The following is a 249,847-nucleotide window of genomic DNA, read 5'->3' as shown; positions in this document are numbered from 1 at the left end:
GAAGGAGAAAGGCTGGACACACCCAGATTCCTCCATCTTGACTCCTGAACCCCCATTCTAAAAACCCCAAAAAATCTATTTTTCACCCCGTGACAAACTAACTATTATTCTACTTAGGCTTTTGTGGCTTGCAGACCCTCATATAAGGTTGGTATTTTTTTCATGGGTCATAATCAAAGTCACAGGAGTCTCGGGCTCTGTGCCAGGGTCTCTGAGCACCCTGGCAGGGGTTTGGGCAATCCAGGACAGCCAGAGGGATGTCCTGAATTCCAACAGTCACTCCTTTGTGCAAGAGCTTGAAAGGAAGCCAAAAAAAGGAATTGCAAGGGCCTGATAATTTCTCTCCCAACACTGAATGTTGTATGACATTGATGTATCTGGATTGACTTCAATAATCAGCCATGTAACTTTATTCTGTCTGAGCATTTCCTCTCCTCTTCCTATTTCATGTCATTAGAAATTACACTGAGGCTGGATTTTCACTGGAAACTTTTGACCCTATGCTTCAGGGTCTGAATTCCTTCAGCATTTTAATACCAGCAGAAGTTCTGTCCGTATGTGGGACACATTTTTCATTCCCAAATGTCACATACACAGAATTCTGCTGGGATCTGATCTACCCCCTTTCCAAACCTGCTCCTTATAACTGGATTTTTTTCCAGCACCATGTAAAATACCAGTTAAGAAAGCTGTAGTATTGTACAATGGAGAGAAGAAGAGAGTTCAGAACGACCTGAAGGATGGCATTCTGCATGGGGAAACTGTTTCCTTCTTCTGCAAGAACAAGGAAAAATCCTGTGCCTACACTGTGGATGCGGCATGCGTGGATGGCAACTTCACCCTCCCTGCCTGCTTTAAAGGTATGAGCCAGGCTGCCCACAAACCAGCTCCTGGTGGGGGAATTACAATTGCTTCATGTGGGGGACAATGTCATAATTCATCCTCAAGCCCTACTTGAGTGGCTATTTGAATTCCTGGGTGTTTGAGTTATTGGGCATTCTGGAAGAAAATGGCCTGAGGAGAGAATGCTCAGCAAGGATTTTCCTTTGGTTGTGTCAGAGCCCTGCTTTAATTCCTGTCCTGTTCTAGAAAATGTTACTTAAAGATGTTACTAGCCCAAAGAAAAGGCCATATGTGAAGTATTCTGGGATTTCCCAAATCCTTGGATCAGCACCTTCTTTAGTGACAAATAGCCTCAACACTACTGCAGGTCTGAGAACCTGACATATTCCCTCTTATTCTGGTGGATTATTCCCACCTTGTGCTGATCAGGAAAACACTTTGGACCAGGAGTGTTGAAAAGCAGCTGAGAGCTGTGGGGAGGAGTTGATGCTGGAGGAAAAGCTTCACAGGCACCCAGGCTTTTAGAATAAATAAACAGACATTACCAACTTTGCTAGCCAGAGGAAATGTTTCACACTTGTTTTGTCAATATTCCTTGCATAGGATTTTCCTTGTAAGTTTTAGTTTCATTTCTAAGCAAAGGAAAAGCAAAGCCTGTCCATGATGAAAACACCTCTCCTCACATTTGGCTTCTGATGTACGTAGCTCAGCTTTATTAAGATAGAAAATAAAAGTGTATTTCTTCCAACAGTTTCATTTTGATGCAAAGACTGAGTGCTCACCTCGCTGTTGTTTTCAGCTGTCACATGTTGTAAGAAATTAACCCAAGTTCTTCACTTGTCTCCAACAGAACGTGGCTTTTTCTCAACTCTGGTGAAGAAAGACCCCTCAGAGATGAAAGCCTGTGAAGATGAAGCCTGAAGCAGAGAAATAACCCAGTACTAAATTTCTGCCTTACTGAGACAGAACATTCCATATACAAGAGGAAAACTTAGGTCCTGTGAGTGTAATTTGGGTCATGTAAATGTAACTCAGGTCCTGTAAGTGTAAATTTCCAGGTGAACTCTGGAATCTGTGAATGCTTTCTTCCCTCCCACCATCCCCTCCAGTCTCTTCCACAAGCTACAACACATCATTTCAGCCATTAACTTCCACTCTCCTGTCTCTGCCTTCTTCCAAATCCCTGCACTAGTGCTTCTCTCCATATTTCCAACATTTATGCAGCTGTAAATGACCTCCTCAATAACAGTTGCTTTACAATAAAGTGATTTTCAGCCACTAGTGTGTTCTTATTTAATATTACCTAATCATCAATCAGATCCTTTAGCTCTAGACTGATTTATAGCAAGAGCCCTTAATCATTAGTAATTACTGGGTTCTGATTCCATTACCACTCCCCTGTGACAGGGAGTGGACCTTTAATTATAGACAGACAGAGGCCATGAGCCTGGGATTTTCCAGAATTTACGTAAGTAGAAAGACTGAGATATCCAAATGAGTTTAGAAGCCAAGAATCCAACCATCATTTAAACATCAACAGCATCAGATAAAGTGTTTTTTAATATTGCTTAAAAAAAATTGCTTCAGTTAGTAAGACTATTTACATTTCAGAGAATCTAACTTCACCTGCAACTGTTTTAAACCACTGTTAATTTTTACCTCTGTTTCAATATTACACAACATAATTGCTTCAGTTTTGGGGTTTTTTGTTGTTGTTTTTTTTTTTTTTAAGAGAACTGTACACCATTGAGCAACAGTTCTGATCTCTGATCATTAAGTAGCTCTGAAGTAAACTGTATTTTTAATTTGATTTATGATACATGCAGCTTACTGGTATGATCCAGTCTGGCAAGTTTTGTGCTTATGTCTGTATTTTCATTCAGAAAAAGTAATTATAATTTCAACATACTAGAAAGTGATACAGAAATATTTGTGGTACACTTACAATAAATTGTCATGAGTCATACAGGGTTCCCTCTGCAGTTTAAAAGCCTTTTCTTTGACAAAAAGCATGAGCTCCACAGTAAGTAATAATCCACTGCAGAACATTTAAAAGGACCATTTAACATTAAGATCAAGCTACTTGTAAGATGGTAGAGCTACCATTAAAGAACTCTAAACATATTCTAATTATAATTTTTCTTTTTTTTTTTTTGGTAAGCCTGCATATGAATATTTTAATAGCATGACTGATGTAATTCATCCTTATGCTTCCTATTTTTAAGGAGAGATTGAAGCAGCTATTATTAAGTATTTAGTACTTTGTACTCAGCAATAATTTATTTTTTTATGCAGAGACAGACAAATTCATGCTGGCAACTGAATATTGGTGCAGTGTGTGCCATATTTTGGTTGAACACATTTAGGTGGGATCCTCGAATGAAGTTTGCAGGCCAAGGTACCCATAACTCCTTCTAACACATGCATAGCTCAGCTGGAAGGAGCCAATGAATTTGGAAATCCAGTGTAAATGTGGTGTGGATCCATCTCTGGGATCAGGATGTTCAGGACAGTTGCTGAGATACCAAACACAGTTTAATATTAACTCGTGTGTCACAGCAAACCCTGTGAAGTTGGCATGAGCAAACTCAGCGTTCACTGCCACCCAAATGCAGCTTGCCCCTGGAATGCCTTGTGTTTTGCACGAAAAACAGCTGCCCCAGGAAAACTGAGGTTTTTCTAAGGAAATTTTCCCAGTTCTACTTACCCATACAGCAGAATAATGACTGAACAAATCAGCTGGCCCTGCTTCCTCACTGGATGTGAAGCACTGGAATACTTGAAAGGATCACCCTTAGGAGCCAATGTTCACATGCTGAATTTATTATCTACTCTCCTGAAGCAAGAAGAGGGAGAAAAAAAAAAAATCTGTGACCTGTTAACTCTTTGAAGTAGTGAGGTGTTTGTGAATCACAACTTTCCAGACATGAAAGATTTGCTCAGAAGGGCTGAAAAATAATGTCTTGCAACTCGAAGTGTTCCAGAAGCTGGTATGAGGCAGTGAGACCTGCCTTCTTTTTTTTTTTCTGTATTTTTGAGATGTTTGAAAAAATGCCTTAAGCTGTGTTCATGTTACTTGTGGCAACCTGCTGAGACAGTTAAAGAGATAAGAGAACATGCTAAAATGTGAGGGGAAAAAAAAAAGTATTGAATATGTTTTGCTTAAATGACCGTATTTTTACAATTCAAATTGGGAATTTGTTCTGTATTCTGGTTGAGATATCTTTGTGTTCTGTATCAGTGTGTCTACAGTGATTTCCTCAGGAGGGTCAGGGCAAATCAGTGCTCCTCATGTCCAGGCTGCAGCTTTGGATGGAGATAAGACCTCAGTAATTTCCTCAGTCTTGTGGTTTTCTTTCTGTTTTTTTGGACAGAAGTTTTGCAATTGTCAAATCACTTCAGGTAGGCTCCAACCTCTGTGGCCACCCTGCTCTGCCTTGGGAAGCTGACCCAGAAACTGGATCTACTCCCTCAGGAAACTTCTCTTGGAGTAGTGGTTCCAGTCATTGATTTATGATCATGTTCCAGCAAATTCAGGTTTTCAAAGTACTTTGTGATCAGTTTGACAGAGATACACTCAAATCTGAAGGCAATGTGCAGAAACACAGCAGCCCTGCTCTGCTGCAAGGATCTACCATGGATTTAACACAGATGAGAAGCATCCCATGTTCCAATATACATCAAATGACAACTATTTTAAATATGAAATTTCAAGATAGTAAATCGTCCTTGTAATGTACTCTTGAGATTGTACCATGGTTGAAATACTCTTTGCACTGCTTCTGTGCAAATGTGGGTTTAAGGCACTCTGAGCAGGCCCCAGCGTAGCTGTCACATCTATCACCCAATGAGCCCTAACACGGAATCATTCCTGCTGAAGATTAGCTCAGAAATCAAAGAAAACAGCCAATTTCCTCCTGTACATGCAAGGGTTTCTTGTTTGATCTCTATGTGCATCTGAATCAAACTCAGAAGCGTTGAAGAGTTTGTTTGTTCGAGATAAAAGCGCTTTAGATGCTACAACAGAGCAAAGCCCATGACAGATTTTGGGGAAAGAGAAATGCACAAATCAAAGAGGTCAGAGGGTTTATTTGGGATTGTACATACACACAATCACTTCATTCTCTCAGGAAGAGACTGAACAGCTGAAAGATTTCTCTAATTCTTTTGGATTAATTGATGGTTTTCTAACTTTCTAACCAAACAAGTACAACTTATGTTTTTTGTGCAGAAGTGTCAGGCATGTGCTTTGAAATTCTTCTATTCCACAACACCCCCTCATGTTCTCCGTCCTTGGGACAGGACAACCCAGAAACCATCAGCAATATGGAGCATATTTAATGTTTTAAATTGAGTTCAAAATCGCTCTATTATCTACAAGAATATACTTGAACAGATTTTACTCAGAAACTGTGAATAAAATTGGCTCTGTAATTATTGAACCTTCTCCTGAAATTTCACTCTCATTTTATCCACTCATATTTCTGGCACCCACCCCCCACTGCTCAGAGGCTCAAAAGCTACTTCTGATTTATTGACCTTTAACTTCAGAGTGGCAAATATTTCTCACTAAGCTCTAAATAGAAACATTTTTTTTCCCCCAAATGTTGATCATAATGAAGATACAAGAATAGAAACAGCCAATATCCAGCTAGCAGGAATAAAATACCACACCACAAAGAACCTGGTCATTGAGCTGGGAGCGGCCAAACCCAGGTGCAGAACTGCACTCGGCATTTTTTTCATGGAAAGATGATAAAGTTCTGGAATGGCTGCCCAGGGAGGCGGTGGAGTCACCATCCCTGGATGTGTTTAAGAAAAGCTTGATGTGGCACTCGTTGCAGTGGTTTAGTTGAGGTGTTGGGGCTGGGTTAGACTCGATGGTCTTGAAGGTCTCTTCCAACCTTGTGTGATTCTGGGATTCTGCGATCTCCCGTTTCTGCCCCGCAGCTCCCCGAGGCTCTCCTGGGACTCCTGAGGCGTTTTCCGTGCGTGTCTCAGCGGATCCGTAACTATCCACGAAGGGAATCTGGGGGAAAGCACTGGGTGTAGCCGTGACCGCACTGCTGGGCTGTGGGGACATTCATCACTTGGGGCAGGAATCACAGAATGAAATAAACACAGAATATCCTGAGCGGGAAAGACCGAGTCCATCTCCTGTCCCTGCACAGGCACCGCAACAACCCCACCCTGGGCATCCCTGGCAGCGCTGTCCAAACGCTCCTGGAGCTCCGGCAGCCTCGGGGCCGTGCCCGTATCCATTCCCTGGGGAGCCTGGGCAGTGCCAGCACCCTCTGGGGGAAGAACCATTTAAAATCCAACCTAACCCTCCCTTGGCACAGCTCCAGCCGTGCCCTGGCGGCTGTGCCCGGTCACCAGAGGAGAGCCCAGCGCCCCTCAGAGCCGTGATTGCCTTTCCGCGGTGCCCCACCAGCACCTTCCTCGCACTCCTCAGTCCCGAGAGCTTTGCCCGTTCCTGGGGACGAACAACTCCCCAGCCCCCCGGGCTGTGCTCGCCGCCTCCATCCGAGGCCGCCCGGGCCGGGCCGGGCCAGCCCCGGTCACCGCGGAAACGGAAACGCGCGGGGCCGGGGCCGGGGCCGCCGGGAGCGGGGCCGGTTTGAACGTTCGGCCGCCGCCGCCGCCGCCTCCCCCCGCCGTGGCCGCGACCCGCAGCCCCCCGAGGTAACGGGGCAGGGCCCGCGGGGCCCGGCGGGGCAGGGAGGGCAGCCGGGGACACTGGAGAGCGCCCCGGGCCGGGGCACGGCCGGAGCACGGCCGGGGGCCGGGGCTGAGCGCCGGGAAGGGCCCCGGGGCGGGCCCGGTGCGCGGCTCCGCCGGCACGGAACGCGTTCGGTGCTGGATGCGCCAGGAAAGGCCCCGCTCCGCCGGGGAACGAGCGGCGCGGGAGCGGAGAGTTCCCGAAGAACTGCCCTGACAGCTTCTTGCTTCTGCTACTTGTAACTATCGCTCTACTTGATGTTTCCCCTCCTTCCTCCCCGCTCTTCTTTAAAAAAAACAAAAAAATCCAAACCTCTAATTCTAAGGAATACCAAGTTAGGAATGCGGTATCACACAAACGCCTTGAGGTGTTTTATACAAATTGGGTGTAATGAACATATTTATTGTGTGGTTGGCTATTCAGTTTCAAATCTAAACAAGCACATTCTTGTAGATTACACCGAGAACCTGTTATTTACAAAGAATCTGTCTTAGGTTTGTGTTTGTTTGAACATAACACATCTAGTTTCACTTTCTGTATTGTTCCAAGCGCATCTTTGTGTGGCCTAAGAGGAAGAGAGACTGATGTAAAACAGAATTTGATCTTTTCTACGTCAATGACATTAATTTTGCAGGTTAATTTGTGTGCATTCAACATGAGCAGTGAAGATGAAATAAAGGAAAGACTGGATGCGGAATTAGATCGCTGTATTGTGGCCATGAAACCCTATGTCCTTAACCTGCAGAATAGTTCAGGTACAGATGGCAAAATGTGCATTTAAACACTGATAACAAAGCCCTAGGGACTGACAATTATTATGTGTAATTAATTTACCCAGGTGCTTAATCTCTGACATTTCAAGGTACAGTTTTGATGAGGGTTTGCACAACTTTTAAAGTCGGATGTTTTGGGTACCTACTGCAATTGTTTGACCTTATCTGTCTTGTTTTCAGGATGTAAATGTGCTTTTGCATAAATACATTAACATCTGTCTTTAAAAACCTAGTTCAGTAGGAACTAAAAGCTTTTAAAGGGCATTGTTTCTGAGATAGCAAATATTTTAAATTATAAAGTTGTTAACATTTGTTCAGGAATGTGTACTAATAGGAACATCAATTAATAAATTATGTTGCATAAATCTAATTTTTACAACAAGCTGGTTATTATTAAAGGCACACACCCTACAAATTGAGAGCTTTATGTATAAACGTTTAACCAAATGAATCATTTCCTTATCTGAGAGCAAATCTTGTGTAAATAGAGATTTATTTTTTAAATGGATGAGGATTTATTGTGTATTTAAAGCATTAATGCTCATGCAAGCTGTAAGTTGTAGTTTATGGCAGTTCTTGCAGTGAGTGCAGAATTCCTGGGGTTTCCAATTCCATGTTGATTAAAAAATGATGTAAATTTCTGGTTAACATGAATTTATAGAAAATGTTTGTGCAATATGTAAATTTGAACCATTGTTAAAGACTTGTTTTTATTCTAAGTCTTTAACCATTTATTTTATTTAGTTTGGTCATTTGGGAGTTTGTTTTGTTTAAAACTTTGGTGTACAAGAGAGAAACATACAAAATTTGTGACAGTGATGACTTCTGCTTTCTGCATGTGTTTGATTTGCTCTGAAACTGTATAGTGACCCCACAAATCTATATTTTCAGAAAGAAAAAGATGCTCACTATGGATTAAAAAACTCTGCAAACCTTCAGCAGCAGGCATAGGAATAGTGGGAAGGGAGAATCGAAACTTGTATGCAAAGCTGCTGCTCCACATGCTGCAGAGGGGAGTTCTGAATGGTCCCTTCACCCAAAAACCAGAGGAAGGAATCCTGAAAACTTTGCCTGCCTACATGGTGAGTGTCACCACTTTATGACACAAACTTGTTAAAATGTATCCTGGAGTTGCTTTTCCAAATGTGACAAACGATTTCTGAATGGGTTGAGTGGAACTCTGTGATAAATAAAGGCATTTCTTGTAATTGATGCTGGGAAAACCTTTCAATGGGCAAAACTTCTTGTTTCTTCAAAATTCTGGTTAGATGGCTTATGAAAATACGTGTTTGAAGGAACAGAAAGGTAATTGCTTTCTAGTTCTTTGGAAAAATGTAATAAAAGGCCCTTGGGGCTTTCTTTTGTCCTAATCAGTAGATAGTTCTTGTGAAAGGAAAATTGTTCTTAAAGGTGGTGATTTTAGTAGCCTAAGAAGACTATAGAATTCAAATAGACATCATTAAAGTTGCAGTTTGCTTTCTGAAGAACTTAGCATGCTGTGTATTCTCTGGATGTGTACTCAATGGATGTGTACTCTTGGCATCAACTCCAGTGACATAACAATGCCAATTTTTGCTAGAATTACCCATCCTGTAAGAAGTCTTGGAAAATATTTACACTGTTACCATGAATTCCCATGGGGTGGGAAAGTGGCATTTGCACACCTGGCTGACCTCAGAGCAAAAGGAATGATTGTACAGCAGATACTCCTGCAAGAGATGACATTAAGGGTGTGAAGAATGCCTCTGTGTAAATATATTCTCCCGTTGATTTTGCATTTGTTCTCGTTCCAGTCCGTTTATTTTGATGAACCAAGTTCACCAAGAGCTCGGAGCAGGCAGGCTGGCTGCTTATCTGAGTGGGTGGTGGGAGACCTGGGCAACCAGGACAGTAATCTGTCCTCTGTGGAGGACTCATCTTCAACAACAGTTCCTGCATCTGGGTAAGGTTTCTGTCCTTGCTTCAGCAGTGTTTGATTGTATTTAATGGCTGTAAGCTGTTAAATGATGAGTTTGGATGAGTTTATGGCACTCCCTCGTGGACTCACCATCAGTGTTTGTGCTTTATAGACAGAAACTCTGGTAACAGCTTCAATGTAATAATTTCTAGACTGCTCTGTTCTTGCTTTTCTCCATTATGTTTTCTTCTGTGACTTTACATCTCCTTCCATGTCCCATCCCTCTATCCTCTTCTCTTCCTCTTCTTCTCCTCCTTTCAGTTCCAAACACTTAACATGGAAAATCAAAGCTTACATCTGTAGTCTAAGGCCATGATGCTGAAAGCAGCTGTTTTATCGAATAGTTTTAAATGTCTATTTTCCCTGTAGATTAGAAATATAAACAAGCACACAGATGGTAGATGTAGAGGTTGTTCTGTGACTGTTGCTCACAGGTTTTTTAGAGGAAATGGAATAGTGGCTCCTTTCAGATAAGCCAGTTTTGCTGAGTGAGATTCAGGTTTTTGATTTGCAGCAGCCACTGAGCTTAAACTGCATCTTCAGTCCCAGTCAGCTGAGAATAGAGCTGTTTACAGCAGGGAAAAAGGGTGAAATGTGTTGTTGTTATTAAGGCTTGTTTTCCTGTTGGCTTAGAAAGATGTCCCTGCAGTATTGAAGGAGTGACAAGCTGGTCATTTGGACACTTGGAAAACTTCAGCTCTATTCTGTCCTAATTTGTGGGAATCTTAGGTAAATTCCAGTTTAATCTACTGTTCTTAAGTATTTATTTTCTGGATTATTTTACACAGTACAACTTTGTGCTGATTATCAGGATCTGTGTTACTTTTTTTTTCTTTATGTATCTTCATTTCAGTCATGGATGGAATTTCCTCTTGTTTGCCCATTTTAAAGCCTCATTAATGTTTAACCTCTCTGAAATCCTTGGTGAAGGAAGCACTCTTAGACATGGAGTGAATATCAGTCAAAGCTCAGTGGGTGCTGTACAAGAGGAATTGAGTGTTTGCTCAGCTTCTGCTTTCATTTCATTGTGTTAGAAATACATTTTCAAGTTTAGTTTCAGAAGTCCAATGCTTTTTTCATGTCTTCATTTACATCTTTCATAAGTGGCCACCATTAGCTGTTCTCTTGTAGGCACACTGATGTTTATGCTGTTTATCATCATTTCTCAATCATGTTTTTATTTTTCCAGCAGTGATTTGGATAAGTGGCAGATGGAGACTTGCAAGTTAAATCACATTAATATTGAGTATCATGAAATTCTTCTGTATCCACTAACTGTGTGTAATTCTAACAATCATTTAAAAAGTTACTGTTATGTCTGAGGTCTCCGTACCTCCTTTTCTTGAGGATTGGGGGCTCTTCTGGTTGCTTGCATTCAGGCTCTGATAAGAACTTGTGGTTTTGATAACAAACTTGTGGTTTAAGAACCAGAGGCAGACAATGGAGACTTTCCAGTTGAGTTATGATGTTACTGGTTTGGGCTTGGTGATACAGAGAATTCACTGGGAAAGGAATGATTCTGGTTTCATTTAATTGTGTTAGAGACACATTTTCAAGTTTAATTTCAGACAGATACAGAAAATTGTTAGGAGGAGCTGGACAGATACCCTTAATTAAAAAAAGAAATAGGTTTGACATTATGAAAACAAGGAATGTATCATATTTTAGAAATGTTTTTTGAGACCTTGGAAGAGTTTTTGTTACTATTGTGCCATGTCAGGATCCCTGGCCTGGGTCTGACCAGGTTCTGTCAGTCCCTGGGAGCAGCATCAAGTCAAAGCATCACTCTGGGTGTGAGAAGCAATTAAACGATATCAGCACAACTCTCCCCTGTTAGGACAATTTTAGCACACTGAAATCTCTACAAGGCCCTATTTTTGGTGTAGAAATACACCTAATTAATCTGAATTCCTGACTTGTGCTGTCAGCTGTGTGGGGGATTGCATATTCCTACCTCTTCATCCTGAAGTGCAGTTCCACCTATTCCCTCCCTTCTTTGCCACAGTTTTTCTCTCTTTTCTACCTGCTTTGTAGTAGAATACTGGAATTTGATGTCTTTTCCCACTTTGTGTCTGAACCTAAGATTCAGCTTGGCCTGGCAAAGTTCCCAAAGTTATTTTAGGTGTAGTGAAACTTAATTTCACTTTCCCCTTCTATCCTGTGGGAATGAAGTAATGCCTACATTGGTGATCAGAGTGGTTCCCAAGGCTCTGCTGAGTTCTCTGGAGAGCTGCATTGCAAATTATTCCCTGGATTGCAAATTTTTCCATGCCAGGAGAAGCAAGTAAATGTAATTGAATAATGTTACTGTCTTAAAGGAATTAAAAATCAGGTGTATATGCACAGCTCTGCCAGTGGATGCTTGGACCAAGAGTTGGGCTGTGTCTAAGGAAATCTAAATTTGTATTGTAAAATTTTGATAGTTCTGTAGATTACATAAATTAATCTTCACTGCAATAAGAAACTTAATTTTCCTGCAAATTTTGCAGAAAAATACTGAAGGTAAATATTTCAGCGTTTTGAAAAAATACAAAATATTTACATATTTAATATTTTCTTAAAAGTGACCATGTTAAGATATTACCTATATCCAACATATAGGTTTTCTTTGTATTTACAATTTTGGATGATCAATCAGTGCAGGTAGAACTGTAATATATTAAATATTTCTGGATGTGCAGTTTGTAGGGAGGGCCAGCAGATGGTGACCGAGTTCCACTGTATTTGTCTCTCTCCTCTGAATGTGCACTGGGAAACTGCATCTCTGAGCATGGAATTTGTGTAGTTGGATGAAAATTTTGCATTCCAGCCATGACTCAGTTCCTACAACATTTTCTCAGGGCAAAATAGATAATGTCAGTGAGACATGTTTGAGTAACTGCTTGATGTTCTTTATCTCAAGATTCTCTCCTTTCAAAGACCCAAACAAACAGAAATTCTTTTCATAGTGATTTTTATCTTGCAATACAGATAATTCTGTGTTGGACAATTTTGACTTTTCCATATGAAGTTGTTTTTCAGCCTAAATAAAAGCCTTAGATATACAAACCTTACTTGCAAACTGAGGTGTTGATGAATAAATCCAACCTGCTGGGACTGGAAAGGTGCAGCTTTATTTTGAAATGTGAGAGGGTTGGTTTGAGAAATGTTTAGGTTGGTTTGAACAGAAACCTGGGCTTTCTGACCCTGTAGGAAAATTCTACTCTATGTTTATAGAGTGTGCCTTAAAACATTGTTAAAGGTTAGTGTGTAGTCATGCTGGACCAGGAAGAATCAGTGAATTTCCCTCACTTTGTTCCTAGAAGGAATATTTACTAATCTCATTTATTAGCAGCAAATTGCTGCCTCCTCCCATGCCAGCTCCCTGCTTGGGCTGCAGCAGGAGGTCACAGGTTGATGTCAAAACTCTGTTCATCCTTCACAACCTGCAGTGGGAGGAAAGAGAATTAATCTTGTGCTTTTTGGAGCCTGACTTGTATTAGCAGGAGGCTGGAAAAGGTAGTGGACAGGTGGTACATACTTGATAGGAGCAAAATTGTGTTCATCCTTAACATTCTTTTCAAATTCTGGTTGTACAATCAAGTAAAGGAGCTTCCTTTTCAGTTCCTCTTCAAAAGGGCAAATACAGAACTAAGAATGCATCTAGGCTGTTGTCTTCCCTTTGGTGAATTTACAAATATTACAGGTAGCTTGGGTTGGCTTGAATTTGTTATTCCTGAATGATGAGGGCATGAATTCTGTTTTCTCTCGTTTTAACAATTGGAACTTCATTGCATTGTTAGGTAACCTGAGTATTACTCAGAAAGGAAATCTGATGAAAGGGCAGATTTACTCACAGGCAAAGATTTATCTCCCTTTAATTAAAGGTAATTTTGTGTCAAATGAAATCTTGGTAAGAAATGCAAGAGGCAGTCATTGTGTTATCATATTCCTTTTGATCTTTTTTACCCCTAAGACTTTGCTTATCTAAACTATTTACTGCTTTGTAATTGTTATTGTGCATCCATACATGCTGTTTATATGGGATTTATTGGTGCTGGAAGGGAAGGTAGGCTCCCAGTTGTTGTATTTCTCTGTTCCCTGCTGTTCTGATGAAAGCTGGGGCCCTGTGCTTTGTGAAAACTTTGTGTTTGTCTCCCTACAAGTGACTGGTTTATATTGTACATCCAACAGTTGTTGTTCTGTTCATAAACACTTCATTCATCTCAGTGTCTTTTTGGCATAGCAGCCATCTCATTTGCTGCCAGATGGAAAGGAAAGGAGGTATTGAATGCTCTGATTTGACTTTAATATAATATGGCCAGTCCTAGGAAGGTGAAGGGACCAACAGCAGTTTTTGATTATCTTAATACCTGTGGATCTGACAGTGCTGAAGGGTGTTTCACTACTGTTTTGGATCTTTTGCTGTATCAATCAATCTAATAAATGCTTAGAACTTCTACTTTATTTTGTTCTTTTTCCTCCTGCTCTGTGGCTGAGAAATGTCAGTGACCAGGTGCATCAGGGACAATTCTCCTCACCTGTCTGCTGATCTGCATTTCCCTTTCTCAAGTGTTTTATTTACAACACAAGCTTTTCCAGAAAATCCCTCTGCTGGACAGAGCACTCGGTCATGCTGTGCTTGTGTCCTGTCTTGTGGGCATTTCTTTACCATCCCCCATAAATTCCACTTTAGTCCATGAAACAGAAATGAAATTAAGCCAGGACAATCTTTGGGACTTGTTCCTTTCCACCTTGGCCTTTCAAGCCACTGCCTTTGTACAGAGCTGTGTGTGTCATTCCTGCCCTGTGTGTGTTATAGGATCATTTACCTTGTTCTAACCTATTTTTTTGATCTTAAATATCTCCCCTATGGTACAACCAACTATCACCTTAAATTATCTTTCTTCTCTGAGTCACTGGACTCCATTTTATGTTGTTTCATATTCTTAGCAATATTGCTTCAAAAATGTTCTCTTAGATCAGCCCTCTCCTTAGCCTAGATTTATCCTAAAATCCTTTGGGAGATGTTGGGTCGTGTAGTAAAGGAAAAGAAAGAACACTTTTTAATGTACTGTCATGTACACAATATTTCTAGTGGGTTTTTTGGTGTGGGGTTTTATGGTGGTGTTTTTTTAATGGAGCACTCAAGGCTTTTGTTTGCCTTTAAGATGAAATTTTTCTCTTTTTTTCTCCTTTTTATTTTTCCGACCTTTCCATCTCGACAGTTGTTTTGTATATATTTTACCCAATTCTATTCTGTGATTAACATCCTCTGTGTGCCACAAATTGCTGAAAATGAATTCCTCTCTTTCTGCTTCCTCCCGTCATTCCTAACAGGGAAAGACTCAGTGAGAAGCCATCAGTAATATCCCGTTGTCTGAGCTCTCCTCACCGCACGGATGAAGATGACCTAGGCACGTCACTGTCTGTAAGATGCTTCTCCTTTTTGTCCTAAAGCCCTGCTTTCCCTGAGTTTTATATATCCCTGTAAAGCTGTTATTTCCAGCTGTGTGGGTCATGATCCCTGTGTAAAGGTGCAGACATTTGGGAGGGAGTGATAGGGAGTGTTGAGCTTTTTTCTGATTTTTGCCAGGGTCAGGATTAAATGTGCTGGAGGGTATTTCTTGTTGGGACTCAGATGTTTATTAATTCTTATCTATGTCACAGTCTTACAAACCCTGAGTTCTACAGCACTTCACTCTAACAAAGTAAAAATGGAGCCCTGTCTCTCTTTGTATAAGGATAGACTGTCCAATTAAGAAATGACACGAATTATTTTTACTTTTAATCCAATAACCAACCACCCATGCACTGTAATGTAGACTTTTTTATCCAATTACACAAAACCACACAAACTCATGGAGAAGAAGGTGAAGAAGGAGCAGCCTCTGCCCTAAAACCTCCATCTTGCTTTATGTATATATTACTGTATTTTAAAACCCTAAACTTTTCCACCCTGTGATATCACACACTTGTATTCAAACTGCACACCCACAATCCCAGTTCTGCCATTCCATTTTGGAAGCTTCTCCACAGCCTCAGGTCAATGCAGTGTTCTCTTGGGGGTCAGTGCCTGGCAGCACAGAAATTCTCAAATTCTCAGTAACCAGGGTTCTAACCCAAACCCATGGAGAAGAAGGTGGAGAAGAAGGAGCAGCCTCCACCCTAAAACCCCCATCTTTCTTTATATATATTACTGTATTCTAAACCCTTTGACTCTGAGTTTCCCACCCTGTGATATCACACACTTCTATCAAACTCCACACCCACAATCCCAGTTCTACCATTCCATTCTGGAAGCTTCTCCAGGGCCTCAGGTCAGTGCAGTGTTCTCCTGGGGGTCAGTGCCTGGCAGCACAGAAAATCTCAAATTCTCAGTAAGCAGGGTTCCAACAAGGGAGGACTAAAGCTCATCAAAATCTGTCCTCTGCAGTGCAGGGGAAAAGAATTTCTTGTAGGATGCTGAGTTCATCCTGATGCTTGACCTCTGTTTAGTGTTGTGTGTTCAGTGTCTGCTGCATTGTTTTCCCCAGGCTTGGCAACGTGCCTGCATTGACATCATCTTGTATTTTGCAATACCAGATTAAAGAAAGCTGCAGAGATGCCTCTGGCTCTGTTCAGTGATGGTTGACCTCTGAAAGAGTGAATTTTGGACAGTTTGTTTCATCAGACTTTCCACAAGGAGCATTTTGACTGATGAAAGGGCATTGAACAGCCTTTGTCTGAAACCCTTTTAGTCCAGCATATTCAATGATGTTGTTTATATAATTGCAAGCTTTGCACTGACAATTACTCCTGATAAATGTGTGATACCAAGAAATGTGCTGTTTACCTTCTAAAATGTGCTCTGTGGCCTTGCAGTGTCCTTCACCACACCTAGAGCAGCCCTCACCCCTCTGAACACTGAATTTCCTGTTTGTTCCTCCAGCTCTGCCCACGCTTCATTTTTGATTCTATCACAGGAACAGTTTAGAAAGATTGCAGCTGGGCACAGTTGAGGATTTATGAGGACATGAAGTGCAAATAGGATAAACTGGAAGCTCCTTTCTGAGGAAATTTGTGTTCTGCTGTGCATCTGGAAGAGAGGATTAGCAAGGGGATGGTTTATCAGGGCAGGTTACAGGTGCTCAGTGGGCAGAAATCAGTGTCTGTTCTCTAGGCTCTGATTGCTGGCAATGTATTTATGTGTGTGTTGATTGTATGTAAACAAATGGAATTTAAATACAGAAATGCCATCATTAAAAATAAAACCACATGCTGGCTTTACTACATGTCTCCTTATTGGTTTCCTGTTTATTTTACTTCATGAAATATTTCCTATGGAAGAGTTATTGTAAAAAAAATTATATTCCTCAGCTTAAACCTGGTTTTGGAGCTTTAAAGTTTTTTAGGGGAGTTTTGCTGCTTAGGTTTGTTTATTTTTAATATTTTTTTTGCCGTTATTGCTGGCTCTGCTACAGCTTCCAGGTCAGTGTTGGACAAATCCCTGCACTTCATTGATCTTCAGCTTCATATTCTGGATTCTCCTGTGATTGCAGCTCTAAAAGGGCCTTTAAGTGAACCAGTCCCCTCTTGCTTTGCCAGTTTGATAATGTTTGGCTGGCTGGAGCAAACAATACCTTGTCCCATTGTCAGGGATGTTCTGGGGTTTCACAGGTGTTGTGGCATGGTTCAGGCCCAGGTAGAGGAACAGGGAGACTTTCAAGAAACATTTAAGAAACATTAAGAGCTGCCTCAACCTAGTGTTGATTAACAGCAGCCCAAGCTCTGCTCACTGGCTGCTTGTGACAAATGATATTTAAAGAAAAGGTGCTGGCAGGCCCATACACAAATGAGACAAAGTAATTCAGGCTTCAGTGTTGTTTTTTAAATACCTGGGCCAAGGAAAATGCTCTGTACCAGCTTTCCCTGTTACATCCATTAAATGTTGGTAGTTGTTGTTAATCCAGAGGAAAAATTTTTCTTCTGAGGGGCAATTCCCTGGTAATTCCTGCAGCAGCAGTGACCCAGCCCTGGCTGGGTGCTGGAAATCAGAGAAGAGCCTTGAGCTGCTCTGTCCCCTGCTTTGACAACCATCCCTGCCTTGGTTTCCTTCCATTTTAAATCTGCTTTTTTATTTGGAGGCCGATCAGGTGATCCCTGAATTCTGCAGTAGCCCCAGAAGGCATTTTGGAGATGAATAGATGCCTGAAAATGGAGTATTTTGGGTCTTTTAGTAAATTCACCCTCTACAAAGGAGACTATTGCTTTGGAAACAAATAAAGAAGAACATTAAAGTGGAGAGCCAGGCTAATTTATCCTCTGAGCTTCTTGCTCAGCCCAGTATCCTCTGGAAACTGAGCTGTCAGAAGTACTGTGACACTATTAGGAAGTGCACTGTAGCTATGGCCAAGTCAATGAGAAGTTTAATTTTAAATTAAAAAAATTCATTGCCAACAACTCTGATATTTTCCTTGACTTCTTTTATGTTCCAGGATGATCAACACAAAAGAAAGTTTTCATTTGATGATGATGACCTGGAAGCACGGCTCAATAGTTGGAATCTTGGGGTAAAATAAACTGAGTACTTTACTTATTTATTAACTTACAATGGGAACTTGTCAGTAGTGTAGTTTGCTTTCTGAGCATAGCCAGCAAAACTTTGTGGGAGTCTTTTAGAAATGAGTTGCTAAGGCTGGGAAAGGCTATTTATGAATGTATGAGAAGAAAACATTGAAATTTTAAGTAATAATAATCTTTACACGTTTAATATGGTTACTCATAAATCAGGCCAAATAATGGCTGCTGGTCAAAACCAAGAGTCTTACTCTGGTAGAAATTCAGAATAATTCTTGATGACTCTGCAATATTACTTTGTATTTATACTTGTATAAATGAAAGAAGAGTTTGGCTTTCTGTGCTTATTTTTTTTTAACCAAAGCAGAATTTATAAGTCATTAGTACAATTCAGGTTTTTTTGGTCAGTGTGCCTCCTTTTTAAAGTATTCAGGAGGCTTTTCTGTGTATTCACCTCTTTCTTTCCCTTTTAATGATTCAAATTTATTACTCTTATAAGACTTTATTCCCTTGGTTGTATTTTCTGTGGTGTTAGTCCATGATAGTTCTAAGGAGACAATGAAGCACCTCTTCTCTATAGTTGTATTTTAATGTATTTTTTCTGTTGAGTTGTTTTGTCTTTTTTGTAACCCTTTCGCTTGTACCACCAAATCTTTAACCTATTTCATTGGAATTAATATCCTTACAGCAATTTAGTTTTATTAAGATCACTTTGATTTTAAGAGGGAGGTTTCTTCTTTCTCTTCTTCCTTATTTTGGCTTATTCTCATAGGTTGAAAGCTCACAGAGTTGCAGCCAAAGTTAGGAGTGATGAGAGAGAGTTTAATGAAATAGTTCAGCCTTGTTTTTTGAAAAATAATCACATATTTTCATGTTGTCATTTTAATCACTGCCAAATGATCCTTATTCTTCCTGCACTATTGTCAGTCTGGAGGGATATGACAGCATTTAAAAATCTTGCCTATTACACCCCAGGTTTTTCATGGATGGCCAAGTTCTCCTCAGTGCAATCAGAAATGATAACAGAGAATATTAATGGTTTTCTGTCCTTCTTGGTGTTTCTCTGGCTTTTTCCAAGCTGAGGGTGGAGATGGATGAAAGTGTCAGCATTGTGCAGGTGCCTGAAACAAAGATGCCATCACTTGCAGAGTTGGAATATTTGGGCTGTATTTATCCATTGAAAATAGGAGCAGAAAGCTGTAATACCTTGAGCTTTCAAAGCTGCTTTGAGGGGGAAAACTTGCTCATGGCCATTTACAAATTACACCAACTGATGCTGACAAAGGATCTCTTTATATCCTGCATTTTTCTATCAGTGTCAATCTGCCTGCCTGCTTATCTCTTATCTCTGTCGTTTTATTTGTATTTTATTTCTTCCCCTAATTGAAATTCCAGTTTGCAATCGTGTTGTGCTGATAATGGCTGGTTATTAAAGTGTGATGATCCTCTGCTGATACAGGAGCTCCCTTGGATAACAAATTGGCTACCGTGGCACATAAATCAGGTTTTCAAGTCTCCTCTCCAGGGATGGTAATTAAAGAAGTCGCTCATGAGAGACTTTGATTGCCTGATAAGACTTGTTGGGAGTTACCTGACAAAGGGGATTGGAGGTTGTAAAGGAGAGGTCTGTGAGGGCTTGTGCTGAGCAGCATTTCCCTGCTGTGGATCACGGCCTCCAGTGGCTTCTGAAAGGGTCAGGAAGTTTTAAGTGCAGTGTCACACTTAAAGAACATGTCAGTGCTAAAAATAAAAAGCCCCACTAAATGATCCCTTGGAATCTGTGAGGTTTGAGTGTCAGATGTGGCTGCTGTTATTTGCAAGCATTTAAATTGCCATGGGAGCATCTTGCTGTCCTTTAATTGCTACTCCCAGCTGCAAAACGTTTGGGAAACTTAATTTACAGTGATCCCACCTGAGATACAGGAGACCCTTGACCCAAAAAATACTTCAGTAGTGGGGGAAGATGGGAAGGGAGATACAGAATGGCTTTCACTTTGAGCTGCCCGGGCTAAAGAAGAGTTGTTTTGAAAAGCTTTTGAAACTTTCTTTGGGTTTTTTTGGTTATCCAAGGATTTTTGACAGTAAGAATCTGTGTCATTTTAGGAAACTTGTGAGTATTTCAGGCAGGTTTATATAGAGACCATGCTTTTATCCAAGAATCTGCAAATACCCAGCTAGGTGAGACAATCCTGGTGTCTTCTAGCCGTGAGGTATTGCTGAGCATTCACTGCTCCAGCCAGGGGTTGAAATGACCAGTTATAAATTGTTATAATTTATTTTTTACTGTTATCTTTCATCCTCCTTCTTCTTTAATGTATTTTAAATTTCCTCTTCTTCAAAGCTCTTGTATTTTTAACACATTCTGGATGTGTTTTCAGTTTTTATGATATACCCACATCAGTGATTGAGATTTTATTTTTTTTAATATTAAAAACACTGTGGAAAGTTTTGGGAAATGCTTTTATGACTTTTCTACTAAGCTGAGAGGTCAAATCTGGAGGCTTCAGATATTTGTTCTTAATTATAACATTTTCTACAGGAGAATTAAATCTGTCATGTTACTTTGCTGATATTGGTACTTTGGTACTTTTTGTGAGTAATAAAAGAATTTTCCCCTTTTCCTTGCAGCATTCCTGATTATCCCTGTCAAACATTTTATGATACAAGCTCTTTAGATTGTAATCAGGCATGAGTAAATGCTTGAAAAATATAAGTTGAGTTTTGATTGTGATAAGTTTGCCTTCCATACATGGAATACTAATTTACACTCATTTTACATATATTATAAAATGTGTTTTTCTTAGCCTGTATTGACTCTTACCTAAACTGGTGTGGGGACTGTTCTTTATCAGGTGTTCATGCCTTGAAGGTGCATTTGCAATGGGGAAAAGCAGAAATTCTTTTGTGTGGCTGTTTGAAGGGAAAAGTGTCAGGAGCAGGAGCTGAGACAAATAAATACCAATAATCTTTGGCCATGTTGTTACTTTGAATTTTTTGTCATTCTTCAGCCATCCTGAAATATAAAAAAGTAACCTGGGCTAAGGGAATGAGAAAAACTTTAAGGTCCTTTCCAGCCCAGACTTTTCTGTGATTCTGTGGTCTTGTTTTATCAACAGCTGTCATAATATTGCAGCTCTAGGGCACTTCATAACTGAAGGGAAGGTGACTATGTCCTGTTTATGTCTCAGAAATAATTAAATATCGTGAGAGATGTGTAGTGTCAGGGGAAAACCCTCGTTGGATAATGGAATTAAACTTTCTTTTTTCCTTTTCCTTTTTTTTCCCTCTTTAGCTGAGCTTTTTAGATTGTAGACAAACATAATTATTAGCTAAAAAAATTAACTTACATAAAGAAATAGCAATGAATTAAACCCTTGCAAATTCTTACCTCACCTTTCTCTCTCTTTAATGATGCCTATGGTACAGTTTCATTTGTCACCAAATTGTAGCCAGTTTTAGGGGTGACAAAGCATCTCTTTCAAACATCCCAGGAAATTCAGCACATCATTTTAGGTGGAAAGCACACAAAGAGATTGCACCCTGGGGAAACAGCAAAGGGCTTTTTAATCAGGGAGAACACAATTTTTCATCACTGGAATTCAGCCAGGACAGGAATTAATTCTGTGATGGTTTGCAGGGGTCTGAGGATGAGGGAAGAGATGAGGATCTGACTCCATGTTTCAGAAGGCTTGATTGAATATTTTATGATATATATTATATTAAAACTCTACTAAAAGAATAGAAGAAAGGATTTCATCAGAAGGCTGGCTAAGAATAGAAAAAGAAAGAATGATAACAAAGGTTTGTGGCTCAGCTCTCTGTCCGAGCCAGCTGTGATTGGCCATTAATTAGAAACAACCCCATGAGACCAATCACAGATGCACCTGTTGCATTCCACAGCAGCAGATAATTATTGTTTACATTTTGTTCCTGAGGCCTCTCAGCTTCTCAGGAGGAAAAATCCTAAGGAAGGGATTTTCCATAAAATATCATGGCTACATTAACTCTTTAGCTTTTCCCAGAAGTGATGTGGGGCTGGCTGGACACTCAGTCTTGCCCAGAAGAACTTGTCCTGGGAAATGCTATTGCTTAGGAAAGGTTTGAGAAGACAGACCAAAGAAATTGTGTGGTTGGTGGCTGTGTTCTGTTCTCCTTCCTTGGAGCAAAGTGTTGTAACGCTGGGTTAAGTGATGGAGTGCAGGGAATTCCTGGGAGGCTGCAGCAGCACTGGATGCTGTGCCTGCTCTGTGTGCTTGGCTCACATCTGCCTGGCTCTTTCCAGTCTAGTTAAGCTCAACCATTTCTGCACAAGGCATTTGATTATCTTTTGTTTGGTTTCTCAGTCTGGCTGTTTACTATAAACATACCTACTGTATATGTTGTGGCCTTGGAGGGCAGCAGTGCTGGGAAAACTTTCCCACAGTGAGCTCCAAGTGATGTTGAGACTTGAAAAAATAAATTCAACTTCCATGCTGACAAACAGCCTTCATGTGCTTTAATGTCCTTCCACTAAGACTGCAACAGCAGCATTAAAGTGAACTTCCCTACAAATTATGATGTTAGATAAGAATGTCCTTACTCAAATTTCCTGAAGCTACTCAGCAGTTATTTCTGTAGGGAACATGCTGGCTGGCTGGGTTTGGTAGATTAAAGTAAGAATTTAGGGCAAGGTTCAGTTTAGTTGTTTACCATTTCAAAGTCTTAAGTGTTCTTAACTCTTTCATGTGTGTTTTTGCCATCCTTGTTTTGAAAACAATCCCATTTTGTCTTTGATGAAGCTTAGGGGGGAATGTGCAATGAGCCTGCAGATGCAAGTGTGGGGATTTTATTCCCTGAATATTAAAATTTACAATATTCTGTGAGTGGCTGAAGTTGGACATTATTGGAGATAACCATGCCTGGAGAAACATCTTGCAAAGAGTGGAACAGGACTTTAAGGGGTAGTTTGGGACCATGACTTGAGTGTTGTCGTTGTTGTGAAATATTTACTGAGCAAAAGAGCAAAGCTTTGGTGGGAATTTCTGCACTGGACCATATTTTCAGCCTGAGGGATGGAATGTAATTGATGAGGATGAGACTTGTGGAAGTGCTTAAGGCTCAAAATCGTGCTTTTCCTGCACTGTCCTTGCTTTTGGGGGAAAGCATTCCAACTTTTGTCAATGCTTTGAGTGAAGGGTTTCAACTTCACTCATTACTTGCATTGATAGCTTTAAAATTGTATAACTCATAAATATTTAATTTTGACTACTTTAGGTGTTGTGAAAAAAATAGAAATTGAAAATACTGAACTTTAAAATTATGGCTAATTTTGCTGAAATGCAGTTTTGGAATTTTATTTTTATGTACGTTTCTGCAATACTTTTTTTCAATATTGAATTTAAATAAGAAAAAAATACATATTTTAATGAAGTAGATAATCTCTGTTAAGTGATGGGGATTTCTTCATGGGGATTTGATCACCCAACACCTTCACAGCTCTGGTTTAGGAGAAAGAGAAGGTGACCATTGCACTCCTCACAAATTGAAACATGATTTCTTGTCAGACTGCCTAATAGAGCAGGGGAATCCAGAATCTTTTCTACAAAGACATTCAAAATACCATTTCTGTTAAGAAGTGGTATTTACAAATTAGAGTTCAGTTCTAGTTCAAATAAAGATGTCTTTCATTATGACATTTATTTGGTTCATACTCTTAAAAAAGCATGTGATTTACTGCTCTTCTCATGGCAGTCCTTCAGTTTCATACATATGTATTTTGGCTTGTCTTTGACCTTTTGCTTATTATTTTTAAATTTGCATGTTTCTCATAAATACAGACTTTTTTTTTTCTTTTTTGGGGCATTCTTTATTGTGATATTCCCTCTTTAATGTGGTTTAATTTGGAGAACAAGAAGTTTTGCAGAAGACCAGCATGAAAAGAATGAATGTTGAGGCATTAAATGTTTACAGATCAGTTTAAGTGGATATAATCCACAACAAGTAACAAAGTGGGAACATTTAACTTCAAAGCACATATGGCTGCTGTTACAAAATCAAAAAATGCAAGACTTGGGCCCTACAAAGTATTAGAGACACATTTTCCTTCTTTCCCATAAACAAGTAGGATGTACCTTAGCTTTTCAGATGGTTTTGAAGTGAAGGCTGCAAACAGCTGAATGCCATGGGCAGATAAAGGATTTTAATTAATTGTAAATATTTACAATATTTTTTATATTACTTTGGCTTAAAAAAACCAAAGTAAAGGGTGATTCTGCATGAGAGGCAGAGCTTTGGGAAATCATGAGGGCTTTGAAATGTGGCTCTGCAGCCTTGTCCAGGTTCCACCAGATTTTGGTCAAGGCTTCTGCTGCTGCCACTGATCCCAAACTGGGGAGTGCCTTGAGCTTCTGGTGAGCACCTTCATCATTGGGCATGATCAGGAGTGTGAGCTGGATGGGGAAGTGGCCAAATTGAGGTGGGAGGAGGAACAGAATACCAGTGAAATGTAGGTAGAAAATCCTATTGCAGGTACAATTGTGTGGGACAAAGGAAATCGAGAATGCTTCCAGTTTGGAATTTCTGTACCTTTTATTTCCCTCTCTCTTGATTTGCTTTCCTTTCCCCTCCACTGGATCTCCTGTGGTTGGTGCTCCAGGCTGATCCCACTCCTGTATTCCTCTCCTCACAGTCTTTCCTGTGTCCAAAATTCCTCTTTTTTGTGGCAGTGGGTGCGTCCAGGATTCTTCATTCCCTGGTGGCTGCCCATGGATTTAACTGCCAGAACAGTTGTGTGAAGGAAAATTGAGTGTAACTGTTTTAGTAAACTCCCTGATAACACATAGATGATTATTAAATTATTGGTTTCCTGATACTTTCAGCTAATGTATTAAAATTAAAATTTTGGATAACACCACTCATTGAAATTGAATGTATGTGTTAAGTGTGAGTATCTGCAATGACTTCTGGGTGAGGTATGACAACTCAATGCCACACTGAAATCCTACATCACCTTTTGGGACAGGAAATGAATAATACTGTATCAAATTGAAATTTCAGAGGGATTAAGCCTCTTTTCCACTGATAAATTCAACACACAAATTTATTTCATGCTACTGCAGAAAGTGCAAGCATTTGATATGTTTTCCATGCCTCGTAGATCAACCTAATCCTACAACTTTTTTTTTTTTTTTTAAATGTGTATTGCAATCTCATTCATATTCCAGATCTCACTGCCACATTTTACAAGATTATACCCTTGAAAGCTTTTTTTGGGCATTCTGCTTTCTCTGTGATGTGATGTTTGAGCCTCCTTGTCTGAGAAAATGAGAAAGATAGAGTTGTCTGATAGAGGAAGTGGGTTGGGAACAATGCTTTGTCTCCAGTTCTTAAAAACAGTGATTAAGAGAGCTGTTTTAATTATATAGCCATGTTAATGAATTATTTCCTTATGTTTTGTCTCTATAACTTACATGTGTGGCTATAGTTTCAATGCACCCAACTGTAATTTTTCAAAAGCACTACATTTTAATCAGTACAATCTGTAAATGTATTATAGCTTTATACTGATCTCAATGAGAATTTAGCCAGCAAAGTTGGAAATCTTTTGCATAAGCCTATGTATGAAGCTGCCAAATATTTTTTATGATATGCATTGATGGAATTTTTGCAACCACAAGAGGTGGGAGGAAAAAAGTGCAATTTTTTGATCCAAAATTGCTGAGTAGATTTCCAACCAAATGATCTCTTAGGAAGATTTCCTATTCCTATAAGATTTAAGAAATCTCATCTGTAGCTCTTTGAGTGATGCAGTTCCTGTGCTAAATATAGTTTAGTTATGATGTCTTGAACTAAATCAGACATTGTTGACCTGCTGATTTTTCTCTGCCTTGTTTTTCAGTTAGAAAACCCCAGATACCTGCGAGAAAAACGGGTGCCAATGACTGTGGTAGGTATTTATATTCCCTTGGTATTTCAGAAGGGCAAACAAACCTTTTATGTTATTTTTAATCATTGGTCAGGATTGATTGTACTTGGATTTACTGGTTTTGACTTCATTGGTTGTTTTGAATTTTTTCTTCAATAGATGACACCAAAAATTGACTGTGGGCAGTGCAGCCCCTCTCGGTACCACCAGACACTGCTTCAAATGCAGGAGAAAGAGGTAGGATTCTTTTCCTTGGAAATTGGGCATTAACAAGGAAGTTATTGTGGCAGAAAATCTCATGGAAGAGAAATTTACTGAAGTGACAGGGCTTGTCATTAAATACTTCATGGATTTCCCAATTATTTCGGGAGTAAAAAAGACTTTCTGAACATATTTACTGGTCCTTTGAAAGAATTTTTAGTGGAGAGTTTGAATTCTAGGAATTTTCCAAATTACCTTTTAATAGAGGCAGTGAAATCTTTGATTTAGTGGGGACTTTTGTTTGCTTTATATATCCCTTTCAAGTTGAGGAGATTTTGACCTTATTTCTGATAGGATCTACATTATTTCTGTATTTGCTTCATTGAGCTCCAATCCTCTTTTGGTCATATGGGGTTTTATTTTACTTCTTTGTAACTTTGTGAATTCCTGAGATTGCTGCCCCAGCTTGGCTGTCTAATTCTCTCACCCCATGGTTTTTTGCTTTGAATATGTGTAAAAGTAAAATTTTGTGGTCATTTTTACCTTTTTCATGCTTTAAGGAAGTTGACTGCCTGAGATATTTTGTCACAAGCTGCTCATTTTATTTAAGACATTTCTTTTTTTGAAAGACAGTGAATTAATGGGCAGAAAAGGAAATTCAAGGTGCATTAGGAAAACAATTAATAGAATCCCAAACCCAACCAACCAATCATAAAAAAAAAAAAAAAACCACAATAAATAACCAAATCCAGCACTCTGCTCTGTTTGTCTTCAAAATTTCTGATTTCAGCCATATGCTCTTGGAAAATTGAGACAATGTACATAGTTCCTTACTATCCAGAAGGACCTAAACACACAAAGTACCCCAAATATATCTGAGTTGGGAGGAAAGGGCATCATCAGCAAAGCAGGAAAACATTCTTTCATTTCCTTGGTGTCTTGTAAGGAAACGTGGATTGGAACTGCCCTAAAGTTACTTCCATGACGATTCAGAAAACATCTTTAGCAGAGATACAGAGGAGGCTAAAATTGGTTGGCAGATGTTTCAGTTGTTAATAAAAGGATGTGTATGAAATGTTTTCTGGTGCTACCTGGCTGCTTCACTCAGTGCTCAAACAAGCAGCTGCACAATCCATGTGCCTTTCACTTTCTCTGCTCTGCTGTTGACTGTTCTCCTGGATTGACAATGTTCAAACCACCAGTGCCTTGGGATGAGGCAAGGTTTCATAAGATGTAAAAATAGCCCAAGAAATAAATAAATTGAAAGCACAGTGTTGTCATTTAAACAATATTTTCAAATTAAATAAACAGGAATCCATGCCAAGGAGCTACATAAAATACCCAGTTAATACTTTGCTAGTTCAGTGGAAAAATCCTCTAAGCCACACAGTAAAAAATCCAGGACTTTTTGCTAATGGTGCTCGACTGTGGGCTGGTTTGAACTGGAAAGGTTACAGACAGTGTTTCACAATCACCATGTGTGTGCTATTAACGAGAAAACTTAAATGTGTTTTCATCTTATTTTGTTTGTGAAGCTCAATTAGGAATAAAGTCCTTTTCATTTATAGAATGTGAATGTATTAACAGAGAAATGGTGCTGTACAAAAGGGTCCGGGGGAACCATTAACTGTTCCCAACCTCTTTGTAGTACAAGGGGAGAACATAAAATAGGATAACTGTGGGGTTTTTTTGCTTTTAACCTTTAGACCTTTGTTCATAAAGCATTCCTGCACCTGTTTAGAGTCTGTAATGCTGAACACATGGCCATGAGCAGTGATAACCACATCACAGCCCTGCGAGAACACCGATGTCATCGGGCAGCGGCTTTTAGTCAGCCCTTCCCCAAACTCTTCTGACATGGATTAAACCGTTTGGGAAATGGTCATTACTGAAAAATTGTGGGTTTAAGCAAGGGAGATGCAACCCAACAGGAATAAATCCCTGTTCAGCCGGACAGCAAAGCACGACAGATGGGGTGATTGGCCTGTCTTGATAGAAAGGGAAAATGTCCCTTTGAACTTCACCTCTGGCCATCCTGTGTCACCCAGAGCTCCACAGGGCAGGGGAGGGGGAAAGGAAAAGGCTGATTTGTGATTTTTTCAGAAAAACAGACTCAGTGCCATTGCTAAGATACAGGTTTGGAATTCTTCTGGAATGAGAAAATCAGTTATGTTAATAAACTGATTTCTTTTAACCTTTCTCAAACAGCTAGTTTATCTGATCTATCACTTTGAGACATTCTGGTGTTTCTTTAAAGAAGTTCTCTTTCTTAATTTTTCATTTTGTCAGTCGTATTTATTCTTAGCATTTTTTCTCAATTTCCTTCTGTTTCATTATTTTGTAAGCAAAGATATTTATTTATCTTATCTCAACAAAGGAAGTCTAAACAAATCAGAGGCATATTGGAAATAATTTTCACTTTTCAGTTGAAGGTTATACCTGGAATAGATTTGTACTGAGTTGTATACCAGCTCTTTATTTATTTTTCAGGCAAACTGGCAAGCTCAGTGCTTTATGCAATAAATTGTGAAGCTTCATCTGTCTGGGTTAACTGAGAACATTGAGTGTTTCCAATGTTTTTGTTGACTTTATCAGTCCTGTCGCTCCTCAGTTTTGATTTTTGGGAATGCAGTGATAAAGATTTTGGACACTGGAGCCACTTTTCCAGCCTCTTGTGAACTAAAGCAGCCCAGATGAAATGATCATGCAGCTGGGGGCAGGATTTTTGTGGGGAAGGCAGTGGCTGGGTTTTCAGGAGAAAATCCCGGGGACAGCTTCCAGCAGTTTGTCACATGGGATAGGTGCTGTAAGATAACAGAGAACATAGAGAATGGGGAAAAAGAAAGGTTTGGGGTTTTTTCCCCTGAAAATGCATCTTCAAGGATGCATTGGATGTTTGGAATTGTGGGGAAGGCAGTGGCTGGGTTTTCAGGATAACACCTGTGGGACAGCTTCCATCATTTTGTCATGTGGGCAATGAGGAAAAGGAGAGATGAGATAGGTGCTGTAAGACAACAGAGAACATAGAGAATAGGAAAAAGAAGTTTGTTTTTTTTTTCCCTGAAAATGCATCTTCATGGATCAAGGACCAGAAGTAAGATGAAAAACAAAGAGTGTTTTATGGGTTTATGATTCAAGAAGTCTTATCTTGAGGATGCAGCCTTTTTAAAAAGCTGTTTTAGGACCTTCATCTTTGTAATCTTTATTTCTGTTTTTCTCCTTTTATTTTGGGAATGAGCACTCCCTTTTACTGCGTGACACAAATTTTGTTTATAAAGATCATCAAGCCATTTTTATGGTTTTACTGCAGCAGAAGTGTTGGGATCTAGTGATATATTTACATGGAGATGATAAAATCTGCAGTGCTGATACAGTTAAATCGTGGTCTGGCTAAAAGGGCTCTGGATTGAAGGTGTTGAAAGCAGCAGATTTACTGTGCTTCTCACTTATCTGGCAGGAGATTATAACTTGAAACAGAGCAAATTGCACGAGGGCTGTGATATGGATTTCCCCCAAGAGGGACCATACAGAGAATGTAGGGAAAGGAATGCAGGGAGGAAAGAAAGTTGTAAAACTCGGGAGGGAGAGTGAATAACACTGGCTGGTGTTAGCATGGAAAAGAGAAGGGAAAGAGCATTTGAAGATAAGAGTCCCTGCAATTAAAGGATGGTGATGAGTGGGCATTGTCCTGCTAGGTTTGACTTCTTCCTTTTAATTGTCCTGTTCCATAGTGAAGTATTTAAATACATGAAATTCATGCCAAATACGAGCAATAAATAAACCCAATATGGAGACAATATCCTAAAAAAGAACTCTTGTAATTAAACCACTGTAAAATTAACATTATTGTGTCTTTAGCTACATCATGGATTTTATATTTTTTCCTCATTAAAAAGAAATATTTTTGTTCATATTTTCTGAGGATGGTAAAAAAAAATATATCAGTACTGTTCTTTTGTGTAATATATTGAATTAAAAGTGTGTGCTCATGTCTGTGTGTGTCTCTAGAGTTTAAATCTTGGTGGATGGATATAGAAACATCTGTGAATGGAATCAGGAGAGCTGGATGCAGCTCAAGGAACCTCCTTAGATGTGCTGGGGCTGTTTGTGCTTTTTAATAACAGGAGGAGAGAGGTTTTGATGAACTTTCTGAAAGCAGTTGAGTGGGCCCAAAAACTGAGTCTTACAATAACTGGAGCTTCGTGTGTTGGAATTTTTTTTTCTTTTTATCCCTCTGTTCTTCCTGTTCTCTTCCTTTGCTGTTCCCCTTCTTTTGTCATCCTGTTCACTGGGGACTGCCCAAGCCATACTCCTGCTCGCAAATGTCATGCTGATTTCCAAGGGTAAAGATTGTTAAGGTTTTTAATTCTGGTTTTTAATTGTTGTTAAGATGTAAGAACGTGTGTTCCTTACTGTTCACACAAGTGTGACCCATATGAGGGGGCAAGAAAAGGCAGATACGACATAATTATGCCTTTCATTGTGATTTTCACTTTTCTGTAACTTTTTTTTCTTGTGACAACTTGCTTCTGAGAACACTGTTTTATTTCCCCTTTAAAATATTCCAGGCAGTGACAGCAACTATTTTCTGGTTCATTTGAATTTTCTCCTTTTCTCCGCAACCCCCGTGTCTGTTTTGAATGCAGGGTGTGATTTATCTGGAGAATCCAGTTGTAAACTGATTCTCACCACTGAGCAATCGTCCTGAGCAGGAATCTGCTCGTTCACATTTAAAATCACAGCAATCCTGACTGCTGCTAACATAATTCCTGCCTGATTAATGTCCTGCTCCCAAAAACATGTGCAAGTTGTCCGTTGTGTTCCTGGTGAGGAAGTCACATCCTGCCTTGCTTTGATAACTCTTCAGAATGTAATGTAATAAACCCCAAACCTTATTTTATTGCTAGACTGGTGTGAGACACACAGTGGATGTCAAGATGAGACATGTTTTCATAAACTGGCTGCTGATTTATAATTCCTGATACCAGTCAGGCTGCTTGTGGAGATCTAGATGTACATGTACAGTTATTTATTTTTTTTTTTTTTTTGCAATAGTTTGTGAACTATGTCTTTAATTATTGCACATATGGGCTGGAGACATTGAGAAAGATCAAAGGGGTAGGTTAGCAATTCAAACTAGTGTTTTAACCAGTAGAATGTCCAGATGGTTGCCAAGCAGCTGGGAATTAATCTTTTGCTGCATGATTAATCTCTGCCTCAAAGTGTGTCTGTCTTTAAAAAAAAAAAAAAAAGGAAGAAAGTTTGATTTCTTTTTTTTATGTATAGATTCTGATTTTTGATGGAGAAAAGACATTGATTAGAAAAAGTAGGTGCTGTGCACCGTTATTTCTACTGGTGAAAAGAAGGTGGGAGTACAGTTTAGTGGCTGCTTTAGGAGATCTTGAAATGAGTATAAAAAGTTCAGTAGCTGCTAAAACGCAGCATAAAAAAGAGAGGAATAACACTGAGGAGAAGTAGTCAGTGTTGGTGACTCTGTATTCAGACTCACTCACTGGGCTGGGCCCTGTGCAGAATTCCATGAAATTCTCATGTGCTGCCTTTCATTATATTCATATTTCCCTAAATCCCTCTGAAACCTCTGTGATTTCTGCATGCTCACAGATTCAGCTGGGTTCAGTTCTCACTGCTGGCAACTGAAGATACAGCTTCTTGCATTTTTGTGCTGCCTTTTATAAAATTGCATTTAATACTGCTGTGGCTGAGCTGTCTTAATTTCCAAATATATACTGAACTGTTGTCTTAATTCCTAAACATATACTGAACTGTTTTTGGTCCTTGCTGATGTCAGTGTCTCCCACTGGTGGCAGACATTTGTTCCATGTGGAAGTGGGACCCTGCAAATAAAGCTGTTAAATAACAGGATATGTTGTAGTGCTAATATCCATGTTATGTTCATTGGCCAGAGAAAACATCCTTGAGAGCTCAAATACCATTTCCACTTATTACAGTTGTTGGGATACAGAGCTGGGTGCATTTCTCCTTCTCTCTTCTTCTTCCCACCACCCCCAGCATGGAAATCCATGAAAAATACATTGTTCTCTCTTGAAAGAGCCTAATGACATTTACATATGAATAAGAACAATTGGCCATTCAATTATTTCTCTGTATCAAGCAAGTGTTTATTAATTTCAGTGTCATTTAAAAAGTCAGATTTTCCTTGAATGGGGGAAGCTGGTAACATTTGATTTAGCGCAAAACCTTAAATTTTAGTAGCTATAAGAATGGGGCAGTGTCATATTAATTTTTTAATTAAGTGAATATCTAGTTTCCTATTGAAGAGTAATATGTAAAAATATTGCAACTGGAAATAGCAATTGTATTGTTTTTGAAGAGTAAAGATACAAAGAAGAGTGGATATGTGGTGGGAATTACAAATGTTTGTTAGGTCAAATAATGCAGGCCAGATCATAAACATGGACTTTGGTGGAGGGACCTTTGAATCTGGGCAAAATGCCATGTTTATAAAGGGCCTTTTACATTCTAATTTCTGGCTGTTCCACTTGTTTAATGCTGTTTTTATTTCAGTCCATCTCTGGTTTCCTGAGCTCTTTGCAGCAGAGACTTTCCAAGACATTTATTTCACCTCAGTCATTGCGTTGGACAAAAACATTGATGATGTTCAATGCTGTAACTGGCTAATGATGTATTGTTTCAAAATGTAGCTATAAGTTTGTTTATTTTCTGAAATGGGAAGTGAACAGTATTTTTTTCACATCTTGTAAACTGAATGCAGAGTTTTCAGCTATTCTATTTAAAAATGGAAGATTAGTTCCAATATGATTAAAGTTTACTATTGAAACTTCCCTTCAAATACGTTGTTATGAAATATAATTTTTTCCTGGTTTTCACACCAGTGATTTTCTTTTAAATACTCTGAGTCTTTTTTGTAAAATGTGGAAAGTATTAATATACCTAATCTTAAAAATTTTTGAGGGTACAGTGTGATACAGAAACGACACAATGAGATCAGACAGTTTGCTAATGATCAAGTGAAATGCACTGTTCCAAATTACCTTAGTCTGAAGTCAGTGTGTATTTATAATAAATCTTGACTGTTTTGCAAGTCCAGTCTCTTCTGTCTTGGCCTTCCTGTATGGTTTAAAACACTGTATAAATTATCAATATTTATTATTTTAACCCCGCATGAGAATATTGAGTAAGCACAATTTGGTAGAAAGTTTGACTTGTTTGTTGATATTTTTGAAGAAACCTTTTTCTTCTGTGGAAATATCAAAGCTTTGTGTGCTGTGCACTGATTCCTTTTAGCAGCTGCAGAACACCAAGACAAATAACTTTTGTCGTGTACTGTAAGATATACAAGTCATTGTTCTGCATTGTTAGTTCTTACTTTGAAGTTCTCATTTATTGTTTACATCCTTCTCCCCCTTCCTCACTTCCTCCCTCCCTCCCCCATTTATTCATAGGCTTGGAAAAAAAAAAAAAAAACTGGCAAGCAACAAGTTCTGTTTTGTCAAATAGCCAAAACCCCCAATCTGATGGATGTTAAAGCTCTGAGATGTCCCCCTGGCCTGAGGGTGAGCCCTGGAATGGAGACAAGTGGGCAGCAGTTCAGTGATTCATATTGTTAACCCACTCATTGATTTGCTTTTAAATCAGGTATTTCAATATTTCGACAAATTTCTGTAAATGGGAACAAGATAAATGTTTGTCCTCTGTCATGAAAAAAGGAGAGATCACTTTACCCCCATCCCCTGGAGATTTATGACAGATGAGATTGTGTCAGTTTAAGCCTGACAGTTATTAAATGTTCCTAACACCTGAGCTGTGCTGTGGGATCAGGACAGTGAAATCTCAAAACCCCATTTTCAGGTAACTATTTGCTGGTTTTGGTGGCGTTTTGTTTTTTTTAAATGAGGAAGAAAGTGTGACTAGGCACATAAAAGCAGCTCTGTTGCTACCACCCTTCATGGCTTTAAATAACAGGGACAGCACAGATGTTTGACATCAGTATTGTTTACATGGCCTTAGGGTTTAATTGCCTCATTCTCTTTGTGAGGAGGATAAACAATGACAGAAATCCAAAGGAATGATGTTCAGCCAACAGCAATGGCTGCGTTTCATACATAGTTGCAAACTTCCCAACTATAGCTAAATATCTACACTTTTTTTTTTTTCCTTGTCTGAATGGTAACATGCCATAAATTTCATATTCTCTGCTGCCTCCTAACTGGTGATAAAAGATATTAAAACCAACGAGCGCGAGCACCGTAAATTGCGTTTAACAAAGTGAACGACTTAGAAAAGTTGGTTTTATCTGATTCCTCCAAAACTTGTGAAGTTCTTTGGTGCTGCTGTAGGTTATTTTGTTTCTTAATGCGTGTTTAATAAATAAAGCCAAGCTGAAGTGCGTGGAAGAGCAGCACATGCAGTCAGTTACCTAGAGCTGTTCCACAGGAAATTAGGACAAGCTGAGATTTGACATTTGGGATCTGCGGACAGGCTCCACCTCGGTTTGGTGTGGCTTTAATTTGAAAGATATTCCTTGATTGAAATTAGTATTTAATGATGTGCTTCAGCTTTCAAGTGGAAGAGGAGGCATTTCACTCCCAGCTGGGGAGAGCTGAGCCCTTTTGCTTCCACCCCAGCCTTCATGAGATCACTGCACAAAACACGTTTACATGACTCGATTTTTATCGACGTATGCACTGAGACTGGGAGTCTGCCTCAGAGAAAGGGTGGGTCAAAAAGCAGATTTGGAAATGAAACCAGGCTTTGCTATAGGACACTGTGGTGTTGTCCTCATGTTTTCTGGCTTCTCCAGCGGTTTTCCACTCAAGAAATTGAGTGTTGGATTTTTAAACCAGTATATCACTGTTTTTACATCAAATGCTCAAATTAACACTTCCAGAAGTTGTGATGAAGATACACGTGGGGTTGGAACTATGGACCATTACAAAATTTAAATGCTGTTGGAGAGTTTTAATTTTTTTTTTTTTACCAGTTAGTCAGTACAAACACAGCTTTTCTCTTAACACTCGCTGAAAACTTCATGTGCACATCAACTGTTAAATTTCAGACACTTTAATATGGGACTTCTCACATATCTTTATATGTAGAGATAAAATTAGAAAATTTTATCTCAGATTGTGGAGCTGAAGATGTGTGAGCAAAGCAATGATTCCTAAAAATTAGGAAAGTTGTGGATGAAGCACATGGAGCAGAAAATGACCTGTGGTGCTGAAACTTCATTAAGGTTGTGCAAGTTGAGGAGCTTGAGTACTTTTCAAGGTGACCCCATTTTAGCCCTCACCTGATGAGGAGTTGGACTTTGTGATTTTTTCACCTATTTTTTTATTATTTTATTCCTAATATTCAGAGGAAAAGCAACTTACTTGTGTTATTACAGTGGTTGCATTCATTAAGGGCTGATTTCTGTATCTTGGACACATTTTTCCAGTTGTTTGGTTGCAATTAGCTCTCTCTTTTGGAAAGCAGTCCCAGAACTGTGACATTTTAAGAGATGGTTGTTCTGGTGGAAGGGGTGTAATGAATTAATGAGCTAAAATTGATGGAACTGGTGCAAGTGTGAGGGTGGTGCTAGGGGGAGGATTAATGAGAGGTGGGAACCAGCTTCAAGTACAGGGAGTTCTGTGTCATCCTGTGGCTGAGAACAATCGGGAGCACTTGAAAATATGTATGTCCATCTTTAATCTGAGTGAAATTCTCAATTTTGATTTATTTTTCGTATTATTTCAGTGTACAGAATAATAAAACCTAGACCAGCTCTTGGCTGATAGAACCACCAAGGATTCATCTCCATAGCCAAGACATTCTGATGTTATTAATGAGTTTTAAATGTAATTTGGGTGGATTTAGTAGCTGTGTGAGAGCAGTAGCTGTACCTCAGTCATTCATAAGCTTTTAATGTAATTCAAGTAGATTGGAGTCTCTTTCATATTTAGTTTCTGGTATTTGTGTTGTTATGAGACCTTCATATTTATTTATGGCATGTTCACAAGCTGTCTGTCTGGAAGTGGATTACTGTGCTCTTTTTATTAAATCAACACTTATTCATCACCTGGTACTAAGATTTTCTCCTGTAATGTCACTTTGTTGCAGTGATATATGCATATATTTCTTTTCATATATACATATGTGTAGATTTCATGGATAGAAGACACACTTTTATCATAATGCTTATTTTGGGAAGATGAAAGTATTGGCTGACAGCTGGGAATATGATTTATTTTCTTTGGATTAATTGTCAACCTAATTTTTTTTTCCTCCTCCATTAATTTGCATAAGTCTGTGTGCAAACAGTTGGGAGATGGATTTCTTTATCTGTGGTATAATAAGGGGTTGTTGGATACAACCCATCAGTTGGTGAGTTCAGAAAATTAAACAATTTTCTTCTCTTCCATTTTCTCTTCTTGGGCAGCCTTCTGTGTTTCCTGCAGAGGATTTTTGAGTTGAGTTGGGTTTTCGTAGCTCACGTTTTCAAGTCATGATAACCTTGTGATGTTTTCAAGTCCTAACAAACCTGTAAGACAAATGAGTCATACAAAAAATGAATAATTTGTACTGTGTTCAGTGTTGGTCTGTGTGAGATAAAGACTCATGCTTGGGTGGCAACTTTTGATTAGTCAAGGGCATGGAAAATAAAGGCAGAATGAATAATGCTGTTAATTCCTGTGGAGTTTGTGAGCTGGGATATTACAAGTCACGTTCCGAGTTGAGCTAAATAAAAATGTGAGAGCTGGAAGTGGCTGGATGGTGATGGGAGTGCAGTGTCGAGGTTGGGGGGGACTTCAGCACCTTTCACAACACCCACAAGTCAAACACAAAGTTTTCTGTTGGCCAAAGACCACTTGGAGTCATCTCCTGGAGGGCGTTTGATGTTCCCTTTCTAAAGTGAGGGGGATCAGGGTCTGTCCTTTGGAAAAGCTTTTCAGTCCACTTGGCTTTCTGAACAGTGACTGTTAATAAATGTAGGAGTGGAACACCCTGAGTCTGAACTCAAGGTGTCACTTTTGGTTTCCAGAAAAGCCCGAGAGATTGAAATTCCTCTCATAGCTGTCCTGAAGAGCGCCTTTAACATGCAAGAGGTTCAAAAATACTTGAAAGATGGAAACTTAGACTCTGAGTAAGAATTGGCAGTGTATTTTTGTGTTGGAGGGGTTCAAGTACAGCTTTGAACAAACACAGGCAGAACAGGAAATGTATTTCAGTGATCCAATCCTTAATCCCATCATAAGTCACCTTTAAAAGGAAATGTGTTTATAATGTGAACTCCGTGAATAATAGAAAACAAACAAAAATAAATGTGCATCTGGGCTTAAAGACATTCTTTGTGTAAATGTAACACCTGCCTGAAGAAATGAAAATGAGTTTACCAAACTTGGTATATTAACAGAAATATTAAAGTTTTATTCCTAAGTGTTTATTTAAATTAAGGATGATAACTTGTTCTGGGCAGTAGCAGTTGTGCTTGTTGCCAACTAAAACATCCTACAGATCCATTTTTCTGAAGAAATGTTGTAGGATGACATCTTTGGTAACAATTGTATCGAATAAATATGAGAATATTGAGAAACTGAGTATAGATTTTTTTCATAAGATTTCTTTGTTGGTGACTTCCCAGTGCCTTCTGAAAAACATAAATGAATTATTAAAAAGTTGTGAAAAGGTCATTGGTGTAATTTATTCTTTATTTAAATCATGTATCTATTCTGTTTTGCTTTTAAAGCTGGAAATGAAAATGAAAATAGCAGAAGGTAAATTTCATGAAGAAAAACTGAAATTACAACAGAAGCACGATGCTGATGTTCAAAAGGTAGGAAGTGTTTGTACTTTTTTCCAAAAGCAGTGTATTAAACAATAATAGAGACTATGATTATCATAAATATTTATCAGTTGTTTAGCTCCTTCACAATTGCAATTAATGTTCAGTGGAAGTCAAATTGTAGGTAACAGTTGGCATAAACTGAGAGGAATGCAGAATATTGTACTTAGGAAGGGGAAAGCACTTGCAGAAAGGAGATGAAAATACAAGGCAATTTGTTTGTTAGAACAAGACAACCTATTTTACGAGCATAACAACTTCTGTGGGAAATCATAAACTCGTGATTTTTCTGTTAGAGAGAAAAACATTTGTGTTAGAGAGGAATGTGAACAAAATTAATTTTTCATGGACAAAATGCAAAATATAACAGTAGGAAAACCCAGGGATGTATCACATGTATTCAGGCTCACCCAGCAGCAGTGCTTGCTGTCCTGTCTCTGTTTTGGGCAGGATTTTGCTGAGCTGGGGCAGAGGCAGGTCACCAATCCCCCCTTGATTTACGTTACTGCATTTTAAAGTTTGCGCGCTGAATTCTCGCAGCGCTGACACGGCACCAGCTCTCCGGGTTTGGCTTCACTGTGCCACACCACACCCCTTGTGGGAGGATCACACCCCCTCAGACCATGCTGTGACCTTCAATCCCACGTTTTAGGGCTGGGGTGAAGTCCTGGGAGATGCCAGGTGCCCCTGGCAGGGCGCTGATCCCAATCCTGATCCTGCTCTAAGCTCGGCATCGCTCGGTGCCTCTGCTTTGTTTCCTAAAACTGAGTCACAGCCTTGGAGGAAGTTGGTTGACACAACTCTGTGACACATCAAAGCCTCCTGAGAGGATGTTAATATTTGGTCAGGTGCATATTTGGCTCATCTGTTCTCAAGGCCTTGGAGCAGAAGGAGTGAGCAAAGCTGGGAGTCTAAAGGAAACAGCTTTGTGAGAATAAGAAATAGTTTAAATGCTTTCTCATCCCTTGAGTTGTCATCCCTTCCTAATTGATGTTAGAATTCCGTCCTTTGAAGTCGTTTAATAACGTTGGATATTTTAGAAAAGGTTAAATAGTGTCGTATTAATCTTTAAAGACACAAAACGTTTATTGCAGATGGAGTAATATTGTTTTAAGATGAAAGCTTCTGTTTGATAAGAGATTTGGGGCACTGTTATAAAATTTCTGCGACTTTAATCTTTATCTTAAACACAAAGTTTAAATTAAAATACTATCTCAAAGTGTGCAAATATTCAAGCTTTTTTATTTCCAAACTCATCCTGTACAGAAATGTGGGTGTAGTTACCCTCCTATACTTGCTCTGTTCCAGTCCATTGTTCCTTAGGATCCATGTGAGGAATTTCAGTTGGTGAAGCACAAAAGACTGTAATGAACTTCACCAACTTATTTAAATATTTCTTGAATCTAAAGAGAATTTTAGATGCTTTTAAATACTATTAGGCAACATAAGTATGGAAATCTTTTCTATTTGCAGCATTAGCAGCATGAAACTTCCAAACTCAACAAAAGCAGCACTGGGTTTGCCCAGGTTTAAAGGAAAACCAAAAAAACTCACCTTAAAACATGAAACTCCTTTTTTAATCTGCTTTTTCCTACATTTGTCTAAACCAGTTCTTTGTTTATGGCTTGGCAATTGTAGCTGGAAAAATGATTTAGGTTCAATCACTTAATCCTGCATGACTTGAGGACTTCTTGCAGACCAGGTATCTTATGCACTGGTTGTAGTTTGGAATGTTTTGAACTGACATTAAAATATTCTGAGTTTTCTCTGCAGATTTTGGATAGAAAGAATGATGAAATAGATGTGCTGAAGTCCAACTACCTAAAGAAACAAAAAGAGTCTGAGGATATGATAAGAAAGCTGGAGAAAAAAGGTGATTTTTATCCTCACGGTTGTCTTCTGTGTGGTGCTATTGTGCTACATTCTCTTGTGGCTGTGGGCTTGTGTGTTCCTTCTGCAGACATCCCTTTCTTCATCATTTGTAGCTCTTGATTTAATTTTTTCCTTTGGATTCTGAGATTCTTGTCCAGTTGTCTCTGCTGTTCCAACTCAAGTGTTCCAAGAGCCTGTGATCTATTGCACTGAACGCAGGTTTTATGAGCGTCACCAAAAAAAGTTTCTTTGATGCCACTGAAATATTTTGGCCACTTCTTTCCATTTTTTTTGGAATCTCTGGCTCAAAGTTCATTTTTTTTATACATTCAGTACATTTTAATCAAACCACAGCGGGTTATTTTTAAGACTATTGCGGCAGGAGATTTCAAACATTAATATTCTTGAGCGTGTCACGAGTACAAAACTCGCTCTCAGAGTGGCTTGTCAGCAGTTTTCAGTGTTAGTTTCTTTCAGAATTCCTTTGAGTCCATTTTCACTATGGACTAAACCACACTGGAAAATAATACAGGAGTTTGGTAGTCTATGGACAAAAAGGAAGAGTGTTCCATGTGTTTTGTTTCCTGCTCTTTGGGAAAGTTAATTTGTCCAGCAAGGGATCTGGGGCTTCTCTCTGTGGGCTGGTGGTTGCTCTTGACTGGAACAGGTTGAATTGGAGTTGCCCACAATGTTCCAGCTAATGAAAATCCTCAAAACAAAGTGGAACTGTGAATATGGACCTGCTTTTCCCACTAATGGTGATGCCATAGCTTGCAATTCAAGTTAGGTAATTTCATTTTCATGTATATCTTGGCCATTCGACTTTCACAAGAACCTTTTCTCTTTAAGATGCTCATAAAATCGGGTTAAAATAACTATTTTCTTGAGGTTATGCAGAGTTTTGCTGATGTATAATTACAACTTCAGGAAGGAAAACTCTCTCTGAAATATTCTGTAAACAAAGTAGAAAAGAGAGAACACCTTGTAATGACACAGAATTTAAGTGCTACAGCTTAAAGCAGCACATCCTTTAAGTATTTAAGAGCTAAAAACCAGTTGGAAAACTGACGTAAACTGGTTGTATCTACTGCCAACACTGAAAAATCCCAAATTTCTTGAATGGTTGTTCAATTTTCTCCCCATTTTTAACAGTTCAGACCCTTGTTCGTGAGTCCCAAGTCGTGAGAGAAGCCAAAGAGCAGCAGATTGCAGAGCTGAGGAAGATGTGTGAGCAGAGCAATGATTGCCTGAACAATGAGTGGGAGAAAAGGGTAATGAACAATGCTTCCCTCCTTTGACGGACTCCTGCAGTGTTTATCTGGGATAATACATTTTGTCACTCAAAAAATAAATATACAGAATATGTTTTAGGGGTGTTTTTTTCTGCTGATTTTATTTTTTCCTGAAGTAATCAAGACTCTTTTTGCTGATGCTTTTGCACCCAGCTGGTCACCCTGTTCCTGGGGTTCATCTGGCCTCCTGGCAAGTCTCTGGATCTCTTAGGGAAGTGTTTATTTCTGGTTGACCTGACATGGAATTTTAATCTGGGTAAACCTGCTGCTACCTGCTGTCACGGTGATTCCTTTGAACTCTTAGTCTTGCAATGGGTCATGAATTCTTCAATGTATTTTTATTTATTGTTCAACTCAAGACAGCAGCAAAGGGAAGAGCATGTTTATTGTGACACAGTGTCACTTTTGTCCAGATTATTGTCAGCATTTGTCTTGCTTCCCCCTCTCAGGAGAGAGAGGGTCACAGAAAGGACAAACCCACCTCCATTCATGAAGTTTGCTGTACAATTTAATTTTTTTGGTGCCCTGCATGTAGAAATGAAGTTGGATTTAATTCTTGCCTTCTTAAAGGCAAGTCATAATCATAAATGATAAATTGTCCTTTGTGATGGTGATCTTGAGGTTCCAGTGTTGGGTGGTTTTTTTGTTTGAGTTTTTTTTTCATAGACTGGTTTAGGTTGGAAGAGACTTCAAAGCTCATCTAGTGCCACCCCCTGCCATGGGCAGGGACACCTTCCAATATCCCAGGGTGTCCCAAGCCCTTCCAACCTGGCCTTGAACATTTCCAGGGATGGGCAATCACAATCTTTTTAATTTTAGAGAAACAATATTTTCAGAGAGGACAGAAGTGTGAATACCTGGGCTTTTCACTGATTCTACTCACATGCTATAATAATTTAACACTTCTCAATGTAGCTAGCTGTAGCTGCCATTTGTCACTTTGTGCCTTTTTTTGTGGTGCAGCTCCACGATGCTGTGGCTGAGATGGAGAAGGAGAAGTTCAACATCCGGAAGAAGCACACGGAGGACATGCAGGAGCTGCTGGAGGAGACCAACGCCCGGCTGGCCAAGATGGAGGAGGAGTATTTGCAGCAGACACAGTCAACTGTAGGTTGTGTTGTGAGCCTCTTACAGGTGTCTCTTAAAATGTTAAATTCCATTTTGTTTGTGTTCAGGTGGACTGGAAGGGCCCAAGGCCAGGTTGGGTTGTGTTGTATGTGCAGAGATCCCCGTGGCTGGGAGGAATGATGAATCTGACTCCATGTTCTCAGAAGGCTAATTTATTATTTTATAATACTGTATTATATTAAAGAATACTATGCTAACTAAAGAATACAGAAAAGATACTTACAGAAAAGATAATAATGGAAACTTGTGACTCTCTCCAGAGCCCTGACACAGCTTGGCCCTGATTGGCCAAAGAGTGAAAACAACTCACAGCAGAACCCAGTGGAACAATCACCTGTGGGTAAACAATTTCCAAACACATTCCACATGCGAGCACAACACAGGAGAAGCAAATGAGATAAAAATTGTTTTCCTTTTCCCTGAAGCTTCTCAGTTTCCCAGGAGAAAATCCTGGGTGAAGGGATTTTTCCAGAGAATGTGAATGCTACAGGATGGGGCTTGGAGCAACCTGGGATGGTGGAAGACGTCCCTGCCCATGGCAGGGCTGGGATCAGATGGTTTTTAAGGTCCCTCTCAGCCCAAACCATTCCATGATTCTGTTATTCGTGCATGTGCATCCTTCCTTTCAATACTGCAATTGTTCTCTCCTTGGAGGGGCACTGTCCTGGCAGCCAGTCCAACCAAGGATTTTATTCCCCAGATAAAATTAATCAAGGTACAGCCCTTCAATCAATGTTACACTGATATCTTAGAATCCGTCCCTAATTACAAATATTTGATTCAAGTTAGTAGAATTTCTGTATTTTCAGGTTTGTAGATCATTTATATATTACGTAATTTTCATAGAAACATGATTTTTTTACTCACCCACCTCCTCTTTGAGCAAATACTTCTGTTAGATGAAAGATGACATTAAAAGGATTTTAAAATAAGTATTGATTATTCTAATTTATTGCATTTCTTTTTTAGAGTAATTATAAGCATGTAATTAGGTATAATCTGGATTTTGTGCCTGTTATAGAAATGATGCAAAAAGCAAAAAATTAACAAGTAACCTCAAAAAAGCATCCTGTACTTTTCATCAGGATGAAGTACGAGGAAAATTGAATAAGTGAAAAGACAATGTCAAACAAAATTTATTCCTTTATTAATGAATGTTGAATTTAAAAATTAACATTCAGATCATGTCATAGGTAACAGTAAATACAGAGAAAAATGGACACAGTCTGTCAGCAAGATTGAATTTAAGAACCATCAAAACTAGACAGATCTTGCCGAGCAGCTTCTGATTTAATAATTAAACAAGGTAGAGTTCAAGGCAGGGCTTAAGATGAAAGACTAGACTGTCACTGGAAATTAGTTTTCTTTTTTTCTCTCTCCTCTTTCTCTCTCCTGATTTTTTTTTTTTCTGTTGGTATTTCAGAGTTTCCCTGTTCAGAGTTTCATGTTGTCAGGAATGCCAGTGCTGTTAGCAAGTGGAATTGGCTGAATAATTCCATTAATGCCATAGTGCTGATAAGAAGGGGTTTGTACCCTGAACAAGGATGAACTTCCTTGCGGGACATGGGGCCAGCCAGGAATTATGCTCAGTGGTATATTAAAAATTGCTCCTTTTTTAATTATTAAAAAAAAAAAAAGAAACATAAAACCCCAGAAAACCACAAAACTAACAAAAAAACCCAAGTCTCTAAAGCAAACAACCCAGAAAACCAAACCCATACTGAGCAGCTTGGCACAGATGGAGAATTTTGCTGTGCTGTGGCCGGAGCTCAGGGGACCATTCAGGTGATGTCCCTGTGGGAGGTTCTTGCACTGGCTCAGGTTCTGTCACCTCCAGTGACAGGGCAGGGGCTGCACAGGGCACATAGTTGGGGTTTTATTTTATTTTATGAGTGGGTGAAATTTCTGTTCCACTTCCCTCCTCTTCAGGCCTTTGTTAATATGTAAATAATTCTGATGCCTACTCTGGGTCTGATTTTCTGACCCCGGCCTCCTGAGGAATTCTTCCCTCATTTCCCTGCATATTACCATAAATTTAGGGAAGAATGGGAAGGCCTAGAGCAGTCTCATGCTACCTGCCTGTCCTTATTCTGTTCATTTTTACATTTGTTTATATCATGAGATGATGTTCCAGGAAAAAGATACAACTTCTGAGAGATGCTTGTAATTTACTGGAAGTTACTGCAATGAGATTTCTGGAAAGTCTAAAAATGCTTTGTATATATTATCATCCATTGTGGTTTTCCATTGAAATATTGTTTTCTCTCCCATTTGAAAGGATTTGTAATTTAGAAATCAGTTGCATATGCTGTTCTGTGTAAGGGAGATGTCACTTTGAGGGGGAATAAACACCCACATTTTGAAGATATATTTATTTTTATATAATGTATAAAATTTACTGTCATGATTGATGACAGCTTTGCCATTGTAACTCTTGTGTCTCTGCATCATCAGAGAACCTCGTTGCTCAAGGCTACTGAACAACAACTGGGGTATTCCCTCATTGATTCTGGGCTTTTCTCAATAATTCTCTATTTCAGAATGAGACAGTCCAAAAGCTGGGGGCCCGTGTGCAGCAGTTGACTGTTGAGGCTGAAAATAGCAATTTACAACGTCAGAAATTATCTCAGGAGAAGACTGAGACAGAACTGCGCTACCAGGAGGTCTGCTCCCAACTTCAGGAGCTGACAGAAAGGTAATTCAATCACAATTAGTAGTTAAACTTGTAAAAATATGGAATTTCCAGAAGCAAACATTATTAATTTTGTTCCAGGAACACACTGAATGGCATTTGACATTAGAAAACTCTCATGAAAGTATATTAATTGGTGTCAAACTCATTTAAAGTGACCCAAACGACCACCTTGAGGAGTGTCTTACCTTTCCATTATTTATGAGCAGCTCATTCTGTGACAAGAGCACGTGGCAGACGTGCAGACTCCGTGGAATTGATACTGAGCAGGTAAAATGCCAAAATCTGAAAGCAATTTCCATATTCTGTTTGCTTGCTCCGTGTAGGTACAAGTTGCTTCAGAAAGACAAGGACCAGATTATGCAGGAATACAAGGAGAACCTTCAGCAACTACAAAGTAAATTTGAGGTTGATAGAGATTTTCTGAAGCAGGAACAAGCTCAGGTATGCTGCCAGGTGTAACAGGCATGAAAATGGGGTTTATTTCTTAAGTCTTCTCCTCACTATCAATGTGATGCTTATGAATAAATCCAAGGAATTGCTCAGTTCCCCAAGTTAGTCCTGACTATATGTTTAAATAAAATTGGGATTTAATTTTTTATTCCCAAATTTGACTGAAAAATCATCTGAAGTTGGTTGGTCATTCTGGTGTGTGTGTATTTCTACAGCTGATTCAGATAAGGTACAATTAATATGCTGATTTTGTTTGTGCTCCTCTAAAAATTCTGGCTACACCCTTGGAGACTTAATGTTTTCATAAAGCCTCCTCCATGACAGAAAATATTTTTTCCAGAGAAACATAGACCTGCAGGTCTCATAGTATTGAACACTGTGTTAAATAATTATGTGTTTAAGGAAATAATTTTATATTTTGCAAGTGTAGGTTTCACCCAAAATGTAATAACTCTGGTTTGGTTATGGAAAAGCATCTGTCAGGTTGATGTCTACCAATATACATAGGTAGAGATGGTACATATTTAAAGTTATTTTAAAGTTAAATAATTGTAGAAAATACTTGTTTTAAATACCATTTATTACTCCATAGAGCCATAGGACAAGTGGGGTGTTTATTTCCTGAAATATTTGGTGTTTAATTCCTGAAATGCTCTGAGCTTTGATGATACTTTACTCCATTTCATTTACAAAGTATTTTTCTTTCTACCAATTTTTAGTTGATTTTAGTAGGGATTTTTTATTATTATTTTTGTGTTGTTGTTTCCATTTCTAAGCTCACCAGAGGGCCCAAATTGATACAGAGCCATAAACTCATACAGCTTTTTTGAAACTTTAGAGAAATAAATTGAAAAATGCAAAAGAGCTAATGAGGAGTCCAAGACAAAAACTGCTTTTTCTGTTAAATCCAAGCAGACATGTGATGTGATTGCAGAATTACGCCGTGAAACGGCTCTGCTGAAACAACAATTGCAAGATGCTGAACATCAAAGGAAGCAACAGCTGAGGGTGAGCCCTGACTTTCTTTCTCAGAAATGACCAACTCTTTTTACTTTATTTCATGATTTAAATGTTTAGATATCATCTTTAAATATGCTTCTGTATAATGTGCTTACTTGTTTCTGTTTTATGAATGGAAATACATGAAATTTCACATATGGTTAAAGGTTGATTTAAAAAGTGTGGCTAAAAGAGAGGTAAGAGCAGAATTTTCACAGAATTTTTCTGTACTTCAAATATTAAATAAGAGTTTAAATCTCTATTGGTGTATTACAAAGAAGCCTGATAAAGAATGATGAATATTTTTTTTTTCTCATAAACTATAAACATTTTTAAAGCTTCAAAATAGTTTTTAATTTGCACTGTTTAATAGTTCAGTTCAATATTCTGTATTCCTGTAGGCATTTAAATTAATCCTTCTATCTCAGAGTAATGAGTTCCACATCTGTATCATGTAGCAGTCCTGGTTGAGTTTTGGCCTCTACTTTTCTTCCAATGTCTTTCATTTCACAGTTGATATAGTACAGAATGGCATTTTAATAGCTCAGGAGAACAAGTTGCTGTTTCTCTTTAGCAAACATGAATCATGACTTTGGAGATAGTTGTGTTATTTGGTGTTGGTTAAATTCTCTTCTATGTCAGAGAATTTTTTCGTGGTGATACAAAGTGGGTTTTTATTTTGTTATGAACTGTTCTATATGATAGCTAGTGTCTGTGTTTGATGAATGCTCTGAAATGGAAGAAAAATGGGATTTTTTGATTTAGAATACACATCTTTTCCTCTGCAGGAACAAGAATACAAGGTTCAGCAGGACAAGCTTCGCATGCAGCGTGTGTATGAGAAACAGGTAATATTTCTAGGAAAATCTCCCATCTTATGCACAAATTTGTTCTGTGCAGGACTTAAAGGTTGAAATTTTGAAACCTCCAAATAGTAAATTTGGGAATCCAAGCACTTGACAAGGTTTGGAAACATAAATGCACAAAATCAAGTAAGATTTTAAGCACGACTGTTTAAGGACAAGGATATCACCTCTGATTTTAGGAACCTGTTGCCAGGGGATGGAGGCTAGGATGGCATTCCCAAAAAAAGCACCCCTGGAAGCCTGTCCTGTGTGTGTACACTGCTCATGGTGGCAGCTGCTGTTATTGAAAGGAAAATGAGCTGAATGAAGCCTGGCCTGACCTCTGCCAGTGCTCATGTGTTCTCCCACACTCCTTTTCCCCCAGGGTATCTCCATTCCATCCTTCCCCACGTGTTCTCTAGATATTGTCAACAGGCGTCGTTTTTACAGCAGAAACTTCAAGTAAAAAATGTAATTTTCATCAGAAACACTTCATCTTAAAGCACTTTGCAAATCCTGCCTGCTCTTTTAGACTCAGAACATCAATAGGCTTCAAATTAAACTTCAATTTTAGTGACATTATATGTGCAACTCATGTGCAGCCAGAGGGTGCCTTAGATGCCTGTTTAATTGAAAGGATGTGTTACTCAAACATGTCATTGCCAAATGTGGCAAATTTATAACATAAAATAATGGATTGTGATCCCAGCTACTTGTCACTTGGTAATAGCACTTGTGACATGAATTGTAGAGAGGTTTTGGTTTGAGTTAGTTCCTTCTGCTGACTTGAAGTCAAAACATTCTTTGTTCCAGGATCTGCCTTGGTTTAAAACCTAGCTTACATTTGTCTTTTTAGTCAAATCTTGGGTTTTATAAATGTTGAACTCAAGAGAAATCCAGGATTAGAGTGATTTGCAGGCCAAAATAAAAATATATTGGCACAATTTGACTGAGGTTTGAGGATCTTTTAGGAGAAAGCTCCCAAGCATGGGCTGAGAGCGTCAGCAGCGGCTCCAACCAGTGAGCCCAGGGAGGGAAATTGGAATTCTGCATCAGCAAACAAGGAAGCATTGCCTTTTTTTATAGATAACTTGACAGCAGTTGGTTCATAAATTCTGCTGTAACTGTTTTCAAACTCAAATCTTTGAGAAAGGATGAGAAGAAAAACACCAGTGAATAATCTATGGGTATAAATCCATAAACCAGGATGGATTGGCCCATAAAATACTAAAACAAGTAAAGGAATCATGAAGTCTCTGCTGCAATCTGTTCACTTAAAAACCTTCCCATTATCTAATAATCTTTATGAGTCTGCAGTGGCTGCTGCCTCTGAGGATACTTAAACATCAAACAAATCATATTAAATGTCACTGTTTGATTAAATGTGCTTATCTGCTGGATCAGGAACCAGTTAGGCTAAATGGCTTTACAAGCCAAGGAAACACCTGCTTTTTATAAATAATCCACTGCTTGTTTTGCAAACATTCAGCTCAGCATCGGCAGAGTGACAGATTATTCCTGACAGCCATTCCCAAGCCACCTGTTGAATATATAGAATTTTACCAGGTTTGCAGTGGCTTCTTCATTCTCTAATAGACAACTCATGGATTTGGAGGCTCTTGGAACCCAACTAAGTGTTCCTGGAGTGAACACCTCCACAAAACTTCTCACAGCAGAGAATCTTTGGATTTGTTTTTTCACTGGCCTACACACTTAGTAAAACATGTTTTTCTTTATTTTTAAAAAAGATTTTATTTTATTTTATTTTATTTTATTTTATTTTATTTTATTTTATTTTATTTTATTTTATTTTATTTTATTTTATTTTATTTTATTTTATTTTATTTTATTTTATTTTTCTTGTCTTTTCGTTCCTTTTTCCTTTTTCCTTTTTCCTTTTTCCTTTTCCTTTTCCTTTTCCTTTTCCCCTTTTCTCTTTTTTCTCTTTTTTCCTTTTTTCCTTTTTTCCTTTTTTCCTTTTTTCCTTTTTTCCTTTTCCTTTTCTTTTTCCTTTCCCTCTTTTCCTTTTCCTCTTTTCTTTTTCCTTTTTTCCCTTTTCCTCTTTTCCTTTTTTCCTTTTTCCCTTTCCCTTTCCCTTTCCTTTTTTTGGTATTTCTTTTCATTACAAATGACTGTAGGTGGATAAAGGATTTCCTGTATGTCCCATCCCCACATTGTTCCTTAAGCAATTCTAAATCAATACAACTCTTGGATTATGTACAAACTCTTGGACTTAACCTGTCCTTGGCAAAAAACCTTAGAAAAACTTGTGGTTTGGACCTCACCTGGGAAGTTGCCAAATTCAAGGGGTTTTGTAACTATTTTTAGGATTATTATTGCAAATTGTTCTATTATTATTATTCTTTAGTAGATTTATCTGTTTATGTTTGATATTTTTTGTTGTAAGAACTGATCAGAAGTGATTCACTTTGGGTGGTCACAAATTTGCACCTCAGAGAATACAGGTCACTAATTTAGGCCGTTTCCTATCTGCTTTTCTGTACTTACATAAAGAAAATCTAGTTCCTTTTTAATGGAATTACTGATATTTCTTTATTCTAGACAGTAATATTCACTTTGAGAAGGAAAATAGCTCATTGGCTGCGTTCCATATTTCATCTCTCTGTTAATCTCTGCTTTTGCATTTCACATGATTTTAGAAATCCCTGGATGTTTGTCTGGATCAGTGGAAAAGGAACATGCAAATAAATAGCTTTTAGAATTTAAAATAACATTGAATTATTTTAACTCAGACACTGTTTTGGCTAAAATATTTGGTGTTTTTTTCTTTAAATGGCAGATTAATGGCATTAAGAATGATCTGGATAAAGAAAAGGGGAATGCTCAAAAGAAAATTTGCCACTTGGAACAGGTTCTGAGGTAAGTGAATGTGCAATAATTCTTGAACCACCCCTGGTATTTTAAAATATTTATTTATTTATATTTGTTTATTAAATAAACTTATGCTTTATCTCATCTAACTGCCCTCCTATAGTTTTTTCCTGTTTTAAAGCTGCACCTTCAGAGTTCTAATCAACCAGAAAAGTGAAAAAGCCAAAGTAAGAACCAACTCACCCAAATTTGTTGACATTTAAGTGGTAGGAATAAAATATAATTAATGAGAATTATTAAAATAAATAGAGTTAATGATGTCAGCTGGTCTTGCCCTCTCAAATAAATGGGCCCAGGTTCAATTCAGTTAATTCATAGGAAGCAAATAATAAAAACTAAAGTCTTGTTGCTTTGGGCTCTTCTAGAAAATGGAATAAATTTGAAAGGTGTGTTAAAATATATTAAAAATATATTTAAAATATACTTAAAATATATTTTAATTTAGTAAATGATGCTCCTGATTTTATATTTTATGTTTAATATCCACAAATTGCAAGTCTAATGCAGAGTTTTCTCTCTTTGGTACAACTCTTCTTTGTGGGAGTGTTTGTTCTTCATGTGGATCTAAAGCTGGGAGAAATGCTCTGTAGCAAAACCAGTTTTCCTTAACTAACTTGGAACAGGTTTTTTTGCTGACTCTGTCCATGAACAATCAGGATGCACCAAGTTTGATGTTTTCTGAGCAAGGGAGTGGTTTATGTACAGCAGATGCACATAGGACAAGATCAACTCTTGCTTGCTCCTTCCATTTTTGATTGTGTAAATTATTCTTTCCATGTGTTAATCCAGTTAAAAGTCAAAGCTGTGGAAGTAATTTCTAGGGGAAACAGATTATTCTGAAACAAACCAGAAGTTATTTGTTGAAAGTATTCAGTTTAATATCACAATGTACCTTATCTAGGCTGGGAGAGGCAAGTAAAGATACTTTCATTCCATAAAAGTGACAGGGCTGAAGTCTGTATTTCTTTATTTCTATAATCTCTGAGGTATTTGGCATAAATAGAGACTATCTTAAATCACTGCAGACATTAATAAAAACTCCAGCTTTTAATCTTTGAATTCTTTACATTGGCTATTATTTATAATTTTGGGGAGGTTGAACTGTTATCAACTGCACTTAATCTTTTCGTATTTTACCATCTGATTTGTTGATAATGAAGCCGCATTAATTTTCTTCCACATCTTTCAAATAACGTGTCAGTTTGCACTTACTTATGTTAATAAAACCAGTCTGGCTTTGCAGGGTTGGTCCCCACGTGGGTGCAGAGGGAATTCTCTCCAGGCAGGACCTGGGAGCTGCTGGGGATTTGGAACTGAGGAGCTGAGGACATCCTCAGTTATTTCAGATATTCCTTGGCTGTGTTCAAGCTTAGGTGTAGCTTGGAGTTGGAGTCAGGATTTGAAAGATTCAATTTTAAAGTGCTGGTGATGCTCCAAGGGCCATGAATTAAAGCAGTGTTGGTAGGGCTCAGTGCCAGCCTTGTATTTCCTGTGGGTCAATCTTTGGCCAAAACTGGGCTTGGGTCAGCTCCTGGGATTGGAGAGCCCTGGGGGCTGTTCAAAGGCTAAAAATCATCTGTTTCCCCCACAGCAAGTGGGGCAATTAATTATAGATCAATACCTGTATGGTTCTGTATGTATATACCTATATGTGCCCATATGGTTTTCTAAGTCTCTCCTAGTACAAGCTGCTGCTGTTCCTGTGGGTCCCCTCTAAGTGAAAATATTCTTTGATATTGTATTTTTCCCAGGGTCACTTCAATATCTATGGCACTTGGTTTCTCTTGAGTTCTTTCTTTTCATTTAATTTCTTTTTTTTTTTTGATTCAGGTTGTTGAAAATAATGTAGAGATTTCTAATATATACCTCTCCCAATTGAAATGAGAAATGTTTAATTCTGGAGATGGTTTACTCTAATAAAACTGCTCTTTTGATTGTTTTATAGCAGGGGTTTGAGGCTAATTTTAAGATTAATAATGGAATTATTAATGCTAATTAGTAATTGAATAGAAATAAAAATTAGCTTTCTACTGTGGTTTTGGCTGGCTGGAGGCAGAAGTTGGCAGATCCATGGGGTTGGATTTAGGATCCTAAAATGATGATATTTGCAGAAATGCAGTGCCCAGCTCACATTCTGCTGGGTGGGATTCTGGCTCTGGCTCTGACTCTGCATTTCTGACCAGGGCTGGAGCAGACTCACGTGCCCAGGACAGAGGAGCTGCCAGTCCTGCTGGGCTTTCTGCAGTTCACACCATTCATTTAGCTCCACTGTGTCTTGGCAATATTGAGATTTTTCATATATGTGCTTTTATATGATATACAAGTAGGAAATAGATAAGGAGCAGTGGTATTTATTGTGGCAGAAATGGATGGCTTCCTTATGGCTTTTTTTTTTTTCCATTTTGAAGATTTTTGAATTCTTTTGCAAGAATTATTCTTTTTAGCAATCCTTTCCTATTAATAAGAGTCCATAAAATCCAATATCGTATGTAAAAATGCTTCAGTTTGCTGAATTTCTTTAAATACTTGCAGAATGAATTTAACTAACTCCAAGCTCAGGCAGAGCCAGTAAATCTTTAGAAAACAACCTTTTCTTGCATGAGGTGGGTGAAAATACAGTTCAGCATCTTCCACAGAAATGATGCCTCGTGGAATTGTAACTCAGAACCCAGTAGGTGCATCAGTGATTCCTCATAAACTACTTTGATCTGAGTGCACTTTGATTGTGAAATGGCCACAGGATTATATCTAGAGTAGCTGCTGAGCTGCAGGCACACAGAGAGGGAAGTGGCAGGCATTTTAGGGGATTTTTGTTATTATTATCATTATTTTCCCAGTGCTGTGACAGCAAACAGTGCTGCTGCTGTTTCAAACATTTCCACACTGATGCAGAATGAAAGTGATTTGAGGCATTGTTTGGAATAGTAAAATCCACATTTCTGAAAGTGTCTTTCACTTCAAAAATAAAAAAAAACCCCAGTATTGCCACAGTTTCAGTACAGAATAGGGGTTTATGTAGTTTACAGGAGGTTTTTTTCTTCTTCTGAAGTTCATGGTAGAAATATCTGTCAAAAGCAAACCTTTTGCAAAAGAATTGCTCCAACACTCCTGACTCGTGGTGGTGACTTGTAGATATAAAATTTATATTTACTTCTGCAGCGCATGTCACAGGCGTTGCTTAATAGCAAAAGTCCCTCTGAGAAGTGCTGCAAGGGCTTTTCTAGAATGTCCTTTAAATGGCATTTCTATGAGAACAAAGTTTTCTTGAAAAGCTTCTCTGTAATTACTTGGGGGGAAAGGTTGTTCCTCTAATCCCTGTGGTTTGGTTGCAGAAAATGTGTCATGAGAGTGGGTTGCAAATAGGCTGAATCTCTGCTGTTCTTATCTCACACAGTAAGAAGAGGAGTAGGAAATGGAGGTATACAATTTGTCACAGTAAAAACTGAGTAGAATGAAACAGAAAGTAAATGAGGGGGAAAAAAATCTGTGCCCAGTTGCTGCTGAAGAAATTGCATGGAAGAGAAAGAAAAGCTTTGCCTGACTTTATAGAATATTGTTAAACAGCTCTCAGCACCATCTCTTGTGTTTTCTTCTCTGGAATTTGGATGTTTATTCATTCAATATATTTATTTCCCTCTGCTTATATTTTGGTAGCAGATTGTTCAGTACTTTTAGTTTACTATGAGAAACATAGATTTACTGTAGGGAAATATTCCCCATTTTATTGAAGATTACAACCACAACACCAGCTCAGTTTTGAGGTGGTTTGGTTTTGACAGAGTCATGAAAGAATCCCAGAATAGTTTGAGTTGGAAGGGACCTTAAAACCCATGCCACCCCACCCCTGCCATGGCAGGGACACCTTCCAGTGTCCCAGTGCTCCAGCCTGGCCTTGGGCACTGCCAGGGACAGGGATCTCACCTTTGGGGCTGCACAGACACATAAAATTCGTCATTCTTGAAATTGAGAGATTTTGGACTAAATTATAAACATCCTGAACAGTTTGAGGCTGTGATCCTCCGTCACCCTCATGGGGAGTGCAGACCACGTTGATGTCTTCAGGATAAAGGTTGTGGCAGTTCTCATGTACTGGAGAGGTACTGGAGAGAATTTTGGCATCTGATTTAATGCTTTTTGCTTTGCTTGCCTCATGCACAAATAACATTTTCATATTCTCCTGAAGTACAGATTTCCTCTTCAAATATGTAGTGTGTGAAGGAAACAAATTTTAAGAAGCGACATTAGGAGAAATGAAATGAAATGAGATTCAATCCCCCTGTACAGGTGCAGATGCTGTAGTTACACACTGCAGCTTCAAGGAATGCCTGCACATCTCCACTCCAGTGCTCCACAACCTTCTCCCTCTCACTCTTTGCCTTTTTTATTTTTCAAGTCTGTCTGTGTCTGTCTGTGGAGCCAAATCTCAGCACTTTGAGAGTGGGGATGATACAGAGCAAATGCTGAGCAGCTGCTTCATTCTGACTCACTTAATAAAATTATTTGTTTACATAAGGAGCTCCCAACACCTCTTTTTTTTTTCCATGGCTTTCTACCCCTTGTCTGAACTTGTTTAAAATTCTGGGGAAGAAAGAGGGGCTAAACTGCTAAACTTTCTAGAAACCAGTAAAGCCACTCCTGTCCATTAGCAGATTTTCCCGATAGTTTTCAGAGCAGTTTTTAAAGCACACACAGACAGCTCTCACAGCATTTTGGGGTTTGTTTTAGGTGGCTAGACCAAAGCTTTCCAATCATCATGTGGTGTGGATTTTTTGCAGAAAAATTAAAATTATTCACTTTACTGAATACCTGCTGGTGCCTGCAGGTATTCAGTAAAATGCAGAAATGGAAATGATTTGCCTTTCTTTTCTCATATATACCTGTGTACATGCACATTCTTGTGTTCATGTGGTTTCTGACATGGCAGTCAAGGAGAAGAAGTTAATTTCTCACCTCATTGGAGATGGTGCCATGGAGTTTCCTCACTGCAGACTTAAAAAAGCTTTTCCCACTGCTTTTTGTTGTTCCAGTGTGAGAGCAATGCTCTGTGCTTCCCTATGCTGGGCTGCTATTTCTGGGGATTTTCTCAGGTGTTCAGTGGTACTCGCTCATATTTTAAATTTCAGGTTTTGTGTGTAGCACAGTTATTTCTGCTACAAGGTTTTGCCTCACAGAAAATTTCTGATACAAATGTGTTAGCATTCATATTTCCTAAATCAAGGTGGAAAAAAATGCTCTTTAGGGAAGGAAATACTTTTTTGTTGGTACCAGTTACTCTTCTTGAAACTTCAGTCATTTCTTTATTCAAAAAGAAATTACTTTATTCAGTCATTTCTTTATTCACTTGTCATCTCCTGGTGTGCTTTGCAGTCATTTGGTTATTCTGGGTCATTCCTTAGTGACACTGAGTCAGATCCACAGAGCTGGAGCTATTCTCAGGCTTCTCCTGTGGTTCTAAACTTGGTATTGACACCTGTAAAGCCTTCAGAGGGTGGCTTTGAGCTCAGCCTTGCTAAAAGCAGAAGTTGAAATGAAATTAGCACTGTCCTGGAGCCTCAGACTGTGACAGGGAATGCCTGGATGGCAGCAACACCGAGGGTCAGGAAATTCCCATTTCTCTCATTCTGATTTCCGCAAGGCCCCATCTGTTCTGAGCTCTGGTGCAGTGGGATGATCTTAGTTTATGACATTGTGTTTTCATCCTGAGCATTTTATTGAGGTTTTTTCATGCCCTGAGTATTTTATGAAGGTTTTGCTGTTCTGATCCTGCCTGTGTTGGTTCTGCCTGGGCTTTCCCAGTTCACCTGCACTGGTGAAATGGGAACAAGGCAAAAATGGGCAGAGGGTGAGGTTATCCTTTACAGAATCCTTTACAGAATCTTTTCCTACAGCTGTGGCTGAATAATGACTCATTTTTCATTGTGTGGTTCTCTTTGATGCACAAAGAGAAGACTTGGGCTTGTTTGATGTGAAAAGCTCTCCTTGCTTTATTCAGAAGTACCTAAAAATGCATCAAACTTTAGGAAGTTTTATGTAAGGGTCTTTTAGTCCTTAAGATTGCTTATATCTTGCAATATTCCCATGGTGTTTGTTAAATTTTTCTTCTCTCTGTAATACCACAAAAGGAACAGTGTAAAGGTGAGGGGACATGGATTTGAGAGAAATAAGTGGTGAACAATCTGCTGCTGACCCAATAAAGAGGGAAACAGAAGAAGGCAAGGAAAAATAAACATGTGAAGAGAGCTGGCAGAAGGATGTAGAATAAATAGCAATGGAAATAAATTCGTTTGTTTCCAATTTACATTTGCATAATTGTTAGAGCTCAGCATTTTGAAAAGAAGTAAAGTTTAGGCTTTTCAAAATATACAGAAGTTATAATTTGAAAAAAAAGCTGTGATTTACAGTGGATCTTGAGAATTTGATTCTACCAAGCCCTTTGAGAACTTTATATTTAAACAGCTGCTCCTTCAAATCCTCTTGTATTGGCTTCTTGGGGTGGTGTGTGTCAGAAATGCCACTGCACACAGCAAAGCACAACAGCCTGAGAATCATCAATGCAATGATAAATAAATAAATAAAGGGAGTGATAGCTTTAACCACAAGTTAATTTTTCATTTCTTTCTTCCTTCCTTGCTCCTCCAAGTTGAATCCAAATTCTGAGTAATTGCTTGTTGTTGTTGTTATTATTTTCAGGGTAATTGCTTAAGTGTAGCTGTTTTCCTGCAGTTAATTCCATTTTTCCTTGAAAATGAAGTATTTGTGTGTGGAGAGGATTCTTGTCAGAATGGAAAAGCCATTACTATTTAGAGCCGGAAATAATTAAAGGAATATGAGCAGGCATTGTCTTTAATTCCAAGTGTTGCAATAAAAGAGCATTGTTAAGGGTTTATACTCATGTTCTTTGTGTTCATCATTTTCTTTTATTAAAATGTTGAGGCCTGTCTCGTTGCAGCCATTGCAATATGATGGAAAAAGCCACGTCTGTGATTTAGAGACAGTGGGAATGTGATGGGGCTGAGGAGCTGGGATCTAGTTTTACTCTTTAAAACTGTGTGTGTTTTTTTGGTAGGCTGGGTTTTGGTTTGGGATTTTTTTTTTCCTTCCTTTTTTTTCTCCTTTAAGAATCAGTGGAAAACCAAGCAGCTGTTCTCCACTTGGTGCTGTGCTTGAGCATCTGAAACCTTTTAGAGCAAAGCCAGTCAAAGTTTCCAGCATATTGTAAACATTCCCTAACCCTCGCTCTAGGGGCCACAACGTGGAGCAAGAACAGAGGGCTCCAAAATATGGTAGCTTTGTTTAATAGTCTCACTTAAAAGCAAAAATAAAGTGTTCTATTAACTATTTACAGCCTTTCATTTTCTTTCCCCCCGTTTCTCTGGAGACCTACTGGCAATAATGAAATATGTATTGAAAGGAAGGCTCCAGTTGTACCAAAAAAAATGTAACAGTTGATTTTTAATCCTTGGCTCTGGGACTGTTATGTCCCTCAAGATGGTTATAGAGATATCACAAGACATCTTTTTAGTGATAACAACTGTGAAACTGGTTTGATATGGCACACAGCTTATGAAATTAAAAGTATTGCCTTGTCAGGTGAAGAGCATGGCTGTGTCATGCTGTAGCACTTCATTAATTGCTGTAAATTGCTATTCTAATAATTAATGTAGTTAAGGACTATCACAATCACATTGACTAAATGAAAATACAAATAATCAACACTAATGGCAGAATTGTTCCTTTGTTACTCCAAAGGCTTCCCTCTCACATCAGTGTATTTTTCAGATTTCTTATTTCTCTTCTCATTTCAAGATTATACAATGCCCGAAACATTGATGAAATGAGAAAAGCTTTCAGTTGGCTAAAGAAAGTTGTACAGATGATTGAATTCAATTAACTTGTTGTTAAAAAGCATGAAATGTTTCAGGCTGTCACCTCCTTTGAGTCACTTAGAAACCATCTACAAAACATCACAAGGAAAAAATTTGTTGCTTATTGTTGCTTGATGGTTGTGATCTCTCTACTTCAATTACATTTGATAATCTTAATTTTGCTTTTAGTTTTTATGTACTTTGTACAACTTTCCTTCAGCTTCATCTACAGTACAACCAACCTTCATGGAGGAGTTGAAGCTGATAATTCAAACAGTACTTTAAAGGAAAAGAAATTTTGATGATCCATGTCCTCTTGGAAAGAAGAAATCAATGAGCCAAGTAGACACTCATGGTTCCCCAGAATTAAATATCTTTATTATCTACTACAACATGAATATTATTACTCTGAATCCTGAACTAACCAATTATTTTAGCCATAAAATGAGTTACCTTAAGTCAGTAGAATGACAGGATGAATTCTGAGCCCTTGTACCTCCTTAACAATCTCAATCCTGGCAGTTCATCCTCAGCATCTTTGGTTTGCCAACCACTGTTGGCTGTGTCACTCTTCACCCAGCCTGGGCTGTGCTTTGTTGGTGTGAAGTGATTCTCCTTGCCTGGCTCTGTCCTGTGCCTGCTGATTTCTCACATAGTTTGTCCTTGGATGGTTTATTTTATCCATCCCCCAGCTCTCAGTGCCACAGCGCCGTTCTCTGATCTCCATCTTTGCCTTCCCTGCTCCTCTTCTTTGGGTACCTCATGAATCTCTTTGCTGTCTGTTCTGGCTTTCTGGGCCACCTTTTAATGACAGACTTGTCTCCCCTTTTCTAAGGCATTATCTACACCTGTCTCTCTGATTCTCCCCTCTGTGTTGTCCTTGTTGGGGTTTAGCTGTGCTCTCAGCATGGGAAAGCCGTGACTATTTAATCTCTGTTCTAATCCTCCTCCCCTGATAACTGAGCCTCTGTGCTCTCTCATATGTGTGGTGGATCTAAATCTTGGAGACACTTTCTGCAGTCTGGAGCAAAATTATCAAGTTTTCCTTTCCAGCCACATTTACAACGCTTGCCCAGCCTTTTAACCCACATCACATTCATCATTTGGCAATTGCTGCTTTATTCTGTTTGCACAGCACCTAGCACAACAGGGCCCTGTCATTATTGTAATGAGAAATAGTTATAATAATTATTAGTGTGTTTAACCAATGCCTGCCCAATTTGTGAGCCATTAATTTTTAGTGTAATGCATTATTCTTATTTCAGTGTGATGCTGCACACGTGGAGTATTATTTGCTCCAAATTCATTAATGGCTTTAAGGAGTGATTTAGTTTGTTAATGTTATCTCATGATTTATTTAAAACATAAGTATATAGTTTAAAACAATAATTGTATTGTAAATATATTCCATTGTTGGAGCTTACTTGAAGGAATGCAGACCAGCTTTTTGATGTTGACATCTCAAATTATGCAAACTGTAAACAATTTATAAGTGGATTTATGCTTTTTCTCATAAAGACAAGCTCATCTTATTCTTAAAATTGGGGAACACTTTATATTTATTTCTTGCCTTTATATTTTTGGCTTTATTTCTTTGAAAAGATAAAACAAGTTAGAATGCTTTCTAACAACTCCCAAATATTAACGTGCCCAGGGACAGGATAGGGGTGATGTTTTGAAGGCAATAAATATTTCAGCTTCACATTTCAGTCTTTCTTCTCGGCTCCTTTGATCTGGCTTTGGTTTAGTTATCATTCCACTTGGATGACTTCACACTGTCTCTCTTCCTCTCCACACCAAAAAGAAGAAGTGTTCTGCACAGATTCCATGTGTGTTTGGGGCTGCCATGGCAGGAGAGCCCTGGTTTTGTTGCTCCTTGGCTGTGGGAATCCCAGCCCTGCTCAGGGATGCTCCAGTCAGCCCAAAGCTGTTCCTGAGCTCTCACTGTGCGTTAAAACAAAGCAGGAAAAACAAAATTGATTTTTGTGTATTTCACAGATTTGGCATTGCTACTGAAGCATTTTTGTGTAGTTATTAACCCATTAACCCCTTCCTTTACAGATATGTGGCATTTTAGGCCTGAATACATTATTTATGTAGTGGCATGGCTGCATGCTATTAGCTCAGAGGGGCTGTGGCAGGGAGTGGTTTTTGCTGGTTGTGGCACTAAAAAATGGTAGCATGGGTCTTGCATTTGGCTATAAATTTAATTAATTAATTAAACTGCTGCAGTTTTGTGGAGTCGTGGCAGTACTGGAGCATCTCCATGTGAGGGACTCTCTGAGAACAGGAGCAGGATCGTGGGTCTGCTTAAATTTCCCTTTATGAAGTCAAATGTATGTGTCTGTACACTGGATGGGTCCTCAGATCTGTCAACACTGAAGATACTAAGGTGAAATTCCTGAATTTTGGTTTGCAGGGGAAATTTGGGTATGTTTTGATGCAGTTCGTGTTTTCAGCTACACAGTTTGCTGTGTATTATATAAGAAACTGTGCTTTCCTTTGGAAATGTGTTTATATAGGGGTTTTTTCGGTTTTTTTTTTTTAATCTAAATGAATTACATGAGTGGTGATAACTGATTTTTTTTTTTCCAGCATATATTAGTGAGACTCAATTTTCTGTTTCTTGTGACACTAAATAAAAAGGAAGGCTGTGTAGAAATAGCAGTGTCCTTCTTCAGCTGCGTTCCAGCAAGTGAACAGTTTGCAGTTTGGTGGGGAGCAAAGCAGTTTTCCCTCAAAAGCAGCAATATTTAGGATGGAGAGGGAGGAATGGGTGAAGACCTGTGTGAATACAGCAAATCTGAGTACACAGGATTAGAGTGTGTGTAATGTGGCCAGCACAGCCTGGCCTTGCCCAGCAGCAGCAGCAATGGGGCTGCAGGCTCAGCCATGACTCTGCTTTTCCCATACCTCAGCCTTCTCTCAGTCATTTGATTTGGTTTTAAGCAGCCCTGTGATGATTTGAGTTTTGGTGGTTTAGTTTTAAGTAGCCCTGTGAGAAGGAGGGAGTTGGACTCGAAACCAACTCAAAATATTCTGGGATTCCTGTTTGTCTGCAGGCATAAACCCAGAGTCATAACAACATCAGAGAGACTTAGACAAGGCATGGAGGCTCTCCCTCTTGTGGAGTCCATCAGAATTTAAATTTCAGAAGCTTATTCAGTGCCAAAATACATCCTTAGAGAAATTCCTTGCTCTGCTGCTGTTCTCCAGTACAGCTGGGATTCTATGGCTGTGCTGCCAGCAGGTTTTGAAAACCTGGAGAAGAATTTGCCTATTTGTGCATTAAAACCTGGTATAATTTTATAAGAAAACATGAGGAATTTCACAGCCTATTACTATTTTCCCCTGAAAATCTCTCTGCATGACACACAGGGAGCTTGGGTGGATTTGCTGCTGGGATGTGAAACTCTGTCCCTGTGCAGCCTTTGGGGTACATTGCTCAGTGTGTGCTGGCATTTCGTGTCTGAAGGGTTTTCATTTCTTGATCAGGCTGAGACCCAGCCAGGTGCATCTCCTGCTCCCTGTGCTGTTGTTCAGGGAATTTTGGGAGCCCTCCAGGAAGGTGTTGGTTCATCCAACATTTGTGGGACATCCCAAACTTAATTATCCTTTCCTGTTGACCCCTGAATTTCCCTGTGTTTCCTTAGTGCTGTAAAGTCTCACTGTGTTTAGTTGTTACATCTTGGAAGACATTTTACATAGCAAGACAAATATTTATGATTAAGCATGAAGAGGAAGCACATAAAATATTTGTATTTCTCATCAGCGCACGTCAGGGTCCTGATTTCTGAAATTGAAATTCTGGACTTCACAGTCAACTTTCCCTGAGATGATTTGTGCTGTGTAAGACTCCTCATTCCATTGCCATGTCCTTTATACACTGAAACAAAAGGAATTTGCTGCTTTTTAAATTGGGGGCAAAGAGTAAATTCACCCTGTTTTTATATTCAGGCCGGCTCAGCTTTAGGGGATTTAAGTGATGTAATTGTATTGTACTGGGCCCCACAACTAGTCCAACTGAAAAAAAAATAATCTTCAAAGTGAATATTTTAGTGCTTCATGCAAGGCACATTGCTCAGTGTCTTGGGAAAAAAAGTGAAGCTTTTCTTATATTTGTGAACCGAGGGCCATTGTTGTACAGGTTTTCTAAGCTTCTGTACAAATCTCAACTGCACAAAAAATAGAGACTGCTGGCTCCCACATCCTTAAAAATGAAGTTTTTTTCCTGCTTATAATGAGATGTTGCATTTATTCATGGGATTAAGTCCTTAAAAGAAAGGAAGGTGCATAAAAACCACATTCCTGGAAGTTTACATCATAATATCTCAAAATAAAAATGTCTTCCTGAGGAAGAAGATGCATAAATTTGGAGCCTCACTATGAGCACAAGGCCTGATGTCTTGCCCTTTTAAGTTTAGATTTGTTGTGTTTCCATCTGACTGGACCAAAGCTGCCGTCCCAGTGTCTTGTGACACTTGGCAGTGTGGATGGGTTTGAATAAGCTTTGAGTTTTGGGTTTGATTCCAGTGTGGAGTGGAATTATTAGATGTGTTTTGCAGGGAGAGGGATTTGTTATCCAGGGCTCATTTTTGAATTATTGGATCTTTGGGAGGAGAAGGGGACGTTTTCCCCTCCCCATGGTCTCTCCAAGGTAACAAATGTGGGCAGAGCTCTTTATATTTTTCTTTCTGAGGTAGATTTTGTTCTGGGAGAGGGGACTAATGTGCTTAATGTAGTTCAGTGTCAAACAGCTGTAAAATTAAAAATGTCTGTATTCAGCAGCTCCCTGGAACGTGGGATTTGGGGGATAACTGAGCCAAACAGCAGGAGCAGATGGAAAACTGATCCATCAGACAGCTCCCATCACTCTGAGCTCTGGAGGTGTCACTGGTGTGCCCATTCTGAGGAATGGCGAGGAGTTTTGTACGTGGGATTTGTGTCCTTTGGATCCTCTGTGGGAGGAATTTAAACCCTAAATGGTATTTTGCCATCTGAGTTTAGATGGGGAAAGAAATGTTTATTTTGGTAGTGATGATTTTTGCTGAATAATTGTTATTGTCTCATAAATGTATGGAGAATGTGATGGCTTAGATTGACACAGATGTGCTCCCCCCTAAAAGGAGTGTGGGAAATGGAATCAGTGAGGCTGTGGAAATAAAATATATCTGGAGGGGTGGTGGATGCTCTCTAGCAAATTTGAAGATAATTTGCCCAGGTATTCTAAGAACACAAAACCAAAACCCCAAAATAATCATCACCAAAACTGTGGTACAGAGTTTTGTTCCATTTTCTCCAGTTTCTGCTGGTGAAAAAAGGCATTTTCCTTTTTCTGTAAGGAGAGGAGCAGTCTCCCTATTCCCAATTATTCCATCAGCTGTGAGTGAGAAGCCAAAATAAAATCTTTTTTTTTTTTTTTTTTTTTTTTTTAATATACATCATGAAAAGAACCTCTAGAAGTAAACAGCAATGTACTGACTCAGGGCTTGTGGCATTTCTTTGATCTCTTTGCTAATGGAATTACCCTGCTCTCCTGCACTGCAAACAGCCTCTTTGTGAAGATGTAGGATTATGTTCTTTGTCCTATTGTCAAAGTCTGGCCTGCAAACCACAGAAGAGGATGTGAATACTGTAACTTTGGGCTTGGCAGCTTCCTGACCTCTCTGAAAGGCTCTCTCAGTGCTGCAGCAGCTCCTCCAGGGCTGGCAAGGTGACAGATGAGATGAATTAACTGGGCTTTTCCGTCTCTTACGTGTCAGATTCTTTGTTTTATATGGAAATAATTCCTGTCAAAATGGGAAATTTATCGGGAGGTACTTCCTCTGCCTGCAAAATGAAAATGTCAGCCCCAGGTCTGTGTGAATGTGTCTTCTGTTACAAGCCATGGGTGGAGCCAGCTTTGTCCCTGGATGCCACCATCGTGTTCTCCAGTGTCTGAGCACAAAGTCAGGCAGCTCTGCTGACCGGTGGGAGCTGGAACACGTCACAAAAAGTTAATAACAAAACCAGTAACAAGTTAATAAAAGTTGGTAATATTTGAGTACTCACATCTGAAATATTTATAACTTATCTGAATTTTTCTCTCTGTTGTGTCAATATAGTGAATGCCTCCATCTTTTCATGTGTATCTTTTAATATATGTGAATGTACATAAAATATTACAGAAACATTACTATTGATGTACCATCCAGTCTGAGGAAACCCAGCCTGGTTTCTCTAGATGTATCAGGTTTAATATGTCAAATAGTGTAGGCTGTTGATATGAAATATCTTTGCACAGAGATTTAACATCTGTCATTACTGTAGAGGCTGAATAACATCACAGCATTATGGCTTTCTAATAGATTAAGAAGGAGCCACCTGTCAGGCATTGCCCTGCTTTGCATTTTGATTTATGACAAGCAGGGAATAATCCTGCACCTTGTCTGAGCAAAGATGGCACTGGGATAATTTTCTTGGTTTTTTTTTTGGTTTTTTTTTTTTTTTTTAATCTGGAAAGGCAATCATGCTAAAAAGAGTTTTGTTTAAGCATTGGGGGGCGTTAAATCTAATTTAATGAAATCTAATTTGTTAGTATTTATTCATTGTTACTATTATTAAATTTATTAATTAGATGAGATTAATAAAAGGGGTTCTACAGTGGGTAGAGAGCCATTGAAGGGAAGGGAAGCTTTGAAGGTGGAGGTTTTGTTGTGAGCTGTGGACACCGTGTTTGGGCGTGTGAAATTCAATCGGAGAAAGCGAAAATAACTCCGGCCTCGCATCGCCTTCTTCAAAGCCCTGCAAAGGGAAGTTGGGCAGAAGCTGGGACAGGAAATTGAAATCTGAATACTATTTTAAACTGATCGGGTTAAAGGCCTCTCTTTTACACCAGCACACTTGTTCTTTTATTTGATACTTGAACTCTGAAAATTTTCTGTGACTTTCTAGGGAGAAGGAGGAGCAGCTGAGGCGGGTGACGGAGGTACAGAGGCTGCAGGCCCAGCAGGCAGGCGCTGCCCTGGAGGAGTTTAAGCGGCAGGTGGAGCTGAACTCAGAGAAAGACTCTGCAGAAATGAAACAGCGGGTGAGGAGGTCACAATGCCAGCCTTTCTGAAACTCTGGCGCAGTGGGATAGCGGATTCTGATCTTATAATGCCAGAAACATGCTCCACTTGAGAGTGCCACATCAAAATCTTTCACAATGTAGTGTCTTTGCGGCGAGTCAGAAAGGGATGGTGGCGGGTGTTTCATCTTTCTGACAAAGCCAGAATTGTCATTGTTATAAAGATATCTGCAGTTATGATACTGATTAGGGATTTTTCAGGAGTGAGAGTATAAAGGGTTAGTTTATACACCCTATGGAACAACGCTTGTCGTTTCCCACTTAAATGTGGCTCTTCCTACTCTTTTCCCAGCGACTCTGTCTTCCATTAATGAGCTCCTGTAATCAGTTTGAGCCCAAACAGGGGCAGAGCCATGGTGGCTGCTGGCAGTCATGTGCAGAGGATGGAAAAATCCACTTTTCTGTCCCTGAAAATCAGGGAGTTTAGTGGCTTAAATTTCTTATGGAGCAAACAGTAGTTAAACTGCTCTCTGGGGAGTTTATAAAAGCAGCCCAAGGAGTGAAAGAAAGGAGGAACAAGCAATAGGTGATCAAAAAGAAGGAGAGAAAAGTGATATTTCCTAACTCCTCATGTGGTTGAGATTACCAGACAGAACTCCAGCTTGTAATTCTGGATTACATGTTCCAACCTCACCTGCCTTGACCAAACCTCGCTGCTGACAGGAGGGTGCTGCAGGCTGGGACTGGAATGGGTGGCTGGAATGGACTGGAAGTGCTGCCTTAGGACTGAGGAAATTCCCTTTTTGTTGTTCGCAAAGTTTTTTGAAAATCTTCACTGCTGCTATTTTTAATACTCATGCAGACAGCGAATAATAGAATTTGGAAATTAAAAAAAAAAAAAAAGGCAAGAACAAACTTATAAAAGCAAGATGTATTCGGCAAACCAGACCCACGAGGGCAATACAACAAATCCCACAATTTTAATCTGACATTTTCTGTACTGTGTGGCCCTCCTGCAATTTCTTCATGATGACTTAAAATAATATCCTAGTTCTGATCTAAAAGGGATGTTGTCTAATTCTAGAAAGGCTAATAATAGATTCATTCACTTAAAAAAACTTTCAGCAAAGAAAACCAATCCAAAAGAATTCGGAAAACATAGTTAACTAATTTTAAAATGTCAGTAAATTTCCTTCAGAATATTGCTGCATTCTGGGAAATTTTGAAAGTCAATTTTGCTGTACTCCATGAATCAGCCAGAGATTTACTCTTTCCCAACTGGGGTGTTAAAATCTAGAAATACTAAATGATATTGTGCAGTTGAGTGGCTCTATTCTACAGGAACCAAGGAAATCCAAGGAAATACATCAAAGGGACACTGCTGAAGCTCTCTCTTCATGGCTTTGGCCTTTCTCATTCCTCTGCATCCACATACTCTGAGATAAATCCCCCAGTCCATTGGAACGTACTGGAAAATTCTGTGTTTTGTGCTGAGGTGGGATGTATTACTTACAAAACAACTGCAGTAGCCATAGCAACACTGTCCTTTTATCTGCATTAGGAATACTGGGCTCTAAACCCATTTTTGGTGTGAGATAAAGTTAATTATGGAGATGGGTAGGATGGGGTTCATTTTCAGTTGTCGCAATCAATATTTGATTCTTTAGTTTGGCTCTGTGATAATATCATTTATTTTGCCATCTGCTTCCTATTTTGTCGAGCTTGTGATTATTAAGAGTCACCTGATGTCCACTGGTGGGTGGGTGGCACGTGTTTAACTCAAGATCTGCATTTTTTCCAGTGCTAATTAAAATAATACATAGGCTATGTCATGGTACTGTAGATCTGGGGCTTCCTGGGTTTGGCAAACAATGATCAAGAGCCTTTGTTGGAAATAGATGAATGTGACCTAACGAATCAATCTGCAGAGGCCAGTAGATTTAAAGCATCTTTGCATGTGTTTTTACTATTTCATTTTTTAGAACATTTTCATTCTCTCTCAAAAAAAAAACAAAAACAAAACAACTCTCCTTTAGTGCAGTAACAAGATCTGTTATTTTTCTGTGTTTTATTAACCTGAGTAAAATATGGCCGTGGATATGCAATTTGAGTAAGTTTGGAGCTGGAAGAAAATGGTTCATAAAACATTGATTGCAGTCCCTTTTCCTAATGGCAGATGATTAGCAGTGAGGTTCAGGAGCTGCTTCCTCACTGCTCTCTTTTTCCACTTTCTATGTGCCCAACTGCTCCTGCTCCAGTCCCTTCCTTTCCTGCTGGAGTACTCTGCAATAAAATGCTGTTCCCACTCCAAGTGCTGCCTTTTCTCCTCCTTCCTGGCTGGGGAGGGATGTCCAGGCCAATTGGCACAGACATCTGTTGAACACTGAGCACTCCCTCAGGCCAAGCAGGATCTTGGCTTGTGGTTCAGAAATTCATGGGTTTCTTCTTTTCGTGGAGCAGATGGGCTTGTGGTCCTTCAAACCCCTCCACTTCTTTTTCCTTTTTGGGGACACGGTTTATTCACTGCTTATGTTGGGATCTAGATCTGAAAGTCATTGATGAGTGTGCACTGCAGCAGAGTTGCATATATATATTTATATATATATTCCCTTGGAAACATGCCTGATGTACAGCTAACAGTTGTGCTTTTGATACAAAAGCCTTTGTTAATTGAGTTGTGAAATTGCTTCCTTGATGCTGCGTGCTGGAATCTGTGGGACTCATTATTCATAGGCGATGACTATCTTCAGAGGACTTCACTTGCAGCCAAATAATTCTCTTTTAAGTTATTTAAAGTTATTTTCTGATTTAATGTAAACTTGCTTTAATTGTGCAGTTTATGCTCTGACTCGCACATGATTTCCCTTGAATTTCCACAGGCTGTGTATTTTTAGGTGAAATATATTTGAGTCTTAAATGTGTCTAGAGAAAATATTCACTTAATTTCGATGGGATATTCAGCACTGTTGAGTGAAAAACTGAGCCAGTCCTTTGTAATTAGGGAGTGGCACAACAGTGATCACTGTGTCCTTGAGTAACTAATAATCCTGTAGAGGCTGAATATTCATTTCCACCACATACAAATGGTGTTTTTATCATTCTCAACAAGTGATATTCTCCTCTTTGATGGCTTACAAACAACTGTAGAAATGTCAGAACATTTCAAGCTATGCCTTTCTTTTAAAAAAAAAAATTAAATATTCCCTTTCTTTTCCCATGTAGATGGCAGAGGTTGAAGCAGATCTAAGCAGATCAAAATTGCTCCGGGAAAAGCAAGCCAGAGAATTCTCCTGGCAGTTGGATGAGATCAAGAAAGGATATGAACAACAGGTCAGTTGCTTTGCTCCTCCAGGTGGAGGGGAGAAAACACCCTTCCTGCAGCTGTAGGTCACTGTGTGTAGCTGTCCTTCCTATAAAAACACCATTTATAGATATGCAGAGTTTGTGGTGGGCTGGAGGGGGATGTAGTATTTTCTACACAGAAAATACTTTTTGTTTCCCCTTCACAACCCTTTGTACCTCTGACTCTTTCAAATTGTTTCCCAGGCTTACACCTATTTTCATAATCACCAGGTTCAATTATTTAGCACATTATCTGTTTCTCTTCTTGTCAAGAAACAGCAGTTTATTCTTTTTATCATTTTTGACACGGGGAGTGTTCGTATGAATGCTTGTTTTGGCCCACTGAACGTGATTTTCTTCTTTGTAATGTAATTTCAGGGTTGGGAAATACTCAGGAAACGTTTGGGTGGAGACAAGAAAGTTTTGTTCAGTACTGCTGTGAAATGTAAAGGGGGGGAAAGCAGAAGGAGAGAAATTATTGCATGGCACAGATTTGGGAGCTGAGGAGCTGCACCAGACACGGTGTGAGCTGGTTCTTGGTCATGAAATTAAAGTGGCCTTTGTTGGTAACACCTGCTGAAGGACTGAAAAGGGATTTTTAGTACTTTGTAGGAACGAGGTGGTTAATCCATGAAAGTTCTCTCTTATCACTGTTGTTGTGTGGATCTAAGCTTGCATTTCCAGCAGGGAAATGTGGTTTCATTTCTGTTTATCTTCTGTGCCGTGAGAGGATGAAACGCTGCGGTTGGCTTTGGAGCCAGGCCTGCTCTGGCCCATCTGGAAGGGGCTTTTTCAGGGAATTTAGGAACAAGATCGCTTCGGTAGGTGTTGAGAGACCCCTGCTCTGGGCTGGGGAGGAACAATGGTGTGTTTTGTGTGTGGCTCTTGGAACAGAAGGGATTTTGTTGGGTCAGATCAAAGCAACGTCACCACTTGTGCTGCCACCTGACAGAGGTGACACGCTGGCCTCTGGAAGGGTGAGGGACACCTCACAGGTGTTCAGCTTAACTGGGAGATGTTATTTATGATGATTCCTGCATTTAGTGATTCAGAAATAGTCAGAGATACTGGGGATTTGTGCAGGAAAGGTGAGGAAGTTTGGTGTGTCAAGGACTTGCTGAAAGGAGCACGATGGGAGTGTCAGGGTCAGTTGGACAATTAAAGAATTTTTTGTTTAGTCATGTTTTCACATCATTTTAGGGATATGGTTGGCTCACATTTTTTCTTTACAGTTCTCATAATTTGTAGTGCATCTTTAAAGTCCCAAGTAAGCATTTATTAAAATACTTCGTTCCCATTTTCCCATCCCAGATTTTAATCTGTAGAGATAAATGCTAACCTGCAGTGTATCGGGAGTTACAACATTCCTGTTCTACCTACAAATGGTAATTTTTTAATGTCCCTTGTAATATCCACCAAGCCATAGATAAAATTTTCTGCCAATATTCAGCTGACTTTGCACACTAAAGGCAAATGATAATATCTCATATTGTCATGGTTTGGTTTTATGTGTCTTCTTTTATTTGACTGTGTCAAAAAAACCCACAAAGCAAGAAATTAATATGAGAGTTAAAAATTTTTTGGTGAATCTATTCTGTAGCAATGCTGGTGTTGTGGTAAACATCAGTGAAAGCTTTTTTCACTGAGATGTTTACTGCTTCCCATTTATTTTATCCAGGATAGCTGCTTTTACTGTAAGAAAGAACAGCTAAGCTTTATGAGACATCACTGGAACCCGAGGGTTTCAGCCCTAAACAGCTAAACAATGAGAGCCTAAGAAGAATTTTCAGTAGAATCCTGTTTATGCCCTTTTTAAAATTTTTTTTCCTCTTTGTCCTTCATCTGGAATGTTCTTTGAAAGTTGGTGAGCATGAAGAATACGTGGCCCTTCCTGCAGATTGCAGGGGGTTATCAGTGGGAATGAGGTTCTTTGGGAGGCACAGAGCCCCTCCAGCCCCACCACGGAGCAGGATGAGCTCAGTTCTTCCACTCCTAAAATTTCCTTTCAGTCCTTCCAACTTCTGTTTCTCTGCACTGCTCTCTATTTATGCTTCAGAACTTCTAAACTATTTTTTAAAGCAGACTTTTCCTTGCCTTGTCTTACTGCATATTTCTTTGGTTGTTACTTGGCAAGGACCACTCTGATTTAAAGTGTTTAAATAGAGCAGTGAATTCAAAGTGGGGATACATTTTGACAGGGCTCCAGCAGACTTCCAGTTGGAAATAGACACCCAACCAAAAACCTGGATATTTTAGCTACCTGAGAAATGTAGTGATTGCTTCGAGATGTTTTGCCTCAAGTGTCTGAATCTAATTGAAAAAACGAAGTTTAGACATCAAAAGGGAAGGGAAATTGCCCTACAGATTTATTTTTTGTTGGCTTTCATGGTGAGTGGCAAGGGTAGCACTAATGGCAACCTGGACAATTCAGTTGTCCATAATTTTAATCAGATTGGTAATAAAGAACCAAATTAACTGATGTGTTACCCAGTTCCCCAATCTGAAAGACATTTTGGGAGTGTAGGCACTTGGAGCAGTGGTTTTACTTCTCTGCTTTATCTGAATGGTTGATGTCACAGGACTCTACTAGAATCCTGATTTCAAAACAAATATTGGTGTGAACATGGACTGTTCATTGTGGGCCTGAAAGATTGCTCTGCCTGCAGATTAGACATACATTGATATTTATCTGGTATTTATTACAACAAATACCCCGATACATTGATACTTATTTACCTTTATCCTTTGCTTCAAAAATAATTTGGAAAAAAACCACAGCACTTAATATCTTATTAGCTTTTCAAATGCACTCAAATCCATTAATAAAGCAAAAAGGAACTTTTGGATCTAGCAGTATTTGGTTTCAGCTGTCACATGTCCCTCCTGGTCCCAGCTCCATCTGATTCGGTGCCACTTGCTTTTGAAGTATCCACTGAGAACACTCTCAGAGAGAGAAACTGGTGGCTTTTTTTTTTTTTTTCTTCTTTAAATATACTTTAGCTCAACTTTGTTCTACTTGCAGCTGTTAGATTTGAAAGTATATTTTGAAGAAAAAAAAAAAAATAACTCCAGCAGCACCAGAGTTGCTATCTGCTGGGAGCAGCTGCTTGCGGCACTTCAAAGCCAGTGGACAGCACAGTGAAGGCCTCAGCCTTTCCTGCCTTTGAAATGGTTGCAGTATCTGTAGTTGGGCTTTATGGCACTGTCAGCACAGGAAGAAAGGTTGTTTGGTTTTTTGCACCCCCTCCCTTTTTTTTTTTTTTTTTTCATTTTTCCCCCCTACTTTCTAATTACATCCTCAATCCAGCTCAAAATACCTGGGAAGTGTTTCTGACGAGTTCATCTTCTGTGAGCCCAAATGTTTGAAAGATCATGTGCCCAGACTTTCCAGTAATGGATTTTAGTCAAATTTGACAGAAAAGTTAAGGAACTTGCTGGTTTTTTTCCCATATCCTTGTCAGTTGAGCACTTTCTGAGAGCACATCTTTTGTGGGGAGTGGTGGTTCCATGGCAGAGATGGGGCAGGGCTTCATGCAGGGACATTCCCCAGCACACTCAAGTACATACACACCTTTGTTTCAAGCAGATTTTCATAAATTGTTGAGAATGGAACACTTCCAGTGAACTCAATGTGATTCTAATGCTTAAATGACATTAGCTTGTCCTTTAAAAAAATCCCCAAACTATTAATAATAACTGTGATCACTGTTACACCCATGGTTTGCTGTGAACAGTTGCTGAAGTGACTGAGTGAATGTGAAATAAATGAGATGCAAGATTAGTAAGAGAGCCAAAGCCTAGGAAATTTTATTTTCCATCAACAGCAAACCATTTGAGTTATTGTGATAGCAGGATGAGGTTACCTGATGAATTATGGCCATACTCTGAGATTAAATGCCAGCCTAAATATATAAATAATCCTTTTGATTTGGTTCATCTTTAACTGTGTTTATTCCCTTTAAAGATAATTATTCATGCTTCCATAGGAAAGTGGAAAGTTGTTACATGATAGCTGAAGAATCACCCTGTATCTCAGGAAATCCTTTCTTGTGACATTTATTGTTGGGATCTGACTTCTGTAAAAGTTATGAAGAAATTAGAGTTGTCATCTTGTCCTATGAATCCAAATAGGGAAGAGACACCTTCAGAAATATTTTCCTGGATATTTAATGAAATCACTTTGAAATCATGCTAAAGACAAGCCAATAGACAATGCCTTTAAGTTGGCAGCAAGACAAAGGTGTGGTTAAGTTTAAATATGCCTTTTATAATAAAAGAAGTGAAGTAAAGAAGTGCAAAATAGCTGGTTAAAAGTGAAAAAAGCATGTTTGTAATGTTACCTGCCAGCAGCAAGGACAACATCTGAGGTGCTGCTGGGGACACTGTTCTTGTTTTAGCAGTGTGCTGGAGCAGAGAAAAGTGTTATTGAGAGGAGAGGAAGAATATTCTGTCGATCTTTTTGTCTTTTATAACTTTCTAGTGAGGTTAATTTAAAGAAAAGAGTGAGGTTCTCTCAGGCAAAGGCTTCACTTAGTAATTAACACTAATGGAGATAACAAGCTCCACCTCCAGCTCGCTTTGTCCCCATACCCTTGTGCTGTTAGGAGTTCCTGCCACTGCACCTCCATTCTGGCTTCCCTTCTGGCCTCATTCTTAATTTTCTGGTTTTTTAGCTTCTCTTTTACCGATCTGCTACCCGCCCAAGTGAAGGAAACACTTGCAAAGCCCAGTTTGAAATCTGCTGTTCCTTGGACAGACCCATGTCCCAAGCATTTCTTAGCTGTGCATTAACCTGGCCATTTATTTTCAGAGATCCACAGTCCATTTTTAGTATGCTGGTTTAGTTGTGAGGAGAGAGTCTTTGTGGAAAGCTTTGTTCCTCTCCTCTTTGTCTGTACTCGAAGATAATTGAAATACAGTCTGTTCTTGCAAGGAGGCCAAATGAGCACGTTAGTAGAAGCTCTAAATTTTTCATGTCATCGGCAACAAGCTGCATAAATTTCATTTAATAAATTAATCTAGGATGCATAAACGTTTCCTTTGAACCATCCTAAGACACAGATGAATACCATTTGTGCAGAATATCTGAGGAATAGTTTCTTCAATCAACATCAACTTTTTGCTTTATAGCTAAAACTCACAAATGGGAAAAGGAGACGAATTTAACCTCCAAGTGAAGAGTGGGTGGAAATCTTCTCATGGTGCCATTGCTGTTTACAGAATTGTTAACCAGACAGATGGGTATTTGCACGGTCTCCTTCAGGCATCTGAGCCGTGTGTGATGCAGAGTTGAAAGCCTGAGCTCCCTGTGTAGTCAAAGAATCCACTTTGAGGGGAGGAGGGAGAGGGAGGCGATTCCAGAAACACAAACGGGTGCCTGCGGTAAGCAGCCAGGCTGGGAAGGCAGCTCTGTGTTCAGAGGAGGCCCTTGGATAAACTGAATCCCTAAACAAAGACTGCACACAGCAAATTCTGCTGCAGACAGGCGTTTGCAGTGGCTCAAGGTCTGCTAGTTGGAAAGGAATATTTCTCTTTGCAGCCTGCGATGGGTTTGGGGGTGTGGGTGGGTTGGGGAGGGAAGGGAAGGGGAGGAACCTCCTGATGTTCGTCGTGGCACCAAGTTGGATTTAATCATGGGATGCAACTCCATTTCCAGTATAATGTTACAAGAGGGCTGGAGAGGGATTTTTCACAAGGGCATGTAGTGATGGGACAAGGAGCAATGGCCATGAGCTGACGGAAGGCAGGTTTAGATTAGATATTAAGAAGAAATTCTCTACTATAAGAGTAGTAAGGCCCTAGCGCAGGTTGCCCAGAGACATTGTGGACTCCTCATCCCTGAAGTGCCCAATGCCAGGTTGGACAGGGCTTGGAGCAAGCTGGGGCAATGAAAGGTGTCCCTGCCCATGGCTGGGGCTTGGAATCAGAAGAGCTTTAAAGGTCCATTCCAACCCAAACAATTCTGTGGTTCTATGATTTAAAACCAAATTTACTCATGCCAGAAGCTTGGGAAGATGGAATGATTGTGGTGGAGTTTGTGCTGCTCATACTTTAAAAATATTAAAATTCTAAAAAGCCTTTATGAGTAAAAATGTATAGATTGGGAATATAATTTTATATAGTGAGAGTGAGACCATTCAGATGCATTATTTTAGGGGAGGATAAATCAAACTGCAGTTTGGCTAAAGACTGGCTTGTTTCTTTTAAAGAATTTCTTGCAATTCTTAGTTTGCAGTTGAAAAAGAATTATTAGTGGTTGGTGAAAAGGTGTAAGTATTACAGAAAACACAGTCATACCAATTAAATTATTGCAGCCTGCAATGAAATAGAAAGTCATGTACAGTACCCCACGTGTGGTAATGTATTTTTCACTGTCCCATTTGCCCTTGGCTCATTGCACCCCTTATATCTTGGGAGACTTTATGTTTCAACTTACAGAAAAATCTCCCTCCAAAAAAGTGTAAATTAAAATCCATTTAATTTACCTGCTGCAACGATGCTCTGTTCTGGTTTTCTCCCTTAACTTGCAGTGAAAATGTTCCTTTTCTGCCCAAAGTTATGCTGAACCAGACCCCAACATGATTAGCAGTCACTCCTCCAGGCTGCTAGATCAGATTGCTTTTAGCAGCAGCATTTGCAGGGATGGGTAATCCCCATATCCTCATGGAACATGCAGGTTTATTGATAGGCTTAGGAGACACAAAATGCTCCATTTTGCTGGAGTTGTTCTTTGGGGACAGATCATGTGCTGTGCCTTGCCTGGGCAGGGACTGGGGCAGGGTAATCATGTAAAAACCTGATTTTCAAACTCTTAAATTATTTTAGGATGGAAATGCTTAAAGCAGACGTGCTGTAGGTGTGCTGCAGAGTGAATTTAGCTCAGTGACACGTGCAATACATTGGTGGCTTCTCCAGCCCTCAGTTCAGTCATGCCAAAACAGTGCTCGTAAAATCATCCTGCCTTGCAAAACCATATTTTATATAGGTGTTACTTAAAATATTTCTGGAATTGCGGACATAAATTTACATGGATTTTCATACTTTGGTGTCAAATATTTATTGTAGCAGTTACATTTTTCAAAGAAGTAGTGAGCTAACTAATTTCCTTTCCCTCCTTTGGGGACTCTAAAAAGAATTTCAAAGGCGTGCTTGTTCTTGAGAACAAGTTGAAATTGTTCTAAAATTGAAAAGCCTAAACTTAGCATGTGATGTAAAAGCAAAAACTGGGTAGTAGAAGACCTTGTCTAAATTAGAGACTTTCAAAAGGTATTTGCTGGTGTTGATTAAATTACAAATCTTTGGCTTCTGAAAACATCTCCTGCCATCAGTGGGCTGTTTATTGTCAATCTTTGTTCTTCAGGCGTGCTAGCAGCAGCAGGATTTCACCTTGGCTCTGTGTTAGACTGTCTCTTGTTTTAACAAATTGTCCTAAAGCACCTCCCCTTGCGAGTGCAGTTCCATCTGCCTGTGTTCACCAGCTGAGTTGTCACTGGCCTGGGCACAAACCACGCTGCCAGGTTTGTTTGGCATCTTTTTGTGTGAGTGAACAACAAGAGACTGTCAATATTCTTGCATTAATCTTTTTTAGCTCTTCGTTAAGAGTTTTGTTTTCTTCTTAACATCCTTTTCTCTGCAAGAATAAGGAAGTTTAAATTTTGGTTAAAATCTAAATTTAGAAGAAATAGTGTCATTAAAAGCAGAGTTTAAAATAAATAGTGTAGTTCTGATGACAGTTTAGTAAATCACCTGTTGGCTGTTGCCTTGAATGGTGTTCTGTCACACTGTGTGGAAACAAAAAATGAAGAATTCAGCTAAGAAGAGATCATAATTTTAAAATATTTGTGTTATAACAGCAGTGGTAAGATAGGCTCTCTCAGGTCAGACAGACATTCCTGCTTGATTTTGTGTCCAGGCCATAACTGGAGACAGGAGCAGATGCACAGGGAAGGGAATGAGAGATTTTCATCTTTGAGAGAACAAGACGAGGAAACATCCAAGGCACAATGAATGCCCTGTGATTATGGTAATAGGGCACACACGATTATTTAATGAATGTTTCCTTTCAGCCTCGCCCCTAATGCCCATTGTGAGCGTCGTGTTGCTTGTCTGGCTGAAATGTATAGCACCTAGCAGTGCCTGTCCCTGGACATTGAAGTGCTGGAGTGGAGCAGACACTTGAATGTGATCTGATGAAGTGCTCAGCATCAAGGGGTGGATGCAGCAAGATCTCCACATGACAGAATTTTTGAAGGAGGTGGTTTTGTTATATCATTCATAAAGGCTCTCTCTACCTCAAAGAGGAGACAGAATCTGTCTGGTTTGTGAAGAATTAATACAATTTTCATGCAGTTTCCTGTGATGAAGTCCTGTTGTTGCTGAAAAGCAGCATGGATTTTCTCTTTCCGTTTTTTGGTATATGATAATTTTTTTTTCCTTTAAAAAACAACCCAATAAAAATACAAGAATGAGAGAGGGAGGAGTGGAAGGGAAGCCATAGTGCTTGGCAGCAGTTCTGAGGGGAGCAGGAGCTTCAGGGAGTGCTCACCAGGGCAGGGAATGGCTGCTCAGTCACTTTGTGCTCTTTATTTGTTGGTTGGGAATGTGGAATACCTGCTAATATTCATTAGGGAAGATGGGTGTGGAGGCCTCTGAGGGATGAAAATGCTCTGGTCCTCATCCTTTCTCTCCTCTCCTGTTTCTCCGCCTCCGCTCCCTTCCAGAAACATCTTAAAGTACCAAACCAAATCCATCATGTGGAATACGTAGCTTTAAATTAATAGGGTTTTAAAATTTTTCTTCAACAAATTTTCCTCTTGTAAAGCACCTCCCCTCATGCTACCACTCTTTCTCTTCCCATGGATGAGCTGAGGGAACACCCCTCCTACTGAAGGACCTTTAGCTCATTCCATCTATTCAATTAAAATCTTTGTGTCTATAAATGCTGGAAGTGAAGAGATTACTAACCAAAACAATTTACTTTGGTTGGTGTGATAAAGGTGTAGAGCTGGAGAAGCAGGATGTGTTCCCTGCTCCCTCTGGGTCACATTCCCTGCCTGCTGCCCTGTCTTCTGGCAAAAAAGTGACATCTCCAATAACTGAAGCTTTCCACAGCAAACTGCCTTAACCCAGACCTACATGGAACAACCAGCTGAAAACCCAATAATTAAGACAGCAAAATGTTTGAAGGGAAAGGCCTCTCCTGTTGACACGATTACTTTTTAATCAGGTCTTATTTATGAAGGAACACTGAACATTTTTTCTCCCAAATCAGGCAAAGGCTCTACAGTTATTTTAGGGAGCAACAGCTTTTTCTCTTAGGCACAGGATGGACACCGCGAGCATCCAAGAGAAGCCAGGTTTGTACAGAAACCTTGGGCAAAAACCTGGCGTAAAGAACTTGGTGTGAGGATTCCAGGCCCAGCCTGGAAAGTGTGAGGGGTTAACCCCTGCAGGGACTTGAGGCACCTCCTAATGAGCTCTTTAGTGTTATTAAATAATGTAGATACGTTAAACCGTGCAGTGTTGCATCTGCTCTTCTCCTCGCTCCGTTTGTGGAAGGATGCTCCCAACCACAGCATGGACGGCACGTTTCCCTTTTAAGCTTGCAACACGCTGATCTGCACTTTGAGAAAATGCCCTTTTTTTAAAAAATTATTTTAACTTAGCTTCAAATTTTCCCCGCGGAAGCCGAACAACCAGCTGATATGATTCCAGAATTGAATGCTACAGCTTTAAGATAAGGTGCCGGGCGCTCTCGGCGCTCACACAGCGGCTCCTCCCGTCCGCTCTTTTTTTCCTTTCTCATGCTGAAAATACCCCACCATGTTCACGATAAGAGATTTCTCTCTTTTTTTTTTTTTTTTTTTTTGTTATTTTTCTTCTTTCCCCCCCTTCCTCCTTCTCCGAAATCCACCAAAACTGAAGAAAAATCCAAGTGACTGTTCTTAGCAGCTGTGTGGCCCGGAGTTCAGTGGGGAAGCGGCTTCCTGCCGTCCCTATTCATCACCTGCTTCAAAGGCGGCCTGGCCGCTCCAGTGTGCAGGCCAGGTAGGGTGCCTTTGTGCGCAGGCGGGAGGATTAATATCAAAGCTGCAGCAACCAGGCCCTTGGTCTCAGGCTGCCATTCAGGCAAGCGGGGAGAGGCTAAGAGTGGCCAAGGTCACAGCATCCAGTGTGGTGCGGACTGGGAACGGCTCCTGAGAATAGAGGGCTTCTTATGAAATCATGGTGCAAGCTTGCGGCACAGCAGGTGCCCTTCTGGAACACATACATCTGTTTATGTTGGGATAGCGTAGCTGACAACGGGATAATAGAGCTTTGTTTTTTTTATAATTTTCTTGCTCTTTTTTTTTTTTTATTTAAGGGGAAAAAAAAAAAAAGACAACTCTATGCGCCAGCGTTGAGGAATATCGCAGGAAGAGCGTTCGCTTTGGAAATCATAAAGAATTCTTGCAAAGCTTTAATTGCTGGGGTGGGGGGTTGTGTGTGTGTATACTTAAGCGAAGGGGCGAGCAGGCTGCCTATTAACCATTTAGGATCCTCAGTCCTGCTGAGTGAGGAGCAGCAGCGGGATACGGGGGCACCCGCCACACAATGCGACAATGCCTCCCCTTTTTTTTTTTTTTTTTTTTTTTAATATTATTTTTTCGTACGCTTCCGACATTTGTACCAACAAATTGGGTAAGGATGCGCTGGATTTGCTCGGTTGTCTCCATTGTTGGGATTGTCTGGAGGAATTCTGTCACGCTAACGGTGGCTTTTTAAGAGGTGAGGTAATAGTGACGTAAAAATAAAATTGCCAACTTGATGAAATTAAGGGGGAAATTAAGCTGTAGACGAGTTGTCATGACGACAAGGATGTTCTATTGATGAACTGTACTCCTCCCTGTCCAATCAGATAGTGGAGCTGAAGCTGGAGCATGAACAGGAGAAGACGCACCTATTCCAGCAGCACAACACAGCGCACGAATGCCTGGTCCGAGACCATCAACGGGAGATGGAGAAACTGGAGAAGCAGCTTCGCGCTGCCATGGCAGAGCACGAGAGCCAAACTCAGGACTGCAGGAAGCGAGACGGCCAGGTAACGATCAATAACGCTTGAAAGGCGCCCGCTTATTAGAAATTGCTGATAATGAGTGTTTCCTGTTTGCCAGCATTGTTGGTGGTGCTCGCTGGGGGAGCATTTGCGAAACTGGCACATAAACGTGATTTCGATTTTCTTTTTTTTTCTTTTTTTCTTTTTCCGCTTTCCCCCCTCCCTTCCTACTGCTGAATAGGGCTTTAACTGCAAAAACCACAGGTAGCCAGATTAAAAATCCCATGGTGCGCTATAACTCGGCCTATTTATAATCTTGTCTCATTTTCTTTCATGATGGATTTGTTTAAGAAAAAAAGGTATCTGTTCTTTTTCCCCCCCAGCCCTCACACTCACCCCTCCTTTTCTTCTTCCTGGGCAAATCCATGTGAATTATATCTGCTTCGTTCGTGTGCTTTTTTTTTGTTTTAAATCTCTGCAGGTAACTCACAAATGGCTTTATTTCCTTTTGTTCATGTCTTTTTTGTTTCAGTTTTTGTATTCTAGATTTGCATTGTGCGTTTGGTTCCGTGTGTCGGATGTTTGATAAGATGATGTGGGTTTGGGGTCGCTTACCATCAGGTTTATTTTCCTACACACACGTACCCCTCCCATCCTCCATCTCTGTGGTCACTGTTGGAAGCCATTTGGCAGAATAACCCCCAGCTGAGGTAGCATTTGACTCTTCAAACTTCTGGATGAAATGCACACTGTCAGCATGGAAAATGATCTTTATGAGTTTTCACTTCAAAAACCATCTTCCTGCCTTTTTTTCAATGTATTTTGTAAGGGCGGCGTGGTATATTTTCCTAAGACCCTTTATTAAAAAGGCCTGCAATGGCAATATTCTAAAAACTAAGGTGATTTTCTAGTTTAAAGAGTTTACAGAAAATTATCTTTCCTGATCAGCGTTAGAATTGCTTATCACGCACGGATTATTTTATACCCAAACTGGACATTTTGGTGAAGCATCTTTAGTGACACGTTTTCCGCGCACCATCACCTTCCCAAGGAGATGTTAGGCTCAGACTAAGAGGCATTTTCACTCTACTTTCCTGTAGACTGGTCGGCTGTGGCTCTTACTAACACCTCCAATGGAGCTAAATGAAACTGAATTGTAAATTGACTTTTGAAATCAATTCATTTTTTACTTTGTACGGCTCAGACTATCGAAATCTGGCTTAAGGAAGTCCATTAGGAAGCAAACGGCTTCTTGGGGGAGGTTGAGAGGTATATTGCAAAGCCAGGACTTATTTCTCCATTTCCACCATTGTGGCTTTCCAATGAAAACGGGATATACTTTGTGAGAACACTTGGGCAGGGGATACTCAGGTGGCCTCTGAAAAAAAAAATTAAACCTCGCCTTTTATTTTCCGCTGCATTGTAAGAGCGAACAAAGCCTTAAATGGTTCAAGGGATTGGTTTTCATCTTTGCATTTTTTCTTTTTGGCCCAAGACAGATTCATCTCAGCTCTGGATCTGTATGCGAGTGTCTTTTCAGAACTGTAGCCTCCTCTCACCTGCATTTCTGCCGTTGTTATATTTTTTGCGGACAAAGGCAGAGCTGTAACTCCCATGTTAAAAGAAGGCAGTTTTGGAATGAACAAAAATATAGAATTATTCTGTCTACACACCACTGCCCATCCCAGTTCCCCTGTTGCCCTGTAACACTGGATACAAAAAGAAAGGGACTCTCTTTAGCAAATCCTGAGAATTGGGAGGCGTCTCTAAGTCCAGCTCTGGTTTGTGCTCTTGGGGGTCCTTTCTGGCAAAGGTTGGAGCCCAAAGTTTCGTTGTGCTTTCTGTTTGCAGGGGGATCAACAATGCTACTACAGGTGCTCTGTGGGAAGCTGGGAATTTTCACAGCTATTGCGGGAATCTGAACAGGCTGAAAAGCAGAGTTTGGCCTTTTTACAGAGCTTTTCTTTGTAGTTTGAATATCCCTGTACAGTCATTTCAACATTGCTGCCATGAGAATGACATGTAAATCAGGGAAGAAAAGGCAGTTGCTTTGACAAGAAGAGCTGTTGTTTGTTTAAATTCTAGTGAGACTCTCCCAGCTTTCAAGGATGCAGATTTTTCCATTTGGGAAAATAAATTGCTCTTCGTTTCTTCCTCTGGTCTTTGTATTCAAATCCACCCCTGTCTTTGCACTGAGCTCAACAGACAATACTGGTGTTTCTTATGGAATTATAGCCCAGATTTTTTATAATTTTTTTTTTAAATCTTCAAATATGTTTACTAAAAATGCGTGTTTTGAACATCTGATGTGACTAATGGCCAATATCCTTTATGAAACATTTATCAGGCTCTAAACAAAGGTAACCCACTCATTTAATGGCTGTTTAACAACACTGCATTTTAAAAACCTGTTAAATTGGAACTGTCTTTGACAGCAGTAATTTTTAGGAGTGCTTTGTGTTGCAGCGAAGGTGAGATGAAATAGGAGCGGAGGCCATTTTGCTTGGCGAAATGAAAAGTGGATTTGCTGGGTTGGTTATTTGAAAAATTTAAATAATTAGTGTTAATCACATATGAGTAGCTTGGTTTGAAGGACCTATCTGCTCAGTGTTGGGTGAATGATGTGAAAGCACCATTATTAAAGGTATTCACTGGAAGTCTTTCTTAAATCCTTTTCCATATGAAAGAGTAGCGGATATGTATTTCTTAATATATGTGGTTAAAATATGTATTTCTCACTATATTCTTGAAGACAGCTATGACTGAGTACTGCAGATCAATTTCTTTTAATACTGTAAAGATTAATTTAGTTTTTTTATTGCATATCCAAAGTCTCTACTTTCATGTAGGTGTGAAAGACACTATACAAAACAATTAGATTTTATTCAAATATAAATAAATTTATTAAGGCTTTAATCTCAACTAGAAAATAAAAATTAAGATTTGAGTGCCATGCCAGATATTAATTAAATATAAAACAATATTGTTTCTTTGTGAAGCGTAAGTCTAATATATATTTCCAAGAAAGGAATTTGATTGAGGCGTATCACCTTTTGTGTTGATGATAAATTTCTGGGTAACGGTTGCATTCCGCCTGGATTTCTCCATTTTTAGGAGTCTTGCTCTGATTTTTTCACCTGGGGTTGTAATGCTTGGGGAGGAGTAAATTGACTTGTAGGTCAATAAAAGTCAAAGCAGTACAAAGGCTTTTATGCCATGCTGTGTTCTCGTAGGCTTTTAAATCCTGTGTTTTCTATGAACTGCCATCATGTTGTTATTCTTTAAACAGCAGCTAATCACACAGGATTATGTTTTTTTTTAAATGGGAAGTTTTGAATCACTACTTCTATTTAATTTAGATATCTGGATTTTCTTTAGGAGCATTGTTAAGTTTGCTCATACATTCCGCACTTCCCTAAGTAATTTTAGTTTATCTATCAGTTCACGAAACAGGGAGCTCCTTGCATGGTGGAGACCTTTCTTTGTTTTAATAGAAGCAGTCTTGCTATGGAATCAGTGATTTTCTGAAGCAAGACTTCAGGTCACAAAATATATATCCAGTTTGCTTGGTGGAATGAAATAGCAAGGTTAGGAAATTTTAATAACTGAAGCGGAGGGGCCGAGTGTCTGCGGTGCCAGTTGTGCCCTCATATTTCCCCTTTGTCCTTTGAATGTCCTCCTCTCCCCAGCATCTGCCACGTGCCCTCAACCAGCTCAAAGACTTCCATGTTCCAGCTGCTGTGCAGAGTTGGATCATTTTCCTGCTCCTTCTTCCACCGTTGACCTTTGGGCAAGAAGAAGAAATAAAATGTACCCCTGTAACATCAAATACAGCGCTTGGCACTGAAGGAGAGGAAAGAAAGTTTCCATGAGGAAGCTGAATCCTCTTTCCAGGTTCTGTTCTGAGATAATTGGCCAGGCCACTGTGCTCATCCAGTCGTAATTGGGTCAAGAGCAGCTGGAGCGCTCGGGCACGTTCTGCCCGCGCGTGTCACTGATGTCACGGTGTTTCATTTTAACAGGCAATGGCTGTGCTCTCAAAAATGAGGCTGCTCTAAGAGATCACTGCTCTTTTGGGGTGTCTTGGGGCTCTCAAGAAACCCTTATTGGTTGGGAAAGAAAAGCCTTGACTAGTTCTGAAGCGGTGTGGACGCAAACATTGAGAGCGGAGCTTGTTACAAAAAACCCCGACAAACAGGCTGGAGGTGCTAAGAAGAGTTAATAAGCTGTTATCCCATGGCTGAAGGATCTGATTCCTTTTTCCTCTCTTGCTTTGTGAACTTTCCATAATCCCGTTGGCCTTTACCATGCAGGTTTGCTTTCCCTTCTCAGAAATCAGCGGCTCCTCCTCTGGTGTCCCATGTACAGCACATCCCATTCTTTTCTGGCTCCTCTTTGGAAATTTCTTTCTTTGCACGTGGGATCAACAATCTTTCTGCAGCTAGTGCTTTGCCTGAATTAATTTGAGGCTGTGGAGTTAAAATAAAAAACCAGTAGCAATCACTATTTTCATTCCAGCAATGATAGTTATTTCATTCCAGCAGGCTCTTGGTATATGTTTGTGGTTCTGTGTAGATAATTAGTGTATCAACCAAGTGGTGGAAATAGAGGACATTGATCTTGGCTCCATAAATTGTGAAGGGTGGCTGTGCTGCTGTGTGTCTGCTGCAGAGCTCTGACAACTATTGACAAGAGAAAATACAGGAAAAAACCCAGTAGAGACATTACCTACTTGTTTAGTGATAGCTAAATCCCCAACTCATGCCCAGTTTCTGCCCCTATGCAAATACTGCTGCAACAATCACTTTGCAGTACTGCACTAATTAATAAGAAGGATTTGGGGAGCATTTTTCTCAGAATGGGAGACTCTCTTCAACTTTGATTTGAAAGAACCTATTGTTACCTACAGGTAAATCACTGATCAACTCTTCTGCTTCATGTAATTGGTTGAATATCTCCAGATACCATTTCCCACATGGTTATTCTCCCAGTATCAGTGGAAGCAATTTGCTTGAGGGGATTTGGAGGGTACAGATAGAGGTAGCCTGGGAAACATTCAGATGCTGACAGTGCTACTGAAGTCACTTCTGTTTACAATTTGGAGTAAATAAATTATATTACTCTTTTTTTTTCTTTTACTTCCTTTCCTTTTCTTAGCAGAAGATGTCTTTGGCATGAGAAGAGATGCACTGCTTGTAATGCAGGCTTTCTCTGCAGCCACTCTGAATCCTGGAGTTGCAATCTAAATATTTGTTTGTTGTATTTTACTTGGAGAGGGGCTCTTGGGCTGCCAGTCAGACTCCTGTAGACAGACAGCCGTTCCCTTTTAGCCTTTCCCAAACAAAAGCTTTTGGCTATATTGCAGCATGTTTAATTTACCACCACTCAGCTCAGGATCGTGAACATGACTGTTGATGTAAAGTATTTAAAGCACCAAATATTTGTTGCAGCACTTGTGTGGTTTTCCTTGGTTGTTGTTCACAGTCTGCTGACTCAGGGCTGCCGTGGATCCCATTGATGGGGAATATCTGCTGAAATCAGGGATCTGGTGCTGTGTTCAAGGAGATGTTCACACTGGGCTTTCACTCACAGCATTGCTGTGAAACGGTCAAATTCAAGAGTTCCTTGTGGAAATACTCAAATACTGTGAACCCACAGAGCTAGTTTTCACTTGAGTGAATGCAGGGGAGCTGTGGGAAGGGTTTGGGCTGCAGCATTGGGATAATCTTTGAGATAAGAGTTAAAAAGGAGCCTTTGCTCTGTACTGGAGCAGGCAGGGCAGGCTCAGTGTTCTCTCCATCAGGGGCTGGGTCTCCTGAGCACATCGCTGTCCCTGCTCAGCTGATCCCACCCTGGCACATTTGTGTTCCTGTGTCCCACTCTGATGGAGCTGCTGGGCTGGGACTCCTCTCCAACACCTGTTGGTCCAGCTGTGAACATCTGGCACTTCCTCACCTCATGCACCCTTCAGAGTGTCCTTGTGCCATAGTGGGAGATCACCTCTGATGTCTCCACTGTTTTTCCTTGCCTCTCACTCTCCTCATTAGAACTGAAGTTGGATTGTGAGGAATTTGGGGCGGGAGGTGTGACTTGACTCTTTCCTTTTATACTTCAGTCAGCCCAGCACTTGAAATACTTAAAAGACATTTTTGGAAGGCATACATAATAGTGCACAAATTGTCATCTGCTGATTAAAAATGTTAAGTTAACTTAGGAGACAACAGACATTTTGTGCTGTCTACGGTGTATGTAAAAGAGAAAGCAGTTGCCATAGAAACTAGCTCATCACATAATATGAACTCTGAATCTGAGATGGAGTTCTTTTCAGCAAAATGGACTTTCTGTTTCTACGATATGAAATTGAATATATCTGGTAATTATTATAACATTGCAACCAGTGTTTTTATATTCTTTTTTGTTTCGTTTTAAATGTTGGCAGCTGAAGGTGGAGTGTATAATGTCACTCATCTAGGGGCTAGGTGTAGATCATATGACAATAATTTTATTTTATACCAGCACTCCCTGATTAGGAAGAAATTATTATTCCCTGCATAGATGTTAATAAACGTAGTTTAATTTCTCTGAATAGAAGTGAGATCGGTTTTACTCGTCAGTGAGGTGTAAAGGATCTTTATGGCAGGTTTTAACACATTCACTAGGTGTGGCTTTGCAGGCAGGGTTTGTGTGTGATGGCTGCAAGGAGTGATTAACACTAATAGACAATAAGCTGTGCGTGGTGTGAAATCATTTCTCACATTAAAGTTACAATAAGGAATCCTGAAATCAGAAATGATCAAGTACAAACAGGTGCATGTACAAACAGGTAGTAACTGCAGCATTTGAGGTGGTGTGATGTAATTTCTAAGCAGAGAGGCAAAAATGCTGTGTTAGTCTGCAGAAATGATTGATTTACAATAAAATCTCATTATTTTGATTTGATTCATCTCTTGATCCTTAGATTTGATTGAAGGAGCTTGTGCTTTCTATGTGAAAATTGGTGTAGAGCAAAACCAGGCTTTGAATTTGCTTCTTGATATTACTTCCAATTGTGTCCAAGTCTTCAAAGTGTAGTTTCTGTGATATTGGATTGTTCCAAATATTACAACTAAACAAATTCAGTAAATGTCTGCTGCACAGAGGAGGGAATGCTTGCTCCCAACTTTATTAATGGTTTTTAGTTCTTTTGAAAATTGCTTTTTTTGTGTTACCTTGTAATGTGTTTGAGACAGGTGTTGAATAAAAGGAAGTTGTCTTCTCCTAGTCCATAGAACAAGTGCAGCAATTTGGAAAACAGCAGTGCCATCCACTTCAAAGGTTCCCCTGAGTGCTGAAGGGACATCCTCTAATGGGAGACCAGCATTCATTCTGGAGTTTTTTCACAGCATCATAGAATAATTTGGGTTGGAAGGACCTCTGGAGGTCACCGTGCCCAACCTCCTGCTCAAAGCAGGTCTGACTTCAAAACCACATCACGTTGCTCAGGGCCAAGTCCAGCTGAGTTTTGAAAAACCTGCTCTGGTGGAGATTTCACAGCCTTCTTGAGCCAAATGCTCCAGTGCTTTACCAATCCAGTGTGAAATCCCTTCTCCTGGATGTGCAGCTGGAGTATCTGTTGTTAAAAGTTGGGTCTGTAGGTTCAAGAAGAATCTGCCTCTGTCCTCTCCACAATTCCTTATGGAGACAGCAGATTGATTTCTCTTTGGTGTTCAGTTCTCCAGGCTGAGCAAACCTGGCTTGGTGAACTCCCTGCAGGTCCTGGTGGTCCATCCCCTCAGCTTGCAGGGTTTGAGGTCCCTGTGGATGGCAGCCTGCTCTGCACACTGGCTGCTCCCCCAGGAAATGCCATCCACAGTGTGGCAAGGTCACTGTGTCCATCCTGCAGGGCTTTGGAGCAGGTGTTCAGCTCTGTCAGTGCCACTTGTTGGCTGAGTCTTGGCTCCTCCTGTTCAAACCCTGTGAGTTCTCTGCTCACACTGGAGAGAGGTCTCTGCTCATCCCTCCAGTCTGTGTCCCTTCAGTTTTGACTGTACAGACCCTGCAAAGTCTGTATCAAAATTGCTAAATCATAAATTACTCTGACACTTCTCCCCTTCCACTGCAGGAGACAATCACTTTATTGAAGCCTGCCTTGCCCTGGTTTATCCAGCTTGCTGTTTCCCAGTGACCCTTTTGTGCTTCCCGTGCTTAGAAATTAATTTCATGGAGTTTTTACACCATCATTTTTCCAGGGATGTAGGTTAGGGTGTCCTGTCTGTGATTACCTACTAAGGTGCTATGTATTGCAAATTAAGTAGTTAAATTTCTTAGAGTGTGCTTTTTTTTTTCTCTAATCCCTTCTCTAAAGGAAGATTATCCAAAATCAATTTAGTCTCTCTTCCTTAGGTCATCAGATGTTAATTCCATTCACTCACTGCCACCATAAATCAAGTTTTGAACAGTAGTCTTGCTGTTAAATGATATATATCTTGATAGGAGAGACTCTATGATCTGCTCAGTTCCTCAATTCAAAGGTATTTTAAATACCAAGTGAAAGAATGAGACACTGGGTGAGAAATGGTGACAATCTGTAGTTTGGAATGTTAACACCACTTGTTTTGGCAGCAATACTGCTCGTAAAACAATAAGATCCATATGGATGCTAATTTTCCCAATTTTGAGTAATAAATACAACCTCTTTATGGTTTAAGTAATGATATTACTCAATACCACTGCAGGGTCCAGTAGATGGTTTCATGATGAGGTAATAAATAGCGATTTTGGAGAGCTGATTTATTTGTGTTTTTCTTTTATGTGGTTTCTGATGGGGGAAGAAGAAATCCCAGAGCCAGTGCAAAGCCTTGCCTTCTCCTGTAGCTGACATACTTTGGCTGAAGATATGTCAGCTGAGAAATATGAGCCCATCCATACAGCTCTGCACGCTCCCACATTAAAGTCTTATAAAGGAACCTTCAAGGGGAAAACCAGTAACAAATTGCAGCTGAGATGCTTATGGCAAATTGCACTGCCCTGAGTGCCCCACCACTGCTCTGCCTGTTCCTCCACATGCTGCTTTAGCCTGGAAGAGAAATGGGAGCCTCCTCTGGTTTTCCTCTGTTTCCCAGACAGGAGCTGCAAGGGGGACAAGCCCCAGGTCTCCTTGGTGGGTTCCTGCAGGGCTGGGATGATGCTGCTGGCACAGACACAGCCTCGAGTGTTTCACCACTAAAATCTCTGCAGCTGTTTCCCCACTGGCCCAACCCCGGCCTCTCCAGCACCTCCTCCAAGTCATTGCAGCCTCAGAAGTGTGGAATTTGCTGTCCCATCCCATGGAGGGGCAGCCAAATGCTGTGCACAGCTCCAGCCCTGCTCCCACCCCAGTGCCATCCCTGGTGTGTGCTCCCAGCTCCAGCCCTTGTGAGCTGCTCCAGCCCCTTTCCCACCAGAGCATGGACTCTGGGCACACCTCATCCCACACAGGGAGGGCTGGGGGTGTCCCCTGCCAGTTCTGAGTTGTGGATGACAAAGAGGAGCCAACAAAGGGCTCCTGACCGGGTTCTGTGGGATGTGCAAGCCAGGGAGATGGGACAGCACAGTGCAGTGCCAGGAATCTGCTGGAAATAACCCTGATCTAATCATTTCCCACCAGAACATGGACTCTGGGCATATCTTATCCCACACAAGGTGGGCTGGGGGTGTCCTCTGCCAGTTCTGAGCCATTGGTGACAAAGAGGAGCCAGCAAAGGGCTTCTGGCTGGGTTCTGTGGGATGTGCAAGCCAGGGAGATGGGACAGCACAGTGCAGTGCCAGGAATCTGCTGGAGCTGGGTGGTGCAGCCCGTGGAGCACTGCCTGTGTGCTCTGGGAGCATCTCCTGCAGGGACCCAGCTCAGCAGAGCCCATTCCCATCCCCACCTCTGAGCTGGGGCTCTCAGGCAGGAGCAGCTGCCCTGGCACAGCCCTGCAGAGCCCGTGTGAGCCTTGGTATCGCTCCACACTTCCCATCCTGATGCATTATCTCTTGTCTGTTCTGCTGCCATTTGGTGTTTCTGTTTTCCCTCACACCTAGATAAGAGCAGGGATTTTAGGTTCTGCACTTGGGGACATTCCAGATAGAGAAAACATCGTGAGTCCTCAGCTGAGGGCTGTGGGCTTGTGCTGGCCTCAGACATTTCAGCTCACAGAACTGTGCATACCTGCTCTGCAATTTTCATTTTTCCTTTTGAAAATATTTTTCTTAAGAAACGAACTAGAAATAAACTCCATTCTTTTAAAGCACAGTGATTATTTTCAGTATGGAGCTCAGCCCAGTCACCTTTGAAGAAATGATTGTCACCTTACCTGAACAAAAACTGTTTCTTCATTTGAATGAGTGGCGCAGACTGTGACAGTGATTTAAGGTCTTTAGTGTTGATTTCATGCAAGAAAATATTTTTCACAGTATGACTTTAAAGTAGACTTTTTTCCCTCAATTACTCTACATGTTGGCAGCAAATTAGCTTTGAGGGAATATTGTGCACATCATAGTTCTCTGTTGATGTATTGGGGAGTCATTTTTGGATCTTTTAGCTCAGTCACACCAATGACTGACGTTGTTCATGTCTTCCCTTTCTGTGGATTTGAAAGACTTCCTTTTGACAGGGAGGGTGAGATGGAAAAAAGGCAGCCAAAGTACAAGAAATGATTGGCAAAGTGATGATATCATCCAGTGTTCAAAGCCTCTGCAAATTGAAGCTTATTAAGGTGACATTTTGTCTTCTATTCAGCACTAATTGGAATCATGCCTGGGTGCATGATGTGGAAGGTACTTAATACCTGAGTGTTTATCATGACAAAATGACAGGAATCGATGTCAGGGGTGCTGTAGATTTCTGTTTCATGGAGAAAACAATATATTTCAAACTGCAATTACATATCTCAGAGTCATTTGTATTCGTGTGTCTGAAAGTCCTCCTGAAATAACACAAATAAGAAAACTTTACTTTTGACCCCTCAAATGTTGTCCTGATCATGAATATTCCATTTTCAGGTTTTAGACTTGTTCTTCAGAGTTCATAAAATCATCACTAAGGTAGTTTAAGGGGAAAAAAAAGTTAAAAAAAGGGACAAAACCCTCTGACACAGTGTTTTCACTTGAAACAGATCTGAAAATCCCACGAAGAGTGAACTCCATCTTCCACACAGGTGATACAATTCTTCTAAAGTTACCTCTGACAGCTTGAGTCCTTTTGTAGACTGCGCTTTCTGCTGTGTTGGCATCTGTAAAATGAGTTTAGAAAAGAGAAACAGCGGAGAAAGTGATTTTTTGGAAAGGCAGCTGCTGCAAACACAGAGTACACTGGCAGATTTGAAGGAAGCTGCTGTGTTTGGTATCCTTAGGGATTTCTGGGTTGGAGGGCACCTGTGTCCTGGCTGGGGTAGCAGTGTGTTACTCTACACCTTCATCTTGGGTCTTACGAAATTCAGATCTTCAATTTAACCTCTAGTTTAATATTAAATTAATATTTATTCAGCAGCTGATGAAAGCAGTAAGCTGATAGATGACATTGTTACCTGAAGTGCTGTTTTTAAGGGAGTAGGGACTGCCAATTGCAGAGTAATATGTTTTTTAAAAAACCCAAACAAAACAGAAACAAGCAAAAAGCTCACAAACAAACAGAAGGGGAAAAATGCCACCCCAAACACAAATCAATGGAGTGTGGATGCTCACAGGAATTACTGGTCATTAAGTGACTGATGCAGCTGCCTGTGTGTCCCTGTGAACTCCAGCAGTCCTGTAACTAATGAGATGTTGACAAGCAGTAGTTTAGGGGCTGCTGGTAATTATTTGTATTGCTGGAATCCTCTCGGGGGGCTGAGTCCATGTTGTGTTAGTGAGAACATGGAACAACAGACACTTGCTGTCCCTGAGAGCTGGTACCATAATTGTGCTTGTGGGATGCTGCAAGTGGGGGCAGCAGAAGGTTGGGGACCTGAGATAAACAAGGTTTATCAGCTGGTTTCTCTCTGGGTTGGTGTGGTTGGAGCAGGAGAGCAGAAGACACAGCACACGAGCTGCCTCCTTTGAGTGCCTCTAATAAAAATCACATCAAAACACATCCAGAAATGCCCTTGCATGATTCGTCTGTGGCTCTAAGAGGCAGCTGAAGAGTGCTGGCCCCTTGCCATGCCTGCAGTGGCTGCTGCTGTCAAAGCTTCTTGTGGCACTGTAAGGAAAGGGAAAAGTGTTTGTCTGAGGTGGGAGATGAGCACGTGAAGAACATTTTTGTCTGTTCAAAGTTTGGGAGCCGTGTAATGATTGCCGTGCTTCCAGACATGCTGGTTCTTCAGTTTGGTACTCAAGTTTGGTAATAACTGACTGGAAGCCTTCTGAAGCTGTGTATTGCAGGGATTTCCTCATGGGAAAGCAAATTTAAAGAATAATTTGTTATTGTTCCTTTTATCTGTTGGATGGTGTTGTTGGGGAGTGCAGGGGGAGTGGAGGGAACAGGACCCAAGCTGTCAATATACCATTGGTAATGTTAGACAGAAAATATTTATTTTTTTCCTGCTAAAATCAGTTTGGGATACATGAGGGAGTGTGTTTGTGTGTATATATGTGTCTGAGTGTGTGTATATGTATTATTGCCCTCTAATGGATAGAGTCTGAATGGCTCAGCTTTGTCTGCTTTATGGGGCTTGTAGCAAAACATTATTTTCATGATGTCTGATATTTCTGATATTTCGCATTTTAGAAGAATTTTATGATGTTTATTCAGAATTCTGATGCATCTTTTGTGAGTAACATTTCTTTAGTTTGTGTAATTAATTTGGAATTCTGTAGGAAGTCCCACAGCTTAGAGAAGTGCCTTTTCTTTGTTCTCTGAAGTTTTCATTGCAGCTCAGCTGTAACTGCTTGAAATTCAACACTTTATTCTGCTATTTTTACCACAGTGCCAACATAATAACTGAATTTTGAACAGATTTTCTGTACAGCAATGACACCAAAGGACCTTTTGGATGTGTAGATCTTGTTCCTTTGCTTTCTTCCATCCAGAGCATGTCCCTGTCCCACCACCAGGTATCCAGGACCTGTCCAACCCCTGAGGTGGGGATGGAAGAGGGAATGAGCTCTGCTCTGGATTGAGGGGTGTTCCAGGGCCTGCTCCATCCCATCCTGCTCAGCAGCTTCCTGCCTGCTCCCACGTGCTGTTTGTTTTCTAGGAAAAGTGGCAGAAGTGTGTAATGTAACGTTAATTAGCGAGTTTTCAAATCTACATGAGATTCATGATAAAGCCAAGTGGTCTAATGATGTGTGCTAGGTTGGGGTTTGTTTTGCTTTTTTTAAAACTGTCCTTGAAGGTAACTGTGCAAGGACTCAAGGAGGAAGGCTGGAAATGGGGTTACAATTGTCTGTGCTGAGAGTGGTCCAATTCTCCATGTTCTTCATAGTGGAATCCTAACTTCACCATTTCTTCCTATCAGGGTTCTGTTTCCATTCAATAAATTCATGTGGGGGAATTCCATTCCAGAACTATGTTTTTTCTCTCTGCAGCCACGTTCTTTTCCCTTTCAAACTTTGCAGTGCTTGCTTTTGCAGCAGGATAACTGAGCAGTGTTTGGGACAGGCAGCAGAGCAGCCCTGGCTCAGGGCTGCAGATCCACTGAGTGTCCAGGAGGCTCCCGAGGGGAGAGTTACACAGACATTCCTGATGGATATGGATTTCAACGAGCCAAATGCTCCTACTCATGAAATCCTGTCAATATTCAGGGCAGAACAGCAACTCATTTCACAAAGCTCTGCTCCAGCACCTCCAATCTCTGCAGGCTTTCAGCTGAGTCCATCACATTTCTATTTATGATCCAATTACAAGCTGAATGTAGGCTGGAAGAGCAGAAGGAGCAGCACATTAATCAAATTCCCTTGTAATGACTGTGTTCTCACGTGGGTGATGCTCTGAGGTGTGATACAAGGTAGGGCACACAGTGCTGGCTTTTCCTGTACCTGTCCCTGGGCTGTACCTGCTCAGCTTGGCAGGCTTCCACAAAAAGCTGTTGTAGTGATGGGAGAGCTTTGTCCTGGCAGCAAAAGAAATTTTCCCTGTGTTTCACTCTACTACATTTTCCATTTGTGGGGAAAATAGAAAAAAATTGCATATGTTAAGAGAGAGATGAAGGATGTTGCAGGAGCATCTTCTCAGCCCAAGATGGGGATTTTATCTGCATTTCTAAATATTGGTGTTTTTCTTCTGAACATGATGTTTCCTAGCAATATGCTTTTTCCCTTGGAAAAGTTATTTTCCACTTACAATGCATTGGCAGCCATTGTTTGTATTGTTCAGGATCAACCCAAGGATTTTTCTAAATGTTATTTTGATTTGATGACTTTGTTCATCAGTGAATTATGAAAGCTCTGATTGTTTAGGGCACAAGAAGGGCACAATGCATTACTGGGTCACATGCTCCTTTAATGCATGCACATTGTGGTGGCAGTAGTAATAGCTCCATTAAAGAACAAAAGGTAGCAACACATAGAAGCTCTGGATCTGGCCAATCCCCTCAAATTACCATAAATATTTGAGCAATCTGAATAGTTTTAGACTCTGTAGTAAAGCTTTCCTGTTTTTATCTGGCACCGAAGGAATGTGGAATAAAGTATTCATTTAACAAAGTATAAAAATATGTGTGCTATGCAGTTATAATCATGTGTCATTAATCAGAAAATACTGCAGAAACTCTGACAAATTAAAAACACAAGGATGTGTCTGCAAGGGCTTTTTCAGTCATTAAAAAGCTGCTTCACCTCTCAGGCAAACTATTTAATGGCAACTCCTTGCTCAGTGTACTGACATCTTCAAAGGCTCTGACATCTGTCGGCCTTTGAACTACCATTAAAAAATATTATCCCATTTCCATTCTTTTATGCCCATTTTTTTAATTATAGTCCTTCTTTCAAGTTAGGAACATGGTTGGTTTAAATGATGCTGTCCTTTCGTTTTCAGCCACCCAGCTGCGGTTTGAATAAATTGATGTAGAATCAAAGGCGGGACTTTAAAGGGAAAAGGTTTGATGGACTTGGACTCGGAACCAGATGAGGTTTTATGATGAAAAGGGTTTAATCCCAGCACAGGCATCGCTTCTATCACTCCAGCAGTACAAAGCGATTCATATATATAGGTTCACCAGAAATGATCTATTTTTTTTTTTTTTTTACTTTTTTTTTTTTTTTTTTTAAACAGCACAGATCTCTTCAGGACTTGCAAATGTGGCATTAGCTAATATTCAGAGAGCTGATTTCCTTTCATCCACCAGAAGCTTATGATTATAGTACAGTTCTCGAATTGGAAATGAGAGCTGCAACACAGATTTAAAGCTCTGCTGTCTGATTTGTATTCAATATACATGTCACTGCGGGACAAGGCAGTCTAGGCCAAGCTGGTTCAATGAAGGGAAAAACAGTTTCAGCATCAGAAATTCTGGGGGGGTGGGTGGGAAAGGTACCAATTAATTCCTACCTGCTCTACCTGAGTATTGTGTGGGATACTTAGTGGATTACTCTGTGCAAACAAACCCTTGTGATAAGGTTTCTTTGGCATCTCTGGCATCAGAGGCTGAGGGAATATGCAGGATTAATCAGTAATGGCTCCTAAAGCAGCCATTTATATGGGAGGCAATGTTTGTTTTTCTGTGCCTGAGTTTCAAGGAGGTTTAGCAGAGACAGCCCTGCTATTCCTTTATAGCCATAGCCTTCATTAATGTGGTAATTAGGGCTGTGTGTGAGGAAAGCCAAAATCTCTGTCTCACAAGTGCATCAGAAGCCATTTGTCAAAACTACCACCTCAAGGTATCCAAGAAACAATCTCTCTGCTAGTTCCCTGATCTTTGTGTTAGTAAAAATGTGCTACAAAATCATGATTTCTTATTTATTTTCACAGAGTAAGATTGTGTCCTTCAAAACAGTGATGCTTTCCAGGGAAGGAAATCAGCAGGTTTCAAAAGTCTGCACATTCTGTCCCCTTAGAGGGCCGATGTACAGAAAGGAGCCAGCTCCCTTTGGTGCTCTGCCTCCAGTCAACAGTTTCTCCTTCAAACCTGTTGTTCCCTGCCAGAATATTCAGTTTAGGAATAGTACATTTTTCCTGATTTCTTAGTGCAGTTTTGAGGTTCTGTTTTGAGGTTGTTTGTTTGTTTTTTTTTTTTTTTGAGACAGTAATAAATATAAACATGGGCCTTTATAAATGGATTATTTTATTTGACTGCTGTTTCATAGTCTGCATTTTTAGTATGTATTTAGATTTTTATATTTAAACTGTGTATTAATATTTATTCAGAGTACAGTAGATCCAAAACAGTTGCATAAATAAATCTGAAGAAATTCCTGCCCCAGGATGCAGTGGCCTATTTGTCATTCAGAAAACGAAGAGGCATCAACTGAATTCAAGGACAAACTGAGGAGGATGAAAAGGACAGAGATCAACAAAAAGGTGCCAGAGGAAGATACGGAGCCAAAAACCCTCTCGAATTGAAGAGAAGAAATGTTAGGCAGAGTTTTCATTTATTTTGAGCAGATGATCCTGTGATTGATGCCATCTTTCTGAGCTGGTAGCTGTGGAGCAGGAGGCTGCCAAGAGGGCTCTGAACTCAGGAGAGCCACTGTGGAGATGGTGGGAATTGTGCAACCAGCCCTTGGGGGTGAAGGTGCAGAGAGGGAGACTTGAACCAGCATCAGCTGGGTGTGTGTGGCAATGGGACCATCACCTGATACCCTCAGTGCCAGCCTAAACACCACCTTCTCTAGGGTTTTCCTTTTCAGATGGAGATGACACATTTGTGTGTTTTATATCAGGATTGTCTCTAGACACAGACCACCAGAATGTGCAACAGGACCATCACCTGGTACCCTCTGTGCCAGCCTAAACCCTGAGCTGGTTAAACACCATCCTCTCTGGGATTTTCCTTCTCATTTGTGTGTTTTATATCAGGATTGTCTCTAGACACAGACCACCAGAATGTGCTTCTTCCAATGAGAAATTGGTTTGAAAAAGAGAAATCCAAAAGTTGGACCCGTGTGTGTAATTGTTCACCTGATTTGTGTGAGCAGCTAACATGAGGATGAGAATTTCCCACAACTGACTAACTGGAATTCTGCAGCTGTTGTTGCTGCCCTGCACAAATGAGGGATCCATACACTCAGAAGCTGATTATTTCTTCCAATTCTAAACCTGTGAGTGATGCAACTTTTATTTCTGGAGCTGCTGAATTTCAGGATTCCTGCCCACACATCTTGCCAGTCATGAGGCTGAGAACAAGGACTTCACATTTGGTTAAAGACTGTCACCTTTGCTGACATCAGGAACGAGAGAGGTTTCTGCTGCTTGGCATCCTAAACAGAGCAGAGCAGGGCAGGTGCTGCTTTGAAATCCTTCTTGTTGGCCCAGACAATGACAGCATTGGGTTCCTCACTTGACTTTCCTGTGAATTATGCTGGAGTTGTGAAAACTTTCTGGTTTTCACCTCAGTGGCAGTGAGAGGGGCTTGAACAGAGGTGTGGGCTGGGAGAGTTCGTCGGGTGCCTGTGGAGATGCTCCTGACAGAGCCATGAATGGGAGCTGCTGTCCAAAATGGGCTTTTCTACAAGTGTGAACCTCAGAAATTAAAGATGGCAGATACTTTATGCGTGGACAGCTGATTATTGAGGCTTTCTTTTCTGAGGCATCTTGTCTTTGGTTTGTCCTGGCAGGTTTTGTGCCTGTTGCTATTTCTGTTACAGTCATCGTAAAACCCTTATGGAATGTGTGAGGTAAAACTCAGGCATATTCAAAAGTTGTGGATTTTGAGCAACAAATGCCTCCAAAATAAAAGCGTGTGATGCTTTCCTAGGTGTTTATTTGAGGCATGGGGTTGTTTTGGTTCTTTTGCTTACGGTGAAATATTTTCTATAGTTGACAGGCAAAGACATTTTCATAGCCAATGCAGTGTGTTCCTCTTCTGGGGACAAATTGGGAATTACAATACATTTAATTTTGCTGCCTCACAGAGATGAATGTCTGTAGTAATCCTTAATTCTGCAATACATCATGTCTGCATTTAAATCAGAATTACACATTGTTCCGGAAATGTTAATGCTTTTAAATTTAATGTGTGGAAATTTTAAATGCAAATGTTTTTAAAAAGCTTTGACTTATGGGATGCTGGACACAGAATGCTCTGAGATTTTTGACAGTTCACTGCAGAGATCTTTAGGCTCCATTTCTGGATTCCCTTGCAGGAAATTCCTATCCTTCCTTAAATATCAGCAGCTTTTCCTCACTTTCAGAACAAACTTTACTCCAGTGTTATTTCAGAACTGAACATATCCATGATGTTCATCTGAGAGGAATATGTGCCTTTCACATCCTGAAATGCAGAAATTAAAGCTTTGGAGTTTTTCATAAAGGAAAACAGAGAAAATGTTTGGTGTCTTTTGCATCCATCATCCTTTAGGGATGGATTGTTGTGATTTGTACAATGCAGAAAACCTGGTGTTGCATGTAGATTTTCATTTATTTTTTTAGCCACTCTTCATTTTATTTATGTTTTGCTTCCACAAGTTATTTTAGGGGACCACTGCATTAAGCAGGTATTTATGGCTATTTATTTTCTTATCTCCATCATATTTAAGTTCTATTAATGCAGTTATGTAGGTTGCTATGTGCCTATTTGAGTGTCTCCATTAAAATTCTGGGTAGAAAGACAGAAGGAAATGAGTCCTTTCCTGGCAGGTCCCTTAGCAGTTTTATTCAAATCATTTTGTTTGTACAAGGAAGAATACAAAGGTAAACATTCCTTTCATCAGATAAAAGGAGAGGAGAAGGAAGGAGGAATTTTTAATTTTTGTCTCACTAATCTGTTTCAAAGCAAATTCAGTAAATCAGGGAAGGAGGAACTGCTCTGGATAAGTCTCCAAGGCAAGAGGGCCAAGTCTGTTACAGGTTTTAGAACAGTGAAATGGAAAATGTATTTAATTTATCTCAATTTCAGCTTGGTGAGTAATCCTTTGGCTCTCCAGTTCTCTGCATTGTTTTGTTACACGTGTAAGCTCAAGGTTCTCCCCTTCAACCTAAACTCATTTTGTTGGGAAGGCAGTGACAATAACCAACCTAGATGAAGTTCTGCTTTCCAGCTGCTGTTAACTAAATTGGAATCAAATGGACTTATGTAAATTAAGAAATGGAAATAAGCTCTGTTAATTTTAAGCTCTTTGTGGAGCTGTTCAAATGGATGTCTGATTTTCTTTCTTTCCCCCTCTTCTTTTTTTTTTTTTTAAGCCCAGTTTGTAGCTTAAGTGCCATTTACATTAACTGGGATTTAGGCATCTGACTGCCTTCTGTAGAAGTCCAGATCTACTTCAGTGCACTTCTTTTGGGGAAAAAGGGGAAAAAGAAAATCATCAAAATTTGTGTTTTGCTTAATACCATGTCACATCAGACCTCAAAATGTGCTGCCTTTTTCTAAGATGGAGAAAACAGAGTGAGGCCAATATTTTGAGTGTAACTTTTCCCTGCTGGCTTTTTGATAGTGGTGTGTTGTTTGTTTCTTTTCATCCTTCAGAAATACCTGGCAGAGTCAGTGAACATTTGAGGGTTAAATTGCCTGTTAATTGCTGCCTAAGTGTGTTTATTTATAGGAATGGCACAGGCAGACTAATTTTTCCTTAATTTTATTGGAAGTGGAGCTGAGCAGAAGGTAACTATTGTTCTTAGTGAGTCAACACTTCCACTGTGTTTCAGGAAATGCTGAACAGGATTAGACAAGACAGAGCAAATACATTGCTAAAAAGTAGAATCTCTTCTTGAAGGGTGCTGGACCTTCCTTGGGATGATGTTCAGTGCAGGAATTGTTGGTTTGGATGCCAGAGGTGGGTGATGTTTCCCTCCAGCAGCACTGTACAGGTGGGGTGGTGTTAAACCAGTCCCCACACCACAGTGAGACTCTGGTAGATAAAAGATAAGCAGGAATAAACTAGTAGGAATTAGTAGGGAATAAACTTTTATTATTATTCCTACAATTAGGAGGAATAAACTTTTATCCAATTCATAAATGTTAGAGGCATTTTTCAGAGCATGAACAGTGCTGGAATAGCCCAAGAATCTTACCAAGGAGGTTTGACCTTTAAAAGCAGCTTAATGCTGTTAAAATTAATGAAATGAATATGTAAGTTAGCAGCTCAACACCTCCCTTTACAAATCCCTGGGGGTATTTTCAAGAGAGGTGTCAGAGGTGCATGTGCAAAGGTGAGAGGAGTTGAGGTTGTGTGGGGATGGAGCTGATAGACCTTTGCATAAATTCTGAATGTGGGATTGAGATCTGACCCTGCTGAACTGCCACGTTTCACCCTTAGTGTCACCTGCACTGCTCTTACTGAGGTTTATCCACTGGATATTCATCTGTCTGAGCTTCAGGAGCTTCCCCTTCCCTTGTGCTGTGCAGGTGCAGGTCACTGAGTGCAGCTTTGGTTTGTGTCAGTTCTCCTCCAAAACCCAAAACCGATCATATCCAACTGATTTATAAACTGAGGACATTTCATTTATGATCATATTAATGACTTCACCCCATCACTGCAATGTAGTCAAATATAGGATATATAGAGAGAAATATGTATAAATAGGATGAAATGGCTCCATTTTAAGCTCTGCAATAGAATATTCTGGAGATAATTTTTTACCCCTCAAGAATGAGAACACTTCACTGTGCACAAAATACTATATAAGCAAACAATAAAATGCATCTCTGAGTATTGAAGCTGATATTTTAATGTTTCCAGGAAGTCTTAGACAGCTATCCAGGACTATTTTTAATGGTGAGGGTGTGAATTTCCATCTTTTCCCCTGGAAGGGCTTGCACAGCCCCATGCTCCTGGAAGGATCAGTGCTCTCAGGAACTGAGCCCAACCTGCTGGTCACTGAAGTGCTGTTCATTTTCACTTCATTTCACACCATTTCATTTATCTGCTCCCTTAAATCCCACGTTTATGGGGCTGTGTGTTCTTACCCAAAAGGCATTTAAAGTTGACAGTGTAATAGATTGTGCTGTGAAAGCTAAATAGCTGTTTATTACTTATCCCTGCTAATTTGTGCTCTGCCACATCATTACCCATGTGATAATGTGCCACTGGTTTTCTTTGCAAATGAAATCTCATCTTTTAAAGTATTCGTAATATATTGACAAATTGCTGATTTTAGGAGTCACGAGAGAAAAAGGTGAAGAAATTCTCTACATGTTTTAATTGAAATTGCCATGGTATAGAATATATATATATTTTATATAGTTGTTTAAATGGACATGATTGAGTTCATGCAATGCAAAGGAGTCACAAATAGCTGCCAGCTGGCTGGACTGGCCACTTGGAATTCCTTTGGCATGGAGAAAAGCAGGTATAGTGGGACCAGGCAGTCAGACTCAGTAGGATGATTTGTGGACAGAAAAATCAGAAAGATTAGGACTGTGCCTGGCCCTTGGTTGACAGGGTCCAGAGGGTAAAAATAACAAAAAAAGTTCCTGCAAATCAGAATAAGATCAGTTAAGAGAAGTATTGTTGTCCCTTGCAGAAGCTGCAGTAGAAAAACTCATTAATATAAACCAATTTTGTTCTAAACACAAAATCAACATTACACACATTTGAAGTTCTTACAGCTACACTTCTTTCTAAGCTTAGAGCTGCAAATATTTGTTTATTTTTCAGACTTCTTTTATGTTAAATGCATTGCTTGCTTTTGTGATGGTAGAGAAACTTGTATGACGTTCCCCAGCATTTGATAAAGCTTTGTTTACTCACAAGAAAGCTGAAGTGGTTCAGGTTCCCACTTTGAGCAGATAATTCCCTTTACAGTGAATGTTTTACAGTAAATGTGCATGGCTGGGACAGGACACTCTCTCCTGGGACACTGCCCTGCTCATGGCTCAAAAGGGACTCATTGTCCCCACTGAATCACTGGGTGTTCCTACTTTGTTCCTTATTTTCCTTTCGCTTCTTCATCATCAGAGTGAGATTTGTTTTTACTGCAGCCCGCCTTTCCCTTGACTGGGCTGATCTCCTTTCAGAAATAATCCAGTGCCCAATAACAAACATGTTATGGATGCCTCATCCATCCCTGCCACCCCACAGCAGCGTGGCAAGGCACAGAGGGACAAATGTCCCTTTCAGAAGGGCCCAGCTGATGTTCCCCAGCACACCCTGCTCACTTCACTGTTCCTCTCCAAGGAGGAAATGCTCAGAAGGTCTTGGCAGGCAGAGCAGAGGCTGCTTATCTGTGCTCAGATAGGGCTGTGACTTACAGGCTGATATTTGAGGTTATTATCCCAGAGAGGATCTTTGGGGTCATCCAGACTAGTCCATGCTGCTGCTCACAGGTTCTGGGGTTTGTGGTAGGTTTTTTTAAATGTTTCGTGCCAGCAAAATTAAACACAGCAAAGTGAGCCCTGTGCAGTCATCTCTGACTGGAGCTAAGTTAACCCAGCACAGAAAACTTCTGAAACTCAGTTGTGATGCTGTGTTCCAGCAGCCCCAGTGCTCCCAGCAAGGCACAGCACTGAGGTTACTGCAGCTTCATCTGCCGGCACATCTTCATCACTCCCTGTAAATCTGCTGCAGCAGCACCCCAGCGCCTCTAGCTCTGCACCACGGGGAATAAATCAGGAGTGCCTCTCATCTCAGCTCTCCTCTGCCTTGTTTTGGTGACTTTCAGCCACCCTGGGCACTGGTGGTGCTGGGTGGATGTGGTTTGGTGCGTAATGCAGGGGGAGGATGAGCTCTGTGTGCTCACCCCATCAGGGTGGAGGTGCTCTCATGCTCCAGCCTCTTCCTCAGAAACTCATCCAAGGAAATGCTTCATGGGGGTGAAGCAGCAGCTCCTGGAAAATAAAGGGAGTTTGTGTTATTATTGTTTTTAATTAGGCCGTAGTCATTCGGTCCGTTTCTCATCCCCGTTGCCTGGAAGTGGAGCAGAGTTTCAGACATCAGCAACAGATTTTAATTTAAACTTTTTGCCAACTTTATATTTTCTTATGCAATTTACTTTTGAAAATTAAGAGCACATGTTTTCCTTCCAAATAACACGCAGTACATTTATTGGCATTTTAAATAGGCCAAAGTGAGTGACCAACCTTCTTCTTTTTCTTTCAAGTCTATTTTTTCCCTGCAGGCAAATTGCTGTGGGCTTATGACCCACCCTTTTTATGACACTATTTCAGCACAGATATTCTTAGTTAGAATTCTAAGTTATTTCTTTGAAACAGAAATAGAAATCACCACCTTGGCCAGCAGTTTCTTCATCTAAGGGACATACAAACATGTCACATAAACCTTTATGAAATCTCTGTCACACAGTTTATGTATTTTTGTTCCATTTGGGAAACTGTGTAAGCTGGTGTTGTCTTTCTATTTGTTGTCCTGTATGTGGATTAATGGTCATTTTACAAAATGCTTCCTTGTTTGGGGCATGTTCCTGTGGCATGGCCATCCTGGGAATTGCTACAAACTTCTGCATCCTTTCTAAAATAGATACAGATCTGTCTTATTTCATGTGCTCGTACCCACACCACCGAAATAGAGACTACAACACTTTGATCCAGAAAAGGCAGCAAGTGGCAGTAACATTTTGGCTCTATTACACACTGTCAGCCCTTATTTCTTATGTTTAATCCTCATTTAGCACAATAATAATTTGCTTAGATGGGGTGTTTTAGGTGAGTTTCTCTACCAGCAGCTCTTGTACTCAAACTCTTGTTTGGACCATACAAACCGTTTGGATCCCAAACAGAGATTTGGGCAGCCAGAGGAGAATTTGAGAAACCAAGACGAGAAAGAGGACTCAGTGTTACAAAGAAACCATCCTGCCTTTGGATCTGGAGCCTGAGAAGTGAGATTTTGTAACTGCAGCTTTTATTTTCCCACAGAATCGTTAAGAAAAGAAAGTTGCTCATAAGTTTTATATTTCACTGATTTTTCGCAACTGAGAATTAAGTCATCTTGGGGCTTTTTTTTTTTTCCCCTAATTTGCCTGCATTTAAGTCTAATAATAGTTTATTAAACCTGGCATGTGGAATAGCAGAGCCTTAGTGCTGGAGAGTTTGGGATTCATTTCCTGCAGCAGTGGGGACAGATCCGTGTCACACAAAGTTGTCTCAGCGCTGAGTTGGGCGTAAGCTGCTTCTGCCACTGACTTTGTTTGTGGGAAAAACTAATCTGGCTGTGAGAACTGGACTTATTTGAAAGTAATTGACAAGAACTGTGTCTGTGATCCCCAATATGAGCTTTTTCCAGTCACTTCGGAGAGATTAGATGTCTCTTAACATCATCTTACTGGCAGTGAAGTTGCTCCAAAGGGACTCCTTTAATCATATTAGTTTCGCTGCCATCACCCCGTCTTCAGAGCCTTTCTTCTTCCCTAATAGAACCAAATCTGCTTTTGCCATCTATTAGGTCCAACATTAATGCTCCTTTGCATATTAATTACCATTGCTTTACCTATAACATTCAGCTCACTCTCAGCTGTCCCCAGTTTTGGCTCTGAAGGCTGAGAGCTGTTACTTCTTACAGAAAACACTGGGTTGTGTTTCATTTTCTAATGACTTTGTATAAGAACCATTGAATAAAGAAGGAAGTGAAGCTTAAAAGGTGTAACAGGAATTCACCCAGTCTTTATTTTGTCTTGTAGTGTCATTTGTGAATGAATTTTCCTTGTTTTATAAAAAGTTAGCCCTGTTATATAAAAGTTATCCTAAATATTTTAAAAAACTTTTTAGGGAACTTCTGAGCAGTGTAATTTTTTAGTTTCACTTATGTGTATGTGTTTGGGGTGTAATTAAAGGAAGTTTTTTATTTTAAAATAGCAGGGGAAAAAAAAGAAGAGTAGGGGAATGAGCTTTCAAAAAGAACTCTCACAGATGAAAAGATAATTGTGGCTATTTTAGGCTGGACTTGCACTGGGACAGCTGTTAAAAACCCCAAATTCTCATTGTGTCAGTTTGGAACTCAGACCAAATCACCCATCAGCAATTGCAGTTCTTATCTTCATTGAGTTAGTGCTGCTTTGGTTAAGGAAAAGCCAGGCAGGCTGTCATGTTCTTGTGATCTGGAGATGAAATCATTTTCCGAAAGAATTATAAAAGTACATTGTGGATTATAATTATACACTGAAAGTTACTTTACGTTTTTAGTCTGTATACAGATTTAATAAGAAATTAAACATGTGTAGAGGAAAAGCCCAGGAAGGGAAGGAAAGGATCTAGCACAGATTACAGTATATGAACCATATGTTTGAGATAATGCTGATAGGGCTGAAATATGTGGCCTGTGGTGGAGTTCTGTATACAAATGACGTGCTCATTCCTTCTCCACCATACACACACTCTTACCTTTGACATAGTAGGGACTAATGCCAGTGAGTAATTAAGAAAGCATGGAAACAAAATAAGTTTCTGAGATGGTTGATATTATTTAATACATGTTACAGCTGGGATAGCTGAAGGACAAACTGAAGGTTTGAAGGGAGATGATGTCTTTTATTGCACCATATAGTTCAAATAGCTTGAGAAATAGGCAAACTTTCAAGCCTTGATTTTTTTTTTTTCTCTCTCTCAGATCACAGTATTTATAGGAATCTGTCTTGAGAGATTAATGTACAAGGCAATAGATCTGATAGTCATTCATGTCTCAACTTTGGTCAGAAACAAATGTTTCCTTTTCAGAGTTTTGTACTAATGTGGTTCTCAGAGGCTGCAAATAGATGGTGTAGCTGAGTACAGGCAGTGTATTAAAAATGTCTGAAGAAGAAAAATAGTAGTTGGAGAGAAACTGGCATTCCAGGACAATGGGAACTTTAAATATACACTGCTTTTCCTCAGATTTTCCTGTGAAACCTTTAATAAGCTTGAGCTGAGTCACCTGCACTCACTTGGTAGAACATCAATTTCTGCTCTCAGTATTGTTGCATCCTCTGTGAAAAAATTCCAGGCAACTGCAAAGTTTCTTGTGAAACAGGGAGGAGAAAGGGGGGAATTCTGTGGGAGTTTTGCAGTGCAAGTGCTCCTTTTCAAAATTACATTTGTGAATGAACACATAGATGTGCTTTCAGTGCCATCCATCACACTTAGCTGTAAGCTCAGTGCTTTATGTTCCAGGTGTGATGCTCCTGTACCCCAGTGAGGAACCCACAGAGGGAATGGAGTTAGAAAAGTAACCAGTGAGAGTTAGTAAGTGCAATCTGAGGTCATAGATGTGTATCTACTCCTCAGGTAAAGTAGCAGAGGGAATTCTGTGGAATTAGGAGTTGTTAGAACCCTGGATACTGAGAATTTGAGACTTTCTGTGCTGCCAGGCACTGATCCCCAAGAGAACACTGCATTGACCTGAGGCTGTGGAGAAGCTTCCTAAATGGAATGGTAGAACTGGGATTAGAGGTGTGTAATTTAAATAAAAGTGTATAATATCACATAGTAGAAAACTTAGAGTTTAAGGGTTTAGAATGTAGTATTATATATAAAGTGAGATAAAAATTTTAGGACAGAAGGTAGTCCTCCTTTACCTTCTTCTTCACCTTCTTCTCCATAACTTCAAGTAGTATTGTGCAATTAGATTACAACGTCCACATTGCAGAGCACAAGTAGTTAGTTATTAGATTAAAAATAAAAATAATTTGTGTCATTTCTTAATTAGACAGTTTATCCTTTTAAAAGCCTTATAGAAAGAGAAATATGTCTCCATTTTCAACTCGTTAAAGTACTGTAAAACTCACACCTTGTGAGACTATAATATAAATAAAAACTAATAAACATCTAAATCCAAACAAGCAATACCATCTTGCACATTTAATCCTGACCCTGACCTTAGAAGAAAAACCCAATAAAACTCAACAAGGAGTGTCACAGCTTTATTCCTGCCACTTCCATCCCTCCCCCTTGTGTTCCCATCGGGGGCAGGCAGTGATTGATAAATGATTGATGATGCTCTGATAGCTCATTAGAAGGATGCAGGTAATTCCCTAAGGATAAAAAAAGAAGGCATGGGTAGGATGTGTAGATTATATGCCACAAGCTCAATTTCTCCTCCAAAAGGGTCCATCTCACCAGTGCAGTGGGCAGGGGGAGCTGTATTTATCTGTGTGCAGGAAGAGAAAGGGAAGAGCAAGAAGAGGGGCCAGGAAAAGGGACAGAGCATCCTCTGGGTCTGCCCCTACCCCAGGTGTTGGAGGACACCTGTGCTATTCACATCCCTCTGAACAGAGAGGAACTGTGAGAGAAGCAGAGAAAAGAATGATCAAAACAATTCTTATCTCATGTGCTGCTCCTGTGTTTGTGCACATGTGGAATGTGTTGGAAGATCATTTACCTGAAGGAATTTTGGTAATTGGATTCAATTTAGTAATTGAATTTGATGTTATCTCTCTGTTCCAGAGCAGTAATATTTTTATTGGTTTCGTTTTGTAGAGCCTGTGTACATTAAATTACATTTGGTTCTTGAATGTTTCTTACACAGGGATAGTGATTCACCAACTAATATTAATAAAAATGAGTGTAGTACATTTGGCTTTGTTGGAGAAAATCTAGCAAAACCAGAAATGTGGTGCCAAAAGATCAAGTAAAAGCAAAACATGATGCCAAAAGATCAAGAAGAAATGTATTTCACAGAGAGGAAATATTTTTAATGTATATTAGCACAAAGAATGAGGATTATTTAATCTGTTTTGATAGTGCCTTTCCACAAATGCTTTTAAAAGCAGTTTCCTCTGTAGTGTGTCCCTTTTTGCACTGCTCCTTCTCATTCCTCCAAAGAAAAGGCAGGATGGTGGCGGACCAGGAACATGGTCACAGGAATTGCATCATCCCTCAGGGGAGCCATTTGGAAGAGTCTTCAATCAACAGAGCCAAACATGAAGAAAAGGATGGTGGAATCATGGCTTTCATGTTTCCTTGGCCAGTCAGTCAAAGCTGTGTCCTGACTGTCAGGAGACAACCAGGAGTTTCTCTAGAAGCTTATACTATTCTTTAGTATTCATTATTATATAGTCTTGGGATCCCTGCCAGTCAGAGATGCCTTAGAAAGTCTCTTTTCCCAGCCCAGCAGTCGAAGAAGGAGTCAGAACTGTTCTATTCTTGTTCTCAAGGTTGTTCATTGTTTCTTATCTATAAAATTCTTTCTCTGACCCGCCGAGGTCTGTCTGGCAGGTTTGGTTGAGGCACACTGGTGTTATCTTTTTATACTAAAAACCACGTGTACACTATTTACACTATAACTTCCCAATACCTATCACCTATGTTAGACAGTGAGCTTCTACTCTAAACCAACCCAAAAATGCCAACATCACCCAGAACATGGAGGCCAAGAAGAAGAAGGAAAAAGGACAAGGCACACCCAAATTCCTCCATCTTGGGACCCTGAGCCCCCATTCTAAAAACCTCAAAAATCTATTTTTCACCCTGTGATGAATTCACTATCATTCTACTTAAATTTTTGTGGCTTGTAAATCCTCATATATGGTTGGTAATTTTTTCCATGGGTCAAGATCAAAGGCTCAGGGGTCTTGGGCTTTGTGCCAAGGTCTCTGAGGCCCCTGGGCAGGGACTCGAGTCCTCCAGGGCCGCCAGAGGAATTTCCTGGGTTCTGACAATAGTTATAGTATAATATAGTATAATAAAGTAATTAATTAGCCTTCTGATATCATGGAGTCCTGCCATCATTCTTCCTGCCCGTTGGGCATTCCTATCACCAACCAAGTGGGTTTTGTGCTGTGGGTTTGGGGTTTGTCACTCTGTTTGCTCTTTCTCTCAGGTGATCTCTGGCTTGGAGAGCCAAATCCGCAAGCTGAGGGAGGAGCTGATCCAGGCCAACGCCCTGAGGAACCATCAGCTGCTGGACCTGAGCCTGCAGAGGGACGAGGAGAAGCTGAGGGCAACTCGAGAGAAGGAGGAAGCGCTGAACAGCGTGAAGCTGGAGATGGAGAAAGTGATAGCAGAGCTGAAGAGGAGGCACACGGCGGAGACAGAGGCGGCTTTGAGGAAGGTAAGGGACGGACAAAGAGCAGCTCCACGGGGCACAAGGGGAGGGATCGCCCCAAAGTCACCTGAGCAAAGTTTCCCTGAGGAAAAAATCACCTGGGGATCACTTGAGTTGAAGAAACAGATGCAGAGCATGGGATGGCAGAGTCACTGCAGGAGCGTGGGGTGTTTTGGGGTTCTTTGATGGGAAGTTTTGCTCTGGGCATGCTGGGGCTGGGCAGCACCTCCAGCAGGGATGGAAGGTGCCATGAGCATCCAACAGCACTTTAAAAACACAGGTGATTTCATAGGTAAAGCCAACCAGGCTGATTTTCCTCTGCTGCAATAGAGACTCTGGAAAGGGTGATTCTGCCTGGCCAAGCTTTTTATCCCTTAAAAAGAGGGTGAGCTTTTATGGAGGGAAATACTCAGGCTCAGGGTGCAAGGAAATTGTGTCTGGTTGTCACAGTGGCTGGTCTGATTTTGCCTGTGGTGTACATCAGGTGAGAAAGGACTGTGGTAAGATTTGAAAACAGAAATTAATGTTTCAGATTGATCAAGGCTTCCCTCCATTCTGTTCTGTGGGGTCACTGCCCACATTCCTGTTTGCTGAGCATCCCTTGGACCCTGTCTTGAATTCAAGTATTCCCCCCCACCATTAGGGAGCTAAAACATGCAAGTTTTATTTCAAAAACCAAACTAAAAAAACCCTACTTAATATTTATGGTAGACTCTGTGTGTGTGTAAGCAGATAGTTGTTGAAGTCTCTTTTGTACGTTGCATTAAGGCACTAAATCACACATTTGCTTGCAAGGGGATGTGCAGTGGCACAAATTAGCAATCTGCATGGAGTGTTTGAGCAGCCTTTGTGCAAGTGACATTTCATTTACCTGCGTCAGGTTCTTGGTCTGTAATTTTAAAGAGCATTCGGGGGATTATGTTGGAAATCAGCCAGCCTGAAGCCATTAAAATGGCTGTGATCAACAATTCAGAATCTGTTCTGAATGTAAGGAAAGCTCTGCTTGGCATAATTATTTAAAGCCAAGGTCACAGAAAGTATTTAAACCTTTGAAATTCATCATTAAAGGATTAATTTTAACTCAGGAAGACATTGTCATTTTTGCTTAAAAATGGAATTTGAATCTCAATTCTTTTCTTTCTTTGATCTTTTTTTACATGTGTAGTATAGCAAAAGAAAAGTTAACTTCTTTACATCCTCAAATTAAAGTTACAAATAATCCTTCATAGGCCAATATCTCTAATAGTCTTGAATTGTCATTTCTGTCAGAAATACTGGTTTTCTTTAATTTGTTAGATTTTTTCTATTTTTCAAAAATTTTGCTAATTTTAAGCTATATTAACTGCTATTGTATTTTTTTCTTTAACCTACTTCCCTATTTTTACCCTAATCTGAAGAGCACATGTTGAGTAAAAGATAGGAGGGGAAAAGAAAAAAGTATCTCTGTTGAAAAGTCTTTCACAGACATGTGAAAATACCTGGCATTACCTTCAAATCTCCATTCCCCATTCCGTTTCATTCCTGTCTTGCAATTTTAGAACTGTGGAAATTGGCCACAAAATCCAAAACTTGAAGCAGCTTTGAGGACAAACAACATTTAAAGCTCAAAAGCAGCAGTTTCAGCTAATTTAGTTCAAATCTTGGTCCTAGTCCACAGAACCTTGCTGAAGATGATCTTATCCAAGAGGGTAAAAAACCATCTTAATTGCATCATGAGCCTGGAAATTTGTTTTTGAAGATGTTTTCTACCAGTTGTCGTTACCTGGAAATTTAGGGCAATATGAGGGAAAAAATTGTTCTCTAAATGTGGTTTTTTTTGGTGCCAGTTTTGTGAAGATTGCTTAAAAATCCAGTGGGAAGCTGAAATTCACAGTTTAGGCGTGGAACATCTGACTGGCCAGATTTTCTGAAGGTCACTCCATTCTCAAGTGAGGGATCTCATTCCTCTGTGATCTGCTCTGGGAATAATGTTAATTTCTGCGTGGATTGCTTTGTGTCATTGTGGACTGTTGTTAACGTGAACATGAGGAAATAGAAAAGAAATGATTCATACTTCAGTGACAAGAAAAACAGAACTGTAAATGGGTGAAGAAGATCCAGGATTCCTCAGGCATTGCCCTCCTGCTGCTGTGGGGATGAGAAGGAGAAGAGTGAGGAGCAGAGACAGGGGAAGGAAGAGTCTTCATTACAGGCACTCTGAATATTTAAATATTTGTTGGTGGTTGTAGACATCTTTTTTACATTTAGGGACACATGATTTATTGAGCTCTTTAATTTTCTGTTGCTTCAAAATCCCGTCTGTAAAGCTGGGACATTTATTGTGGTGTCAATTCCTGAGCACTCCCTTAGCACTTTGGGGTTGGTGTCTGCTGGAGGTTCCTGGGACACTGTGAGAATTGTGCAATCTTTTTCTTGCTTTGCCTCTGTAAGGTACTGATGTGTTTTCAGCATTTTTTGTACTTAGCTGGTTGAGCTGGCAAGTTTTAGGATCATTTTCCTGCAAGCTGTTTTGCCCCATTAGGAGGGTGGTGAGAGAGCTGTGGCTGCCCCTGGATCCTGGCAGTGCCCAAGGCCAGGTTGGACAGGGTTGGAGCACCCTGGGACAGTGGAAGGTGTCCCTGCACATGGCAGAGGTGACACTGGATGATCTTTAAGGTCTCTCCCAACCTAAACCATGCCATGATTGTTGGGTGTTTGGAGCTCACAGCCCTGCTTTGGCTGCTTTGGGCAAGGCCAGGTGAGCTCCAGGCTGCACCAGCAGCACTTGGGGCACCCTGAGCCAGGTGCAGTGGAGTGCACAAAGCTTGGAGCAGTTCCAGCTTTTCTAGGAATGGGACATTGTTATTGTGGTGTCGGTTCCTGAGCACTCCCTTAGCACTTTGGGGTTTGTCAGGGTCGGTATCTGCTGGAGATTCCTGGGACGCTGTGAGGATTGTGCGCCTTTTCTCCTGCTTTGCCCTTGTAAGATACTGAGGTGTTTTCAGCATTTTTGTACATACCTGGCTGAGCTGACAGAGGTTTTAGGATCATTTTTCTGCAAGGAGGGTGGTGAGGCACAGGGTGCCCAGGGAAGCTGTGGCTGCCCCCAGATCCCTGGCAGTGCCCAAGGCCAGGTTGGACAGGGTTGCAGCACCCTGGGACAGTGGAAGGTGTCCCTGCACATGGCAGAGGTGACACTGGATGATCTTTAAGGTCCCTCCCAACCTAAACCATGCCATGATTGTTGGGTGTTTGGAGCTCACAGCCCTGCTTTGGCAGCTCTGGGCAGGGCCAGGTGTGCTCCAGCCGCACTTGGGGCTCTCCTGAGCCAGGTGCACAAAGCTTGGAGCAGCTCCAGCTTTGCCAGCAATGACTGAGAGCAGGAGACAAAGTCTGAGTGTGTGCAGATGTGGGGCTTGGCACTGTTTGCAAGGTTCTGTGGGATTTTCTTGGCAGAGGAAATGAACATTCAGCAAGCACGGCCCGAGCAGAGCAGTGGACAGGCTAACAATGCTCAAAGGAAGCAACCTTGGAACACTGAAAATATCTCATAAAAAAGCTCCCTTTGAGCAGCACACATGAGTAAACTGGAGTGGGAGAAGATGATGATGGGCTTTTTTTCTCTCTCTCTAAATAATTTTCAACATTTAGCTTTTTATTGACTTCTTTTCTATATTTAAGTAGATATTTTGACTCATTCTGTTCAAGGTTTATGCAGGTTCCAGGAACATCTAATTCTCTGTCAGTACCGCTTTTCTTGTGGAGAAGTAATTTACATTTTTGTGTATTGACTGTACCGAACACACATGAAATTTGATTGTAGGACAAATCTGTAGTCAAAAAAACCCCAAAACTGAGTTAAACACTTTATTTTTGGGGCTGCTTCTGATGGAAGGGAGCTGTGAAGTGATTCCCTCTGGAGAGATGGGACACCAAAGTGACATAAAACCTGGCCAGAGCCCTGCAGGTCCTGCTTGTAGACTTTAATGATGTTTATGTTAGTTATACTCCGAGATTTCTGTGATTTTAAATCAAACCTGATGTTTACAGTTTTTACCTGGTACAATCACTCCACCTGTATCTTGTATCAAATCTTGGTCCTTGTCCACAGTACCTTGATGAAGATGATTTTATTCAAGTGGGGGGGAAAAGCATTTTAATTGCATCATGAGCCTTAAAATTTGTTTAGATCTTGTTACCTGGAAATGTAGGGCAATATGGGAGAATAATTAGTTCTCTAAATTTACTTTTTTTTTGGTGCCAATTCTGTGAAGATTGCTTAAAAATCCAATGGGAAGCTGAATTTCACAGTTTAGGCATATCTGTGTGTGTGTCTGGTGTGAAGTCCACATAAAACTCAGATACTTGGGGACCTTAAATTCAGATCACTCTGTAAGTGACCACTTGCTTAATTAGGAATAATTATTCTATATAACAATTTAGTTGCAATATAATGTTTTTGTAATGGGGCAAAACACTTCAGACAGTGTCCTATAGATGGGTACTTATTTTCTGAGCAACTTCTTGCTTATAATTTGCAAATAAGGTACTGATAATGTGCCCTGGGGAACATTTCAGTCCCTGCTTTAGCATCAGGCTCAGTTAATTCCTCACCCAGCACAGCCCTAGGGCAGCCCAGTTGGATGGAACTCCCTAGGCATATTTTCATGCTGCATATGCAGGAATATCTGTGATTCACAGTATCTGTTCTGGCACTGTTGCAGATGATGGCACACTGTTCAGCACTGGCAAAGAGAGATAGAAGATGAAGGGAAGGAATATGACATCTTCTGAGATGAAAGATGCTCCAAGAGATACTTGATTAAAAGTACTGAGTTACCCCTAAGCAGTTAATTCTCCTCCTAAAGTAAAATCATCTTGTGCCTTCCATGAGTTCCCATTTCTGAGTCCTGTCTCGCCAGCTCCGCTCCTTCTCTGCCACCTCCACATTTCATTAGCACCAAAAGTGGTTCCATCTTTGTCCCCAAGACCTTCTGAGAACTGGCTGTGGTGGGCCCTTTGATCTGACACCTTTCACTTCATTAACTCGGGGACTGAAGCCGCACTTGCTGCAGATAACTTTGTTTGTGATGAGTTTTCACACCCACTGCAGTGATTCCCGGGTTATTTACATGGGGGCAAATAGGTCAGCCACAAATGTGGATGTGTATTCCTCCCAAGTGTAATGGTCTCATTAAATTGTGTCTAATTGTAATGCAGACCTGTTTGTGTCCTTGCTGAATGCAAGCAGGACCCCCACCAGTTGAAGATGTGCCTTTTTTAAAACTTGTTTTGAGTCTATTACATCAATTATTTAGCTTAGGCCCCAGCTATGAATAATTTAAAGAGCCTACAATTCTTACCAAGAAGAGTTGGATGTTTCCCAAGTCTCCTAATTTTTTTTCATTATAATCCAAGAGCTATTGTCTCTGATATTATCTCTCTGTTCCAGAGCAGTAATATTTTTATTGGTTTTGTTTTGTAGAGCCTGTGTACATTAAATTACATTTGGTTCTTGAACATTTCTGACACAGGGATAGTGATCCACCCACTAATATTAATAAAAATGAGTGTAGTACATTTGGCTTTGTTGGAGAAAATCTAGCAAAACCAGAAATGTGGTGCCAAAAGATCAAGTAAAAGCAAAACATGATGCCAAAAGATCGAGAAGAAATGTATTTCACAAAGAGGAAATATTTTTAATGTATATTAGCACAAAGAATGAGGATTATTTAATCTGTTTTGATAGTGCCTTTCCACAAATGCTTTTAAAAGCAGTTTCCTCTGTAGTGTGTCCCTTTTTGCACTGCTCCTTCTCATTCCTCCAAAGAAAAAGTGGAATGATGGTGGACCAGGAACATGGTGACAGGAATTGCATCATCCCTCAGGGGAGCCATTTGGAAGAGTCTTCAATCAACAGAGCCAAACATGAAGAAGAAGATGGTAGAATCATCTCAGGGATATTTCACTCAAATAGGACTAAACAGAATTTATGGCACTCTCCCTACTGGAGATGTTTCAAAGCGAGAGCTGCAGTTATTCACAGAGTTACACTGCTCCTATCTCCTTTAAATAAAAATAAAAACTCTGAAAAAACAATCCAGAAAACAACAAATCAGATTTCTGCTCATCAGCTGTATTCATAAATCTGGTTCCAGAGTTAGGAGCCAGGAGAAGTTGGTACAACTGTCACTGTGGGGAAAAAAATGTGCACCCATGAGGAACAGGCTCACTTTTTAATATCTTCATTAATGTCTGCAGGGAGGTCAGGCACCTTTATTTGCATTCACAAACAGCACCACAGGCTCAAAAATGAAAATGATTGAAGCAATGCTGCTAAGAAATGAGAACCAGACAAGAGCTAAATGATAAATGATGACAAAATACGGAATTAAAAAGATGGCTTTCATCAGGGCAAGGACTGATGTGATTAAAATTAAAGCTCAATCATGTGGCCCATCTTTCAGCACACTTCACTCATGCCCTGTCATATCAATGATAGCTGGGTAGTTGTTGGAGAAGTTTGCCTGGGTTTTTTAGGGTTTAGTGGGTTTTTAACCAACTGGAATTCATCTGAAATGTCTGTTGAAGAACATTCACAGGTGGGGTTTTTTGTTGTCTCTGTCTCCTCTTTCTTTTCCAAGAGTGTGCCCAAACACCGCTCCCCGTTCTGCAGCACCTGGGCACACGCTGCCTCTTCTCCATCCCAGAACTTCCAGGTTTTATCCTCCAGATCAAGACTCACAAAGTCCTGGGCATGGTGGATAAGGTGAATGCTGAGGTTTTGCCAGTGGCAGAACAACTGTTTTAATTATTTTTTCAATCGCTTCCCAAGCCTTTCTTCACTCTCCAAACAACCTGTAACACACCAGCTTTATCTTGTAATACACAATTGCTTATTATTTCAGCTTTATTACATAGTTTTAAAAGCCCAATTGAATCATTACCTCATGCTCTCTCTTTTTTGCCCAATACCTTGTATCTTGGAAAAGGCTGATTGCTTTTAGGTCCAGTTTTATCTAATTTATCTATCTAATTTTATTTATCCTGGCATTCCTGGGTACTTGATAATATTTGGAAAACATTGGCTGTTTTCCAGTGTGGTGCTGACTGTAACATGAGATTACTGGTGGTTTTTTTGGGGGGGTTTTTTGGGGTTTTTTGCCTTTTTTTTTTTTTTTTTTTTTTTCAATTAATTCTTAGATTTGTTGAGGATTCTGGAGTGTGGTTCCTGGTCAGGTGTGACAGGAAGGATTCCCTGCTCCTGGATCCCAGTCCCTGCTGGTTTCACTGGGGCTCCTCTGTGGTTTTGGTTGTGCAAACAGCAGGAACTGGAGTTTGTTCCTTGGAATAAGAAGTAGAAAATCCTCCTGTATCCATCAGCTCCACATTCTTACTTTGTTTGGAAGTTTCTGGGGTGATCTTTGTGCGTCCTTTGCACAAAAACTTTCTCAAGTCCCCCAAACCCCAGAGTCAGCACAAGGTTCCCCATGGAATGTGGGCATCACATCCCTGCTTAGGTCAGCACAACAAAAAAAAAAACCAGATTTCAAAATAGCTTTGTTTAGGAAAAATGCTCAGTGATCAAAACCAAATTAATGTAAAATGCAGTAATTGTGTTTTTAAATATGGCGCATTTTGAAGACATTGTTTACACTCATTTGCTCTTTCTTCATATCATTATAATAGAGAAAAGCTGCAGGTGGCTTTTTTCTTCTTCTTCTTTTTGGAGAAGGAGTGTTTGGGAAATAGGGAAGGGGTAAAGCAATGTTATTAGTCCTTCAGAGTCATTAATATGAAGAAAGAAAAGTGCTCCAAAATGACTTGCTTACAGCTGCAGAACATGTCATGGAGTAAAACCCACCTTCATTAAATGGGTGAGAAAGAATTCTAATTGTTTTGAAGTTCTTATGATCAGTCTGTATGTGCTTCATTGTAACATGATACTAAAGTGCCGCAATTATGATTTGTATATTTTGGTGCCAGAAGGGTTTTTTTCTTATGCTGAATTATTAAGTTCTGTCAGCTGCTGGGCTGTCATATAGAGATACAGTAAATCACATTATATTTTGTCATGGATTACACAGAGCAATAAATTTGGGAAGAGAGATCAAAGTAGTTTCACAATCACATCTGAGTGTAGGAGGGGTGTTTAACTTGTAGAAAATCTCATTTAGGTGAAACTGTTGCAGTTCTTGTGTGAATTTGAAATGAATTTAAATGTTTGCTTGAAAATGAATGAGGTACAAATCCCCAAAAGAGTTCTCCTGTATTTAGTTCAGAGGAGTTAATTCTGACCTACAGCTGCAGGACAGAGAACAGATAAATAATTAAACATTGGGAATGTTAAGAGTCTTGCAATGCCTTATTTATGTTTTTAATTGCTTTGATGATGGAGCAATATATTCCATTTTCTTTTTAATTGGCCTTTGCTGGACTTGGGAAGTTTCTCCTCGGCTCGGTGACGCACTCTGGCTCCGGGAAGTTGTCTCTCTTTTGGGGAAGCTTTGTCATATTTAAAATACAAAAATTAATCCAACATAATCTTGCTAAGGAGCACTGATGGCCTCAGATCACAGATTTGTTGGGGGATATGGTTGTGTTTTCAGTGTCTGTCGTTCCAACTGTAGAAGCTTAACTTTTGTTGGGCTCTTGTCTAATGATGTAACTTCAAAGCACTGAGTTAACTTTGTGATACCGAGTTAATTCAGGGCTACAGTTTGTCCTTTGTTCCCACTTTTTCTTCTATTTAATAGCGAAGATTCTGTCTTAAAATGATACATACATAGAATGTTTTTCTCGTTGTCTTCTTAATAAATGCTTGTTCTTGCCACAAAATTCAACTTTAGACAATGCAAAATCTAAAGACTTCATTCTTATCCCTTTATAACTCTTTCAGGAGCCTTAAAGTCTCTCCTTGGCAAAAATCAAGGTGTGTGAATTTAGCAGATGAATAATGATAAAGTGCCTGGGTCTCAGAAATCTCCAATTTCAGAAAGAATCAAGTTTTGTAAAGCTCAGATTAAATAGTCTTTAACTGAGTCAAGTCATGGATCAGTGTCACATCTTGAGGCTGTTGCTTTCTGTGCATAGAGGAAGTTTTAGCTTTGATTTGATGTGTAACATCTTCAAAGGTGTTTCCCAGCCTGTCCCCTCGTGGTTTGGCTGGGGGTACCAGAAATGGCTTTGCCTGAGTGATTCTGGAAACTTCTTCATGTTGGAGTTTTCTTTGTTCAAACTCTGAAAAAGAACATGCCAGCACTTTTTATGTAACATCTTAAACTCAGTTTAAATAACCATCTTTGTTTGGTTGGATGGAACGGGAGAAAAGAGGAAATATTAAAATGGTAATCCAGGAATGTGATTTAGGGTGGAGAGGGTTGCAGTCTCCCCATCTTCACCAGGTTTACCCAATCTTGTTTGAATGTGAAGCTGTGGGAAGAATTGTGCCATAAATACAAAACCTGACCCCAAAGTTGGTGAAATGGGAAGATGATGAGAAATCTCAACCCCAGCTGCCCAGTGTGACGGATGGCAGATGAGAACAGTGACATCTGTGATGATCATTTGAATCCCTTCATTTGCAGGAATCTCTGGCACCACAAAACACCACACTGATTTCACCAAGAGATGACTGATGAGTGTAAATCACACAAAAATCAGCCATCTTCGCCTGTGCTGTCCATGACCCCAGCCCAGAGCTTATCACACCCAGCAATCTGTTGGTAAAATGCCCCAGAACCTCAGATTAAACCCCGTCCCAGCCTCAGATTAAACCACAATTCCCTGCCAGCCCTCTGAGTGCCTGATGCACTCACCAGTGTTGTCCTCTGTAAAGGGTAGTTCAAGCATTAAACAATTGCATGTGGCAAACCCAGGCTGTTAATCTGATTTTAAATCCTTGTCTTGTATGCAAGGCTGGTATTTCAGACCAGTCTGTGTGAAATAATGTGCCTGGCTGACAGCAGTATTGACTGAAATCAGCATTAGTGATGCTGGGGAATATTTAGATGCCTATTAATTCCATTTAGACAAAGGTAATAATTAGTTGTGTCCTGGTGCAAGGCTGGTGTAACCTGGGCATCAGCTGGAGTCCCACAGAAGAATTTCTGGGTGAGTTCAAAATGCCTGTATTTAATTCCTCTGCATAATTTCAGAATTATTAGAAATGCTCTGTTGGTTTAAATGAGAAATCTGGAATTTGGAGGTTTCCTAAGGCACAGTTTGCAGAAGCAGTTTCTCAGTGGGCTCCCATTGAGCCCAGAACTGCAACGTGCTGCAGAAAGGCAAATTCTCTGTGCAGGTACTGTCAAAGGCATTTCTATTAATTCTTGGGTTTTTCCCAATGAAAAGTGCTTCACACATGAATGAGAGAGGTTTTTTCTCCTAAAGATGTATGTTTAATGAATAAAAAAATAAAAAGGAAAAGATTTGTAGACCTCCAAAAGTGAAAATGTAAAATAGAATATTAATAGGATTTTGGGATTTCTATCATTCATTTTCAAAACCCTTGAAGTCATTTGGTACTTGACTAATTATTCTGTTAACATCATTTTGGGTATTCAACTATTTTTAATGGTCTTTTGGGTGGTTCAGATTACATATTTTAGCTGTGTGTGCTATTTTCACTGCTGAACAGAGATCCAGCTTTCATTTCTGTCTGGTTGGTGGGGAGAGCAGGAGAAAGAGCAGGAGTTTGGTGTAGGAAGTCACCCCCTGTCAGTGTTAGAGGCACATGAGGAAAATGCATGTTTGAGGCTTTGAGTCAAAATGGAATTTTTATGTACAATCAGATGAACTTTAAAGGTGATCTGCTGATCTCTGAAGTTTAAACAGATATTGTACAGAGAGTTTTAACATACTTAATAACAAAGATTGCCACCATTAGCCATTCTGAAGGTCATTTTCTCCTGACATCTATCAAATTACACAATCTTGAATTTTGGTACAAAGCATAATGCTGTCAAACTTAAAATAGAAATATTCCAGAATGTGGAGTGGTGTGTTGTTTTTTGAGGTAAATGGGCCCCATTTACATTAGTTCTTTGATGTTAAATTCCTTGCTGCACATCAGAGAACAGTTGCTTCTTCCCTGGAGCAAGTTTTCTTTCTTCTTCTTCCCCCACCCTTTGATTTTTTTTTTCCTCTTTTTTTTTCCTTCTTTTTTTTTTTTTTTTTTTTTTTTTAAGTTTGCTTACACTTTTATCTAACTAATTATGGAGGATCAGCTTATGGATGGCCACTTTTAGCTAGTTGCAGGCATTTTGAAAAATGATTCTTTCATAGCTGCTGCCCTAAACAGAAAAAGTTCTTTAATCTGCTGCTTCTCTATCAGTGATTATGGTGTTGTGTGTGTGTGTATATATATATATAAAAATCTAGTTATGAGAGCTCTTTCCAAAGCTGGAAGATAGAGAAATATGGAATTATTCAGGTTGGAAAAGACTTCTAAGGTCATGGAGTCCAACCAAAAACCCAACACTGCCAAACTCATAATTAAATTCTGATGGTTGGGGTTGGAAGGGACCTTAAAGCTCACCCAGTGCCACCCCACAGGGAAGGATTTTCCCCCAATATCTTACCCAATGCACAGATTTAGGGTAGGACACAGTGTGCTTTTGTGGTGTGGTCCTGTCATAGATCCTGGGCTCTTTTACTGATGCTGTTCTGTTCCATGAGAGACGAAAGTGAAAATGGGAAGAGCATCCATTAATTCAGACACCACATCTGGATATAATTTAAATAATAATTTAATAATTTAAATTTTTTGTTTTAATTTTTAATTTGTTTTGTTTTTATCTTTTTTGTTTTAATTTTTACATGAAATGTTTTGTTGAAGTCCATGCAGTTTTGCTCAGCAACCACAATATGATGCTTTAAGTCTTGTGAAAGAATTACAGTTGGTTTTTAAAACCAATTAACTGCAGCAAGGGCATAATCTTTTTAATGCAGAAGTCCTCTGTAATATAAAATAACTGCATGTAAAATCACCATAATCAGCTAATTTTAGCTAAAATATGTATTAACTGTGTGAAACTAAACAGGAGCTCGTTTTTGAATCAGTGGAATTCCTCTGCTGCTTATCCAATTTAAATCTTTTTCATTACAAAAATGGACATTCCAATTGATATTTCTGACAAGCTTCTGCCAAGTGGGAATTTCAGCAGCCACCTCTCACACACGGAAAACTGGTTTCAGACCATTAACTCTATTTGCAGTGCTGCCCATTGCTATAAAAAAGAGCTTGACTTTAATGAACACTGGCTGACCCTCCAAATGTTCACCTTCCACTTGGATTCTTATTCATTATGTTTCTGAAATAGCAGCTAACCTGAAAGGGAGGGAATGCCCTTAAAATAATTCAGAAACAGCTCGTGCTTGCTCCAGCACGTGCACCCAGCAGCCAGCTGGAACAGAGGGAGCCCAGGAAACTTCTGTGTGTGTGCACCAGGCCAGTGTGAACCTTCTCATTTACCAAGATAAATTTGGTATAAATCCCTCCTGATGTTCCCTGTACACAGCTCTGTGTGTATTTACTCATTCCTTAAAACAAAAAAGAGTAAAGGCATTTTCTGTGCGTAGCAGTGCCCCAGGGAAGGTGGTTTGTGTCTCCCTTGGTTGCAAAGCAACAGCCTGTAAAAAGAGGTGCTAAATTAGTTTTAGTTGCAGGTTTTGAGAAAGGAGCAGCTTCATGTTTCTGCAGTTAAAATATGGCAGTGGAAAAGAGGGTGCCCAGGCAGCCCCGCGAGCTGGACCTTTTCAGTGCTGTAAATTGTGGTCTGTGCCTTCATCAGAGCTGCTGGTGTGGTTGGTGATGCTGCAAGAGCTGCTGGGTGTTACAGACCTCAGGGGAAAGCTGAAGTCAGCAGGAGCCACAGGATTATGGACTGGTTTGGGTTGGAGGGGACCTCAAAGCCCATCCCACTCCACCCCTGCCATGTTCAGGGACACTTCCAATGTCCCAGGTGCTCCAGCCCCAGTGTCCAGCCTGGCCCTGGGCACTGCCAGGGATCCAGGGGCAGCCACAGCTGCTCTGGGCACCCTGTGCCAGGGAAAAATTCCTTCCCAATGTCCCATCCAACCCTGCCCTCCATCAGTGGGAAGCCATTCCCCTGTTCCTGTCACTGCATGCCCTTGTGAGAGGTCCCTTTCCAGAATTCCTGTGAGACCCTTTGGGGTACTGGCAGGGACTGTCCATAGTGCCACATACTGTGTTTTGTGCCACGGGGCCAATATAACCAGTTTTAGTCAACCAGAGCCCACAGAGCTGTGCTTGTGCTGTCTCCAGGGGAAGCTTTGGGAACTCAGTACCTCTGAAATTCAGACGCCTCAAATGTTTGGGACTGGAAGAAAATGCAAGAATTTATGGTTTGTTGGCGACTGGGAGACAAAACTTGTAAATATTTTGCTAGCTGGAAGTTGTTAAAGGCATTATAAAATAAAATGTTGCAATTCCTTTTTAGTAAACTGGTAGGATATCCATTCTTTGCCTTTAGTTAGGAACAAAAGAATAAAACAATAATGAAATTCAGAGTATCTTTCTTTTGGATCACCTCTGTCCTGCCTCTCAGAGGTCAGCCCGATTCTACTCAGTGTGAACAAACAAATTCTAATTTGTTTATGGAACTCATGAGTGGTTCTTTATTATTTATTGGGATTTCATCTGTGGGTTCAGGAGGTTATAAAGCTGCTTCTATGAAAGATGAGGACTTTTACCCCAGGCAAGTTGAGCGAGAGCAGCTGTAACGTGATCTGTGCAGGGCCTTGCTGACGAGTCCCTCTCCCTTTCTGGGACTAACAGTAATTTATGCTATTGCTGTAATTTATTTTTTTTACTTTTTTTCTCTAAAGATAAACTGGCAGTTTCAGTCACTTTATGACATGCAGTGGTGGTAAAACATCATCTGAAACTAGGCTGCAGTACAATGGAACGGGTGTTAACGTGGGTCAGCCTTAGTACAAGGAGAAACAGAGCATGGACAGATCTCCCTGGGATAGCTGGGGCTGTGTCACCACTCCTTTTATTTATGCACCCCCACCATGGGCCCTTACAGTGTTTGTGGTTCACTTTTGAGTGATAAACGGAGAAAAAGTGAAATTTAATTTGTCTGGTGCTCCGGAATTCTTCTAGATGCTGGTTCAAGTCAATGTGTATTGCCATTATCTCTGTTTATAACAAAACCAAGCCATAATGTCATCTCAAAAATTATGCACAAATTTGATAATTGGTTTTGCCAACTTTTTTAGTAGATTCCTTAGTGCCAACAAACAGATGGAGACATCCATATGTTTCATAATTTTGGAATTTGAAGGGATTGAGGATCTGAAATATTGCAATTTCATGTAAAGTTTGGGATTACTTTGAACTGGCTGTAATATTCTTAGGCTGAGCTGCACCTTACAGAGCTGCCCGGATTGCCGAGGATGATTCCAGCCCTACCATGACGATCCGCGGCTCTAAGCTCCTCGATTTATAGCCCAGCAAAATCAATAAGGCTCTTTGCCTGCCTGAAATCCCCGCAGTCTGCAGAAATGGAGCCTGAGCTGGATCCACGCAGGGTTCAGAGGCTTTGGGGGCCCCTGTGGGGATTCTTGGTCCCCCCAAAGAGGGGCTGGCGGGAGCCGGCGTTTGGCGCTGGATGCGGTGCCGTAAAACCAAGGACGACAGATCAAAGGTTTGAGCAGGAGGTCAGATAGGTTTTGAAAACTTAATCAGCTTAAATTTGCTTCAGAACTCAGCTGTGTGATGTTCTGTCCCCCCTAAGAAAATATTTGTCTTAGACACCTGTCCTCAAGTTTGAGAGCCAAAGAGGCGAGAGCGCCGAGCAGTTCACCTGAGGACAGCGTGGTGGGGCTGGACAGGGCTGGTTTCTGCAAGAAAAACACAAATCAGGTTCCTCTCCTGAAATGAAATTGCATTTATTTTGTTATTATCAAATTATTTCTGAAATTAAATTATTTAAGGGGGAAAAAACCCCTGAAGGGGTATTTTTACTGAAGCTATAGAAATCTTTGCTGGTTTGATTGTGATTTGACCAAGCAGCCTTGTTTTATTCTTTATTCTTGTTTATTCTTATTCTTCTTTTTTCTTATTATTATTTCTTCCTTATCCTTGTTTTATTCTTTATTTATATAAGCCAGTTTGGTGTATTATTTAGCTTTGAGTTGTGAAAAAAAAAGCTGGGGTAAGGAAAGAGCTGTGTGTCCACGCTGCATCTTGGGTGGATTTTCAGTGTAATTCCCACCTTTCAGTGTAATTCCCTAGGAAGGGATGAGCAATGGGACAAAGGACAGTTGCAGACACAGAACTAGAGCTGAAGCTGTGTCCCCCATGTCACATTGCCTGGGATTTTCTCTTCCTTTTCCCCCCTCTGCTCAGAAACAAATTCATCCTGATAAACTCGTTTACGTGTGTTGCCTCCTTCCCCTGCCCCACGCACACGCTCTCATTCTCTCCTTTTTTTTTTTCCCCTTTTTTTTTTTAATCCTCAGAGCCCTTTATGTTTTTCTAATAATTGGCAGCAGAGGTACGATTTCTCCCCTCTCTCAAGCGATGAATAGTTGGCCCGAGATCAAAGGCCTGGTTTGCTGGCTGCCACAGAAGGGCGTCGGGGCTGGCGCGGGGCCGGCGCGCGGTGATGGGCACGAGGAGGAGGAGGAGGAGGTGCCAGGGTGGCAAAGTGTCCGTGCACGTCCTGTGTGTGAGCTAACGGGGCTCCCCTCTGTGTGTGTTCCAGGCCAACAGGCGGCTGAAGCAGGCAGAGGAGGAGTTCACCCTCAAACTGGCCAGGTCCACGCAGGTAGGTGGCTGGGAGCTCAGGTGAGCCTGCTCCGCCTGGGAGCTCGGTGAAAAGTTGAGTTGACAGCCAAGAGAAGTCATATCCCGTTGCTAAAAATCAAACATCCAGTGTCTTCTTGTGGATTTTGACTGAAAAACTGTGGCAGACATCTTTTTATGAAAATCCTTTCTTTGGAGGATTTTTTTCCCTCCTGAGAAGCTGAGAGGCCTCAGAGACAAAATGTAAACGATGGTTATCTGTCACAGCGGGAAGCAAGGGTTGCAGGATGAAGAAAGAGACGAGAATGTTGACCTCACGTTCAGAAGGCTTGATTTATTATTTTATGATATATATTACATTATTACTATACTACAAAGAATAGAAGGAAAAGTTCTTAGAAGGCTAGCTAAGCTAAGAATAGAAAAGGAATGAATAACAAAGGTCTGTGTCTCAGCAGAGAGTGAGACCCAGCTCTGCTGTGAGTGGTCAGTAAATCCAAACATCCACCCGAGACCAATCATGGATCCACCTGTTGCATTCCACAGCAGCATACAACCATTGATTACATTTTGTTGCTGAGGCCACAGCTGCTCAGAAGGGAGAAAAATCCTAAAGAAAGGGTTTTTATGAAAAGATGTCAGTGACAATTATCTGTGGCCATGGAATGCAACAGGTGGATCCGTGATTGGCCTCATGTGGATGTTTAGAATTAGTGACCACTCATGGCAGAGCTGGCTCTTTCTCTCTGTCCGAGCCACAGACCTTTGTTAACATTCTTTTCTATTCTTAGCTACCCTTCTGAAATGAAACTTTTCCTTCTATTCTTTAGGATAGTTATAATGTAATATATATCATAAAATAATAAATCAAGCCTTCTGAACATAGAGTCAACATTTTCGTCTCTTCCCTCATCCTGAAAACCCCTGTGACCACTGTCACAAAAAATACAGAACATTAAGCTGGAAAATAGAGGTGGGGTTTTTGAGTTCTGAATTTTGTCTTTTTCGTCTCCATCATCATTTCCTAAGGACCCCAGAGGACCCAAATCCTCCTTCAGCCAGTGGGAAGGAAAGTGAGGTGCTCCATCACATCTCATAGAATCATTGCACAGCCAGCACTTGAATTTCTGTTAAAGGTGGTGTCACCCAAGGTTTCTTCATCTTTATCATTGATCCCCACCAGTTCTGCATTTCTGCCCAAAACAGCACCTTGAGGAATATCAGTGTCCTGGAAGCAGACTGGTTTTGACTTGAGTTTTTGCTCTTCAGAGAACTCAAAAGATGAAATGAGTGTTGAATTTACATATATGCTTAAAAATGGTAAGGCTGGATGGTTTTTACATCAGCTTTCAGTTTGACTGACAGGTAGTACTGAATTGTGAAAAATGATGGAGATGCAACCAGAAGTTAAGCTTTTAATAAGAAAAAAATTGCCGCAAGGATTTGCGTGGAGGTGTCATTCTCCTCATTGCTCCCAGCCATAGCAGAGTGCTTGCCTTGCACTGCAAAGTGTGTTTGCAGCCAGCAGTCCAATAATAGCATTTTAAAATCAATAAAAACACTACAAGGAAGGGTTTAGCAGCCTCTAATCTAGACAGAAATGAGACAATTACAAGAAATTACAAGAAATTACAAACTTTACTGTTTTACCAACACTTCAAAATATTTAAAACTCTTGATTTCAGCTTTTCATCTCCTTTGAGTCTTATTCTCTGTAACACTTGTCCAAAATTATGACTCAATTGTGACATTTATTGGCTGTCACTTTTTCACACTGCTTTATCCGAATCTTTGGTAAATATGTCTCATATTCTATTTCTAAAATCTAACCTGTATTTTTACACATTCATTTGCATACAGAGAGGTTGCAGAGTCTCCATCCTTGGAGACACTTAAAACCTGATTGGGCTGATCCTGAACAACCAGCTCTGGGTGATAATTCCTTAAACTGGTCCATTCCACCCTCACCAATTCCACAATTCTGCGGTAAATCAGAGATAATGTTCTCTGTCCTAAATGCCCTGCCAGTGATTTTATATTAGTAACTTTTGGGAGCCTTATTTATAAAGAAAGAAAGAAAGACACAACAAAAAAGGCTTCTTTTTTTTTTATCTTTCCATCTGAACCTGAAAAGCAGGAAATGGTTAAAGCTCAAAAAGTAACATTTAATCCACATCAGACCTGCAGGAAGAGATCCCATCCATTGCTGCCTCTATTTTACCTTTTGTCATTGTCACCCACATGTGAGTGGGATCAAGGCAGCCTCTCCATGCCAGACACAATCCAATGTCAACACAAAAATGGTTCTTGGTCCATTTGTTAAAGACAGTTGGAATAATTGAAGCATTTCTGAATTTTTAACTAAGGGATGAGGGAAATTGCTTTAATTGTTGCACAGGAACGTGTAGGTAGTGTAGGGCAAGGTAAGAACTTTTTAACCTAAATGTCATAATAAATTTTGTCAGACTGACCCAATTTATTATGTCATATATATAATATTTACTGGCCTGCAGAGCAGTCTCAAGGTTTGGGGACACGTTTTGTATTAAGGTGGCTTTGCTGTAGCTGGGGCATTTCACTGGCAAGAGCTGGGCCCAGCTCCTCAGCACCTTCTGGGGCAGACACAACACATCCATCATCTGTCAGGGCTGTTTGGCTCAATAAAACCATTTCACCCTGATGTCTGAGTTTCTTTACTTGTGTGGGTTTAAATCAAATCCCCCAAGTTCCTTGGACACGCTTGGCTTTGGGTTTTGGTTTTTTTTTTTTGTAGCTCACTGTTAATAATTGGTGGATTGCAACTTTTCTTGTGGTCGCCTTGCTGACAACATCTGTCCAATCTTTCTCTCTGTGGCCTCTTGGAACATTCACTTTTAACACCCACACAGAGAAGATATTTCAAGAAATTTCCTCTGAAGTTTATACAAAGTAAATAGAAATTTTTGCTCTGAAAAGTACTGCACAAAGCAGATCTTTCTTCATCAATTTCTGCTGAAATTTCCTTGCTTGGATTTCAGAACTCCTGTGCTAGACCAGGCTCTCAACCCAGTAAAAGCTTTAAATCTCAGGTTTGTGTTATACTGAGGAGTTGGCTGCTTTGTTTTCTTTTTAAAATGACAAAATGAGACATACTCAAAATGCTGTAGTTTTGCATGAGGTCAGGTTGTTATCTTAATAATTTACATAATCCATTGCTTTCTTCTGCTTTCTCCTGTGCATTACACACCTGGTAAAACCACATTTCTGCAAATTGTCTGTGTTCTAAACAATTACCTGAACTGCAAACCCAGAGACACTGCTTAATCCTGGCTAAAGAGTTGCACCCTATCAGATAATCTCTAAACTTTGGCATATTGGTCTCAAAACCCCTTCTTTTTGATGGGTATTATCTTTTGAAATATGTATTTCAAATACAAAGGTAGGTTTTACACATAATCTGGGTTACTTCCTGGGCTTTTCAAGTAGGCAAAGAGAAATAAATTTACTACAAAGTTTCAATCAGGCTTTTCCCCCTTTTCCAGTGATTTCAGTGCCTTCATTTGTAGCACAGTTCTTCTTATACTAGTCCTGGCCTATTATTATGTTTTTAAACTTATTTTTTTTCCTAAATAACAATGTAATTAACATAGATAAATTTTTCTTTGCCAATGGGGAAGTCTAGCAAAGTCTAAGCACTCTGGTAGTCTCTCCCTGAACTGCCTGTGTGCTAAAGTGCTTTTAGAATTATTCTATAATATGCTGCTAGAGCAGCTTAACCTTGAGCTTGAATATGTACATTAAAGTCAGTGACTCTCCCACATGTCTGAGTGCTTTGCTGGGTGATGACATGTCAGTTTAAAATTCTGTAAATATGCCTAAAGGATCAGGGTTAGTTATGACTTTCCCCAGTGATGAAAAAGGTAAAACAAATACAATTCAACAGATGACGAGTGAATCACCTAAAAGGTCTGGATGTGGAGTCAGGTCGTCACTGTATTGCTCAGCAAAATCTGCTCCTTTCAGCAGCTCAGAAATGTCACTGTCAGGTTTGCATTTCAGCCCAGAGTGTGAACGTGGGTGTTTTTGTTCTCAGCAGTATCAAGGTGTAAAATACCCCCCTGGAAAAGGAGCAGCAGCCCCCCAATGTAAACTCACAGGCATGGAAGACATGGGACAGGCTCCACAGACGTGCCTTGTTCTCATGAGTAAATATTTTGGAATGTCACAGTGGAAAACACTTCCAAATATTTTGTGTCCAGCGATTCTTGTCATTTCCAGCCTTGCTCTGCTCCTTTTCTCTGCCCGGAGCTCCATGCCCTGCTGGAGCGCAGCGCGCTAATTTCAAACACCCAGCTCGCACAGCAGAGCTTCCCATTGCCATGTTTATATTAAAAAAAAAATGCACAATATGTGTATTTTATTGAGGAGAGCTTTGACATGCCGCTTTCCTTTCAGGAGATAGCTGAGCTGAAGGCCACCATTTCCTTGCTGACCGAGGAGAGCAGCCAGCAGCAGCTCGCGGTGCAGCAGCGGCTCCAGGAAGCTGCGCAGAAGTTGGAGGATGAGAAGCAGCAGCTGATGACAGACAATGACAGAGCAATCAAGGTAACGTGGGCATTGCACCCACCTGGCTGAGGGTAATTAAAAGTTCTGAATGCAGGGCTGGTTCCTGTCCACACAGAGCTCACCCAGACATCCCCAAAGCTTTGATGGAGCTGGTGACTCGGGCTCCCTCTCCTCTGGCTGATCCTGTGCCTGCATTTGGCAAATCTAATTCATCCATGTCAGTCAAATACTTGAATCTTTCCTGTTCTCTTTCTTTTTGGACTGGCCCTGATGTTGTAGTGTGTTTCCAGCAGCTTTATGCTGTGCTTTCAGGGCTTGAAAGAGAGGAAAGGTGAAAAATAGGAGAGTGCGTTCACAAACCTTCCCAACTTTCATGTTTAAAGCTGCATTGAAGGAAGACTTGTCCTTGGTCTCCACTGAAAAATGTGCTGAATGTTAAAGGATTGAAGTATTTATCTGTAGTTTTATATGTATTTTATTGTAATTTTTCATACATATTTTGCTTCAGAATTCCATTCTTTGGCCTTTCTCATTGTTTTAAGGGACTGAATAGCCACGCTGTGTTCTTGCTGCTTTGACACCTTGACTCAAGGTGTCTGCAGAGAATTCCACCTGTAGAAGTGAGCAGAATTGGCTTTTAAACATTTTTTCTTCTCAGAGTAGTAAAGAGCAATGGGAAAATTTTGAAATTGTCATCTGGTCTTTTGACAACAAAAACAACTCATGAGAAGTTGTATAGAAAAAAATTCCTTTTCCATTGTAAAGACATTCAATCATACCAAAGAATTACATTATTAAATGTAAAACCTCATGGAAAAATCAACTCCTACAGTTCACATATTTTTTTTTGTGCCTAAAAGATACCATGGAAGTTTTTAAATGTTGGAAATCCATTGGATTATGGTGCAGTTAATACTGTCCTCTGTATTGGAATGACTTGCTCTAGGTTGTCATTACTGTCTCATCATCTGCAGAATGTTTTTCCTTTCTTTCATTGATTTTTAATTATCATTATTTTTTCTTAAGCAAAATGTCTGCCTTTATTTGTGTGCTTGTTGAGGAAAAAAAAATTCTTTCTGATCACTCTGTGAGAGGTGTAACAATAAAAATGTTGGCTCTAATCTCTTATGCAGGTAGAATCACCACAGGTAGGTTATTTTATCACCAGGCTCTGCAGAGGGAACACAGGTAAATCCCATTATTTTCAGGTACAGGTGAATTTTTACCACTCAGGAACATGAATTGTTTGTAGTTCACTTTTCCAGTGGCCCCCAAGATCTGCAAGAGCCCCGTGACAGTGGAACCATCTTCCACAGAGTCAGAAATGCACAATAATTCAAGTTATCATGGTGCCTGCTTGAGTTACATGTTGGAAAAACACGGTTCAGACTCTTAAGCAGCATTTTTCTTCTGGTGCAAACTCTACCCTTGAATTTCTGGATTCTCTTAAGTTCCAGGCAGTGGAATAATTCAGCTGTTGGCAACGCCAGTTTTTGAGCAGTAATGATTATAGGTGGCATGAAACCCTTCTGTGTGTAAATCTATTATAAACTTAATTTTGATGTTATTACTTCACAATGTAATGAAATCCATAAAAACCACAGGGAAATTGTGCACTGCATTTCTGAGCAGTGTCCCAGGGAGTTTTTAGTTTTTAGCACTGGTGCTGGGAGAAAGTTTTAAAAGATTTTGTCAACTTGGAGAAGAAATTGGAGGAGCTGTTTTGCTTGGAGTTCTTGATTTTTGTTTAGTATCATTAATACTGTACTTTTAAAAAAAAAATCTTCCTTTGAAACCACTGATTTAATGGAAATTTACTGAAATCCAGATACCCAGGCAGAAAATTCCTAGGAAGCTAAAATGCTGTGTGTACTTTTGGAAACAGAAAAAGGTGGTTTTAATATTTGATCACTTCGTATTTTTAAGAACCACACATATTTCTAGGCAAGCATATGCAGAAATACTTTGCTTTTTATTAGCCTGGGGCAAAAAAAAAAAAAGGATTTTTGGTGAAAATGTAATCTTGGATGTCCTGGAGATGGGGAACAACATCCAACCTAGGGTAAGCTGAAGACCTGGAGGGATGATTAAAGAAACTTTCTACAAACAAAGCAATTCTTAATGTAATGCAAGCCTTTGAGGAGACTCAGTGTAGTAAAATCTACTGAAAATACTATCATTAAAAAGCAGCCTTTGCTAAATATAACATTGATTTAAACTAACATTGAGGAACAGATTGCAATTTCCTCTCTTGGTATTGGGTGGCTTCCTGTAAGACCTTCCAATTATTATTTCCTTTCAAAGAGAGAAATACATTTTTACAGAAACCAACTGGCTCTCAGAGAAGTTTTGGATGTAGGCAGTAAAGTGATATCCAGATGTGGATGCCATAATACATGATTTTGATGTTAATTCAAATTCCTGACTCTCTCTGCTAGTAAAAGATTTCTGATTTGTTATTATTGCACAATTGCATCCATCTCCTTCCACTCAGTATTTCTTAAGGTAGTATCTTAACTATTAGTCAAAAATATATTTGGATCTTTTAAGATCCAGTATATCTAAATATATAATAGATATATTGGAAATATAATAATGGATCTATTAGATATATATCAATATGATCTACTGGATCAATATATCAATTGGATATATTGGATATATAATAATGGATGCAATATAATGGATATATTGGATATATTGGATATATAATAATGGATCTATTGCATATATATCAATATGATCTATTGGATCAATATATCAATTGGATATATTGGATATATAATAATGGATGCAATATAATGGATATATATTGGATATATTGGATATATAATAATGGATCCAATATAATGGATATATTGGATATATAGTAATGGATGCAATATAACGGATATATTGGATATATTGGATATATAATAATGGATCTTTTAAGAACCTCCTGTTTCTTTTGACAGCCAAAAAACCCAATTAGAACCAGGCTTTTTGCCTTCAGGTGGCCTCAGTTTGGGGCAGTTTGAGACAAATGCTTGAAGGCCTTGGTGCTCTGTGTTAGGTCTGGCTAAGGGCAGGTTGGACTTATCACCACACATAAAATCAGGATAAACCTTTGGCTCTCACATTCCCCTCTTGTGGCTCAGGGTGATAACAAAAACTTGTTTTTAATTTTATTTTAAATTTTTGACATTATGTTTCTTACATCTTCGTAGCGATCCACCCACAGCAGCCTGGAGCTTGGTAATTCCAACAGTCAGAGCATTTACCAAACTCCTCTGCTGCTTTTCTTGTTCTGGGCAGAACAAGAACTTGGTGGCATCATAAAGATACCTTGAGGTTATTTATGAAATCCCAGCATTGGCTGTTTAGGCTTAGTTGTTCAGTTTTTTATGAAATCCTTTTGGATCCTGGGATTGGAAGTGCAAAACATTTCCTGGGATTGGAGCTGCAAAACACGTTCAGAGCATTTTAATGCTGAAGTTGATGGCCAAGCGGGGACTCCACATCAAAAAGTAGATTCTGGAAAGAAATGGATGATGGAGAGCATACAGTGACAAACCCACAACAGAAAGGGGGGAAAATGCTGCTTTTTCTGCCAGATGAACCACAATTGTTGTTTGATTCCTGTTACAGATTCTAGGATTCTGCTAAATCCCTGAATTAACACCAAGATTTCATTAGCAAAGCATGGTTGGAAGATGACACATTTCAACACTTTGTATGTTAGCCAGCTTACGATCAGATTAATTCTGCTAATAAATAAGACTTAAAAGATTTCTAGGAAAGAATGGCCTATAATAATGTTCCTCTTCATGTGAAAAATTTTGAAACAGTTGTTTTTCTTTGTTATGTTTAAAAATGTTGAGAGGGGGGGAAAAAGTCAAAGTGTTTTATAACCATAGCAGAACAAAGGGAAAAATTTTGGGGTTTAAGTTGTCTGGGCCTTTGTGGGCATTGAGTATTCCTGACATCTATATTTGTTAAATGCTGCTGTATCTTGGAGCCAAAGGATCTTTTCCTCTGGAAAGAACTGAGAGTTTTATCACCACAGTGAATTTCCTCCATGCAACTGTAAAAATTACCAAATTTCTCTATCAAAACCCTATATTTTAAAAAAATTGATGCACAAGATAATTTTGCTTGTAGTTCTGTTTCATCATCAGCCATGTCTATTAGCAAATTCCGCTGGTAGCTACAAATAATATTCCTTATTAAAAGGACAAGCACATTAGGTCTCTGGGAACATTGGAGTGACTGCAGCCCTGCAGAGGTATTTAGTTTTTTGTCCTTAAAACACCTTTTGGAACACCAGCATTGCACTCTGGGTTGGAGTTGGTAATAAATAAATAATTCTAGCTTATTGGTTTAAAAGTCCCAAGCAAAGGTAAATCTAAGTGGTTTAAATGCCCTTAATTAGTGCTTATTAAGGGAGGAGAGGCATCTGAGAGAACCCAGCCTAAGCTGCCCTGATCTGGAGAAGAAACAATTTTAGTTTTGAAAGGGAGAGAGGAGGGCAGAGCCTTGACTTCACCCAGGGTTTGTGGCAAAGGTGGAAATTAAGGCTGGAATGAGTGGTGGTTCAGGAGGCTGTGATCCTGTGTGGCAGCACTGAGGATATGAATTAGGGAAAAAAACCCCTGAAAGTTTAGTATAAACTCTAAATGAACATCTAAAACTTAGGGTAAAGGCATAGATTGTGTCAAGGACTTTTTGGAAGGGGAGTCTTGACTTGCTTTATTCCCCAGGATACACTGAGGGAGCAGAATTAACTGCTACAACCTCACTACTAGCTCAGGATAAATTTTGGATTTAGACCAGACCCACATTATGGATAAAATTTTAAAGATATTTTGTTGTATTTTCTGTTTCAACTTGGATGAAGGGTTTTTTTTGATTGTTTGGTTTCTTTGGTTGTTTGGTTTTTTGGGGTTTTTTGTTGTTTTGGTTTGGGTGAAGAGGTCTTTTTTGGTTGGTTGTTTTTTGAGATTTTTTGATGTTTTGGATGAAGGGGGTTTTTTGGTTGTTTGGTTTTTTTGGGTCTTTTTGGTTTGGTTTGGATGAAGGGGGTTTTTTGGTTGTTCAGGTTTTTTTGTTGTTTGGGTTTTTGGGTCTTTTTCTTTTGGTTTGGATGGAAGGGGGTTTTTTGGTTGTTTGGTTTTTTTGGGGTTTTTTTGTTGTTTGGGTTTTTGGTTTGGTTTGGTTTGGTTTTATTGTTGGGTTGGAGTTTTTGAGTTTTTGGAGTTTTGGGGGTTTTGGAGTTTTTTGGGTTGTTTTTTTTTTGTTGTTGTTGTTGTTGTTGTTGTTGTTTTGTTTTGTTTTGTTTTGTTTTTTTGGTTTTTTTTTGTTTTTTTGGTTTTTTGTTTCTTTTTTTAGCCAGCAGTGCCTGTAGAAGGGAGGTCAGCATTTCAGTGTTGGTCTGGCTCATGTCTTGTAGGACACAATGGTGAGAACATGTCCCACTGCTGGTGGTGCCAGACACTGTCACTCACCTGGAGATGTCACAGAGTTCTCCAGAGGCATTTCTAACCCCTCTAATTGCCTTTGTGCCCAAACATTGCCATGATAAACCATTTGGCATGGTGAAAGAAAGACTTGCAAGGGACCAACTTGATGTTAAATACATAAAATGCTTTTTTCATGGATCTTTATTTCTTTGTCACTGACTTTAGCCTGTAATAACACTCATAACTCTGCAGTGTCTTTTATTAGCAGGGAATTACAAGGCACCAGCACTGGTGCTTTAGCATGGGAAAGCAGACCTTAAAATTTACCAGGCAAATGATTTTATCTTGCTCATAACTTCCTATATTCTGTTTGATCAGCAGAGGAAGTCACATCTTCCAAAAGAATAGGAAAATTAGATCTGCAGGTCTTTCATGGCTTTGCTTTCTCTGTTTCATGGGGTGCAAACCCTGAGGCACCTGTTTCTCACAGCCTTTGTTGATGTAAATTGTAGTTTCACCCAAATTCTGTCTGTTAGAGGTTTAGCCCTGAGGTTTTCAGCTCTGTCTCTTTATTCCATTACCTGGTTATCTTTAAAAGCCTGTATTGACACATTCCTTATAAATGATAATTAAAACAGGCTGACTTTCGTGTTAAGCTTAGATAGCGATTGATCGCAACTGAAATTCTGATTTTAAAAACTCTTCCTTTCAAAACCATCTCTCTTTTTCTGCTGCCACAGAAATTATTTCATTGTCTGAAGCATAGCACCTTCTCTTCAAAATTACAGGCTTTCAGATGTTTGGCCAGCCAGGCAATCCGAGTGGCTGAGCATCTGTAAGTACTTTATAATATCTTTGACATGCTTTGTGAGGCAAAGAATTGAGTCATCTTTTTTTTTCCTGCAGCAAACTTTGCACTCTGGCATTTTTCTTGACTTTTCATGTCTCAACACATTGAAGAACTTACCATGGCCAACAGCAAAATCAGACTTACAAGTTTTATAAAAGACTAGAGCTGGTGTCTGCCTTTTCCTCTGAACTGCAGTCCAGATTTATCTGACAGGTTTAAAAGTTGGTATTTTTACTTTTTCCTACATTATCATTGTTGCCCTCAACGTTTTATTTTCCCTCCAGAAGGCACTTTGCTGCATGAAGTCCTTTTTATTCCTTGTTAGCCCCAGAAGGGATGCTGCATGTCTGTCTCCAGATTAGGGAGTTAAAGATTCTATAAATGCAGAATAAAATATAAAGTCATATACAGACAAACTGTTTAATGTGGACTAATTTTGCACTGGAAAAACAGGAAAAAAATTCAAACCCAGCCATAAAATTCACTGCTTTTAATTGACAAAACAGGAGTAATAACACTGAGAGGGGTCCTGGGTAATTAAAAAGGTGCAGACAAAACATTCTTATTAGTAAGTGTTAAGTAATACTGATATAAGCCCACACAGTTTGTAAAGAAGGATAGACAAGGTTTAGAATGTGTTATGGGAAAATGGAAATCAGCTTTTTTAAGGCTGCTGTGATGCTCAGAGTTTACTGCTGCATTTCAAAGGCGTTCTTCTCTCCAAAGAGCAGAAAGACTTTCCTGTAGAGGAGAAAGTGGTGCTTAAAAAAGACAGAGCTGGGGAGATACCCAGGAGTTAGGAGGCAGAATGCCCAGGAGGAAGAGCCTGTGCTCCAAGGTCTGGGACTTTACTGGAGAGAGGGGGAGGAAAAAAATTATAAAGATAAAAACAAGTGTGTAATGCCGTCCAAAGCCGGGGCATCTGTAAAACAGTCAGTGCACAGGGCTTTCCAAGGGCTGTGCTTTGTTCCAGTTCCAGTGAGTTCCTGGAACACAGCCTCCTTGCCTGCTCCTGGAGCAGCCCTGGCTGCAGGGCTCCTCCAGCCGTGGAGGTAGGAACAGAATCTGTGTGAGCTTCCACCAGCAAAGGGTGCTGGGCAGAGCAGTGCCTCCAAAGCCAGCCTTCCACGGGCCACAGGCATCTCCAGCTCTGCTCTGAGGGCTTCCAAAGCCCGGCACAGCCAGGGGAGTTGCAGGGTTTGGCAAGCAGGGCTCTGGGGATGTGGACCTGCTTTGTTATCGGCATCTCTTTTCCCTGAGAGATCTCTCTTAGAGCCTGGCTCATCCCAGGGGGAGCTGGAACAGCACCAGGGCGCCCTGGTTGGTGCCATTGTGCCTGCTCCACTTGCAGAATTTGTGTCCACATCCCTTTTGTTTTTTGCAGAGCTGTATGTTGCTTTTGATTTTGTGCTAATCGTAGTGCTGGCTGCTCCAGGGATATCAGCAGGAGAGAGTCACTGAGGATTTCAGCTTTGTGCATTAAAATGCTCCTGCCAAAATGAGTGTTGACTTAAGAAATCTTCAGATTCCACTTAGAATTTTCTGCTGGCTCTCCAGCTTTATATGTAACTGAAACTCAAGAAGATCAAATATCAAGAGTGTTTTTTAAAAAACGACTGGCTAACACTTTTGAATGGCACATCACAGGGAAATAGAAATATCTTTGTTAAACTTCACCATTTTCATAATAGTTGGGCCTTTCTTAAGTGTAACAAGAGAAACCTGGAGAATCTGATACCTGTGCCTGGTAACTATTTACCAATATTTAAAGGCAGGGTAGGAGAAGAATCAAGTGGTCAGTAGCACTCTTAGACTTTTTGAAAGGCATTGCCTTAATTTTCTATTACTGGAATGTTTTTTTCCATCCAAAATGAAAATACCTATTGTTTTGTTAGCATTAAAAGATTACTTACAAAGAGCTACAAAAGGAAAGCAGCCAGAGCTGCCATATTCCTGCCACTTTCTTGCGTCAGCAGAGTGGAGAATAAAAGAACTTTCCAAGTTACAGTGCTGCACTTGAAAAGGGAGAAAAGTCTGCGGTGACTTTTATCTGTGTGTTCAGCAGATCAGATGGCAAACTCGCCCCCAGAGCCGAGCAGGGGAGCAGCTCGTGCCTCTCTCTGGAGCCCCAGTGTGTGAAACAGCACCAGCCACGACATCAAAAGGTCCAAATAAAAGTGTAAAGTTTGGGGTTTTTCAAAACACCTGTCTAATTAGCCCAGCTCGGTGTTTGCCAGCTCTAGCTCTGGCTTTCTCACAGTTGTGTGCTCAGCAGAAGTGGCTTTTTCATCTCAGAGGTTTGGGTAAGAGGTTAAACCTACAAACACTGTCACCAAACCTGACCCGTCGGCTCCTCGGTGCAGACCTATCCCATTTCCTCACAGCATCAATCACCCCATTGTGCCCAGCTAGGAAAGGTGAGGTGGAGCTGTTTGCCAGCTTTTTCTAGAGGGACGAGATCATGTTAATTGAGTGTTATTATCAGCCAGTCCTTCTGGTTTGACATGGATTCAAAGTGAAGCTGCTCATCCGCTCGGAGAATGCGTAGGCACGGATGGAATAACCTCAGCGAGTTTTCTGATGCCTCCATCCTCAGGGAAATTGGTTTGATTTGCCCTTCAGTGGAAATTTTGTGTACTGTTGGCAGCCAAAATAGCTCTGGAGTCCAGAAGCAAGGGAAAGTCTATTCTGTGTCTTGTACTCTGCAGCTTTTCCCACTAAAATTTCTACAGTGAATATTTTCTGTGCGTTCTCCTCGTTGCCTTCCAGCCCAAGGAACTCGCCTCTGTGTGTTCATACATCACATGTGTGTGTAATAAGGTGGAAAACTAGATAAAAGTACACTTTATTCTTTGAGGCTGTTGCATGTGGATATGCATTTCATGTCCATCCTCCATCCTGCACTGGATGCAGGAGCAGTTTTTCCTGGGAACAGTTCATTGTCGCTGATTCTTGCACCATCAAGTCTTGATTCACTGATGGACAGGATCTGAGACAGTAAATATTTCTTTGTTGACCCTTGAAAAATATGCATGAGGAAGATTGAGGGCTTGAGGCTTATGGAGAAGACTGTGAACTCAAGGTTGAAGCTTTTTGTGAAGTGTTTCTGTGCAAGTATCTGTAGTTTTGTATCCTTGGCCTCTTCAGGGAGCCTGACTGATTTATGGGGCAAAGAGAGTTCACCTGTTTTCTTCTTCAGGGGTCTGTCTACGAAATTTATTCTCAGGAAACTGAAATAGGTTGCCTACAGGATAAAATTTAGGACTTTAAATGAATTTCTTGGCAGCATCTCCCCCAAAACTGCCAGATAACAGAGGAGTGGAGGAGCAGTAAGGCAGGGATGAGTCAAGCACAACCAAAACCTTACTACTCCGAGTAAGGAGGAGGACACAACTACTTTTTAACTTCTTCTGTTACTAAAACTGTCTCTGCTTATTTTTATTTTAAGCCTTCACCACATTGAAGTCAATTACTTCAATTAAATCAACATGTTTTAGTAATTATGAAACCAAATTCTTCAGCACTGATGGACCTTCATGTACAAATCTAATTCCTGATACAGCTCAGAGAGTGACCTGCAGTGGTGTTGGAACTGCTTCGCCAGCATGGACAACCAACTGTGAGACCCAAATTTGTATTTCCAATGTTGAATTTGTCTCCTGTATTTGGCACCTCCAGAAAATAAATCATCAGTGAAAACCCCAGATTGCCAATTATGAGGAGTTCATTAAGATGTGCTGAAGTTCAAAGCAAAAACACCAGTTCCTCACAGGTCAGGGCAGCTCTTCTAATGGTTCCTGCTTTGCCTCCAGCAGCAGCTCATCCCCAGAACCTGTTTCTTTTTCTGCCAGGGCTGTTGGCAGGTGAATAGAGTCACATCAGATCACCTCACTTGTATTTTATGCTGGAAACCCATGCCCTGGATATGCCATTTTCCTGGCCCAGCGTGGCATGAGATCATGGATTTCAAACCAGGCCACGTTGGCCATAGAAGACAAAACATGCAATGCCCTGTTCGCTTCCCTCTTGAGATTTGCCAGGAAGTCCCAGCTCAGTTTTGCCCTGGGGTTTGCTGTCTCTCAGTTCAGATCATCCCAAAGGAACAAAGCCTGGTGTGGGGAGGAAGGAGAGCATCACTCATCGTGTCCTGAAAACAGATCAGCTCATTTGTAATGCAAGAAGGAGTGGATGCAAGTTCTTCTAGAACCAGATGAGGGGAAAACGAACCAGTCCCTTTTCCAGGGAAATGATTAGTTAGGAACATGACAGCACTAAAATCCATGCAGATATCCTGTGGTTTAGGCAAACACATCATTTGTGCCCTTGCCAGGTGGGCAGTGGTGCTGGTCCAGACTCACAGAATTATTAAAGTTGGAAAAACCCTCTGAGATCACTGAGTCCATCCAGGCTCCTGAGAGTCCCTGTCTGAGCAGCACAACATTTTCATTCCAATGGAAGGTTGTGCTATGTCTCTTTTCAGCTAAAACTGTTGAAAATATGTTAAACCCGAAGTGCTGTAATGTTTTCCTTCCCATTTTTCCACGTGAGTGCCCAGGGACTGCCATGAGCTCCCACCTGTGGCACCATGGACCTCTTTGGCTTTTTCATTCCCTTGCCACCCTGCACCCACCTTTCCACAGCACGATTGTTGCACACATCTTTTATGGGAAATCTTTTCTTTAGGATTTTTCCTCCTGAGAAGCTGGAGGCCTCAGGAACAAAATGTAAACAATGATTATCTGCTGCTGTGGAATGCAACAGGTGCATCTGTGATTTGTCCATGTTGGTTTGTTTGTAATTAATGGCCAATCAGCCCAGCTGGCTCAGACTCTCTGTCCGAGACAGAAGCTTTGTTATCATTCTTTGCTATTCTATTCTTAGCCAGCCTTCTGCTGAAATCCTTTCTTCTATTCTTTTAGTATAGCTTTAATGTAATATATATCATAAAATAATAAATCAAGCCTTCTGAAACGTGGAGTCAGATCCTCATCTCTTCCCTCATCCTCAGACCCCGTCACACAAGATCTCACCTGGAGGAGACCCAGGAAGGGGATGTGCTCGCTCAGGGAGGGATGATGCCCACCAGGAGTGTCCAACCCCTGCAGCCACAGCAGAGCCCCAGGTGCTCTCCCTGCTCTGCTCCCTGCCAGCTTTGTTATGTAAGAAAGGGTAAAAGTACAAACAAGAACATGAAAAGTGAGTTTGTTTGCTCACTGAGAAGCCTGGCAGGGGCAGAATGGAACTGTATAAATAAAAAATCCAGGCTGACAAATGTTGGGTACCTGCAGGAACACCTGCAGCACTGAACCAAGCCAGGACTCTGCAGGCAGCTGGGAGGAAAATGCAGGGTGGGTATTGACACTCTCTGGCTCCAGAAAACAACTCTATGTGCTGTATTTGAATTCCCCTTGCTTTTGTTTCTACTGTCAATATCATTCATGTCCTGTCCAGTCTTGCACTTGTAATTCAGCGAGGTAGAGCAGCAATTACTGAAGACTGTTTAACAATTTGGATATTATCAGTGGATTTTAATTGTGTGCCTGGAAACACCTCTGACCACAGCCATGCTCTGGACTCCAAGGAGGGACTCCTGCCCCCTGTATTGTTTTCTTCCTGCTCCCAGAATAACACTTTTCCTCATTGTTTGTGTCCATTCATAACCATTGTGTGGAAATGTGTGTTTGCTGATGAAGTTTGGTGTTGCTGGGCTCTCATTTGTGTTTCTAACTCAGCCTTGTGGTGGGTGAAGAGCTGATGTCCCTTCTCCATCTCAGCACAGCCCAAGCTCATTGGTGCTTCCTTATCAGCTCCTGAACTAGACTGAGCTTTATGAACTTAACCAGTGCTGGAATTCTCAGATCTTTCACATTTTTCCCTATTTCTTCTTGGTTTTCCTGCAGTTTTTGTCTCAGTTGTGCTATGGGGAAGGTTTTGGGATGCATGAAGTAACTGCAGTTTAAATGAGAGAAGTTAATGTGGAGCTGCACAAATGAGAAACTCATGGTGCTCCAGAACCTGATCTGTTTTCTGTTATTTTTAGTCCTGTTGCATTTAAAAAATGTTGTCTGTATAGAATGCTTGGAACTATTTACATATATATTTTTAAAAAGCTTTCTGTGCCTTTTGGGGGTATCTCAGCTGCCCTGTCAGGACCCTGTGGGTGCCCCTGGGAAGCAAAAGCAGGGGAATATCTTGGGGATGCCTTAAAGTCACAAGAAACTCAACAGGACTCATGCTGGGTGGGACTGAGCCCCTCTCTGCCTGTGCATCTTCATTTTCTGCCACAGCAGAAAGATCTTCACACTGAAACAGCAGAGTTCCAGCTCAAAACTAGGCTGAAACAGACTTATCAAAAAATCCCACAAAAACAAACAAACAAACAAAGCCCGAAAGCTCTCAATGGAAATCAATCTGCTTTGTCACAACTGTGATAAGAGCTCTTGACACCCCACTAAAATTGTATCTGAGGCACTGCAATAACTTTGCTGAGTGTTTTTCCCCTCTTGTCCTCTTCCTAGCTTGCCTGTGTATAAATTACACCTTATTCTTACCTCTGCTGGAGGAACTGTTAGCACCAAAGAATGCAGCATGGGCTTGAATGTTTAAGTAATTGCTTTTAAGGGAAACAAACCAAATAAATTTAAACTAGATAAATTCTGATTTTTTTTTTTTAATCAATGATTCCACTTCAGCTGTAAAAAATACAACAGAGTTAAGGAAATACAGTGATGAGGACTATTCAGGAATTAGAGTAAAATATTTTGTATAAAAGCTATCAGAAATATTTAAATAGGTCATGGAGCCTGACATTGTTCCTTGCTATGTGTGTATGTGTCTGTCTGAAATATCCTGCACCATTTTTGTGGAGCTCTAAAATGGAGTGAAAAACTTCTGAAGAAACTGAAATAGATCTTCCCCATGTCTAATTTGGAGAAAAAAAAAAGAACTTAAAGGATTTTAGAAATGTTTAGAAACATTGGAATTATGACAGCAAGAATCTCTGTCATAACGTCATATGATTAACTAGATCAGAAACATTCTGGGATGTTCTGATCAGTTATGTTAATGCCTCTTTTAAAAAGTATAAAGCTAATGCTCTATAAAATAGATACTTGAAAAACAGTTTTGGTTTTCCTCAGGCTACTGAGATTAGAGTTTCGTAATCTGTTTGACCAGCTGCAGAGGACGTTCTGTTTCATTTTTTTCTTTTTAAGTAAATGAGCTTCATCTCAACATGATTAAAAAGTAAAAAAAAAAAAAGAACCAGCCTTCAAAAATACTCTGTTTTCACTCATACTTTTAAATAAGAGCAACTGCATTGTCATGTCTTGTTGCAAATGTAATTGGGTTGGAGGTCATTAAAGACTTTGAATAAAAGAATTTCCAAGTTTCCAAGTGTGCATCCTCCCCTGTCAAGAATCGCCCCATTTTTGGCTTCCAGACATAATTTTAGCAGATATTACTTTGCTGCCTCTCACATCTCACATGTGTTGAGTCAAGCTCGCTCTTGTTCAGTTCAAAAAGCAGTGGTTTGCCTTGCAAGTTAATTTTGTTGATTAAGGTTACTTTGAAAGGTAAAAAGGCATTATTAGATTTCTTTGTGTGTGCCTGTGTGCAAGAAAATGTGTGTTATTTTATGTAATGGGAGAATTGCAGCAATACTGAGCACTTGATTGCACAAAATAAATAGCTTTTCTTTCATTCCTACTGGGAATCAGATTGGCCTATTGATTAGAAATATTTCATATTTCTGTCTTAAAAGAGCATAACAAAATAAGAGGCTTTGTAAGGCTTGTTAGAAATGTTTATATTTCCAGGTTTTGTGTATCCCTGAGGAGCAATGCATTTTAAAGAGACATTTGTAGAGCACCAGGGGTCTGCTGGAGCCTCTGGGCTGGCTCCAGGTGTGAAGTATCTGAACACCCCCTTAAAGTGGCAGTTTGGTGATAAACCTGGTTGGAAATGAAGATTGCCCTGTTCAGCCAGTGATTGATAAATCTGCTTTATCACACTCAGGCCTTCTCCAAGTCATTGCAGGAAATTCTGCCCCAACCCCTGACGGTTGTTTTTTGCAGAAGTGTTGTTAAGAGCACAGCAAGCAGCAGAACCAGGTGTTTTTCTGGTTAATTTGTGTTCACAACAGCAGTTTTGCAGTAGCACGGTGTTGACACAACGTTTTAGACGTTCTTGCGACAGAGCATCAAAAATTCAAAAAGTTGCCTGAAAACGCTGAAGCTGACATCAGGTCTTCACAGGAAACCTGCTCAGAGAATGGCAGACTCCTCGCTGTTGCCTTTGATTGCCAAGTGTTTAATAAAAAGCAAATTAGGAAATGAAAATTGTCTCGCGGATCAATCGGGCGCAGCGGTTCCGCCTGCTCAGCATTATCTGTCAGACACTACCTGATGGGGAGTGTTGTATTTTGGATAATAGTCTCCAAATCAGACTGAAAGGTTGACTGAAAAAATACCTGATGTATTTTGTGTGTGCTCTGAGGCTGATAACAAACTCTGCAGTTCAAGTTTTAATAACTTGGGGGGGAGCTAAGGAACTTCAAAAGCTTTGTGATAAATGTTTTTGACAAAGCGTCAGCTGAACATTAGGCAGAATCTTGGTAAATCCTCTCATAAGTGGTTTAAAATGGAGTTCTGAACTTTTCCTTTATAAGTTTATGCTTAAGATGTCATGGTATCTTTGGGTTTAAAAGATTCATTTTATCTGGTAAATGTGCACCACTTGGTGTTCCTGCCTAAACCTGGGCGAGTGCGAGGGGGGAGACAGTTCAGGGCTTTTCTCCTTTTGGCAGCCTCTGCTCTGCTCTTGACCATGACACTCGTGCAGGCTGAGAAAAAGGGGAAGGAGTGTGAAAGCAAAGTGCAAAATGCTCCAGGGAAATATTACAGCAAATCTTGCAGCTGTCGGGCTTGTGATTGACTTCATCACAACAGCCCCGAAGTGTGCTGCTCACAGACAAAGCAGGGCTTGGACATGGCAAGTGCTTGTTGGCTTTTGTGGCCCGTTGAGAAAAGCAGATGAAAGCCAGTTTATTACAGCCTTTGAACCCTGCCTGCCTTTCCCCTCCTGTCACCTGAGCCACTAAAACAAAGCAAAAACAATTCCCTCCTTGGCTCCCCCTGACAAAAATGCCCGACTTTACAATTTATGCTGCTGTTTGCTTTGAACTGTTATCTCTGCAGGACCTTATGGCATCCTTTGCCTTTCAAAAGAATTGAGTTTATAATGTCCTGCAGTGAAGCCCTGACTCAGCAAAATGCTTAAGCCCCTGCCTAATTTTATGTCTCCAAATAGCCCTGCTGGTGCCATCAAGTATTTTAGGGATGTATCTTACAATTATGGAGTCTTGAAAAGATTTGGGTTGGAAGAGACCTTAAAGCTCATCTCATCCCACCCCCTGCCATGGGCAGGGACACTTCCACTGTCCCAGGCTGCTCCAAGCCCTGTCCAGCCTGGCCTTGGACAATTCCAGGGATCCAGGGGCAGCCACAGCTGCTCTGGTACCCTGTGCCAGGGCCTGCCCACCTTCTATTGGAATTCCTTCTAATAGACCTAATTTTTGCAGGAAAATTATTTTAAAACTTTGGTCAGCTCAACTAGGTGTGTATAGAAAACGCTGAAAACATTCAGCAAAATATCTTACAGGAGCAAAGCTGGCAAAGATTGGCATATTGAGAATCCTTACAGTGCTCAGGTGATCTCCAAAAGACACCAGATGAAGTCTGATGTGGAAGTGTTATGGGATCGCTCAGGAGCTAATGCTGATGATCCCAACTTTATAATGTGCTGCCAGTGAATTGTCAAAAATGAAAATAGCTTATATTAGAGCCTGCCACACTGCAAAGTGTTTGCATGTATTTTTCTTTTATGTTAAATGACCTACTTTAAATTTTTTTCCTCTGCTGCTGGAGAGACTTGATTCTGTTCCTAGAGTCAAATCAATCTTTCTTTCTTTCTTTCTTTCTTTCTTTCTTTCTTTCTTTCTTTCTTTCTTTCTTTCTTTCTTTCTTTCTTTCTTTCTTTCTTTCTTTCTTTCTTTCTTTCTTTCTTTCTTTCTTCCTTCCTTCCTTCCTTCCTTCCTTCCTTCCTTCCTTCCTTCCTTCCTTCCTTCCTTCCTTCCTTCCTTCCTTCCTTCCTTCCTTCCTTCCTTCCTTCCTTCCTTCCTTCCTTCCTTCCTTCCTTCCTTCCTTCCTTCCTTCCTTCCTTCCTTCCTTCCTTCCTTCCTTCCTTCCTTCCTTCCTTCCTTCCTTCCTTCCTTCCTTCCTTCCTTCCTTCCTTCCTTCCTTCCTTCCTTCCTTCCTTCCTTCCTTCCTTCCTTCCTTCCTTCCTTCCTTCCTTCCTTCCTTTTTTCTATACAGTCATTACAGCAATTGTAATGTACCTATAGGATAGAGAAATAATTTGTGTTATTAAACACCATGACTGTTTTCTCTGTAAAATAAGAGATTTTCTTTTCTCTTGCAGTAATGTTGGCCCCTGCATATAGGTTGTAGAAAACCTTGTTTGCAAAAACAAAGCCATTGTTTTAACAGAAACAGCAGAAATTTTGCCTTTCATTTTGAATCAGTAGCATAATGAGTGGTGGAGCAATAGTTCAAGATCAAAGGAGACTTTTTGGATATATTGTGTGTTGCAACAACAGCAAAAAAGTTCCCACCAGAAAGGAATTTTGCCATATGTGAGCAGCAGACATATGTATTAGGTTAAAACCAGAAGATTTCCTTTGCTTTGCACCAAAACCAAGAGAGAACTCCAAGTACAGAGATTTTTTGTTTTTGTTTGCAGTGTCATGGGCAGGAGCTCAGTGAAAACCCAAAAAGTGCTGAGGATGCCCCAACAATTTGGCTCAAATATAATTATTTCACTTTTAAAACAGCCTTGTTTTGCTCAGACTCATGGCATTGCATCAGTGCTCTTCACAGATATATTTGCCCAATTTATTTGGAGTAGTCATGAACCCAGATAAATCTATTTATCTCCATGAAATGTTTTAGCAAAATTAATGATTGCTTTTAAAAATCTGGATGGGATTCTTGGCTGCTTCCTTTGGATAGAGTTGTATTTGACTCTAAATTTTTGACTCTAAATATTTGACTCTAATTTTGCCCAGACAGCATATAATTCTGGCTTCATGGAGAGATAAAGATTTTGAAAATCAAATGTTTTAATGACAAAATTTTAAATCATCTCCATGTGTATTTCTGGAAGAAAATTCTCTTTAATTTTTATTAACATTCACATGGGGCTTTTTTTTTTTTCTCAAAGTTCCAGAGATTTTCTTCTCATGAACGAGGAGAGAAAACACATCAATGGATGTAAATTGAATTTAGAAGGCACTTGAAGAGAGGCCTGTATTCAGAATTATTGTTGGCACATGTTTTGAGGATGTAAAGTGGAAGCCTTCTTCTGTGGGCATTAGTAAGGAGATAATTAAGACTACAGTAGGTAATTAGAGTAGCTTTTATTACTGCATCTTTCATTAACTAATTATATTAATTTGGTAACATTTGAAAAATTCTTTGAAGATGAAAAGTGCTAACTCTCACTACCTTTAGTGGTAGCTTTACTCTGCACTGGTCATAAATTTCCAAGGCTTTTCTTGATACAGATGCACATCCATATGTGCAGAGTTGCTAATAAAAATTTCATATTTCTATTAAAAAAAGACTGACATTATCTTGCATCATCTGGTCAGGATGAGCAGCAACTTTTCTGCTGTTTTCTGTTTCAAAGTGAAAATACATTGATATTTAATATTTTTTGGAATTTTTTTTTAAATGTCACTTATTTATTCAACCCTAAGAGCAGACAGATAAATGGTTGTGATCCATGAGTTCCCACTGATGTGATGGGATCAGGAATTAAGCCTTGTCTGCTCTCAGGAAAATACAAAACCCAGGAAATTATTTCAGGTTAAAGAAAGAAAACATATCACATTTGTAAATAGTTTCCTCACAGTCGCAATCAACACACAGAAATTAAGAATTGTTATTGTTTCTGTTTATGTAATTCTTCAGAACTGAACTTTCTTTCAGGTAATCCAACACTTTTGATAAATGCCCTGTGGTTAAAGGATAATCAAATCAGGTTTCATATATTGGAGACCAAATCCTTCCTACATTCCTGCTCCATGCTTGTTCCTGGGATTCTTCAAACTCTTACCAGCTTTCAGTTGATTTAGATCCAGCCCTGTAACCAACACCAAAAATTAATTTCTGCCTTGACGGGGATTTTGGAGTGCTGGCACTGCACCTTTTTGTCTCTTTAGGGCTCCTTGTCAAAGCTCTGTGCTTGACAAGTTGGGTTTTTTTAAAAATCACCTTTTTTCCCAGCCTCACTCTGCCCCTGGGTATCCCACAGAATTCTCTGATCCTGTGCATCCTCATCCCAGCTTTGCTGAGCCACAGCCCAGCTCCACAGGCAGCAACCCACGTGTGCTCTCCCTTGGGGCTGAAATAAAAACTCCATTTGGGGCTGAAATAAACTTCATTTTGGGCTGAAATAAATTCTATTTTGGACTGAAATAAACTCCATTTGGGGCTGAGATAATCTCCATTTAAGGCTGAAATAATCTCCATTTAAGGCTGAAATAAAACTCAATTTTAGGCTGAAATAAACTCCATTTGGGGCTGAAATAAACTAAATTTTGGGCTGAAATAACCTCAGTTTGGGGCTGAAATAAGCTCCATTTGGAAATTAAATAAACTCCATTTGGGTCAGAGATAAACTCAATTTTGGGATGAAATAAATTCCATTTGGGCTGAAATAAATTCAGTTTTGGGGCTGAAATAACCTCCATTTGGGTCTGAAATAACATCCATTTGGGGCTAAAATAAATTCCATTTGGGCTGAAATAAACTCCATTTGGGGCTGAAATAAGCTCAGTTTGAGGCTGAAATAAACTCCATTTGGGAATGAAATAAACTCCATTTGCGGTCGAAATAAATTCCATTTGGGGCTGGAATAAACTCTCTTTGGGGCTGAAATAACCTCCAGTTTGGGCTGAAATAAAGTCCATTTGGGGCTGAAATAGACTCTATTTTGAGCTGAAATAAACTCCATTTTGGGCTGATATAAATCGTATTTAGGGCTGAAATAAACTCCATTAAGCATTTTGCTGGAGATAACCCGTGCCCAGTGGGATAACAGGGGGAATAGAAGGTGCCTACCCAGAAATGCAGCTCAGAGGTTCCTTTCTCCTTCCCCATCTCTGGGTCCCAGGGGCTGGGATGGGCTCGTGCACAAACTCCACTCCAGCTCCCAAAATCTGCCCAAATATTCCAGCGCTGCCTTCCCAAAGCCGTCCCTTCTCCCTTCCCTCCTTCCCCTGCCTCCCAATGCTCCGTGAGACCCAAACAATGTGATTTTATTTTAGGATCCTTTCCATTTTTAGAAGTAAATCAAACGAGTTTTCCCTTTCTCCGGCTGCAATTCACCCACATTGTTGCATTGGGGCTTATTATCTCATTTACATTTTTAAGAGCTTTTCAAAGTGTAGGATATCTGGGCTGGAAAGCAAAACATTTGATTTCTTTGTTCTCCGGCCAACACAAAGCACTTCCAAGGTCAGGTATGGTGTAGACATTCAACAGCAAACATGTTTACATGGCATTTGAAAGCCCGTTTAACTGAAAAAAAAAATAATATTGTCTTTATAAGAGTGATGCAAGTCAGCTCAGCACAGCTGAGGGACGGGAATCCATCCGAACCTGGAAAAATTTAACTAAATAAGTTAAGTTTTGTTTTCTGTTCAGGGGAAAAATGCCTCTGACGCTTAAAAATTGGCCTGGATTTTTGTTTTTAATCCCTTTTTCTTCATCTTGGCAGTTTTAAATCATAGGCTCTGCTGCTCTTTGGGCAGACTGTGACACTTTGAAGCAGAATTAAAGCTGCATTTCTAAACAAAACAAAACATTGTTTAATTTTATAAAAGAGATGTTCTGGGGTGTACCTGGGGTAAATCCTCTGCTGTTTTTTAAGAGTGTTCTACATGGCAAAAGCTTCCCTGTGTGATTCAGAGAAAGATCTGAGGTTCTGGTGGCTTCGGGAATTGCCATCAGCACTCAGGCTCTGGCCACTGCATGTGAGGCTTTTTGGCTACAGAGAGAATTTCAGTGTGATCTTCAAAAAAGGTGCGTTATTCATGACATCCCTCATGATCCCTCCTAGAAAATTAAAATCACGAGCAACAAACTTCTAATTGCCATTTTCAGAGTTAATCACCTGCAGGAATCTACAGCAACCATGAGATTTTGATGCTACTTTTCCATTTTGGCACAGCTTTGATCAAATGCTGAACTTTTGGTTTTACTTTTTTTTTTTTGCCATTGTGCTGATAGAATATCTGGAGTACTCAAATGAACATTAATTACTCCTGGAATTTATGCAGCACAGGAATAGTCCAAAAAGGGTCCAGTGAAGGTATTTGTGATTGATCCAAGGAATTAGCTGAGTTGTTTCTTTGCCATCCCAATACAAAACCTGCCAACAGCCAGTTATGATGTGATTGGAAAAGTCTGGGAGTTCATACAGCAAATTCTGGTTTGGACAAATGGTGAATGGATAACTGGAAGAGTTGTTAGTTTGCTGTACTTACATGCTACAGTAAAAATACCTTCTTTCTAAATTTAAATTTAAGACATTTTCTGCTCTCCTAATGAAATAAAACATGTGTGCTCCGTGCTGGCAAACACTGTCTAGAGTAGGTGAACCTAACAAAGGCTGTGTTATCTGAATTTCCCAAATTAAATGACTTTCAGATGCATTGCAAGCCCTCACATTTAAAGGAACCTCTTGTTTTAACCTCTGCAGAAGAAGTTTATTATAAATAAGAGATGTAAAAATGGAGAAGAGAAGGAAGGAAGGAGCAGGGCACCAGTTTTCTCTGCCACCATGGGGCTGTTCTCCTGTGCAGAAAAGTCTGAGATCCAATTTTGTACTCAGGACGTGCAGATAGGGGTGATAAAAATCTGTTTTCTGGCACAAACACATAAATATAGACTCACATGTATTTAAAAATTTAAATGCTGTCTCTTGGCCAGCTTCAAAGTCCTGTGAAAGGGTCAGACTTTCTCTGGAGCACAAGGGAAGGATGAGTGATGTGTGATGAGGTTTCTTCCCTCCTTATTTTTCACCCTTTGGGCTGGAAAAGCTGACCCTGAAAGAGCAGGAGAAGATGGGTCATGCTTTGTAGTTTATCCAAAATGTGCTCCAGGAATGTTCCTGAGATTCATCCTGGACTGGTTATGAATGGACATTTTGGGGTTATGGCAGGATTTTTGTCCAATTAATTGGGTTTTTGGTGATTTTCCTGGGATGTGGAATGACCCTGCTCCTTATTGCATATTCGCACTGCTCCTTTTAGCTTTTATGTTTGTTTGTGTTTTACCTCACAAGATAGATGTACAAAAAGCAAACAAAAAGCCAACAGTTCACAAATAATTCCCACATATATTTCATTATATTAATGCAAATTGCTGGTAATGCAAGACTTGTTGAGTATTGAAGACAAGTTATGTATTCAAAGCCTGGATTTCAGCATTTCTCAGAAGCTCTGATAGCATAAAAGTCCCTGGGCAGATTTGAAGTTCATGCTTGGGTCTGGTTACAATTTTTGGCATCAGAACATGTAACAGTCTTACAGCTATAAGACTTTAAAGTTAATGCCTGGCATCACTTCAAAACAGCCTTCAAGATCTATCATAAGTAGTCCTCTTATCTTATCTCAATAGCAATTTTATCCTGTAAATTATTGGAGAGTGCAGGATTTCGGTGCTGTGGAAAAGAGCAAGGCATTTTTGCTGTTAAATCTTTGCGCCACGAGGACTTTTAATGATCCTGAGTTGTGCACAGGTACCCTGGGCTGCTGGAGGCAAACACGAACCATATGGCAGGTCCTGCAAAGCTCCCTCAGTCCGTGGGGTTGTGGGTCTGTCCTCTCAAGGGAAAGGCAGGGGCAGCAAGGGAGGTTTAGGTTGGATATTGAGAAATTTCTTCACAGAAAGGATGGTCAAGAACTGGATTTTCCCAGGGAAGTGGTGGAGTCACCATCCCTGAAGTGTTCAAAAACCAGTGAGCGTGGCATTTCGCGATAGGATTAACGACCATTGTAGGGTTGGTCAGAGGCTGGACTTGGTGATCTGGGAGGTCTTTTCCAGCCTCGATGATTCTGTAATTCCAGGGTGCTCTGCAGAAGGCCTCTGTGCAGCTCAGCTTCTTTAAAAGCATCACTGGAGGCTCCTCCAGGGGCATTTGCAGCTGTAGCCCCTTCCCGGGTGCAGCCCCGTGCTGCTTCTCCGATGGGTATCAATGCCCCAGTTTCCTGCCATACAAAAGATAACTCAAAATATTCCCTTTCTGCAGCCACAGCCGCCTCTGTGTTGGTGTCAATCCCCCATCCACATTGTGCACTTTGCTTGGAGTCAGCACTTGCAGTTAACAATGCCTTTATTCAAGCTGACAACATTGCTAAGCTTTTAGTAAATGTGTAAGTAAATGTTAAGCGTGTATTCAAACATCCAACAATGAGGAGGAAACTTTCAAAACAAACAAAAAAAAAAAATCTTTGAAACTTGGTATTGTTTGTTTGGTGTGTATCTGTTAGAAATAACACAGACTATCAGTTCCTTGGGGCACGCTGTTCCTTTGTTAAGCATGTAACAAAAAAGATCAAGGCTCTGAGTGACTGCTGGAATAAAAATAAATGTATAAGGAGAACGATCATGACAAAATAAATTTGTCCATGCATTTTATGAGCTTGGTTTAGGAGTGATTACTTCTGAACTAAATAAGGATTGGGTAGTTGTGGTGAAGTGACACGATCACATTATTCCTTTTATTTATTGCCATTTATATTTCATTTGTAGATCACATGCTAGATTTGACTACAGGGCAGGAGGGGAGCCCCTCATCTCGGCCAGCATCCCACTTCAGTAATATGGAATACATTTCCACTCCAAATTCCAGACATTGTTTTCCAGAGAGAGGATTATTCTGGCTTAGAGGGAAAAAAAACTCTTGGTACACTGCAAAACTGCACATAAGAAGCTCAGGTTGTGCAGAGAGGATGACAACAAAAACCTGGGACATTTGCAAATGCAAATGTTGCAATATTTCCATTAGCCTCCCAACCTTTTAGAGTATTTCTTACATTTTTAGGATGGATGGTCTATAAGAAGATATAAAAATAATATATTTTTAGGATGAGTAGCCTATAATAAGACTTTTGAGATGTAGCTACTCTTGTTCAGTCAATGGTCCCACCTGTGCAGAGGAACTTTCTGAGTGGCCAAAGTGCCTCTGTCGCGCCTCAGCACCGAGTCCAGCCGGACTCACAGTGCTCCACGTCCTTCCCCAGCTCGTTGAAGACGTGACCTGCAAGTTTTGCTGCCACCCCAAGTTTCTCACGTGTGTTTTGCCTCCTTTGCTGTTGTTGCAGGCCCTGCAGGACGAGGTGGAGAATTACCGTGGGCAGGTTTATGATGCTCAGAGGAGGCTGCAGCAGAACGAGCTCAAGGCCCAGGAGCAGGTACAACTACTGGGTGCTGCCCTCGCCCTCTGAGCAAGGCGGTGCAAGGGTTAAAAACAATCCCCTCCTTCAAAGCAAAAGCACATATTTTCCTGCAAAATTCTCAGCTAGCTTGCTTTTCTGTTTTGTTGGTAATAAAAGAGAATTAAACTGTCTGAACCCTTCAGGCAAATACTTATCTGCTGCTCTCTGTTGCAAGTTGGTATTTCAGCTATTCTAGCTGCTAAATGATGCATTTATTTTGAACTGTAGAGTTTTTAATAAAGGTTTCTGAGACTATTCGAACCTGTTCTTTAATGGTTTGTATGAAGAGAAGTAAAATTGGACAATAACAGCTAAAAATAATCTTTAGTCCTGATCTTCTGCATTCATTGTCCAAACATGTCTGTAAACAGTTTCAGATGATGAATAGTGCTAAATTTTTTCTGGACACTTACAGTGAAGTCAGAGATTATTTAGTGTGCTTTGAGCAAAATAGAGAGTGATGTTTACAGGCAGTGTTGGAACAGAAAATCAATGATCTGCATTCAAACCAGATTAAATTGAAATATTCAGGAGAATATGCAGGTGATGAATGCCTGAATCAGAGAGGAATTTATGTATTCCTAATACAAATAAGGTTTTGAAGCATTTGAGAACTTTATTTGGTGCTGAGTAAACAGTATCAACAGCATCTGTCCTACATAAAGCATTTCTAACTCTCTATCTGCAGGAATAATCACTTGGGGTGGGTATAGGAGATTAATAATCCTTAATTTCAAGTGTTTTTTCCTCAGTTTTGTCATGTTACTGGCACATGGAATTTTCTGTCACCCTCGGTGTTTAATTGATGTATTTCCTCGCTGTTCCCTCCTGTCCCCCCTCTGCCTCCCAGATAACCTTAAAGGTTTCCCAGTCCCAGTCCTGCCAGGCTCATCCTGAGCTGCAGTTCTGCAGCACTGGGGAGTTTGGTGCAGTGAGAGAGCTGGCCTGCAAGCATTGCATTTTGGCTTCAGAGTCTCCTGGAAAAGAAGGAGGAAAATCAGCTCTTTAAAGCAAGGTTGTCCCTCCCAGGGAACAGCACTGGCTGCATGCTGTGAGGGATGTCCTCTTCCAATTTTTTTTTCTTTTTTTAATGTTTTTCTTTAGTCTCTGCCATTTTGCTTTTTTTTTTTCTGACCTGTTTTGAGAAGGATCCAGAAGAAGAAATAAAAAGTGACTCATGAAATACAGAGTAGAAGGCTGCACATGCAGATTCACAGGGTGCCTTCAAGGTTTCCTCCTACATCTGCTCCAAACCAACCCACAGAATTCTCCTGTCCAGACTTAATTAATGAAGGAATAGTTCAGATGGTAACATCCTGTTCCCCAGTATAATGGAGCAGGAATGTTGTTTAAATCACACTGTGCTGTCCATCTTTGAGCTTGATGTGCTGGCAGGCTTGGTGGAGCTCATATCCAAGTTCCTCAATGGTCTTGTCTCTGCCTTTCATCCACTGGGACTTTCTGAAGCAGCTGGAGCCACTGAAAGCTGCTTTGGTTTAGGTGGCTTTAGTCTATTTTGCAGACAAACATTTTGGAAGTTGTTACTTGTCTCCTCTGTGAGTGGTTAATTCGTTAGTTCTGCTTATCTCTCCAGGAGAAAAAATGCAAAAGTGACAGGTCTGACATGTTTCCAGTTACTGGGTTTGGCCAGGCTACCTGTAAACATGTTCATCAAGTGTTAACAGTGGTTAACAACTCATCAGCCGATCAGGGACTTGAAATATTCAGGGCAGTAACTTCATTTCTGCTTGTACCAAATACTGTGTGAATCAAAATTGCATAAAACGTGGAGCTTTGTGCTGGTGCCATTACAAAAGCCACTTTTCCAAGCTTTTACATATCTATAAATAAGGAGGAGCGAGGGTTAAAGAGCTTCTGTTTCTCATTAAAAGGAAAAATCTTGTGTTTTGATTCTATAACAACAACAAACAAATGAACGAGACATGAAAAAACATTTTGTTGTGCTTTTAATTAAAACTAAAAAGCTGTTTCTCGTTATGGCTTGTTGGGTGGTATCTCAGTGCTCCATGCTGGCCGTTTTTCCAGAGCAACGTCCTCATAACTCTTCAGCCTTTAGGAGTGACTGACAGAGCCACAAAGTTTAACTCTTTGTCACAGTGACCCTCTGGTGATCACACAGGCTTAACCTTTCGTTATTATAATCATCCAGAGAGACAAACTGTCCTATAAATGAAGGGGAGAAAATACTTTGGGCTGTCAGCAGGCCCTGAGCTGCTCTGGAGGGGAGCCTGGTGCTGCACTGGGAGACGAGCTGTTGTTTTCATGGAGCTTTTCCATTCCCATACTTTGTGTTCTTGGATGAACTCGTGTTTACTCCTGTTTGGTTTTTCTCTCCCATTTTACAGCGTGGGTCGGTGCAATCACTTTGTGTCTGTGTTCTCTCACCAGTGGTGCCATATGGCAACCATCTCTGGATGATGGGTTCCAATCACACTTGTCAAAAGTGCTGGCTTATATAATTTTAGCTTTCCCATAAAGGTTGTCCTGTCTCTGTCCTGGTTTTCCAGTGTAATGCTGCACTTCGAGAGTGGAGTCCCAGAGCTGAATCATCTTTCTTCAGGCCAAAGTGTTGGATGTTTCCTTTAAAAATTACATGTCCAGTATCTTGAGACGTAAATAACTGTATTCATGGAAAGTGATAAACTGGTAGCAAATGTGAAAACTGTAATATATAGTTTTATATATATTGTTATTGTTGAATGCATATAGTTATAGTCTGGGAAGGTTTCTGGCAAATTTGGGTGTGTCCAAACCATTTCCTTGCAAAGCAGCAGAGAAGTTTCTTGTATCTCAGTCCTACATAACTGTGGGATCAGCTTCCTGTCCAGTGATCCCGTTGTGTTCCCATGTCTTGTACTTCTGGAGTGAATGTATCCCTTGGTTGTCTCTGATGTGTGCCTGGATCTAATGTGAGACAAAATTTCCTACTAAACATTATTTCTTAAGTCCTGTGGCTTTGTGCATTTGTCAGTCATCGTTTAAAAAATCCCCATTGTTCATACAGGAGGCTCTACATCCTGTGAGTGTGTAATTAAAAATGACACACATCACTGGGAGCTTAATGAATCCAGGAATTTAGGCATGTGCAACAAGTTTTGCTGAACTGGGATCTGTATAAAAATTCATGGTAGTGATCTTTTTTGTTTCTTTACTACCTAGATTTCTTTAGCATTCATTTAATTTCAGATTCTTCTTTGAAGGGTAATCACCCCAACTCAGTTTACTAAAAAGCTCCAAGAATCTCTTTTGGGAATTACACACAAGAATTTTTTCAGGAAAAAATCCTAATCTTTTCATTCCTTGTTCTAATGTTTCTAGCCAGAGATTTGGGTTGAGTGTGTTGTAAAATTTGGGATAACAGAGGAGAAAAAAGTTCCTCATGTTTGCAAACAACTGAAGTAGCAACACTATAGATACTCAAACCATAGAGATATCTCCAAACAGTCAAGTCATAAATAGAGTTTTAAAGGAGATTCTGAGACAGAAAATCAATTATGTTCGATTCATTAATATTGCTGAGGAAATGAAGGAGAATAGCAATGGAGGTTTTCAGCCCTTTAATTTCTTTTTCCTGAAACAGATTATAAAAAAAGGAGAAAGGAGTTATCTGAATGAGGATGTTATAGAAGTATTTGGCATAAAATGGAGCAGCTTAGTTTAAGTGGATTTCACTCATGTTCAAATGAAAACAGGAGTGATAATTGTAAAAGAGCCATGATTCAAAAGCATTCAGCCAGTTTTCATTTCTAATGTTTATTATCCTAACTTGCTCGATTTTTTTGTGGCTGCTGGATATTTACCACATTCAGCCCAACTTGCTGTTTCCATGCCAACTAAATATGTTTGTTCTCAGATGAATGCTGTGATGCATCCTTCTGAAATTTCAGTTGCTGTGTAGCACAGAGGAACTTCTAAGGTTTGCCACACCTTCTCCTTGGTGGGAATAGTGGAGCTGGGAGCAGGGAATCAGTGAGGCACAGATGAGCAAGAGACATTGATGTCCACAGTGTGAGTCCCAGGTAGTTCTTAATCTGATGGCTGGAGCTCTTGAGTAATATTAGCTCTTTGGTTTGGGGCTTTTGGGCCATATTTCTTCATAGAAATTATCTAGTGGAAGTTGTCCTTGCCCGTGGGAATGGGATTGAAATGAGATGACCTTTAAGGTCTCTTCCAACCCCAACCATTCCATGATTCTGTGATTTCTAAAGGTATCTGGGAGTTCTAAATGCCATCGGATGGCAGCCTGGGGTGGAAGGGACCTTAAAGATTACCCAGTCCCACCCCCTTCCATAGACCAGGCTCCTCCAAGCCCAATTTTGAACACATCCAGCATTGTGGACTTTTGGTACCATAAATGACCACAGACATTTTTTGGAGCCCAATTCTACCACTTTTTACCTTAGTAGGTGTCTCAAATGCATTGATATATTCATTAATCACTTTGATACAACAGCACCCCTCAGTTTTTAATTAAGAATGAGATTGTTGGGATAAAGCAGGATTTTGCATTTGCCACAAATATATTTGTGTATTATATTTGTTTTCTGTGTTTTATATTTGTGTATAATTTCCTTTAATGGCAAGCTATGAAAGGAAAGAGAATTGTAACAAATATAGTAAATTATTCTGTATGCCATGAGGTTTCAGATTAGCAGGAGGAGATGGAAGCTGAGATTCAAGCACAGAAAAACAGCTTTGCAGGTGGGATTTGAAAGGAGCTGGAAATCAATGGAGTTAGAAGTTCCCAGGAGCTCCATATGGCAGGAGCTGCAGGAGAGGAGGCTCTCACCAACTGTGCAACTGTCAGAGGGAAAAGAGTTGGGGATAGTGGTGCATGTGTGGAAGCCAGTGATCAAACCTTAGCCTTGGTAATCAGACACAACTGGAAAACACACAAATACACGCCTCCTGAGCAGAACACGATGAATTGTTGGAGCTGGGTGGCCAGCTGGAGAAAGGCAGCAAACAGAAAGTACAGGAGAAATAGTTAAAAGGGAAAAAGGGAATTGTTACCAGAAGAGAATAGAAGCATATGGCAGCATGCAGGAATTAGAGATTGTTTTAAAATGTCACTTTTCTTGCTCTTTGTCTTAAATAATAGTGAATGGGAGAGTTTGTCCTTTTAAGAGGGCAGTACCTCCTATTAGAGCATCTGTGGTTTGCTTGCATACTATCCATGAAGGGAACTTTGCTCTTTCAGAAGCTGTTGAAGTAGGACTACAAGGAACAGTGGTACTGGTGCTTAATGCAGGGAATGAAAAGAAAAAGGAAATGGGGATGTCTAGAGTGGATGACACAAGAACAGAGCAGCAAAACCTCATCTCCAGTCATGCTCCCAGCAATGTCTGTTCACTTAGGAAACTGTCCCAGTCTCTTTTTCTAGGATATGGAGCTAAAAAAGACTGGGAAATACCAACTTTATGGTGATCCTCACCTTCATGTAAATTCTAAGGCACTATTTTGCTGTCAGTTTAATCAGCACCAAATGCCATCCATGGCAATTCCATCCAGGCCTGTTCCTGCTGCCCTGCCCACCCTCCCCAGCCCTGAGGCTCTGCAAGCCTGGCAGCTGCTTTTCCATTGGAGACACTGCTTGCATTTTTGTTCTTGGAAATGGTGGTCATAAAAGTAGCTTCTGATTATTATCTACAGAGCTTTGCTTGTTCCCAGGGTCGGTGTGAGAGGGCAGATCCTGATCCTGCTGCTGCTGCTGAGCTCTGTGAGCCCTCCCTGGCCTTGGGGAGCACTCGGCACCTCCTGGCTCAGGCTCTGGAGCCTCTCCCTGCCGAGCCACCCCAATGGGAGGGAGTGTGGGGAAGGTGGCACGTGCTGGAATGTGAAACTGAAAGGCATAAATGTGTTCCAGCAGTGGTGTTAGAGATGCTCAGAGCTTCATTTCAGGCTTAATTGTCCTGATGGTGCACGAGGAATGGCCAGAGGCGGGAATGAACCCCACGTGTTGGACCTGGTGATCCTTGTGGGGCTTTTCCAGCCCAGAATATTCTGTGTTTTCCGTGTTTTCAGCGCTGGGGAGCAGCTGGGCTGGTTTGGGGCTGGTTCCTCTGGATCAGGGGGTGTCAGTGGGGTGTCCCTCCATGTCCCCATCACCCTGTGGAGGGGACAGCCCTCCTGCTGCCATCCCAACCTCCTGGGCCAGCAAAGGGACAGCAGTGACAGGAGCTGAGGGGAAGAGAGCTGGGGGAACAAAGATGGCATCTGCCATGAGTCATCTGGAAGGAGAAGAAAATAAGTCCAGGATCCTGCAAATCCCAGCTGGAACAATAGCAGAGCCCTGGAGAGGGGGAGGCTGAGGGAACAGCATGAATTTTCTAGCCACAACATTCCTGGTTGTTCCGTGGTGTTGACAGTGAAAGCTTTTATTCCTCTCCAAGTCGTGTAGTCCCAGGAATGCTGTTCTTGCCATATGCAGCCCACTGGTGGGGTTTTTTTTCAAAAAGCTTCTTTTGCAGCTATGAATTATACGGACTCAGACTGCTTAACTACAATCAGAGGATTTTCCAGGTGGGAGATCTTGTTCAAGAAAAGAGAGATGGAAACACAAGCCACTGAAGTAACAAGGCCACTTGGATGCAGGTTGGGAAAAGAAAATTAAATGACCTGGAGCAGCAAACTCAGTGCCCAACGAGGAGCTCAGCAGGGCTGGAGGTCCCCATGGGTCAGCAAAACAACAATGCAAAAATGTCTTGGATGCTGGGATGGTTTACTGGCTACAGACAGACACACAAAGGGGATGGCTATGCCACCAATTTATCTTTTATTGGAACTGTCAGGACAGGGGAGGTGCTCCAGCAGGATTTTCTCAGTGGAGAGCAACATGGTGTTCACTGGACAGAATAACTCCCTCAGCTGATCTCGCCCGGTCGCCGTTTTCAGCTGCGCCAAATCCGGGGGATTTATGGCATTCATTACTTTTCTTAAGAACTCGAGAACATTTGTATCGAGTTGCACGCTGTTCCTGCAGGTCTGGGAGAGCCATATTTCAACAGCCCTTGCACAGCGAGAGTCAGAATTGCCTCTGCCTGGAACCAGGCTGGAAAGCGGCGGATATTCGTGTTTGGTGATTTTCTGCAAAGACAAATGTGCAGACCTTGGTCTTCTCTGAAACAATTGATCCATCACTGGGTTCTTCCTCAGGAAAAATAATTTCAGAAGATTTCAAGCTTCAGTTCAATGTTCTCTTACAAGAGAGGCCGGAGGGGTCTGAAATTGAAGGAAATTGCCAATTTTGGTTGGTTTGTTCCTGGGTTGGGGACATTGTTCAGCGTCCCCCAGGCCAGCTGAGGGAGGAAGGGGCACATCTGGACCCACAGAGGTTTTGTAGGAATGAAGCTGGGCTCACTTAGACTTCAGGAGTGCTGAAAAGCAAAGGAGGAGTCCCTGCAATTAGGGAGGACACAAACAAGTGATTAATCATTCCTTGTTGGATTGGTTTTTATTTTTGGTGCGTTCTTTTCGTTGTTTTTTTCTGTTGATTAGGGTTTTTTTAAATTGGGATGGCATTGTAATATTTTGTCCTTCATTTGCCCTTTTCACAGTGCCTTCAGAAAATTTCTTCACCCGAATGAAACTGACCTATGCATTATTATTATTATTATTATTATTATTATTATTATTATTATTATTACTACTACTACTACTACTACTACTACTACTACTACTACTACCACTACCACTACCACTACCACCTTCATTTAGAAGGAGGAGATTTTATTCTGAGATTAAATTATCTCAATTATCTCCCTAAGACTGAAGGGGTTATTTTTACCTGTTTGGAACCCTCACCCATATTCAGATTTATTGCAGCAGATCTTTCCTGTCTCGATTCAGAGATGTTGCAGAACAGATCCATAACTTTTTTAAAGAGTTTTTTTTTTCTCTTAAACAGCATTATAGCGCACAACTGTTGATATAGAAAGGGATTTAGGAGAGACAAGAAATAACTTTTCTCATCTTATGGAAACATGGAGAAAATTTGATAACAACTAAAAGATTCTAATTATGCCTTTTGGTCACTATCCTAGTATTCCCTGGCACACATTATGCTGCATAAATATTGCAGACAGGCAGAAATTAAAATACTAAAAAAGCCACAACACCCTGGTTCAGGCAACTATCTTTTGATTCTTATCTGACATAAACACAAAATTAACTTCATGCCCTTCAAGACAAGATTCTTTTCTTAAAGGAACTTGAACAACTTTCTGTGGTCCCTTCATTTACTTCAGAGTTTCTTTTGCAGTTTCCTTATGCTCCCCTGGTTCAGATAAAGCCATTTACAGCTGGAAGGTCTGGAGAAGATCGCATTTGTTTGGGGCTTTTGAATTTTGGATTTTTTGCTTTTTATGAGATGGATATTTTGCAGCAGGGATGAACTCAGCATCACAGAGCTGTGGGATGTCAGAAAGGAAGAGTTGGCTGTTGGGAACCTGAGCAGGATGTGGTGGAGGGCATGGAAGAGACACAGAACACCCTGTGCTTTGCACGTGGCTGAAATTCATCTGCTCACCTTGAAGAGGCTGCAATTCTCCTGGATGTGCTTGGGTTGTTTCTTTCAGAAAGGAAGGAGAGAGACTGGAGCACAGTGAGGAGCCAATGGAGCCAATGTTCCTGTGCTCCCACCCGCTCCTAACCCAGCCCCAAACATCCCTCTGAGGTGTGTAGAGAAGATGGGTGGCTGCAGAACTGAGCTGTGCCAGCAGAAGACTGAGGAGCAGTAAAAAATTGAAGCTGATTTCACAGAATCACAGAATTCCCAGAATCCCCAGGTTGTCAGAGCCCTCCAAGCCCATCGAGCCCAGCCCAGCCCCAGCCCCTCACCCAAGCCCTGGCCCCCAGTGCCCATCCAGGCTTTGTCAAACACACCCAGGGATGGGGACTGCACCACCTCCCCGGGCAGAACATTCCAGAACTTTATTCCCCTTTCTGTCAAACACTTTTCCCTGCTCTCCAGCCTGTATTTCCCTTGGTGCAGCTGGAGCTGTGTGCTCTGGCTGTGTCAGTGCTGCTGCAGACAGAGCCCAGCCCCAGGTGGGCACAGGAAGAAAGGAGATTCTGCAGCAGAGCCCAAGGAAATGGCCACCACCATCCCTGGAGGGGTTGCAGAGATGTGGACGTGGTGCTGAGGGACCCTGGCAGTGCTGCTTCATGGTTGGACTTGACCTTAAAGGCTTTTTCCAACCTAAACAATTCTGAGATTGTGCTGATAAGCACGGGGTTGGTTGGTTGGTTTTTGGTTGGTTGGTTGGTTGGTTGGTTGGTTGGTTGGTTGGTTGGTTGGTTGGAAAGCTCAGGTTTGTATATTTCTCTTCTGGGCATCAAACTCAGCATTTCTCTCTTTGAGAATGGTCAATGCCTGACACAATTTCAGTGTAGTCTGTGAAACTCCAAGTCCCATTTTTGCATCACTTTATATAATTGTGTCACTATTTATCTCTTCTTTTTTTACTGATTTACCAGGTGACCAAGCACACACGAGCTACGTGTGGCAACTTCAGCTTTCTGCTGACACCAAAGATGATTGATGGGCAAACTCCAAACCTCATATATTAGCCACCAACCTGAATAAACAAAGACCAGCGTGACAGCTTAATATTAAAAGCTATAAAACCTTCCTGGGGGTTCATGGATTAAATCAGCTCACCAAAATGAATTTTCAAAGAAAAAAAAAAAAACAACAAACTTTCTCAGGACTGAAGAAAAATGCACACAATTAAATGAAATAGAGCCATCCTCATCCAGCTGACTAAAGCCCTCCTGAGGGATGAAGAATTGCAATTTTAAACGTCCCTCAAGTGTGCAAGAGGAGACACAGTATTTGTGGATCCTAGGGAGGCAGCTTGAGGCTATAAAAGAACAAAAAAGCCTTTAAGGCACAAAAAACCCCCTATCCCTGCAGACATAGCTTTCGTTGGTGAAAAATAAGTGTTAAAAAATAAAAACTTTCTGCCATTCAAATGAGTACCCATTAGCCCACTGGATGTTATTTTTCAGTTGTAAGAAGTGATTTAGATTTTTGCCATGCACTATTTTAATCTCTTGGGTCAATAAACCTTGATAGTGACTTGAGCCAAAAATACCAGCAGGTTGTTTACCATAACACGGCAGGAAACAGCTGGGCACTCATTTTCATCTTATTGTGATGCAATTAGCAGTGAGCAGAGCTGAAAGTAGCATGTTTTGTCTGCTCAAACAAATTGGAATTGTATCCAAAAGAACGGGTTTCACTGCATAAAAAGGTGCATGTCTTGTCTCTGAAACAGAGTAAGGGCTCAGTCCCAAGGCAAACTGCAGCTACCAGGGCTTGGTTCTCATTTTCTCTCTCCATTGTCAGCTGACCCTGTAAGATAACTCCATACTTCAAAGCACAATGCAATATTTCTTCCTGGCTTTCCAAGAAACACCTTTGTCAAAAGGGAATGATCCAAAGTTAATAACAAATATTCCCAGTATTGTGAAAGCACTTATTTAGAGGACAACTGCAGCTTAAACTGTTAAAACTAATGACCTGGTTGCAAGAAAACTCTTGCACAATTAGAAAATTATTATTTCCCTCACAGAGCTGTATTAAAACTTCTGTTACAGCTGCATATTGGCCAGGTGATCATCCAGGCCCTCTTACCCATTAAATAGATTGTTATTAATCAAAATTGAGGAAATAAAAGCATTTTGCTGCTCTGGCTGCCTGTTTGTGGTCTCGTCTCACCAAGAATAAATGGAACATGTTGAATCAACTGAAATATATGTTTCTGCTCTATCAAGGTCCCCACCCAAATGAGCTGTTGGCTCAGAAAATATTTATCCTGGCAGACCACGTATGCATAACTTTGGAAGCCTTGATAGAAATAGTAGCCTGAATTTATTGGTGTAGCTCTCAAAAACATAAATTTTGATCGCTGGCTTTTACTCAAGCAGAGTTCAAACGAGGTTTCCTGTCTCACCTCTTTTTTTCTTCTTTTTTTTTTTCCCCTTCAGATTTGCATAGTGGCATCACTTCCTTGCAGTTCCCAAGGAAAGCCTCTAATTGCCCATTTGCATAGAGATTTGGCAATTCCTCCTGCCTGTCGGGGTGACTCAGAGGGAGAATTTTCCTAACGTTTCATCAGATTGTTTTATTCCTTTTGTATTGATAATTGCACGCTGCATAATGCAGGTTCTGGCGGGAGCTGCTTTTCCCATGGGATGGTGCTGGGGTGAGCTCAGCCTCGGGTTCTCACCTCTGGGAGCTCTGGGAGTTGGGATTTGGAACTCGTGGCTTCCTCAGGTGTGAGGCTGAGGGTTGGATTTGTGGTTGTGGCCATTTGGGAACAAAAAAAAACAAAAAAAAAAAAAAAAAAGAGAGTTTCCGCTTGAAAGTTTCAAGATATTTTATGAGTTAATCTGATATGGAAGCCCTTTGATCCTTTATTTACATATTCAGCTGCTAATCCAGAAAAACACCCAAGTCCTTGCTTAATTTGAGTTAAGCAGTTAATCCTATTGGGAGTTAAGTACAGATGTGAGGCCCTGATTCAGCCAAGTGGGAACGTGATGGGTTGGCCTGAACCACACTCCCCAAATTATCCCAGGTCACAACTCACCAAATCCAACCATTCTGGAGAGATAAGAAGCACAACACTTCCATCTGATCCCTCTCATGTAGCTCTGTAACTCCTGTTTACTCAGCATCTGTTAAATAAAGTTGCAGATAAAAATTTCCCCCTATTCAAACTTCCTTATTTTGAGGACTAAAATGCTCAAATCTGCTCAATGAAAGTTCTGTAGTCTCCGTGAAGCTGAGGATGACACCAAGTGCAATGAAAACTATTTGCAGGATGAAGAGCAATAATAAAAAGTCCACAAAAGCACCTAGAAGTTGAGAAATTTTGTAAAATTTATGGAAAGCAGTAACTCACTTTGTCTAAGGGAGCAAGGGACAAATGTCACCCCCCTGACCTGGTTCAGATGCCACCAAAGACAAACAGAAAACTTCTGACTGTCAATTTGCAAAGTGTGTCTATAAATGCTCAGTTCAGATGGATTTAAAAATTATTATTGCTTCTTCAGACCATGTTCTTTTCTCATTTTTCCCCCTCTCCATATATATTTTTATTCTTATGTTTTCTTTTGCCTTTCTTTGTCTCTTTTACCTCTTTTGTTCTTTACAGGTCTTTGCTGATCTTTCTTCTCTCTCCCTTTTAATAGCACAATTAATTCTGTGTTTATTTGACCTCCAGTTTGGGCAAAAGAAGCAAAAAAAATTTACAGCACCTCAGAGCAGCCATCTCTATATAAATTTCTCTTTATTCTGTTGCAGTTGGTTACTATACGAGAAGAATATCAAAAAATACTCAAAGGGCTGCTGCCAGCATCTACCAGAAAGGAATTTGAAGACACCATTTCATCTTTAAAATCTCAGGTAAATTCTTATTCTTCAGCATTTTAGGCTGGATAAAACCCATCTCTTCTAGAGAGGAGGTTATGACCATCTGAAATTTGGCCAAAAATACTGAATAAATGTCAGAACCAAATTATGGCAGCGCTCACGTGCTTCTCACTCAGTGTCATATTTCACAAAACTTTTCTCCTCCAGTTTGACAGCTACCATATTGTATTTTTTGATCCCAGGCTTTTCTTCCTGGAAAAGCTGGGCTTTATTCAGTATTAGGGGTTTTTCCTCAGCCTTTCAGATGCAGTTCCCAGTTATCTTTCATGTTCCTGAAGAAATCATTTAAAGGCTGCCTATAAAGGGCAAAAAAGAGGATTAGAAATAATTTTGTTTTCTTTCCAGCCTATGTAATAAAGCAAATTGGATATTTTTGAAGATATTTGTCTAAATGATCATTGTGATATTTTTACATTTTCCCATATAAAGAGGCTCTGTAATATTTTGTCTGGAAACTTGCTGACCACCCGTTTTTCTGCAGAATCAGTATGATTTCTATGAACTAGACTATTGAATTTCCTAATAGGAATATCCACATGTCATTGGAAATAGGGAACTGCTGATTAATTGGGTGTGTTCCTCACACATGGTTCCCACAGAAGTTATTTGGGGCTTTTCTATTCAGAGTATTGGGAGCTGGAAGAAAACAAAATGTCATCATTGCCTGAACTGCAGAGAGGAAGGATAAATAGCCATAAAGAAGGGTGATCTTGGCTGTGGAATAATGGGAATGCAAGGAAAATGCCACCTGTGTTTGCAGGACTGTGCATGTAACTGGGCTGGGAAGGACTGGGGTCTGGGATGTGGGATTTGGGATCTGGGATCTGTCCTGGCTGAAGGCAAGAACTGGGACAAGGACAGTGCCAAGCTGAGCTCTGGGAAGAGCAGAAACCTGAGGACACAGAGTACAAGCTATCATCACATTATCATCACATCCTTATGCCAATTTTCAGGATCATTTTTCAAGAAATTATTGATCTACAACATCTCATTTCTCTTTCCTGCACAACCTTCTCTATGGAGATGATTGGTAATTTCATGTATTTGGGGATTTTTCCCCTTTTGGGGGGATTTTTCCCCTTTTTTGTCTTTGCAATGCATAAGAGTTATTCCATAGCATATTTTTCTCTGCATGAGAGCCTTCCCTTGGCAGAGGAACCTTCAATGGAAGTAGGAAATTTTGACAATGGAAACTCAACATTTCTATGTGCAAGGAGTGACACAACTCCAACATTCTGGTTGTAAACATTCTGTTTCCATCTCAGGGGATCCCTAATGGAAGTGATGCTCTTTCTCATTTAAATAGTTGTGGGAAATAAAGAGTTAAGGGTCTACTGGGGAGATCTATTTCCAGTTGATAGTAAAAAGCTATTTTTAAAGACTCCTAAAAGGAGTGTGGTAGGAAGCATCACTCTAAGCTAACACCACACCTTTTAATGAGTTAAAAAAATAAAAAAAGCAGAATCTGATATCCAGCTGCAGAGCTTCTGTAAGCAGCAGCAGCATTTCAAAGGAGCAGAAGTAACTGCACACATGAAAACCTGGGTGCTCTCCCAGAAATCCACGGCTGCTGGCGTCGGACACCGCGCGGGGAGCTGGGCTCTCTCTGAAGCACAGGTGTCCTGCTCTTTGAAAATTGTTGAAATTCCTGTTTGAAAACATCAGACAAGAAGGGCACTGGAATCCCTGCACCTGTCAGGATTATTTATTTGTTGGAGGAGGATGAAGAGGATAGGCTGGGTAAAAGCACCGCGCGGGGATAAAAATAAACAGCAGAAAATGAAAACAGTCGAGGCTTGGGTGAAGTTTTGTAAATGTGTTGCTAAATATAAAGGATTTGCTGCCTGGTTGTCTGCTCCTGGAGAGATGTAGTTGTGTTAATAAGCATTAATTCTGATACGCTTGGGGAACAGGTGAGTGCCTCCATCACAAAGTGCAGGGATCAGAGCACAGGAATCCCATGGGAGCTCCCAAGGCCTTGCACAACCCAGATGGTGCCACCAGCTGGGTTTAACAACTGGTTTGACTCTGTTCCTGAAGGAGTGAAAAGTGCACAGCCAGAGCAGAGCCAGGGAAGCCAAGAGAACAGTCTTCTATTAAATATTAATTCAGCTAAAGTGTTACTGCATGTTATTTAGGCAGGAGAGGCCACAAAAATTCCTTTTATGAAATGAGCACAGATATATTGATTGGAATTTTGTACCCTGTTTTCATGTGGGATGTATTTTACAGGTAAGTTTTCTGCAGAAAAGAGTCCTCCAGGAAGACCCGAACGCCAGCAACGCCAAAAAAAGTACGGGCTTATCTTTGATCAATTCGTACCATTCACACCCTGATCAATTTGTACCATTCACACCTCTGGGTCCCCGTGCTTGAAGTTTTACAGCTTAACTCAAACCCTCCAACATGGGTGCAGTTTGAAAAGCTCCTTATTTTCGGTAAACAAGCTCTGAGAAGTTCTCCCCAGTGCTTAGTCAGAAGTGCTAGGGCAGGATTAGAGGAGCTGCAGGTGCTCTGCAAGTCTGGGCTTTGCCTGCGTGTCGAGGGTGAGGCTCCTGCACAGCTGCGGTGATGCCACCTCCTTTAAAGATGGAAAACAATGATGCAAGGCAGAATATTGCAGATCACATCTTCAAAGCACCGGATCTCCACGAGCCTGAGCTTCTTTTTTCTTTTTTTTTTTCTTTTCTTTTTTTTTTTTTTTTTGAGAGGTTTACACCCTCCAATATAAATTATGGCAAGTGCTGCAGCCATAAAAAGCCTGGCTGTGCCTTTAGAGTAAGTGATTCACGTGGAGAGGTGAGTACAAGGAACCTTCCTAGGAAAAACCACTCCATCTTTACTATATTTATAGACATTGATGGTGTTTCATATCTCACATGAGGGTTTCTGCAGCTAAGAATGTGTGCTCGTAAAAATAGTGTCAGCATTTGAGAAATTTAAGTAACTGTGAGAAGGTTAGCAGTGTGAGAGTTGGTGAAAATATTAATCCTGAATTATTTGTTAACAGGAATTAGCTAAAGCTAACTGGAAACTGAAAATGTCATAGATCCTTGGTAATAAGTCCAGCATAGGTAACTTTGTTAGATAAATAGAAAGCTCCAGACCCACTGCCCATTGGACCCAGCCCTGCTTTCAGCCTGTTGTGTTTTTATAATAAAAATAATGAGGTATAACTGACAAAAATCTCTTCCTTTTCAGGTAGCTGATGGACCCGTGGAGTCTCTGTGATTGCCAAATGGACTGCTTTGAATAGGTTTGAAGATTTGGCTCTTGTAAATTATAAAGATTAGTGGTTCTTTTGTAAGCACAAAAAAAAATGAACTTCATGAAAACATATTCATAGCTCATGCCAGCATGGATTTTGTTGTATCTTCCTTCCATTATTTTTTTATCATTATTTTATTACAGATTTATGCTTTTGATACACGGTTTGATGCCACACTGAGCTTGCTTACCAAGCAAGTAGGCTTTGCTCTACTAATATTTTTGTTACTCCTTCCCAATACCATTTTTTTCACTTTTAAACATGAAGGAAACCCCATTTTCTATTATTATTAATATTGTCCAATATATTTTAACATATTTTGACATTCTTCTGTGTCCATGTGTTTACATAATATTAAAAATATTATTATTTTCTTATCTTTTTGTTTTGACATTATTGTCCTGCTTGAGCATCTCACTCACCTCAGTAGCCAGGGGGGTTTTGTGTGGCTTTGTAAAGTGGGAATTTGTGCTGTGTTTGAAGGGATTCTTTGGCACAAGGATTAGAGCAGCACTGCAGGCAGCTCTGGCTCTTGGTGGGGTTGGATGCTCTGGGCACAGGGAATTCCTTCCTCATGGGCTGATAACAGAGTCGGGGTGATGTGGCCTTGGTGCCATGTGGGCATGTGACAATCCCAGGAAGTCTGAGCAGATTCCAGAGGGTTTTCTGGGGTGAGCTTTGAGGGGCAGCATGGGCAGCCCTCAGAGCTGGCTCTGTTTCCAACCATGGGACAGTGCTGATACCTCCATGGCCTTCCCTTGAACATTTGGAATGTGTGCATTTAGGTCTGGCTTTGTTGTTCCTGCTGGTGCTGTTGGGATCAAGGCTCAATGCTCGAGAAAGGGCCAGAAATTCCCGTTCCAAGTCCAGCTGTAGGGGCCCTGCTGGTGGGGATGGCCCCCTCTCCTGCCTCACCACAGTGTCACCAGTGCTCCTGTGCCACAGCCTGGGTGGAATTTGGAGGTTTCCTCTCCCCTGAGTGCCATGGTGGAGGTAGCTGTGTTTTCTGGGGTGAGCTTTGAGGGGCAGTGTGGGCAGCCCTCAGAGCTGGCCCTGTCTCCAGCCATGGGACAATGCTGGTACCTCCATGGCCTTCCACTGAACATTTAGGTCTGGCTTTGTTGTTGCTGCTGGTGCTGTTGGGATCAAGGCCCAGTGCTTGAGAAAGAGCCAGAAATTCCCGTTCCAAGTCCAGCTGTGGCCCTGGCAGCACCAGAGGGACCCTGCTAGTGGGTATGGCCCCCTCTCCTCCCTCACCATGGTGTCACCATTTCTCCTGTGCCACAGCCTGGGTGGAATTTGGAGGTTTCCTCTCCTCTGAGTGCCGTGGTGGAGGCGGCTGTGCTGCCAAGTCCCAGCTCACCAGCTGGGCTCTTATCTGCTCCTGGCACCAAGATCAAGGAGGAGAGGCTTTGGCACGCTGGCTCCATCCACCCCTCCTCCTGGCAGCTCCGTGCCAAACCCCAGCTCTGGCTGCTTTGCTGGTTGTCAGGGCCTGGGCAGGTTTTACACCTTCCTTGAATCAACAAGTGATTCTTCTAATTACAGATAAGGCTCCTCTGATAAAGGAGGAGGTGCTGCTGTGGCAGGTGCCACAGAGCCTGGCCTGGGGGAATGGGGAGATGGAGGAGCAGGAATTGTTGGGATGCATTGAGCTAATTGAGGGCAGTGAAATGTTTTTACCCTGTGTCTGTGTTCACAGGGGTCTTAGGATGAGGGAAGAAACAAGGATGTGACTCCATGTTTCAGAACATGATTTATTATTTTATGATATATATTATGTTAAAACTATACTAAAAGAATAGAAGAAAGGATTTCATCAGAAGGCTGGCTAAGAATAGAAAAGAAGGAATGATAACAAAGTTTTGTGTCTTGGACAGAGAGTCTGAGCCAGCTGACTGTGATTTGCCATGAATTACAAACATCTAACATGGGCCAATCACAGATCCACCTATTGCATTCCACAGCAGCAGATAATCATTGTTTACATTTTGTTCCTGAGGCCTATCAGCTTCTCAGGAGAAAAAACCCTAAGGAAAGGATTTTTCAGAAAATATCATTACCCCAAAAGGTGCAGGGCAGCAGAGGCTGGGCCCTGCAGGAGGAACAGGCTGTGGGCACTGGGATGTACCCTCTGGGCATGGCCCCGTGTCCAAATGGCAGAGCTGGGGACAGTGACAGCTCCTCTCGAGCCTGAGGGAAATGAACATCTTTGATTCTGCTTCTCTGCTTGTGTTTTTCCCTTAAATCTGTGTGGGTTTGGTGCTTTTTACAGCAGGAAAAGTGTACATCCATAAAGAAGCACATGGACACTTCTTGCTACTTGAATTCCTGAATTTCCTTCTTTTTGGTGGAACTGGGTTGCTGATGTCACTGATGGCCGTGCAGCAGTTTGAGAAAAGTAGATGTTGCTCAGTCAGGTCAATTAGGACTCAATGTGAGTCCTGATTCTCTTGTTACCTCAAGCTTACACTGAAGTTAACTTTGTCCAGTTTTGCCCAAATAAAGGATCCAAGGAATTCATTAAAACTCTAACCTTGGAATCCATCAGGTTTCAAAACTCTTGTGGAACTCTCTCCAGCATCAACTACAGCTTGAGGACCACTTTGAACCTTGTAAATACTGAGATGTAAGTTTGGGTGGAATTCTCTTGTAGCTCTGATTATTTAACATTGCTCTGATCATTTTTGTGGCAAGAATTAGAGTCCAAAGTGAAGGATCAGAAAGATTTCCACAGTTATTTCTTGCTCTCTGCCTCTCTTTCCCCCACTTGGTAAGGAATTGCCAGCAGCCAGGAGTTGGCTTCGTTGTCCCTAAACCAGCTTCAGTGTGGTTACAACCTTGTTTCTATTTTACATTTATTTAATTCATTGATTTTGCTCCGTGAGAGAAGATTGCTTCACCCTCTATAAAACCCAAAAATCACTGTAACATTTTTCACCAGTGCCCAGGGAGGTGACCTTTATCAAGGTGACACTTTATTTCAGTGCCACTCACAGTTCTTGTGTTACATGGAACAAAAATGCTCCTTTTTGGCCCAGCTGGAAGGAAAGGGATACAAGTTCCCTCCTTCTGCTTGTGTCTGCAACAGAGCTTTAATTGTGCTGGGGACAGCAGGTACTCCTGGTGCTTGCCCAAATCTCTCCTGACTGTGGTGGTTTCAAACTGAGAAATGATTTTGCTGCACAGAAAAAAAAAAAATATTTTATAGTGCTTAGAAGAAAAAAAATTATTGAATTTTCTGGAAAACAGGCACAGCTTTGATCCTGGTGCTGAGGGGTCTTGATAGAGAATCTCTATAGGATCTGATTTTTTAAAAATTCTCTTAATACACTGAAAGTCCTCCCCAAATCAAAGAATGGACTGGAGGCACCACACTGCTAAATTATACTTGGTCCCATTTGGAGGGTACAAAGGCAAAGTAAGACGTCAGATATTGTATGAAGAAGTTTCAGAACACAAGGTCATTTTAATTCAGCCTTTTTTTTTTTTTTTCAAGGAACTATCTTTTCCAAGCTTTGATATTTTCTTCAGAAAGGTCATTTCCTTTAAGCCTTTGTCATTAAAGACTTGTTCTTTAAAGTGCTCTATCAAAGCGTGCAGAAATTGCAAGTTACTGAAACTAAAATGCATGATCAATTTTAAGTCTGCCTACTAAAGCCCTCTTAAAATTAGATGTGCTCTGGTACTGGTGGCTTCTTTGATAAAGCCAGAGGAAGATATGCAGTTGGTCAATTCAAACCACAAAAAAAAAAAATAAAAAAAGATGATAATTAAATAAAACTTTTCCTCCCTAAATTGGAAAAAAAAAAGTGAAAAAGCATTGAAAGAACTGAATGAGGGCCTGATCCTGCAAAAATGTGTCTTGTGTAGAGAAGGAGGGAGTGTGCTGCGTGTGGGAGCAGTTTGTAGCACTTACACAAAGTGATTGAGCAGCTCTGTGGTCTTATCTGGCATTTGTCATAATGTAAATAAGGCAAACCCCTGGATAAAATATCATTTATTTACCATTTGCTGCCACAGTTGGTCTCTCCTTCACTGACAGAGAACCAGAGAACAAAAGGAGTGGAGATTGTGTCGTGCCCTTGTTCTGCCATCCCTAATCCCAATCTCTTTTCATCCCTTTATCCCATGAACTGTGGGATAGTTGGCTACAGGTCATCAGAGCTTTGCTTCCTTTCAGGCATCCTTTGGAGAAGAAATGTTTTCTTTTCTGGTAGTGCTCTGTCTTCTAATAGCAAACTTTAATTTTCCTTTCACCCCAGGTATGTCCAAAACTCTTGGAAAGGTGGACATGGAGCTCACCTTCCCACAAGGAGGATTTAGAGCTGAGACCTCCTTTGGGCAGCTCTCTAAAGCAATTTTATCTGCAGAGCTGGGTCCCAAAGCTGTTTGTTTCAAATGCTCCATGGACACATAGCTTAGTGGGAATGGAGATGGGCTTTAAATGTGGCAACACATGATTCAGACTCAGTATCAGGGCTGGAAACAAGGAAATGTGTGTTGGTAGAATGAGCAAAGTAAAGGAACACCTTTATCTCAGCTGGGCAGTGGAGTTGTAACAATAGTTCCACCTTTATAAAATCTATTCAACAGATTCATACTTTAGGAATCTTGTTCTTCTCCCACTGAAACCTCATATCAAAGTTTAATACCAGGCAGAGCTGACCATCTCTTCAAAAGAAAGTTGTGAGTCCTAATTCTCTTGTTATCTCAAGCTTACACTGAAGTTAACTTTGTCCAGTTTTGCCCAAATAAAGGATTCAAGGAATTCATTAAAGCTCTAGCCCTGGAATCCATCAGAAACCTGCTGGTGGAAGTGCTCCTGGGCTGAAATGAAGGATGTAGGACCACCCTTGGCTCTTCACTGAGGAGTGCTGGGGGGATTTGTTCAGTGAGATTTAGCTGGCACAGGCTCAGGTGTGTCACCTGGCACTGAAGATGTGGCAGTCAGTCTCAGGACCACAGCTGAATCTCTGGTGGATGCAGGAAGGGCTGTAAATGATTTCCTTTCACATATTTCTCGTGGGGGTGGCTGATCCTTTCTCTCCAGGCAGTGCAAACCCATGTTGTAGGGTGGCTGCAGGAGCTTTGCTCTCAGGAGCTGCTGTGATGTGCTCAGCTGGGCTGTGATGCTGCTCCTGGTGCAGGATCCAGCCCCTGGGTGACCTGGTGTGGTGCCACCTCTGCAGGTGTCCCCTCAGGGTGTCACCTGGAGGCAGGTGAGCACTGCTGCCCTCAGGGAGCCCTCCATCCCTCCCCAGCACTTTGATCCTCACAGAGGAAGAGCAGGGCTTTGCTGGGCTTGAGCTTTATAATATCTGTATGTTTTTTGGTGTCACTTTGGAAAATAAATGCTGTTTTAAACCTGTAGGAGAATGGATGGGAAGTGCTTGGTGGTCCCTCTGTGCAGAAGATGCTGAGTTTGGCCCATGGGGTTGTTTCCAGGAGCATGGTCAGTGTAAGCTACAGGGTTGTGAGCAAGAGAGGGAGAAATGCCAAGTGCAAACTGAAATAATATTTTAAAATTTGTGCAACTGCCAGAAGCTTTCTCACTGATGTGAGAAAAATCTCTCTGGATCTTTATTTTTCTTTTTTTCATATAACAGCCATTTCCAAGTAAATGTACATGTACCCATCTGAGTGCAAAGCTGTGAAATAGCTGCATGGATGCTTAGAAACTTCTATTTAGAGATCTGAAGACTAAAAGGGACTTGGAAGTGGCCTAGGGACACTGTTCTTAAAACTCCCTAAGCTCATTCTGCTCCTAATTATTCCCACGCTGGTGGAAATCATTTCTGTGCAGGGGCAAACTCAGAGCTGCCCTGCTTGGCCACAAAAGTTTGGGCTTGGGAGAACAGGAGGGAAAATGCAGTGGAGCAAACACCTCCCTGAGTGCCTGCGGTCAAAGCCTGGCTGGAATCACCCTGGGAGCAGTGCGGGGTGTCCCCAGAGGCTGCTGCAGATGCTGTACCCCCAGGTCAGGTTCCTGCCATGTTGTACCCCCAGGTCAGGCTGCTGCAGATGTTGTACCTCCAGGTCAGGCTCCTGCAGATGTTGTACCCGCAGGTCACGCTCCTGCAGATGTTGTACCCCCAGGTCAGGTTCCTGCAGATGTTGTACCCCCAGGTCGGGTTCCTGCAGATGTTGTACCCCCAGGTCAGGCTGCTGCAGATGTTGTACCCCCAGGTCAGGCTCCTGCAGATGTTGTACCCCCAGGTCAGGCTCCTGCAGATGCTGTACCCCCAGGTCAGGTTCCTGCAGATGTTGTACCCCCAGGTCACAGCCTTTGCCCTTGCCTGGGGGCAGGGGGAAGCCTTTCCTCCCTGCTCAGAGCATTTGAAGCTGTGTTTTCAAAACAGCGCTTGGGGTTTGATGCTTTGCCTTGATTTGGATGCCCCAAGGGCTCTTTGATTGAGCGTCTTCGCAAGCTAATGTTCTCTGAGAAACCCAAACACCCTCGGTAATTAACGATGTGCAATTATGGGTGGGTTTATTTGTGTCCCGAGCTGTCAGCTGGGCTGGGATGGGGATGGGAGTGGGACTTTGGGGGGCTCAGCTCACAGCTGAGCTTCGGGAGAAGGTGTGAACCCCAGTCTAATTCACACTTTGCATCTGCAGGCACCTCTGGGTTTAACCTTTTCTTGCCCATGCTGAGGTGGTTGGTCCCTCTTTAAGCACTCGGGTCTGCTTTCCCTGCAGGCAAAACAGCTCCAGGGAAAGCAGTGACAAGACAAAGCATCACAGGGGGGACAGAGGAGTTTATTATTAGTTATTTACAGCAGTGCTGCCTCCTGCATGTGTTGGAATTCTAAATGCTAAAAATTTTAAACTTTCTGTACCAACAGACACTAACCCCCAAAAGAACACTACACTTGACCTAAAACCGTAGAGAAGGCTTCCAAAATTCAGTAATAACACTAAGATTACAAGTGTGTAGTTTAATTAGACATGTATAATATCACAAGGTAGAAAAACTTAGAGTTGGAAGTTTTAGAATATAGTAATATATATAGAACAAGATAGAGTTTTTAAAATAGAAGCCAGTTCTTCTTCATGAGTTTAGGTAGTATTTTGTAATTAAACAAAAAAACCTGCATCGTGGACTTCAAATAATTAGTTATTAGGTTAAAAGTAAAAATAATTTGTGTCATTTCTTAATTAAATAGTTTAACCTTAAAAGACCTTATGAAGAAAAATAGTTAACCATTTTGTAGCTTGTTAGCAAAATACGACAAAACTCACTACCTGTGAGACTATAACATAGATAGAAAAAAATAAACATTTAAATCTAAACACAAAATACCATCTTAAATATCTTCAAACCCAACCTCAACAGGAAAAATAAAGAAGCCAAAAGCTGACGGGCAGCAGGGATGTTGCTGAGCACAGACGAGGGGCGCGCTGGCAGCGCCTGCTCTCAATGCCCGGCCGTGTTTAGCGCGGTTTCGCGAGCGAGGCGCCGCTGCCAAGCCCCGCTTTCCTCCGAGTGTGGCTTGACAGAACATCGTGTTTAACCTCAGAGTAGAGGGGATAAAACAAGGTTCTCTGTCAGGACTATGGGTTCATGGTTCTGTCTGCTCCTAAGCTCTGTGTTCCACTCCCAGTTGTGGCTGCTTCCATTGTGTGGGTACGTGGGATGTTTCTGAGGGGACACAGCAGCCTAAAACCTTGATCTTTTTAATCTTAATTAGCTGTCCTTCCAATTTATGCACCTAAACCACTTAACCCCATGGAAAAATGCCTTCAGTCCCTAAAGAAAAGCTGTTGCAGGGATTTGCTCACCAGCTTGGCCCACATCTGCTCGTACCCAGATGTTGCCCCTGCTAAAAGCAGCCTCCGTTTAGTCCCAAGTGTTGCATACGTGTTCGAAACATCTTGTAGAGCCCTGCATGGGAGTTAATGTGTAGCAGGGCTCCCAGCTCAGCATCTCTGAAAGCTGTCCAAGGCAAACCCATCCCCAGCACGTGGCATTCCCATCTGGAGAAGGAGAACAGGGACCCAGCTCCATCCTGCACGGGCCATGTATGGAAAAGCTCGAGTGCTGATGGTCTCTAGCACAGCTCCCCAATATAATGGTGTAATAATTAACAACAGCATCTGAGCCTCACAGCTCCTCACAGCCTGTTCCCCCCAGAGCTGATGCTGGGTCCAAGAGCCCCATCTTGACTGTTGATCTCCTTGGGGTGGATTTGAGGCATGGGAGATTTGTTGCTCGTGCTTTGGCACTTCTGTTTGAGAAATCAGATTGGCATTTCTGCTGGGAGCTGTGGCAGGGGTTGCTGCAGATCCCCCTGCATGGACCAAGGCTTGAGGGATGATTTGTCAGCATCTCTTTGTTGTTGGCTCAAAATCTTGCCCCACTCAGTGGTGTGGGAGAGAGCCCATGATGGATAACGGGATCTCCCTGCTCCCAGTCTGATGGATGGGAACTGTTCATACATGGAGCCTTCTCCTGGGAGTGCTGATTCCAGGGCTCTTCCAGGACAGCTCAGAGCACCCCCTGAGTGTCCTAACGAGCCCCCTAATGAGCTTTGTTCGGGGGCTGCAAGCACAGCTGCCGTGGGGACAGCTGGGAGACGCACAGAGCTCCTGGGCCCTCCATATGGATGCTCTTGACCTCTGAGGCCTCTGAAACTCCATGTGGCTGCTGAGGACACTGCAAAGGGTCAACCCCCTCTCCACACCCCCAACAAAAGGAGGGTTTGGCAGACACTGCCAGGACCAAGCCGTGAAAAGGTCCTGGAGGGAGGTGGGGAAGCGCTGGTTTTCCAGGGACGCGGATTTGCAGCGCAGCAGAATTCCCTTGTAAACACGGCCTGGAAAAGCAGCTCCCACATGCACAAACCTCACTGGGTGCCCAGTAAGTGGGGCCACAGGGGTCTAACAGGGCTGGGATCCAGGCACTGCCATGGAGAGGCTGCTGCAGCTCAGCCAGGGTGACTTTGAACCCCCTCCCCGTCCCCGCAGCTTTGTTTTCGGGGCTATTGTGGGGCTGCCGGAGCCAATCCCCGGCAGCCCCGATTCAAAGTCCAGGTGCCAACCAACTTGAACTCTCCAGCATCCCTGCCGTGAAGCAATTATTCCCTCAGACACATTCATTGTTCTCATTACACCATAAATTGTGAATGAATTAAACATGCACTTACCACTATTGCACCACAGCTGTCAAGGAAAATAACACACCAATATCGAGCAGGGCTGGATCCCGCTCCTCTCCCAGGAAGGTTTGCTGCTCACAGGGAAGGAGGCAGCAGCCAAGCTGGCTGGGGCTGATATTTTCTTTATGGAGAGGCCAAATCTCTGTTCCCACTTAGAGCAGCTCTGGGCAGGACTGTCTCCCTTGGATTTGATGTTTTAATTATGGTTTTTCTCCCTTTTCTGTCCACATCGCAGGGGGAAGGCTGGTCCTGAGCTTCCAGACATCCCATGTCTTGCTTGTGGCACAAAATCCTGCCGTGGGTGTGAGAGGAGAAATCCAGCCTTGCTTTGGGCTGGTGGGATGAAGGCCCAGTGAGTGCTGGGCTCACTCCCACGAGCATCCCAGTCCACACTGGGAATTTCACTGTAGGTGCCTGAGAGCTGGCAAGGGAAGCTGCAAAGAAAAGGTGATTGAGAGGGAAGTTGTGAAAAGGTGATTCAGCTGCCTGACTTTAGGGTGCTGGATGCACTCACACACACAGACACTTTCCCAAGGAGCAACATGGGCGTTTATTTATTTTCTAATCTCTGCTCCACATCCTTGGAGTTTATAGAGTTGGAGCAATGTCCTGGCGTGTCCAGATAAATTCCCTGATTGTTCCTGCTCCAAAGAGAGGACCTGGAGCTGGCAGTTACCTTGGGGTACAATGTTGGGATTCACCAGACAGGATTACAGAGGGGGCTTTTCTTCTGAGTGCGGGAGCTGGAAGTTTGTCTGCATTTCTCTCCTTGCATCGCATCTCCAAGGAGGTTTTCACTTTCTAAAAAGGATGTTACCCACTGAGCTATTCATAGCAGTTAAATGAGAAAAGGGGTTAATAAAATACATGCTAGAAAAAAGAAAATAAGATTAGAAGGACTGATGTTTTGGCTGTGAGGCCTTCAGTGGGCTGCAGAGAGACGGAGAAAAAAGGAACAAGATTATTATTTCTTTTCTCTAGCTCAAAGAACTTCATGGCCAGAATGGCACCACTAATCCAATTTTCTTTCTAACAAGTATTTTATCAACACCTCTTTCTTTTTTCTCCCCTCTATTCTCCTTCCTTCAGTCTCTACACTGACATCTGATTAGCTGCATTAAAACCAGTTCCAGCTCCAGGCTGGCTCTGCTCTGTTCGTGGGGCTCTTAGGAGCTGGGCACCCCCAGGATTGTGCCCATCCTTCCCTGCTCACGTGTGCCTGTGCACACACAGTCCCTGCACTTTCTGGGCACCTGGTTTTCCCTGGCTGACCACAGCAAAGTCTCTTTTCCAGGCGCTCAGCCCCGCTTGGCAGAGGATCAGATGCAGCTCCTCTGAAAGCAAACAGCCGCCTTTCCGAGGGAGTCAATATTTCGCAACGTGTTACTTCAGTCTTATTTATTATGAACGTATTTTTTCCCTTTTATCCGGGCATTTGCCAACTCTCTGCAGTCACAAAACCTCGTGAAGGGCGGCGTGCCTCTCCTCCCCCCCTGCCATTCCAGGGGGATCCAGAGATCTGGATTGCACCCAGCCCTGGCTCCCCTCGGGGACAGGGGGACGTGTGCAGGAGCCTGGCATTGTCTGTCCCCTGCTCCTTCCAGGGACAGGGGGATGTGTGCAGGAGCCTGGCATTGTCCCCTGCTCCTTCCAGGGGCACCTGAGCCTGGCACCATCCCCTGCTCCTTCCAAGGACACCTGAGCCTGGCATTGTCCCCTGCTCCTTCCAGGGACAGGGGGACGTGTGCAGGAGCCTAGCATTGTCCCCTGCTCCTTCCTAGGGTCCCCTGAGCCTGGCATTGTCCCCTGCTCCTTCCAGGGTCACCTGAGCCTGGCACCATCCCCTGCTCCTTCCTAGGGTCACCTGAGCCTGGCATTGTCCCCTGCTCCTTCCCCTCTCCTGTTATCTGCCTTCTCTCCTAAACCTGCTGGAGGGATAAAAAGGTGTGAGGGATGGTGCTGGAGGAGACCATCAAGAGGAGACCCTGGAGAGGACTCTTAATCTTGGGCAAAGGAGAAAATGAATTTTAGCCTTAAAAGAACCTGATTATTCTTCATCAGCCCGTGACTCCTGTCTGGCTGGGGGAAAGTGCTGACCTCCCTTCCTGGAGGTGTGATGGGGCTGGGAGGGTCCTGTGGCTCCAGGAGCGCTCCCCTGGGCATGTGGGCTTTTGGCAGCACTGTGCTCTCCTTCCCTCAGGGTTGAGAAAGCAGATCCCTCCCTGCAAGGTTTGCCTGCTCTGGGGAGGTTCTGAGCAGGGGTTTGTGCACTTTGAGCCCAGCAGCAGCTCTGGGGCTGCCACCCCGTGGGGTGCAGCCTTTGCCTGGGTCACTCCTGGGAGATAAAACTCCCCCTGTGTGTGTCAGGAGGTCACAGGGGCGGCTGCTTGGCCACCCTGCTGCTGTCAGGGGGATCATGCAGAGCCAAGGGATTTTCTCTGCTGCGTTTCACTCCGTTCTTCCATACAATGAGCTGGGGAAAAAAGGCTGAGTAACAATCACAGTGCAAGAGGGGGTGTCCCTGCATCCAGCCCTCCTGTGGGATGGAGCCAGCCCTCCATGGGCTGGGGTTCCAGCAGCTGAGGAGGCTCCACAGGAGCTGGGCTGTGCCCTGACCCAGCCCTGTCCAGCTTTTCTACGGGAACAAGGAGAACTCTATTCCTTTGTTACCTCCTTGGATCACCTCCCTGTTCCCTGAGCATCCAGGTGCTGATAACTGGCCAAAGATCAGAGCAGCTGGAGCGGGAGTGAGTGGCTGAGCCTGGCTTTGCTGCCACAGTTTGGGATGACTGTTTAGGCAGGAATTAGCTGGCACAGGGGCCCCTCCTGGTGCTCTGGAGGGCTCTGAGGTGGAGGAGCAATGACCCACCATGGTTCAGGGTGTGAGGAAGCATCTTGGGCTGTTCCCATTTGTTCCTAATCCTTCTTGGCTCTTCCCTTCACTGGAAAATGAGACCGTGTTGGAACACGACCTTGGTTCAGCATATTAATTAGTGGGATGTTGAAGATAGGTCAGCAGTTAAGTGCAGACAGGCACGGTCATGCTCAGGGGCTGGGAGTTAATCCTGCCATTCCAGTGGGGTTCACTCAGCACCAGCTGGGGGAATGATGATCAACGGGGTCTCTGCAGTCAAATTTCAGTTTTGATGGGAAATCAAAATGTTCTGCAAGGAGAGAGGAGTTACTGATTCTTTCTGATTCTGCTTTTTTCCTTCCCTCTAGAGCAAAGCTGAAATCGCAGGGCCAGTTTCAATGTGGGAATTCTGGGATGCAGCAATGGTCTGCAGTGGACGTGGTGGTGTGACAGGGATGGGTGACACTGCCACAGCACAGCCACTGTGAGCTCCTCTACCCAGCCATGCTCTGCTTGCCCAGGCTTCCATGGGAGATGCCAGCTGGCTCTGTGAAATGCACACAGTGAAAGCTACACCTCCCATGTTGTACTGAGTTTTAAACAGTGGTTATTTATTTGCAATATAGGGTTTATCACGATTTTCTCTGAGTTGGCTCAGTTTTCTTTCCTGTTAGCACATTTTCCACTGGTTTCATGGACAAAATCAGCAGAACCCCACTGTACCAACAAGTGACCCCCCAGTCTAGGCAGAGGCAGCACCTCGGGGTGCACCAGCCGCCAGCCGTGACCTCCCTCTCTCCATTTCTCCATCCAGACATGTGTGTGATGTCCCTGCCTGGTGTCACCTCTTTCCCCAGCCCTGCTCTGGACCCCAGTGCCACGTGCCTGCTCCACAGGCACCCCTCACGCCGTGCCCGTGCAGGCCTCGTTAGCATTTCTCAATCAACGCTTTCTCATTAGTGGCTGGGGCCACTGGGAGCTTTGAATGAAGGTGGAGCCAGGCCAGAAAGAGATCCTCTCCTGAAAAATCATAATGAAAGCAATAATGGCTGGGTCCTTGAGCAATGCCTGCCTATGACAATTGTTGTCTGGAGGCTACTTAATTACGAAACTCTGTTCTCAGCCTGGGGCTTCACGGTCTTGTGCCTTTACTCTCTCTTGAGCAATGTTTTATTGCTATTGTCCTCAACCTCCTTCGTATCAAGTTCAGAGTATCTGAAAGTTATATGAAATATATGTTGGTCCTCTATTCTATTTGCACGAATTTCTTGTATTGTGGGGTTTGTTTGGTTTTTTTATCGGTATCTGAAAGCCTAAAGCTGGGATTATCTGAAGGATTATAGGAGAATTAGGCACCCAAAGCCAATTGATTTTTCGCTGTGAATTAGCCAAGTGCATTTGGAGGGCTGGAGGTATTGGTCTGTGCTCATGGTTTCAGGTCCACCTTGTAGCATCTCAGTAGAGAGCTCAGCACAACTTAGGTGGCCTTGAAAAGGTGCTGAAGCAGGAGCAGTGAGTAGGAAAGTGCAGGTACAGAGAGGGAGACATGGCCCTGGGACATTGAACCGCCTTTGAAAATCTCCTTCTGACTCCCTGAGGCTCTCTTGAAAATGCCACTCTAAGTTACCATCAATTTTGATAATTAAGCACTGATTTAATTTTAGAGTAACAATAATTGTCAACATTTTCCAACCCAAGCACCTTAAATTAGACACGCAGCTCTAAGGCTGGCGCGGGATCAAAGCGAGGTTCTGGGAGATGCTGAGCACACACCGAGGTTGTGCTCAGGACTTCACAAACCCAGGCCATGTGGGCTTGGGCCCCTGCCAAACGAGGTGCACTCAACATGCGTTTCAACACCTCGCTTTAGGCACCTCGGATTAAAAAAAATTAAAGGAAAAGAGTTGGCTGGGAGTGTTGCTGTGATTTTCCCCGGATGGTGAAAGCGCAGCTTGGCCGTGGTTCTGTGAGGGGAGGGCTGGGGCACACCTCAGAGCCCGTGCAGGGTGTGACAAGGATGTCACCAGGACGTGGCCAGGTGGGTTCTCTGAGCCTCCTTTCCCAGGTTTGTTCCCCTCCAAAGGGACTCAGCGTCCCACGGTGGCTTTGTGGTGGGTGCTGGCAGCAGGGAGGGGTGGCCAAGTGTAGCCCCACATTTCTCTTGACAGAGAGAAGCAAGGCACAATTCTTCCCAAGAATATTCTTATCTCACTTGCTGTGCAAAAATGGAATGCAACATGGAGATTGTTTGCCCAAATTCATGGTGTTTTGTTTCCTTGGTCTATCAGGACCAGGTGTGTGTGGGGACTTTGGGGTGACAGTCACGAGATTCTGGGCAGTTGAGTGCTTGGCAGATTCAGTTCAGATGTAATGTAACATAGTGTAATATAACATAGAATAATATAGTATAATAAAGTAATTAATTAGCTTTCTGATATCAATGGAGTCCTCCTCATCTGCTCTCTCCCCCTGCAATTTCCATAGCCAAGGCCCCCTTGGTGACAGGGGGTGCAGGTGCCAGGGATGCTGCTCTGCCAGGGAAGGGCAGGAAGGATTCCCTCTGGGGCATCCTGTATGAATTCCACAGAAGGAATGCCCCGTGTGTGTCCTGCTGGGATGGGCCAGTCCCACCCTTGTTTTGGGTGGGGGTCCCTGCTGGGGCTAGGGAGGGTCCCCAGCGCCCACCCCATGTCCCGTCCCGCAGGGCGAGGTGTCCTGGCCAACATCAAAGGCTGACGAACCCAATCCAAGCCCGTATCTCTCCTCCCTTTGATGAGGCTTCACCTCGCCGTGCTCCCCACGCCCAGCCCCACCCCGGGCTGCTGCTTTTGCTTTATTTTTAGCAGTGATTTGGAAATTACTGGGGCTCCTCTTTTTTTTTTTTTTTTTTTTTTTTTATATATTTTCTTTCATCCCCCCCCCTTTTTTTTCCCTCTTAATCTTTCCTTTTCCCCCCTTTTCATCTTTCCTTTTTCTTTTTTTTTTTTTCTCCTTCTCTTTTTCTTCCCAAGGCTGTGAAGGAAAAGAGCCCCCCGAACCCCCAGCCCGCCGTTAAGGGCACATTCACACCTCTTCTCCTTGCCTTGTCTCCCCTTTATTCTTATGAAGCTCTCATTGATTATTGCCCTTAAATTCCTCAGTCCGGTCATAGATAAAAGGATAACCACTTCAAAGCAAAGTGTTAAGAGTTTAACCTCGAGCTAAAAGAGTGGACAACAAGGTAATTGAGGGTAATAACTGATCACAGACCTACTTTCAAAGGCACATGCAAGCCTCACTTTCAGATGGCTTTAATTTTATTAACATTTGTAGCAGCTCTAGATGCTTTTGAATCATTACAAACTTCAAAGCTTGAGGTAACACTCCAAATGGAGGACCTGACACCAGGTTTTTTGTTCGGGCCCACATCATATTGATAGTCTCTCTTGCAAGCATGTAACATCTCTTCTCAAACTATAAAAACCTAGATGAAGAAAATATTGCCAATAGAGAAGATCAAAGCCTGAACCTCCCTTTGAATGATCCCAAAGAAGTCAAAACAGAAAACAACAAGGGGGAAAAAATGCATCTATATGACTCCAACTGTCTTTATCCATATTTAAACTTGTCTGCTGAGGCAGATGAGGATGGATCATTCTCCCTGAGTTTTAGCAAACTATTTGGCTGATCCTCCGTTTCTCTTTGGGCATTTGGAGCTGGCCCTTTGTCTTTTTATGGCCAAAAGCCCAAGAATTTGGGACCAGCACATAGAGGAACAGCCCTGACCCAGCTGGGAGGGCAGCCAGGTGAGGCAAACAACAACAACAAAAAAATTATAAACTGAAAACCCAGATACAAAAATGAAAATTATAAAAACACCCACAGTGCTCCCTTCTCCAGCCCCTGATAATTCCAGGAATAAAGGTCATGTGTGGATGTTGATCTGGTTTGCAGTCAAATGGGGTTGGTGCCCAGGATGTGCCCATGGGCACCCCAGGCTGGGTTTGCTGCACAGCTCCTTGTGCTGACCATCCCAGGGGCAGCACGGTGAATGAGCCCAGGAGTTGATCCAGGGTATAAATAGCCATTTTCTTTGTCTATTTTTTGTGAGGGAAGGGTTATTTTTAGCCGGGTGAGTTCCCTGAGCTAATGCCTGAAGCATTCACAATGAAGGGGGTGGCCCAAGGAAACGGGCTGGCCCTGCTGCCAAAAAACACATCCCTGCTCCCCTCTGCACAGGGGCTGTGCCACTTGGGCTGTGCCCAGGCTCTGAGCAGCTTCAGGCTCAGGGACAGCCTCCCCAGCCTCTGTAAAGTCATCAAGAGAGGAAAAATGACTTGGAATATTTTTTTTTTCTTGCTGGTTTTATAGTGGTGTAATCCTTTCCTCCTGATTTGCATGGGTGTAACAGCAGCATCAGGCAGGTTATTATTCTGGTGCACTCCAGGACAAAGGGCTGGCTCTGGCTGCAGGGGGTTGAGCAGTGTCCCAGCTGTGGGGTCACAGAGCCGTGGAAGGGTTTGGAGGGGAAGAGACCTTAAAGCTCATCTCATTCCACCCCTGCCATGGTGATGGTGGTGCCACCATTTCATGCCACCACCTTCCGCCATCCCAGGGTGCTCAGAGTCACATCCAGCCTGGCCTGGGGCACTGCAGGGATGGGCACAGCTCCTCCTGGCACAGCTCAGGGCTCCCAGGGCCATCCCAGCTGAGCACAGCGGGCTTTTCAGGCTGGAGGCCAGGGCTTGGTGACCAACTCTGACCCGGGGTTTCATCCTCTCACTGGGAGCCACGGGTGACAGATCCACATTCCCAGCGCTGGCTGGTGTCAGGTGTATCACAGGAGAGCCTCATTATCCATGTTCACTTCAAGAGTCAACGTGTCTGAGCTTGTGGAAACCACATCCTTTAAATGTATTAAATAGCTCTGCCTTGAGCCTGCTCTGATATTACATTCTCCATGAGCTGAAATCGATTTAATATTTAAAAAATCAATTTAATATAAAAATTTTTAATTAAATTAAATTAATTTTTAAAATAGAAATCTATTGAATGCAATCCAATTTATTTATAATAGAAATAAATAGAAATAAACATAAAATAAATAAATAAATAAAAATTTAAATTTAAATAAATTAAAATGTTGAATACAATCCAATTTATTTATAATAGAAATAAATAGAAATAAATATAAAATAAAGAAATAATAAATAAAAATTTAAATTTAAATAAATTAAAAATATTTATAAATATAAATATATTTATAGAGATAAAATATAAATATAAATATAAATATAAATATAAATATAAATATAAATTATAAATATAAATATAAATATATTTTTATATCTGCTCTTCGCTTGGGCATGTGCCTGTGTAACTAAAGGACAATGGTGTATTGCTTAAAACTATGGGGTTTATCTAATTTTGTTGTCTAAAGTTATGGCTAGAAGAATAATCAGCTGTCCCAGCATTTCTTTCATTGAGTCCATCATCAGACAGGGTGGATAAGTGGAACCCAGCACTAAAATATGTCATAGGTGCCCAAGGGAAGCCCTTGCAGAGCTGGACCTGCACGAGGTGTGATCAGAAATCCAAATCCCTGTTCCTGTGACCAGTCGGTTCCTCTGGAGCTCTGCCATCCCCCAGGCCAGCAGGGAGCAGGAGGTGCCCCATTCTCCTGGGATCTGCTCACCCTCCCAGTGACCTTCAGGGAGGGAAATCCATCATGAGAGTGCTCTCAGTTAATCTGAGCAGCCAGCCATGGGATGGGGATCATAATCAAAGAGTTATTTCCATGATTTCCAAAGTTTTCTTTTCCATTCCCAAGCAAATTCCCTTCATCCATGATTGAGATGAGGTAAGTGTTCTCCTTCCAGCTTGCAGGGGGCTTGGGTGGAAGCTCTTATTTCCATTCCATGCACAGAGGTGAACAGACCCTAGATCTGAATCAGACCCTAAAAGTATCTCTGACAAATTCCTCAGAACCAGTGTTTTTTGGAGGTGAAACACCTCCAAGTGTTTTTTGGCGGTGTGAAACACCACAGCAGCGTGGTTGTCCTGTAGCCAACCTCACGCTGCATCACCCACAGCAGGATTTCAGCTTTTACTGCTTCCCAGGAGTTTTTAGGGCTTCCCCCAGGTGGAAATGTTCCCTTTACAAACTGAATTTATCTCAGGAAGCAGCAGCAGCTGGGACTCAGGAGGTGACAGCCACCTCCTGCTCCCCTCAGTGCTTCCTGCCATGGACACCATCCCCTGCATCGCCACTAATGAGCTGATCTGCAGCTCTGATTAGCGTGCAGGGGGTGTGCTGGCCTTTTCCAGGGGAATTACAGCAAGGTAGGAACTGCTCCGGTGCCAGAGCATCCTCCTGGGGACGGGTTTTGCTCCCTGGGATGGTTCTTGGAGGAACAGCAGTGGTGGGGAAATGACTACCAAAAAAAACGAGGGAGGATCTCTCAGTTGTGACGTGATAGTCTGGATTATGCTGTCAGGATAACAGGAGATTTGAGTTAGAATTGTTTTCAGATATTAAAAAAAAACCCCAAAGTGTTCTAATTTCAGTCCTGCTGGGAAAAGCCCAGAAGCTGGTTTGGGGCTGGGGTGCAGAAATGGGGATTTGGGCTGATAACACTTCACTTTCTCCTGAGTTTCAGCAGTATGAGGTTCCCAGTCCCCCCCATTTTCCTAGAGAGAAAGGATACTGGGTAATTTCCAGCTTCTGTGAAAGGATTAGAAAGCAAAAGGAAAAAAAGATTAAAATAGTATTTTGATGGTTTCTCCCCCAGCATAAATATTTCTAGTAAAAAGAAAAATAATCATTAATGAAATGTATGTCCAAGCAGCCTTTTTGGGTCTGGCCAGGAGAGAGACTGACCTCACACTCAGCAAGTTTCCCTTCCTTTTAATGAAAAGGAAAAACAAAGCTGCCAATATTAATTATTTAAGGATTATGGTGGAGGTTCCCACAGTGGAAGAAAACACCTTTTCATACAATCAATAGGGCTTTGGCAGAGGAAGACACAACCTACTAAAAAGAAATGTAGATAAACTGGGAGAAGGGGGAGCAGAAAAATGTGGTTTTAGATGAAATGGCCCCAGTAATTTGGTGCTGGTTTGGGCACAGCTGCTCAGGAGGGGTGACCTGAGGATGTGGGGGTGAGAATTTCTCCATGCAAAGCCTCCTCTCTCCAGCCTGCATTTCACACCTGGAAATAAATGCATCCTTAAGAAAATTATTGTTTCTTTTGTGGCCTCAGGACTGGTCCAGCTTTTGAGAGGCATCACCCAGCTCCTGACAGCACCACGGGGCTGGGATGGATCTCACACCCTTCACTGTCCTTAATTCTGAGAATTGAATGGACAGGCAGAAACAAACCAAAGCAGGTATGATTTTAGGGTATTCAACTCTGACAGCACACCTAAAAATAACCATGCACAAAGGGCTTGGGTTTGGTTTGTATTTTTTTTCTACCTCTGGAACTGAAAAGTTTTATTTGACTTTATGATCTGCAAGTTTTCCACTAGTCAGGAAAGCCTGTTCTCTCCTAACTGTTGTCTCTCCTCCTGCTTTTTCCATTACCATCCTGCTCTAAGGGCTGTGTGGATCAGGAAATTTGGGTCCAGGAAGGTTTTTTGGGATGCCCTGTAGCAGGCAGGGTGGGAGTGGGCTGTGGCAGCAGGCACGGGAAGGGTTAAACTTCATGCTGCAGCTGCAAAGCCCAATTTCTTTATTTCCTGTTAATGACATTATTGCCTACATAAAACCATTGAAACATGTTTCTTTCATTTGTTTAATTTCAAATTCTGAGCACACTAGCTGGAAACTATGTTTAATAGTTAAATTCAAAACATTTGGATTTCCTTCCCTCGCTGAGATTTGCAGGGAGTGCACTTCATCCTTGGTTGGGTTTTCAAGGAGCCATTTTTACACAGCTATAGGAGCCAGCCAGAAAACAAACCAGATTAAATTGCAGAATCAAATCACATCAGTTCAGGCTGGTAACACATCATATATTTCCCTTCCTCTGCAGTCAGGCCAAGATAGCATCAGCCCCAAGTCGTGTTGGAGCATCCAGAGCCAGGACACCCCTCTGTGCACGCAGGAGAAGGGCTTCCCTGAGCATGCCTGGAAAAAATGTTCCTGTTTCCATGAAAAAATGGAATGGAATCTCCTCCAGGCCCTGCTGGCAGCGATGCTCCTGCCACCTCCCCACATTCTGAGCGCCCCAGAAGGGCGGTGTGGGAAGGAGGAGGGCACACCAAGGTGGATCTGAGCCACCCCAGGCTGGAAGGGAAACCCTTCAATCCGAGCCTGTTGGGCTGATAAAGCTCCAGGCTGCCAGAAACATGGTGTGGGGTGATGGTTTTAGCAAATGCTCTGTCCCACTGTCAGGTTTGTCCCCTCAGGGTGATGGATGCTCGCAAGTTGTGTGGAGTGATTGCTTGGAGTGTCTCAAAGTCACTTCATGAACACTCACAGGGTTAGAGCATGGAGAAACTGGGCTTTGAACCACTTCAGATCCAGCTTCTCCTTGGCACCGTGTGCTAATGAAACCCAGAACCAGCACTGTGAGCAAAAGCAGTGAGCAGAGGGGGGAAAATGAGAATGTGGCCCTGAGCAGGGCTTTAAGGAGTCATGACAAGAGAACTACAGTCATTGTTAGCAGAAGCAGTGAGCAGAGGTGGGAAAATGAGGAATGTGGCCCTCAGCAGGGCTTTAGGAAGTCATCACTGACATGACAAGAGAACCACACTCGTTGTTCTGCCATGGCATCAGGGTACATCCCTGGGAGCCACAGCAGTGCACAATTTCCCATTAAAAAAATCTGCATTTGACAGAAAAACTCAAGAGGATTTAAATGTTACATTCCAGGGCCATATGCAGGGACACCTTCCATTAGACCAGGTTGCTCCCAGCCCTGTTCAGCCTGGCCCTGGACATTTCCAGGGATGGGGAATCTTGCTGTCCTTGTTACAGGAAGGTGGCAGAGGCTTTTTAATTTTTTAAGGATGTTTAATTTTTTTTTTTTTTTTGTTAAAGGCTATTGATTAATTTATATAGGATGATCAGTTTTTTAGGTCAGCTTTAAAGTGGCAGGTTTTGAGGTGGTTTTTATCACAGTCTCACTTCTAGTTTTGCTCATTTGTGCATGGTGAGGAAGGGGTGGTGGAAAAAATAAGCCATGGGAAGCTGGTCATAAATATCCTCATTTACCTCTTTTGCTCCCACCCTCTCTTCAATCTCTGTTCTGTGCAGGTGATGGAAGGAGTTCAGAAATGTTAATAGATAGCAAAGTGCTCGTGCGTGTTTTATCAGCTCTCCTGGAATGGTTAATGCTGATACCGTGCCCCTTTCAAGTCTAAAAAATCTGGGCAAGCGTGTGCAGATAGCAGGGAGTGCACTGAACAAAACATCAAGGCAAAGAGTCTGTGGGGGGGAATGGAAATGGTGAAAGGATTATAGGAGAGAAAATGTATCGGACTTATCTGGCCATGGTCGCTAACAAAAGTGTGTCAGTTTATGGGATGATCTTCAAACCCCACAAAACTAATTGTGTGTTTGCTTGTCTTGTTTGTGAGTATCTCTGGCAGTGTTCTTCCCCCCCACTGGAAAAGCGTGTCTTTGTGTGGATAATACCCTGTGCCTGCAGAATGTGGGGAGATTGCACAGCCCAAAGGGTTCATACCTCTTAAACTAATGATGTTCAACTAGTTTATTAAAAAAAAAAAAAAAAGAAAGAATAACTTCAAAGGTTCACATGTGGGTTGCAAACCTCTCATGTCTTCTGTATACAGGGTCTTCCTCTTATTTTGATCAAGGCTGTTCCCAGCACTTCTGTTGAAACAGTCCCAAGCCTTTGATGTTGTTATCAACGTGACCACCAGTGTGAGCTGGGTGACAGAGGGGACATCAACCACACTGGGGGGCTGCATCCTCCCCTCTGGGGGACCTCATGGGCTCTGCCTCTCACTGGGCAGCTTTCCTGCTGGGAAGGTGATTTCTAGACCCCGAGCCCCTGGCCTGCTCTGGCTTGGGGTGGGAAGGGTGAATAGGCAAGGGCAGGCACAGGGATGGAGTGGGGAGCAGGAGGGAGGGCTTGGAGGGGTCCTGGAGGGGATGTGACCCCCAGTGGGGGCTGTGCATGGAGAGGAGGGAGCTCTCAGCATGCTTGATTCATGTTTCCTCTCTAGTTTCCATCCATGTCCTTGTGACCCCCTGGCAGTGCCCAAGGCCAGGCTGGACAGGGCTTGGAGCAACCTGGGCCAGTGGAAGGTGTCCCTGGCCATGGCAGGGGCATGGAACAGGATGAGTTTTCAGGTCCCTTCCAACCCAAACCAGTCTGGGATTCCGTGATTCAGTGATCCTGCTGTGGTTTTAGCAGAGGGGCATCAGCAGAGCCAGGGTCAGGCAGCAGCACCATGCCCTGGCCTGATGGTGAGGTGTGGTGGCATCTCCTGGGCTGGACAGGCTGTGCTGGCATCTCCTGGTGGGTTGGACAGGCTGTGCTGGCACCTCTTGGCATGGACAGGCTGTGATGGCATCTCTTGTTAGGCTGGACAGGCTCTGGTGGCATCTCTCAGGTTCTTTGAGGTTCCCTGCCCACGCTGTGTCCCCTTGCACAGGGAAGGGCTCTGACTTTGTCCTCTGGTTTAGGACTTGTGGCTCCTGACAAGCACAGTGTGGGCACTGCTCTGATGTGCTGGGCTGCTGGATTTGATTTGATTTGATTTGATTTGATTTGATTTGATTTGATTTGATTTGACTTGATTTGAGCTCCTGGTCCCCTGTCACCTCCACGAAGCCCCTCAGAGGGACCAACAGGAGAGCCCTGGGCTCTGGGCTGGTGCTCTGTGGGAGGACAAGAACCCAGAGCCATCCCTTTAGGAGCCCCATGGGCACACAGGAGCCAGCTTGGCTGGGTGCAGTCAGGAGCAGCCCAGGCAGTGTGCACTGGCACATCTGCAATGCTCTCAAAGACCCCTCTGCCGCTTTCTTTCCCACTTTTTTTTTTTTTTTTTTTTTTACTACCTGCTCTATAAAAAGCTCAAAGTAAAAAAAAAAAAAAAAAAAAAATTAATTTCTCTTTATTGTGCAGCTTCGCTGTGAACTGATTCTTTTAATCTAAAATTATTCCTTTTTGGTGGCACAATCTGACTTGAAGCTTCTGTGCTGGCTGTGAACATGACACAGAGCAGCAGCCAGAGAGGAGGGACAGGCTGTGTCTGCCCTTTGCTGGGCACCAGGAGGGCTGAGCACGGCTGGAGGACGCTGCTTTAAACAGCTTTTTGCAGCCTTTTCTCCCTCATTTGACTGGGTTTTCATCTCAGATGCAGAGAAAGGCTAACAAATAAAATATAAATAGTTAATTTTCCCCTCTGCTCAACCTGGGAATTCAGATTCAAGTTTAGACAGGAAAATCAGAAGGAAATTCAAAGATCCTCTGCTTTCTTGATGACTGCAGCTGCTACCTGAACACAGAGATTCCCTGTAGATCTGTGAACAAGGACTTCCAGAAGCTGCTAAAGATGAAGAAAACTCTGGAAGACCTTCCTGTACCTGCCACCGCCTGCCTCGTTCACCACACTGCTTTCAAATCCCAGGCAGGACCTGACTCTTCCCTGTGGGCAGGAGCAGAAAAGAGACTCCTGACCAGACATGAGTGGGGCCACCACTGCTCTGGGCAGGACAGGCTGCTCCCTGGTGCCTTGGTTTCAAAAGAAAGGAAGGCAGGAGCCTCCCCTGAAATGGAAAATTGAAATTTTTATTTTTCTGAATCCAACACCTTCCACTGTCCCAGGCTGCTCCAAGCCCTGTCCAGCCTGGCCTTGGGCACTGCCAGGGATCCAGGGGCAGCCACAGCTGCTCTGGGCACCCTCCCAGGGAAGCATTTCTTCCTAATAATCAGTGTAGCTCTGCCCTTAGTCAGTGTGCAGCACTGCCCCTTGTCCTGTCAGTCTGGGCAGGGCAGGTGGCAAAGCCTGTGGCCAAAGAAATTATACATACATATATATATATATATATATATATATATATAAAAATTATTATTATTAAGTTTTATTCTTATTTTTAAAATTTTTTATTTGTATTTTTATTTGTAATTTTATTTGTTTTATTATTATAAATTATCACCTTCCACACTGGCTGTGCCAAGGCACCTCCTGATTAATGCCAAGGCACAGTGGAGCCCCTTGCTCCAGGTGGCAGGTGGCAAAGCCTCTGGCCAAAGAAATTATTAATTTTTATTTTTATTTTTATTATTTTTATTTTTATTTTTATTTTTATTTTTATTTTTATTACAAATTATCACCTTCCACACTGGCTGTGCCAGGGCACCTCCTGATTAATGCCAAGGCACAGTGGACCCCCTCGCTGGCCCAAGAATTGCTATAAATTTTAAATTAAGGAGATCTCAGGTAAAAAAAATGGGAGCAGGGAAGGACAATCAGGACACCTGGGCAGCTCCCCACAAACCCCAGCCCCAGGGGCTCTCCCTGCCCTCCTTGTGTGCCCCCAGGGTCCCCTTGTGGCTGGCACAGAGAGGGTGGGCACTCAGCAGGTGTTTGGGGGGGCTGCTCCTCCGCACCTGCAGTGCCCAGGGTTTGGTCAATGCAGTCCCTGTCTGCGTCCCTGCTTGCTCTCCCAGGGTGGTGTTATTGCACAACGGGGTTTGGAGAGAAGCACTGGGTTAAATGGCGTTTTTATGAAATGGGATGAATGAGCCTTAATGAGATTTTCTTCCAAAGGGAACGAGTCTGAGGTTTTCAGCCTCCATTACGAGGTTTTATTTTCTGTGCTGTAGCAGTAATGGGACTAGGAGAGGTTTTATCCAACATTGTTTCAAAGAAAGTTGTAAGGAGAAAGGTGGTCAAGTCACCTCATCATGGCTGGAGGTGACACCACTGTCACCATCCCAAGGGGCCCAGAGGGACACAGGCTGTTCATTCTCCCAGGACAGGACCATATTGTATGGCTCAGCAGCATCGTGGCACATTGATATTTGGCATTATGAGCAGCAAAAAAATGAATAATCCTAATAATCCATAACTCTTCTTGTGCCTTGAAAGGGCTTTTACTGTTCAGCTCGTGGGCTTGGCGGAACATTTGCTTTCCATGTCCAGTGGGGGCCATTCCTAGGCCTGGGAAATGTGTAACTGGGCAGCAACAACAAATTCACCCTCTTATTCTTTCATTATTAGCCCAGCAAATTCACCCTCTTATTCTTTCATTATTATCCCAGCAAATTCACCCTCTTATTCTTTCATCATTACCCAGCTTGCCCAGCCCCGGCAGTTCATGGCTGTGTGAGGCTCCAGGATGGATTGTGCCATTGGATGGGTGACAAAATTGTGGCTCCAAAGGACACCCCATCCAGGGCCACCACAACACACATCCTCTGGGGGTGTTTGCTGTTTGTTCTGGTGCAGAGGGGCTGAGCAGGGCCTGGAGCAGGAGCAGCTCTGTGCTCTGGGCTGGGGATGGTGCAAACCAGCAGCTCTTCCTCACAGAGAAGGTGGGAAGGGACAGGGACAGGCCTGTGGTTGTGATCCTGGCTTCTGAGCCCTCATTTAGGATCAGGCTGTGCCTGGGACATCCAGGGGCATGCAGGGACCAGGGATGTCCACTGGAGCATCTCTGGGGTGGTGCTGTCCCAGGATCCCCATCCTTCCCGTGGGGTTTCCTTTTGCAGGGCAGGAGGAGAGAGGGGAGGCACTGGGAGCAACCAGGGAGCAGGGTCTGTGTGGGGTCTGTGCTGGGAGCAGGGTCTGCCTGGGCTCCAGTTTCCTGGGCTCTGGGGTCTGTGCTGGGAGCAGGGTCTGCCTGGGCTCCATTTCCCAGGGCTCTGGGCTCTGTGCTGGGAGCAGGATCCATCTGGGCTCTATTTCTGGGCTCTATTTCTGTCTGGGCTCCAGTTCCTGGGCTCTGTGCTGGGAGCAGGGTCTGCCTGGGCTCTATTTCTGGGCTCTATTTCTGTCTGGGCTCCAGTTCCTGGGCTCTGTGCTGGGAGCAGGGTCTGCCTGGGTTCTAGTTCGCAGGGCTCTGGGCTCTGTGCTGGCTGGAAGGGGCAGCTCTGCAGTGTGCCCTGGATGTGGGACAGGGCCTGGGGACAAGAGCAGGGCCAGCAAGGGACTCCACTGTGCCTTGGCATTGCCCAGGAGGGGCCCTGCTGATGCTCAGGCACAGCCAGCATGGAAGGTGGCATTTCTTTGGCTTTGCCACCTGCCCTGCCCAGACTGACAGGACAAGGGGCAGTGCTGCACACTGACTAAGGGCAGAGCTACACTGATTATTAGGAAGAAATGCTTCCCTAGGAGGGTGCCCAGAGCAGCTGTGGCTGCCCCTGGATCCCTGGCAGTGCCCAAATCCAGGCTGGACAGGGCTTGGAGCAGCCTGGGACAGTGCAAGGTGGATGAGTTGGAATGGGATGAGCTTTAAGGTCCCCCCCAACCCAATCCTGTCTGTGATTCTATAATAATGATAAAAACCAAGCCAAGCTGGACCCACCAGCTCTGCCAGCCAGACCAAGGTGGGCTCTGGACAGAGGGAACTGCAGAGCCCACAGGTCCAGGCTCGGAGCAGGCTGAGGAGGAGGAGGGCAGGAGCCTCCTTGGATCTGGAGGGCAGGTTTGGGGGCCAACCCCTAATTAAAACCTTTTGTATGAAGTTCCAAACCCTCCATTCCGTGCCTGGTTAATATTTAACAGCTGGGGCCGGAGATGGGAACACAACTGCGGCCGGGCTTTGGCTGCTGTGCCAGTTCTATTGCAATCAGGGATTGTTTAATTAGCCTGCAGAGCGAAAACAGGCCCGCGGATTATACATATATATATAAATATATAAAATAATAATAATAATACGGGGACCCGCCCCATTTTCTCCCCGACATGAAAACTTTTAGCAAAGTTTTTAATGCCGGGGAGTCGCGCCCGGCCTGCAGCGCTGATGTGGGCTGGGGAGGGGGACGGGGGATGCGCGGGGGATGCGCGGGCGCTGCGCGGGGCGGCGCAGCAAAAGGGGCGCTGCGCCTTTAAGGCGGCGGAGCGGCGGCTGCGATCGCTTCCCTTTGATAAGGTCCTGGCAACTCTGTAGCCGCCGCGGGATGCCGCGGGAAGGGCGCAAAAAATAAATCCCGACCCCTAAAAATATAAAATAATTTGATTTTCCTCACCAGCGCTGATTACGCGCCTTTCCTGCCGCCCCCGGCCGCGCTGGAGCCGCCTCCGCGCCCGCCTCGCACCGGGGATGCCCCGGGGCTGGGAGCCCCGGGAGGGGACGGGGGTGCTCCCCCGGCTTCTCCTTCTTTCTCTTTTTAATTTTTAAAATTCTTTGGGCCCTTTTTTCTCTTTTTTTCCTCTTTTTTTCTCTCTTTTTTGTTTTTTTTTTTTTTTTTAGTGCGCTACCGCCCTTGCAGGACCGCTCCGCCGGGCTGCGCTTTGATGCTGCGGGGGGAGCCCGGGGCGGAGGGAGGGGGGGGGGCGGGACCTGCGCTTTTGTATTTAAAATAAATAAAATAAATAACCAGGGGAGGGAGGGAGAGGAGGGAGGCGCGGATCGCAGTGGGCTCCTTCCCTCGCAGCCCCCCCCCCTCCCTTTACCCCCCTCTTTCCCGATGCTCTCCGATGCGGTTGCACCGCCGGGGAGGAGAGGAGGAGGAGGAGGAAGGCGAGGAGGAGGAAGGCCGACGGGGGGAGCGGGTGCAGCCTGCGCGCTGCCGGCGGCGGGGAGCGGCGGGGCCGCGGGCGCGCAGCGAGCTCCGGCTCGGCGGTGAGTGGCAACTTCGGGGGCGGCGGCCGCCGCTTCTTCTGCTTCAGATACGGAATTTTCTCTTAATTTCAGTTATTTCCTTTTTTTTTTTTTTTTTTAATATATACATTTTTTCCCCCGCGGGGTGCCCGCGCTGCCGCCCTCCGCGGGCGCGGAGCCTCCGCGCTCCCCGTGCCCGCCGCGGCTCGGCTGTTGCTCGCGGCTCGCTCGGAGGGCTCCAAGTCGCTCCGGACTTTTTTCCCCCCTTTCCTCCCCCTCCGACCTCCCTCCTCCCAGCCCGTCGCCATTTCTGGAGCAGGTTTTTATTATTATCATTATTATTTTGCACGCCGGGAAGCTCCAGGCTGGGGGCTGCCCCCCTGCGACCCCCCCCCTTCCATTTATCGCCCCTTTTCCCGAGCCGGGGGTGCTGTCCTGGCCGCAGGGGGGATGCGGGGGGCCCGGGATGCCCCGCAGCGCCCAGGTACGGCCGCCTCGCCTTAGCCCAGCCTCGGGGGTGCTTTTTGGGGAGGGGGGGTGCCCTGCTCCAGCCCGGCTCCCGCAGGGGAGCGCCCCAACATCGCTGCTGGCGTTGGGGGGCACACACGCGGGTCGGCAGCGCGGGGGGAGCGGGCTGGGCTGCGAGAGGGGCAAATGGAAACCAGATGCCGGGGCAGGGACGCCCCGAGCTGCCCAGGGCTGCGGGGGGGCCGCGCTGACACCCCCGCGCCGGCCCCGGCCCCGCTCAGAGTGAGCCGGGAGTTCAGCGGAGCGGATCTGATAGTCGCGATCGGGCTGGCGATAGAGCCGCGCTCCCTCTGCCCTGCCTCCCTCCCTCTCTCCCTCTCTCTCTCTCCTTTTCTTTCTTCCTTTTTTTTTTTTTTTTTTTTTTTTTTTTGACTGTGAGGAGTTGAAAAGCCTGTTTACTTTTTTGCCTTTGATGTTGGGAGGATCTGGTTTTGATTAGATCAATACTCCTTTTTTCTTCCCCCCCCCCCCTCCTTTTTTTTTTTTTTTTTTTTTTTTTTTTTTCCCCTTTGCAGAGAGGAGGCTCCGAGGATCCCCTGCTGACTCCAGGCAGAGGCAGGCAGAGGCACAAGGCAGCTCCTGAAGGCACCGGGAGCCCCTCTCCCCGGCCGGCTCCGGAGCCATGAGCAGCGCCGTGCTCCTCGCCCACCTCCCGGACCCCAGCAGCAGCTTCAGGGAAGACGCCCCCCGACCCCCTGTCCCGGGGGAGGAAGGAGAAGCACCATGCCCGCAACTCGCCAGCTCGTTCCTCGCCAAAAGCCAAAGCTTCAAGGCCATGCCGGTGCCTCCTGCCCCGCGGAGGAACGAGAACGGGCTCGGGGAGCCCGAGGGCAGCGCGTCCCCGGACTCCCCCCTGGCCAGATGGACCAAATCCTTGCATTCCCTCTTGGGAGATCAAGATGGTGCCTATCTTTTTCGGACCTTTCTGGAAAGGGAAAAATGTGTGGATACCTTAGACTTTTGGTTTGCCTGCAATGGCTTCAGGCAGATGGACCTTAAGGATACCAAAACTTTGCGAGTAGCCAAAGCTATTTACAAAAGGTACATCGAGAACAACAGCATCGTCTCCAAGCAGCTCAAACCTGCTACTAAGACCTACATAAGGGACAGCATCAAGAAGCAGCAGATAGATTCCATCATGTTTGATCAGGCACAGACTGAGATTCAGACTGTGATGGAGGAAAATGCTTACCAGATGTTTTTAACTTCTGATATATACCTCGAATATGTACGGAGTGGAGGAGAGAATCCCGCTTACATCAACAGCAATGGACTGGGGAGCTTAAAAGTTGTCTGTGGCTATCTCCCGACCTTGAATGAAGAAGAGGAATGGAGCTGTGCAGACTTTAAAAACAAAATCTTGCCTTCGGTAGTTGGACTATCCAGCAAGACGTTGAGGGTTACAGCGAATGTCAGAGCCACGGAAACGATCGAGAACGGATACAGGTAAGGGAACCCCTGGAAATTGTGCTTTGTTTTAACTTTAGGGACTTTGAGAGTGCTTTTCAGAAGGCTGTTGGGGTGGGAATGGAGGGGAGGCAGGGCTGCCTGAAGGGCTGGGAGCACAGCTGCCTCCCCACACCTCCAGACGCTGGAATTTGTGGGGTGTTGTCTGAGTGTGGGGGTTTTTCCCCCCCTCTACAGAGGAAAACAAGATCCTGTGCTCTGAAGCCCTATTGGCTCTTTCAGTTCTTTTATAGATCAAAAACTTCATAGCAACTATGTCCTCCGGACATGCGTTAATTATTGGTTCAACTTTCAAACCTATTAAGAGCAGTAGTGGAGTGGATCACAGAGACACATGAATAATGTAACCTACCAGTTCCCCAACTCCACCATCAACCGGTGTTTAACGATGTTGGTTATGTGGGAAGCAATTGTGCGGTCGTGGAGGAGGAAATGTGTGCACTGACTGCATCAAACTCTGCAACTTGGGCACAATCTGCTTTTATTTTGGCTCTGTGTGTGTTGTGATGTGCAGCTTCTCCATGGCGTGGGGTGTCCGTGTCATGTCAGAGCCATCCAGGGTGGCTTTGAGCCAGTGCCTACAGGAGGATACCTGAAATTTGAGTGTTTAAGGTGGTGGAGGCATTCCAGGTGTGGTGTTACAGATGTTCGGTCGGTGTTTGGTGCTCTCATGTTGGCCGTGAGCTCAGGGTCAGGCTGGTGAAGAGGTGGCTGTCCCCAGGGGGATGTGGGGACACTGTGTGGTGACAGGCTGTCCTTGTGCCCTGCTCCTGGGCTGCATCTGCATTGCCAGCGCCTTCTCTTTTGTTGGAGTTGTTGATGGCACAGCTGTGCGAGGGTGAGGAAAGCAAGAGCCATCTCCAAGTGCAGGGGGGGATGGGAGAGAAGAGACTCTGATGAGCAAATGATGAGTTGTATAATCCTCTGAAAATGTATTCTTTCCTCTCCCCACCCTTGCCATAAATGTGGATTGTTGAATCAGGGCTGAGAGGAGAGGGCTCTGCTGCAGATGTGCGCTCTCCTCCGCCGGCCCGGCAGCCTGGGGGTTGGTATGGTGAGTGTTTGACATCTCGTTTACAGGAATTTTGAGAGTGTGGCTGTGATTCATGGACATCAAAGGGCACCAGCCTTCTCCCGGGGAGGCTTTGCTGGAGCGCTGCTCTGCTGCCCCCGGAGAGCTTCCAGCTGTGCCGGCCTTGCCGGGGCCGTGGGGCGCTGGCAGGGTCCCCCCTGCTCCGGAGGGGGCTCCGGAGCCTCTTTGGGGTCTGCTGTGCCCGAGGCTGTCCTGCCAGCGGGGCGGGATGGAGGTGCTGGGCGTGGGGACAGCAGGGATGCTCTGGGGTGGGGACAGCAGGGATGCTGGGGTGGGGACAGCTGGGACAGCAGGGATGCTCTGGGGCGTGGGGACAGCTGGGACAGCAGGGATGCTCTGGGGTGTGGGGACAGCAGGGATGCTCTGGGGCTTGGGGAGAGCAGGGATGCTGTGGCCATGGGGACAGAAGGGATGCTGGGGTGGGGACAGCAGGGATGCTCTGGGGTGGGGACAGCAGGGACAGCTGGGATGCTCTGGGGCGTGGGGACAGCTGGGATGCTGTGGCTGTGGGGACAGCAGGGATGCTGGGGTGGGGACAGAAGGGACAGCAGGGATGCTCTGGGGTGGGGACAGAAGGGATGCTGTGGCCATGGGGACAGCAGGGATGCTCTGGGGTGTGGAGACAGCAGGGATGCTCTGGGGTAGGGACAGCAGGGATCCTCTGGGCCATGGGGACAGCAGGGATGCTGGGGTGGGGACAGAAGGGATGCTCTGGGCCATGGGGACAGCAGGGATCCTCTGGGCCGTGGGGACAGCAGGGATGCTGTGGCCGTGGGGACAGCAGGGATGCTGTGGCCATGGGGACAGCAGGGATGCTGGGGTGCGGACAGAAGGGATGCTCTGCATCTCAGACCCCTCCTGCCTGGGGGCTGCAGGGGGGCAGTGCTGGCAGCTGCTCTGTGCAGGACTTGGGCTTTGGGATGCTCATCTCGTGCCTGAGCCTTTCTGCCTGAGCATCTGCTGTTCTCCAGAACTTGGTTTGAACTGCTGCCCTTCGCTGGCTTTCCAGGAGGGGGATGTTTGATGCTTTTATCTCTGAGCCTTTGTTGGGATTCAGAGCTGGAAGGGCTTGGCTGTATGTTCTACCAGAGCTGCAGGCCCTGCTAAACCCACATGTGCCTTGTCCAGGAGAGCTCTTGCAGTGCCGTGGCTGCTTGCCTGATTAGTGCTGGGCTTTTTTTCCTTTCCTTTCTCTCCCCCCCCCCCCCCCCCCTTTTCTTTTCTTTTTTGTCCAGGGATTAATGCAGCTTGCTCCTCACATGTCAGATGTACCCTCCTAGGACATTAGGTAGTGCGTTTTGCTTTGATCACCTTCTGTTGAATTTCCAGGAGCTTTTGCTCTCCACGGGGCCAGGAGATCTCAATGCAGAGAGAGGGGAGGTCAAGCTGAGATGCTGCTCAGTTCCTCCCATTTGTGAAGCCACTTGTGCGTGCATGTGCTGGGAGCTGATGAGCATATGGATGGGTTATCTCTCATCACTCAGCATTTAGGATCGCGGCTAGGATTGGAGCTGAAGCTCGCACAAAGTCTTTCCTGGTGAGTGGCCAAACCACACCTCCCTCATGTGTGTGTTGGAATTAAGGAATTTCTGCTCAGCGTGCTCTGGTTCTGAAGGGCTGTGCAGGCTCTGGCCATTCGCTTTGGTGGGTTTCAGTGTGATTATCCCAGCCGAGCCCACCTGAGTGGGGCAGCCCAGCAGTGCCAGGCCAGCCTGGTGTTTGCAGGGGAGACCACCTGGAAATCCCAGGGCAGAACCGCGGCCAAACCCACGGCAAACGGGAGACAGCAGGAAGCAGACAAGCTGAGAGACTTTGTTTGGCCCCAGTGCTGGTGATGGACAGGAACAGGAGAAGTCAAGTGAAAACACAGAGCCTGCACCTGGCTGGGGAGCAGGCGCTTGCAAACTGCTGCCTGTGTGTTTGGAGCCCTAATAGAGGGAATATTTTGAAAGCAGGACCTCCCTCTTGTCCTGCCAGGCGACTCCCCTCCCCTCTGGGCTGTGCTGTGGTTAAAACTGGCCTCCCCAGGCTGCTGTGCTGGACCTGGCCCCATGCTCCAGGAATTCCAGCTATTATTTATACGCGCGTCTAAATTTATCACGCACAACTTTGTGTACACAGCAAGCTCCTCTGCCTTTGCTGTGCCGCCGGGGGAACGCGGCTCTGCTCGGCCCAAGGTGGGCTCATCTGCCTCCCATTAGGCCCCAGCATCGGCGGGCCTGGCCTTGCTGGGGCTTGCAGATGGCCTTCTGCCTGCTCCCAGTGCTTCCTGGCCTTTGAAAGCGCCCGCTGGTGCAGCTCCTTGTGTGTGAAGTTATTGGAACCAAGTTTGGCTTCAATTATCAAAGTAAATGATGCCATTGTAAAGCTATGCTCCAAGCAGTGTTCTACAATTAGACCGTGGAAGCTGTGATTAACATAGTTGTGTTAAAATATACTCTTTTTTTTTTCAGGTTTGTGCATGTGTGGGTTTTTTTGCCGTTTTTTAAAAATGTTTTTAAACCCATGGTTGCCCAGTGATGTTTGTCCCAAGAAAATACTTAATGAGATTCAGTGCTGCCTCCAACTGCTCCTTGTACAGTATTTCTCTCTCTGTATAAGTCTGGTTTGACCTGCCCAAGTGCTTTTATTTCTAAGAGCAACCTGACAATAAAAAAAACACCCCCCACACTCTGAAATTGCACTCTTATAACAGGGGTGATGGCCAGGAGCCCCTCTGAAATTTTCATGGCATTATAATACCTCTGACATGGCCATTGCTTAACATAGCAGAGAGAGAGAGAGTTACTTGCTGTGTGTCATTGCATCAAGACAAGAATAGGCTGAGAAACATCAGACATTCTCCTTGAAGCTCCAGAGCAACTGCTACCTGACAGCTGAAAACACTTTGCATATTGAGTTTGGAGCTGGGCTGTGTTTGTGTGTGCAGCATCTGTGGCAGGGGACCACCACTCTCCCTGGAATTTAAAACCCTTGCAGGCAACTTGATGCATCTGGGTGCAATTACTGGAGTAAGGTGGTCAAATTAAAATTGGGAGGAAAAAAAAAAAATTCAAAAACATTAAATGTAGCAAAACTGCTCCTGCTGGCTTTGTGAAAGGATGGGGAGATTTCACTGATTTTCTGAAAGGATGGGGAGATTTCTTTTGGACGGTGTTGGATGTGGAGCAGGGATGAGGACTTTAAACTGTGTCAGCTTTAGGGGTTATTATTTGTTTCCTTGTCCCCACAATGATGCTGGGGAAGATGAGTTAGTTCCGGCCACTTTCTCTAATTCTGTTTGGACACACCTCCCTCTCCTGTGCCATGCCCACAGGAGCTGCTGCCTCCGCCCCCAGCTCAGCCTCTGCAGGATGCTCCTGTGAGAACAGCATGGCAAATCCACCTCTGGGCGTGACAGGGGTGACAGACACCTCCCAGCAAGGTGCTGGGGAGCATCCTGAGCATCCTGGGGCATCCTGAGCCTCGTGGTCCTCAGATGCACTCTCAGAGCTGAGATGGTTTCAAACCAAAGAGTGGGAGAGCTGCATCCCTTACACATTGACCCAAAAGCCCACCAGGGCCCGAGGAAGGGTCTCTGGGACTGCTCATCCCCCTGATCCTGAGCAGAAAACTGCATGGCTTTCAGAGGGACTTTGTTGTAGTAGCAGCAGGATAAGTTTGCTTTCACCCACATGTGGAATTAATTTGTCTTTGAAGATTTAACTTCTTTCCTGTGGCATTCCTTACTATCTCGGTTTTTTTCCCCTTCTTCTTCTTCCCAGATATATATTTTTTAACATCTTGATCTCTCCATCAGAAATGCCTCGGCCTCCTTGGAAAGGAATGCAGCCCCGGCTGGGCTGAATACCTGCCTGCAGCCAGCCCCACACTGCTCATACCAGAGAGGCCCATCTTCCCCACCAGCCTTCCCCCTCCTTTTTCCTACTTTTTTTTCCCTTCCCCTTATTTTTTAAAAACTTAAACCTCACTGAAGCTCCTGCTTTTGGTGCTGGGGGAGGAGGGATGGGGTGATGCGGCGCAGGGATGAGGATGGAGATTGAGAGGGGGCAGTGGGAGGATGTTGCTGTCACTTCAACCCAGCTGGTCCCTCCAGCCCCAGGGGGGCAGGGAGATGGAAAGCCCATTAAAAAAAACCTGCCGAGCCTGCTGGCACATTCCTTAGGCCCCCAAGTCCTGGGTAAGTGGCCCTAATTATTAAAATCAGCAGTCCTTATCAGATGACAAGGCCTTTTGCTTTGATATACAAAGGCAGAAGCTTAACAACCCCATCTTGCCCTGGAAGAGGAACAAAATGTGCACCTTAACATGCAGCTTCCAAACCTCCCTGCATAATCCCCTTATCACCTGCCAGGATGTGTATATTGATCCTGGCCGGGGTGGTGGAGGCAGGGGATGCCCAGGGGGCTCCCATGCAGTGACCCTGCCGTGGTGACCTGGCCCTGCTCCATCACAGCCTCTGTCACTGCCTGTGAATCCTCCACAGAGCTACTCCCGAGTGCTCAGCTCAAACATCCAGGCTGGGCTTTGGGTTTGCTTTTGTGGGTGAGGAGGTGTTGGGGTCAGTAACCCGTGTGCCCGTTAATACAATGTGCTGGCCTCTCCTCGCATCTCCCATCCATCCTCCTCTTCCCCATCCAACTCTATGCCAAAAAACACGAGTGGGAGGCTCTCCTAAAAGCTGTGCCTTTTTGGTGTGTGTTTTTACAGTGCCAGTGTTTTTACAGTGCATCTGTCCTTGTGAGGCCAGGCCTGGGACAGGAGATCTCAGCCCTGCCCCGTGCCTCTGACACGCAGGGGTCCTGCCCCTGTAGTTCCAGGCAGTTCTCCTGGTTCATAGATACCAAAAATTTGTGTTTCCAAAGGGATCCTAACCCGTGTCTTCAGAGTAGAACTAAGCATTGCTGGCTGGTTCCTTGTGCCTTTGAGCAGGACTTAAGCTGTGAACTTCTTGGACTTTTCCCTGCTGGTGGCAACAGCAGAACTCCTGCTGACCTCAGCAGTGCAGTGTCAAGCCTTAAGGACTGAGTTTTCAGGGTATCAAAGGAAGCTTTGGGATTTTCCAGAGCACTTTAGAAGATGCTAAAAGCGTTTAAGGTTGTGCTTTGGGTGTGTTTAGACTCAGCATCCTGGTTTAGGCGGTGTGCTGACTGAGTCTGAGCAGCGCGTGGTTGGTTGGCTCTGCAGAGGACGAGTGTGGTTCCCACAAGGATGGCACTGCCACCAAGCCCAGGACTGTGTGCTAACTGTTCCTGTCCTGCCTGTGCCAGGTCCTTCAAGAGGAACGACCCTGTTAACCCCTACCACGTGAACTCGGGCTATGTCTTCGCGCCGGCCACCAGCGCCAACGACAGCGAAATCTCCAGCGATGCCCTGACGGACGACTCCATGTCGATGACGGACAGCAGCGTGTGAGTACCTGCTGCTGCTGCCCTCACTGGGGATGGGGCACCTGTAAATCACCTCTGTGGGGCTTGGGGGAGCCATGGGCATCACCCAAAGGAGTATGTGCCCCAACCAGGGCATGGCAGCCTCCCTCTCTGTCCCCGTCGCGCCGTCGCCGCAGGTATGGGATACGGGGAAATAACGAATCCCTCTCTTGCCATTTTGCAGCTGCAGCTGAGCAAACATGTTCTGCCCTGCCTCATGGTGCTGCCTGACTAACCCAAGGAGTGAATGAATCTCCCTGAGCCTTTGTCTTAAGGCCAGGCTTCCTTAACTAGTTATCAGTCATCAAAGAGGAGATTACTTCCTGTAGGAAGTACTTTCTGTAATTAACGTTCGTCATTAGTGTCAGAATGTACATTAATAGGGCCAGTGACCTGAAGGGGCAAATAGCTGCTCATCTAGTGTGGCTGGGGCAGTCTTCAAAGAGCCATTTGGATGGAGCTGCCTGAATCAGGTGTGGGTGTTTCAGGAGCATACAGGCGTGGGAGATGATGCTGTGGCTGAGCTCAGGAATTGCAGGCTCTGTTTTCTCCTGGCTGCTGAGGAGCAGGGTTTGACTGTCAGTTTGCTTTCCCCAACAGGACAGAAATGGTGCTTTTGTTTCTCTGGAGGGGACAGTGAGGCTCACTTAGTGCTCCTAAGGACCATATTCTTTAGCTTAGCTGAAGGCAGATGTTGCTGTTTGTGTTTCATGGTGTTCACTTCAGTGCTCTAGAAGAGCCCACCTGTAAGCAGAGTGCTGCCTTGCTGGGTTTTCATCTTGAACCTTACCCAGTGTCTCTGTCAGACATGTCCAGTGGTCCCTGTGTGCTCCTCAGAGAGATTTTCATGCTGGGTTTTTGAAGTCAACATGCGTGAAGATGCACAAGGGAAAACAGGATTTACCAAAAATCCTCGATGCATAAACAAAAAACCCTTTAAAATTTTTTTTTTAAAGGCACATGTGTGTTTTGAACTGATATTACGGGAAAAAAATAGTTTGTTGTCCCAGCAGATTCCCTTATTGAACAATATTGGCATTAAATAAAAGAGCTGAATCATAGGGTGACTTCTTTATTTCTTCTTACTGGCTCTGGTTGTATGTGATCATGTGTCAACAGAGCATTCATTGGGTTAGTCATTTCTGGACCAGTGTAGGGTCACTTGGGATTCACAGGGCTAGGATTATACCCTCTCTTCACAGCAATGCCAATTGTAGGCCTTATACAGATGAGAGCACTGAGTGAGAAATAAAGTGCATGGTGGATGAAAGGCTTAACTGAATCGCTTTCAGCCCATTGTTAGTCCAGGGGAGCTTAGCGGGGATGAGAGGGCAGCAGCCCGCTTTGAAATTTGCTTGAACAAGTGAATAGGAGCTCCCCATAAAGCAGCCCTGAAAGGAGCTGCCTGTTTTTTCCTGCTGTAACAATGGCCCTGTGCAGGCTGTGAGAGTTTGGGGAAGCTTGGCTGATTAAACTGCCTGCAGCTCCAGGCTGGGGGGCTGCAGGGAGCCCAGGGGTGGCAGAGGGGCAGAATTCCTGCCTGGGAGTGGCAGAGGGGCAGATTTCTTGCCCAAGTGTGGTAGAGGGTCAGATTTCCAGGTGGCAGAGAGGTAGATTTCCTGCCCAGGGTGGCAGAGGGGCAGATTTCCTGCCCTGGTGTGGCTGAGGGGCAGATTTGCAGGTGGCAGAGGGGCAGATTTCCTGCCCAGGGTGGCAGAGGGGCAGATTTCCCTCCTGGGGGTGGCAGAGAGGCAGAATTCCTGCCCAGGGGTGGCAGATTCCAGGTGGCAGAGGGGCAATTTCCTACCCTGACCACTTTCCAGCCCTGAGCACACTGCAGCTTTCTGCAGCTAGGAGAAGAGTTAAACTGGCACTTCTGGAGGCTGGGCCTAAAGTTCAGGCTGGTGTAAAACTTCCTTTGCAGAGGAGGAGGAGGGCTGCTGCCAGCATCTCCAGAGCAGCTGGGATTTTGGGTGCTGCGGGAAGCTGGAGGGGCACAGAGCCACCCTGGCTGAGCCCAGGTGCTCAGCCCTGTCAGGTTTTATCCCCCTGGAACAGGAGGCCTTGTTCTCTTCCAGCAGCCTGAATGCAAATTAGTTCTTTTGGCTCATATTGGTATCAACTGAAGAGGAAAAACTTGTTCTGGAAAAGTCTGTCAGACATAGCAGTAAAGTGAGTTTGGAGCTTTTTTTTTTTTAATAAAATAAGTCTGAACTGCACTGGGATTAGGAGAAATCTCCAAATAATGTGTAATCTGCCTTTTTTCTTTTATTCCAGAAGCCAGGGACCATTCTGTCCCTATATATTTTGTAATAGCCACAAAGCATCATGCAAATTTCTATTTCCATTTCTTGATTGGGGGGGGGGGGTGGGAGGAAAGGGGATTTTTTTTTTTTTATTTGCTTATATCTTATTTATGGATTTACTTTGGACACAGGGGAATGCTGCTGAGCAAACTTCAAATATTACCTTATCTTACAAACCAGGCTTTTGATGTTGGCAAGATCAGAGGCTTGTTTCAGAGCCGTTGCCAAATGAAGATGGGAGTGAATGCATATGCGCATGAGTCTGATATTTCAAAGCAGCAGTAAAACTACATTCAGGTTAGGTCAGGCACATCTGAGTCAAAAGGCTAAGATAATTGGCTCAGCTTAAATGGCAGCTGACTGGGTAGAAGACTTCAAACTAGTGTTTCCCCCCCAGAAAACAGATTGGCTTAGCCCCAGCCCTGGTTAGCTGCAGTGTTTATAATTAAACTCTACTGTTTAGTGCCTCAACTCTGGAGCTCTTTGGCTTTTAGTAGCCAAGAGAGTGAGTGCAAGTGTTGGCTGTAGGGGCAGGGGGAGAGGTGGCACCTGGAGAGCTGGGCTGAGCCCTTGGCCTGCCCCAAAACCTCAGGCCAAGTTCAGCCCTTTCATTTCCAAGGTGCTTTGCCCTGCTTGGGGGATCTGCTCAGCATCAGGGCTCCCCCTGTCCCCCTTATCTCTGGCTGGTGGATCCAGCTCCCTCCCTCTGTCCCTCCTGCAGTCAGGGGTCAGTTGGTCACCCCTTGTCCATTTTCCCCTGTTTTCCAGGGAAGGGTTTAGGCAGCTCTCAGTAAAGTGGCTGCTGAAGTCCCTTCCATTTCCCAGGCTGGCTTTCCCAAGCTGCTCCACAGCCTTCAAATCCCATGGAAATACCTCTGGGTTTTTTTTTTTTTTATTCTTTTTTTAAAATTCTGCATGTTGTTACAAGTTGCAGAACTCTTCTGCCAGGGCAGAAGCAGGGAGATGGAGGATTGATGTGGGGCTCTCTGCTGTAACCAGAGGAGTTTTAGTGGGAAGGGACAGTTCTTGTATCAACCTCAATGAGGGCAAATCCTGAAGTGAGGAACCCACGCTGTTGGGTCAGTGTTGCTTTTCCTCCTCCTCTTTTATGACTAAACCCCCAACTCCTGCCCCACAGCCTGTCCCAGAACTGTCCCTTTGGGCAGAGATGGTCCTTGTGGAGCTGGGAGCTTGGGGATACCCCAAAAGGAGATGTGTGCCACAGCAGAGGGGCTGGGGACAGGGCTGTTGGGGACAGAGCTGTTGGGGACAGCCTGCAGGGCTGGAGAGAGATGGGGGATGCAGGGGGGCCTGGTTGTGTCCTTGTGGTGCACACACAACCCTTCAGCTGCTTCCCTGCTCCTGCCCATGCGGCCTCTTGGCCTTCCACGGACAGAGGACACCTCCTTTCCCACTGAGTGTGTTGATGGGGTTCATCCCATGGGTTCATCTACTCATTTTTATTTTCCTTTGAAATGCCTGTTACTGGGCATTCCCTGTGCTGAAGGGCTTCCCTAAGAGGCCCTTGTCTCAGGAGGCCCCAGTTAACAAACTCATCTCTGAAGGGGCAGGTGGTTTTGTCTTCACCTTAGTTTTGCTTTCCCCCATCCTCCCCCAAAACTAAGACATGTAATTTGCCCCATGGGTTTGTGGAGCAGAAATATTCATGGGGAGGTGCTTGGTGGCCACCAGTGGCTCTGCTGGCTGTTCTGTGCTGGGCTGCTGCTCCTCCTGAAAGCTCCCTGTTGTGCAGTGGGGACATGGGGACAATCAGCTCCTTTCATTTTCCATGTCACTTGTGCTCAAAATCTGTGTGTAGAGGAGGTGCTCACCTTGTGGCCTCCAGGGCCTCCCAGCATTCTCGTTTTTATTATAAATATTTTTCCGAGTTTATTAAGATGGGATTGCTCTGATCCGTCATTCCAGGCTTTGCAGCTTAGTCTTGCTCATTAATGGCAACTGAAAGGTTTGGCCAGGATCTTCACAAAGCTCTGCCATCGCTTCCTTTGAGCTTTGAGAGTGGCATCTGATCATCCTCCTGCTGGGGAGGGACATGGTGCCTGTGGGAAGGTGTTGTGGTGTGTGGCCACGGGAGGGGACACTTGGGGACACTGTGCCACGCTGGCTCCTCTGGCAGCAGCGTGGGGCCAGCTCTGTCTGCTCCTCCTTGGGCTGGAGTTATTTTCTCCTCTCAGGAGATGAGTCAGGTGTGGGGGCAGGTGGATGAAAGGGACAGCACCAGAGATCAAGGCTCTCCAGGCAGTCTGAGGGAAGTGGTGGAATGAGACATTCTGGATCTCCAGGCGTGCTCTTCGGGCTGGCCCCGCTGGCTGGGGAGGGCCCTTTCATCCTCTCTGGGGTGATTTTTTGTGTGGCTGGGTAAAGATGCCTGGGGTGGGACGTGCAGGGGGCTGTTTCCACTGGAGACCCTGGAGCTCCTGGCCTGGTGTCTCCTCGTGGCTTCCTGGCAGGAGCTGGGGTGGCCATGGGCAGCAGTGTCCTGTCCATGACCATGTTCATGCCCCGAGGTGTCCTGTGCTGCCCAGCCTCAGGGCAGGGGAAATCCTGGTGATCCTGGATCTTAAATGGGACTAGAGATGGGGAGCAGCCATCCATCCTCAGCCTCTTCCTTGTTTCCACTGTGCCAGCAGTTCATGGGGTGTCCCAAAGCTTGAGGAACGTTGTGGTCCTAGAGAGCGTAATTGGATGGGGAAAAACCTGAAATTACAGGTCAGGAGCAGAAACATGGTGTTGGAAAGGCCTTGGAAGTGAAGCTGATGGGATCTTTGGACGTCTGCCCATGTGGAGTTGCCTTCAGCTTTTCAGCTTTTGCTTAATTGCTGCACATCCATGTGCATCCTTTGGTGACACAGGCCCTTCCCACACCGCTGGATATTTGAGGCTTTGGTGTCATCCAGAGGGCCCAGCACCTCTGGAACGAGGCCCTGCGGCTGCCTGGGTGGCTCCAGAGGGGATGGAGAAGTGTCTCAGGGCGTGGGGACAGCCCCAGCTGACATGGCCTCTCTTCCCTGTGCAGAGATGGGATCCCCCCGTACAGGATTGGGAGCAAGAAGCAGCTCCAGCGGGAGATGCACCGCAGCGTCAAGGCCAACGGTCAAGTTTCTCTACCTCATTTTCCGGTGAGTCCAGGAGGGAGCTGCAGGCTCTGGGTGGGCCTTGGGCAGTGCTGGGGCTGGGGACAAACGCACGTGGAGGGAAGGGAGCAGGGGAGGTGAGAGCATTTCCACCCCAGGGTGATGCCACAGGAGAGAGGTGCTGCTGGGTGTTGCGCAGGAGCCATCTCAGCATCGTTCCAAACCCTCCTTGGGCATGGTCACATCTTGGTCCTTCCTGAAACCAGCTGCTAATGAGGAGTTTCCAGGGGCACTGAATTTGTCCTGTTGGTTAAACCCCAAGTGGAGATGTGTTGGTTCAATCCCAGTTGGGTCCAGTGGGAGCCTTGGCTCTGGCTGCCACCCTGACACTCCTGTGGTGCTTGGCCTCGTGTGCATGGCTGTGAGAGCTGGTGTGTGAGCTGGGGGTGAGCAGGAGCTCCCAAAAGACAGAGCTGGCAGCAGATCCCTGCCTGGCTTTGAGGGATGTGATGCACGGTGCTGCCCTGCTCTTCAAAATTAACTCGCTGACTTGCTAATTCAGTTGACTCGCAGCCTCTCGATTCCTGCGGTGAATAAACTGTTTACACAGACAAGTGTAAACTTATCTTGTCTTGAGATTAATATGCTAAAATTCCTCTTTCTGCTGTCTTAAGCAGCAAGAAGTCAAAGATGATATTTCTGGTGGAAGGTCGGGGGGTGGTTTATGTGGTTTTTCTTTTTGGTATTTTTTTTTCCCCTTCCTTCCTAAAGAAAGTTCTATAGCCTGAGCTTGTAAATTAGATTATTTTGTCCCAGGGCGTGCAAATCGACTTTCTCTGTAAGGCAGTGCTTTGATCAGGGACTGAATAGAGCCAGCTTGTGTAAGAGTGACAATTTCCAGCAGAGTGGCCTTTTTCTACCCTCACATCATTTCTGGAGCTAAGTGGTTGCCGGAGAGAGGCCCCACCTCATCTGGTGGGTAGTATGTGAAAGAGTTGGCAGTTCAGCTTTCTGCTTTCGGGGGGGAGAAAGAGGGAGAGTGGGGGAGAGGAGTGGGGTGTGTGGGGATGGCAGGAGGGAGGGCAGAGTCAAGTGGGTGGTTTCTTTTTCCTCCTTTTTTTTTTTTTTTCCCTTTCCTCCCCTTTTCCTGCCATGTTTGCTTCTTTTGGCAGAAATTCGCGTTTTGCCTTTTTATATTCTGCACTTGATTTGGAGATGTTCCCTTTTTCCCTTGATAGATCTGCTTGAGGCAGCCAAGCTCAGCAGTGTAGCACCGCTAGCCTGCAGCAGCTTTCTTCATTTTCTGTACAAAGAGATGGAGGGGGGGGGGAAGAGATCTAGGACACTGTTGAGACAACACTACCTCAAAGGTGCCCAGTGTGTAGCCAGGAAATAAATTACCAGCACTTCTCTGATCTGCAACCGTTTGACTTCTTTTTTTTTTTTTTTTTTTTTTTTCCCCTCCTTTCCCTTTTTCTCCCCCATCTTATTTTTTTTAATTTCCAACTCCTTTCTGTTTATACTCACTTTATTCCTTTAGTTAAAGTCTCTCTCCCTCCCACCTCAGAGGTTTTTTTTTTTTTTTTTTTTTTTGATGTTTGACAACAGTCTTTGAAGATTTTCTACTTCAGAGTAGCTACTGATGGGCTGGTTGTACTACAGAGAGAACAAGCGGGGTTCCTCAGAGTGCGACCAACTGCTCCTGCCGAAGGCAAACGCTGGTGGGGAGGATGTCACTCCATGAGGCCACAGCACTAGCTCATAAAAATCCAGAGCAGACCATGCCTAGTTGCGGTCGTCTTTTCATCCAAACATGGAGACACAACAAGCGTGGCGGGGCCGGCGATGCCGCGGCGGCGAAGCGCCCGCGCCCCGCTAAACACATTGCCTTGTGCCTTCTGTCCCCGCTCCTTGTAGAGGACCCACCGGCTTCCCAAGGAGATGACCCCGGTGGAGCCAGCCGCCTTCGCCGCCGAGCTCATTTCCCGGCTGGAGAAGCTGAAGCAGGAGCAGGAAACCATGGACTGTCTGGAGGAGAGGCTGCAGCAGATCAAGGAGGTAGGATTAGCGCTCCCAGAGCTCTGCGTGCCACCCGGCCGGCGGGGCGGTGGGAGGGGGGACATCCCGGGGGGGACATCCTTGGTGGGACATCCTTGGGGGGGCATCCCTGGTGGGGACATCCCGGGGGGGACATCCCGGTGCGTGCCCCGCCCGCTCCCGGCCCCTTCCATTCATTCCCCGCCACCCCTTGTCTGGCAGGACGAGGAGAAGGAGGGCGCCGAGCTCCCTGCCAGCCTGCAGAGCGGCCGGGACGCCGCCAACCCGCAGCACCCGCTGTCGCTCCTGCCCTCGGGCAGCTACGAGGAGGACCCCCAGGCCATCCTGGACGAGCACCTGTCCCGCGTGCTCAAGACCCCCGGGTGCCAATCGCCCGGCGTGGGCCGGCACAGCCCCCGCGCCCGCTCGCCCGACCGGCTGCCCGCGGGCAAGCTGCCGCCCGGCACGGCCTCGCTGGCCGCCTGCGCCCTGCTGGGCAAGGGCTTCGTCGCCACCAAGCAGACCACCAAGCACGTCCACCACCACTACATCCACCACCACACCGTGCCCAAGAGCAAGGAGCAGATCGAGGCCGAGGCGGCGCAGCGGGTGCAGTGCTGCTGCCCGGCGGGCGGCGACTACTACTGCTACCCCAAGTGCAAGGGCCACCCCAAAAACACTGACCCCCCTCTCTCCCCGCTGGAGCCCTTCGGGTAAGTCGCCAGCATCTCCACGGCACCCACCCCAGGCATCACCCATGGTCCCGCTGTGGTTGATGGGGACGGGGCTGAGTGTCCCTTTTTGCCACCAGCAGGACGGGCACGCTGCTGAAGAGGCCGGGCCGAGGAGGAGGGGACAGCGTGGCCCCCGGGGACGGGGGGCTGCCCGGCCCTGCTGGGGTGCAGCTCCCGGGGGGTGAAGCGGATCGGGCGCAGAACGTCTGGCAGTGGATGCTGGAGAGCGAGAGACAAAATAAGCACAAGACCCATAGGTAAATACGCAGCTGTCTGCAGCAATATCGCTCCCGGTAAATATTTATATATTACATGGGCTGTCTATTTTTACAATCGCTAAAAACAAATGAGACTCTTTGCTCCTCCGGTTTAATATAAAAGCTGTTCCGCAGAACCAGAAAAACCACAAAAATGTCATGTTTTTGGCAATAAACCTCCTTTCATGTTATGACAGACTTTTGAGAGGGAGCGAGCAGAATAGGAGCTGCTATTAAAGTCATATTTTCCAGCTTTTCTAACCCGGCTTCTTCCCTTCCCCAAGCACACAAAGCACAAAGAAGGCCTACAGCTCCGACTGCGCCAAGGGGGCCCCCGGCCGCCACCACCCCTGGGGCACGGGCAGCCACCCCCGCGGGGCACAGCCCGCCCACCCCTTCGTGCAGGACCCCGCCATGCCCCCGCTGACGCCCCCCAACACCCTGGCCCAGCTGGAGGAAGCGTGTCGCCGCCTGGCCGAGGTCTCCAAGCCGCAGAAGCCACGGTACGGCCAGGGCAGGGACGGTCCCTGTCCCACCACGGGGACAAACGGGGCTGGGGGAGCTTTGCTGAGGGTGGACGGGGATGTGACCTGCCTGTCCAGGCAGAGGGACAGCCGTGGGGACATGGGACAGCCATGGGGACGTGTGACAGCCATGGGGATGTGTCCTGCCTGTCCAGGCAGAGGGACGGCCATGGGGACGTGGGACAGCCATGGGGACATGTGACAACCATGGGGATGTGTCCTGCCTGCCTGAGAGGGATGGCCATGGGGATGTGACAGCCTTGGGGACGTGTGACAGCCATGGGGGCAGCCATGGGGACATGTGACAGCCATGGGGACGTGTGACAGCCATGGGGACGTGTGACAGGCATGGTATGTGTGATGGCCATGGGGATGTGTCCTGCCTGCCTGAGAGGGATGGCCATGGGGATGTGACAGCCATGGGACGTGTGACAGCCATGGGGACAGCCATGGGGACATGTGACAGCCATGGGGACGTGTGACAGCTATGGGGACAGCCATGGGGACGTGTGACAGCTATGGGGACAGCCATAGGGACATGGGACAGCCATGGGGACGTGGGACAGCCATGGGGACGTGGGACAGCCTCCTGGCCGAGCCCAGAGGATGAGCCTCTGTTCCAGCCCCACCCTGCCCCGGCACAAACAGTTGCAATCCGAGGGTATTACTTCCACTCTTTTGATAGCTGCAATTTGCCCGTTTTTCCTCTGGGACAGGCTCCAGCTACATTCCAAGCGGGGAATTGGACTGGTTATCGTTCATTTGGGTACGGGAGGATAAATTAGCCCACAGCATTTTTAATTCTTCCTTTGATTGTTTACAACATGTGAGGCTTGATACAAAGAGCGAACTTAACGACCCACAGGAGACTTCAATTAGGGAGATTGTATTTCAACAATTTTTTTCTTAAAGTTGTTTTTTCTCTCTTTTTTTTTTTTTCCCTCCTCCTCCCCCACTTGCTTTTCCCCTCCCCACTTCAGATGTTCAACCTCAAATCAGCAGAGGGACCGAAACCACTCCGCTGCCATTCAGGGGGGCAGCTCCCCTTTCTGCAATGCAAGTCTAACGACAGAAGAGTGAGTATTGCACGTGCAGAAAAGGGAAATAAATAAATATATATATATATATATCATAATTATATTTTCATTAAATGGATTGCTCTTTGAAAGGAGAGGAAATTCTTATATCTGAAATTTCCCCTTTCAAACATTCTTCTTAAAGAAAGAACAAAACATTTTCAAATCTTGTCTCCGGCTCTTTTTAACTTGCATTCCTGTAAAGTGGACAAAGATTGGATTAGTCTAATTACAGGATGGTTCTTTTAACAAGAAATCTGCTACAGAGAGGTCTAAAATGGCCTAAATAATTAAAGTTTTCTTTCTTACCCTCTTCATCTTAAGCAATGAGCAATGTTTGAAGTCCAGACTGAGCCACCTGACTAGAGCCTTTCATTTTTAATTGGTTGACCTTAAGTCCACCAGCTGTCTTTGCTAGCAGCTTTTTTTCTGAAACCACTCTACAAAGACTTAGAACAAATTAGGAAGACTAAATTACTGCGGACTAACACTTTGTGACCTTTTGACATGCCAAGTGTACATTGCCTCAGAAGCAGTTGTAGATTTGCCTGCATGGTATTCACTAGAGTGTTGCCATTTTGCTGGGTAATATTGTTTTAATTATTCTTTAAGAAGCGTTGCTTGGCTGCAAATGGCAGAATCCAGTTAATTTTATCCTCACTGGGAAAAATAAGATTACCTGGGTGCTTGAGGTGGAGCATCTGGCAGGGGGCTTGGTGGTTGCAGGTGGGTTTGGGCACGAGGAGGAAGCTTGGGAGATGTTTTATGTGATGGCAGATGAAAAAAGCCTTTAAAATCCTGGGGGTGCAGTGCTGGGGCTTTCTGGGGAGCCCAATCCCCATCCCTCAGCTCCCCTTCTGCCATGCCATGATCCCAGGGGGGAATGGCTTCAAGGTGAAGGAGGGTGGATTTGGGTTGGATATTAGGAAGGAATTGTGGGGGTGCCCTGACACAGGTGCCCAGAGCAGCCGTGGCTGCCCCTGGATCCCTGGAGTGTCCAAATCCAGGCTGGACAGGGCTTGGAGCAGCCTGGGATGTGGAAGGTGTCCCTGCCCATGGCAGAGGGTTGAAACTGGATGATCTTTCAGGTCCATTCCAACCCAAGCCATTCTGTGATTCCCACTGTGGAAATCCAGCAAAGAGCTGTGCAAACACAAATCCCAACAAATTCCCAACAAAGGCAGTACAGCAATATCTGATTTTCAGGGCAATTTCTGACAGCATTCACCAGCTCCACTGCTGGTTGGAGTGAGGTAAAACAGCCTGTTCTCAATGGAAGACCTGAGGGTTTTGTGTGTGTTTTCTGTTTTGCAGTCACAAAGAGCCAAAGAAACTGCCAGTTGTTCACACCTCTCAGTCTGGTGAGCTGGTTGTCACCTATTTTTTTTGTGGAGAAGAAATTCCCTACAGGAGGATGTTAAAGGCCCAGAGCCTGACACTTGGGCACTTTAAAGAACAGCTGAGCAAAAAGGGAAATTACAGGTAAGAATGTGTGATTTGTTTGTTCTTTAGTGTGTTACAACAAGTCAGAAGAATTAGCAGATATTTTGCAGGGCTGCTGCAGTGACACTTTGGATTTTCAGAGGCTGTAGATCTTCTTAGTCTGTTCCCACTCAGAGCAGGAGCAGCATGGAGATGGAGAGAGGAGCCTTGGCTGTGGGGCCACCTCCTCCCTTCCACCCCAACCTTTTCCCAGTTGCATTCCCTGTGCTCCAGCCCTTCTCCAAAAAGCTTCAGTAGCAGGGAGGTGTGGGATGGCTTTGTGGCAAAGGCACAGAGCAGTGCGATTCAGATTCCAAACTGGGCTCAGGGCTCACCTGGGTGCTGGCCTCCTGCTTTGCCTGCTGTTTAACTATTTCATTTCTGATTATTTTTTGCAATGCTGTGGCCATCCATGGGCTCAGTGATGGGTGGGATGGTGCTGCTGAGGGACGTGGGGATGGAGCTCGCTCCCTTTTCTCTTCATTAGAGGGCAAAAAAACTTCTGCCCTGCAGGGAAAGCTCCACCAGCAATACCCAGTTCCTCCTCAGAAACACCAACAAACCCTGCTGCTCTGGTTTCTAGCTCCCATCTCCCAGTTTAACCAGTTTGCTGCTTCCCCTGCTCAGTTTGCTGCCTTGGCTCAGCTATGGCAGTAGCTTCGCTCTGGCTCTTTTTGGCTGCCCTTTCCCAGTGGATCTGGGCACCTTTGGGATGCCCTATTGGCCACTTCTGCAGATTGAGCAGGACAGGGACATTCCAGCTATTTTTGTAAATTTTTCACTGAATTTGGTGGTGCTTCAGAGAGCTGGGTGTCCTGCCCTGTAACTGGCAGCCTCTGATTTAAGCTGCAAATGTTCATTTTGGTTTGGTACAAGGAGTCCCCAGCTTGTTGCCCCATCACTGGCCTCTCTCTGGGTGTGGAAATTCCACCTGTACAAACCAGGGGCTCTTGCACAGTAGGGCTGAAATATTCCAGTTCCTCTCCAAACCTTTGCAGCCCACCCAGCTGCCATTGGATGGCACCAACCAACAAGTGCATCCAACCTGGACACCCTGCAGGATAATCCCTGGCTTCTGGCACCCTTGTGCCATTTCCCAGCCCCTAAAGCCTGTCTCACTGTGCTCCTCCTCATCTGCAGACCAATTTCCTTGGCCTCACCACTGCTCTGCCACTGCCCAGTGGCTGTGTAGTCCCAATTCCTCCCGAAATCCCCAACTTTTTAAAATGTTTATTGGTTGTCTGTGACATTTTTCATGTGATGCCCAAGTGCAAGACTAGGCTCCTGAAACCTCTGTGGCCCAAAAGCCCCTCCAGGTGCAATTATTTGTGCCTTGTCGGACTGTAATTACTTTGGAAAATGTTTTTAAGTGACTGACAAGGATGAAACAACGTTTTGCTTAGATCTCACCCCTTTACACCTGGGTAAAGACAATACAGAAATTTATAAAGGGAACTTGGGTACGTGCCCAGTATTTTATCTTGCACAGACACAAGGTGAAACTAATTACACAAATGTGTGTACCTCCAGGGAATCATTTTGATCTAAGCTTTGACTTTTGGCTGGACTTTGAGTGAAACTGCGGGTGACCTTCAGGGGAGAGGTCCGCAGTGCCCGGAGTGGCGTGTGTGTGTTAGGGGAGGCACTAACTAGGCTGCTTTGGTCACATCTGGCATTGATTTCTTTTTAAGGCACATTTAATAAGCGTGTCTTTGAAGCCCTTGCCTTTCATTTAATGCACAAAGACATGCAGAAATGCTCCACTCTCCAAATTCTTTATTGATTGGATCGGTTTGCGAGGCGCGGGTACCTCGGGCTCCCGCGATGCCAGAGCCCCGCCGGGGAAGCGCTGCCTTGGCTTTCCAACCACCCCCCCCAAAAAAACCCCAAAAATTAAAAAAAAAAAAAAAAAAGGAATTAAGCAGTGATTTAATACTGATGGCGTTAACAAAAAACAAACATACACGCACAGAAAGAAGTGGGTGGTGTCGGGTAATCTGGGGATGGCAGTGGTTCAAAACAGAGCTGCGAGGCCGGGCCCGCGTGCCTCGATTGGTGCCAGATGTCCCAAAAAATAAAATAAAAAAAAAAAAAAAAAAAAGGAGCAAAGCTTGCCACATAAAATATGTCTCAATGGAAAGCCCATTGCTGAGCAAATAAGAGCAGAGTGACTTGTTTGAAGATGTTGTGGGGGTGGATTTTTTTTTTTTTCTTTCTGCTTTGCCTCCTCCTTTTCTTATTTTTCCCCGTTTCTCTGCGAAATAAGGTTGTAATTATGTAAAAGGTCATAGCGTGTTTTCTCAAATAAAAATTTTGTAAACACAGCCAGAGTTTGGGCTTGGGGAGGAAGTTCTAGGGAAGAGTGGCTGTTATCTGGACAGGGAAGAGGGAAGGGAAAGTTCTTTGTAACTCATTCAAACTTTCCTTGGGTTTTTTGGGTTTATTTCAAGGCTGCTGTCCTGGAGAGTTGTGGCCTTGACCTGCAGCACGGAACTTGGTGGGAGTTTGGGCCATTGACTTCTCTGAGTGCAGGCTCTGAAGGACTCAAATAAGTTTTTTCCTTGCTGAGGCATTAAAGATGCAACATGTGTCAATTCTGCTTGGAATGACTTCACAAAAATACATCCTAACCATACCTGTACTAATTAGAGGTGGTTTCATCTCATTGACTGAAAAGAGGGATCTTTTATCCCCCTACCAAAATTATTTTCATGTCCCTGAAAATAAAGAGATATTTCAAAAACACATCATAAAACAAGTCACTAAATAAAAATGTCTGATTCCAAGGCCCTGCTGTGGCTCTTCCAGTTTTAGTAGTAAAAGTGAGCTTCATTTGATCTCCTTTGCCATCCTAAAGGAAAAATCATAATTACAAACCCCTTTCTCCCTGACAAACATCTGCCAACCCAAGTTGTCAGGGGAGGAGTTAATTTTAAATATATATATATATATATAATTTTTTTAATATATAGATTTTTTTTTTCTTTGCAATCCATCTGCTGGAATATTTTCCATCCCTGGCAATCAGATGGCAAAGCCCTTTTCCAAGGGAAAGCAGGAATCTCCAAGGAGGTGTTGGGCGGCAGACGGACAGACTCCCTAAATGCTACCCCTCTGAATGGAAGCCCTTCATTTGTGCATATGCAATTAAGCAGCCTTAGAAGGAAGAAAGCTCCAAACGGGATAAAAGGAACCTTTAATCAAGAAGCTGAACGGTCTAATTCAGGATAATAGAGGGGTCCTTAGTGTTTGACACGGGAGGGGTGGGGGTGCTTTTTGTCTCGGCAGCGTTGGCTTCATGATCTGACGACCCGGAGCAAAAGAGCAGGAATGCAGGACATGAAAATGCTGCTTGACCTCGCCGTGCCACGGCCCAGGGCTGGACCAGCTCTCCGAGTGCTCCTGAGCCTCGGCAAGCCAGGCACGAGTCTGTGTCCCTCACTTTGCCCCCGGTTGTTCCAAGTCCATGGGGGTTTTTTTTCCAGCGGGAGCACCGCGGAGTTTTCAGTTCGCTTTTCATCCATCCTTTTAATAACAGTTGCTAATTTTAATGTTGGCCTTCGGCTTTGAAACGAGAAAACACATGAAAGAAAGAAGGTGGGGAGAGAGGGGAACCTTGAGAATGCTTGGCTTTGAAACCCTGTTTATTTATTTTTAAATGAGATATTTGACCAGAAATCAGACCGTGCTTTCTAATTTTCTTTATGGCTGGGGGTACCGCTGCCGGTGTGTGTAATCTGCTCCCTGGAGAAGCTGTTGTCACCCCTGAGGAGCATTCACAGCCCTGCTCCTTCCATCCCACCCCATCCCTGCTGCCCCAGGGATGCTTTCAGGCCACCAGACCCGAGCACCCCAGAGTTGTTCCTGGAGGAGCATCCTCAGGAGGGAGAAACTGGAAACTCATCCTCACAAAAGAACAAACAAAGCATCCTTTGCCTTTCTACCTTTTTACCTTTTGATTTATTTGGTTTTTAACGTGTGTTTGAATTCTCTTTGGCGCAGATACTACTTCAAAAAGGCCAGTGACGAGTTTGACTGCGGGGCGGTGTTCGAGGAGGTTTGGGAAGATGAAACCATCCTGCCCATGTACGAAGGGAGGATCCTCGGGAAGGTGGAGAGGATTGATTGATTGATGGCATCTCTGCTCCTCAGCCTAGGAAAATCTTTGGACACACAACAGTAGTGATGACAAGGAAAGAGGAAGAAAAAAAAAAAAAATAAAACCACTCTGAAGGAAAAGTTTTGAACCAATGAAGAAGGAAAAAAAAAAGTGAAGTCTGTGAAGACTTTGCTGAATTAGCCTTAGAGGAAAAGAATGGCATTTATTATTCATGAGTTGGGTACTGAGATGATAAAAACCCTGGACTATTTATTAGAAACATGACCACTGTTGGCTATTGGAGATGCAGACCGTGTTTGAGAGACTTCCATACATAATATATGATTTCCTGGGGATCTGAAATCTATGGACTAAGAGAAACTGTGTATAGCTTACCTTAACAGTAATCCTTATTGATATTTATTGAACAGTCTGTTTTCCCCTAAGTCCAGTTTTTGGATATGCTGCTTTAACAATGGAGAAGAGAGGGGCTGGGAAGTGGGGTGAGGGGAGGAAGGAGTATTTTATTTTTTTACGTTTTTCCCACTATCTAAAATTTACAAGTTTGGCGATGAGCGAGCACATTCGTGATGGTTTTTTGGTTTTTTTTTTTTGAAGGGGGAGAAGGGAAGGAGTGAGGTCGTGCCCAGTATTTCTCCAAGTGAAGATAAAACTTTCCTAAAGAAATAATATTAATAATAATAGTAATAATAATAATAAAAGCCGGAATAAAAATCCATTCACCTAGAGACCGGTGCATTTTAATCTATGCTGCTCTAATTTGAAATAAAGGTCTTAAACATTAACTCTATTTAGCTGCAATATGCAACAACAACAGCAACAGGTTATTGTGTCCATGGATTTTGGCGGGGCGAGGTTTTTGCCTTGCTGCTCTCAGTGGTGCCCAAGGCAGAGCAAAACCCCGAGCCTGGGAGGGCTGTACACGGAGCCATCCCGTTCCCATGTCCGTATTTAGCACAGCTCAAGGTTAAAAAGGTTGGAAAGGCCCGTGTGGGTTCCACAGAGCTGAAGGTTTTTAGCTGTTGGATGTTGGCGCTGTCTGTGTTTCGCGGCCGCGTTCAGCTCGGCGTGGAGCTGGCGTTTGGTTGGGGTTTTTATTTTTGGCTGGGTTTTTCTCTGCCTCCCCTTGAGCCCCCGCAGGAGATGTGGGTGAAGGCTCTGGGAGCTCTGTGGGGTTGGGTTTTTTTTGGGGCAGAACGAGCCTTTCCCGAGAAAGACCTTGCATTTCAACAGTTGGGTTTTGTGTTGATTAAGTTAATCTGTGCGTTCTGTTTGCCATTGCTACTTTGTGTAAGTCTGTATATATTGTAGAAAATGTATGGTGGAAATATTAATACACTATCTCTAGTGTTTTTTAAATTTAATCAGTACAGTACCTGTGCCTGCATGGTGTTACAGACCATGCTTCGCCCTATATTCAGGGTTCAAGCTTTCCCTTGCTTGTTTAAGGGGTTTATGTATAAATATATTTTATGCCTTTTATTACAAGTCCTGTACTCATGACTTTTGCCATGGCATTTTGTTCTACTTATACTGTAAATTATGCATTATAAAGAGTTTCATTTAAAAAAAAAAATTACTTGGTACAATAATTATTGTAATTAAGAGATGTAGCCTTTATTAAAATTTTATATTTTTCAAATTAATATTGTCTTGACTTTTTTTTTCACCCTTAATACCTTAAAAAAGGGGGTTTTTCTCATCTCTGGTGGTAGCAGGAAAGAGCTGGTGAGGGGCTGTTCCTGATGGGAAGGAGGCAAAGCAAAGGCTGGAGCTGCTCTTCAGTGTGGGGATTAAATAATTTACAGCTCCTTCAGGTTTTTTGTTTTTAGAAGCAAAGGGATTCTTGGATCAATACTCAATTTAATTAGAGACCATAAATCTGACAATACCGAGGAGCAAATGCTTCAGCATGAGATCTGAAGTGGTTCTAAATGGGCAAATGGAGCAATCTATCCACAGGAACGCTTTTACTCTGAACACCTGCACGTTGAACCTGGCCTTGCTTCCAGACTGCCCTGCAGAGCTCACCTGGTGGAGCCAGGCTGTGACACCCCAGGGATGTGGTGGCTCTGATGGAGCCTGGAGGCAGGCTGTGACACTCCAGGGATGTGGTGGCTCTGATGGAGCCAGGCTGTGACACCACAGGGATGTGGGGGCTCTGATGGAGCCAGGCTGTGACACCCCAGGGATGTGATGGCTCTGATGGAGCCTGGAGCCAGGCTATGACACCCGAGGGATGTGGTGGCTCTGATGGAGCCTGGAGCCAGGCTGTGACACCCCAGGGATGTGGGGGCTCTGATGGAGCCAGGCTGTGACACCCCAGGGATGTGGTGGCTCTGATGGAGCCAGGCTGTGACACCAGAGGGATGTGGTGGCTCTGATGGAGCCTGGAGCCAGGCTGTGACACCAGAGGGATGTGGTGGCTCTGATGGAGCCAGGCTGTGACACCCCAGGGATGTGATGGCTCTGATGGAGCCTGGAGGCAGGCTGTGACACCCCAGGGATGTGGTGGTCCCCAGCTGGAGCTCCTGTCATGGCACACGTGGTGGCTTTGGGATTTGGGGATGGTCACAGCCCTGCCCAGGTGTGACTGAGCTGGGGCTGCCCCCCTGCCTCCCATGGCAGAGTAAACTCAGCTTTGTGACCTTCAGGGCCATGCCCAGCCCTGCAAAGCCCAGCTCAGGTGCCCACGTTGTTCAAGGTGAGCTGGGCGAGGTTTGCTGGTCAGGACAGGCGCTGGGAGCTCCTTCCCTCTCATGGTGGGGCACAGCTCAGCTCTTCTACAGCTGAACAGGCTCGGTTTGCTCCTCAGGGGAGCTGCCCGTGCCATGGGTTTGTCTCCCAGCTGTCACCCAGCCCTTCCTGGCTCAGTGAGAAACGCTGGGAAGGCAATTGTGGAGCAGCTTTTGGTCCGTCCTGTTGGTAACCAGGGCCAACCCTTTGCTTCTGCCTCACCAATGGCACTGACTAGGGCTTTCGTTTTTTTTTTTTTTCCTTCCTCCCCTCTCTCCACCCTATTTTTTTTCTATGAGGTTTTAAATTATCTGGGTTATTTTGTGTGTTTGAGAAGACTTCATTTAAAACATCAGTAAAACTTGTATCAAAGGGCTCAACTTCACACTGAGTACACAGAGCTGGGGACTGAATCCTGCAGTTCAAGGGAGCTGCAGGCAGTTTTACACATTTAAATGGATGGTGCCTTGTTTTAAAAAAACCATCTGAAGTTCATGGGGTTCATCTTAATTGATAAGCTGGACATAACGGATGGGTGTAGGGAGACTTCAACAACATAAGGGAAGAAAGATTTTTTTTTTCCCCCCTCTCTCTCTTTTTTTTAGTCTACCATCAAAGGTTGGGAACTTAGCACTACATCGTAGTATTATTTTTCTTCTGCTATTAAAATGAATCACACTGTGCCTAATTCTTCTTGGGAAGATGAATGTGTTTGAGGCAGCTTGAAGCCATTCAGTGCCTCACAAGCCTTTGCATCTTTCTATCAATGTTCCAAAATACTCACCTCTGTTTTTTTGGATGTCTGTAGAAACAATATATAAAATGGCTTCAAATACATGGCAGGCTGTTTAGTGGAGATGAAAGGGTATTTGAATAGTCTTTTTAAAATGAATGAAAAGTGAATACTCTCTTCTGTTTCAATTATAAGTGGGACATGGAGCTCGTTAGACACCACCTTAATATGTGACACTCTGAAAAATGTTCACCTACCTTCAGCAGTTCAGAAACATTTTGTTTTTTAGCTTGTCTCGGGATAAAGATGGTGATTACAGGTCTGGCATGTTCCCTGCTAAATGGAGAGGCAGCGTGGGAAAGTTCTGCTCTTGCAGCTTGAAAGTAACATCCTACCAAATTTTTTTTACACAGTACAGAAGATTGAGAGGGAGTAAGAACCTTATTTTGACCCAAGTTGGGTTTTTTTTTTAAGTTTAGCTGAAGTTTATCAGGTTTAACAAAAACCCATGTAAATTCATGCAGAAAAAAAGGTGCCCACAGAGCCGCTTGTGGTGTCAAAATATCCTGTGTTAGATCTTTGCAGAGGAGGGACCCAAAATGTTCCAGTTTGGGTCCTTTACCAGAAAAGGGACCCAAAATATCCTGCCATGGTTCCTTTTCCAGAGAAAGGATGCAAAATATCCCTGCTTGGGTCCTTTTCTAGAGAAGGAACTCAAAATATCCTGCCATGGGGTCCTTTTCCAGAGAAAGGATGCAACATATCCCTGCTTGGGTCCTTTTCCAGAGGAAGGACCCAAAATGCCCCAAATTTGTGTCCTTTTCCAGAGGAAGGACCCAAAATGTCCCAAATCTGTGCCTTTTCCATAGAAAGGACTGAAAATGTCCTGCTTTGGGTCCTTCCAGAGGAGAAGCATCAATAACAAGAGCTCTGCTCCACAGGAGCAAACCTGAGCAGGGCTCGAGCTCTGCAGCAAGTGCTCCCCAACCACTCCACACGCTCAGATCACGCTAATTCTTGACACTTAGAGCAATTATTTTGCCTTCAAAGCAGCCTGGAAAGGCTCCTGCAGCCCCAGAGCACCCAAAGAGGTAGGTGGCCTCAGCCTGTGGTGGATAATTGCCGGGGTGAGTGGTGGCCAGAGGAGCTTCAAAGCCCTGCGTGACCATCCAACAAAAACACAGCCCCAGCCCCTGCCCAGTCCAAATGTGCTGATGGACCTTTAACAGTCCTTGGGAGCGTTTGGGATGTGAAGCCTGGAGGCTGGCAATCATAAGCAAGCCCTGAGGTGCTTTATTTGGGAAAAAAGGAACACTTTCCCAAGTGTTTCACAGCTGGAATTTGCTGGGGCGTGTGGCCGCCGGCCACAATTCTCTTGCTCCATCCCAAACCAAGGCTGGAAGCAGTGGGGAGTGGGGATGGGCTGAGTGGGGAGGGACAGCTGCAGGGCTGCTTCTCCTCTCTGATGGGGACAAGGACCCTGGAAGCCTGCATTTGGTTTTCTTCAGCAAAAACCAGGCTGCGTTTGGATGCATAAAAACTTCCCAGCCCTCGCTCCTGGGCCTCTCTGCTGGCCCGGGTTGATCACAGCAGACACAGTGAAACATTTTTGTGTTCTCTCTTTGCCCTGAATTATGGCATCCCCTGGCCCAAGGGGTGCAAAACATCCAAAAACTGCCCCTGAGATCATGGAATAAATAAAAAATAAAATCCCCTAGAGAGACACCATACGGTACTTTGAAAGGCGCCACTACTGGGAGGATGCTAAGTACCATAAAATCCCCTCCTTCCCCCAGGTGCTGGCATCAGGAGCATCTCCAGCTGCCCCCAGCCTTTCTCAGGTCTCCCTGAGGTTGTTTCCTCCCCGTGCCCTGGGAGTTTATTCCCCCCAAAGCCATGAGTCAGCTGGGCTGGAGCATCTGCTGGTTCCCATTCTGCCCGCCTCACATTGGCAGCTGTATTCCCTTCCTCTTTCACCTTCCATTAACCTCATGTTCCTCAAACACCTTCATCCAACTACTCTGTTCCGGTAGCAACCTCAGATTAATTAAAAAGGAGAAAAAAAAAAGAAAGGAGCACACTGTCTTTAAATGAGGTTCCTATCCCATTGCTTTCAAACGCTCTCTCTTAATCACAGAGCCCAGAAAACACCCACACACTGGAGGCTGGAGAATTATTTAAGGCAAATCATCTTCCTTCCTCTTCTGAAAAAAGATCAGGCTGGTTCTGGATGGGGAGAGCAGCTCTGGTTCAGGTCCTTTCCATTCCTGCCAGCACTGTCCCCAATTCCTGCCCGCAGCCTTGCCCAGGCTCCCCACACAGCCCTGCTCACACTCCTTCCCCCCTTGCCCTCATTACCATGTTACTAATCATAATGAAAAGTCCCAGGATGAATTTTTCTAACATTTAAACCATTTAAACCATGGCCTGCCATATGTTTTAGCCTCCCTTTTAAATTAAATGAGTGTTGTGGTGCGTTTAATCTTCAGGGAGCACTGAACTCGCAGAGTGAGAGAGGAGGCTAATTTTGGACATCAGATCTAGGTGATAGCATAATTTCAGACAATTTTGGCTGACCTCCCTGGGCAATGCCCTTCATCTCTTTCATGAGAAGATCTATTTTTAGGGAAGAAAGCCCATTAAGCCTTGCCTTCCTTAATTCAGCCCTTCACATGATAAGATTTGACAGGTAGATCTTCTTTTTTATTATTATTATTATTATTATTATTTCTAAAAAAGAAAACAGAAAGACCCTCTGGGAATTCTGGCTTTCAACATTTGTCTTGGGCCCTGCAGGAGTCTGGAACATCTCTGAACCCCACGGTTGGTCCTGCTTTGAAAGCGCCGCCTCGTCATTGCTCATGCACGGCTCCTCATCTGCAGTCACAGCACTCCCTGCTCCCTCTCCCACTGCCCTGGCAGCTCCCCTTGCCTTCCCTCTCCTCCTGCTTCTGCTGTGCTGGCTCAAAGCAAGCTCTCATTCCCCCCAGGTCCTTCCAAAGGCAAAGGATAAATGGGACGCATGGCAGGGGTGGTGCTGCCTACCTTGGTTCTCCCCTTTCCCCTCTCTCACAGAGCTGAACCCTCAGCATTGTCCCAGTTGAGCCCAGCTGGCCCCTCAAGGTCCATTTTAGGGCTGGGTGAGACCTTGGCCCCCCAAGGTCTTACCCAGGGGCAGCACAGAGCCCACCAAAATCCCTCCAGCCCTTCAAAGCATCTGCAGGTGGAGCTGGGAACAAAAGGTTTGTGCCTTTTCCAGAGCTCTGGTTTCCTGCAATCCTCACATCCCTGAAGGTTTCTGGGGTCTCTACAGACAAACCATCCTTTTCCAAAAGGTTCCACAGCAAACATCTCTCCTCTGCAGGCACAAAAATTAAAGGAGGGTCTTCACCTCCAGGGACAAACCAACCACCAGCCCAGCAGGACAGAGGCCAGCTTTGGGATTGGACACTGCTCTGGGAATGATGCTGTGACACCAAATGGTATCCAAAGGTGATCCAGGAGCAAGGAGACAGTGGTGAAATGGTCAGTGAGGAGGCCACTCTGGCTGGAGGAGCTGAGGAGGGTTAAACCCTCCCCGTGGCGCTGCCCTGCACAAACCAGGCAGAGCTCCGGGGTTTTGCATTGAGATTCAAACGCCCAGATCAAAGCAGAGCTCCAGGAAGGAAGAGCCAATTTAGGTTGGAACCAGAGAAAACTTTCTCAGCTAACTTCTGGGAAAGGGAACAAGCAGGTTCCAGAGAGCTTCCATCCAAAGGGAGAGGAGTTTCCGTGGGTGCCCTCATCCTTTCCCTGTCCTCCAGACACGGGATTATTGCTGGCCACCGGCCCCCTCACACCCATTCCTGCTCTTTGGGAGCTGTCACTGAGCTGTTCTTGGCCAGTCTTGCAGAAGAGGATGGGCTGGAGTGGGTCCTGCCATCCCTGGTGTCCCCATGGCTGTGGTGGCATTGGTGGCATTGGTGGCATCAGTGGCATTGGTGGCATCGGTGGCATCAGTGTTCCCCTGATCCAAACCCCTCGAGCCACAGCTCCCGCCCAAGCTGAGCTCCAAGGCCCTGGGGATGGCTGCAGGCCCCACAGCCAACATTAAATGGACTGGCCAAAATGCTATTTCCAGCTTTTTTTTTTTTTTTCTTTTCTTCCTTGCTGTTTATTCCAAACCAAACAAACAAATGAAAAAAAAAAAAAAAAAAAAAAAAAAAGAAAAGAAAAAAAGAAGTGTTCAAGAGTTTAGCTTTGCTAATTTATGACTCTGTGCTCTGCTCTTTCTCCTTTGGGATTCACTGCCCTGACCTTGGATTCGAGGGGAAGAGGAAGGAGAGCTCTCACCTTGCCAGTGTGAAAGGTTGCCAAAGCAGGGAGAAAATGTCTACTCACTCCTCCTAGGAGCACGCAGTGCTTTTGTGTTTCAGCTCTTTGTAGATTTGCAATGCCTTTACAACCCCTTGCAACTGTCCAGTGTGGGGTGGCTAATTACCAGGTAAAACAAATTTTTTTAGACTCCATTTAATTATTTGATTGCACAGTAACCAAAGAGTGTAAGAGGGCTGTAGCCAGAAGGCACTTCAAAGCAAGGCCTTGATGTTTCTTAGTGGGCATTAATGGTTTCTGAAGGCAGGAGATTGTTTAAAAAAAATATTAAAACCCTCCTCATGATCCCGCCAGCAATCTCAAAAAAATGCATAAACACTGGAATCCTCTGCCAGGGAAGAAAAAAAAGAGTTCAAAGGGATCTGAGAGTTTTCATGTAAAGTTTAGAGTTTAAGGCGTGACTGTTGGCTACGGAGCCCCACTGTTTGAACTCTTGTTTATTAAAAACAGTTTCCCAGCATTTCACAGGGTTCAGAAAGACAACAGCGAAGTGCAGCCTTTTTCACAGCACAGCCTTTAAAGGCTCCATTGATTTCTACCTATGTGTTTTATCTTCTTTTTTTCTTTTTTCTTTTTTTTTTTTTTTTTTGATCAGATGCTGAAGTTTAGCACAATATCCACGGCTGAGCTGGGGCTGTGGTGGAGAGAACCACTCTGGAATAAGAGTTTGCCACGATTTTTAAAACACTTTTTTAACAGCTCACTCCAGACTCTGCAGTGTCCCAGAAGGCTGGATGACAGCAGCAGCAGCAGAATTAGGAAATGACAACTTGGCTGGCCCCAGACTCCGACTGCCTTTTTGATATTATCGCCAACCCTCCAGCCTTTATCTGAGCCTCAGCTCTCTCAATCAATGTCCAGCCAAACAATTGGCCACTGGGAAACCAAAAGTCTTTTTTTTTTTTCCCCCTCAGGATGGGAGATAATCCTTCAGCCTGCCCTGTCTGGGCACGCATCTTATTTTTGATGAGCCCACCAGCACACCTAGAGCAGGCTCATTCTTTTTTGTGCTTACACTTCTCCCTCTCCTTCAGCCAGCCTCATTTGTCCAAAAAAAACATCCTGGTTTTTAAAGTGAAGGGTTTTTATCCAGGGGTGAATGAAGGGGAATCTGCAGCGTGTTGCAGCTTGGTGCTGCTGGCCATGGCTGGAGATGAGCTGTGCTTTGAAGGGGCAGCTGTGGCAAGATGCCTCAATTCCTGCAAGGGCAAGGAGAGCAGACACACGGGAGCACTGGGAAAATCCTGCGCTGTCCTGGGAAAAAAGCTAAGCTTGCAGCTGAGTGTTTTAGCAAGTCCTTTAAGTCTAACTGCAGAGATCTGAAGATAACAAAGCTCAGAGCCGCCCAAGCTCTGCCTCGAACAACAGAGGGGTCTAGAAGTACTGCCAGAAGATGTTATAAAAGGCACATTAGGAGCAGAATTAAAGTCAACATAAACCAAAACAAACAGAAACATCTGCTGAGCAGGTAGCCTGAGAATAAACTCCTTATTAAAGCTGCTCTGCAGGCTGAATCCCCAGCCTGGTGCTGCCAGGTGACATCGGCCGCGCCTCTGACGCAGGAGAGAAAGAGCTAAAAATAAAAATAGTGGCATGTCAAAACCCTGACACAAACACACCAGAGGGGAGGGAAAAGGGGGTGGGAGGCAACAAACAGGGGGATGCTGGAGTTTCTGGCTCGGTGCTGCTCTGCAAGCGTGGCTGGGAGCTAAGGAGAGATGCTCCAGAGAACCTCTCCATGCTCAGAGGATGGAGAGAGGATTTCTAGGGCTCCCTCGAGGGAAGAGGGTGTGTGGGATGGAGTAGGGCAGGTCGAGGTGAAATCACATTTAAATCACACTCAGAATTTTGCATTGGAGTCGTTGTGTTCAGGCCTGAGCACAAGGAGCTCCTCTGGGCTGAGGACATCTTTGCTGTGGTGATGTGAAAATGTGACACCTGCTTTGTACTTGTGACAGTGTTCACAGGGGTCTGAGGATGAGGGAAGAGATGAGGATCTGACTCCATGTTTCACAAGGCTGATTTATTATTTTATGATATATATTATATTAAAACTATACTGAAAGAATAGAAGAAAGGATTTCATCAGAAGGCTGGCTAAGAATAGAAAAAGAAGGAATGAATAACAAAGACTTGTGTCTCGGACAGAGAGTCTGAGCCAGCTGACTGTGATTGGCCATTAATTACAAACAACCACGAGACCAATCACAGATGCACCTGTTGCATTCCACAGCAGAAGATAACCATTGTTTGCATTTTGTTCCTGAGGCCTCTCAGCTTCTCAGGAGGAAAAATCCTAAGGACTTTTCATAAAAGGTGTCTGTGACGTTACTTACAGAGGTAAACCCAGATCTTTAATGCAGTGGGGGGGAAAAACTGAAGAAAACAAACAAATAAAAAATCTAAAAAAAAAAGAAGGAGCAGAAAATTTCTTCCTGTGCACAGCTGATGGCAAAGTGCTGCTCCAGAGATGCTCCTGGAAGCAGGCACAGTGCAGAGCTGGGGTTATCCTGCTGCCATCCCCACTCCCAGCAAAAATCTCCTCCTTCGCAACTCCAGAGACTTACAGAAAATATGAACTTAATTTTGGGCTCTGTTTTCCTTAAATCGGTGCAGTTCCAGTAAAATCAGATTAAAATACCTCCAGTTCCTGATGTTTGGGGATATTTAAAGTCAGATCAAAGCACTTTTAACCGGTCCTTTTGGTAGCAGGTTTGATGAGAAACACAGGTGCAGGAATACATGAAGCTGGGCTGATTTAAATGCTGCCTTGCAATGCTGCTTCTGATCCCTTAAATATCAGCTGGGGGCGGGCAGAGGGAATGGAGGGATGATGTTTTCATAGAAAAATACTTTTTTTTTTTTTTTTTTCTGGATGCAATTTGAGCTGCTTCCCTTTCTGCATGAAAACTTTAACTTGCTGCTTTTTTTTTTAATTTTCTTTAATAATTACTTGGAGAAAGAGACTCAGACGATGGAGACACGTTTCACCAAGATCAGGGATTTTGGGGTGACATATTCCGCCAGGATCAGGGATTTTGGGATGACACACTTCACCAAGATCAGGGATTTTGGGACGACACGTTTCACCAAGATCAGGGGTTTTGGAACAACACATTTCACCAAAAACTCTTGGTGCTCTTGGTCCCTCTCATCCTGCCTCCAGACAATACCAACCCCATTCCAACACACCAAACTGAAGGCAGGTTAAATGAAACCATTTGACAGCAGCAATTAAAAGTCATCACTTTTATAGTTCAGGGAAATCAGTGTTTCTTAGAAAGGATCCAGCCCTGTTTGTTGACAAACGATGTGACCCCAGCAATTCATCCCCAGTGGGACAGGATGGGAAGTACTATAGGATTTTCTCTGCTGGGAGCTTTCAAGTTTTATTGTGTGCAATTAAAATGTAGATGAATAACACAGTAAAATAATAAAAAGCTCCTCATAAAAGTGCCCCAGTGAAACAAAACTGTCAAAACACAAGAAGAAGAAGAAAAAAAAAAAAAACCCAACAAAAGAGCAAATATTGCTTCCTCTCAAAATATCATGGAAGTTTAAACAAACTCTGTTATCAGGAGACCCCAAAGGCAGTGGTTCAATTCCAGCTTCCTGCCTGCTCATCCACAGCTCCTAAAAGTTGGGTTGCCATGCAAATCCCAGCCCCACATCAGCCCTGGGTCACCTCAACCCCATCACCACTCCAGCCACCCAGAATAAAAAATAAAGCCAGACACCAATTGTGATCCAGCCTGGGCTGGTGTGGCCACAGGGTGGGGACAATGTGGGGACATGATGGGGACACTCTCCTGACTGCATCACCAACCAGAGCCTGGTCCCCAGCCTGGCAAATCCTCTCCTACAGATCCATCCATCATTCCTCCAAACCTCACTTTACACTGGACTTCTACATGAGCAGCAAAAGCACAGGAAATTATTATTACTATTATTATTATTATTATTATTATTATTATTATTATTATTATTATTATTAATAATAATAATAATAATAATAATAATAATAATAATAATAATAATAATAATAATAATAATGGTAGTACTAGTAAATAATTATGAAAATAATAATACATTAATATAGAAATTAAACTATTATTATATAATAAGTTGTAATAATTTATATTATATTATATTATATTATATTATATTATATTATATTATAGCAATAATACAATACTATAAAATAAAACAATAAGAATAATAAAAATAATTATGGAAATAATAATACATTAATTATTATTATTATTATTATTATTATTATTATTATTATTATTATTATTATTATTATTATTATTATTATTATTATTATTATTATTATTATTACTATTATATTAAGGAACAATTAATCTTTTGGGGTAACTGACAGGGCTGAACAGAAAACAGGGCCAATAACAGAACTGAAAAACAAACAAGATGCAGAGCCCAGACAGCCAGAAGGAAATCAGACACTAAAACTGAGGGCCAGCAGCTCTCTGGAGGCTTTGAGCCTCACAGCTGGGCACCCTGAGGACAAAGCAAGGGCCAGTTTGGACAACACACCTGCACAAGGCAATCCAGGCACCTGGGCTGGCAGTGAAGCAAAGCAAGGCCCTAAGCTGACACTGCTGGGGGGTTTGTGTGCTCAGGAGAGGCTGGGCTGGGTTTGGGGTGGTTTCTAAGATGAAATTATTGTTATTACCTGACCTCGCCTTGCACTGGCTTCATCCTGGGGCTTGGAGCATCCTTAGTGCTCTGCACATCATTAACCATTAATTAACCATTAATGTGGGGCACAGCAGGGTCCCAGCCTGGCACTGAGCTCTGTGCAGCACGAGGGGAGCTGGAACCCTGAATTCTGAGCAGCAGCTTGGGTCAGCTCATGGCTGAGTCCAGAGCACCCTGTAAAGCCGATGCCTTTGCCTGACACAGCCAACCTGCAGCCCTGCTCCTCCTGGATCTCCTGTCACATCAGCCTCTGTTGTTCCCAAACAGCAGATGCAGCCCTCCAGATCCACAACAGCAGGTTTTGTTCAGAGTGGAGCATCTCAGAGCAGCTTCCATCTCTTCCTGCACTCACAGTTGTGATTCCTCTGCTCTTTCATGAGGCCATTGAACTCCTGTTATCTCCCTGAATTAATATTAATGGCTTCCTCTAAGCTTCTCCTTTAGCTCTCCCTTATTCCAACAACTTTTTGATGATTTTGATTCCTCCAGACTCCTTTCTTGCTGCTTGTCTGCTCTGATCCCAGCCCTGCCCTGAGATGGCCTCGGTGGCACTTGGCCTGTGCAGGGGACAAGGGCTCAGGGCTCTGGGTGAGGGCTGGGAGCTGGGACGAGGGGTTGGGAGTGATGCTGGGGCAGCTCTGGGGTGTCAGGGCACTCACTGAAGATGCCAGGAGCAGATCTGAAGTGTCATGGCCAAGTCACACTGCCCAGGAGCTCTGCCCCAGCAGTGAGTGATCAAAGTCGTTCCCTTTCCCTCTGTCCCTCCAAATTACAGCCAAAATACTTAAATCTGTGGGGAAATCCTGTTATGCAGGTTGTTCTGATCCACAGAAGAGTCTGTAGAGGCCTTTCCCAGTGCCAGGGGGTGTCTCTTGGCACTGCTCAGCAGCCCCTGAGCTGTGGCGAGGCCTGAGCTGCTCCTGAGCCCTTCTCATCTCCACCAAACTCAGCTCATCCCATGGAGCACTAATACAGCATCTCCCAGAGAGCATCCAGAACCCAAACCCCTGTTTGGGGCTGTCCTGGGCCCCCTCCCTGCTGGGAATGGAGCTCACACTGGGCACTGCTGAGCTCCCATCTGACCAAGCTGGGCCCTGAATTCTGCCCACAATGACACAGAAACAGATTTATTTTTTTTTAAATTATTTTTTCAAACCATTGAGCAATACCCAAGCACATGCCAGTCAGGACTTTTGCCTCCTGCCAGAGCTCTGGGATGGAAGCTGAGGATGCCGATGGGTTTGGTCCCAATTTTGGGGCTTGGCAATGCCTTTAACCCCCGCAGGCTGCTCCGCCTCTCACCCTGCCCCTGCCCAGCCTCTCTGCACAAAGACACCAAAACAGGGGGCACAGCAGAGCCTCTGGGGGGTTTTGTCCTTGTGCAGCCCAGGAGGGACGAGGCTATGCTGATCCCAGTGCCTGAGTCAGCCTAAATCCATCCTTTCACTGCTCTAAAGCGTTTGCTTAAGGCAGAGCCTTCTCTGGGGTGCAGGATCTCCTTCTTGCATTTTATGAGTTTTTTTCCCTAATTATGGAATCTCTTTCAATCTAGCCCTGCTTTGATCACAGCTGGCCCCAGAGAGAGCTCCTCTTGTCTGGATCGACTGAGGAGAGAAAGAGATGAGAGGCAGCAGTGACCTGCCCAGGGTGACTGAGAAAACACACAGCAAAGCAAAGGGTGAGCAGCAGCTCTGCATAGCCACAGCTTTGGAGAGAGCTCAGGACAAACCCTCCTCGGTGTGATCAGTCCCCACCTCCTTCCAGGTAAAGCACATTTCAGGGGCTGAGCCTCCTGTGGCTGTTCTGCTCCCATTTGCTCCATTCTGCTCCCAGAATGGACCATCCCTGAGGCTCCCAAGGGAATTTCTGAGCCAGGACACCTCAGTGGCACAGCAGAAACCATCCCAGCTCACCCCACCCTGATTCAGCTGGCAGATCACAAAGGATCCCATACAACCCTTCCTATAAAACCCAGCTAAAGCAGATTTCCCCAGAAAAAGGCTATTTTCAGTGCCACTCTGATTATTTGCCCTCTGCTGTCCTCCATAAAGGATACTGTGAAGTTAATGATCCAGCCATGGAATTTTAAATAGCTGCTTCATGACTAACAACATGTGCTCCAGATCAGCTCCAGCCTGTATTTACATATTTCCCATGATAAGTCAACATATGGTTCTTGTTTGGAACATGGAGTTGCTCTCTTCATATTATTACCTTTCTTTCCCCCCTTTACTTCTTTCCACAATTACAGGGGGAAAAACCTTTTTCTTTTCATTCTTGTTAGCCAAGTGCCAATAAGAAGGCATTAGGGCGACCAGGAGCCTGCTAGTGGTTTTATTTTGGTTCCCACCCCATCCTGAGCTGGGTTCACAGCACCATTGGATGAACAAGGTCACTCCTTCCCCAGGATGGGATTTCACAACCCTTCCCTGGCAGGGGCACTCTTTGGGAATCTTGCACTAATGGTTTGAATTTTTTCCCTTTTGAATTCACAGTTCTAAGCATGTAGAAAATTTGTACCATTTTTCTTGGGTTGGTTGGGGCTTTTTCCCCTCTGTTCCCTCTCTTTTCTTGCCCACATCAAAGCATTGGATGTGAGTGTCCTAACTGCTGTCATGGCAGGGCTGGAATCGCAGGAATTGGCATTTCCACCTCCTGGGTTGTTTTCCCTGGTGCTCCAAACTCCCCTCTAACAATTTCACCTATTTCCTTAGGGAGATTATTCCTCACAGAAACTGAGCTCTAACTTTGAAACAACTTTTCCTTCTACCCATCCACAAAGATTATTTCCTTTATTTAATCTCATTACTCCCATTTAAACCAGTCTCAATAATTCCCATCCTCCTGGGGTATGTCCACCCCTCTGACACTTGCAGACAGACACCATATCCCACCCTGAGCCATCATTTTGCCAAGCTAAACAGATGTAACTCTTTTAATCCTGCCTCATAAATCAGCCCAGCCCTTTCATCATTTTTATTGCTCTCCTCTGAATCCCGCCCAATTTGTTGACATTGTTCTGTTCTTTAGGTGCTCGGGGGATGGATATTCCAGGTGAAATTTGCCTGGGGGTGCATTAGGAGGTTAATTAGCACAGCTTCCCTCTCTGATTAGCTGCACACAGGTCACAGGACAGGCTTGGTGCTGCAGCCTTGGCTGAGGGGAAAATGGACCCTCTGACATCCCTGAATATGGGATCCTGAGTGCCTGTAAACCCCATTTATGACCAGGTCTCAGCTCCTGTCACCCTCAGGACCCTCAGAGGCTGATCCTGCACATGGGGCTGCCTCAGGGCAGGGATTTGGCTCAGCACCATTCCCTGTTCCAGAAAGGCCAGGCAAGAATTGAACTGCACATTGAAAAAAACCTGTTTTAGCAGGAGCAGGTGTGGGACAAAGCCCCTCCAGCCCAAAGTTCCCAGGGAACCAAGGTTCTGTCCTTGACCCTGACAGCCAGCACCCCTCAAGGTGACCTCAGCTCCTCTGTGGTGACTCCAAGTGAAAACAGAGAACAGGGAAACTCAGCACCATTCCCTGCTCCAGAAAAGCCAGGCAGGAATTGAACTGCACATGGAAAACCCTCCTAACCTTCACTTTTAGCAGGAGCAGGTGTGGGACAAAGCCCCTCCAGCCCAAAGTTCCTAGGGAGGTTTTGTTCTGTCCTTGGCCCTCACAGCCAGCACACCCCGAGGTGACCTCAGCTCCTCTGTGGTGACTCCAAGTGAAACCAGAGAACAGGGGAAAATCTCTTCTGGCACCAAAACTTCATTTTCTGATCAGAGCTTTGCCTTCAGCTCAGACAGAGCCATGTCCTGGGGAGCCCCATCCCACACCACTCATGGTCCTTTCACCTCTGGTAGGGCCCTGCACCCTCCACCCTCTCACCAAAACCCCCAGAGTCCTGCAGCACAAAGGGAATTCCCTTCAAATCTCAGTGATGCCACTGAGATTTTGAAATATTTAGGCTGGAAAAAACCTCCAATGTCACCGGTCCTACCTTGGACCAAAGGCCACCATGGCCACTAAGCCATATCACAATGTGCCACTTGATTTTTGAGCACTCCTGGGGATGATGAGTCCATCATTTCCCTGTTCCAATGCTTAACCACTCTTCCAGTGAAGGAATTTTTCCTCATATCCAACCTGAACTTCACCTGGTCCCACCTGGCTTAGTGTTAGACAAATAGTCCACGATAATAAATACCTCAGCGAGATCAAAAGATCCTTAAACAGCCTTGATAAAAAAAAAAAAATAAAAAGATCAGAGCAGAGCAATTTGGTTCTGCTCTTCACCACTTCTCTCCTCTTTGGGAAGGTAACTTTTGCATTTCAAAGAGCCAGGTCCCATTGTGTGCAGGGAGCCAGGCTGAGCTCTTTGTGCTTCCCTGGTTTTGTCCGGTGGTTGTCCCACTAACCAACCTCCCGCCAAGGGAAAGGGATTGCTCCCTTCTCCTGCTGACAGCAGCTCTGCTTTGAAAGTGAGAGTTGTCTGCTTCTTAATTAGTGCTGCCATGAGCTGGTCACTCCAGAGCAGCTCAGCCATTCACTCCCTGCACATCCTGGGCAAGGATTCCGGCCCTGCCTCAGCTGCAGCCGCCAGGAGCTCCTGGGGATTCTCCTAATGGCCCCATTCAAGCCATGAAACACAGCTCAGAAGCCTCGCAAATAAACGCAGGGCACTTTGGAGATTGATTTGTTATAAAAGGGTTTCCTTTCAGCCCCCAGGTATCCTGAGGTGCTGCACACAATAATGGGATCCTGCTCTGCTCGCAGGCCCAAAGGCCGCTCAGCCACACACACAAAAGTCATTCAGCTCTGGAGACCTCACAGCACCTGTTTGCACAGGCACACGTGCAGTTCTGACTCTCCCCAGTGCTTGTGTGTGGTACAAAAGCACCTGAGAAGAGTCCCAGGGCTGTGGGATGTGCCACAAACCAGCACAACTGATGGGACCATAAAGCAGCTCCAGCCATTCCATGAGCTCCATCACCCTCCATGAAGTCCAATAAAAGCCATTCCATCAGCCTGCACAGCTTTCACAACCAGACAAGTGCTCCATAAAATTCCTACCTTTATTTTTTTTTAAACTCAAATAATATTTGACCTTGAAAATATTAACAGCAAATCAAGTTGGAGACTTTTCGACCCAACTCTGTTGCAGCCAGCCTCAGTGCAGACCCCAGCTGATTGCTGGGCTCAGAAACATGCATCTTTCCCTTTCTGTGTTGATTTGAATCCACACCAAATACAGGATAACTTTCCTTTGAAGAAAGTGGGAAAGCAGTGTGGCAAGGAGCCACTGAGTTACTTTCTGTAATTCATATTTTCTCTAATGAGAGGCTTTCCAGAAAGATATTCCCCTGGTCGTTCTGCAAGTCAGACAGGTACAACAACAAGAGCAGCAGGCTTGTAATCCAGAGAAGGCTTTGAACCTGCTCCCAGGACACAGAGCACTCCTGAACTTTAAAGGTATTTAGATCCCAATCTGCATCTGGGCATTGTGGTTGACCATTTACCCCCTTCCCCCATCATATTATACACACATATATATATATCTTTATTTTTTCAACAATGACCCAGATGAAAACACGAGATGGGAACAACTTTTGACCTCAAGGCAATTTGTTGGCATCTCAGTTTTTTGACTTATGTTGGTAAAAATCAGAGGACTTCCACAAACGTGCCTAGCATATGACTTGCAGCATTTTCCTGAAAATATCACTCCATTTTGCAGATTAGCCCAGCTCAGAGCAGTTAGAAAATAAAATAAAGCACAGTAGGAACACATGTAGCTTGTGTGGTTCCCATGCCAGAGCACTTTATCAAATCCCACATTTTTCCTGCTGGGATCAGCACAGTAACTTCCTCAGGCTTGAGACTGGAGATGAGGCAGGACCCTGAACAAATACAGGATTCCCTGACATTACTGTGGTGCCTTCATGGGAAAATCAGAATTTCAATGAATTCATCAAGAGGTTTGCAGGCCAGGAGGGAAAGTAATAAAGATCCATAATTCAGGCCAGAGCAGCTCCCTGAGTGCAGTCCAATAACTTACAGATCTCAGATGAGAACAATCCTTTTACTCCTCTAATGGCATTTCAAATTTACTGCTCTGTGGAGAGGTTTCAGATTCTTTGGGTGAGTTCTGCCCCTGCTACCCACAGCCCTGGGCTCCTGCTCCTTGCCTGAATACACTTGCAAATGCTCCACCCTCGACATTTCTATGAATTAAAACAATTAGTTCCCATGAATTCATCATGGACACAACTTTGAAGCGCTCCTTTTGTGAGACTGGGGTCATTCAGAGTCACTGATGGCAGAGACTGAGGGAAGGAGTCAGGATTTGGATGGGTGGGGACGGCCAAGGTGTAATTTCTACACCTGATAATCAGCTTGGGAGAAAGTGTCCCTCAGGATTTCCTGGCATCACTTGTGCTGTTGGGATGTATTACAGGAGTGGGCAATGGCATCTGCAGAATCTTTTCTCTATACAATTACATTTTCAACAGGCTTTAAAAATACGAGACCTTCCGTTAATTTCCTCTCTCCTCATGGCAGAAGCACCCATGAAACGCCAAGCTCAGTTTGGCCCTCGAGCTAAACCCAGTGGCTCCCACAACCTGGAAAGCCTTGGCTGTGCTAACAGGGAGGAAAAAAATTCTTGGAAGAGGAACTTTTCCTTCTTTTGAAGTCAGAATGGATTTGCAAGGGTCTTAAGTGATGAGGGGACAGTTTTAAGTAGAGGGGATATGTGTATAATTTTAACCATGTAAATAGTCCTTTGCAGCCTGGGAATCTTCAGACTTTTCAAAGCTTTAAGAAGTTGGCACTGCATACTTGTTAAAATCAGTTTAACCACTTGCCAAGAGGTTTAAAGAAAGACGACACCTATTTTGCATGAATAGTAATATTACTCTGATGAATTTAGTTATACTAATGGGAGAGCTTAAAGAATATGCTCCTGCCCCTGATGGAATTTTTAAGGCAAATAATAAGGTTCTGGAGGGTGTAACCTAAAACAGACATTTCATAAAAGATTCATCCTTGAACAAAAATGTCATGAAAGCATGAAATGAAAACTAGACGACAATCAGAATTCCTCTTGAAGTGCTTTGTAGTAATTATTTTTAAAAATCCTCACAAAAGGCTCTATTCAATTGCAGAATAGCAAGTGAGGTCTGGATGGTTCAAGGCCAAATAATTTCTGCAATGGAAAAAAACAGGCTTCAGTTCTTCAGTTCTGATGTAAGGTATTTTAAATGGGCACGAGCTCCAATTATTGCTTTCTTTTCCCCAGCTTCTGTGGGACATGAATTGCCCACAGATAAACCCCCTGCTCTGCAGAGTGGTGACCAACATCATTTGCAGCTCTGATGCCCCTGATTCCACAGCCACACCACGATCTCCAGGTGAGGGTCAGGGGCTCGTGGCACCACAATTTCATATCTTTATTCTCCCTTCTCCTGGCTGGTGCAGGAAAAGGGAGCTGCCAGTAGCTGCCTAGCCCTGCTGGGTGAGCCCTCTGCAGCACAGGGATGGAGCACAGGCTGGGTACAGCTGGGATTTCCCAGTTCCTCAGCAGGGAAAAGCCCTTTCCACACCATGGCACGACCATTCCCATCCCAGGGGTGTGGGATGTGCTGGACACCAGCCAGTGGCCATCCCCTCCTTTTGGGGGTCACAAGGGGGATCCTTGGGGGGAAGAGGAGCAGGCAAAGCAAGACCAAGGCTTGCCATTGCTCACTGCACATACAGCTGTTGGTGTTTCCAGTTCCCTCCAAGCCCACACCGTGCCTGCTTTGCCCCAAGGAGCCAAACTCACACCCTGCACACCAACCAGTGGCCATTCTCTTATTTTGGGGGTCACAGAGAGGATCCCTGGGGGGAAGAGGAGCAGGCAGAGCAAGACCAAGGGTTGCCATCACCCACTGCATGTTCAGCTGTTGATATTTCCAGTTCACTCCAAGCCTACACCGGGCCTGCTTTGCCCCAAGGAGCCAGACTTGTGCTCTGCTGCACACCAGCCACTGGCCATCCCCTCCTTTTGGGGGTCACAGAGAGGATCCCTGGTGGGAAGAGGAGCAGGCAGAGCAAGACCATGGCTTGCCATTGCCCACTGCACACACAGCTGTTGATATTTCCATTCACTCCAAGCCCACACTGTGCTTGCTTTGCCCAGAGGAGCCAGACTCGCGCCCGGCGTCCCCGAAACGTGGGTGACAGGAGAGCCATTCTTCCCCCAGACAATAGGGACTTGTTCACAGCTCGGTGGCAGCCTGGTAAAACTCTGAGTTTTCAAGTGTGTTTGAGTTGGGGCTTAGCTAAACAAAACTGGTTTTCTCAGCCAGGCTGAGGGATTCTCTGCGCCCCCTTGTCCGCAGCTCTGACTTGCTCCCGGAATCCTTCCCCTCTCCCTTCTTGTTTGTGCTGCTCACCCCTTTGGCAATTCTAATTTAGCACTGAAAATCCTCCTGCTCCTTCTTAAACTGAGGGCTGACCTGTGTTTAAGACCGTGGTGTTTGAAGCAGAATGCATTCCCCACCAGAAGATTTTAATTTTAAGCTAAGTGCTGCGCTTTGTTTCCAAATGCTTTATTTAAAATTGCTTCAATGTGTAGCATTCTGAAAAATTATTTCCCCTATTCTGAGGCTTTTCTGGCTTTGGATTTTTCCCTTCTGATTTTTAGGACTTATCTTTTTTCTTTCCTGATGAACTACTACCCCCCAAACCAGATCTCCTGCAAAAGTGCCTCTGGTCCTTCCTACAAATGTACAACCTCTCCATGCCTCAGTTTACATAGGTGTAAAAACCCAGGGAGCATCATTTCCCTGCCTCAGAGAAGTACGGTGAAACTCAATTAAACCAGCTAATGCCTACAAAGAGATCCCATATCCTCAGGTGGACAATCTACATGGAAAACACGCTTCTGAGAGAGTGCCACGAGCACTTCAGCATGGAGATGGAGCAACAAGAGATCACACAGGGACCTGGCTGTGCTCCTCCTCCTCCAGCAGCTCCTCAGCCTGTGCATCTGTTTCCCCTGAGGGACTTGTTGGGAGCCTGCAAGGGGAGAGGATGGAGGGGAGCTGGGTGCCTGGATCCTCTGGAAGGGGATGGGGACGGAGCAGAGGTGGCAGTGCCCACCTGCAAGGTTTGACTTTGTGGAGCTCCTGGAGGGCACAAGCAGCTCACGCAGGATCTCCCCTTCATCCTGAGCCCCTTCAAAACCTTGAAGATGACTGAGCTGCAGCGTTCCTGGGATGTGACAGCCGGAGGAGAAGCTCTGGACATTGAGGAGCCGGAGCTGGGTAATGCTCAGGCTGGGCTTGGTGCAGCTCCTGCCCCAGGGTGGGAGGGGAAGGTTGGGATGGGGCAGGTCCTGCACTGGGACAGTGCTGGAGGGTGACACAGGGCTGGACAAGCCTTGCCTGGGGGGCACATCCAGCACAGCCACGGGAGCCTCCGTGCCCGGGGCTGCCACCAGTGCCCTGCTCCACCCGGGCATCACAGCAGGGCTCAGCCCCACCTGGAACCAGCACGGGCACTCCTGGAGTTCTATGGGGTTGCTCTGCCCTCGGGGTGGGTTTTTGGAGCAGCCTGCTGATCCTCACTCCATGGCACCCCACCCTGTTGGGAACTGCTGCCCTCCTCTTCCTCCTCCTCCCCGCGCACCAGGAACTCTTCCCAGGGGAAGTGAGCTGGGTTAATATGCATGAGCACAACCCAAAAGCCAAACCAGGGCTCCATTTCCCAAACAGACAACATGCCTGCCACCCTCTGCAGGCAAACCTGGGCTGCCTACGTGATGAACACAAAGCCATGACTCTGCAAGCACGAGGAAATGCATATTTCATCACCATGGCATTCCAGCCACCTACAATCAAAATAATTAATGACTGCTTAATGGCTCCAACAGGCTTTGCTTTGTAAGGAGATGAACTTTATTCCCAGTGAAAAGAAAAATGGCATAGATCACTTTCACCTGGAATAAAATAGCTATTAAATACACTGTTATGTATTTATCTAGGTCAGTAATTTCTGTGTGACTTAAATAACCTTGGCTTTTAAATTTTTTCTCTTTTGTACAACTGTATTTTTCCTCAGTGTTTCCAGAAATGTTGTTCTGAATTTTTTCAGCCAGAAGGAAACACTATTTTTGGTTTACAACAGTTTCAAGGGATGCCAGTGGAAATGAAGCTAAACCAGCCCCAGTGACAGGATGTCTTTGGCCACTGCCCCACACGAGCCATCAGCACCCATGGTGCCTGCAGGAACCCCACTCCCAAACAGCCAAATCCTTGGGGTGAAAAGTGTTGTTTTGTGCAAAGCCTGAAGGAATTAAATGCATTTTACGGGTTCAGGGAGCTCAGGTTTCCCATGCTGGAGCTTTACCCTGCCAAGGTTCCCTCCACTCAACATTTCCCCCTGTCCCTGAGGGGCAGCAGAACCCTTGGAGCCATGGCCTCCCTCACTGCCACTGCAGCAGCCACAAGAGTTCTCCCACTTTCCTTCCACACTGGCATTTTTTTCTTAATTTGTCAGTCTGCCTCCTGTGATTTAGGCAAGATCTAGGCCAGCAGCATGGGAGGGTTTGGGAAATCCCTGCATCTCTCCCAGGGATTGGGATCCCAGGTAATTTGGGGTATCCGGGGAGCACCAGCTATGGTTACGTGCTGCAGCTTTATTGCCAAGTGTCACTACAATATTTATGAAGTGCTTGGCGCTCCTGTGCTAGACTGACACGTTTTGAGAAGTCATAAACAAATCATCTTTTCAAGTGGAATTTAAAGCTGTTTTGCAGCATTGTGTTTTCTCTAACAGCCCCATCACTTTTAAGGAAGAAACGTTCAAAATTCAAGTCCTGCAGGTGCACTTACTACTCCTTTACTACTCCTTTACTACTATGAGCATGAGCATTACTCAGCTGGAGAGCAGGACCAGATCCCATCTCACCACTGGAACCACATCCAGCCCTTTCAAAGCTCTGGTTTTTAACCAGACTGTATTTCTCCTGACTGGCTCTGTTTGGAAAGATATTTAAGGACTTGGTCTCCCTACAACATATCCTACATCTGCAAAGTGAATTTGTGCATTTCTCCAGCAATTCCTGGAGCATTTCACAGCAATGACAATCAGAACACACCCAAACCTCTCCCCATCATGATTTTTCATGATGCCTGCTCTTCCAAAGTGCATTTTCCCCAATTTACTGCTCTGCCCCCAGTTCCTGCTGAGCAGGATGGAGACCTGCTGGTGCTTTGATAATTTTCAGCCAGCTCCAAAACTGGGCATAAACACACACAGGGGTTCAAGCACCACTGAGCAATCCCAGCACTCAACTCCAAACACAAGGTGAGTCTTGCTGGAAAGTTAAAGCTATCAAGAAGCTCTTAAAAGGCGTTTAAAACTAAAATACAAACTTCAAACAGTCGCCATGGGGACAAAATATTCAAGTGACAGTTTAAGCTGTCAAACATTAACTTTTGATATTTTTATTGCCTTCCATTGGCTACCTTTGGCACATCACCCATCCCACTAATGGCTGTGCTGTTATTAAGGATGGATTTCATGGTCATTAACTTGAGTTCAGCAAGTCACAGATGACTTTATTAGGCATGACTTCAATAATCACCATTTTAATTGCACAAGCTGTCCTCTGTGCCCACCCTGAAAACACAGGCTATTTTTAAGTTGAAGCAACATTATCCTTTCCACTGGGCATCATCACACAGGGCAGCCTGCCAGAAAAAAAACACAAACCCTAAATAAAATGATTCAGGGTAAGAGCTCACCCATTTCTGTGCTGCTTTGAGGTACAAGCCACATCTGATAAGGCAGAAATGAGGCCACAAGAACCACATTCTGCTCAAGGTTCTAATGAAAAGGCTAAAGGAGAAAGGAGGTGAGATGGGGCTCAGCTGACAGACTGCATCAGGCTCTGTCTGCTTCAAAAAATACCCCAAAAAAATCCTTTTACAGCAATCCTGTAATGTGTGGCTGCGTCCATCCTACAAGAGTGGCACAATCAGGTGGCACCAGGAGCAAACACCACATTGCCCTGCTGAAAATTCCCCATCTTTCCATCACTGTGGAGCCCCCAAGGTGCTTTCCAGGATGGACAAACCAAACCCCTTGGCTGGGTCTGGCAGGAGAGAATTGATCCTCTGCTGCCAAGAGAAGGGGTTTAGCACTAAATCTGAAACAAGAGATACTGGAAGGTGGGAGGTGTCGCTGCCTCTGTCAGGGGGCTGGAACGGGATGATATTTAAGGCCCTTCCAACCCATTCTATGCATTTATGACGATTCTACACTAGTCAAGCACTTGGCCACCACCTTGGGTGCTGGCTGGTGCCTCAAGGGCAAAGCAACACCTCCCTCTGCATCATCAGCATGAATAAAACCCATCTGTTCTCAGCACTCAGCCTCTCGGGGTAGGAGTTTTCCTCCCCTGATCAAAACCAGCCCTTTCAGACCCGGATTTCCATGGGGATATTCCACGGGGATAGTGACCTGTTGGGACAGACACCCCCCAGCACTCTGCCCTCACTCATCTGGAGGGAGCATGACCTCCTTCAGACACCAAAATTCCAAACCCAACATTCAAACAAACAAGAGACCCACCCCAAATGAATCAGAAAAAAAACCCCCAAAAAACCACCACCACCACCACAAAAAAACTCCTAAAAAAACAAAAACCAAACACTTTTAAAGTTTATATTTTTTCTACTGCACTGTGACCGACATGGAATAGGATTTTTGTGACACTTCAAATTTGGAAGTGTAAGAAAAAGTGGATCAATATCCACCAAACTGGATTCTGTGCCAAGCTGGGCTGTATGGCTGGCAGGGACAAATTCATTTCTGCATGAACTGTGCTAAAGCACATTCACATCCCCAGGGCATGCAAATGTGAGGTTACCATGCTGCAGCTGACACCAGCCCTGATATAATTCTCAGCTCTCAAAAAAAAATATCCAAACCCAAACCTAAGAAAGCCCCAAGAACTAAAGCACAGCCATCCCAGGTCAACAGATCCTCCCACAGGCAATGGAGGCCCCCAAGGATATTCCACAGGATCACAGCCTCAGACCTCCCCTTCAATCCCAGCTGTGTCACTCCTGCCTTTTACAGACCCTGATAACTTTTGCTGCACACTTTGAGAACATAATATAACATGTAATAAATAATTGTGTTAAGCCTGCATCCATGAATGGCTTTAACTCATAGCTTGAGCTCAGTAATGAAAGTCAAAAGATGTGTTAATAAAAAATTAAATCACCAGACAGCAGTGTCAGGATACACACTTTGGTAACCTAATGCTGCTAAGTTTCCATGTCATGTGAGCTGCAATGTACAGTAGCAAGGAACAGGCATTCCCATTCCCTTTGAATTGTACAGATGTTTTGTGCTCCCAGAGAAAATCCTAAAGAGAGACGCACGCTCTTAGTATGTATCTATTATAACATTATTAGCCACACTCCTAATTAATCCTTAGGAATTCCAGGCATTTTTCATTTAGTTCTTAGCAGAGGAAAGGGAAAAAAAAGGTGCCTGAACAACTATTTGTGTCGTAGAGTTCATAAATGAGCCCATCACCCTATACCAGAACTGCTATAATTTTATCGGAATGAAAACCATTCTCTTTGATCTCTTTTAGTTCTTAAATCCAGCAGTTGTGTATTCAAACATCAATGGAAATGTGGTTTCAAGCTTCCTCTTTCATTATCTTTCTCAAAGATAAAAAAGAGCAAAAGAAAAAAAAAAGTTCTGAGCTTTAGAGATGAGGCAATATTTTTACAGTAATTTCTTTATCTGATTTCATCCTGTTTACAGAAGCTGCTGTTTGGAAGATCTCATCCCCCCTCCCCATTTTCGAGATGGCTTTTCTTTAAATAAACGTATATTAAAAAATAGAACAGACAACAAAGTCGGCTTCCTGCTTGCTCTTTATTGTAAAGGAGATAAGGTTGCTAAATGCTGCGTTATCTGACTTTGGTTGGGTGCGTGACCTACATGGATCAAGATGGAGATTTAATGATTAAACTTAACTCCTTTATCTTCAGCAAAGGGGGAGGGGGGGAGGAAAGAGTACCCAAACAAACTACTTATGTTCTGGCGTGATAGAATTACAGTTCAACACAATAATTAACTATCTGACACATTCCTGCGAGGCTGCAGATGTCAGTAATGGCTCTGAAATGCCCCCTCTCTGTTGTCATAACCCAGCAGCCAAAACATGCAGGATCAGGGCTGGCAAAATGCATTTCACCCCTCCTCAGCTGATTCACACAGACCACAGGTGTGTTTCATGCTTCAGGTACCACTGAGAGACAAATTTAGGAGCAAATTCAATTAAAACGAAATGCATCTTTAATTTACCAAAACCACAAAAGCATTTTAATCTCTTATGTCCATGGGCCTGGACTCCAATCTTCTTGTAAGATTCTTTACAGCTCTTGAAACGTATTTCAGCCTCTCACTCCCAGATAACACAGCTCATTTCACCAACCACTGCACATCCTGTATCTCTGAACAACCCAGGAATGGTTCCCAGTCTCCTCGTCCTGCACCCTATCAAACTCCTCACAAGTAGATCCTGAAAATCTTGAATTAATCTGCGACACAAACTTCAAAAGGCCTGGCACTTCGGTTTGGATGGCTTGTAAAAACTACACCTACCTATGTGTGCAAAAAGAATTAATGGCTGGCAATGAAAGCCAAAAAATCCCCAATCCCAACATGGTTCACCATGGAGCCCCTGGGTTTGGGACAGCTCAGACTGTGGATGCTGGCAGAAGGTTTTTAATGCATGAAGGCCACATGACAAGCAGCAAGTTTAATGAAGTTTGTTCTTAGCATTATTTCAAACCTCCAGGGCTGCTGTCACCCACGTGGATCAGAACAGCAGGATTTATTTGCATCAACTCCCACTGGAAACAACAAACAGCAGCCATGAGCCCCAGCTCCTGCAAGATCTGGAAAAGCAAAGAGCTCCCTCCAAATCCAGCAGCAAAAAGATGGGGACATCAAGGGCAGAACTCACTCCCCACCTCGGAGCACCAAGTTTCATTAAAGCAGAGAACAAATTTAGGATCTTACCTTCTAGAAAATCCCCAGAGAGCTGCAAGATCAGCTGTATCAGGTGCCAGAGGAGTTTCCCTGCCTGAAGTCCCAAGGCAGCCCCAGCAGCACCCATTGCCTCCCCTCTGGGAGCATTTACCTTAATTAACAAACCCACATGGGGCTGAGGGAGGCATTTCTGCCCCCTGCTCCTCCTGGAGGGCTGGCAGCAAACCTGCCTGATCAGTAATAAGGGGTTCATAGGAGAACTGGTTTTTCCCTGCCACCTCCCCCATGTTGGAATGGAGTGGGAAGAGTGTGGTTCTTGTGCTGCTGGTGGCACTTCCATTCTCAGATAAGCAGCTTGAGTGAAGACTGGAGTTATTTTATCACTTCCCAGAGCCTTCTTCTCCTATCTTTAATGGGCTTCCTATGTTTTCCACCTCCCCCTGACCATCTAATAGCACAACATCCCAAAAATATGACTAGGAAACCAAATGCCAGCTTAATCCTATGGACTATTCCCAAATTAAAGTGCTGGAAGGAAGCAGCCTGCAAACACAATTCTGAGCCCTCATCAGGGGAGAGAATTTCAGCCTGGAAGGATGAAACTGAATCCTATGAATGCTGTCACAGCCAGAAACTGAGCTGCTTCCAGAAGGTGCTCTGCAGCTCAAGGGGAGATGCTCAGTGAGGTTGTGTTGGCCTCTGCATCACCTGGTACTGATCATTGTGTTTTCTTGTGAGCAGATTTAGATTCCAATGGGCAACCACCACAGCTTGGCATTGGAGTGCTGAGAAATCAATTAGCTGGTCATGGGAAAGCAAATTGTGGTATAAAAATAAAAAGAGAAAAGAAAGAGGGGACAACACCCACTGATCACTCTCTTGCTCCCATGTCTTTCTGAGGAAGTGTGGGAAGGAGAGTGGATTTAGGGGGATTGCCTGGATGCTGTGATGAGCTACAGCTGTCTTGGGCTGGGGGATGGGAAATTCAGAGGATGCTCAAGTCAAACTTCAGGGACTTGAGTCATGCATGGAGCAGCAAACACAAACTGCTTTGGTATTTGGGGACATCTGGCCTCGAAGCTGATTCAGTTCCTAAACTTTTTAATAAGCTTCCTAAAAATTGCAGCATGAGGCATTTGGCAGGGGAGAGCCAGAGATGGAAAGCAAATCAGAAGGATTTCCATGCTGCCACACGAGCCATGGTGCTTGGCAGGCTGATGGATTGGGGCCGTTGTATGAAATAAAATGCGAAACAATTAAATGGCATGTGACTGCAGGAGGGGGTAGGTTTACTTTGCAGGATTTGCATCAACATTTTCTTTGGCTCCCATCCAGGTGGCTCAGCACCCCTTGGAGTCACTTAAACAAACCCAACTCTGAAAGCAAAGCTGTGTCAGAAGTTCTGAGTCTCGCCCAGCTTCGTGTTCCCATCAGGGGGATGGTGAATCCCACACAAGGTGGTTTCAAGGGTGACAAATCTCCCTGAAGGTCTCTGGTCTCCTCACACACACTCTGCTCTCCTCACTGGAGTTCTTATATGTTTTTTAAGCCTTGTGATGAAGACTCAGCACAGCCCTGTGCAGTCCAGTAGGAAGATTTCTGGTCAGGGCTCTAACAGAGAGATAACTCCCAGCTCCACCTTCTGTCCTTTGGGAAGTTGAGAGGTCAGAGCAGGGATTTTGGCCAGCACACTCTGGAAGAAGGGTTTAGGGGGGGCAAATGTTGGGTCCAGATGTGCCCCCTTTCCCTGATGCTGAGCAGTCAATGGATGATCTGGGGCTTGACTTCAGACTTGTGAGTGACAGAAATTTTGGTAAAATAACCTGGTGCATATCAAAACCCAGCTCCATGTTTGTTTCCAGCAGATAGTTATGGTTTATCTATTTTATGGCATGGTTTGCAAGTGCTGAGCAAACTTTTTGTCCTATAAATTTGGGAGCAAGCTGCTGGCTCACACTAATAACAGCATTTGGGGCCTCGTGATTATTTTATTTAGAGCTATTTTTTGCAATTAACCTCGTCCCTAAAAGCCTTTCTGTTTTGATGAGGTTATTTTCATATGGTGCAGGTTGAAAAGGGGGGGGGAGGTGAGACAGCTACACACATGTATTATAATCATATTTGAGCCATTTTTGTGCTTCATCTGTTTAATGTCATCTGCACTGCCAAAGCAGCCAAGCTCCTTCAGGGCAAGCTGGGTAATGGGAGCCAGCATTGCTGATTTTGT

At 43.2% G+C, this 249,847-nt stretch overlaps 3 protein-coding genes across 8 annotated transcripts in view; all 3 read left to right on the top strand.

Annotated features, from left to right (window-relative positions):
* Positions 1-2,121, top strand: part of APOH (apolipoprotein H) — an 8,431-nt gene extending 6,310 nt beyond the window's left edge. For both annotated transcript variants that reach the window (XM_058038771.1, XM_058038772.1), the window contains 2 exons: positions 663-860; positions 1,694-2,121. In XM_058038771.1, coding sequence (XP_057894754.1) covers positions 663-860; positions 1,694-1,764 — 269 coding nt within the window. In that variant the 3' untranslated portion in view covers positions 1,765-2,121. The remainder of the gene's footprint in view (positions 1-662; positions 861-1,693) is intronic.
* Positions 2,122-6,452: 4,331 nt separating this feature from the next.
* CEP112 (centrosomal protein 112) lies at positions 6,453-168,369 on the top strand. Of its 4 annotated transcripts, none has more exons than XM_058038779.1 (27): positions 6,453-6,528; positions 7,200-7,320; positions 8,230-8,420; positions 9,132-9,280; positions 14,615-14,705; positions 17,752-17,826; positions 25,710-25,757; positions 25,896-25,973; positions 37,666-37,752; positions 39,535-39,634; positions 40,786-40,904; positions 41,889-42,032; positions 44,594-44,748; positions 45,072-45,189; positions 46,114-46,206; positions 46,986-47,045; positions 49,843-49,922; positions 64,733-64,868; positions 68,070-68,177; positions 79,087-79,269; positions 107,986-108,216; positions 123,927-123,989; positions 128,402-128,551; positions 152,253-152,342; positions 164,701-164,802; positions 167,062-167,122; positions 168,031-168,369. In XM_058038779.1, exons 2-27 carry the CDS (start codon positions 7,221-7,223, stop codon positions 168,036-168,038), a joined length of 2,820 nt encoding a protein of 939 aa, XP_057894762.1. In that variant the 5' UTR covers positions 6,453-6,528; positions 7,200-7,220; the 3' UTR covers positions 168,039-168,369. The 4 variants fall into 4 exon arrangements, with proteins under 4 accessions (XP_057894762.1, XP_057894761.1, XP_057894764.1 ...); XM_058038778.1 differs by lacking the exon at positions 6,453-6,528 and adding an exon at positions 6,711-6,803; XM_058038781.1 differs by lacking the exons at positions 6,453-6,528; positions 152,253-152,342 and adding an exon at positions 6,711-6,803.
* A 27,452-nt stretch (positions 168,370-195,821) lies between these two features.
* On the top strand, positions 195,822-221,597 carry AXIN2 (axin 2). 2 transcript variants are annotated; one of them, XM_058038880.1, is made up of 11 exons: positions 195,822-195,860; positions 196,883-197,813; positions 204,198-204,338; positions 209,700-209,802; positions 211,675-211,815; positions 212,017-212,507; positions 212,609-212,785; positions 213,070-213,288; positions 214,290-214,385; positions 215,700-215,867; positions 219,870-221,597. In XM_058038880.1, the coding sequence occupies exons 2-11, from the start codon at positions 196,990-196,992 to the stop codon at positions 219,994-219,996; spliced, it is 2,487 nt and encodes an 828-aa protein (XP_057894863.1). In that variant the 5' UTR covers positions 195,822-195,860; positions 196,883-196,989; the 3' UTR covers positions 219,997-221,597. The 2 variants fall into 2 exon arrangements, with proteins under 2 accessions (XP_057894863.1, XP_057894862.1); XM_058038879.1 differs by having other exon boundaries at positions 212,606-212,785.
* Positions 221,598-249,847: the final 28,250 nt, after the last annotated feature.

Source organism: Melospiza georgiana, chromosome 21, assembly GCF_028018845.1.
Source record: "Melospiza georgiana isolate bMelGeo1 chromosome 21, bMelGeo1.pri, whole genome shotgun sequence".
Lineage (NCBI taxonomy): Eukaryota > Metazoa > Chordata > Aves > Passeriformes > Passerellidae > Melospiza > Melospiza georgiana.
Note: the sequence above shows the minus strand (reverse complement) of the source record. Positions and strands in the feature narration are given on the sequence as shown.

Bases quoted from the DNA above. Each gene is read 5' to 3' on its own strand.
- CEP112 (XM_058038779.1), top strand. From the start codon at position 7,221: ATGAGCAGTGAAGATGAAATAAAGGAAAGACTGGATGCGGAATTAGAT. The intron at 7,321-8,229 runs GTACAGATGGCA...CTATATTTTCAG, and splicing joins TAACCTGCAGAATAGTTCAG to AAAGAAAAAGATGCTCACTA. The intron at 9,281-14,614 runs GTAAGGTTTCTG...CATTCCTAACAG, and splicing joins ACAACAGTTCCTGCATCTGG to GGAAAGACTCAGTGAGAAGC.
- AXIN2 (XM_058038879.1), top strand. From the start codon at position 196,990: ATGAGCAGCGCCGTGCTCCTCGCCCACCTCCCGGACCCCAGCAGCAGC. The intron at 197,814-204,197 runs GTAAGGGAACCC...TGCCTGTGCCAG, and splicing joins ACGATCGAGAACGGATACAG to GTCCTTCAAGAGGAACGACC. The intron at 214,386-215,699 runs GTGAGTATTGCA...TCTGTTTTGCAG, and splicing joins GCAAGTCTAACGACAGAAGA to TCACAAAGAGCCAAAGAAAC.